Below are 288,358 nucleotides of genomic sequence, written 5' to 3'. Positions count from 1 at the left end.
GCAGTTTCTCAGAAAGCTTCTTTCCAGATTTCATCGGAGGATATTTCCTTTTTCACCATAGCCCTCTAGGGGCTTCCAAATATCACTTTGCCAATTCCACAAGAACTGTCTTAGCGAAAGGCTTCTTGAGGGGAAAGCTGTAACTCTGTGAGATGATTTCACAGAACACAAAGAAGTTTCTCAGAAAGCTTCTTTCTCTTTGTTATCGGAGGATATTTCGTTTGGCCCTATGGTCTTCAAAGGGATACGAAATATCTGTTCCCATATTCCACAGAAATAAGGATAGCAAAGAGATCCACGAAATACAGATGTAACTCTGTGACATGAATTAACAGAACACTAAGCAGTTTCTCAGAAAGCTTCTTTCCAGATTTCATCTGAGGATATTTCCTTTTTCACCATTGCCCTCTATGGGCTTCCCAATATCACTTTGCCTATTCCCCAAGAACTGTCTTAGCGAAAGGCTTCTTGAGGGGAAAGCTGTAACTCTGTGAGATGATTTCACAGAACACAAAGAAGTTTCTCAGAAAGCTTCTTTCTCTTTGTTATTGGAGGATATTTCTTTTGGCCCTATGGTCTTCAAAGGGATCCGAAATATCTGTTGTCAGATTCCACAGAAATAAGGCTAGCAAAGAGATCCACGAAATACAGATGTAACTCTGTGAGATGAATTAACAGAACACTAAGCAGTTTCTCAGAAACCTTCTTTCCAGATTTCATCGGAGGATATTTCCTTTTTCACCATAGCCCTCTATGGGCTTCCAAATATCACTTTGCCAATTCCACAAGAACTGTCTTAGCGAAAGGCTTCTTGAGGGGAAAGCTGTAACTCTGTGAGATGATTTCACAGAACACAAAGAAGTTTCTCAGAAAGCTTCTTTCTCTTTGTTATCGGACGATATTTCCTTTGGCCCTATGGTCTTCAAAGGGATACGAAATATCTGTTCTCAGATACCACAGAAATAAGGCTAGCGAAGAGATCCACGAAATACAGATGTAACTCTGTGAGATGAATTAGCAGAACACTAAGCAGATTCTCAGAAAGCTTCTTTCCAGATTTCATCTGAGGATATTTCCTTTTTCACCATAGACCACTATGGGCTTCCAAATATCACTTTGCCAATTCCACAAGAACTGTCTTAACGAAAGGCTTCCTGAGGGGAAAGCTGTAACTCTGTGAGATGATTTCACAGAACACAAAGACGTTTCTCAGAAAGCTTCTTTCTCTTTTTTATCGGAGGATATATCGTTTGGCCCTATGGTCTTCAAAGGGATCCGAAATATCTGTTCTCAGATTCCACAGAAATAAGGATAGCAAAGAGATCCACGAAATACAGATGTAACTCTGTGAGATGAATTAACAGAACACTAAGCAGTTTCTCAGAAAGCTTCTTTCCAGATTTCATCTGAAGATATATCCTTTCTCAACATAGCCCTCTATGGGCTTTGAAATATCACTTTGCCAATTCCACAAGAACTGTATTAGCGAAAGGCTTCTTGAGGGGAAAGCTGTAACTCTGTGAGATGATTTCACAGAACACAGAGAAGTTTCTCAGAAAGCTTCTTTCTCTTTGTTATCGGAGGATATTTCGTTTGGCCCTATGGTGTTCAAAGGGATCCGAAGTATCTGTTCTCAGTTTCCACAGAAATAAGGATAGCAAAGAGATCCACGAAATACAGATGTAACTCTGTGAGATGAATTAACAGAACACTCAGCAGTTTCTCAGAAAGCTTCTTTCCAGATTTCATCTGAAGATATTTCCTTTCTCAACATAGCCCTCTATGGGCTTTCAAATATCACTTTGCCAATTCCACAAGAACTGTCTTAGAGGAAGGCTTCTTGAGGGGAAAGCTGTAACTCTGTGAGATGATTTCACAGAACACAGAGAAGTTTCTCAGAAAGCTTCTTTCTCTTTGTTATCGGAGGATATTTCCTTTGGCCGTATAGTCTTCAAAGGGATCCGAAATATCTGTTCTCAGATTCAACAGAAATAAGGCTAGCAAAGAGATCCACGAAATACAGATGTAACTCTGTGAGATGAATTAACAGAACACTAAGCAGATTCTCAGAAAGCTTTTTTCCATATTTCATCTGAGGATATTTCCTCTTTCACCATAGCCCTCTATGGGCTTCCAAATATCACTTTGCCAATTCCACAAGAACTGTCTTAGCGAAAGGCTTCTTGAGGGGAAAGCTGAAACTCCGTGAGATGATTTCACGGAACACAAAGAAGTTTCTCAGTAAGCTTCTTTCTCTTTGTTATCGGAGGATATTTCCTTTGGCCCTATAGTCTTCAAAGGGATCCGAAATATCTGTTCTTAGATTCCACAGAAATAAGGCTAGCAAAGAGATCCACGAAATACAGATGTAACTCTGTGAGATGAATTAACAGAACACTAAGCAGATTCTCAGAAAGCTTCTTTCCAGATTTCATCTGAGGATATTTCCTTTTTCACCATAGCCCTCTATGGGCTGCCAAATATCACTTTGCCAATTCCACAAGAACTGTCTTAGCGAAAGGCTTCTTGAGGGGAAAGCTGTAACTCTGTGAGATGATTTCACAGAACACAAAGAAGTTTCTCATAAAGTTTCTTTCTCTTTGTTATCGGAGGATATTTCGTTTGGCTCTATGGTCTTCAAAGGGATCCGATATATCTGTTCTCAGATTCCACAGAAATAAGGCTAGCAAAGAGATCCACTAAATACAGATGTAACTCTGTGAGATGAATTAACAGAACACTAAGCAGTTTCTCAGAAAGCTTCTTTCCAGATTTCATCGGAGGATATTTCCTTTTTCACCATAGCCCTCTATGGGCTTCCAAATATCACTTTGCCAATTCCCCAAGAACTATCTTAGCGAAAGGTTTCTTCAGGGGAAAACTGTAACTCTGTGAGATGATTTCACAGAACACAGAGAAGTTTCTCAGAAAGCTTCTTTCTCTTTGTTATCGGAGGATATTTCCTTTGGCCGTATAGTCTTCAAAGGGATCCGAAATATCTGTTCTCAGATTCCACAGAAATAAGGCTTGCAAGAGATCCACGAAATACAGATGTAACTCTGTGAGATGAATTAACAGAACACTAAGCAGATTCTCAGAAAGCTTCTTTCCAGATTTCATCTGAGGATATTTCCTTTTTCACCATAGCCCTCTATGGGCTTCCAAATATCACTTTGCCAATTCCACAAGAACTGTCTTAGCGAAAGGCTTCTTGAGGGGAAATCTGAAACTCTATGAGATGATTTCACAGAACACAAAGAAGTTTTTCAGTAAGCTTCTTTCTCTTTGTTATCGGAGGATATTTCCTTTGGCCCTATAGTCTTCAAAGGGATCCGAAATATCTGTTCTTAGATTCCACAGAAATAAGGCTTGCAAAGAGATCCACGAAATACAGATGTAACTCTGTGAGATGAATTAACAGAACACTAAGGAGATTCTCAGAAAGCTTCTTTCCAGATTTCATCTGAGGATATTTCCTTTTTCACCGTAGCCCTCTATGGGCTTCCAAATATCACTTTGCCAATTCCACAAGAACTGTCTTAGCGAAAGGCTTCTTGAGGGGAAAGCTGTAACTCTGTGAGATGATTTCACAGAACACAAAGAAGTTTTTCAGAAAGCTTCTTTCTCTTTGTTATCAGAGGATATTTCCTTTGGCCCTATAGTCTTCAAAGGGATCCGAAATATCTGCCCTCAGACTCCACAGAAATAAGGCTAGCAAAGAGATCCAAGAAATAGAGATGTAACGCTGTGAGATGAATTAACAGAACAATAAGCAGATTCTCAGAAAGCTTCTTTCCAGATTTCATCTGAGGATATTTCCTTTTTCCCCATAGCCCTCTATGGGCTTCCAAATATCACTTTGCCAATTCCCCAAGAACTATCTTAGCGAAAGGCTTCTTGAGGAGAAAGCTGTAACTCAGTGAGATGATTTCACAGAACACAAAGAAGTTTCTCCGAAAGCTTCTTTCTGTTTGTTATCAGAGGTTATTTCTTTTGGCCCTATGGTCTTCAAACCGATCCGAAATATCTGTTCTCAGATTCCACAGAAATAAGGCTAGCAAAGAGATCCTCGAAATACAGATGTAACTCTGTGAGATCAATTAACAGAACACTAAGCAGTTTCTCAGAAAGCTTCTTTCTAGATTTCATCGGAGGATATTTCCTTTTTCACCATAGCCCTCTAGGGGCTTCCAAATATCACTTTGCCAATTCCACAAGAACTGTCTTAGCCAAAGGCTTCTTGAGGGGAAAGCTGTAACGCTGTGCGATGATTTCACAGAACACAAAGAAGTTTCTCAGAAAGCTTCTTTCTCTTTGTTATCAGAGGATATATCCTTTGGCCCTATAGTCTTCAAAGGGATCTGAAATATCTGTTCTCAGATTCCACAGAAATAAGGCTAGCAAAGAGATCCACGAAATACAGATGTAACTCAGTGAGATGAATTAACAGAACACTAAGCAGTTTCTCAGAAAGCTTCTTTCCAGATTTCATCGGAGGATATTTCCTTTTTCACCATAGCCCTCTAAGGGCTTCCAAATATCACCTTGCCAATTCCACAAGAACTGTCGTAGCGAAAGGATTCTTGAGGGGAAAGCTGTAACTCCGTGAGATGATTTCACAGAACACAAAGAAGTTTCTCAGAAAGCTTCTTTCTGTTTGTTATCGGAGGATATTTCCTTTGGCCCTATAGTCTGCAAAGGGATCCGAAATATCTGTTCTCAGATTCCACAGAAATAAGGCTAGCAAAGAGATCCACGAAATACAGATGTAACTCTGTGAGATGAATTTACAGAACACTAAGCAGTTTCTCAGAAAGCTTCTCTCCAGATTTCATCGGAGGATATTTCTGTTTTCTCCATAGCCTTCTAGCGGCTTCCAAATATCACTTTGCCAATTCCACAAGAACTGTCTTAGCGAAAGGCTTCTTGAGGGGAAAGCTGTAACTCTGTGAGATGATTTCACAGAACACAAAGAAGTTTCTCAGAAAGCTTCTTTCTCTTTGTTATCGGACGATATTTCCTTTGGCCCTATGGTCTTCAAAGGGATCCGAAATATCTGTTCTCAGATGCCACAGAAATAAGGCTAGCAAAGAGATCAAAGAAATACAGATGTAACTCTGTGAGATGAATTAACAGAACACTAAACAGCTTCTCAGAAAGCTTCTTTCCAGATTTCATCTGAGGATATTTCCTTTTTCACCATAGCCCTCTATGGCCTTCCAAATATCACTTTGCCAATTCCACAAGAACTATCTTAGCGAAAGTCTTCTTGAGGGGAAAGGTGTAACTCTGTGAGATGATTTCACAGAACACAAAGAAGTTTCTCAGAAAGCTTCTTTCTCTTTGTTATCGGAGGATATTTCCTTTGGCCCTTTAGCCTTCAAGGGATCCGAAATATCTGTTCTCGGATTCAACAGAAATAAGGCTAGCAAAGAGATCCACGAAATACAGATGTAACTCGGTGAGATGAACTAACAGAACACTAAGCAGTTTCTCAGAAACCTTCTTTCCAGGTTTCATCTGAGGATATTTCCTTTTTTACCATAGCCCTCTCAGGGCTTCCAAATATCACCTTGCCAATTCCACAAGAACTGTCTTAGCTAAAGACTTGTTGAGAGGAAAGGTGTAACTCTGTGAGAAGATTTCACAGAACACAAAGAAGTTTCTCAGAAAGCTTCTTTCTCTTTGTTAATGGAGGATATTTCCTTTGGCCCTATCGTCTTCAAAGGGATCCGAATTACCTGTTCTCAGAATCCACAGAAATAAGGCTACCAAAGAGATCCACGAAATACAGTTGTAACTCTGTGAGATGAATTAACAGAACACTAAGCAGTTTCTCAGAAAGCTTCTTTCCAGATTTCATCCGAGGATATTTCCTTTTTCACCATAGCCCTCTCTGGGCTTCCAAATATCACTTTGCCAATTCCACAAGAACTGACTTAGCGAAAGGCTTCTTGAAGGGAAAGCTGTAACTCCGTGAGATGATTTCACAGAACACAAAGAAGTTTCTCAGAAAGCTTCTTTCTGTTTGTTATTGGAGGATATTTCCTTTGGCCCTATGGTCTTCAAAGCGATCCAAAATATCTGTTTTCAGATTCCACAGAAATAAGGCTAGCAAGGAGATCCTCGAAATACAGATGTAACTCTGTGAGATGAATTAACAGAACACTAAACAGTTTCTCAGAAAGCTTCTTTCCAGATTTCATCTGAGGATATTTCCTTTTTCACCATAGCCCTCTATGGGCTTCCAAATATCACTTTGCCAATTCCCCAAGAACTATCTTAGCGAAAGGCTTCTTCAGGGGAAAGCTGTAACTCTGTGAGATGATTTCACAGAACACAGAGAAGTTTCTCAGAAAGCTTCTTTCTCTTTGTTATCGGAGGATATTTCCCTTGGCCATATAGTCTTCAAAGGGATCCGAAATATCTGTTTCAGATTCCACAGAAAAAAGGCTACCAAGAGATGCACGAAATACAGATGTAACTCTGTGAGATGAATTAACAGAACACTAAGCAGATTCTCAGAAAGCTTCTTTCCAGATTTCATCTGAGGATATTTCCTTTTTCACCATAGCCCTCTATGGGCTTCCAAATATCACTTTGCCAATTCCACAAGAACTGTCTTAGCGAAAGGCTTCTTGAGGGGAAATCTGAAACTCTGTGAGATGATTTCACAGAACACAAAGAAGTTTCTCAGTAAGCTTCTTTCTCTTTGTTATCGGAGGATATTTCCTTTGGCCCTATCGTCTCAAAGGGATCCGAAATATCTGTTCTCAGATTCCACAGAAATAAGGCTAGCAAAGAGATCCACGAAATACAGATGAAACTCTGTGAGATGAATTAACAGAACACTAAGCAGTTTCTCAGAAAGCTTCTTTCCAGATTTCATCTGAGGATATTTCCTTTTTCACCATAGCCCTCTATGGGCTTCCAAATATCACTTTGCCAATTCCACAAGAACTGTCTTAGCGAAAGGCTTCTTGAGGAGAAAGCTGTAACTCTGTGAGATGATTTCACAGAACACAAAGAAGTTTCTCAGAAAGCTTCTTTCTCTTTGTTATCGGAGGATATTTCCTTTGGCCCTATAGTCTGCAAAGGGATTCGAAATATCTGTTCTCAGATTCCACAGAAATAAGGCTAGCAAAGAGATCCACGAAATACAGATGTAACTCTGTGAGATGAATTTACAGAACACTAAGCAGTTTCTCAGAAAGCTTCTTTCCAGATTTCATCGGAGGATATTTCTGTTTTCTCCATAGCCTTCTAGCGGCTTCCAAATATCACTTTGCCAATTCCACAAGAACTGTCTTAGCGAAAGGCTTCTTGAGGGGAAAGCTGTAACTCTGTGAGATGATTTCACAGAACACAAAGAAGTTTCTCAGAAAGCTTCTTTCTCTTTGTTATCGGACGATATTTCCTTTGGCCCTATGGTCTTCAAAGGGATCCGAAATATCTGTTCTCAGATGCCACAGAAATAAGGCTAGCAAAGAGATCAAAGAAATACAGATGTAACTCTGTGAGATGAATTAACAGAACACTAAACAGTTTCTCAGAAAGCTTCTTTCCAGATTTCATCTGAGGATATTTCCTTTTTCACCATAGCCCTCTATGGCCTTCCAAATATCACTTTGCCAATTCCACAAGAACTATCTTAGCGAAAGTCTTCTTGAGGGGAAAGGTGTAACTCTGTGAGATGATTTCACAGAACACAAAGAAGTTTCTCAGAAAGCTTCTTTCTCTTTGTTATCGGAGGATATTTCCTTTGGCCCTTTAGCCTTCAAGGGATCCGAAATATCTGTTCTCGGATTCAACAGAAATAAGGCTAGCAAAGAGATCCACGAAATACAGATGTAACTCGGTGAGATGAACTAACAGAACACTAAGCAGTTTCTCAGAAACCTTCTTTCCAGGTTTCATCTGAGGATATTTCCTTTTTTACCATAGCCCTCTCAGGGCTTCCAAATATCACCTTGCCAATTCCACAAGAACTGTCTTAGCTAAAGACTTGTTGAGAGGAAAGGTGTAACTCTGTGAGAAGATTTCACAGAACACAAAGAAGTTTCTCAGAAAGCTTCTTTCTCTTTGTTAATGGAGGATATTTCCTTTGGCCCTATCGTCTTCAAAGGGATCCGAATTACCTGTTCTCAGAATCCACAGAAATAAGGCTACCAAAGAGATCCACGAAATACAGTTGTAACTCTGTGAGATGAATTAACAGAACACTAAGCAGTTTCTCAGAAAGCTTCTTTCCAGATTTCATCCGAGGATATTTCCTTTTTCACCATAGCCCTCTCTGGGCTTCCAAATATAACTTTGCCAATTCCACAAGAACTGAATTAGCGAAAGGCTTCTTGAAGGGAAAGCTGTAACTCCGTGAGATGATTTCACAGAACACAAAGAAGTTTCTCAGAAAGCTTCTTTCTGTTTGTTATTGGAGGATATTTCCTTTGGCCCTATGGTCTTCAAAGCGATCCAAAATATCTGTTTTCAGATTCCACAGAAATAAGGCTAGCAAGGAGATCCTCGAAATACAGATGTAACTCTGTGAGATGAATTAACAGAACACTAAACAGTTTCTCAGAAAGCTTCTTTCCAGATTTCATCTGAGGATATTTCCTTTTTCACCATAGCCCTCTATGGGCTTCGAAATATCACTTTGCCAATTCCCCAAGAACTATCTTAGCGAAAGGCTTCTTCAGGGGAAAGCTGTAACTCTGTGAGATGATTTCACAGAACACAGAGAAGTTTCTCAGAAAGCTTCTTTCTCTTTGTTATCGGAGGATATTTCCCTTGGCCATATAGTCTTCAAAGGGATCCGAAATATCTGTTTCAGATTCCACAGAAAAAAGGCTAGCAAGAGATGCACGAAATACAGATGTAACTCTGTGAGATGAATTAACAGAACACTAAGCAGATTCTCAGAAAGCTTCTTTCCAGATTTCATCTGAGGATATTTCCTTTTTCACCATAGCCCTCTATGGGCTTCCAAATATCACTTTGCCAATTCCACAAGAACTGTCTTAGCGAAAGGCTTCTTGAGGGGAAATCTGAAACTCTGTGAGATGATTTCACAGAACACAAAGAAGTTCCTCAGTAAGCTTCTTTCTCTTTGTTATCGGAGGATATTTCCTTTGGCCCTATAGTCTTCAAAGGGATCCGAAATATCTGTTCTTAGATTCCACAGAAATAAGGCTAGCAAAGAGATCCACGAAATACAGATGTAACTCTGTGAGATGAATTAACAGAACACTAAGGAGATTCTCAGAAAGCTTCTTTCCAGATTTCATCTGAGTATATTTCCTTTTTCACCATAGCCCTCTATGGGCTCACAAATATCACTTTGCCAATTCCACAAGAACTGTGTTAGCGAAAGGATTCTTGAGGGGAAAGCTGTAAATCTGTGAGATGATTTCACAGAACACAAAGAAGTTTCTCAGAAAGCTTCTTTCTCTTTGTTATCGGAGGATATTTCCTTTGGCCCTATCGTCTTCAAAGGGATCCGAAATATCTGTTCTCAGATTCCACAGAAATAAGGCTAGCAAAGAGATCCACGAAATACAGATGAAACTCTGTGAGATGAATTGACAGAACACTGAGCAGATTCTCAGAAAGCTTCTTTCCAGATTTCATCTGAGGATATTTCCTTTTTCACCATAGCCCTCTATGGGCTTCCAAATATCACTTTGCCAATTCCACAAGAACTGTCTTAGCGAAAGGATTCTTGAGGGGAAAGCTGTAAATCTGTGAGATGATTTCACAGAACACAAAGAAGTTTCTCAGAAAGCTTCTTTCTCTTTGTTAATGGAGGATATTTCCTTTGGCCCTATCGTCTTCAAAGGGATCCGAATTACCTGTTCTCAGAATCCACAGAAATAAGGCTACCAAAAGAGATCCACGAAATACAGTTGTAACTCTGTGAGATGAATTAACAGAACACTAAGCAGTTTCTCAGAAAGCTTCTTTCCAGATTTCATCTGAGGATATTTCCTTTTTCACCATAGCCCTCTACGGGCTTCCAAATATCACTTTGCCAATTCCACAAGAAGTGTCTTAGCTAAAGGCTTCTTGAGGGGAAAGCTGTAACGCTGTGCGATGATTTCACAGAACACAAAGAAGTTTCTCAGAAAGCTTCTTTCTCTTTGCTATCAGAGGATATTTCCTTTTTCCCTATAGTCTTCAAAGGGATCTGAAATATCTGTTCTCAGATTCCACAGAAATAAGGCTAGCAAAGAGATCCACGAAATACAGATGTAACTCTGTGAGATGAATTAACAGAACACTAAGCAGTTTCTCAGAAAGCTTCCTTCCAGATTTCATCGGAGGATATTTCCTTTTTCACCATAGCCCTCTATGGGCTTCCAAATATCACTTTGCCAATTCCACAAGAACTGTCTTAGCGAAAGGCTTCTTGAGGGGAAAGCTGTAACTCTGTGAGATGATTTCACAGAACACAAAGATGTTTCTCAGAAAGCTTCTTTCTCTTTGTTATCGGAGGATATTTCGTTTGGAACTATGGTATTCAAAGGGATCCAAAATATCTGTTCTCAGATTCCACAGAAATAAGGCTAGCAAAGAGATCCACGAAATACAGATGTAACTCTGTGACATGAATTAACAGAACACTAAGCAGTTTCTCAGAAAGCTTCTTTCCAGATTTCATCTGAGGATATTTCCTTTTTCACCATAGCCCTCTAAGGGCTTCCAAATATCACTTTGCCAATTCCACAAGAACTGTCTTAGCGAAAGGCTTCTTGAGGGGAAAGGTGTAACTCTGTGAGATGATTTCACACAACACAAAGAAGTTTCTCAGAAAGTTTCTTTCTCTTTGTTATCGGAGGATATTTCCTTTGGCCCTATGGTCTTCAAAGGGATCCGAAATATCTGTTCTCAGATTCCACAGAAATAAGGCTATCAAAGAGATCCACGAAATACAGATGTAACTCTGTGAGATGAATTAACAGAACACTAAGCAGTTTCTCAGAAACCTTCTTTCCAGATTTCATCGGAGGATATTTCCTTTTTCACCACAGCCCTCTAAGGGCTTCCAAACATCACCTTGCCAATTCCACAAGAACTGTCTTAGCGAAAGTCTTCTTAAGGAGAAAGCTGTAACTCTGTGAGATGATTTCACAGAACACAAAGAAGTTTCTCAGAAAGCTTCTTTCTCTTTGTTATCGGAGGATATTTCCCTTGGCCATATAGTCTTCAAAGGGATCCGAAATATCTGTTTCAGATTCCACAGAAAAAAGGCTAGCAAGAGATGCACGAAATACAGATGTAACTCTGTGAGATGAATTAACAGAACACTAAGCAGATTCTCAGAAAGCTTCTTTCCAGATTTCATCTGAGGATATTTCCTTTTTCACCATAGCCCTCAAAGGGCTTCCAAATATCACTTTGCCAATTCCACAAGAACTGTCTTAGCGAAAGGATTCTTGAGGGGAAAGCTGTAAATCTGTGAGATGATTTCACAGAACACAAAGAAGTTTCTCAGAAAGCTTCTTTCTCTTTGTTATCGGAGGATATTTCCTTTGGCCCTATCGTCTTCAAAGGGATCCGAAATATCTGTTCTCAGATTCCACAGAAATAAGGCTAGCAAAGAGATCCACGAAATACAGATGAAACTCTGTGAGATGAATTAACAGAACACTAAGCAGATTCTCAGAAAGCTTCTTTCCAGATTTCATCTGAGGATATTTCCTTTTTCACCATAGCCCTCTATGGGCTTCCAAATATCACTTTGCCAATTCCACAAGAACTGTCTTAGCGAAAGGCTTCTTGAGGAGTAAGCTGTAACTCTGTGAGATGATTTCACAGAACACAAAGAAGTTTCTCAGAAAGCTTCTTTCTCTTTGTTATCGGAGGATATTTCCTTTGGCCCTATAGTCTGCAAAGGGATCCGAAATATCTGTTCTCAGATTCCACAGAAATAAGGCTAGCAAAGAGATCCACGAAATACAGATGTAACTCTGTGAGATGAATTTACAGAACACTAAGCAGTTTCTCAGAAAGCTTCTTTCCAGATTTCATCGGAGGATATTTCTTTTTTCTCCATAGCCTTCTAGCGGCTTCCAAATATCACTTTGCCAATTCCACAAGAACTGTCTTAGCGAAAGGCTTCTTGAGGGGAAAGCTGTAACTCTGTGAGATGATTTCACAGAACACAAAGAAGTTTCTCAGAAAGCTTCTTTCTCTTTGTTATCGGAGGATATTTCCTTTGGCCCTATCGTCTTCAAAGGGATCCGAAATATCTGTTCTGAGATTCCACAGAAATAAGAATAGCAAAGAGATCCACGAAATACAGATGAAACTCTGTAAGATGAATTAACAGAACACTAAGCAGATTCTCAGAAAGCTTCTTTCCAGATTTCATCTGAGGATATTTCCTTTTTCACCATAGCCCTCTATGGGCTTCCAAATATCACTTTGCCAATTCCACAAGAACTGTCTTAGCGAAAGGATTCTTGAGGGGAAAGCTGTAACTCTGTGAGATGATTTCACAGAACACAAAGAAGTTTCTCAGAAAGCTTCTTTCTCTTTGTTATCGGAGGATATTTCCTTTGGCCCTATAGTCTGCAAAGGGATCCGAAATATCTGTTCTCAGATTCCACAGAAATAAGGCTAGCAAAGAGATCCACGAAATACAGATGTAACTCTGTGAGATGAATTTACAGAACACTAAGCAGTTTCTCAGAAAGCTTCTTTCCAGATTTCATCGGAGGATATTTCTTTTTTCTCCATAGCCTTCTAGCGGCTTCCAAATATCACTTTGCCAATTCCACAAGAACTGTCTTAGCGAAAGGCTTCTTGAGGGGAAAGCTGTAACTCTGTGAGATGATTTCACAGAACACAAAGAAGTTTCTCAGAAAGCTTCTTTCTCTTTGTTATCGGAGGATATTTCCTTTGGCCCTATCGTCTTCAAAGGGATCCGAAATATCTGTTCTGAGATTCCACAGAAATAAGACTAGCAAAGAGATCCACGAAATACAGATGAAACTCTGTAAGATGAATTAACAGAACACTAAGCAGATTCTCAGAAAGCTTCTTTCCAGATTTCATCTGAGGATATTTCCTTTTTCACCATAGCCCTCTATGGGCTTCCAAATATCACTTTGCCAATTCCACAAGAACTGTCTTAGCGAAAGGATTCTTGAGGGGAAAGCTGTAAATCTGTGAGATGATTTCACAGAACACAAAGAAGTTTCTCAGAAAGCTTCTTTCTCTTTGTTATCGGAGGATATTTCCTTTGGCCCTATCGTCTTCAAAGGGATCCGAAATATCTGTTCTCAGATTCCACAGAAATAAGGCTAGCAAAGAGATCCACGAAATACAGATGAAACTCTGTGAGATGAATTAACAGAACACTAAGCAGATTCTCAGAAAGCTTCTTTCCAGATTTCATCTGAGGATATTTCCTTTTTCACCATAGCCCTCTATGGGCTTCCAAATATCACTTTGCCAATTCCACAAGAACTGTCTTAGCGAAAGGCTTCTTGAGGAGTAAGCTGTAACTCTGTGAGATGATTTCACAGAACACAAAGAAGTTTCTCAGAAAGCTTCTTTCTCTTTGTTATCGGAGGATATTTCCTTTGGCCCTATAGTCTGCAAAGGGATCCGAAATATCTGTTCTCAGATTCCACAGAAATAAGGCTAGCAAAGAGATCCACGAAATACAGATGTAACTCTATGAGATGAATTTACAGAACACTAAGCAGTTTCTCAGAAAGCTTCTTTCCAGATTTCATCGGAGGATATTTCTTTTTTCTCCATAGCCTTCTAGCGGCTTCCAAATATCACTTTGCCAATTCCACAAGAACTGTCTTAGCGAAAGGCTTCTTGAGGGGAAAGCTGTAACTCTGTGAGATGATTTCACAGAACACATAGAAGTTTCTCAGAAAGCTTCTTTCTCTTTGTTATCGGAGGATATTTCCCTTGGCCACATAGTCTTCAAAGGGATCCGAAATATCTGTTTCAGATTCCACAGAAAAAAGGCTAGCAAGAGATGCACGAAATACAGATGTAACTCTCTGAGATGAATTAACAGAACACTAAGCAGATTCTCAGAAAGCTTCTTTCCAGATTTCATCTGAGGATATTTCCTTTTTCACCATAGCCCTCTATGGGCTTCCAAATATCACTTTGCCAATTCCACAAGAACTGTCTTAGCGAAAGGCTTCTTGAGGGGAAATCTGAAACTCTGTGAGATGATTTCACAGAACACAAAGAAGTTTCTCAGTAAGCTTCTTTCTCTTTTTTATCGGAGGATATTTCCTTTGGCCCTATAGTCTTCAAAGGGATCCGAAATATCTGTTCTTAGATTCCACAGAAATAAGGCTAGCAAAGAGATCCACGAAATACAGATGTAACTCTGTGAGATGAATTAACAGAACACTAAGGAGATTCTCAGAAAGCTTCTTTCCAGATTTCATCTGAGTATATTTCCTTTTTAACCATAGCCCTCTATGGGCTCACAAATATCACTTTGCCAATTCCACAAGAACTGTCTTAGCGAAAGGCTTCTTGAGGGGAAAGCTGTAACTCTGTGAGATGATTTCACAGAACACAAAGAAGTTTCTCAGAAAGCTTCTTTCTCTTTGTTATCGGAGGATATTTCCTTTGGCCCTATAGTCTGCAAAGGGATCCGAAATATCTGTTCTCAGATTCCACAGAAATAAGGCTAGCAAAGAGATCCACGAAATACAGATGTAACTCTGTGAGATGAATTTACAGAACACTAAGCAGTTTCTCAGAAAGCTTCTTTCCAGATTTCATCGGAGGATATTTCTTTTTTCTCCATAGCCTTCTAGCGGCTTCCAAATATCACTTTGCCAATTCCACAAGAACTGTCTTAGCGAAAGGCTTCTTGAGGGGAAAGCTGTAACTCTGTGAGATGATTTCACAGAACACAAAGAAGTTTCTCAGAAAGCTTCTTTCTCTTTGTTATCGGAGGATATTTCCTTTGGCCCTATCGTCTTCAAAGGGATCCGAAATATCTGTTCTGAGATTCCACAGAAATAAGAATAGCAAAGAGATCCACGAAATACAGATGAAACTCTGTAAGATGAATTAACAGAACACTAAGCAGATTCTCAGAAAGCTTCTTTCCAGATTTCATCTGAGGATATTTCCTTTTTCACCATAGCCCTCTATGGGCTTCCAAATATCACTTTGCCAATTCCACAAGAACTGTCTTAGCGAAAGGATTCTTGAGGGGAAAGCTGTAACTCTGTGAGATGATTTCACAGAACACAAAGAAGTTTCTCAGAAAGCTTCTTTCTCTTTGTTATCGGAGGATATTTCCTTTGGCCCTATAGTCTGCAAAGGGATCCGAAATATCTGTTCTCAGATTCCACAGAAATAAGGCTAGCAAAGAGATCCACGAAATACAGATGTAACTCTGTGAGATGAATTTACAGAACACTAAGCAGTTTCTCAGAAAGCTTCTTTCCAGATTTCATCGGAGGATATTTCTTTTTTCTCCATAGCCTTCTAGCGGCTTCCAAATATCACTTTGCCAATTCCACAAGAACTGTCTTAGCGAAAGGCTTCTTGAGGGGAAAGCTGTAACTCTGTGAGATGATTTCACAGAACACAAAGAAGTTTCTCAGAAAGCTTCTTTCTCTTTGTTATCGGAGGATATTTCCTTTGGCCCTATCGTCTTCAAAGGGATCCGAAATATCTGTTCTGAGATTCCACAGAAATAAGACTAGCAAAGAGATCCACGAAATACAGATGAAACTCTGTAAGATGAATTAACAGAACACTAAGCAGATTCTCAGAAAGCTTCTTTCCAGATTTCATCTGAGGATATTTCCTTTTTCACCATAGCCCTCTATGGGCTTCCAAATATCACTTTGCCAATTCCACAAGAACTGTCTTAGCGAAAGGATTCTTGAGGGGAAAGCTGTAAATCTGTGAGATGATTTCACAGAACACAAAGAAGTTTCTCAGAAAGCTTCTTTCTCTTTGTTATCGGAGGATATTTCCTTTGGCCCTATCGTCTTCAAAGGGATCCGAAATATCTGTTCTCAGATTCCACAGAAATAAGGCTAGCAAAGAGATCCACGAAATACAGATGAAACTCTGTGAGATGAATTAACAGAACACTAAGCAGATTCTCAGAAAGCTTCTTTCCAGATTTCATCTGAGGATATTTCCTTTTTCACCATAGCCCTCTATGGGCTTCCAAATATCACTTTGCCAATTCCACAAGAACTGTCTTAGCGAAAGGCTTCTTGAGGAGTAAGCTGTAACTCTGTGAGATGATTTCACAGAACACAAAGAAGTTTCTCAGAAAGCTTCTTTCTCTTTGTTATCGGAGGATATTTCCTTTGGCCCTATAGTCTGCAAAGGGATCCGAAATATCTGTTCTCAGATTCCACAGAAATAAGGCTAGCAAAGAGATCCACGAAATACAGATGTAACTCTATGAGATGAATTTACAGAACACTAAGCAGTTTCTCAGAAAGCTTCTTTCCAGATTTCATCGGAGGATATTTCTTTTTTCTCCATAGCCTTCTAGCGGCTTCCAAATATCACTTTGCCAATTCCACAAGAACTGTCTTAGCGAAAGGCTTCTTGAGGGGAAAGCTGTAACTCTGTGAGATGATTTCACAGAACACATAGAAGTTTCTCAGAAAGCTTCTTTCTCTTTGTTATCGGAGGATATTTCCCTTGGCCACATAGTCTTCAAAGGGATCCGAAATATCTGTTTCAGATTCCACAGAAAAAAGGCTAGCAAGAGATGCACGAAATACAGATGTAACTCTGTGAGATGAATTAACAGAACACTAAGCAGATTCTCAGAAAGCTTCTTTCCAGATTTCATCTGAGGATATTTCCTTTTTCACCATAGCCCTCTATGGGCTTCCAAATATCACTTTGCCAATTCCACAAGAACTGTCTTAGCGAAAGGCTTCTTGAGGGGAAATCTGAAACTCTGTGAGATGATTTCACAGAACACAAAGAAGTTTCTCAGTAAGCTTCTTTCTCTTTTTTATCGGAGGATATTTCCTTTGGCCCTATAGTCTTCAAAGGGATCCGAAATATCTGTTCTTAGATTCCACAGAAATAAGGCTAGCAAAGAGATCCACGAAATACAGATGTAACTCTGTGAGATGAATTAACAGAACACTAAGGAGATTCTCAGAAAGCTTCTTTCCAGATTTCATCTGAGTATATTTCCTTTTTAACCATAGCCCTCTATGGGCTCACAAATATCACTTTGCCAATTCCACAAGAACTGTGTTAGCGAAAGGATTCTTGAGGGGAAAGCTGTAAATCTGTGAGATGATTTCACAGAACACAAAGAAGTTTCTCAGAAAGCTTCTTTCTCTTTGTTATCGGAGGATATTTCCTTTGGCCCTATCGTCTTCAAAGGGATCCGAAATATCTGTTCTCAGATTCCACAGAAATAAGGCTAGCAAAGAGATCCACGAAATACAGATGAAACTCTGTGAGATGAATTAACAGAACACTAAGCAGATTCTCAGAAAGCTTCTTTCCAGATTTCATCTGAGGATATTTCCTTTTTCACCATAGCCCTCTATGGGCTTCCAAATATCACTTTGCCAATTCCACAAGAACTGTCTTAGCGAAAGGATTTTTGAGGGGAAAGCTGTAAATCTGTGAGATGATTTCACAGAACACAAAGAAGTTTCTCAGAAAGCTTCTTTCTCTTTGTTATCGGAGGATATTTCCTTTGGCCCTATCGTCTTCAAAGGGATCCGAAATATCTGTTCTCAGATTCCACAGAAATAAGGCTAGCAAAGAGATCCACGAAATATAGATGTAACTCTGTGAGATGAATTAACAGAACACTAAGCAGATTCTCAGAAAGCTTCTTTCCAGATTTCATCTGAGGATAATTCCTTTTTCACCATAGCCCTCTATGGGCTTCCAAATATCACTTTGCCAATTCCACAAGAACTGTCTTAGCGAAAGGCTTCTTGAGGAGTAAGCTGTAACTCTGTGAGATGATTTCACAGAACACAAAGAAGTTTCTCAGAAAGCTTCTTTCTCTTTGTTATCGGAGGATATTTCCTTTGGCCCTATAGTCTGCAAAGGGATCCGAAATATCTGTTCTCAGATTCCACAGAAATAAGGCTAGCAAAGAGATCCACGAAATACAGATGTAACTCTGTGAGATGAATTTACAGAACACTAAGCAGTTTCTCAGAAAGCTTCTTTCCAGATTTCATCGGAGGATATTTCTTTTTTCTCCATAGCCTTCTAGCGGCTTCCAAATATCACTTTGCCAATTCCACAAGAACTGTCTTAGCGAAAGGCTTCTTGAGGGGAAAGCTGTAACTCTGTGAGATGATTTCACAGAACACAAAGAAGTTTCTCAGAAAGCTTCTTTCTCTTTGTTATCGGAGTATATTTCGTTTGGCCCTATGGTCTTCAAAGGGATCCGAAATATCTGTTCTCAGATGCCAGAGAAATAAGGCTAGCAAAGAGATCAAAGAAATACAGATGTAACTCTGTGAGATGAATTAACAGAACACTAAGCAGTTTCTCAGAAAGCTTCTTTCCAGGTTTCATCTGAGGATATTTCCTTATTCACCATAGCCCTCTATGGCCTTCCAAATATCACTTTGCCAATTCCACAAGAACTATCTTAGCGAAAGTCTTCTTGAGGGGAAAGGTGTAACTCTGTGAGATGATTTCACAGAACACAAAGAAGTTTCTCAGAAAGCTTCTTTCTCTTTGTTATCGGAGGATATTTCCTTTGGCCCTATAGCCTTCAAGGGATCCGAAATATCTGCTCTCGGATTCAACAGAAATAAGGCTAGCAAAGAGATCCACGAAAAACAGATGTAACTCGGTGAGATGAATTAACAGAACACTAAGCAGTTTCTCAGAAATCTTCTTTCCAGATTTCATCTGAGGATATTTCCTTTTTCACCATAGCCCTCTCACGGCTTCCAAATATCACTTTGCCAATTCCACAAGAACTGTCTTAGCTAAAGGCTTGTTGAGAGGAAAGGGGTAACTCTGTGAGAAGATTTCACAGAACACAAAGAAGTTTCTCAGAAAGCTTCTTTCTCTTTGTTAATGGAGGATATTTCCTTTGGCCCTATCGTCTTCAAAGGGATCCGAATTACCTGTTCTCAGAATCCACAGAAATAAGGCTACCAAAAGAGATCCACGAAATACAGTTGTAACTCTGTGAGATGAATTAACAGAACACTAAGCAGTTTCTCAGAAAGCTTCTTTCCAGATTTCATCTGAGGATATTTCCTTTTTCACCATAGCCCTCTACGGGCTTCCAAATATCACTTTGCCAATTCCACAAGAAGTGTCTTAGCTAAAGGCTTCTTGAGGGGAAAGCTGTCACGCTGTGCGATGATTTCACAGAACACAAAGAAGTTTCTCAGAAAGCTTCTTTCTCTTTGCTATCAGAGGATATTTCCTTTGGCCCTATAGTCTTCAAAGGGATCTGAAATATCTGTTCTCAGATTCCACAGAAATAAGGCTAGCAAAGAGATCCACGAAATACAGATGTAACTCTGTGAGATGAATTAACAGAACACTAAGCAGTTTCTCAGAAAGCTTCTTTCCAGATTTCATCGGAGGATATTTCCTTTTTCACCATAGCCCTCTATGGGCTTCCAAATATCACTTTGCCAATTCCACAAGAACTGTCTTAGCGAAAGGCTTCTTGAGGGGAAAGGTGTAACTGTGTGAGATGATTTCACACAACACAAAGAAGTTTCTCAGAAAGCTTCTTTCTCTTTGTTATCGGAGGATATTTCCTTTGGCCCTATGGTCTTCAAAGGGATCCGAAATATCTGTTCTCAGATTCCACAGAAATAAGGCTAGCAAAGAGATCCACGAAATACAGATGTAACTCTGTGAGATGAATTAACAGAACACTAAGCAGTTTCTCAGAAACCTTCTTTCCAGATTTCATCGGAGGATATTTCCTTTTTCACCACAGCCCTCTAAGGGCTTCCAAACATCACCTTGCCAATTCCACAAGAACTGTCTTAGCGAAAGGCTTCTTAAGGAGAAAGCTGTAACTCTGTGAGATGATTTCACAGAACACAAAGAAGTTTCTCAGAAAGCTTCTTTCTCTTTGTTATCGGAGGATATTTCCTTTGGCCCTATAGTATTCAAAGGGATCCGAAATATCTGTTCTCAGTTTCCACAGAAATAAGGCTAGCAAAGAGATCCACGAAATACAGATGTAACTCTGTGAGATGAATTAACAGAACACTAAGCAGTTTCTCAGAAAGCTTCTTTCCAGATTTTATCTGAGGATATTTCCTTTTTCACCATAGCCCTCTATGAGCTTCCAAATATCACTTTGGCAATTCCACAAGAACTGTTTAGCGAAAGGCTTCTTGAGGGGAAAGCTGTAACTCTGTGAGCTGATTTCACAGAACACAAAGAAGTTTCTCAGAAAGCTTCTTTCTCTTTGTTATCGGAGGATATTTCTTTGGCCCTATAGTCTTCAAAGGGATCCGAAATATCTGTTCTCAGATTCCACAGAAATAAAGCTAGCAAAGAGATCCACGAAATACAGATGTAACTCTGTGAGATGAATTAACAGAACACTAAGCAGATTTTCAGAAAGCTTCTTTCCAGATTTCATCTGAGGATATTTCCTTTTTCACCATAGCCCTCTAGGGGCTTCCAAATATCACTTTGCCAATTCCACAAGAACTGTCTTAGCGAAAGGCTTCTTGAGGGGAAAGCTGTAACTCTGTGAGATGATTTCACAGAACACAAAGAAGTTTCTCAGAAAGCTTCTTTCTCTTTGTTATCGGAGGATATTTCGTTTGGCCCTATGGTCTTCAAAGGGATCCAAAATATCTGTTCTCAGATTCCACAGAAATAAGGCTAGCAAAGAGATCCACGATATACAGATGTAACTCTGTGAGATGAATTAACAGAACACTAAGCAGTTTCTCAGAAAGCTTCTTTCCAGATTTCATCTGAGGATATTTCCTTTTTCACCATAGCCCTCTAAGGGCTTCCAAATATCACTTTGCCAATTCCACAAGAACTGTCTTAGCGAAAGGCTTCTTGACGGGAAAGGTGTAACACTGTGAGATGATTTCACAGAACACAAAGAAGTTTCTCAGAAAGCTTCTTTCTCTTTGTTATCGGAGGATATTTCGTTTGGCCCTATGGTCTTCAAAGGGATCCGAAATATCTGTTCTCAGATGCCACAGAAATAAGGCTAGCAAAGAGATCAAAGAAATACACATGTAACTCTGTGAGATGAATTAACAGAACACTAAGCAGTTTCTCAGAAAGCTTCTTTCCAGGTTTCATCTGAGGATATTTCCTTTTTCACCATAGCCCTCTATGGCCTTCCAAATATCACTTTGCCAATTCCACAAGAACTATCTTAGCGAAAGGCTTCTTGAGGGGAAAGGTGTAACTCTTTGAGATGATTTCACAGAACACAAAGAAGTTTCTCAGAAAGCTTCTTTCTCTTTGTTATCGGAGGATATTTCCTTTGGCCCTATAGCCTTCAAGGGATCCGAAATATCTGTTCTCGGATTCAACAGAAATAAGGCTAGCAAAGAGATCCACGAAATACAGATGTAACTCGGTGAGATGAATTAACAGAACACTGAGCAGTTTCTCAGAAATCTTCTTTCCAGATTTCATCTGAGGATATTTCCTTTTTCACCATAGCCCTCTCACGGCTTCCAAATATCACTTTGCCAATTCCACAAGAACTGTCTTAGCTAAAGGCCTGTTGAGAGGAAAGGTGTAACTCTGTGAGAAGATTTCACAGAACACAAAGAAGTTTCTCAGAAAGCTTCTTTCTCTTTGTTAATGGAGGATATTTCCTTTGGCCCTATCGTCTTCAAAGGGATCCGAATTACCTGTTCTCAGAATCCACAGAAATAAGGCTACCAAAGAGATCCACGAAATACAGTTGTAACTCTGTGAGATGAATTAACAGAACACTAAGCAGTTTCTCAGAAAGCTTCTTTCCAGATTTCATCTGAGGATATTTCCTTTTTCACCATAGCCCTCTAGGGGCTTCCCAATGTCACTTTGCAAATTCCCCAAGAACTATCTTAGCGAAAGGCTTCTTGAGGGGAAAGCTGTAACTCTGTGAGATGATTTCACAGAACACAGAGAAGTTTCTCAGAAAGCTTCTTTCTCTTTGTTATCGGAGGATATTTCCCTTGGCCGTATAGTCTTCAAAGGGATCCGAAATATCTGTTTCAGATTCCACAGAAAAAAGGCTAGCAAGAGATCCACGAAATACAGATGTAAATCTGTGAGATGAATTAACAGAACACTAAGCAGATTCTCAGAAAGCTTCTTTCCAGATTTCATCTGAGGATATTTCCTTTTTCACCATTGCCCTCTATGGGCTTCCAAATATCACTTTGCCAATTCTACAAGAACTGTCTTAGCGATAGGCTTCTTGAGGGGAAATCTGAAACTCTGTGAGATGATTTCACAGAACACAAAGAAGTTTCTCAGTAAGCTTCTTTCTCTTTGTTATCGGAGGATATTTCCTTTGGCCCTATAGTCTTCAAAGTAATCCGAAATATCTGTCCTCAGACTCCACAGAAATAAGGCTAGCAAAGAGATCCAAGAAATACAGATGTAACTCTGTGAGATGAATTAACAGAACACTAAGCAGATTCTCAGAAAGCTTCTTTCCAGATTTCATCTGAGGATATATCCTTTTTCACCATAGCCCTCTATGGGCTTCCAAATATCACTTTGCCAATTCCACAAGAACTGTCTTAGCGAAAGGCTTCTTGAGGAGAAAGCTGTAACTCTGTGAGATGATTTCACAGAACACAAAGAAGTTTCTCAGTAAGCTTCTTTCTCTTTGTTATCGGAGGATATTTCCTTTGGCCCTATAGTCTTCAAAGTAATCCGAAATATCTGTCCTCAGACTCCACAGAAATAAGGCTAGCAAAGAGATCCACGAAATACAGATGTAACTCGGTGAGATGAATTAACAGAACACTAAGCAGTTTCTCAGAAATCTTCTTTCCAGATTTCATCTGAGGATATTTCCTTTTTCACCATAGCCCTCTCAGGGCTTCCAAATATCACTTTGCCAATTCCACAAGAACTGTCTTAGCTAAAGGCTTGTTGAGATGAAAGGTGTAACTCTGTGAGAAGATATCTCAGAACACAAAGAAGTTTCTCAGAAAGCTTCTTTCTCTTTGTTAATGGAGGATATTTCCTTTGGCCCTATCGTCTTCAAAGGGATCCGAATTACCTGTTCTCAGAATCCACAGAAATAAGGCTACCAAAGAGATCCACGAAATACAGTTGTAACTCTGTGAGATGAATTAACAGAACACTAAGCAGTTTCTCAGAAAGCTTCTTTCCAGATTTCATCTGAGGATATTTCCTTTTTAACCATAGCCCTCTCTGGGCTTCCAAATATCACTTTGCCAATTCCACAAGAAGTGTCTTAGCTAAAGGCTTCTTGAGGGGAAAGCTGTAACGCTGTGCGATGATTTCACAGAACACAAAGAAGTTTCTCAGAAAGCTTCTTTCTCTTTGTTATCAGAGGATATATCCTTTGGCCCTAGAGTCTTCAAAGGGATCTGAAATATCTGTTCTCAAATTCCACAGAAATAAGGCTAGCAAAGAGATCCACGAAATACAGATGTAACTCAGTGAGATGAATTAACAGAACACTAAACAGTTTCTCAGAAAGCTTCTTTCCAGATTTCATCGGAGGATATTTCCTTTTTCACCATAGCCCTCTAAGGGATTCCAAATATCACTTTGCCAATTCCACAAGAACTGTCTTAGCGAAAGGCTTCTTGAGGGGAAAGGTGTAACTCTGTGAGATGATTTCACAGAACACAAAGAAGTTTCTCAGAAAGCTTCTTTCTCTTTGTTATCGGAGGATATTTCGTTTGGCCCTATGGTCTTCAAAGGGATCCGAAATATCTGTTCTCAGATTCCACAGAAATAAGGCTAGCAAAGAGATCCACGAAATACAGATGTAACTCTGTGAGATGAATTAACAGAACACTAAGCAGTTTCTCAGAAACCCTCTTTCCAGATTTCATCGGAGGATATTTCCTTTTTCACCATAGCCCTCTATGGGCTTCCAAATATCACCTTGCCAATTCCACAAGAACTGTCGTAGCGAAAGGCTTCTTGAGGGGAAAGCTGTAACTCCGTGAGATGATTTCACAGAACACAAAGAAGTTTCTCAGAAAGCTTCTTTCTGTTTGTTATCGGAGGATATTTCCTTTGGCCCTATGGTCTTCAAAGCGATCCGAAATATCTGTTTTCAGATTACACAGAAATAAGGCTAGCAAGGAGATCCTCGAAATACAGATGTAACTCTGTGAGATGAATTAACAGAACACTAAACAGTTTCTCAGAAAGCTTCTTTCCAGATTTCATCTGAGGATATTTCCTTTTTCACCATAGCCCTCTATGGGCTTCCAAATATCACTTTGCCAAATCCACAAGAACTGTCTTAGCGAAAGGCTTCTTGAGGGGAAAGCTGTAACTCTGTGAGATGATTTCACAGAACACAAAGAAGTTTCTCAGAAAGCTTCTTTCTCTTTGTTATCGGAGGATATTTCGTTTGGCCCTATGGTCTTCAAAGGGATCCGAAATATCTGTTCTCAGATTCCACAGAAATAAGGCTAGCAAAGAGATCCACGAAATACAGATGTAACTCTGTGAGATGAATTAACAGAACACTAAGCAGTTTCTCAGAAAGCTTCTTTCCAGATTTCATCGGAGGATATTTCCTTTTTCACCATAGCCCTCTATGGGCTTCCCAATGTCACTTTGCCAATTCCCCAAGAACTATCTTAGCGAAAGGCTTCTTCAGGGGAAAGCTGTAACTCTGTGAGATGATTTCACAGACACAAAGAAGTTTCTCAGAAAGCTTCTTTCTCTTTGTTATCAGAGGATATTTCCTTTGGCCCTATAGTCTTCAAAGGGATCTGAAATATCTGTTCTCAGATTCCACAGAAATAAGGCTAGCAAAGAGATCCACGAAATACAGATGCAACTCAGTGAGATGAATTAACAGAACACTAAGCAGTTTCTCAGAAAGCTTCTTTCCAGATTTCATCTGAGGATATTTCCTTTTTCACCATAGCCCTCTATGGGCTTCCAAATATCACTTTGCCAATTCCACAAGAACTGACTTAGCGAAAGGCTTCTTGAGGGGAAAGCTGTAACTCCGTGAGATGATTTCACAGAACACAAAGAAGTTTCTCAGAAAGCTTCTTTCTCTTTGTTATTGGAGGATATTTCCTTTGGCCCTATGGTCTTCAAAGCGATCCAAAATATCTGTTTTCAGATTCCACAGAAATAAGGCTAGCAAGGAGATCCTCGAAATACAGATGTAACTCTGTGAGATGAATTAACAGAACACTAAACAGTTTCTCAGAAAGCTTCTTTCCAGATTTCATCTAAGGATATTTCCTTTTTCACCATAGCCCTCTATGGGCTTCCAAATATCACTTTGCCAATTCCCCAAGAACTATCTTAGCGAAAGGCTTCTTCAGGGGAAAGCTGTAACTCTGTGAGATGATTTCACAGAACACAGAGAAGTTTCTCAGAAAGCTTCTTTCTCTTTGTTATCGGAGGATATTTCCCTTGGCCATATAGTCTTCAAAGGGATCCGAAATATCTGTTTCAGATTCCACAGAAAAAAGGCTAGCAAGAGATGCACGAAATACTGATGTAACTCTATGAGATGAATTAACAGAACACTAAGCAGATTCTCAGAAAGCTTCTTTCCAGATTTCATCTGAGGATATTTCCTTTTTCACCATAGCCCTCTATGGGCTTCCAAATATCACTTTGCCAATTCCACAAGAAGTGTCTTAGCGAAAGGCTTCTTGAGGGGAAATCTGAAACTCTGTGAGATGATTTCACAGAACACAAAGAAGTTTCTCAGTAAGCTTCTTTCTCTTTGTTATCGGAGGATATTTCCTTTGGCCCTATAGTCTTCAAAGGGATCCGAAATATCTGTTCTTAGATTCCACAGAAATAAGGCTAGCAAAGAGATCCACGAAATACAGATGTAACTCTGTGAGATGAATTAACAGAACACTAAGCAGATTCTCAGAAAGCTTCTTTCCAGATTTCATCTGAGTATATTTCCTTTTTCACCATAGCCCTCTATGGGCTCACAAATATCACTTTGCCAATTCCACAAGAACTGTGTTAGCGAAAGGATTCTTGAGGGGAAAGCTGTAAATCTGTGAGATGATTTCACAGAACACAAAGAAGTTTCTCAGAAAGCTTCTTTCTCTTTGTTATCGGAGGATATTTCCTTTGGCCCTATCGTCTTCAAAGGGATCCGAAATATCTGTTCTCAGATTCCACAGAAATAAGGCTAGCAAAGAGATCAAAGAAATACAGATGTAACTCTGTGAGATGAATTAACAGAACACTAAGCAGTTTCTCAGAAAGCTTCTTTCCAGGTTTCATCTGAGGATATTTCCTTATTCACCATAGCCCTCTATGGCCTTCCAAATATCACTTTGCCAATTCCACAAGAACTATCTTAGCGAAAGTCTTCTTGAGGGGAAAGGTGTAACTCTGTGAGATGATTTCACAGAACACAAAGAAGTTTCTCAGAAAGCTTCTTTCTCTTTGTTATCGGAGGATATTTCCTTTGGCCCTATAGCCTTCAAGGGATCCGAAATATCTGCTCTCGGATTCAACAGAAATAAGGCTAGCAAAGAGATCCACGAAAAACAGATGTAACTCGGTGAGATGAATTAACAGAACACTAAGCAGTTTCTCAGAAATCTTCTTTCCAGATTTCATCTGAGGATATTTCCTTTTTCACCATAGCCCTCTCACGGCTTCCAAATATCACTTTGCCAATTCCACAAGAACTGTCTTAGCTAAAGGCTTGTTGAGAGGAAAGGTGTAACTCTGTGAGAAGATTTCACAGAACACAAAGAAGTTTCTCAGAAAGCTTCTTTCTCTTTGTTAATGGAGGATATTTCCTTTGGCCCTATCGTCTTCAAAGGGATCCGAATTACCTGTTCTCAGAATCCACAGAAATAAGGCTACCAAAAGAGATCCACGAAATACAGTTGTAACTCTGTGAGATGAATTAACAGAACACTAAGCAGTTTCTCAGAAAGCTTCTTTCCAGATTTCATCTGAGGATATTTCCTTTTTCACCATAGCCCTCTAGGGGCTTCCAAATATCACTTTGCCAATTCCACAAGAAGTGTCTTAGCTAAAGGCTTCTTGAGGGGAAAGCTGTAACTCTGTGCGATGATTTCACAGAACACAAAGAAGTTTCTCAGAAAGCTTCTTTCTCTTTGCTATCAGAGGATATTTCCTTTGGCCCTATAGTCTTCAAAGGGATCTGAAATATCTGTTCTCAGATTCCACAGAAATAAGGCTAGCAAAGAGATCCACGAAATACAGATGTAACTCTGTGAGATGAATTAACAGAACACTAAGCAGTTTCTCAGAAAGCTTCTTTCCAGATTTCATCGGAGGATATTTCCTTTTTCACCATAGCCCTCTATGGGCTTCCAAATATCACTTTGCCAATTCCACAAGAACTGTCTTAGCGAAAGGCTTCTTGAGGGGAAAGCTGTAACTCTGTGAGATGATTTCACAGAACACAAAGAAGTTTCTCAGAAAGCTTCTTTCTCTTTGTTATCGGAGGATATTTCGTTTGGAACTATGGTATTCAAAGGGATCCGAAATATCTGTTCTCAGATTCCACAGAAATAAGGCTAGCAAAGAGATCCACGAAATACAGATGTAACTCTGTGAGATGAATTAACAGAACACTAAGCAGTTTCTCAGAAAGCTTCTTTCCAGATTTCATCTGAGGATATTTCCTTTTTCACCATAGCCCTCTAAGGGCTTCCAAATATCACTTTGCCAATTCCACAAGAACTGTCTTAGCGAAAGGCTTCTTGAGGGGAAAGGTGTAACTCTGTGAGATGATTTCACAGAACACAAAGAAGTTTCTCAGAAAGCTTCTTTCTCTTTGTTATCGGAGGATATTTCCTTTGGCCCTATGGTCTTCAAAGGGATCCGAAATATCTGTTCTCAGATTCCACAGAAATAAGGCTAGCAAAGAGATCCACGAAATACAGATGTAACTCTGTGAGATGAATTAACAGAACACTAAGCAGTTTCTCAGAAACCTTCTTTCCAGATTTCATCGGAGGATATTTCCTTTTTCACCACAGCCCTCTAAGGGCTTCCAAACATCACCTTGCCAATTCCACAAGAACTGTCTTAGCGAAAGGCTTCTTAAGGAGAAAGCTGTAACTCTGTGAGATGATTTCACAGAACACAAAGAAGTTTCTCAGAAAGCTTCTTTCTCTTTGTTATCGGAGGATATTTCCTTTGGCCCTATAGTATTCAAAGGGATCCGAAATATCTGTTCTCAGATTCCACAGAAATAAGGCTAGCAAAGAGATCCACGAAATACAGATGTAACTCTGTGAGATGAATTAACAGAACACTAAGCAGTTTCTCAGAAAGCTTCTTTCCAGATTTTATCTGAGGATATTTCCTTTTTCACCATAGCCCTCTATGGGTTTCCAAATATCACTTTGGCAATTCCACAAGAACTTTTTAGCGAAAGGCTTCTTGAGGGGAAAGCTGAAACTCTGTGAGCTGATTTCACAGAACACAAAGAAGTTTCTCAGAAAGCTTCTTTCTCTTTGTTATCGGAGGATATTTCTTTGGACCTATAGTCTTCAAAGGGATCCGAAATATCTGTTCTCAGATTCCACAGAAATAAGGCTAGCAAAGAGATCCACGAAATACAGATGTAACTCTGTGAGATGAATTAACAGAACACTAAGCAGATTTTCAGAAAGCTTCTTTCCAGATTTCATCTGAGGATATTTCCTTTTTCACCATAGCCCTCTAGGGGCTTCCAAATATCACTTCCAATTCCACAAGAACTGTCTTAGCGAAAGGCTTCTTGAGGGGAAAGCTGTAACTCTGTGAGATGATTTCACAGAACACAAAGAAGTTTCTCAGAAAGCTTCTTTCTCTTTGTTATCGGAGGATATTTCGTTTGGCCCTATGGTCTTCAAAGGGATCCAAAATATCTGTTCTCAGATTCCACAGAAATAAGGCTAGCAAAGAGATCCACGAAATACAGATGTAACTCTGTGAGATGAATTAACAGAACACTAAGCAGTTTCTCAGAAAGCTTCTTTCCAGATTTCATCTGAGGATATTTCCTTTTTCACCATAGCCCTCTATGGGCTTCCAAATATCACTTTGCCAATTTCACAAGAACTGTCTTAGCGAAAGGCTTCTTGAGGGTAAAGCTGTAACTCTGTGAGATGATTTCACAGAACACAAAGAAGTTTCTCAGAAAGCTTCTTTCTCTTTGCCATCGGAAGATATTTCGTTTGGCCCTATGGTTTTCAAAGGGATCCGAAATATCTGTTCTCAGATTCCACAGAAATAAGGCTAGCAAAGAGATCCACGAAATACAGATGTAACTCTGTGAGATGAATTAACAGAACACTAAGCAGTTTCTCAGAAAGCTTCTTTCCAGATTTCATCTGAGGATATTTCCTTTTTCACCATAGCCCTCTAAGGGCTTCCAAATATCACTTTGCCAATTCCACAAGAACTGTCTTAGCGAAAGGCTTCTTGACGGGAAAGGTGTAACACTGTGAGATGATTTCACAGAACACAAAGAAGTTTCTCAGAAAGCTTCTTTCTCTTTGTTATCGGAGGATATTTCGTTTGGCCCTATGGTCTTCAAAGGGATCCGAAATATCTGTTCTCAGATGCCACAGAAATAAGGCTAGCAAAGAGATCAAAGAAATACAGATGTAACTCTGTGAGATGAATTAACAGAACACTAAGCAGTTTCTCAGAAAGCTTCTTTCCAGGTTTCATCTGAGGATATTTCCTTTTTCACCATAGCCCTCTATGGCCTTCCAAATATCACTTTGCCAATCCCACAAGAACTATCTTAGCGAAAGGCTTCTTGAGGGGAAAGGTGTAACTCTGTGAGATGATTTCACAGAACACAAAGAAGTTTCTCAGAAAGCTTCTTTCTCTTTGTTATCGGAGGATATTTCCTTTGACCCTACAGCCTTCAAGGGATCCGAAATATCTGTTCTCGGATTCAACAGAAATAAGGCTAGCAAAGAGATCCACGAAATACAGATGTAACTCGGTGAGATGAATTAACAGAACACTGAGCAGTTTCTCAGAAATCTTCTTTCCAGATTTCATCTGAGGATATTTCCTTTTTCACCATAGCCCTCTCAGGGCTTCCAAATATCACTTTGCCAATTCCACAAGAACTGTCTTAGCTAAAGGCCTGTTGAGAGGAAAGGTGTAACTCTGTGAGAAGATTTCACAGAACACAAAGAAGTTTCTCAGAAAGCTTCTTTCTCTTTGTTAATGGAGGATATTTCCTTTGGCCCTATCGTCTTCAAAGGGATCCGAATTACCTGTTCTCAGAATCCACAGAAATAAGGCTACCAAAGAGATCCACGAAATACAGTTGTAACTCTGTGAGATGAATTAACAGAAAACTAAGCAGTTTCTCAGAAAGCTTCTTTCCAGATTTCATCTGAGGATATTTCCTTTTTCACCATAGCCCTCTAGGGGCTTCCAAATATCACTTTGCCAATTCCACAAGAAGTGTCTTAGCTAAAGGCTTCTTGAGGGGAAAGCTGTAACGCTGTGCGATGATTTCACAGAACACAAAGAAGTTTCTCAGAAAGCTTCTTTCTCTTTGTTATCAGAGGATATTTCCTTTGGCCCTATAGTCTTCAAAGGGATCTGAAATATCTGTTCTCAGATTCCACAGAAATAAGGCTAGCAAAGAGATCCACGAAATACAGATGTAACTCAGTGAGATGAATTAACAGAACACTAAGCAGTTTCTCAGAAAGCTTCTTTCCAGATTTCATCGGAGGATATTTCCTTTTTCACCATAGCCCTCTAAGGGCTTCCAAATATCACTTTGCCAATTCCACAAGAACTGTCTTAGCGAAAGGCTTCTTGAGGGGAAAGGTGTAACTCTGTGAGATGATTTCACAGAACACAAAGAGGTTTCTCAGAAAGCTTCTTTCTCTTTGTTATCGGAGGATATTTCCTTTGGCCCTATGGTCTTCAAAGGGATCCGAAATATCTGTTCTCAGATTCCACAGAAATAAGGCTAGCAAAGAGATCCACGAAATACAGATGTAACTCTGTGAGATGAATTAACAGAACACTAAGCAGTTTCTCAGAAACCTTCTTTCCAGATTTCATCGGAGGATATTTCCTTTTTCACCACAGCCCTCTAAGGGCTTCCAAACATCACCTTGCCAATTCCACAAGAACTGTCTTAGCGAAAGGCTTCTTAAGGAGAAAGCTGTAACTCTGTGAGATGATTTCACAGAACACAAAGAAGTTTCTCAGAAAGCTTCTTTCTCTTTGTTATCGGAGGATATTTCCTTTGGCCCTATAGTATTCAAAGGGATCCGAAATATCTGTTCTCAGATTCCACAGAAATAAGGCTAGCAAAGAGATCCACGAAATACAGATGTAACTCTGTGAGATGAATTAACAGAACACTAAGCAGTTTCTCAGAAAGCTTCTTTCCAGATTTTATCTGAGGATATTTCCTTTTTCACCATAGCCCTCTAAGGGCTTCCAAATATCACTTTGCCAATTCCACAAGAACTGTCTTAGCGAAAGGCTTCTTGACGGGAAAGGTGTAACACTGTGAGATGATTTCACAGAACACAAAGAAGTTTCTCAGAAAGCTTCTTTCTCTTTGTTATCGGAGGATATTTCGTTTGGCCCTATGGTCTTCAAAGGGATCCGAAATATCTCTTCTCAGATGCCACAGAAATAAGGCTAGCAAAGAGATCCACGAAATACAGATGTAACTCTGTGAGATGAATTAACAGAACACTAAGCAGATTTTCAGAAAGCTTCTTTCCAGATTTCATCTGAGGATATTTCCTTTTTCACCATAGCCCTCTAGGGGCTTCCAAATATCACTTTGCCAATTCCACAAGAACTGTCTTAGCGAAAGGCTTCTTGAGGGGAAAGCTGTAACTCTGTGAGATGATTTCACAGAACACAAAGAAGTTTCTCAGAAAGCCTCTTTCTCTTTGTTATCGGAGGATATTTCGTTTGGCCCTATGGTCTTCAAAGGGATCCAAAATATCTGTTCTCAGATTCCACAGAAATAAGGCTAGCAAAGAGATCCACGAAATACAGATGTAACTCTGTGAGATGAATTAACAGAACACTAAGCAGTTTCTCAGAAAGCTTCTTTCCAGATTTCATCTGAGGATATTTCCTTTTTCACCATAGCCCTCTATGGGCTTCCAAATATCACTTTGCCAATTTCACAAGAACTGTCTTAGCGAAAGGCTTCTTGAGGGTAAAGCTGTAACTCTGTGAGATGATTTCACAGAACACAAAGAAGTTTCTCAGAAAGCTTCTTTCTCTTTGCTATCGGAAGATATTTCGTTTGGCCCTATGGTTTTCAAAGGGATCCGAAATATCTGTTCTCAGATTCCACAGAAATAAGGCTAGCAAAGAGATCCACGAAATACAGATGTAACTCTGTGAGATGAATTAACAGAACACTAAGCAGTTTCTCAGAAAGCTTCTTTCCAGATTTCATCTGAGGATATTTCCTTTTTCACCATAGCCCTCTAAGGGCTTCCAAATATCACTTTGCCAATTCCACAAGAACTGTCTTAGCGAAAGGCTTCTTGACGGGAAAGGTGTAACACTGTGAGATGATTTCACAGAACACAAAGAAGTTTCTCAGAAAGCTTCTTTCTCTTTGTTATCGGAGGATATTTCGTTTGGCCCTATGGTCTTCAAAGGGATCCGAAATATCTCTTCTCAGATGCCACAGAAATAAGGCTAGCAAAGAGATCAAAGAAATACAGATGTAACTCTGTGAGATGAATTAACAGAACACTAAGCAGTTTCTCAGAAAGCTTCTTTCCAGGTTTCATCTGAGGATATTTCCTTTTTCACCATAGCCCTCTATGGCCTTCCAAATATCACTTTGCCAATTCCACAAGAACTATCTTAGCGAAAGGCTTCTTGAGGGGAAAGGTGTAACTCTGTGAGATGATTTCACAGAACACAAAGAAGTTTCTCAGAAAGCTTCTTTCTCTTTGTTATCGGAGGATATTTCCTTTGGCCCTATAGCCTTCAAGGGATCCGAAATATCTGTTCTCGGATTCAACAGAAATAAGGCTAGCAAAGAGATCCACGAAATACAGATGTAACTCGGTGAGATGAATTAACAGAACACTGAGCAGTTTCTCAGAAATCTTCTTTCCAGATTTCATCTGAGGATATTTCCTTTTTCACCATAGCCCTCTCAGGGCTTCCAAATATCACTTTGCCAATTCCACAAGAACTGTCTTAGCTAAAGGCCTGTTGAGAGGAAAGGTGTAACTCTGTGAGAAGATTTCACAGAACACAAAGAAGTTTCTCAGAAAGCTTCTTTCTCTTTGTTAATGGAGGATATTTCCTTTGGCCCTATCGTCTTCAAAGGGATCCGAATTACCTGTTCTCAGAATCCACAGAAATAAGGCTACCAAAGAGATCCACGAAATACAGTTGTAACTCTGTGAGATGAATTAACAGAACACTAAGCAGTTTCTCAGAAAGCTTCTTTCCAGATTTCATCTGAGGATATTTCCTTTTTCACCATAGCCCTCTAGGGGCTTCCAAATATCACTTTGCCAATTCCACAAGAAGTGTCTTAGCTAAAGGCTTCTTGAGGGGAAAGCTGTAACGCTGTGCGATGATTTCACAGAACACAAAGAAGTTTCTCAGAAAGCTTCTTTCTCTTTGTTATCAGAGGATATTTCCTTTGGCCCTATGGTCTTCAAAGCGATCCGAAATATCTGTTTTCAGATTACACAGAAATAAGGCTAGCAAGGAGATCCTCGAAATACAGATGTAACTCTGTGACATGAATTAACAGAACACTAAACAGTTTCTCAGAAAGCTTCTTTCCAGATTTCATCTGAGGATATTTCCTTTTTCACCATAGCCCTCTATGGGCTTCCAAATATCACTTTGCCAGTTCCACAAGAACTGTCTTAGCGAAAGGCTTCTTGAGGGGAAAGCTGTAACTCTGTGAGATGATTTCACAGAACACAAAGAAGTTTCTCAGAAAGCTTCTTTCTCTTTGTTATCGGAGGATATTTCGTTTGGCCCTATGATCTTCAAAGGGATCCGAAATATCTGTTCTCAGATTCCACAGAAATAAGGCTAGCAAAGAGATCCACGAAATACAGATGTAACTCTGTGAGATGAATTAACAGAACACTAAGCAGTTTCTCAGAAAGCTTCTTTCCAGATTTCATCGGAGGATATTTCCTTTTTCACCATAGCCCTCTATGGGCTTCCCAATGTCACTTTGCCAATTCCCCAAGAACTATCTTAGCCAAAGGCTTCTTCAGGGGAAAGCTGTAACTCTGTGAGATGATTTCACAGAACACAGAGAAGTTTCTCAGAAAGCTTCTTTCTCTTTGTTATCGGAGGATATTTCCCTTGGCCGTATAGTCTTCAAAGGGATCCGAAATATCTGTTTCAGATTCCACAGAAAAAAGGCTAGCAAGAGATCCACGAAATACAGATGTAACTCTGTGAGATGAATTAACAGAACACTAAGCAGATTCTCAGAAAGCTTCTTTCCAGATTTCATCTGAGGATATTTCCTTTTTCACCATAGCCCTCTATGGGCTTCCAAATATCACTTTGCCAATTCCACAAGAACTGTCTTAGCGAAAGGCTTCTTGAGGGGAAATCTGAAACTCTGTGAGATGATTTCACAGAACACAAAGAAGTTTCTCAGTAAGCTTCTTTCTCTTTGTTATCGGAGGATATTTCCTTTGGCCCTATAGTCTTCAAAGTAATCCGAAATATCTGTCCTCAGACTCCACAGAAATAAGGCTAGCAAAGAGATCCAAGAAATACAGATGTAACTCTGTGAGATGAATTAACAGAACACTAAGCAGATTCTCAGAAAGCTTCTTTCCAGATTTCATCTGAGGATATATCCTTTTTCACCATAGCCCTCTATGGGCTTCCAAATATCACTTTGCCAATTCCACAAGAACTGTCTTAGCGAAAGGCTTCTTGAGGAGAAAGCTGTAACTCTGTGAGATGATTTCACAGAACACAAAGAAGTTTCTCAGTAAGCTTCTTTCTCTTTGTTATCGGAGGATATTTCCTTTGGCCCTATAGTCTTCAAAGTAATCCGAAATATCTGTCCTCAGTCTCCACAGAAATAAGGCTAGCAAAGAGATCCACGAAATACAGATGTAACTCGGTGAGATGAATTAACAGAACACTAAGCAGTTTCTCAGAAATCTTCTTTCCAGATTTCATCTGAGGATATTTCCTTTTTCACCATAGCCCTCTCAGGGCTTCCAAATATCACTTTGCCAATTCCACAAGAACTGTCTTAGCTAAAGGCTTGTTGAGATGAAAGGTGTAACTCTGTGAGAAGATATCTCAGAACACAAAGAAGTTTCTCAGAAAGCTTCTTTCTCTTTGTTAATGGAGGATATTTCCTTTGGCCCTATCGTCTTCAAAGGGATCCGAATTACCTGTTCTCAGAATCCACAGAAATAAGGCTACCAAAGAGATCCACGAAATACAGTTGTAACTCTGTGAGATGAATTAACAGAACACTAAGCAGTTTCTCAGAAAGCTTCTTTCCAGATTTCATCTGAGGATATTTCCTTTTTCACCATAGCCCTCTCTGGGCTTCCAAATATCACTTTGCCAATTCCACAAGAAGTGTCTTAGCTAAAGGCTTCTTGAGGGGAAAGCTGTAACGCTGTGCGATGATTTCACAGAACACAAAGAAGTTTCTCAGAAAGCTTCTTTCTCTTTGTTATCAGAGGATATATCCTTTGGCCCTATAGTCTTCAAAGGGATCTGAAATATCTGTTCTCAGATTCCACAGAAATAAGGCTAGCAAAGAGATCCACGAAATACAGATGTAACTCAGTGAGATGAATTAACAGAACACTAAGCAGTTTCTCAGAAAGCTTCTTTCCAGATTTCATCGGAGGATATTTCCTTTTTCACCATAGCCCTCTAAGGGATTCCAAATATCACTTTGCCAATTCCACAAGAACTGTCTTAGCGAAAGGCTTCTTCAGGGGAAAGGTGTAAGTCTGTGAGATGATTTCACAGAACACAAAGAAGTTTCTCAGAAAGCTTCTTTCTCTTTTTTATCGGAGGATATTTCGTTTGGCCCTATGGTCTTCAAAGGGATCCGAAATATCTGTTCTCAGATTCCACAGAAATAAGGCTAGCAAAGAGATCCACGAAATACAGATGTAACTCTGTGAGATGAATTAACAGAACACTAAGCAGTTTCTCAGAAACCTTCTTTCCAGATTTCATCGGAGGATATTTCCTTTTTCACCATAGCCCTCTAAGGGCTTCCAAATATCACTTTGCCAATTCCACAAGAACTGTCTTAGCGAAAGGCTTCTTGACGGGAAAGGTGTAACACTGTGAGATGATTTCACAGAACACAAAGAAGTTTCTCAGAAAGCTTCTTTCTCTTTGTTATCGGAGGATATTTCGTTTGGCCCTATGGTCTTCAAAGGGATCCGAAATATCTCTTCTCAGATGCCACAGAAATAAGGCTAGCAAAGAGATCCACGAAATACAGATGTAACTCTGTGAGATGAATTAACAGAACACTAAGCAGATTTTCAGAAAGCTTCTTTCCAGATTTCATCTGAGGATATTTCCTTTTTCACCATAGCCCTCTAGGGGCTTCCAAATATCACTTTGCCAATTCCACAAGAACTGTCTTAGCGAAAGGCTTCTTGAGGGGAAAGCTGTAACTCTGTGAGATGATTTCACAGAACACAAAGAAGTTTCTCAGAAAGCCTCTTTCTCTTTGTTATCGGAGGATATTTCGTTTGGCCCTATGGTCTTCAAAGGGATCCAAAATATCTGTTCTCAGATTCCACAGAAATAAGGCTAGCAAAGAGATCCACGAAATACAGATGTAACTCTGTGAGATGAATTAACAGAACACTAAGCAGTTTCTCAGAAAGCTTCTTTCCAGATTTCATCTGAGGATATTTCCTTTTTCACCATAGCCCTCTATGGGCTTCCAAATATCACTTTGCCAATTTCACAAGAACTGTCTTAGCGAAAGGCTTCTTGAGGGTAAAGCTGTAACTCTGTGAGATGATTTCACAGAACACAAAGAAGTTTCTCAGAAAGCTTCTTTCTCTTTGCTATCGGAAGATATTTCGTTTGGCCCTATGGTTTTCAAAGGGATCCGAAATATCTGTTCTCAGATTCCACAGAAATAAGGCTAGCAAAGAGATCCACGAAATACAGATGTAACTCTGTGAGATGAATTAACAGAACACTAAGCAGTTTCTCAGAAAGCTTCTTTCCAGATTTCATCTGAGGATATTTCCTTTTTCACCATAGCCCTCTAAGGGCTTCCAAATATCACTTTGCCAATTCCACAAGAACTGTCTTAGCGAAAGGCTTCTTGACGGGAAAGGTGTAACACTGTGAGATGATTTCACAGAACACAAAGAAGTTTCTCAGAAAGCTTCTTTCTCTTTGTTATCGGAGGATATTTCGTTTGGCCCTATGGTCTTCAAAGGGATCCGAAATATCTCTTCTCAGATGCCACAGAAATAAGGCTAGCAAAGAGATCAAAGAAATACAGATGTAACTCTGTGAGATGAATTAACAGAACACTAAGCAGTTTCTCAGAAAGCTTCTTTCCAGGTTTCATCTGAGGATATTTCCTTTTTCACCATAGCCCTCTATGGCCTTCCAAATATCACTTTGCCAATTCCACAAGAACTATCTTAGCGAAAGGCTTCTTGAGGGGAAAGGTGTAACTCTGTGAGATGATTTCACAGAACACAAAGAAGTTTCTCAGAAAGCTTCTTTCTCTTTGTTATCGGAGGATATTTCCCTTGGCCGTATAGTCTTCAAAGGGATCCGAAATATCTGTTTCAGATTCCACAGAAAAAAGGCTAGCAAGAGATCCACGAAATACAGATGTAACTCTGTGAGATGAATTAACAGAACACTAAGCAGATTCTCAGAAAGCTTCTTTCCAGATTTCATCTGAGGATATTTCCTTTTTCACCATAGCCCTCTATGGGCTTCCAAATATCACTTTGCCAATTCCTCAAGAACTGTCTTAGCGAAAGGCTTCTTGAGGGGAAATCTGAAACTCTGTGAGATGATTTCACAGAACACAAAGAAGTTTCTCAGTAAGCTTCTTTCTCTTTGTTATCGGAGGATATTTCCTTTGGCCCTATAGTCTTCAAAGTAATCCGAAATATCTGTCCTCAGACTCCACAGAAATAAGGCTAGCAAAGAGATCCAAGAAATACAGATGTAACTCTGTGAGATGAATTAACAGAACACTAAGCAGATTCTCAGAAAGCTTCTTTCCAGATTTCATCTGAGGATATATCCTTTTTCACCATAGCCCTCTATGGGCTTCCAAATATCACTTTGCCAATTCCACAAGAACTGTCTTAGCGAAAGGCTTCTTGAGGAGAAAGCTGTAACTCTGTGAGATGATTTCACAGAACACAAAGAAGTTTCTCAGTAAGCTTCTTTCTCTTTGTTATCGGAGGATATTTCCTTTGGCCCTATAGTCTTCAAAGTAATCCGAAATATCTGTCCTCAGTCTCCACAGAAATAAGGCTAGCAAAGAGATCCACGAAATACAGATGTAACTCGGTGAGATGAATTAACAGAACACTAAGCAGTTTCTCAGAAATCTTCTTTCCAGATTTCAACTGAGGATATTTCCTTTTTCACCATAGCCCTCTCAGGGCTTCCAAATATCACTTTGCCAATTCCACAAGAACTGTCTTAGCTAAAGGCTTGTTGAGATGAAAGGTGTAACTCTGTGAGAAGATATCTCAGAACACAAAGAAGTTTCTCAGAAAGCTTCTTTCTCTTTGTTAATGGAGGATATTTCCTTTGGCCCTATCGTCTTCAAAGGGATCCGAATTACCTGTTCTCAGAATCCACAGAAATAAGGCTACCAAAGAGATCCACGAAATACAGTTGTAACTCTGTGAGATGAATTAACAGAACACTAAGCAGTTTCTCAGAAAGCTTCTTTCCAGATTTCATCTGAGGATATTTCCTTTTTCACCATAGCCCTCTCTGGGCTTCCAAATATCACTTTGCCAATTCCACAAGAAGTGTCTTAGCTAAAGGCTTCTTGAGGGGAAAGCTGTAACGCTGTGCGATGATTTCACAGAACACAAAGAAGTTTCTCAGAAAGCTTCTTTCTCTTTGTTATCAGAGGATATATCCTTTGGCCCTATAGTCTTCAAAGGGATCTGAAATATCTGTTCTCAGATTCCACAGAAATAAGGCTAGCAAAGAGATCCACGAAATACAGATGTAACTCAGTGAGATGAATTAACAGAACACTAAGCAGTTTCTCAGAAAGCTTCTTTCCAGATTTCATCGGAGGATATTTCCTTTTTCACCATAGCCCTCTAAGGGCTTCCAAATATCACTTTGCCAATTCCACAAGAACTGTCTTAGCGAAAGGCTTCTTCAGGGGAAAGGTGTAAGTCTGTGAGATGATTTCACAGAACACAAAGAAGTTTCTCAGAAAGCTTCTTTCTCTTTTTTATCGGAGGATATTTCGTTTGGCCCTATGGTCTTCAAAGGGATCCGAAATATCTGTTCTCAGATTCCACAGAAATAAGGCTAGCAAAGAGATCCACGAAATACAGATGTAACTCTGTGAGATGAATTAACAGAACACTAAGCAGTTTCTCAGAAACCTTCTTTCCAGATTTCATCGGAGGATATTTCCTTTTTCACCATAGCCCTCTATGGGCTTCCAAATATCACCTTGCCAATTCCACAAGAACTGTCGTAGCGAAAGGCTTCTTGAGGGGAAAGCTGTAACTCCGTGAGATGATTTCACAGAACACAAAGAAGTTTCTCAGAAAGCTTCTTTCTGTTTGTTATCGGAGGATATTTCCTTTGGCCCTATGGTCTTCAAAGCGATCCGAAATATCTGTTTTCAGATTACACAGAAATAAGGCTAGCAAGGAGATCCTCGAAATACAGATGTAACTCTGTGAGATGAATTAACAGAACACTAAACAGTTTCTCAGAAAGCTTCTTTCCAGATTTCATCTGAGGATATTTCCTTTTTCACCATAGCCCTCTATGGGCTTCCAAATATCACTTTGCCAATTCCACAAGAACTGTCTTAGCGAAAGGCTTCTTGAGGGGAAAGCTGTAACTCTGTGAGATGATTTCACAGAACACAAAGAAGTTTCTCAGAAAGCTTCTTTCTCTTTGTTATCGGAGGATATTTCGTTTGGCCCTATGGTCTTCAAAGGGATCCGAAATATCTGTTCTCAGATTCCACAGAAATAAGGCTAGCAAAGAGATCCACGAAGTACAGATGTAACTCTGTGAGATGAATTAACAGAACACTAAGCAGTTTCTCAGAAAGCTTCTTTCCAGATTTCACCGGAGGATATTTCCTTTTTCACCATAGCCCTCTATGGGCTTCCCAATGTCACTTTGCCAATTCCCCAAGAACTATCTTAGCGAAAGGCTTCTTCAGGGGAAAGCTGTAACTCTGTGAGATGATTTCACAGAACACAGAGAAGTTTCTCAGAAAGCTTCTTTCTCTTTGTTATCGGAGGATATTTCCCTTGGCCGTATAGTCTTCAAAGGGATCCGAAATATCTGTTTCAGATTCCACAGAAAAAAGGCTAGCAAGAGATCCACGAAATACAGATGTAACTCTGTGAGATGAATTAACAGAACACTAAGCAGATTCTCAGAAAGCTTCTTTCCAGATTTCATCTGAGGATATTTCCTTTTTCACCATAGCCCTCTATGGGCTTCCAAATATCACTTTGCCAATTCCACAAGAACTGTCTTAGCGAAAGGCTTCTTGAGGGGAAATCTGAAACTCTGTGAGATGATTTCGCAGAACACAAAGAAGTTTCTCAGTAAGCTTCTTTCTCTTTGTTATCGGAGGATATTTCCTTTGGCCCTATAGTCTTCAAAGTAATCCGAAATATCTGTCCTCAGACTCCACAGAAATAAGGCTAGCAAAGAGATCCAAGAAATACAGATGTAACTCTGTGAGATGAATTAACAGAACACTAAGCAGATTCTCAGAAAGCTTCTTTCCAGATTTCATCTGAGGATATATCCTTTTTCACCATAGCCCTCTATGGGCTTCCAAATATCACTTTGCCAATTCCACAAGAACTGTCTTAGCGAAAGGCTTCCTGAGGAGAAAGCTGTAACTCTGTGAGATGATTTCACAGAACAAAAAGAAGTTTCTCAGAAAGCTTCTTTCTCTTTGTTATCGAAGGATATTTACTTTGGCCCCATAGTCTTCAAAGGGATCCGAAATATCTGTTCTCAGATTCCACAGAAATAAGGCTAGCAAAGAGATCCACGTAATACAGATGTAACTCTGTGAGATGAATTTACAGAACACTAAGCAGTTTCTCAGAAAGCTTCTTTCCAGATTTCATCGGAGGATATTTCCTTTTTCACCATAGCCCTCTATGGGCTTCCAAATATCACTTTGCCAATTCCACAAGAACTGTCTTAGCGAAAGGCTTCTTTAGGGGAAAGCTGTAACTCTGTGAGATGATTTCACAGAACACAAAGAACTTTCTCAGAAAGCTTCTTTCTCTTTGTTATCGGAGGATATTTCGTTTGGCCCTATGGTCTTCAAAGGGATCCGAAATATCTGTTCTCAGATTCCACAGAAATAAGGCTAGCAAAGAGATCCACGAAATACAGATGTAACTCTGTGAGATGAATTAACAAACACTAAGCAGTTTCTCAGAAAGCTTCTTTCCAGATTTCATCTGAGGATATTTCCTTTTTCACCATAGCCCTCTAAGGGCTTCCAAATATCACTTTACCAATTCTACAAGAACTGTCTTAGCGAAAGGCTTCTTGAGGGGAAAGGTGTAACTCTGTGAGATGATTTCACAGAACACAAAGAAGTTTCTCAGAAAGCTTCTTTCTCTTTGTTATCGGAGGATATTTCTTTTGGCCCTATGGTCTTCAAAGGGATCCGAAATATCTGTTCTCAGATTCCACAGAAATAAGGCTAGCAAAGAGATCCACGAAATACAGATGTAACTCTGTGAGATGAATTAACAGAACACTAAGCAGTTTCTCAGAAACCTTCTTTCCAGATTTCATCTGAGGATATTTCCTTTTTCACCATAGCCCTCTATGAGTCTTAGCGAAAGGCTTCTTGAGGGGAAAGCTGTAACTCCGTGAGATGATTTCACAGAACACAAAGAAGTTTCTCAGAAAGCTTCCTTCTGTTTGTTATCGGAGGATATTTCCTTTGGCCGTATGGTCTTCAAAGCGATCCGAAATATCTGTTTTCAGATTCCACAGAAATAAGGTTAGCAAGGAGATCCTCGAAATACAGATGTAACTCTGTGAGATGAATTAACAGAACACTAAGCAGTTTCTCAGAAAGCTTCTTTCCAGATTTCATCGGAGGATATTTCCTTTTTCACCATAGCCCTCTATGGGCTTCCCAATGTCACTTTGCCAATTCCCCAAGAACTATCTTAGCGAAAGGCTTCTTCAGGGGAAAGCTGTAACTCTGTGAGATGATTTCACAGAACACAGAGAAGTTTCTCAGAAAGCTTCTTTCTCTTTGTTATCGGAGGATATTTCCCTTGGCCATATAGTCTTCAAAGGGATCCGAAATATCTGTTTCAGATTCCACAGAAAAAAGGCTAGCAAGAGATGCACGAAATACAGATGTAACTCTGTGAGATGAATTAACAGAACACTAAGCAGATTCTCAGAAAGCTTCTTTCCAGATTTCATCTGAGGATATTTCCTTTTTCACCGTAGCCCTCTATGGGCTTCCAAATATCACTTTGCCAATTCCTCAAGAACTGTCTTAGCGAAAGGCTTCTTGAGGGGAAATCTGAAACTCTGTGAGATGATTTCACAGAACACAAAGAAGTTTCTCAGTTAGCTTCTTTCTCTTTGTTATCAGAGGATATTTCCTTTGGCCCTATAGTCTTCAAAGGGATCCGAAATATCTGTTCTTAGATTCCACAGAAATAAGGCTAGCAAAGAGATCCACGAAATACAGATGTAACTCTGTGAGATGAATTAACAGAACACTAAGGAGATTCTCAGAAAGCTTCTTTCCAGATTTCATCTGAGTTTATTTCCTTTTTCACCATAGACCTCTATGGGCTCACAAATATCACTTTGCCAATTCCACAAGAACTGTCTTAGCGAAAGGATTCTTGAGGGGAAAGCTGTAAATCTGTGAGATGATTTCACAGAACACAAAAAAGTTTCTCAGAAAGCTTCTTTCTCTTTGTTATCGGAGGATATTTCCTTTGGCCCTATCGTCTTCAAAGGGATCCGAAATATCTGTTCTCAGATTCCACAGAAATAAGGCTAGCAAAGAGATCCACGAAATACAGATGAAACTCTGTGAGATGAATTAACAGAACACTAACCAGTTTCTCAGAAAGCTTCTTTCCAGATTTCATCTGAGGATATTTCCTTTTTCACCGTAGCCCTCTATGGGCTTCCAAATATCACTTTGCCAAATCCACAAGAACTGACTTAGTGAAAGGATTCTTGAGGGGAAAGCTGTAACTCTGTGAGATGATTTCACAGAACACAAAGAAGTTTTTCAGAAAGCTTCTTTCTCTTTGTTATCAGAGGATATTTCCTTTGGCCCTATAGTCTTCAAAGGGATCCAAAATATCTGTCCTCAGACTCCACAGAAATAAGGCTAGCAAAGAGATCCAAGAAATACAGATATAACTCTGTGAGATGAATTAACAGAACACTAAGCAGATTCTCAGAAAGCTTCTTTCCAGATTTCATCTGAAGTTATTTTCTTTTTCACCATAGCCCTCTATGGGCTTCCAAATATCACTTTGCCAATTCCACAAGAACTGTCTTAGCGAAAGGCTTCTTGAGGAGAAAGCTGTAACTCTGTGAGATGATTTCACAGAACACAAAGAAGTTTCTCAGAAAGCTTCTTTCTCTTTGTTATCGGAGGATATTTCCTTTGGCCTTATAGTCTGCAAAGGGATCCGAAATATCTGTTCTCAGATTCCACAGAAATAAGGCTAGCAAAGAGATCCACGAAATACAGATGTAACTCTGTGAGATGAATTTACAGAACACTAAGCAGTTTCTCAGAAAGCTTCTTTCCAGATTTGATCGGAGGATATTTCTGTTTTCTCCATAGCCTTCTAGCGGCTTCCAAATATCACTTTGCCAATTCCACAAGAACTGTCTTAGCGAAAGGCTTCTTGAGGGGAAAGCTGTAACTCTGTGAGATGATTTCACAGAACACAAAGAAGTTTCTCAGAAAGCTTCTTTCTCTTTGTTATCGGAGTATATTTCGTTTGGCCCTATGGTCTTCAAAGGGATCCGAAATATCTGTTCTCAGATGCCAGAGAAATAAGGCTAGCAAAGAGATCAAAGAAATACAGATGTAACTCTGTGAGATGAATTAACAGAACACTAAGTAGTTTCTCAGAAGGCTTCCTTCCAGGTTTCATCTGAGGATATTTCCTTTTTCACCATAGCCCTCTATGGCCTTCCAAATATCACTTTGCCAATTCCACAAGAACTATCTTAGCGAAAGGCTTCTTCAGGGGAAAGCTGTAACTCTGTGAGATGATTTCACAGAACACAGAGAAGTTTCTCAGAAAGCTTCTTTCTCTTTGTTATCGGAGGATATTTCCCTTGGCCATATAGTCTTCAAAGGGATCCGAAATATCTGTTTCAGATTCCACAGAAAAAAGGCTAGCAAGAGATGCACGAAATACAGATGTAACTCTGTGAGATGAATTAACAGAACACTAAACAGTTTCTCAGAAAGCTTCTTTCCAGATTTCATCTGAGGATATTTCCTTTTTCACCATAGCCCTCTATGGCCTTCCAAATATCACTTTGCCAATTCCACAAGAACTATCTTAGCGAAAGTCTTCTTGAGGGGAAAGGTGTAACTCTGTGAGATGATTTCACAGAACACAAAGAAGTTTCTCAGAAAGCTTCTTTCTCTTTGTTATCGGAGGATATTTCCTTTGGCCCTTTAGCCTTCAAGGGATCCGAAATATCTGTTCTCGGATTCAACAGAAATAAGGCTAGCAAAGAGATCCACGAAATACAGATGTAACTCGGTGAGATGAATTAACAGAACACTAAGCAGTTTCTCAGAAATCTTCTTTCCAGGTTTCATCTGAGGATATTTCCTTTTTTACCATAGCCCTCTCAGGGCTTCCAAATATCACCTTGCCAATTCCACAAGAACTGTCTTAGCTAAAGGCTTGTTGAGAGGAAAGGTGTAACTCTGTGAGAAGATTTCACAGAACACAAAGAAGTTTCTCAGAAAGCTTCTTTCTCTTTGTTAATGGAGGATATTTCCTTTGGCCCTATCGTCTTCAAAGGGATCCGAATTACCTGTTCTCAGAATCCACAGAAATAAGGCTACCAAAGAGATCCACGAAATACAGTTGTAACTCTGTGAGATGAATTAACAGAACACTAAGCAGTTTCTCAGAAAGCTTCTTTCCAGATTTCATCCGAGGATATTTCCTTTTTCACCATAGCCCTCTCTGGGCTTCCAAATATCACTTTGCCAATTCCACAAGAAGTGTCTTAGCTAAAGGCTTCTTGAGGGGAAAGCTGTAACGCTGTGCGATGATTTCACAGAACACAAAGAAGTTTCTCAGAAAGCTTCTTTCTCTTTGTTATCAGAGGATATTTCCTTTGGCCCTATAGTCTTCAAAGGGATCTGAAATATCTGTTCTCAGATTCCACAGAAATAAGGCTAGCAAAGAGATCCACGAAATACCGATGTAACTCTGTGAGATGAATTAACAGAACACTAAGCAGTTTCTCAGAAACCTTCTTTCCAGATTTCATCTGAGGATATTTCCTTTTTCACCATTGCCCTCTATGGGCTTCCAAATATCACTTTGCCAATTCCACAAGAACTGACTTAGCGAAAGGCTTCTTGAGGGGAAAGCTGTAACTCCGTGAGATGATTTCACAGAACACAAAGAAGTTTCTCAGAAAGCTTCTTTCTGTTTTTTATTGGAGGATATTTCCTTTGGCCCTATGGTCTTCAAAGCGATCCAAAATATCTGTTTTCAGATTCCACAGAAATAAGGCTAGCAAGGAGATCCTCGAAATACAGATGTAACTCTGTGAGATGAATTAACAGAACACTAAACAGTTTCTCAGAAAGCTTCTTTCCAGATTTCATCTGAGGATATTTCCTTTTTCACCATAGCCCTCTATGGGCTTCCAAATATCACTTTGCCAATTCCCCAAGAACTATCTTAGTGAAAGGCTTCTTCAGGGGAAAGCTGTAACTCTGTGAGATGATTTCACAGAAAACAGAGAAGTTTCTCAGAAAGCTTCTTTCTCTTTGTTATCGGAGGATATTTCCCTTGGCCATATAGTCTTCAAAAGGATCCGAAATATCTTTTTCAGATTCCACAGAAAAAAGGCTAGCAAGATTTGCACGAAATACAGATGTAACTCTGTGAGATGAATTAACAGAACACTAAGCAGATTCTCAGAAAGCTTCTTTCCAGATTTCATCTGAGGATATTTCCTTTTTCACCATAGCCCTCTATGGGCTTCCAAATATCACTTTGGCAATTCCACAAGAACTGTCTTAGCGAAAGGCTTCTTGAGGGGAAATCTGAAACTCTGTGAGATGATTTCACAGAACACAAAGAAGTTTCTCAGTAAGCTTCTTTCTCTTTGTTATCGGAGGATATTTCCTTTGGCCCTATCGTCTTCAAAGGGATCCGAAATATCTGTTCTTAGATTCCACAGAAATAAGGCTAGCAAAGAGATCCACGAAATACAGATGTAACTCTGTGAGATGAATTAACAGAACACTAAGGAGATTCTCAGAAAGCTTCTTTCCACATTTCATCTGAGTATATTTCCTTTTTCACCATAGCCCTCTATGGGCTCACAAATATCACTTTGCCAATTCCACAAGAACTGTGTTAGCGAAAGGATTCTTGAGGGGAAAGCTGTAAATCTGTGAGATGATTTCACAGAACACAAAGAAGTTTCTCAGAAAGCTTCTTTCTCTTTGTTATCGGAGGATATTTCCTTTGGCCCTATCGTCTTCAAAGGGATCCGAAATATCTGTTCTCAGATTCCACAGAAATAAGGCTAGCAAAGAGATCCACGAAATACAGATGAAACTCTGTGAGATGAATTAACAGAACACTAAGCAGATTCTCAGAAAGCTTCTTTCCAGATTTCATCTGAGGATATTTCCTTTTTCACCATAGCCCTCTATGGGCTTCCAAATATCACTTTGCCAATTCCACAAGAACTCTCTTAGCGAAAGGCTTCTTGAGGAGTAAGCTGTAACTCTGTGAGATGATTTCACAGAACACAAAGAAGTTTCTCAGAAAGCTTCTTTCTCTTTGTTATCGGAGGATATTTCCTTTGGCCCTATAGTCTGCAAAGGGATCCGAAATATCTGTTCTCAGATTCCACAGAAATAAGGCTAGCAAAGAGATCCACGAAATACAGATGTAACTCTGTCAGATGAATTTACAGAACACTAAGCAGTTTCTCAGAAAGCTTCTTTCCAGATTTCATCGGAGGATATTTCTTTTTTCTCCATAGCCATCTAGCGGCTTCCAAATATCACTTTGCCAATTCCACAAGAACTGTCTTAGCGAAAGGCTTCTTGAGGGGAAAGCTGTAACTCTGTGAGATGATTTCACAGAACACAAAGAAGTTTCTCAGAAAGCTTCTTTCTCTTTGTTATCGGAGTATATTTCGTTTGGCCCTATGGTCTTCAAAGGGATCCGAAATATCTGTTCTCAGATGCCAGAGAAATAAGGCTAGCAAAGAGATCAAAGAAATACAGATGTAACTCTGTGAGATGAATTAACAGAACACTAAGCAGTTTCTCAGAAAGCTTCTTTCCAGGTTTCATCTGAGGATATTTCCTTATTCACCATAGCCCTCTATGGCCTTCTAAATATCACTTTGCCAATTCCACAAGAACCATCTTAGCGAAAGTCTTCTTGAGGGTAAAGGTGTAACTCTGTGAGATGATTTCACAGAACACAAAGAAGTTTCTCAGAAAGCTTCTTTCTCTTTGTTATCGGAGGATATTTCCTTTGGCCCTATAGCCTTCAAGGGATCCGAAATATCTGCTCTCGGATTCAACAGAAATAAGGCTAGCAAAGAGATCCACGAAAAACAGATGTAACTCTGTGAGATGAATTAACAGAACACTAAGCAGTTTCTCAGAAATCTTCTTTCCAGATTTCATCTGAGGATATTTCCTTTTTCACCATAGCCCTCTCACGGCTTCCAAATATCACTTTGCCAATTCCACAAGAACTGTCTTAGCTAAAGGCTTGTTGAGAGGAAAGGTGTAACTCTGTGAGAAGATTTCACAGAACACAAAGAAGTTTCTCAGAAAGCTTCTTTCTCTTTGTTAATGGAGGATATTTCCTTTGGCCCTATCGTCTTCAAAGGGATCCGAATTACCTGTTCTCAGAATCCACAGAAATAAGGCTACCAAAAGAGATCCACGAAATACAGTTGTAACTCTGTGAGATGAATTAACAGAACACTAAGCAGTTTCTCAGAAAGCTTCTTTCCAGATTTCATCTGAGGATATTTCCTTTTTCACCATAGCCCTCTAGGGGCTTCCAAATATCACTTTGCCAATTCCACAAGAAGTGTCTTAGCTAAAGGCTTCTTGAGGGGAAAGCTGTAACGCTGTTCAATGATTTCACAGAACACAAAGAAGTTTCTCAGAAAGCTTCTTTCTCTTTGTTATCAGAGGATATTTCCTTTGGCCCTATAGTCTTCAAAGGGATCTGAAATATCTGTTCTCAGATTCCACAGAAATAAGGCTAGCAAAGAGATCCACGAAATACAGATGTAACTCTGTGAGATGAATTAACAGAACACTAAGCAGTTTCTCAGAAAGCTTCTTTCCAAATTTCATCGGAGGATATTTCCTTTTTCACCATAGCCCTCTATGGGCTTCCAAATATCACTTTGCCAATTCCACAAGAACTGTCTTAGCGAAAGGCTTCTTGAGGGGAAAGCTGTAACTCTGTGAGATGATTTCACAGAACACAAAGAAGTTTCTCAGAAAGCTTCTTTCTCTTTGTTATCGGAGGATATTTCGTTTGGAACTATGGTATTCAAAGGGATCCGAAATATCTGTTCTCAGATTCCACAGAAATAAGGCTAGCAAAGAGATCCACGAAATACAGATGTAACTCTGAGAGATGAATTAACAGAACACTAAGCAGTTTCTCAGAAAGCTTCTTTCCAGATTTCATCTGAGGATATTTCCTTTTTCACCATAGCCCTCTAAGGGCTTCCAAATATCACTTTGCCAATTCCACAAGAACTGTCTTAGCGAAAGGCTTCTTGAGGGGAAAGGTGTAACTCTGTGATATGATTTCACACAACACAAAGAAGTTTCTCAGAAAGCTTCTTTCTCTTTGTTATCGGAGGATATTTCCTTTGGCCCTATGGTCTTCAAAGGGATCCGAAATATCTGTTCTCAGATTCCACAGAAATAAGGCTAGCAAAGAGATCCACGAAATACAGATGTAACTCTGTGAGATGAATTAACAGAACACTAAGCAGTTTCTCAGAAACCTTCTTTCCAGATTTCATCGGAGGATATTTCCTTTTTCACCACAGCCCTCTAAGGGCTTCCAAATATCACCTTGCCAATTCCAAAAGAACTGTCTTAGCGAAAGGCTTCTTAAGGAGAAAGCTGTAACTCTGTGAGATGATTTCACAGAACACAAAGAAGTTTCTCAGAAAGCTTCTTTCTCTTTGTTATCGGAGGATATTTCCTTTGGCCCTATAGTCTTCAAAGGGATCCGAAATATCTGTTCTCAGATTCCACAGAAATAAGGCTAGCAAAGAGATCCACGAAATACAGATGTAACTCTGTGAGATGAATTAACAGAACACTAAGCAGTTTCTCAGAAAGCTTCTTTCCAGATTTTATCTGAGGATATTTCCTTTTTCACCATAGCCCTCTATGGGCTTCCAAATATCACTTTGGCAATTCCACAAGAACTGTTTAGCGAAAGGCTTCTTGAGGGGAAAGCTGTAACTCTGTGAGCTGATTTCACAGAACACAAAGAAGTTTCTCAGAAAGCTTCTTTCTCTTTGTTATCGGAGGATATTTCTTTGGCCCTATAGTCTTCAAAGGGATCCGAAATATCTGTTCTCAGATTCCACAGAAATAAGGCTAGCAAAGAGATCCACGAAATACAGATGTAACTCTGTGAGATGAATTAACAGAACACTAAGCAGATTTTCAGAAAGCTTCTTTCCAGATTTCATCTGAGGATATTTCCTTTTTCACCATAGCCCTCTATGGGCTTCCAAATATCACTTTGCCAATTCCACAAAAACTGTCTTAGCGAAAGGCTTCTTGAGGGGAAAGCTGTAACGCTGTGAGATGATTTCACAGAACACAAAGAAGTTTCTCAGAAAGCTTCTTTCTCTTTGTTATCGGAGGATATTTCGTTTGGCCCTATGGTCTTCAAAGGGATCCAAAATATCTGTTCTCAGATTCCACAGAAATAAGGCTAGCAAAGAGATCCACGAAATACAGATGTAACTCTGTGAGATGAATTAACAGAACACTAAGCAGTTTCTCAGAAAGCTTCTTTCCAGATTTCATCTGAGGATATTTCCTTTTTCACCATAGCCCTCTATGGGCTTCCAAATATAACTTTGCCAATTCCACAAGAACTGTCTTAGTGAAAGGCTTCTTGAGGGGAAAGCTGTAACTCTGTGAGATGATTTCACAGAACACAAAGAAGTTTCTCAGAAAGCTTCTTTCTCTTTGTTATCGGAGGATATTTCGTTTGGAACTATGGTATTCAAAGGGATCCGAAATATCTGTTCTCAGATTCCACAGAAATAAGGCTAGCAAAGAGATCCACGAAATACAGATGTAACTCTGAGAGATGAATTAACAGAACACTAAGCAGTTTCTCAGAAAGCTTCTTTCCAGATTTCATCTGAGGATATTTCCTTTTTCACCATAGCCCTCTAAGGGCTTCCAAATATCACTTTGCCAATTCCACAAGAACTGTCTTAGCGAAAGGCTTCTTGAGGGGAAAGGTGTAACTCTGTGATATGATTTCACACAACACAAAGAAGTTTCTCAGAAAGCTTCTTTCTCTTTGTTATCGGAGGATATTTCCTTTGGCCCTATGGTCTTCAAAGGGATCCGAAATATCTGTTCTCAGATTCCACAGAAATAAGGCTAGCAAAGAGATCCACGAAATACAGATGTAACTCTGTGAGATGAATTAACAGAACACTAAGCAGTTTCTCAGAAACCTTCTTTCCAGATTTCATCGGAGGATATTTCCTTTTTCACCACAGCCCTCTAAGGGCTTCCAAATATCACCTTGCCAATTCCACAAGAACTGTCTTAGCGAAAGGCTTCTTAAGGAGAAAGCTGTAACTCTGTGAGATGATTTCACAGAACACAAAGAAGTTTCTCAGAAAGCTTCTTTCTCTTTGTTATCGGAGGATATTTCCTTTGGCCCTATAGTCTTCAAAGGGATCCGAAATATCTGTTCTCAGATTCCACAGAAATAAGGCTAGCAAAGAGATCCACGAAATACAGATGTAACTCTGTGAGATGAATTAACAGAACACTAAGCAGTTTCTCAGAAAGCTTCTTTCCAGATTTCATCTGAGGATATTTCCTTTTTCACCATAGCCCTCTATGGGCTTCCAAATATAACTTTGCCAATTCCAGAAGAACTGTCTTAGCGAAAGGCTTCTTGAGGGGAAAGCTGTAACTCTGTGAGATTATTTCACAGAACACAAAGAAGTTTCTCAGAAATCTTCTTTCTCTTTGTTATCGGAAGATATTTCGTTTGGCCCTATGGTCTTCAAAGGGATCCGAAATATCTGTTCTCAGATTCCACAGAAATAAGGCTAGCAAAGAGATCCACGAAATACAGATGTAACTCTGTGAGATGAATTAACAGAACACTAAGCAGTTTCTCAGAAAGCTTCTTTCCAGATATCATCTGAGGATATTTCCTTTTTCACCATAGCCCTCTAAGGGCTTCCAAATATCACTTTGCCAATTCCACAAGAACTGTCTTAGCGAAAGGCTTCTTGACGGGAAAGGTGTAACACTGTGAGATGATTTCACAGAACACAAAGAAGTTTCTCAGAAAGCTTCTTTCTCTTTGTTATCGGAGGATATTTCGTTTGGCCCTATGGTCTTCAAAGGGATCCGAAATATCTGTTCTCAGATGCCACAGAAATAAGGCTAGCAAAGAGATCAAAGAAATACAGATGTAACTCTGTGAGATGAATTAACAGAACACTAAGCAGTTTCTCAGAAAGCTTCTTTCCAGGTTTCATCTGAGGATATTTCCTTTTTCACCATAGCCCTCTATGGCCTTCCAAATATCACTTTGCCAATTCCACAAGAACTATCTTAGCGAAAGGCTTCTTGAGGGGAAAGGTGTAACTCTGTGAGATTATTTCACAGAACACAAAGAGGTTTCTCAGAAAGCTTCTTTCTCTTTGTTATCGGAGGATATTTCCTTTGGCCCTATAGCCTTCAAGGGATCCGAAATATCTGTTCTCGGATTCAACAGAAATAAGGCTAGCAAAGAGATCCACGAAATACAGATGTAACTCGGTGAGATGAATTAACAGAACACTGAGCAGTTTCTCAGAAATCTTCTTTCCAGATTTCATCTGAGGATATTTCCTTTTTCACCATAGCCCTCTCACGGCTTCCAAATATCACTTTGCCAATTCCACAAGAACTGTCTTAGCTAAAGGCCTGTTGAGAGGAAAGGTGTAACTCTGTGAGAAGATTTCACAGAACACAAAGAAGTTTCTCAGAAAGCTTCTTTCTCTTTGTTAATGGAGGATATTTCCTTTGGCCCTATCGTCTTCAAAGGGATCCGAATTACCTGTTCTCAGAATCCACAGAAATAAGGCTACCAAAGAGATCCACGAAATACAGTTGTAACTCTGTGAGATGAATTAACAGAACACTAAGCAGTTTCTCAGAAAGCTTCTTTCCAGATTTCATCTGAGGATATTTCCTTTTTCACCATAGCCCTCTAGGGGCTTCCAAATATCACTTTGCCAATTCCACAAGAAGTGTCTTAGCTAAAGGCTTCTTGAGGGGAAAGCTGTAACGCTGTGCGATGATTTCACAGAACACAAAGAAGTTTCTCAGAAAGCTTCTTTCTCTTTGTTATCAGAGGATATTTCCTTTGGCCCTATAGTCTTCAAAGGGATCTGAAATATCTGTTCTCAGATTCCACAGAAATAAGGCTAGCAAAGAGATCCACGAAATACAGATGTAACTCTGTGAGATGAATTAACAGAACACTAAGCAGTTTCTCAGAAAGCTTCTTTCCAGATTTCATCGGAGGATATTTCCTTTTTCACCATAGCCCTCTATGGGCTTCCAAATATCACTTTGCCAATTCCACAAGAACTGTCTTAGCGAAAGGCTTCTTGAGGGGAAAGCTGTAACTCTGTGAGATGATTTCACAGAACACAAAGAAGTTTCTCAGAAAGCTTCTTTCTCTTTGTTATCGGAGGATATTTCGTTTGGCACTATGGTATTCAAAGGGATCCGAAATATCTGTTCTCAGATTCTACAGAAATAAGGCTAGCAAAGAGATCCACGAAATACAGATGTAACTCTGTGAGATGAATTAACAGAACACTAAGCAGTTTCTCAGAAAGCTTCTTTCCAGATTTCATCTGAGGATATTTCCTTTTTCACCATAGCCCTCTATGGGCTTCCAAATATCACTTTGCCAATTCCACAAGAACTGTCTTAGCGAAAGGCTTCTTGAGGGGAAAGCTGTAACTCTGTGAGATGATTTCCCATCACACAAAGAAGTTTCTCAGAAAGCTTCTTTCTGTTTGTTATCGTAGGATATTTCCTTTGGCCCTATAGTCTTCAAAGGGATCCGAAATATCTTTTCTCAGATTCCACAGAAATAAGGCTAGCAAAGAGATCCACGAAATACAGATGTAACTCCGTGAGATGAATTAACAGAACACTAAGCAGTTTCTCAGAAAGCTTCTTTCCAGATTTCATCTGAGGATATTTCCTTTTTCACCATAGCCCTCTCAGGGCTTCCAAATATCACTTTGCCAATACCACAAGAACTGTCTTAGCTAAAGGCTTGTTGAGATGAAAGGTGTAACTCTGTGAGAAGATTTCACAGAACACAAAGAAGTTTCTCAGAAAGCTTCTTTCTCTTTGTTAATGGAGGATATTTCCTTTGGCCCTATCGTCTTCAAAGGGATCCGAATTATCTGTTCTGAGATTCCACAGAAATAAGGCTACCAAAGAGATCCAGGAAATACAGTTGTAACTCTGTGAGATGAATTAACAGAACACTAAGCAGTTTCTTAGAAACCTTCTTTCCAGATTTCATCGGAGGATATTTCCTTTTTCACCATAGCCCTCTATGGGCTTCCAAATATCACTTTGCCAATTCCACAAGAACTGTCTTAGCGAAAGGCTTCTGGAGGGGAAAGCTGTAACTCTGTAAGATGATTTCACAGAACACAAAGAAGTTTCTCAGAAAGCTTCTTTCTCTTTGTTATCGGACGATATTTCCTTGGCCCTATGGTATTCAAAGGGATCCGAAATATCTGTACTCAGATTCCACAGGAATAAGGCTAGCAAAGAGATCCTCGAAATACAGATGTACCTCTGTGAGATGAATTAATAGAACACTAAGCAGTTTCTCAGAGCTTCTTTAAAGATATCATCTGAGGATATTTCCTTTTTCACCATAGACCTCTAAGGGCTTCCAAATATCACTTTGCCAATTCCACAAGAACTGTCTTAGCGAAAGGCTTCTTGAGGAGAAAGCTGTAACTCTGTGAGATGATTTCACAGAACACAAAGAAGTTTCTCAGAAAGCTTCTTTCTCTTTGTTATCGGAGGATATTTCCTTTGGCCCTATAGTCTTCAAAGGGATCCGAAATATCTGTTCTCAGATTCCACAGAAATAAGGCTAGCAAAGAGATCCACGAAATACAGATGAAACTCTGTGAGATGAATTAACAGAACACTAAGCAGTTTCTCAGAAAGCTTCTTTCCAGATTTCATCTGAGGATATTTCCTTTTTCACCGTAGGCCTTTATGGGCTTCCAAATATCACTTTGCCAATTCCACAAGAACTGTCTTAGCGAAAGGCTTCTTGAGGTGAAAGCTGTAACTCTGTGAGATGATTTCACAGAACACAAAGAAGTTTTTCAGAAAGCTTCTTTCTCTTTATTATCAGAGGATATTTCCTTTGGCCCTATAGTCTTCAAAGGGATCCGAAATATCTGTCCTCAGACTCCACAGAAATTAGGCTAGCGAAGAGATCCAAGAAATACAGATGTAACTCTGTGACATGAATTAACAGAACACTAAGCAGATTCTCAGAAAGCTTCTTTCCAGATTTCATCTGAGGATATTTCCTTTTTCACCATAGCCCTCTATGGGCTTCCAAATATCACTTTGCCCATTCCACAAGAACTGTCTTAGCGAAAGGCTTCTTGAGGAGAAAGCTGTAACTCTGTGAGATGATTTCACAGAACACAAAGAAGTTTCTCAGAAAGCTTCTTTCTCTTTGTTATCGGAGAATATTTCCTTTGGCCATATAGTCTGCAAAGGGATCCGAAATATCTGTTCTCAGATTCCACAGAAATAAGGCTAGCAAAGAGATCCACGAAATACAGATGTAACTCTGTGAGATGAATTTACAGAACACTAAGGAGTTTCTCAGAAAGCTTCTTTCCAGATTTCATCGGAGGATATTTCCTTTTTCACCATAGCCCTCTAGAGGCTTAAAAATATCACTTTGCCAATTCCACAAGAACTGTCTTAGCGAAAGGCTTCTTTAGGGGAAAGCTGTAACGCTGTGAGATGATTTCACAGAACACAAAGAAGTTTCTCAGAAAGCTTCTTTCTCTTTGTTATCGGAGTATATTTCGTTTGGCCCTATGGTCTTCAAAGGGATCCGAAATATCTGTTCTCAGATGCCACAGAAATAAGGCTAGCAAAGAGATCAAAGAAATACAGCTGTAACTCTGTGAGATGAATTAACAGAACACTAAGCAGTTTCTCAGAAAGCTTCTTTCCAGATTTCATCTGAGGATATTTCCTTTTTCACCATAGCCCTCTATGGCCTTCCAAATATCACTTTGCCAATTCCACAAGAACTATCTTAGCGAAAGGCTTCTTGAGGGGAAAGGTGTAACTCTGTGAGATGATTTCACAGAACACAAAGAAGTTTCTCAGAAAGCTTCTTTCTCTTTGTTATCGGAGGATATTTCCTTTGGCCCTATAGCCTTCAAGGGATCCGAAATATCTGTTCTCAGATTCAACAGAAATAGGGCTAGCAAAGAGATCCACGAAATACAGATGTAACTCGGTGAGATGAATTAACAGAACACTAAGCAGTTTCTCAGAAATCTTCTTTCCAGATTTCATCTGAGGATATTTCCTTTTTCACCATAGCCCTCTCACGGCTTCCAAATATCCCTTTGCCAATTCCACAAGAACTGTCTTAGCTAAAGGCTTGTTGAGAGGAAAGGTGTAACTCTGTGAGAAGATTTCACAGAACACAAAGAAGTTTCTCAGAAAGCTTCTTTCTCTTTGTTAATGGAGGATATTTCCTTTGGCCCTATCGTCTTCAAAGGGATCCGAATTACCTATTCTCAGAATCCACAGAAATAAGGCTACCAAAGAGATCCACGAAATACAGTTGTAACTCTGTGAGATGAATTAACAGAACACTAAGCAGTTTCTCAGAAAGCTTCTTTCCAGATTTCATCTGAGGATATTTCCTTTTTCACCATAGCCCTCCAGGGGCTTCCAAATATCACTTTGCCAATTCCACAAGAAGTGTCTTAGCTAAAGGCTTCTTGAGGGGAAAGCTGTAACGCTGTGCGATGATTTCACAGAACACAAAGAAGTTTCTCAGAAAGCTTCTTTCTCTTTGTTATCAGAGGATATTTCCTTTGGCCCTATAGTCTTCAAAGGGATCTGAAATATCTGTTCTCAGATTCCACAGAAATAAGGCTAGCAAAGAGATCCACGAAATACAGATGTAACTCTGTGAGATGAATTAACAGAACACTAAGCAGTTTCTCAGAAAGCTTCTTTCCAGATTTCATCGGAGGATATTTCCTTTTTCACCATAGCCCTCTATGGGCTTCCAAATATAACTTTGCCAATTCCACAAGAACTGTCTTAGCGAAAGGCTTCTTGAGGGGAAAGCTGTAACTCTGTGAGATGATTTCACAGAACACAAAGAAGTTTCTCAGAAAGCTTCTTTCTCTTTGTTATCGGAGGATATTTCGTTTGGCACTATGGTATTCAAAGGGATCCGAAATATCTGTTCTCAGATTCTACAGAAATAAGGCTAGCAAAGAGATCCACGAAATACAGATGTAACTCTGTGAGATGAATTAACAGAACACTAAGCAGTTTCTCAGAAAGCTTCTTTCCAGATTTCATCTGAGGATATTTCCTTTTTCACCATAGCCCTCTATGGGCTTCCAAATATCACTTTGCCAATTCCACAAGAACTGTCTTAGCGAAAGGCTTCTTGAGGGGAAAGCTGTAACTCTGTGAGATGATTTCCCATCACACAAAGAAGTTTCTCAGAAAGCTTCTTTCTGTTTGTTATCGGAGGATATTTCCTTTGGCCCTATAGTCTTCAAAGGGATCCGAAATATCATTTCTCAGATTCCACAGAAATAAGGCTACCAAAGAGATCCACGAAATACAGATGTAACTCTGTGATGAATTAACAGAACACTAAGCAGTTTCTCAGAAAGCTTCTTTCCAGATTTCATCTGAGGATATTTCCTTTTTCACCATAGCCCTCTCAGGGCTTCCAAATATCACTTTGCCAATACCACAAGAACTGTCTTAGCTAAAGGCTTGTTGAGAGGAAAGGTGTAACTCTGTGAGAAGATTTCACAGAACACAAAGAAGTTTCTCAGAAAGCTTCTTTCTCTTTGTTAATGGAGGATATTTCCTTTGGCCCTATCGTCTTCAAAGGGATCCGAATTATCTGTTCTGAGATTCCACAGAAATAAGGCTACCAAAGAGATCCAGGAAATACAGTTGTAACTCTGTGAGATGAATTAACAGAACACTAAGCAGTTTCTTAGGAACCTTCTTTCCAGATTTCATCGGAGGATATTTCCTTTTTCACCATAGCCCTCTATGGGCTTCCAAATATCACTTTGCCAATTCCACAAGAACTGTCTTAGCGAAAGGCTTCTGGAGGGGAAAGCTGTAACTCTGTAAGATGATTTCACAGAACACAAAGAAGTTTCTCAGAAAGCTTCTTTCTCTTTGTTATCGGACGATATTTCCTTGGCCCTATGGTATTCAAAGGGATCCGAAATATCTGTACTCAGATTCCACAGGAATAAGGCTAGCAAAGAGATACTCGAAATACAGATGTACCTCTGTGAGATGAATTAATAGAACACTAAGCAGTTTCTCAGAGCTTCTTTAAAGATATCATCTGAGGATATTTCCTTTTTCACCCTAGCCCTCTAAGGGCTTCCAAATATCACTTTGCCAATTCCACAAGAACTGTCTTAGCGAAAGGCTTCTTGAGGAGAAAGCTGTAACTCTGTGAGATGATTTCACAGAACACAAAGAAGTTTCTCAGAAAGCTTCTTTCTCTTTGTTATCGGAGGATATTTCCTTTGGCCCTATAGTCTTCAAAGGGATCCGAAATATCTGTTCTCAGATTCCACAGAAATAAGGCTAGCAAAGAGATCCACGAAATACAGATGAAACTCTGTGAGATGAATTAACAGAACACTAAGCAGTTTCTCAGAAAGCTTCTTTCCAGATTTCATCTGAGGATATTTCCTTTTTCACCGTAGACCTCTATGGGCTTCCAAATATCACTTTGCCAATTCCACAAGAACTGTCTTAGCGAAAGGCTTCTTGAGGTGAAAGCTGTAACTCTGTGAGATGATTTCACAGAACACAAAGAAGTTTTTCAGAAAGCTTCTTTCTCTTTATTATCAGAGGATATTTCCTTTGGCCCTATAGTCTTCAAAGGGATCCGAAATATCTGTCCTCAGACTCCACAGAAATAAGGCTAGCGAAGAGATCCAAGAAATACAGATGTAACTCTGTGACATGAATTAACAGAACACTAAGCAGATTCTCAGAAAGCTTCTTTCCAGATTTCATCTGAGGATATTTCCTTTTTCACCATAGCCCTCTATGGGCTTCCAAATATCACTTTGCCAATTCCACAAGAACTGTCTTAGCGAAAGGCTTCTTGAGGAGAAAGCTGTAACTCTGTGAGATGATTTCACAGAACACAAAGAAGTTTCTCAGAAAGCTTCTTTCTCTTTGTTATCGGAGAATATTTCCTTTGGCCATATAGTCTGCAAAGGGATCCGAAATATCTGTTCTCAGATTCCACAGAAATAAGGCTAGCAAAGAGATCCACGAAATACAGATGTAACTCTGTGAGATGAATTTACAGAACACTAAGGAGTTTCTCAGAAAGCTTCTTTCCAGATTTCATCGGAGGATATTTCCTTTTTCACCATAGCCCTCTAGAGGCTTCCAAATATCACTTTGCCAATTCCACAAGAACTGTCTTAGCGAAAGGCTTCTTTAGGGGAAAGCTGTAACGCAGTGAGATGATTTCACAGAACACAAAGAAGTTTCTCAGAAAGCTTCTTTCTCTTTGTTATCGGAGTATATTTCGTTTGGCCCTATGGTCTTCAAAGGGATCCGAAATATCTGTTCTCAGATGCCACAGAAATAAGGCTAGCAAAGAGATCAAAGAAATACAGCTGTAACTCTGTGAGATGAATTAACAGAACACTAAGCAGTTTCTCAGAAAGCTTCTTTCCAGATTTCATCTGAGGATATTTCCTTTTTCACCATAGCCCTCTATGGCCTTCCAAATATCACTTTGCCAATTCCACAAGAACTATCTTAGCGAAAGGCTTCTTGAGGGGAAAGGTGTAACTCTGTGAGATGATTTCACAGAACACAAAGAAGTTTCTCAGAAAGCTTCTTTCTCTTTGTTATCGGAGGATATTTCCTTTGGCCCTATAGCCTTCAAGGGATCCGAAATATCTGTTCTCGGATTCAACAGAAATAGGGCTAGCAAAGAGATCCACGAAATACAGATGTAACTCGGTGAGATGAATTAACAGAACACTAAGCAGTTTCTCAGAAATCTTCTTTCCAGATTTCATCTGAGGATATTTCCTTTTTCACCATAGCCCTCTCACGGCTTCCAAATATCCCTTTGCCAATTCCACAAGAACTGTCTTAGCGAAAGGCTTCTTGAGGGGAAAGCTGTAACTCTGTGAGATGATTTCACAGAACACAAAGAAGTTTCTCAGAAAGCTTCTTTCTCTTTGTTATCAGAGGATATTTCGTTTGGCCCTATGGTCTTGAAAGGGATCCGAAATATCTGTTCTCAGATTCCACAGAAATAAGACTAGCAAAGAGATCCAAGAAATACAGGTGTAACACTGTGAGATGAATTAACAGAACACTAAGCAGTTTCTCAGAAAGATTCTTTCCAGATTTCATCTGAGGATATTTCCTTTTTCACCATAGCCCTCTATGGGCTTCCAAATATCACTTTGCCAATTCCACAAGAACTGTCTTAGCGAAAGGCTTCTTGAGGGGAAAGCTGTAACTCTGTGAGATGATTTCACAGAACACAAAGAAGTTTCTCAGAAAGCTTCTTTCTCTTTGTTATCAGAGGATATTTCATTTGGCCCTATGGTCTTCAAAGGGATCCGAAATATCTGTTTTCAGATTCCACAGAAATAAGGCTAGCAAAGAGATCCACGAAATACAGATGTAACTCTGTGAGATGAATTAACAGAACACTAAGCAGTTTCTCAGAAAGCTTCTTTCCAGATTTCATCTCAGGGTATTTCCTTTTTCACCATAGCCCTCTAAGGGCTTCCAAATATCACTTTGCCAATTCCACAAGAACTGTCTTAGCGAAAGGCTTCTTGAGGGGAAAGCTGTAACTCTATGAGATGATTTCACAGAACACAAAGAAGGTTCTCTGAAATCTTCTTTCTCTTTGTTATCGGAGGATATTTCGTTTGGCCCTATTTTCTTCAAAGGGATCCGAAATATCTGTTCTCAGATTCCACAGAAATAAGGCTAGCAAAGACATCCACGAAATACAGATGTAACTCTGTGAGATGAATTAACAGAACACGAAGCAGTTTCTCAGAAACCTTCTTTCCAGATTTCATCGGAGGATATTTCCTCTTCACCATAGCCCTCTATGGGCTTCCAAATATCACTTTGCCAATTCCACAAGAACTGTCTTAGCGAAAGGCTTCTTGAGGGGAAAGCTGTAACTCTGTGAGATGATTTCACAGAACACAAAGAAGTTTCTCAGAAAGCTTCTTTCTCTTTGTTATCGGACGATATTTCCTTTGGCCCTATGGTCTTCAAAGGGATCCGAAATATCTGTACTCAGATTCCACAGAAATAAGGCTAGCAAAGAGATCCTCGAAATACAGATGTAACTCTGTGAGATGAATTAATAGAACACTAAGCAGTTTCTCAGAAAACTTCTTTAAAGATATCATCTGAGGATATTTCCTTTTTCACCACAGCTCTCTAAGGGCTTCCAAATATCACTTTGCCAATTCCACAAGAACTGTATTAGCGAAAGGCTTCTTGAGGAGAAAGCTGTAACTCTGTGAGATGATTTCACAGAACACAAAGAAGTTCTCAGAAAGCTTCTTTCTCTTTTTTATCGGACGATATTTCCTTTGGCCCTATCGACTTCAAAGGGATCCGAAATATCTGTACTCAGATTCCACAGAAATAAGGCTAGCAAAGTGATACTCGAAATACAAATGTAACTCTGTGAGATGAATTAATAGAACACTAAGCAGTTTCTCAGAAAGCTTCTTTAAAGATATCATCTGAAGATATTTCCTTTTTCACCATAGCCCTCTAAGGGCTTCCAAATATCACTTTGCCAATTCCACAAGAACTGTCTTAGTGAAAGGCTTCTTGAGGAGAAAGCTGTAACTCTGTGAGATGATTTCACAGAACACAAGGAAGTTTCTCAGAAAGCTTCTTTCTCTTTGTTATCAGAGGATATTTCCTTTGGCCCTATAGTCTTCAAAGGGATCCGAAATATCTGTTCTCAGATTCCACAGAAATAAGGCTAGCAAAGAGATCCACGAAATACAGATGTAACTCTGTGAGATGAATTAACAGAACACTAAGCAGTTTCTCAGAAAGCTTCTTTCCAGATTTCATCTGAGGATATTTCCTTTTTCACCATAGCCCTCTCAGGGCTTCCAAATATCACTTTGCCAATACCACAAGAACTGTCTTAGCTAAAGGCTTGTTGAGAGGAAAGGTGTAACTCTGTGAGAAGATTTCACAGAACACAAAGAAGTTTCTCAGAAAGCTTCTTTCTGTTTGTTAATGGAGGATATTTCCTTTGGCCCTATCGTCTTCAAAGGGATCCGAATTATCTGTTCTCAGATTCCACAGAAATAAGGCTACCAAAGAGATCCAGGAAATACAGTTGTAACTCTGTGAGATGAATTAACAGAACACTAAGCAGTTTCTCAGAAACCTTCTTTCCAGATTTCATCGGAGGATATTTCCTTTTTCACCATAGCCCTCCATGGGCTTCCAAATATCACTTTGCCAATTCCACAAGAACTGTCTTAGCGAAAGGCTTCTTGAGGGGAAAGCTGTAACTCTGTGAGATGATTTCACAGAACACAAAGAAGTTTCTCAGAAAGCTTCTTTCTCTTTGTTATCGGAGGATATTTCCTTTGGCTCTATAGTCTTCAAAGGGATCCGAAATATCTGTTCTCAGATTCCACAGAAATAAGGCTAGCAAAGAGATCCACGAAATACAGATGTAACTCTGTGAGATGAATTAACAGAACACTAAGCAGTTTCTCAGAAAGCTTCTTTCCAGATTTCATCTGAGGATATTTCCTTTTTCACCATAGCCCTCTATGGGCTTCCAAATATAACTTTGCCAATTCCACAAGAACTGTCTTAGCGAAAGGCTTCTTGAGGGGAAAGCTGTAACTCTGTGAGATGATTTCACAGAACACAAACAAGTTTCTCAGAAAGCTTCTTTCTCTTTGTTATCGGAGTATATTTCGTTTGGCCCTATGGTCTTCAAAGGGATCCGAAATATCTCTTCTCAGATTCCACAGAAATAAGGCTAGCAAAGAGATCCACGAAATCCAGATGTAACTCTGTGAGATGAATTAACAGAACACTAAGCAGTTTCTCAGAAACCTTCTTTCCAGATTTCATCGGAGGATATTTCCTTTTTCACCATTGTCCTCTATGGGCTTCCAAATATCACTTTGCCAATTCCACAAGAACTGTCTTAGCGAAAGGCTTCTTTAGGGCAAAGCTGTAACTCTGTGAGATGATATCACAGAACACAAAGAAGTTTCTCAGAAAGCTTCTTTCTCTTTGTTATCGGAGGATATTTCCTTTGGCCCTATAGTCTTCAGAGGGATCCGAAATATCTGTTCTCAGATTCCACAGAAATAAGGCTAGCAAAGAGATCCACGAAATACAGATGAAACTCTGTGAGATGAATTAACAGAACACTAAGCAGTTTCTCAGAAAGCTTCTTTCCAGATTTCACTGAGGATATTTCCTTTTTCACCATAGCCCTCTATGGGTTTCCAAATATCACTTTGCCAATTCCACAAGAACTGTCTTAGCGAAAGGCTTCTTGAGGGGAAAGCTGTAACTCTGTAAGATGATTTCACAGAACACAAAGAAGTTTCTCAGAAAGCTTCTTTCTGTTTGCTAACGGAGGATATTTCCTTTGGCCCTATAGTCTTCAAAGGGATCCGAAATATCTGTTCTCAGATTCTACAGAAATAAGGCTAGCAAAGAGATCCACGAAATACAGATGTAACTCTGTGAGATGAATTAACAGAACACTAAGCAGTTTCTCACAAACTTCTTTCCAGATTTCATCTGAGGATATTTCCTTTTTCACCATAGCCCTCTAGGGGCTTCCAAATATAACTTTGCCAATTCCACAAGAACTGTCTTATCGAAAGGCGTCTTGAGGGGAAAGCTGTAACTCTGTGAGATGATTTCACAGAACACAAAGAAGTTTCTCAGAAAGCTTCTTTCTCTTTGTTATCGGAGCATATTTCCTTTGGGTATATTGTCTTCAAAGGGATCCGAAATATCTGTTCTCAGATTCCACAGAAATAAGGCTAGCAAGGAGATCCAGGAAATACAGATGTAACTCGGTGAGAGGAATTAACAGAACACTAAGCAGTTTCTCAGAAAGCTTCTTTCCAGATTTCATCTTAGGATATTTCCTTTTCCACCATAGCCCTCTCTGGGCTTCCAAATATCACTTTGCCAATTCCACAAGAACTGTCTTAGTGAAAGTCTTGTGGAGGGGAAAGCTGTAACTCTGTGAGATGATTTCACAGAACACAAAGAAGTTTCTCAGAAAGCTTCTCTGGATTTGTTATCGGAGGATATTTCATTTGGCCCTACAGTCTTCGAGGGGATCTGAAATATCTGTTCTCAGGTTCCACAGAAAAAATGCTAGCAAAGAGATCCACGAAATACAGATGTAACTCTGTGGGGTGAATTTACAGAACACTAAGCAGTTTCTCAGAAAGCTTCTTTCTGTTTGTTATCGGAGGATATTTCCTTTGGCCCTATAGTCTTCAAAGGGATCCGAAATATCTCTTCTCAGATTCTACAGAAATAAGGCTAGCAAAGAGATCCTCGAAATACAGATGTAACTCGGTGAGATGAATTAACAGAACACTAAGCAGTTTCTCAGAAAGCTTCTTTCCAGATTTCATCTGAGGATATTTCCTTTTTCACCATAGCCCTCTATGGGCTTCCAAATATCACTTTGCCAATTCCACAAGAACTGTCTTAGCGAAAGGCTTCTTGAGGGGAAAGCTGTAACTCTGTGAGATGATTGCACAGAACACAAAGAAGTTTCTCAGAAAGCTTTTTTCTCTTTGTTATCAGAGGATATTTCCTTTGGACCTATCGTCTTCAAAGGGATCCGAAATATCTGTTCTCAGATTCCACAGAAATAAGGCTAGCAAAGAGATCCACGAAATACAGATGTAACTCTTTGAGATGAATTAACAGAACACTAAGCAGTTTCTCAGAAAGCTTCTTTCCAGATTTCATCTGAGGATATTTCCTTTTTCACCATAGCCCTCTATGGGCTTCCAAATATCACTTTGCCAATTCCACAAGAACTGTCTTAGCGAAAGGCTTCTTTAGGGCAAAGCTGTAACTCTGTGAGATGATATCACAGAACACAAAGAAGTTTCTCAGAAACCTTCTTTCTCTTTGTTATCGGAGGATATTTCCTTTGGCCCTATAGTCTACAGAGGGATCCGAAATATCTGTTCTCAGATTCCACAGAAATAAGTCTAGCAAAGAGATCCACGAAATACAGATGTAACTCTGTGAGATGAATTAACAGAACACTAAGCAGTTTCTCACAAAGCTTCTTTCCAGATTTCATCTGAGGATATTTCCTTTTCCCCATAGCCCTCTATGGGTTTCCAAATATCACTTTGCCAATTCCACAAGAACTGTCTTAGCGAAAGGCTTCTTGAGGGGAAAGCTGTAACTCTGTAAGATGATTTCACAGAACACAAAGAAGTTTCTCAGAAAGCTTCTTTCTGTTTGCTATCGGAGGATATTTCCTTTGGCCCTATAGTCTTCAAAGGGATCCGAAATATCTGTTCTCAGATTCTACAGAAATAAGGCTAGCAAAGAGATCCACGAAATACAGATGTAACTCTGTGAGATGAATTAACAGAACACTAAGCAGTTTCTCACAAAGCTTCTTTCCAGATTTCATCTGAGGATATTTCCTTTCTCACGAGAGCCCTCTAGGGGTTCCAAATATCACTTTGCCAATTCCACAAGAACTGTCTTAGCGAAAGGCTTCTTGAGGGGAAAGCTGTAACTCTGTGAGATGATTTCACAGAACACAAAGAAGTTTCTCAGAAAGCTTCTTTCTCTTTGTTATCGGAGTATATTTCCTTTGGCCATATTGTCTTCAAAGGGATCCGAAATATCTGTTCTCAGATTCCACAGAAATAAGGCTAGCAAGGAGATCCAGGAAATACAGATGTAACTCGGTGAGAGGAATTAACAGAACACTAAGCAGTTTCTCAGAAAGCTTCTTTCCAGATTTCATCTCAGGATATTTCCTTTTTCACCATAGCCCTCTCTGGGCTTCCAAATATCACTTTGCCAATTCCACAAGAACTGTCTTAGTGAAAGTGTTGTGGAGGGGAAAGCTGTAACTCTGTGAGATGATTTCACAGAACACAAAGAAGTTTCTCAGAAAGCTTCTCTGTCTTTGTTATCGGAGGATATTTCATTTGGCCCTACAGTCTTCGAGGGGATCCGAAATATCTGTTCTCAGGTTCCACAGAAAAAATGCTAGCAAAGAGATCCACGAAATACAGATGTAACTCTGTGAGATGAATTTACAGAACACTAAGCAGTTTCTCAGAAAGCTTCTTTCTGTTTGTTATCGGAGCATATTTCCTTTGGCCCTATAGTCTTCAAAGGGATCCGAAATATCTCTTCTCAGATTCCACAGAAATAAGGCTAGCAAAGAGATCCTCGAAATACAGATGTAAATGTGTGAGATGAATTAACAGAACACTAAGCAGTTTCTCAGAAAGCTTCTTTCTAGATTTCATCTGAGGATATTTCCTTTTTCACCATAGCCCTCTAAGGGCTTCCAAATATCACTTTGCCAATTCCACAAGAACTGTCTTAGCGAAAGGCTTCTTGAGGGGAAAGCTGTAACTCTGTGAGATGATTGCACAGAACACAAAGAAGTTTCTCAGAAAGCTTCTTTCTCTTTGTTATGTGAGGATATATCCTTTGGCCATATAGTCTTCAAAGGGATCCTAAATATCTGTTCTCAGATTCCACAGAAATAAGGCTAGCAAGGAGATCCAGGAAATACAGATGTAACTCTGTGAGATGAATTAACAGAACACTCAACAGTTTCTCAGAAAGCTTCTTTCCAGATTTCATCTGAGGATATTTCCTTTTTCACCATAGCCCGCTCTGGGCTTCCAAATATCACTTTGCCAATTCCACAAGATCTGTCTTAGTGAAAGGCTTGTTGAGGGGAAAGCTGTAACTCTGTGAGATGATTTCACAGAACACAAAGCAGTTTCTCAGAAAGCTTCTTTGTCTTCGTTATCGGAGGATATTTCCTTTGGCCCTATAGTCTTCAAGGGGATCCGAAATATCTGTTCTCACATTCCACAGAAATAAGGCTAGCAAAGAGATCCACGAAATACAGATGTAACTCTGTGAGTTGAATTTACAGAACACTAAGCAGTTTCTAAGAAAGCTTCTTTCCAGATTTCATCGGAGGATATTTCCTTTTTCACCATAGCCCTCTAAGGGCTTCCAAATATCACTTTGCCAATTCCACAAGAACTGTCTTAGCGAAAGGCTTGTTGAGGGGAAAGCTGTAACTCTGTGAGATGATTTCACAGAACACAAAGAAGTTTCTCAGAAAGCTTCTTTCTCTTTGTTATCGGTGGATATTTCGTTTGGCCCTATGGTCTTTAAAGGGATCCGAAGTATCAGTTCTCAGATTCCACAGAAATAAGGCTAGCAAAGAGAACCACGAAATACAGATTTAACTCTCTGAAATGACTTAAAAGAACACTAAGCAGTTTCTCAAAAAGCTTCTTTCCAGATTTCATCTGAGGATATTTCCTTTTTCACCGTAGCCCTCTACGGGCTTTCAAATATCACTTTGCCAATTCCACAAGAACTGTCTTAGCGAAAGGCTTCTTGACGGGAAAGCTGTAACTCTGTGAGATCATTTCACAGAACACAAAGAAGTTTCTCAGAAAGCTTCTTTCTCTTTGTTATTGGAGGATATTTCGTTTGGCCCTATAGTCTTCAAAGGGTTCCGAAATATCTGTTCTCCGATTCCACAGAAATAAGGCTAGCAAAGAGATCCACGAAATACAGATGTAACACTGTGAGATGAATTAACAGAACACTAAGCAGTTTGTCAGAAAGCTTCTTTCCATTTTTCATCTGAGGATATTTCCTTTTTCGCCATAGCCCTCTATGGGCTTCCAAATATCACTTTTCCAATTTCACAGGAACTGTCTTAGCGAAAGGCTTCTTGAAGGGAAAGCTGTAACTCTGTGAGATGATTTCACAGAACACAAAGAAGTTTCTCAGAAAGCTTCTTTCTCTTTGTTATCGGAGGATATTTCGTTTGGCCCTATGGTCTTCAAAGGGTTCCGAAATTACTGTTCTCAGATTCCACAGAAATAAGGCTAGCAAAGAGATCCACGAAATACAGATGTAACTCCGTGAGATGAATTAACAGAACACTAAGCAGTTTCTCAGAAAGCTTCTTTCCAGATTTCATCTGAGGATATTTCCTTTTTCACCATAGCCCTCTATGGGCTTCCAAATATCACGTTTCCAATTCCACAAGAACTGTCTTAGCGAAAGGCTTCTTGAAGGGAAAGCTGTAACTCTGTGAGATGATTTCACAGAACACAAAGAAGTTTCTCAGAAAGCTTCTTTCTCTTTGTTATCAGAGGATATTTTGCTTTGGCCATATAGTCTTCAAAGGGATCCGAATTATCTGTTCTTAGATTCCACAGAAAAAAGGCTAGCAAGGAGATCCAGGAAATACAGATGTAACTCGGTGAGATGAATTAACAGAACACTAAGCAGTTTCTCAGAAAGCTTCTTTCCAGATTTCATCTGAGGATATTTCCTTTTTCACCATAGCCCTCTCTGGGCTTCCAAATATCTCTTTGCCAATTCCACAAGAACTGTCTTAGAGAAAGGCTTGTTGAGGGGAAAGCTGTAACTCTGTGAGATGATTTCACAGAACACAAAGAAGTTTCTCACAAAGCTTCTTTCTCTTTGTTATCGGAGGACATTTCCTTTGGCCCTATAGTCTTCAAAGGGATCCGAAATATCTGTTCTCAGATTCGACAGAAATAAGGCTGGCAAAGACATCCACGAAATACAGATGTAACTCTGTGAGATGAATTTACAGAACACTAAGCAGTTTCTCAGAAAGCTTCTCTCCAGATTTCATCGGAGGATATTTCCTTTTTCACCATAGCCCTCTATGGGCTTTCAAATATCACATTGCCAATTCCACAAGAACTGTCTTAGCGAAAGGCTTCTTGCCGGGAAAGCTGTAACTCTGTGAGATGATTTCACAGAACACAAAGAAGTTTCTCAGAAAGCTTCTTTCTCTTTGTTATCGGTGGATATTTCGTTTGGCCCTATGGTCTTTAAAGGGATCCGAAATATCAGTTCTCAGATTCCACAGAAATAAGGCTAGCAAAGAGAACCACGAAATACAGATTTAACTCTCTGAAATGACTTAAAAGAACACTAAGCAGTTTCTCAGAAAGCTTCTTTAAAGATAACTTCTGAGGATATTTCCTTTTTCACCATAGCCCTCTATGGGCTTCCAAATATCACTTTGCCAATTCCACAAGAACTGTCTTAGTGAAAGGCTTCTTGAGTAGAAAGCTGTAACTCTGTGAGATGATTTCACAGAACACAAAGAAGTTTCTCAGAAAGCTTCTTTGTCTTTGTTGTTGGAGGATATTTCCTTTGGCCCTATATTCTTCAAAGGGATCTGAAATATCTGTTCTCACATTCCACAGAAATAAGGCTAGCAAAGAAATCCACGAAATACAGATGTAACTCTGTGAGATGAACTAACAGAACACTAAGCAGTTTCTCAGAATGCTTCTTTCCAGATTTCATCTGAGGATATTTCCTTTCCCAACATAGCCCTCAATGGGCTTTCAAATACCACTTTGCCAATTCCACAAGAACTGTCTTAGAGAAAGGCTTCTTGAGGGGAAAGCTGTAACTCTGTGAGATGATTTCACAGTACACAAAGAAGTTTCTCAGAAAGCTTCTTTCTCTTTGTTATCGGAGGATATTTCCTTTGGCCCTATATTCTTCAAAGGGATCCGAAATATCTGTTCTCAGATTCCACAGAAATAAGGCTAGCAAAGAGATCCACGAAATACAGATTTAACTCTGTGAAATGACTTAACAGAACACTAAGCAGTTTCTCAGAAAGCTTCTTTGCAGATTTCATCTCAGGATATTTCCTTTTTCACCGTACCATTCTATGGGCTTTCAAATATCACTTTGCCAATTCCACAAGAACTGTCTTAGCGTAAGGCTTCTTGAGGGGAAAGCTGTAACTCTGTGAGATGATTTCACGGAACACAAAGAAGTTTCTCAGAAAGCTTCTTTCTCTTTCTTATCGGAGGATATTTCGTTTGGCCTTATAGTCTTCAATGGGATCCGAAATATCTGTTCTCAGATTCCACAGAAATAAGGCTAGCAAAGAGATCCACGAAATACAGATGTAACTCTGTGAGATGAATTAACATAACACCAAGCAGTTTCTCAGAAAGCTTCTTTCCAGATTTCATCGGAGGATATTTCCTTTTTCACCATAGCCCTCTATGGGCTTCCAAATATCACTTTGCCAATTCCACAAGAACTGTCTTAGCGAAAGGCTTCTTGATGGGAAAGCTGTAACTCTGTGAGATGATTTCACAGTACACAAAGAAGTTTCTCAGAAAGCTTCTTTCTCTTTGTTATTGGAGGATATATCCTTTGGCCCTATATTCTTCAAAGGGATCCGAAATATCTGTTCTCAGATTCCACAGAAATAAGGCTAGCAAAGAGATCCACGAAATACAGATGTAACTCTGTGAGATGAATTAACAGAACACTAAGCAGTTTCTCAGAAAGCTTCTTTCCAGGTTTCATCTGAGGATATTTCCTTTCCCAACATAGCCCTCAATGGGCTTTCAAATACCACTTTGCCAATTCCACAAGAACTGTCTTAGCGAAAGGCTTCTTGAGGGGAAAGCTGTAACTCTGTGAGATGATTTCACAGTACACAAAGAAGTTTCTCAGAAAGCTTCTTTCTCTTTGTTATCGGAGGATATTTCGTTTGGCCCTAAAGTCTTCAAAGGGATCCGAAATATCTGTTCTCAGATTCCACAGAAATAAGGCAGCAAAGAGATCCTCGAAATACAGATGTAACTCTGTGAGATGAATTAACAGAATACTAAGCAGTTTCTCAGAAAGCTTCTTTCCGGATTTCATCGGAGGATATTTCCTTTTTTACCATTGCCCTCTAAGGGCTTCCAAATATCACTTTGCCAATTCCACAAGAAATGTCTTAGCAAAAGGCTTCTTGAGGGGAAAGCTATAACTCTGTGAGATGATTTCACAGAACACAAAGAAGTTTCTCAGAAAGCTTCTTTCTCTTTGTTATCGGAGGATATTTCCTTTGGCCCTATATTCTTCAAAGGGATCCGAAATATCTGTTCTCAGATTCCACAGAAATAAGGCTAGCAAAGAGATTCACGAAATACAGATTTAACTCTGTGAAATGACTTAACAGAACACTAAGCAGTTTCTCAGAAAGCTTCTTTCCAGATTTCATCTCAGGATATTTCCTTTTTCACCGTACCAGTCTATGGGCTTTCAAATATCACTTTGCCTATTCCACAAGAACTGTCTTAGCGTAAGGCTTCTTGAGGGGAAAGCTGTAACTCTGTGAGATGATTTCACAGAACACAAAGAAGTTTCTCAGAAAGCTTCTTTCTCTTTCTTATCGGAGGATATTTCGTTTGGCCCTATAGTCATCAAAGGGATCCGAAATATCTGTTCTCAGATTCCACAGAAATAAGGCTAGCAAAGAGATCCACGAAATACAGATGAAACTCTGTGAGATGAATTAACAGAACACCAAGCAGTTTCTCAGAAAGCTTCTTTCCAGATTTCATCGGAGGATATTTCCTTTTTCACCATAGCCCTTTATGGGCTTCCAAATATCACTTTGCCAATTCCACAAGAACAGTCTTAGCGAACGGCTTCTTGAGGGGAAAGCTGTAACTCTGTGAGATGGTTTCACAGAACACAAAGAAGTTTCTCAAAAAGCTTCTTTGTCTTTGTTATCGGAGGATATTTCATTTGGCCCTATAGGCTTCAGAGGGATCCGAAATATCTCTTCTCAGATTCCACAGAAATAAGGCTAGCAAAGAGATCCACGAAAAACAGATGTAACACTGTGAGATGAATTAACAGAACACTAAGCAGATTCTCAGAAAGCTTCTTTCCAGATTTCATCTGAGGATATTTCCTTTTTCACCATAGCCCTCTAGGGGCTTCCAACTATCACTTTGCCAATTCCACAAGAACTGTCTTGGCTAAAGGCTTCTTGAGGGGAAAGCTGTAACGCTGTGAGATGATTTCAAAGAACACAAAGAAGTTTCTCAAAAAGCTTCTTTCTCTTTGTTATCAGAGGATACTTCCTTTGGCCCTATAGTTTTCAAATGGATCCGAAATATCTGTTCTCAGATTCCACAGAAATAAGGCTAACAAAGAGATCCACGAAATACAGATGTAACTCTGTGAGATGAATTAACAGAACACTAAGCAGTTTCTCAGAAATCTTCTTTCCAGATTTCATAGGAGGATATTTCTTTTTCACCATAGCCCTCTATGGGCTTCCAAATATCACTTTGCCAATTCCACAAGAACTGTCTTAGCGAAAGGATTCTTGAGGGCAAAGCTGTAACTCTGTGAGATGATATCACAGAACACAAAGAAGTTTCTCAGAAACCTTCTTTCTCTTTGTTATCGGAGGATATTTCCATTGGCCCTATAGTCTTCAGAGGGATCCGAAATATCTGTTCTCAGATTCCACAGAAATAAGGCTGGCAAAGAGATCCACGAAATACAGATGAAACTCTGTGAGATGAATTAACAGAACACTAAGCAGTTTCTCAGAAGGCTTCTTTCCAGATTTCATCTGAGGATATTTCCTTTTTCACCATAGCCCTCTATGGGCTTCCAAATATCACTTTGCCAATTCTACAAGAACTGTCTTAGTGAAAGGCTTCTTGAGGGGAAAGCTGTAACTCTGTGTGATGATTTCACAGAACACAAAGAAGTTTCTCAGAAAGCTTCTTTCTCTTTCTTATCGGAGGATATTTCGTTTGGCCCTATGGTCTTCAAAGGGATCCCAAATATCTGTTCTCAGATTCCACAGAAATAAGGCTAGCAAAGAGATCCACGAAATACAGATGTAACTCTGTGAGATGAATTAACAGAACACTAAGCAGTTTCTCAGAAAGCTTCTTTCCAGATTTCATCAGAGGATATTTCCTTTTTCACCGTAGCCCTCTATGGGCTTTCAAATATCACTTTGCCAATTCCACAAGAACTGTCTTAGCGAAAGGCTTCTTGACGGGAAAGCTGTAACTCTGTGAGATGATTTCACAGAACACAAAGAAGTTTCTCAGAAAGCTTCTTTCTCTTTGTTATCGCAGAATATTTCGTTTGGCCCTATAGTCTTCAATGGGATCCGAAATATCTGTTCTCAGGTTTCACAGAAATAAGGCTAGCAAAGAGATCCACGAAATACAGATGTAACTCGGTGAGGTGAATTAACAGAACACCAAGCAGTTTCTCAGAAATCTTCTTTCCAGATTTCATCTGAGGATATTTCCTTTTTCACCATAGCCCTCTATGGGCTTCCAAATATCACTTTGCCAATTCCACAAGAACTGTCTTAGCGAAAGGCTTCTGCAGGCGAAAGCTGTAACTCTGTGAGATGATTTCACAGAACACATAGAAGTTTCTCAGAAAGCTTCTTTCTCTTTGTTATCGGAGGATATTTCCTTTGACCCTATAGTCTTCAAAGGGATCCGAAATATCTGTTCTCAGATTCCACAGAAATAAGGCTAGCAAAGAGACCCACGAAATACAGATGTAACTCTGTGAGATGAATTAACAGAACACTAAGCAGGTTCTTCGAAAGCTTCTTTCCAGATTTCATCTGAGGATATTTCCTTTTTCACCATAGCCCTCTATGGGCATTCAAATATCACTTTGCCAATTCCAAAAGAACTGTCTTAGCGAAAGGCTTCTTGAGGGGAAAGCTGTAACTCTGTGAGTTGATTTCACAGAACACAAAGAAGTTTCTCAGAAAGCTTCTTTCTCTTTGTTATCGGCGGATATTTCGTTTGGCCCTATAGTCTTCAAAGGGATCCGAAATATCTGTTCTCAGATTCCACAGACATAAGGCTAGCAAAGAGATCCACGAAATACAGATTTAACTCTGTGAAATGACTTAACAGAAGACTAAGCAGTTTCTCAGAAAGCCTCTTTCCAGATTTCATTTGAGGATGTTTCCTTTTTCACCATAGCCCTCTATGGGCTTTCAAATATCACTTTGCCAATTCCACAAGAACTGTCTTGGCTAAAGGCTTCTTGAGGGGAAAGCTGTAACGGTGTGAGATGATTACAAAGAACACAAAAAAGTTTCTCAAAAAGCTTCTTTCTCTTTGTTATCAGAGGATATTTCCTTTGGCCCTATAGTCTTCAAATGGATCCGAAATATCTGTTCTCAGATTCCACAGAAATAAGGCTAGCAAAGAGATCCACGAAATACAGATGTAACTCTGTGAGATGAATTAACAGAACACTAAGCAGTTTCTCAGAAAGCTTCTTTCCAGATTTCATCGGAGGATATTTCTTTTTCACCATAGCCCTCTATGGGCTTCCAAATATCACTTTGCCAATTCCACAAGAAGTGTCTTAGCGAAAGCCTTCTTGAGGGGAAAGCTGTAACTCTGTGAGGTTATATCACAAAACACAAAGAAGTTTCTCAGAAAGCTTCTTTGTCTTTTTTATCGGAGGATATTTCCTTTGGCCCTATAGTCTTCAAAGGGATCCGAAATATCTGTTCTCAGATTCCACAAAAATAAAGCTAGCAAAGAGATCCAGGAAATACAGACGTAACTCTGTGAGATGAATTAGCAAAACTCTAAGCAGTTTCTCAGAAAGCTTCGTTCCAGATTTCATCTGAGGATATTTCCTTTTTCACCATAGCCGTCTATGGGCTTCCAAATATCACTTTGCCAATTCCACAAGAACTGGCTTAGCGAAAGGCTTCTTGAGGGGAAAGCTGTAACTCTGTGAGATGATTTCACAGAACACAAAGAAGTTTCTCAGAAAGCTTCTTTTTCTTTGTTATCGGAGAATATTTCCTTTGGCCCTGTAGTCTTCAAAGGGATCCGAAATATCTGTTCTCAGATTCCACAGAAATAAGGCTAGCAAAGAGATCCACGAAATACAGATGTAACTCTGTGAGATGAATTAACAGAACACTAAGCAGTTTCTCAGAAAGCTTCTTTCCAGATTTCATCTGAGGATATTTCCTTTTTCACCATAGCCCACTATGGGCTTCCAAATATCACTTTGCCAATTCCACAAGAACTGTCTTAGCGAAAGGATTCTGGAGGGGAAAGCTGTAACTCTGTGAGATGATTTCACAGAACACAAACAAGTTTCTCAGAAAGCTTCTTTCTCTTTGTAATCAGAGGATATTTCCTTTGGCCCTATCGTCTTCAAAGGGATCCGAAATATCTGTTCTCAGATTCCACAGAAATAAGGCTAGCAAAGACATCCACGAAATACAGATGTAACTCTCTGAGATGAATTAACAGAACACTAAGCAGTTTCTCAGAAAGCTTCTTTCCAGATTTCATCTGAGGATATTTCCTTTTTCACCATAGCCCTCTAAGGGCATCCAATTATCCCTTTGCCAATTCTACAAGAACTGTCTTAGCGAAATGCTTCTGGAGGGGAAAGCTGTAAGTCTGTGAGATGATTTCACAGAACACAAAGAAGTTTCTCAGAAAGCCTCTTTGTCTTTGTTATCGGTGGATATTTCCTTTGGCCCTATAGTCTTCAAAGGGATCCGAAATATCTGTTCTCAGATTCCACAGAAATAAGGCTAGCAAAGAGATCCACGAAATACAGATGTAACTCTGTGAGATGAATTAACAGAACACTAAGCAGTTCTTCAGAAAGCTTCTTTCCAGATTTCATCTGAGGATATTTCCTTTTTCACCATAGCCCTCTAAGGGCTTCCAAATATCACGTTGCCAATTCAACAAGAACTGTCTTAGCGAAAGGCTTCTTGAGGGGAAAGCTGTAACTCTGTGAGATGATTTCACAGAACACAATGAAGTTTCTCAGAAAGCTTCTTTGTCTTTGTTATCGGAGGATATTTCCTTTGGCCCTATAGTCTTCAAAGGGATCCGAAATATCTGTTCTCAGATTCCACAGAAATAAGGCTAGCAAAGAGATCCACGAAATACAGATGTAACTCTGTGAGATGAATTAACAGAACACTAAGCAGTTTCTCAGAAAGCTTCTTTCCAGATTTCATCTGAGGATATTTCCTTTTTCACCATAGCCCTCTATGGGCTTCCAAATATCACTTTGCCAATTCCACAAAAACTGTCTTAGCGGAAGGATTCTGGAGGGGAAAGCTGTAACTCTGTAAGATGATTTCACAGAACACAAACAAGTTTCTCAGAAAGCTTCTTTCTCTTTGTAATCGGAGGATATTTCCTTTGGCCCTATCGTCTTCAAAGGGATCCGAAATATCTGTTCTCAGATTCCACAGAAATAAGGCTAGCAAAGACATCCACGAAATACAGATGTAACTCTCTGAGATGAATTAACAGAACACTAAGCAGTTTCTCAGAAAGCTTCTTTCCAGATTTCATCTGAGGATATTTCCTTTTTCACCATAGCCCTCTAAGGGCATCCAAATATCCCTTTGCCAATTCCACAAGAACTGTCTTAGCGAAAGGCTTCTGGAGGGGAAAGCTGTAACTCTGTGAGTTGATTTCACAGAACACAAAGAAGTTTCTCAGAAAGCCTCTTTCTCTTTGTTATCGGTGGATATTTCCTTTGGCCCTATAGACTTCAAAGGGATCCGAAATATCTGTTCTCAGATTCCACAGAAAAAAGGCTAGCAAAGAGATCCACGAAATACCGATGTAACTCTGTGAGATGAATTAACAGAACACTAAGCAGTTCTTCAGAAAGCTTCTTTCCAGATTTCATCTGAGGATATTTCCTTTTTCACCATAGCCCTCTAAGGGCTTCCAAATATCACGTTGCCAATTCAACAAGAACTGTCTTAGCGAAAGGCTTCTTGAGGGGAAAGCTGTAACTCTGTGAGATGATTTCACAGAACACAAAGAAGTTTCTCAGAAAGCTTCCTTCTCTTTGTAATCGGAGGATATTTCCTTTGGCCCTATAGTCTTCAAAGGGATCCGAAATATCTGTTCTCAGATTCCACAGAAATAAGGCTAGCAAAGAGATCCACGAAATACAGATGTAACTCTGTGAGATGAATTAACAGAACACTAAGCAGTTCTTCAGAAAGCTTCTTTCCAGATTTCATCTGAGGATATTTCCTTTTTCACCATAGCCCTCTAAGGGCTTCCAAATATCACTTTGCCAATTCCACAAGAACTGTCTTAGCGAAAGGATTCTGGAGGGGAAAGCTGTAACTCTGTGAGATGATTTCACAGAACACAAAGAAGTTTCTCAGAAAGCTTCTTTCTCTTTGTAATCGGAGGATATTTCCTTTGGCCCTATCGTCTTCAAAGGGATCCGAAATATCTGTTCTCAGATTCCACAGAAATAAGGCTAGCAAAGAGATCCACGAAATACAGATGTAACTCTGTGAGATGAATTAATAGAACACTAAGCAGTTTCTCAGAAAACTTCTTTAAAGATATCATCTGAGGATATTTCCTTTTTCACCATAGCCCTCTAAGGCCTTCCAAATATCACTTTGCCAATTCCACAAGAACTGTATTAGCGAAAGGCTTCTTGAGGAGAAAGCTGTAACTCTGTGAGATGATTTCACAGAACACAAAGAAGTTCTCAGAAAGCTTCTTTCTCTTTTTTATCGGACGATATTTCCTTTGGCCCTATCGACTTCAAAGGGATCCGAAATATCTGTACTCAGATTCCACAGAAATAAGGCTAGCAAAGTGATACTCGAAATACAAATGTAACTCTGTGAGATGAATTAATAGAACACTAAGCAGTTTCTCAGAAAGCTTCTTTAAAGATATCATCTGAAGATATTTCCTTTTTCACCATAGCCCTCTAAGGGCTTCCAAATATCACTTTGCCAATTCCACAAGAACTGTCTTAGTGAAAGGCTTCTTGAGGAGAAAGCTGTAACTCTGTGAGATGATTTCACAGAACACAAAGAAGTTTCTCAGAAAGCTTCTTTCTCTTTGTTATCGGAGGATATTTCCTTTGGCCCTATAGTCTTCAAAGGGATCCGAAATATCTGTTCTCAGATTACACAGAAATAAGGCTAGCAAAGAGATCCACGAAATACACATGTAACTCTGTGAGATGAATTAACAGAACACTAAGCAGTTTCTCAGAAAGCTTCTTTCCAGATTTCATCTGAGGATATTTCCTTTTTCACCATAGCCCTCTCAGGGCTTCCAAATATCACTTTGCCAATACCACAAGAACTGTCTTAGCTAAAGGCTTGTTGAGAGGAAAGGTGTAACTCTGTGAGAAGATTTCACAGAACACAAAGAAGTTTCTCAGAAAGCTTCTTTCTCTTTGTTAATGGAGGATATTTCCTTTGGCCCTATCGTCTTCAAAGGGATCCGAATTATCTGTTCTCAGATTCCACAGAAATAAGGCTACCAAAGAGATCCAGGAAATACAGTTGTAACTCTGTGAGATGAATTAACAGAACACTAAGCAGTTTCTCAGAAACCTTCTTTCCAGATTTCATCGGAGGATATTTCCTTTTTCACCATAGCCCTCTATGGGCTTCCAAATATCACTTTGCCAATTCCACAAGAACTGTCTTAGCGAAAGGCTTCTTGAGGGGAAAGCTGTAACTCTGTGAGATGATTTCACAGAACACAAAGAAGTTTCTCAGAAAGCTTCTTTCTCTTTGTTATCGGACGATATTTCCTTTGGCCCTATGGTCTTCAAAGGGATCCGAAATATCTGTACTCAGATTCCACAGAAATAAGGCTAGCAAAGAGATCCTCGAAATACAGATGTAACTCTGTGAGATGAATTAATAGAACACTAAGCAGTTTCTTAGAGCTTCTTTAAAGATATCATCTGAGGATATTTCCTTTTTCACCATAGCCCTCTAAGGGCTTCCAAATATCACTTTGCCAATTCGACAAGAACTGTCTTAGCGAAAGGCTTGTTGAGAGGAAAGGTGTAACTCTGTGAGAAGATTTCACAGAACACAAAGAAGTTTCTCAGAAAGCTTCTTTCTCTTTGTTATCGGAGGATATTTCCTTTGGCCCTATCGTCTTCAAAGGGTTCCGAAATATCTGTTCTCAGATTCCACAGAAATAAGGCTAGGAAAGAGATCCACGAAATACAGTTGTAACTCTGTGAGATGAATTAACAGAACACTAAGCAGTTTCTCCGAAAGCTTCTTTCCAGATTTCATCTGAGGACATTTCCTTTTTCACCATAGCCCTCTATGGGCTTGCAAATATCACTTTGCCAATTCCACAAGAACTGTCTTAGTGAAAGGCTTCTTGAGGGGAAAGCTGTAACTCTGTGAGATGATTTCACAAAACACAAAGAAGTTTCTCAGAAAGCTTCTTTCTCTTTGTTATCGGAGGATATTTCCTTTGGCTCTATAGTCTTCAAAGGGATCCGAAATATCTGTTCTCAGATTCCACAGAAATAAGGCTAGCAAAGAGATCCACGAAATACAGATGTAACACTGTGAGATGAATTAACAGAACACTAAGCAGATTCTCAGAAAGCTTCTTTCCAGATTTCATCTGAGGATATTTCCTTTTTCACCATAGCCCTCTAGGGGCTTCCAACTATCACTTTGCCAATTCCACAAGAACTGTCTTGGCTAAAGGCTTCTTGAGGGGAAAGCTGTAACGCTGTGAGATGATTTCAAAGAACACAAAGAAGTTTCTCAAAAAGCTTCTTTCTCTTTGTTATCAGAGGATACTTCCTTTGGCCCTATAGTTTTCAAATGGATCCGAAATATCTGTTCTCAGATTCCACAGAAATAAGGCTAACAAAGAGATCCACGAAATACAGATGTAACTCTGTGAGATGAATTAACAGAACACTAAGCAGTTTCTCAGAAAGCTTCTTTCCAGATTTCATAGGAGGATATTTCTTTTTCACCATAGCCCTCTATGGGCTTCCAAATATCACTTTGCCAATTCCACAAGAACTGTCTTAGCGAAAGGCTTCTTTAGGGCAAAGCTGTAACTCTGTGAGATGATATCACAGAACACAAAGAAGTTTCTCAGAAACCTTCTTTCTCTTTGTTATCGGAGGATATTTCCATTGGCCCTATAGTCTTCAGAGGGATCCGAAATATCTGTTCTCAGATTCCACAGAAATAAGGCTGGCAAAGAGATCCACGAAATACAGATGAAACTCTGTGAGATGAATTAACAGAACACTAAGCAGTTTCTCAGAAGGCTTCTTTCCAGATTTCATCTGAGGATATTTCCTTTTTCACCATAGCCCTCTATGGGCTTCCAAATATCACTTTGCCAATTCTACAAGAACTGTCTTAGTGAAAGGCTTCTTGAGGGGAAAGCTGTAACTCTGTGTGATGATTTCACAGAACACAAAGAAGTTTCTCAGAAAGCTTCTTTCTCTTTCTTATCGGAGGATATTTCGTTTGGCCCTATGGTCTTCAAAGGGATCCGAAATATCTGTTCTCAGATTCCACAGAAATAAGGCTAGCAAAGAGATCCACGAAATACAGATGTAACTCTGTGAGATGAATTAACAGAACACTAAGCAGTTTCTCAGAAAGCTTCTTTCCAGATTTCATCAGAGGATATTTCCTTTTTCACCGTAGCCCTCTATGGGCTTTCAAATATCACTTTGCCAATTCCACAAGAACTGTCTTAGCGAAAGGCTTCTTGACGGGAAAGCTGTAACTCTGTGAGATGATTTCACAGAACACAAAGAAGTTTCTCAGAAAGCTTCTTTCTCTTTGTTATCGCAGAATATTTCGTTTGGCCCTATAGTCTTCAATGGGATCCGAAATATCTGTTCTCAGGTTTCACAGAAATAAGGCTAGCAAAGAGATCCACGAAATACAGATGTAACTCGGTGAGGTGAATTAACAGAACACCAAGCAGTTTCTCAGAAATCTTCTTTCCAGATTTCATCTGAGGATATTTCCTTTTTCACCATAGCCCTCTATGGGCTTCCAAATATCACTTTGCCAATTCCACAAGAACTGTCTTAGCGAAAGGCTTCTGCAGGCGAAAGCTGTAACTCTGTGAGATGATTTCACAGAACACATAGAAGTTTCTCAGAAAGCTTCTTTCTCTTTGTTATCGGAGGATATTTCCTTTGACCCTATAGTCTTCAAAGGGATCCGAAATATCTGTTCTCAGATTCCACAGAAATAAGGCTAGCAAAGAGACCCACGAAATACAGATGTAACTCTGTGAGATGAATTAACAGAACACTAAGCAGGTTCTTCGAAAGCTTCTTTCCAGATTTCATCTGAGGATATTTCCTTTTTCACCATAGCCCTCTATGGGCATCCAAATATCACTTTGCCAATTCCAAAAGAACTGTCTTAGCGAAAGGCTTCTTGAGGGGAAAGCTGTAACTCTGTGAGTTGATTTCACAGAACACAAAGAAGTTTCTCAGAAAGCTTCTTTCTCTTTGTTATCGGCGGATATTTCGTTTGGCCCTATAGTCTTCAAAGGGATCCGAAATATCTGTTCTCAGATTCCACAGACATAAGGCTAGCAAAGAGATCCACGAAATACAGATTTAACTCTGTGAAATGACTTAACAGAAGACTAAGCAGTTTCTCAGAAAGCCTCTTTCCAGATTTCATCTGAGGATGTTTCCTTTTTCACCATAGCCCTCTATGGGCTTTCAAATATCACTTTGCCAATTCCACAAGAACTGTCTTGGCTAAAGGCTTCTTGAGGGGAAAGCTGTAACGGTGTGAGATGATTACAAAGAACACAAAAAAGTTTCTCAAAAAGCTTCTTTCTCTTTGTTATCAGAGGATATTTCCTTTGGCCCTATAGTCTTCAAATGGATCCGAAATATCTGTTCTCAGATTCCACAGAAATAAGGCTAGCAAAGAGATCCACGAAATACAGATGTAACTCTGTGAGATGAATTAACAGAACACTAAGCAGTTTCTCAGAAAGCTTCTTTCCAGATTTCATCGGAGGATATTTCTTTTTCACCATAGCCCTCTATGGGCTTCCAAATATCACTTTGCCAATTCCACAAGAAGTGTCTTAGCGAAAGCCTTCTTGAGGGGAAAGCTGTAACTCTGTGAGGTTATATCACAAAACACAAAGAAGTTTCTCAGAAAGCTTCTTTGTCTTTGTTATCGGAGGATATTTCCTTTGGCCCTATAGTCTTCAAAGGGATCCGAAATATCTGTTCTCAGATTCCACAAAAATAAAGCTAGCAAAGAGATCCAGGAAATACAGACGTAACTCTGTGAGATGAATTAGCAAAACTCTAAGCAGTTTCTCAGAAAGCTTCGTTCCAGATTTCATCTGAGGATATTTCCTTTTTCACCATAGCCGTCTATGGGCTTCCAAATATCACTTTGCCAATTCCACAAGAACTGGCTTAGCGAAAGGCTTCTTGAGGGGAAAGCTGTAACTCTGTGAGATGATTTCACAGAACACAAAGAAGTTTCTCAGAAAGCTTCTTTTTCTTTGTTATCGGAGAATATTTCCTTTGGCCCTGTAGTCTTCAAAGGGATCCGAAATATCTGTTCTCAGATTCCACAGAAATAAGGCTAGCAAAGAGATCCACGAAATACAGATGTAACTCTGTGAGATGAATTAACAGAACACTAAGCAGTTTCTCAGAAAGCTTCTTTCCAGATTTCATCTGAGGATATTTCCTTTTTCACCATAGCCCACTATGGGCTTCCAAATATCACTTTGCCAATTCCACAAGAACTGTCTTAGCGAAAGGATTCTGGAGGGGAAAGCTGTAACTCTGTGAGATGATTTCACAGAACACAAACAAGTTTCTCAGAAAGCTTCTTTCTCTTTGTAATCAGAGGATATTTCCTTTGGCCCTATCGTCTTCAAAGGGATCCGAAATATCTGTTCTCAGATTCCACAGAAATAAGGCTAGCAAAGAGATCCACGAAATACAGATGTAACTCTCTGAGATGAATTAACAGAACACTAAGCAGTTTCTCAGAAAGCTTCTTTCCAGATTTCATCTGAGGATATTTCCTTTTTCACCATAGCCCTCTAAGGGCATCCAATTATCCCTTTGCCAATTCTACAAGAACTGTCTTAGCGAAATGCTTCTGGAGGGGAAAGCTGTAAGTCTGTGAGATGATTTCACAGAACACAAAGAAGTTTCTCAGAAAGCCTCTTTGTCTTTGTTATCGGTGGATATTTCCTTTGGCCCTATAGTCTTCAAAGGGATCCGAAATATCTGTTCTCAGATTCCACAGAAATAAGGCTAGCAAAGAGATCCACGAAATACAGATGTAACTCTGTGAGATGAATTAACAGAACACTAAGCAGTTCTTCAGAAAGCTTCTTTCCAGATTTCATCTGAGGATATTTCCTTTTTCACCATAGCCCTCTAAGGGCTTCCAAATATCACGTTGCCAATTCAACAAGAACTGTCTTAGCGAAAGGCTTCTTGAGGGGAAAGCTGTAACTCTGTGAGATGATTTCACAGAACACAATGAAGTTTCTCAGAAAGCTTCTTTGTCTTTGTTATCGGAGGATATTTCCTTTGGCCCTATAGTCTTCAAAGGGATCCGAAATATCTGTTCTCAGATTCCACAGAAATAAGGCTAGCAAAGAGATCCACGAAATACAGATGTAACTCTGTGAGATGAATTAACAGAACACTAAGCAGTTTCTCAGAAAGCTTCTTTCCAGATTTCATCTGAGGATATTTCCTTTTTCACCATAGCCCTCTATGGGCTTCCAAATATCACTTTGCCAATTCCACAAAAACTGTCTTAGCGGAAGGATTCTGGAGGGGAAAGCTGTAACTCTGTAAGATGATTTCACAGAACACAAACAAGTTTCTCAGAAAGCTTCTTTCTCTTTGTAATCGCAGGATATTTCCTTTGGCCCTATCGTCTTCAAAGGGATCCGAAATATCTGTTCTCAGATTCCACAGAAATAAGGCTAGCAAAGACATCCACGAAATACAGATGTAACTCTCTGAGATGAATTAACAGAACACTAAGCAGTTTCTCAGAAAGCTTCTTTCCAGATTTCATCTGAGGATATTTCCTTTTTCACCATAGCCCTCTAAGGGCATCCAAATATCCCTTTGCCAATTCCACAAGAACTGTCTTAGCGAAAGGCTTCTGGAGGGGAAAGCTGTAACTCTGTGAGTTGATTTCACAGAACACAAAGAAGTTTCTCAGAAAGCCTCTTTCTCTTTGTTATCGGTGGATATTTCCTTTGGCCCTATAGACTTCAAAGGGATCCGAAATATCTGTTCTCAGATTCCACAGAAAAAAGGCTAGCAAAGAGATCCACGAAATACCGATGTAACTCTGTGAGATGAATTAACAGAACACTAAGCAGTTCTTCAGAAAGCTTCTTTCCAGATTTCATCTGAGGATATTTCCTTTTTCACCATAGCCCTCTAAGGGCTTCCAAATATCACGTTGCCAATTCAACAAGAACTGTCTTAGCGAAAGGCTTCTTGAGGGGAAAGCTGTAACTCTGTGAGATGATTTCACAGAACACAAAGAAGTTTCTCAGAAAGCTTCTTTGTCTTTGTTATCGGAGGATATTTCCTTTGGCTCTATAGTCTTCAAAGGGATCCAAAATATCTGTTCTCAGATTCCACAGAAATAAGGCTAGCAAAGAGATCCACGAAATACAGATGTAACTCTGTGAGATGAATTCACAGAACACTAAGCAGTTTCTCAGAAAGCTTCTTTCAAGATTTCATCTGAGGATATTTCCTTTTTCACCATAGCCCTCTATGGGCTTCCAAATATCACTTTGCCAATTCCACAAGAACTGTCTTAGCGAAAGGATTCTGGAGGGGAAAGCTGTAACTCTGTGAGATGATTTCACAGAACACAAAGAAGTTTCTCAGAAAGCTTCCTTCTCTTTGTAATCGGAGGATATTTCCTTTGGCCCTATAGTCTTCAGAGGGATCCGAAATATCTGTTCTCAGATTCCACAGAAATAAGGCTAGCAAAGAGATCCACGAAATACAGATGTAACTCTGTGAGATGAATTAACAGAACACTAAGCAGTTCTTCAGAAAGCTTCTTTCCAGATTTCATCTGAGGATATTTCCTTTTTCACCATAGCCCTCTAAGGGCTTCCAAATATCACTTTGCCAATTCCACAAGAACTGTCTTAGCGAAAGGATTCTGGAGGGGAAAGCTGTAACTCTGTGAGATGATTTCACAGAACACAAAGAAGTTTCTCAGAAAGCTTCTTTCTCTTTGTAATCGGAGGATATTTCCTTTGGCCCTATCGTCTTCAAAGGGATCCGAAATATCTGTTCTCAGATTCCACAGAAATAAGGCTAGCAAAGAGATCCACGAAATACAGATGTAACTCTGTGAGATGAATTAATAGAACACTAAGCAGTTTCTCAGAAAACTTCTTTAAAGATATCATCTGAGGATATTTCCTTTTTCACCATAGCCCTCTAAGGGCTTCCAAATATCACTTTGCCAATTCCACAAGAACTGTATTAGCGAAAGGCTTCTTGAGGAGAAAGCTGTAACTCTGTGAGATGATTTCACAGAACACAAAGAAGTTCTCAGAAAGCTTCTTTCTCTTTTTTATCGGACGATATTTCCTTTGGCCCTATCGACTTCAAAGGGATCCGAAATATCTGTACTCAGATTCCACAGAAATAAGGCTAGCAAAGTGATACTCGAAATACAAATGTAACTCTGTGAGATGAATTAATAGAACACTAAGCAGTTTCTCAGAAAGCTTCTTTAAAGATATCATCTGAAGATATTTCCTTTTTCACCATAGCCCTCTAAGGGCTTCCAAATATCACTTTGCCAATTCCACAAGAACTGTCTTAGTGAAAGGCTTCTTGAGGAGAAAGCTGTAACTCTGTGAGATGATTTCACAGAACACAAAGAAGTTTCTCAGAAAGCTTCTTTCTCTTTGTTATCGGAGGATATTTCCTTTGGCCCTATAGTCTTCAAAGGGATCCGAAATATCTGTTCTCAGATTCCACAGAAATAAGGCTAGCAAAGAGATCCACGAAATACACATGTAACTCTGTGAGATGAATTAACAGAACACTAAGCAGTTTCTCAGAAAGCTTCTTTCCAGATTTCATCTGAGGATATTTCCTTTTTCACCATAGCCCTCTCAGGGCTTCCAAATATCACTTTGCCAATACCACAAGAACTGTCTTAGCTAAAGGCTTGTTGAGAGGAAAGGTGTAACTCTGTGAGAAGATTTCACAGAACACAAAGAAGTTTCTCAGAAAGCTTCTTTCTCTTTGTTAATGGAGGATATTTCCTTTGGCCCTATCGTCTTCAAAGGGATCCGAATTATCTGTTCTCAGATTCCACAGAAATAAGGCTACCAAAGAGATCCAGGAAATACAGTTGTAACTCTGTGAGATGAATTAACAGAACACTAAGCAGTTTCTCAGAAACCTTCTTTCCAGATTTCATCGGAGGATATTTCCTTTTTCACCATAGCCCTCTATGGGCTTCCAAATATCACTTTGCCAATTCCACAAGAACTGTCTTAGCGAAAGGCTTATTGAGGGGAAAGCTGTAACTCTGTGAGATGATTTCACAGAACACAAAGAAGTTTCTCAGAAAGCTTCTTTCTCTTTGTTATCGGACGATATTTCCTTTGGCCCTATGGTCTTCAAAGGGATCCGAAATATCTGTACTCAGATTCCACAGAAATAAGGCTAGCAAAGAGATCCTCGAAATACAGATGTAACTCTGTGAGATGAATTAATAGAACACTAAGCAGTTTCTTAGAGCTTCTTTAAAGATATCATCTGAGGATATTTCCTTTTTCACCGTAGCCCTCTAAGGGCTTCCAAATATCACTTTGCCAATTCGACAAGAACTGTCTTAGCGAAAGGCTTGTTGAGAGGAAAGGTGTAACTCTGTGAGAAGATTTCACAGAACACAAAGAAGTTTCTCAGAAAGCTTCTTTCTCTTTGTTATCGGAGGATATTTCCTTTGGCCCTATCGTCTTCAAAGGGTTCCGAAATATCTGTTCTCAGATTCCACAGAAATAAGGCTAGGAAAGAGATCCACGAAATACAGTTGTAACTCTGTGAGATGAATTAACAGAACACTAAGCAGTTTCTCCGAAAGCTTCTTTCCAGATTTCATCTGAGGACATTTCCTTTTTCACCATAGCCCTCTATGGGCTTGCAAATATCACTTTGCCAATTCCACAAGAACTGTCTTAGCGAAAGGCTTCTTGAGGGGAAAGCTGTAACTCTGTGAGATGATTTCACAGAACACAAAGAAGTTTCTCAGAAAGCTTCTTTCTCTTTGTTATCGGAGTATATTTCGTTTGGCCCTATGGTCTTCAAAGGGATCCGAAATATCTCTTCTCAGATTCCACAGAAATAAGGCTAGCAAAGAGATCCACGAAATACAGATGTAACTCTGTGAGATGAATTAACAGAACACTAAGCAGTTTCTCAGAAACCTTCTTTCCAGATTTCATCGGAGGATATTTCCTTTTTCACCATAGCCCTCTATGGGCTTCCAAATATCACTTTGCCAATTCCACAAGAACTGTCTTAGCGAAAGGCTTCTTTAGGGCAAAGCTGTAACTCTGTGAGATGATATCACAGAACACAAAGAAGTTTCTCAGAAAGCTTCTTTCTCTTTGTTATCGGAGGATATTTCCTTTGGCCCTATAGTCTTCAGAGGGATCTGAAATATCTGTTCTCAGATTCCACAGAAATAAGGCTAGCAAAGAGATCCACGAAATACAGATGAAACTCTGTGAGATGAATTAACAGAACACTAAGCAGTTTCTCAGAAAGCTTCTTTCCAGATTTCACTGAGGATATTTCCTTTTTCACCATAGCCCTCTATGGGTTTCCAAATATCACTTTGCCAATTCCACAAGAACTGTCTTAGCGAAAGGCTTCTTGAGGGGAAAGCTGTAACTCTGTAAGATGATTTCACAGAACACAAAGAAGTTTCTCAGAAAGCTTCTTTCTGTTTGCTAACGGAGGATATTTCCTTTGGCCCTATAGTCTTCAAAGGGATCCGAAATATCTGTTCTCAGATTCTACAGAAATAAGGCTAGCAAAGAGATCCACGAAATACAGATGTAACTCTGTGAGATGAATTAACAGAACACTAAGCAGTTTCTCACAAACTTCTTTCCAGATTTCATCTGAGGATATTTCCTTTTTCACCATAGCCCTCTATGGGCTTCCAAATATAACTTTGCCAATTCCACAAGAACTGTCTTATCGAAAGGCGTCTTGAGGAGAAAGCTGTAACTCTGTGAGATGATTTCACAGAACACAAAGAAGTTTCTCAGAAAGCTTCTTTCTGTTTGCTATCGGAGGATATTTCCTTTGGCCCTATAGTCTTCAAAGGGATCCGAAATATCTGTTCTCAGATTCTACAGAAATAAGGCTAGCAAAGAGATCCACGAAATACAGATGTAACTCTGTGAGATGAATTAACAGAACACTAAGCAGTTTCTCACAAAGCTTCTTTCCAGATTTCATCTGAGGATATTTCCTTTCTCACCATAGCCCTCTTGGGGTTCCAAATATCACTTTGCCAATTCCACAAGAACTGTCTTAGCGAAAGGCTTCTTGAGGGGAAAGCTGTAACTCTGTGAGATGATTTCACAGAACACAAAGAAGTATCTCAGAAAGCTTCTTTCTCTTTGTTATCGGAGTATATTTCCTTTGGCCATATTGTCTTCAAAGGGATCCGAAATATCTGTTCTCAGATTCCACAGAAATAAGGCTAGCAAGGAGATCCAGGAAATACAGATGTAACTCGGTGAGAGGAATTAACAGAACACTAAGCAGTTTCTCAGAAAGCTGCTTTCCAGATTTCATCTCAGGATATTTCCTTTTTCACCATAGCCCTCTCTGGGCTTCCAAATATCACTTTGCCAATTCCACAAGAACTGTCTTAGTGAAAGTGTTGTGGAGGGGAAAGCTGTAACTCTGTGAGATGATTTCACAGAACACAAAGAAGTTTCTCAGAAAGCTTCTCTGTCTTTGTTATCGGAGGATATTTCATTTGGCCCTACAGTCTTCGAGGGGATCCGAAATATCTGTTCTCAGGTTCCACAGAAAAAATGCTAGCAAAGAGATCCACGAAATACAGATGTAACTCTGTGAGATGAATTTACAGAACACTAAGCAGTTTCTCAGAAAGCTTCTTTCTGTTTGTTATCGGAGCATATTTCCTTTGGCCCTATAGTCTTCAAAGGGATCCGAAATATCTCTTCTCAGATTCCACAGAAATAAGGCTAGCAAAGAGATCCTCGAAATACAGATGTAACTGTGTGAGATGAATTAACAGAACACTAAGCAGTTTCTCAGAAAGCTTCTTTCTAGATTTCATCTGAGGATATTTCCTTTTTCACCATAGCCCTCTAAGGGCTTCCAAATATCACTTTGCCAATTCCACAAGAACTGTCTTAGCGAAAGGCTTCTTGAGGGGAAAGCTGTAACTCTGTGAGATGATTGCACAGAACACAAAGAAGTTTCTCAGAAAGCTTCTTTCCTTTTGTTATGGGAGGATATATCCTTTGGCCATATAGTCTTCAAAGGGATCCTAAATATCTGTTCTCAGATTCCACAGAAATAAGGCTAGCAAGGAGATCCAGGAAATACAGATGTAACTCTGTGAGATGAATTAACAGAACACTCAACAGTTTCTCAGAAAGCTTCTTTCCAGATTTCATCTGAGGATATTTCCTTTTTCACCATAGCCCGCTCTGGGCTTCCAAATATCACTTTGCCAATTCCACAAGATCTGTCTTAGTGAAAGGCTTGTTGAGGGGAAAGCTGTAACTCTGTGAGATGATTTCACAGAACACAAAGCAGTTTCTCAGAAAGCTTCTTTGTCTTCGTTATCGGAGGATATTTCCTTTGGCCCTATAGTCTTCAAGGGGATCCGAAATATCTGTTCTCACATTCCACAGAAATAAGGCTAGCAAAGAGATCCACGAAATACAGATGTAACTCTGTGAGTTGAATTTACAGAACACTAAGTAGTTTCTAAGAAAGCTTCTTTCCAGATTTCATCGGAGGATATTTCCTTTTTCACCATAGCCCTCTAAGGGCTTCCAAATATCACTTTGCCAATTCCACAAGAACTGTCTTAGCGAAAGGCTTGTTGAGGGGAAAGCTGTAACTCTGTGAGATGATTTCACAGAACACAAAGAAGTTTCTCAGAAAGCTTCTTTCTCTTTGTTATCGGTGGATATTTCGTTTGGCCCTATGGTCTTTAAAGGGATCCGAAATATCAGTTCTCAGATTCCACAGAAATAAGGCTAGCAAAGAGAACCACGAAATACAGATTTAACTCTCTGAAATGACTTAAAAGAACACTAAGCAGTTTCTCAAAAAGCTTCTTTCCAGATTTCATCTGAGGATATTTCCTTTTTCACCATAGCCCTCTACGGACTTTCAAATATCACTTTGCCAATTCCACAAGAACTGTCTTAGCGAAAGGCTTCTTGATGGGAAAGCTGTAACTCTGTGAGATCATTTCACAGAACACAAAGAAGTTTCTCAGAAAGCTTCTTTCTCTTTGTTATTGGAGGATATTTCGTTTGGCCCTATAGTCTTCAAAGGGTTCCGAAATATCTGTTCTCCGATTCCACAGAAATAAGGCTAGCAAAGAGATCCACGAAATACAGATGTAACACTGTGAGATGAATTAACAGAACACTAAGCAGTTTGTCAGAAAGCTTCTTTCCATTTTTCATCTGAGGATATTTCCTTTTTCACCATAGCCCTCTATGGGCTTCCAAATATCACTTTTCCAATTTCACAAGAACTGTCTTAGCGAAAGGCTTCTTGAGGGGAAAGCTGTAACTCTGTGAGATGATTTCACAGAACACAAAGAAGTTTCTCAGAAAGCTTCTTTCTCTTTGTTATCGGAGGATATTTCGTTTGGCCCTATGGTCTTCAAAGGGTTCCGAAATATCTGTTCTCAGATTCCACAGAAATAAGGCTAGCAAAGAGAACCACGAAATACAGATTTAACTCTCTGAAATGACTTAAAAGAACACTAAGCAGTTTCTCAGAAAGCTTCTTTAAAGATAACTTCTGAGGATATTTCCTTTTTCACCATAGCCCTCTATGGGCTTCCAAATATCACTTTGCCAATTCCACAAGAACTGTCTTAGTGAAAGGCTTCTTGAGTAGAAAGCTGTAACTCTGTGAGATGATTTCACAGAACACAAAGAAGTTTCTCAGAAAGCTTCTTTGTCTTTGTTGTTGGAGGATATTTCCTTTGGCCCTATATTCTTCAAAGGGATCCGAAATATCTGTTCTCAGATTCCACAGAAATAAGGCTAACAAAGAAATCCACGAAATACAGATGTAACTCTGTGAGATGAACTAACAGAACACTAAGCAGTTTCTCAGAAAGCTTCTTTCCAGATTTCATCTGAGGATATTTCCTTTCCCAACATAGCCCTCAATGGGCTTTCAAATACCACTTTGCCAATTCCACAAGAACTGTCTTAGCGAAAGGCTTCTTGAGGGGAAAGCTGTAACTCTGTGAGATGATTTCACAGTACACAAAGAAGTTTCTCAGAAAGCTTCTTTCTCTTTGTTATCGGAGGATATTTCCTTTGGCCCTATATTCTTCAAAGGGATCCGAAATATCTGTTCTCAGATTCCACAGAAATAAGGCTAGCAAAGAGATCCACGAAATACAGATTTAACTCTGTGAAATGACTTAACAGAACACTAAGCACTTTCTCAGAAAGCTTCTTTCCAGATTTCATCTCAGGATATTTCCTTTTTCACCGTACCATTCTATGGGCTTTCAAATATCACTTTGCCAATTCCACAAGAACTGTCTTAGCGTAAGGCTTCTTGAGGGGAAAGCTGTAACTCTGTGAGATGATTTCACGGAACACAAAGAAGTTTCTCAGAAAGCTTCTTTCTCTTTCTTATCGGAGGATATTTCGTTTGGCCTTATAGTCTTCAATGGGATCCGAAATATCTGTTCTCAGATTCCACAGAAATAAGGCTAGCAAAGAGATCCACGAAATACAGATCTAACTCTGTGAGATGAATTAACATAACACGAAGCAGTTTCTCAGAAAGCTTCTTTCCAGATTTCATCGGAGGATATTTCCTTTTTCACCATAGCCCTCTATGGGCTTCCAAATATCACTTTGCCAATTCCACAAGAACTGTCTTAGCGAAAGGCTTCTTGATGGGAAAGCTGTAACTCTGTGAGATGATTTCACAGTACACAAAGAAGTTTCTCAGAAAGCTTCTTTCTCTTTGTTATTGGAGGATATATCCTTTGGCCCTATATTCTTCAAAGGGATCCGAAATATCTGTTCTCAGATTCCACAGAAATAAGGCTAGCAAAGAGATCCACGAAATACAGATGTAACTCTGTGAGATGAATTAACAGAACACTAAGCAGTTTCTCAGAAAGCTTCTTTCCAGATTTCATCTGAGGATATTTCCTTTCCCAACATAGCCATCAATGGGCTTTCAAATACCACTTTGCCAATTCCACAAGAACTGTCTTAGCGAAAGGCTTCTTGAGGGGAAAGCTGTAACTCTGTGAGATGATTTCACAGTACACAAAGAAGTTTCTCAGAAAGCTTCTTTCTCTTTGTTATCGGAGGATATTTCGTTTGGCCCTAAAGTCTTCAAAGGGATCCGAAATATCTGTTCTCAGATTCCACAGAAATAAGGCTAGCAAAGAGATCCTCGAAATACAGATGTAACTCTGTGAGATGAATTAACAGAACACTAAGCAGTTTCTCAGAAAGCTTCTTTCCGGATTTCATCGGAGGATATTTCCTTTTTTACCATTGCCCTCTAAGGGCTTCCAAATATCACTTTGCCAATTCCACAAGAAATGTCTTAGCAAAAGGCTTCTTGAGGGGAAAGCTATAACTCTGTGAGATGATTTCACAGAACACAAAGAAGTTTCTCAGAAAGCTTCTTTCTCTTTGTTATCGGAGGATATTTCCTTTGGCCCTATATTCTTCAAAGGGATCCGAAATATCTGTTCTCAGATTCCACAGAAATAAGGCTAGCAAAGAGATTCACGAAATACAGATTTAACTCTGTGAAATGACTTAACAGAACACTAAGCAGTTTCTCAGAAAGCTTCTTTCCAGATTTCATCTCAGGATATTTCCTTTTTCACCGTACCAGTCTATGGGCTTTCAAATATCACTTTGCCTATTCCACAAGAACTGTCTTAGCGTAAGGCTTCTTGAGGGGAAAGCTGTAACTCTGTGAGATGATTTCACAGAACACAAAGAAGTTTCTCAGAAAGCTTCTTTCTCTTTCTTATCGGAGGATATTTCGTTTGGCCCTATAGTCTTCAAAGGGATCCGAAATATCTGTTCTCAGATACCACAGAAATAAGGCTAGCAAAGAGATCCACGAAATACAGATGAAACTCTGTGAGATGAATTAACAGAACACCAAGCAGTTTCTCAGAAAGCTTCTTTCCAGATTTCATCGGAGGATATTTCCTTTTTCACCATAGCCCTTTATGGGCTTCCAAATATCACTTTGCCAATTCCACAAGAACAGTCTTAGCGAACGGCTTCTTGAGGGGAAAGCTGTAACTCTGTGAGATGGTTTCACAGAACACAAAGAAGTTTCTCAGAAAGCTTCTTTGTCTTTGTTATCGGAGGATATTTCATTTGGCCCTATAGGCTTCAGAGGGATCCGAAATATCTCTTCTCAGATTCCACAGAAATAAGGCTAGCAAAGAGATCCACGAAAAACAGATGTAACACTGTGAGATGAATTAACAGAACACTAAGCAGATTCTCAGAAACCTTCTTTCCAGATTTCATCTGAGGATATTTCCTTTTTCACCATAGACCTCTAGGGGCTTCCAACTATCACTTTGCCAATTCCACAAGAACTGTCTTGGCTAAAGGCTTCTTGAGGGGAAAGCTGTAACGCTGTGAGATGATTTCAAAGAACACAAAGAAGTTTCTCAAAAAGCTTCTTTCTCTTTGTTATCAGAGGATACTTCCTTTGGCCCTATAGTTTTCAAATGGATCCGAAATATCTGTTCTCAGATTCCACAGAAATAAGGCTAACAAAGAGATCCACGAAATACAGATGTAACTCTGTGAGATGAATTAACAGAACACTAAGCAGTTTCTCAGAAAGCTTCTTTCCAGATTTCATAGGAGGATATTTCTTTTTCACCATAGCCCTCTATGGGCTTCCAAATATCACTTTGCCAATTCCACAAGAACTGTCTTAGCGAAAGGCTTCTTTAGGGCAAAGCTGTAACTCTGTGAGATGATATCACAGAACACAAAGAAGTTTCTCAGAAACCTTCTTTCTCTTTGTTATCGGAGGATATTTCCTTTGGCCCTATAGTCTTCAGAGGGATCCGAAATATCTGTTCTCAGATTCCACAGAAATAAGGCTGGCAAAGAGATCCACGAAATACAGATGAAACTCTGTGAGATGAATTAACAGAACACTAAGCAGTTTCTCAGAAGGCTTCTTTCCAGATTTCATCTGAGGATATTTCCTTTTTCACCATAGCCCTCTATGGGCTTCCAAATATCACTTTGCCAATTCTACAAGAACTGTCTTAGTGAAAGGCTTCTTGAGGGGAAAGCTGTAACTCTGTGAGATGATTTCACAGAACACAAAGAAGTTTCTCAGAAAGCTTCTTTCTCTTTCTTATCGGAGGATATTTCGTTTGGCCCTATAGTCTTCAATGGGATCCGAAATATCTGTTCTCAGGTTTCACAGAAATAAGGCTAGCAAAGAGATCCACGAAATACAGATGTAAGTCGGTGAGGTGGATTAACAGAACACCAAGCAGTTTCTCAGAAATCTTCTTTCCAGATTTCATCTGAGGATATTTCCTTTTTCACCATAGCCCTCTAAGGGCTTCCAAATATCACTTTGCCAATTCCACAAGAACTGTCTTAGCGAAAGGCTTCTGCAGGCGAAAGCTGTAACTCTGTGAGATGATTTCACAGAACACATAGAAGTTTCTCAGAAAGCTTCTTTCTCTTTGTTATCGGAGGATATTTCCTTTGACCCTATAGTCTTCAAAGGGATCCGAAATATCTGTTCTCAGATTCCACAGAAATAAGGCTAGCAAAGAGACCCACGAAATACAGATGTAACTCTGTGAGATGAATTAACAGAACACTAAGCAGGTTCTTCGAAAGCTTCTTTCCAGATTTCATCTGAGGATATTTCCTTTTTCACCATAGCCCTCTATGGGCATCCAAATATCACTTTGCCAATTCCAAAAGAACTGTCTTAGCGAAAGGCTTCTTGAGGGGAAAGCTGTAACTCTGTGAGTTGATTTCACAGAACACAAAGAAGTTTCTCAGTAAGCTTCTTTTTCTTTGTTATCGGCGGATATTTCGTTTGGCCCTATAGTCTTCAAAGGGATCCGAAATATCTGTTCTCAGATTCCACAGACATAAGGCTAGCAAAGAGATCCACGAAATACAGATTTAACTCTGTGAAATGACTTAACAGAAGACTAAGCAGTTTCTCAGAAAGCCTCTTTCCAGATTTCATCTGAGGATGTTTCCTTTTTCACCATAGCCCTCTATGGGCTTTCAAATATCACTTTGCCAATTCCACAAGAACTGTCTTGGCTAAAGGCTTCTTGAGGGGAAAGCTGTAACGGTGTGAGATGATTTCAAAGAACACAAAAAAGTTTCTCAAAAAGCTTCTTGCTCTTTGTTATCAGAGGATATTTCCTTTGGCCCTATAGTCTTCAAATGGATCCGAAATATCTGTTCTCAGATTCCACAGAAATAAGGCTAGCAAAGAGATCCACGAAATACAGATGTAACTCTGTGAGATGAATTAACAGAACACTAAGCAGTTTCTCAGAAAGCTTCTTTCCAGATTTCATCGGAGGATATTTCTTTTTCACCATAGACCTCTATGGGCTTCCAAATATCACTTTGCCAATTCCACAAGAAGTGTCTTAGCGAAAGCCTTCTTGAGGGGAAAGCTGTAACTCTGTGAGGAAATATCACAGAACACAAAGAAGTTTCTCAGAAAGCTTGTTTCTCTTTGTTATCGGAGGATATTTCCTTTGGCCCTATAGTCTTCAAAGGGATCCGAAATATCTGTTCTCAGATTCCACAAAAATAAAGCTAGCAAAGAGATCCAGGAAATACAGACGTAACTCTGTGAGATGAATTAACAAAACTCTAAGCAGTTTCTCAGAAAGCTTCGTTCCAGATTTCATCTGAGGATATTTCCTTTTTCACCATAGCCGTCTATGGGCTTCCAAATATCACTTTGCCAATTCCACAAGAACTGGCTTAGCGAAAGGCTTCTTGAGGGGAAAGCTGTAACTCTGTGAGATGATTTCACAGAACACAAAGAAGTTTCTCAGAAAGCTTCTTTTTCTTTGTTATCGGAGAATATTTCCTTTGGCCCTGTAGTCTTCAAAGGGATCCGAAATATCTGTTCTCAGATTCCACAGAAATAAGGCTAGCAAAGAGATCCACGAAATACAGATGTAACTCTGTGAGACGAATTAACAGAACACTAAGCAGTTTCTCAGAAAGCTTCTTTCCAGATTTCATCTGAGGATATTTCCTTTTTCACCATACCCCACTATGGGCTTCCAAATATCACTTTGCCAATTCCACAAGAACTGTCTTAGCGAAAGGATTCTGGAGGGGAACGCTGTAACTCTGTGAGATGATTTCACAGAACACAAACAAGTTTCTCAGAAAGCTTCTTTCTCTTTGTAATCAGAGGATATTTCCTTTGGCCCTATCGTCTTCAAAGGGATCCGAAATATCTGTTCTCAGATTCCACAGAAATAAGGCTAGCAAAGACATCCACGAAATACAGATGTAACTCTCTGAGATGAATTAACAGAACACTAAGCAGTTTCTCAGAAAGCTTCTTTCCAGATTTCATCTGAGGATATTTCCTTTTTCACCATAGCCCTCTAAGGGCATCCAATTATCCCTTTGCCAATTCTACAAGAACTGTCTTAGCGAAATGCTTCTGGAGGGGAAAGCTGTAAGTCTGTGAGATGATTTCACAGAACACAAAGAAGTTTCTCAGAAAGCCTCTTTCTCTTTGTTATCGGTGGATATTTCCTTTGGCCCTATAGTCTTCAAAGGGATCCGAAATATCTGTTCTCAGATTCCACAGAAATAAGGCTAGCAAAGAGATCCACGAAATACAGATGTAACTCTGTGAGATGAATTAACAGAACACTAAGCAGTTCTTCAGAAAGCTTCTTTCCAGATTTCATCTGAGGATATTTCCTTTTTCACCATAGCCCTCTAATGGCTTCCAAATATCACGTTGCCAATTCAACAAGAACTGTCTTAGCGAAAGGCTTCTTGAGGGGAAAGCTGTAACTCTGTGAGATGATTTCACAGAACACAATGAAGTTTCTCAGAAAGCTTCTTTGTCTTTGTTATCGGAGGATATTTCCTTTGGCCCTATAGTCTTCAAAGGGATCCGAAATATCTGTTCTCAGATTCCACAGAAATAAGGCTAGCAAAGAGATCCACGAAATACAGATGTAACTCTGTGAGATGAATTAACAGAACACTAAGCAGTTTCTCAGAAAGCTTCTTTCCAGATTTCATCTGAGGATATTTCCTTTTTCACCATAGCCCTCTATGGGCTTCCAAATATCACTTTGCCAATTCCACAAAAACTGTCTTAGCGGAAGGATTCTGGAGGGGAAAGCTGTAACTCTGTAAGATGATTTCACAGAACACAAACAAGTTTCTCAGAAAGCTTCTTTCTCTTTGTAATCGGAGGATATTTCCTTTGGCCCTATCGTCTTCAAAGGGATCCGAAATATCTGTTCTCAGATTCCACAGAAATAAGGCTAGCAAAGACATCCACGAAATACAGATGTAACTCTCTGAGATGAATTAACAGAACACTAAGCAGTTTCTCAGAAAGCTTCTTTCCAGATTTCATCTGAGGATATTTCCTTTTTCACCATAGCCCTCTAAGGGCATCCAAATATCCCTTTGCCAATTCCACAAGAACTGTCTTAGCGAAAGGCTTCTGGAGGGGAAAGCTGTAACTCTGTGAGATGATTTCACAGAACACAAAGAAGTTTCTCAGAAAGCCTCTTTCTCTTTGTTATCGGTGGATATTTCCTTTGGCCCTATAGACTTCAAAGGGATCCGAAATATCTGTTCTCAGATTCCACAGAAAAAAGGCTAGCAAAGAGATCCACGAAATACCGATGTAACTCTGTGAGATGAATTAACAGAACACTAAGCAGTTCTTCAGAAAGCTTCTTTCCAGATTTCATCTGAGGATATTTCCTTTTTCACCATAGCCCTCTAAGGGCTTCCAAATATCACGTTGCCAATTCAACAAGAACTGTCTTAGCGAAAGGCTTCTTGAGGGGAAAGCTGTAACTCTGTGAGATGATTTCACAGAACACAAAGAAGTTTCTCAGAAAGCTTCTTTGTCTTTGTTATCGGAGGATATTTCCTTTGGCTCTATAGTATTCAAAGGGATCCGAAATATCTCTTCTCAGATTCCACAGAAATAAGGCTAGCAAAGAGATCCACGAAATACAGATGTAACTCTGTGAGATGAATTCACAGAACACTAAGCAGTTTCTCAGAAAGCTTCTTTCAAGATTTCATCTGAGGATATTTCCTTTTTCACCATAGCCCTCTATGGGCTTCCAAATATCACTTTGCCAATTCCACAAGAACTGTCTTAGCGAAAGGATTCTGGAGGGGAAAGCTGTAACTCTGTGAGATGATTTCACAGAACACAAAGAAGTTTCTCAGAAAGCTTCCTTCTCTTTGTAATCGGAGGATATTTCCTTTGGCCCTATAGTCTTCAACGGGATCCGAAATATCTGTTCTCAGATTCCACAGAAATAAGGCTAGCAAAGAGATCCACGAAATACAGATGTAACTCTGTGAGATGAATTAACAGAACACTGAGCAGTTCTTCAGAAAGCTTCTTTCCAGATTTCATCTGAGGATATTTCCTTTTTCACCATAGCCCTCTAAGGGCTTCCAAATATCACTTTGCCAATTCCACAAGAACTGTCTTAGCGAAAGGATTCTGGAGGGGAAAGCTGTAACTCTGTGAGATGATTTCACAGAACACAAAGAAGTTTCTCAGAAAGCTTCTTTCTCTTTGTAATCGGAGGATATTTCCTTTGGCCCTATCGTCTTCAAAGGGATCCGAAATATCTGTTCTCAGATTCCACAGAAATAAGGCTAGGAAAGACATCCACGAAACACAGATGGAACTCTCTGAGATGAATTAACAGAAGACTAAGTAGTTTCTCAGAAAGCTTCTTTCCAGATTTCATCGGAGGATGTTTCCTTTTTCACCATAGCTCTCTAAGGGCATCCAAATATCACTTTGACAATTCCACAAGAACTGTCTTAACGAAAGGCTTCTTGAGGAGAAAGCTGTAACTCTGTGAGATGATTTCACAGAACACAAAGAAGTTTCTCAGAAAGCTTCTTTGTCTTTGTTATCGGAGGATATTTCCTTTGGCCCTATAGTCTTCAAAGGGATCCGAAATATCTGTTCTCAGATTCCACAGAAATAAGGCTAGCAAAGATATACAACAAGTACAGATGTAACTCTGTGAGATGAATTAACAGAACACTAAGCAGTTTCTCAGAAAGCTTCTTTCCAGATTTCATCTGAGGATATTTCCTTTTTCACCATAGACCTCTATCGGCTTCCAAATATCACTTTGCCTATTCCACAAGAACTGTCTTAGCGAAAGGCTTCTTGAGGGGAAAGATGTAACTCTGTGAGATGATTTCAGAGAACACAAAGATGTTTCTCAGAAAGCTTCTTTGTCTTTGTTATCGGAGGATATTTCCTTTGGCCCTATCGTCTTCAAAGGGATCCGAAATATCTGTTCTCAGATTCCACAGAAATAAGGATAGCAAAGAGATCCACCAAGTACAGATGTAACTCAATGAGTAGAATTAACAGAACACTAAGCAGTTTCTCAGGAAGCTTCTTTCCAGATTTCATCTGAGGATATTTCCTTTTTCACCATAACCCTCTATGGGCATCCAAATATCAGTTTGCCAATTCCACAAGAGCTTTCTTAGCGAATGGCGTCTTCTATGGAAAGCTGTACCTTTGTGAGATGATTTCACAGAACACAAAGAGGTTTCTCAGAAAGCTTCTTTCTCTTTGTTATCGGAGGATATTTCCTTTGGCCCTATCGTCTTCAAAGGGATCCGAAATATCTGTTCTCAGATTCCACAGAAATAAGGCTAGCAAAGAGATCCACGAAACACAGATGTAACTCTGTGAGATGAATTAACAGAACACTAAGCAGTTTCTCAGAAAGCTTCTTTCCAGATTTCATCTGAGGATATTTCCTTTTTCACCATAGCCCTCTATGGGCTTCCAAATATCACTTTTCCAATTCCACAAGAACTGTCTTAGCGAAAGGCTTCTTGAGGGGAAAGCTGTAACTCTGTGAGATGATTTCACAGAACACAAAGAAGTTTCTCAGAAAGCTTCTTTCTCTTTGTTATCGGTGGATATTTCCTTTGGCCCTATAGTCTTCAAAGGGATCCGAAATATCTGTTCTCAGATTCCACAGAAATAAGGCTAGCAAAGAGATCCACCAAATACTGATGTAAGTCTGTGAGATGAATTAACAGAACACTAGGCAGTTCTTCAGAAAGCTTCTTTCCAGATTTCATCTGAGGATATTTCCTTTTTCACCATAGCCCTCAAAGGGCTTCCAAATATCACTTTGCCAGTTCCACAAGAACTGTCTTGGCGAAAGGCTTCTTGAGGGGAAAGCTGTAACTCTATGAGATGATTTCACAGAACACAAAGAAGTTTCTCAGAAAGCTTCTTTCTCATTGTTATCGGAGGATATTTCCTTTGGCCTTATAGTCTTCAAAGGGATCCGAAATATCTGTTCTCAGATTCCACAGAAATAAGGCTAGCAAAGAGATCCACGAAATACCGATGTAACTCTGTGAGATTAATTAGCAGAACACTCAGCAGTTTCTCAGAAGGCTTCTTTCAAGATTTCATCTGAGGATATTTCCTTTTTCACCATAGCCCTCTAGGGGCTGCCAATTATCACTTTGCCAGTTCCACAAGAACTGGCTTAACGAAAGGCTTGTTGAGGGGAAACTGTAACTCTGTGAGATGATTTCACAGAACACAAAGAAGTTTCTCAGAAAGCTTCTTTCTCTTTGTTATCGGAGGATATTTCCTTTGGCCCTATAGTCTTCAAAGGGATCCGAAATATCTGTTCTCAGATTCCACAGAAATAAGGCTAGCAAAGAGATCCACGAAATACAGATGTAACTCTGTGAGATGAATTAACAGAACACTAAGCAGTTTCTCAGAAAGCTTCTTTCCAGATTTCATCTGAGGATATTTCCTTTTTCACCATAGCCCTGTATGGGCATCCAAATATCACTTTGCCAATTCCACAAGAACTGTCTTAGCGAATGGCTTCTTCTATGGAAAGCTGTACCTCTGTGAGATGATTTCACAGAACACAAAGAAGTTTCTCAGAAAGCTTCTTTCTCTTTGTTATCGGTGGATATTTCCTTTAGCCCTATAGTCTTCAAAGGGATCCGAAATATCTGTTCTGAGATTCCACAGAAATAAGGCTAGCAAAGAGATCCACGAAATACAGATGGAACTCTGTGAGATGAATTAACAGAACACTAAGCAGTTTCTCAGAAAGCTTCTTTCCAGATTTCATCTGAGGATATTTCCTATCTCACCATAGCCCTCTAGGGGCTTCCAAATATCACTTTGCCAAATCCACAAGAACTGTCTTAGCGAATGGCTTCTTCTAGGGAAAGCTGTACCTCTGTGAGATGATTTCACAGAACACAAAGAAGTTTCTTAGAAAGCTTCTTTCTCTTTGTTATCGGAGGATATTTCCTTTGGCCATATAGTCTTCAAACGGATCCGAAATATATGTTCTCAGATTCCACAGAAATAAGGCTATCAAAGAGATCCACGAAATACAGATGTAAGTCCGTGAGATGAATTTACAGAGCACTAAGCAGTTTCTCAGAAAGCTTCTTTCCAGATTTCATCTGAGGATATTTCCTTTTTCACCATAGCCCTCTATGGGCTTCCAAATATCACTTTGCCAATTCCACAACAACTGTCTTAGAGAAAGGCTTCTTGAGGGGAAAGCTGTAACTCTGTGAGATGATTTCAGAGAAAACAAAGAAGTTTCTCAGAAAGCTTCTTTCTCATTGTTATCGGTGGATATTTCCTTTGGCCCTATCGTCTTAAAAGGGATCCGAAATATCTGTTCTCAGATTCAACAGAAATAAGGCTAGCAAAGAGATCCACGAAATACAGATGTAACTCTGTGAGATGAATTAACAGAACACTCAGCAGTTTCTCAGAAAGCTTCTTTCAAGATTTCAACAGGATATTTCCTTTTTCACCATATCCCTCTCTGGGCATCCAAATATCACTTTGCCAATTCCACAAGAACTGTCTTAGCGAAAGGCTTCTTGAGGGGAAAGCTGTAACTCTGTGAGATGAATTCAGAGAACACAAAGAAGTTTCTCAGAAAGCTTCTCTCTCTTTGTTATCGGAGGATATTTCCTTTGGCATTATCGTCTTCAAAGGGATCCGAAATATCTGTTCTCAGATTCCACAGAAATAAGGCTAGCAAAGAGATCCACGAAATACAGATGTAACTCTCTGAGATGAATTAACAGAACACTAAGCAGTTTCTCAGAGAGCTTCTTTCCAGATTTCATCTGAGGATATTTCCTTTTTCACAATAGCCCTCTATGGGCATCCAAATATCACTTTGCCAATTCCACAAGAACTGTCTTAGCGAAAGGCTTCTTGAGGGGAAAGCTGTAACTCTGTGAGATGATTTCACAGAACACAAAGAAGTTTCTCAGAAAGCTTCTTTCTCTTTGTTATCGGTGGATATTTCCTTTAGCCCTATCGTCTTCAAAGGGATCCGAAATATCTGTTCTCAGATTCCACAGAAATAAGGCTAGGAAAGAGATCCACGAAATACAGATGTAACTCTGTGAGATGAATTAACAGAACACTCAGCAGTTTCTCAGACAGCTTCTTTCAAGATTTCAACTGAGGATATTTCCTTTTTCAACATAGCCCTCTATTGGCTTCCCAATATCACTTTGCCAATTCCACAACAACTGGCTTAACGAAAGGCTTGTAGAGGGGAAACTGTAACTCTCTGAGATGATTTTACAGAACACAAAGAAGTTTCTCAGAAAGCTTCTTTGTCTTTGTTATCGGAGGATATTTCCTTTGGCCCTATAGTCTTCAAAGGGATTCGAAATATCTGTTCTCAGATTCCACAGAAATAAGGCTAGCAAAGATATACAACAAGTACAGATGTAACTCTGTGAGATGAATTAACAGAACACTAAGCAGTTTCTCAGAAAGCTTCTTTCCAGATTTCATCTGAGGATATTTCCTTTTTCACCATAGCCCTCTATCGGCTTCCAAATATCACTTTGCCTATCCCACAAGAACTGTCTTAGCGAAAGGCTTCTTGAGGGGAAAGATGTAACTCTGTGAGATGATTTCAGAGAACACAAAGAAGTTTCTCAGAAAGCTTCTTTGTCTTTGTTATCGGAGGATATTTCCTTTGGCCCTATCGTCTTCAAAGGGATCCGAAATATCTGTTCTCAGATTCCACAGAAATAAGGCTAGCAAAGAGATCCACGAAATACAGATGTAACTCTGTGAGATGAATTAACAGAACACTAAGCAGTTTCTCTGAAAGCTTCTTTCCAGATTTCATCTGAGGATATTTCCTTTTTCACCATAGCCCTCTATGGGCATCCAAATATCACTTTGCCAATTCCTCAAGAATTGTCTTAGCGAAAGGCTTCTTGAGGGGAAAGCTGTAACTCTGTGAGATGATTTCACACAACACAAAGAAGTTTCTCAGAAAGCTTCTTTCTCTTTGTTATCGGTGGATATTTCCTTTGGCCCTATAGTCTTCAAAGGGATCCGAAATATCTCTTCTCAGATTCCACAGAAATAAGGCTAGCAAAGAGATCCACGAAATACTGATGTAACTCTGTGAGATGAATTAAAAGAATACTAAGCAGTTCTTCTGAAAGCTTCTTTCCAGATTTCATCTGAGGATATTTCGTTTTTCACCGTAGCCCTCTAAGTGCTTCCAAATATCACTTTGACAATTCCACAAGAACTGTCTTGGCGAAAGGCTTCTTGAGGGGAAAGCTGTAACTCTGTGAGATGATTTCACAGAACACAAAGAAGTTTCTCAGAAAGCCTCTTTCTCTTTGTTATCGGAGGATAATTCCTTTGGCCCTGTAGTCTTCAAAGGGATCCGAAATATCTGTTCTCAGATTCCACAGAAATAGGGCTTGCAAAGAGATCCACGAAATACAGTTGTAACACTGTGAGATGAATTAAGAGAACACTAAGCAGTTTCTCAGAAAGCTTCTTTCCAGATTTCATCTGAGGATATTTCCTTTTTCACCGTAGCCCTCTAGGGGCTTCCAAATATCACTTTGCCAATTCCACAATAACTGTCTTAGCGAAAGGCTTCTTGAGGAGAAAGCTGTAACTCAGTGAGAGGATTTCACAGAACAGAAAGAAATTTCTCAGAAAGCTTCTTTCTCTTGGGTATTGGAGGATATTTCCTTTGGCCATATAGTCTTCAGAGGGATCCGAAATATCTGTTCTCAGATTCCACAGAAATAAGGCTAGTAAAGAGATCCACGAAATACAGATGTAACTCTGTGAGATGAATTAACAGAACACTAAGCAGTTTCTCAGAAAGCTTCTTTCCAGATTTCATCTGAGGATATTTCCTTTTTCACCATAGCCCTCTATGGGCTTCCCAATACCACTTTGCCAATTCCACAAAAACTGACTTAACGAAAGGCTTGTTGAGGGGAAACTGTAACTCTGTGAGATTATTTCACAGAACACAAAGACGTTTCTCAGAAAGCTTCTTTCTCTTTGTTATCGGAGGATATTTACTTTGGCCCTATTGGCTTCAAAGTGATCCGAAATATCTGTTCTCAGATTCCACAGAAATAAGGATAGCAAAGAGATCCACCAAGTACAGATGTAACTCAATGAGTAGAATTAACAGAACACTAAGCAGTTTCTCAGGAAGCTTCTTTCCAGATTTCATCTGAGGATATTTCCTTTTTCACCATAGCCCTCTATGGGCATCCAAATATCACTTTGCCAATTCCACAAGAACATTCTTAGCGAATGGCGTCTTCTATGGAAAGCTGTACCTTTGTGAGATGATTTCACAGAACACAAAGAGGTTTCTCAGAAAGCTTCTTTCTCTTTGTTATCGGAGGATATTTCCTTTGGCCCTATCGTCTTCAAAGGGATCCGAAATATCTGTTCTCAGATTCCACAGAAATAAGGCTAGCAAAGAGATCCACGAAATACAGATGTAACTCTGTGAGATGAATTAACAGAACACTAAGCAGTTTCTCAGAAAGCTTCTTTCCAGATTTCATCTGAGGATATTTCCTTTTTCACCATAGCCCTCTATGGGCTTCCAAATATCACTTTGCCAATTCCACAAGAACTGTCTTAGCGAAAGGCTTCTTGAGGGGAAAGCTGTAACTCTGTGAGATGATTTCACAGAACACAAAGAAGTTTCTCAGAAAGCTTCTTTCTCTTTGTTATCGGTGGATATTTCCATTGGCCCTATAGTCTTCAAAGGGATCCGAAATATCTGTTCTCAGATTCCACAGAAATAAGGCTAGCAAAGAGATCCACGAAATACTGATGTAAGTCTGTGAGATGCATTAACAGAACACTAGGCAGTTCTTCAGAAAGCTTCTTTCCAGATTTCATCTGAGGATATTTCCTTTTTCACCATAGCCCTCTAAGGGCTTCCAAATATCACTTTGCCAGTTCCACAAGAACTGTCTTGGCGAAAGGCTTCTTGAGGGGAAAGCTGTAACTCTGTGAGATGATTTCACAGAACACAAAGAAGTTTCTCAGAAAGCTTCTTTCTCATTGTTATCGGAGGATATTTCCTTTGGCTCTATAATCTTCAAAGGGATCCGAAATATCTGTTCTCAGATTCCACAGAAATAAGGCTAGCAAAGAGATCCACGAAATACCGATGTAACTTTGTGAGATTAATTAACAGAACACTCAGCAGTTTCTCAGAAGGCTTCTTTCAAGATTTCATCTGAGGATATTTCCTTTTTCACCATAGCCCTCTAGGGGCTTCCAAATATCACTTTGCCAGTTCCAAAAGAACTGGCTTAACGATAGGCTTGTTGAGGGTAAACTGTAACTCTGTGAGATGATTTCACAGAACACAAAGAAGTTTCTCAGAAAGCTTCTTTGTCTTTGTTATCGGAGGATATTTCCTTTGGCCCTATAGTCTTCAAAGGGATCCGAAATATCTGTTCTCAGATTCCACAGAAATAAGGCTAACAAAGAGCTCCACCAAGTACAGATGTAACTCTGTGAGATGAATTAACAGAACACTAAGCAGTTTCTCAGAAAGCTTCTTTCCAGATTTCATCTGAGGATATTTCCTTTTTCACCATAGCCCTCTATGGGCATCCAAATATCACTTTGCCAATTCCACAAGAACTGTCTAAGCGAATGGCTTCTTCTATGGAAAGCTGTACCTCTGTGAGATGATTTCACAGAACCCAAAGTAGTTTCTCAGAAAGCTTCTTTCTCTTTGTTATCGGAGGATTTTTCCTTTGGTCCTATCGTCTTCAAAGGGATCCGAAATATCTGTTCTCAGATTCCACAGAAATAAGGCTAGCAAAGACATCCACGAAATACAGATGTAACTCTGTGAGATGAATTAACAGAACACTAAGCAGTTTCTCAGAAAGCTTCTTTCCAGATTTCATCTGAGGATATTTCCTTTTTCACCATAGCCCTCTAGGGTCTTCCAAATATCACTTTGCCAATTCCACAAGAACTGTCTTACCGAAAGGCTTCTTGAAGGGAAAGCTGTAACTCTGTGAGATGATTTCACAGAACACAAAGAAGTTTCTCAGAAAGCTTCTTTCTCTTTGTTATCGGTGGATATTTCTTTTGGCCCTATAGTCTTCAAAGGAATCTGAAATATCTGTTCTCAGATTCCACAGAAATAAGGCTAGCAAAGAGATCCGCGAAATACAGATGTAACTCTGTGAGATGAATTAACAGAACACTCAGCAGTTTCTCAGAAAGCTTCTTTCCAGATTTCAACTGAGGATATTTCTTTTTTCACCATAGCCCTCTATGGGCTTCCCAATATCACTTTGCCAATTCCACAAGAACTGACTTAACGAAAGGCTTGTTGAGGGGAAACTGTAACTCTGTGAGATGATTTCACAGAACACAAAGACGTTTCTCAGAAAGCTTCCTTCTCTTTGTTATCGGAGGATATTTCCTTTGGCCCTATTGTCTTCAAAGGGATCCGAAATATCTGTTCTCAGATTCCACAGAAATAAGGCTAGCAAAGAGATCCACCAAGTACAGATGTAACTCAATGAGTAGAATTAACAGAACACTAAGCAGTTTCTCAGAAAGCTTCTTTCCAGATTTCATCTGAGGATATTTCCTTTTTCACCATAGCCCTCTATGGGAATCCAAATATCACTTTGCCAATTCCAGAAGAACTTTCTTAGCGAATGGCGTCTTCTATGGAAAGCTGTACCTTTGTGAGATGATTTCACAGAACACAAAGAAGTTTCTCAGAAGGCTTCTTTCTCTTTGTTATCGGAGGATATTTCCTTTGGCCCTATAGTCTTCAAAAGGATCCGAAATATCTGTTTTCAGATTCCACAGAAATAAGGCAAGCAAAGAGATCCACGAAATACAGATGTAACTCTGTGAGATGAATTAACAGAACACTAAGCAGTTTCTCAGAAAGCTTCTTTCCAGATTTCATCTGAGGATATTTCCTTTTTCACCATAGCCCTCTAAGGGCTTCCAAATATCACTTTGCCAATCCCACAAGAACTGTCTTAGCGAAAGGCTTCTTGAGGGGAAACCTGTAACTCTGTGAGATGATTTCACAGAACACAAAGAAGTTTCTCAGAAAGATTCTTTCTCTTTGTTATCGGAGGATATTTCCTTTGGCCTTATTGTCTTCAAAGGGATCCGAAATATCTGTTCTCAGATTCCGCAGAAATAAGGCTAGCAAAGAGATCCACGAAATACAGATGTAACTCTGTCAGATGAATTAACAGAACACTAAGCAGTTTGTCAGAAAGCTTCTTTCCAGATTTCATCTGAGGATATTTCCTTTTTCACCATAGCCCTCTATGTGATTCCAAATATCACTTTGCCAATTCCACAAGAACTGTCTTGGAGAAAGGCTTCTTGAGAGGAAAGCTGTAACTATGTGAGATGATTTCACAGAACACAAAGAAGTTTCTCAGAAAGCTTCTTTCTCTTTGTTATCGGAGGATATTTCCTTTGGCCCTATAGTCTTCAAAGGGATCCGAAATATCTGTTCTCAGATTCCACAGAAATAAGGCTAGCAAAGAGATCCACGAAATACAGATGTAAGTCTGTGAGATCAATTAACAGAACACTAAGCAGTTTCTCAGAAAGCTTCTTTCCAGATTTCATCTGAGGATATTTCCTTTTTCACCATAGCCCTCTATGGGCTTCCAAATATCACTTTGCCAATTCCACAAGAACTGTCTTAGAGAAAGGCTTCTTGAGGGGAAAGCTGTAACTCTGTGAGATGATTTCACAGAACACAAAGAAGTTTCTCAGAAAGCTTCTTTCTCTTTGTTATCGGAGGATATTTCCTTTGGCCCTATCGTCTTCAAAGGGATCCGAAATATCTGTTTCAGATTCCGCAGACATAAGGCTAGCAAAGACATCCAAGAAATACAGATGTAACTCTGTGAGATGAATTAACAGAACACTAAGCAGTTTCTCAGAAAGCTTCTTTCCAGATTTCATCGGAGGATATTTCCTTTTTCACCATAGCCCTCTATGGGCATCCAAATATCACTTTGCCATTTCCAGAAGAACTGTCTTAGCGAAAGGCTTCTTGAGGGGAAAGCTGTAACACTTTGAGATGATTTCACGGAACACAAAGAAGTTTCTCAGAAAGCTTCTTTCTCTTTGTTATCGGAGGATATTTCCTTTTGCCCTATAGTCTTCAAAGGGTTCCGAAATATATGTTCTCAGATTCCACAGAAATAAGGCTAGCAAAGAGATCCACCAAGCACAGATGTAACTCAATGAGTAGAATTAACAGAACACTAAGCAGTTTCTCAGAAAGCTTCTTTCCAGATTTCATCTGAGGATATTTCCGTTTTCACCATAGCCCTCTATGGGCATCCAAATATCACTTTGCCAATTCCAGAAGAACTTTCTTAGCGAATGGCGTCTTCTATGGAAAGCTGTACCTTTGTGAGATGATTTCACAGAACACAAAGAAGTTTCTCAGAAGGCTTCTTTCTCTTTGTTATCGGAGGATATTTCCTTTGGCCCTATAGTCTTCAAAGGGATCCGAAATATCTCTTCTCAGATTCCACAGAAATAAGGCTAGCAAAGACATCCACTAAATACTGATGTAACTCTGTGAGATGAATTAAAAGAATACTAAGCAGTTCTTCAGAAAGCTTCTTTCCAGATTTCTTCTGAGGATATTTCCTTTTTCACCGTAGCCCTCTAGTAGCTTCCAAATATCACTTTGCCAATTCCACAAGAACTGGCTTAGTGAAAGGCTTGTTGAGGGGAAATCTGTAACTCAGTGAGATGATTTCACAGAACACAAAGAAGTTTCTGAGAAAGCTTCTTTGTCTTTGTTATCGGGGGATATTTCCTTTGGACCTATAGTCGTCAAAGGGATTCGAAATATCTGTTCTCAGATTCCACAGAAATAAGGCTAGCAAAGACATCCACGAAATAAAGATGTAACTCTGTGAGATGAATTAACAGAACACTAAGCAGTTTCTCAGAAAGCTTCTTTCCAGATTTCATCTGAGGATATTTCCTTTTTCACCATAGCCGACTAAGGGCTTCCAAATATCACTTTGCCAATTCCACAAGAACTGTCTTAGTGAAAGGCTTCTGGAGGGGAAAGCTGTAACTCTGTGAAATGATTTCACAGAACACAAAGAAGTTTCCCAGAAAGCTTCTTTCTCTTTGTTATCGGAGGATATTTCCTTTGGCCCTATAGTCTTCAAAAGGATCCGAAATATCTGTTTTCAGATTCCACAGAAATAAGGCAAGCAAAGAGATCCACGAAATACAGATGTAACTCTGTGAGATGAATTAACAGAACACTAAGCAGTTTCTCAGAAAGCTTCTTTCCAGATTTCATCTGAGAATATTTCCTTTTTCACCATAGCCCTCTAAGGGCTTCCAAATATCACTTTGCCAATCCCACAAGAACTGTCTTAGCGAAAGGCTTCTTGAGGGGAAACCTGTAACTCTGTGAGATGATTTCACAGAACACAAAGAAGTTTCTCAGAAAGATTCTTTCTCTTTGTTATCGGAGGATATTTCCTTTGGCCTTATTGTCTTCAAAGGGATCCGAAATATCTGTTCTCAGATTCCGCAGAAATAAGGCTAGCAAAGAGATCCACGAAATACAGATGTAACTCTGTCAGATGAATTAACAGAACACTAAGCAGTTTGTCAGAAAGCTTCTTTCCAGATTTCATCTGAGGATATTTCCTTTTTCACATTAGCCCTCTATGTGATTCCAAATATCACTTTGCCAATTCCACAAGAACTGTCTTGGAGAAAGGCTTCTTGAGAGGAAAGCTGTAACTATGTGAGATGATTTCACAGAACACAAAGAAGTTTCTCAGAAAGCTTCTTTCTCTTTGTTATCGGAGGATATTTCCTTTGGCCCTATAGTCTTCAAAGGGATCCGAAATATCTGTTCTCAGATTCCACAGAAATAAGGCTAGCAAAGAGATCCACGAAATACAGATGTAAGTCTGTGAGATCAATTAACAGAACACTAAGCAGTTTCTCAGAAAGCTTCTTTCCAGATTTCATCGGAGGATATTTCCTTTTTCACCATAGCCCTCTATGGGCATCCAAATATCACTTTGCCATTTCCAGAAGAACTGTCTTAGCGAAAGGCTTCTTGAGGGGAAAGCTGTAACTCTTTGAGATGATTTCACGGAACACAAAGAAGTTTCTCAGAAAGCTTCTTTCTCTTTGTTATCGGAGGATATTTCCTTTTGCCCTATAGTCTTCAAAGGGTTCCGAAATATATGTTCTCAGATTCCACAGAAATAAGGCTCGCAAAGAGATCCATGAAATACAGATGTAACTCTGTGAGATGAATTAACAGAACACTAAGCAGTTCTTCAGAAAGCTTCTTTCCAGATTTCATCTGAGGATATTTCCTTTTTCACCATAGCCCTCTAAGGGCTTGCAAATATCACTTTGCCAATTCCAGAAGAACTGTCTTAGCGAAAGGCTTCTTGAGGGGAAAGCTGTAACTCTGTGAGATGATTTCACGGAACACAAAGAAGTTTCTCAGAAAGCTTCTTTCTCTTTGTTATCGGAGGATATTTCCTTTTGCCCTATAGTCTTCAAAGGGTTCCGAAATATATGTTCTCAGATTCCACAGAAATAAGGCTCGCAAAGAGATCCACGAAATACAGATGTAACTCTGTGAGATGAATTAACAGAACACTAAGCAGTTCTTCAGAAAGCTTCTTTCCAGATTTCATCTGAGGATATTACCTTTTTCACCATAGCCCTCTAAGGGCTTGCAAATATCACTTTGCCAATTCCACAAGAACTGTCTTGGCGAAAGGCTTCTTGAGGGGAAAGCTGTAACTCTGTGAGATGATTTCACAGAACACAAAGAGGTTTCTCAGAAAGCTTCTTTGTCTTTGTTATCGGAGGATATTTCCTTTGGCCCTATAGTCTTCAAAAGGATCCGAAATATCTGTTCTCAGATTCCACAGAAATAAGGCTAGCAAAGAGATCCACGAAATACAGATGTAACTCTGTCAGATGAATTAACAGAACACTAAGCAGTTTCTCAGAAAGCTTCTTTCCAGATTTCATCTGAGGATATTTCCTTTTTCACCATAGCCCTCTATGGGCTTCCAAATATCACTTTGCCAATTCCACAAGAACTGTCTTAGCGAAAGGCTTCCTGAGGGGAAAGCTGTAACTCTGTGAGATGATTTCACAGAACACAAAGAAGTTTCTCAGAAAGCTTCTTTCTCTTTGTTATCGTAGGATATATCCTTTGGCCATATAGTCTTCAAAGGTATCTGAAATATCTGTTCTCTGATTCCACAGAAATAAGGCTAGCAAACATCCAGGAAATACAGATGTAAGTCTGTGAGATGAATTAACAGAACATTAAGCAGTTTCTCAGCAAGCTTCTTTCCAGATTTCATCTGAGGATATTTCCTTTTTCTCCATAGCCCTCTAAGGGCTTCCAAATATCACTTTGCCAATTCCACAAGAACTGTCTTACCGAAAGGCTTCTTGAAGGGAAAGCTGTAACTCTTTGAGATGATTTCACAGAACACAAAGAAGTTTCTCAGAAAGCTTCTTTGTCTTTGTTATCGGAGGATATTTCCTTTGGCTTTATAGTGTTCTAAATGATCCGAAATATCTGTTCTCAGATTCCACAGAAATAAGGCTAGCAAAGAGATCCACGAAATACAGATGTAACTCTGTGAGATGAAGTAACAGAACACTCAGCAGTTTCTCAGAAAGCTTCTTTCCAGATTTCATCTGAGGATATTTCCTTTTTCACCATAGCCCTCTATGGGCTTCCAAATATCACTTTGCCAATTCCACAAGAACTGTGTTAGCGAAAGGTTTCTTGTGGGGAAAGCTGTAACTCTGTGAGATGATTTCACAGAACACGAAGAAGTTTCTCAGAAAGCTTCTTTCTCTTTGATATCGGAGGATATTTCCTTTGGCCATATAGTCTTCAAAGGGATCCGAAATATCTGTTCTCAGATTAAACAGAAATAAGGCTAGCAAGGAGATCCACGAAATACAGATGTAAGTCTGTGAGATGAATTAACAGAACACTAAGCAGTTTCTCAGAAAGCTTCTTTCCAGATTTCATCTGAGTATATTTCCTTTTTCAGCATAGCCCTCTATGGGCTTCCAAATATCACTTTGCCAATCCCACAAGAACTCTCTTAGAGAAAGGCTTCTTGAGGGGAAAGCTGTAACTCTGTGAGATGATTTCACAGAACACAAAGAAGTTTCTCAGAAAGCTTCTTTCTCTTTGTTATCGGAGGATATTACCTTTGGCCCTATCGTCTTCAAAGGGATCCGAAATATCTGTTCTCAGATTCCACAGAAATAAGGCTAGCAAAGAGATCCACGAAATACAGATGTAACTCTGTGAGATGAATTAACAGAACACTAAGCAGTTTCTCAGAAAGCTTCTTTCCAGATTTCATCTGAGGATATTTCCTTTTTCACCATAGCCCTCTATGGGCTTCCAAATATCACTTTGCCAATTGCACAAGAACTGTCTTAGCGAATGGCTTCTTCTAGGGAAAGCTCTACCTCTGTGAGATAATTTCACAGAACACAAAGAAGTTTCTAAGAAAGCTTCTTTGTCTTTGTTATCGGAGGATATTTCCTTTGGCCCTATCGTCGTCCAAGGGGTCCGAAATATCTGTTCTGAGATTCCACAGAAATAAGGCTAGCAAAGAGATCCACGAAATATCGATGTAACTCTGTGAGATGAATTAACAGAACACTAAGCAGTTTCTCAGAAAGCTTCTTTCCAGATTTCAACTGAGGATATTTCCTTTTTCACCATAGCCCTCTATGGGCATCCAAATATCACTTTGACAATTCCACAAGAACTGTCTTAGCGAAAGGCTTCTTGAGGGGAAAGCTGTAACTCTGTGAGATGATTTCACAGAACACAAAGAAGTTTCTCAGAAAGCTTCTTTCTCTTTGTTATCGGTGGATATTTCCTTTGGCCCTATAGTCTTCAAAGGGATCCGAAATATCTGTTCTCAGATTCCACAGAAATAAGGCTAGCAAAGAGATCCACGAAATATCGATGTAACTCTGTGAGATGAATTCACAGAACACTAAGCAGTTCTTCAGAAAACTTCTTTCCAGATTTCATCTGAGGATATTCACTTTTTCAACATAGCCCTCTAATGGCTTCCAAATATCACTTTGCCAATTCCACAAGAACTGTCTTGGCGAAAGGCTTCTTGAGGGGAAAGCTGTAACTCTGTGAGATGATTTCACAGAACACAAACAACTTTCTCAGAAACCTTCTTTGTCTTTGTTATCGGAGGATATTTCCTTTGGCTTTATACTGTTCAAAAGGATCCGAAATATCTGTTCTCAGATTCCACAGAAATGAGACTAGCAAAGAGATCCACGAAATACAGATGTAACTCTGTGAGATGAATTAACAGAACACTCAGCAGTTTCTCAGAAAGCTTCTTTCCAGATTTCATCTGAGGAAATTTCCTTATTCACTACAGCCCTCTATGGGCTTCCAAATATCACTTTGCCAATTCCACAAGAACTGTCTTAGCGAAAGTTTTCTTATGGGGAAAGTTGTAACTCTGTGAGATGAAGTAACAGAACACTCAGCAGTTTTCTAGAAAGCTTCTTTCCAGATTTCATCTGAGGATATTTTCTTTTTCACCATAGCCCTCTAAGGCCTTCCAAATATCACTTTGCCAATTCCACAAGAACTGTCTTAGCGAAAGGTTTCTTGTGGGGAAAGCTGTAACTCTGTGAGATGATTTCACAGAACACAAAGAAGTTTCTCAGAAAGCTTCTTTCTCTTTGATATCGGAGGATATTTCCTTTGGCCATATAGTCTTCAAAGGGATCCGAAATATCTGTTCTCAGATTCCACAGAAATAAGGCTAGCAAGGAGATCCACGAAATACAGATGTAAGTCTGTGAGATGAATTAACAGAACACAAAGCAGTTTCTCAGAAAACTTCTTTCCAGATTTAATCTGAGTATATTTCCTTTTTCAGCATAGCCCTCTATGGGCTTCCAAATATCACTTTGCCAATCCCACAAGAACTGTCTTAGAGAAAGGCTTCTTGAGGGGAAAGCTGTAACTCTGTGAGATGATTTCACAAAACACAAAGAAGTTTCTCAGAAAGCTTCTTTCTCTTTGTTATCGGAGGATATTTCCTTTGGCCCTATACTCTTCAAAGGGATCAGAAATATCTGTTCTCAGATTCCACAGAAATAAGGCTAGCAAAGACATCCACGAAATACAGATGTAACTCTCTGCGATGAATTAACAGAACACTAAGGAGTTTCTCAGAAAGCTTATTTCCAGATTTCATCTGAGGATATTTCCTTTTTCACCATAGACCTCTAAGGGCTTCCAAATATCACTTTGCCAATCCACAAGAACTGTCTTAGCGAATGGCTTCTTCTAGGGAAAGCTGTACCTCTGTGAGATGATTTCACAGAACACAAGAAGTTTCTCAGAAAGCTTCTTTGTCTTTGTTATCGGAGGATATTTCCTTTGGCCCTATCGTCTTCAAAGGGATCCGAAATATCTGTTCTCAGATTCCACAGAAATAAGGCCAGCAAAGATATCCACGAAATACAGATGTATCTCTCTGAGATGAATTAACAGAACACTAAGCAGTCTCTCAGAAAGCTTCTTTCCAGATTTCATCTGAGGATATTTCCTTTTTCACCATAGCCCTCTATGGGCATCCAAATATCACTTTGCCAATTCCACAAGAACTGTCATAGCGAAAGGCTTCTTGAGGGGAAAGCTGTAACTCTGTGAGATGATTTCACAGAACAGAAAGAAATTTCTCACAAAGCTTATTTCTCTTTGTTATCGGTGGATATTTCCTTTGGCCCTATAGTGTACAAAGGGATCCGAAATATCTGTTCTCCGATTCCACAGAAATAAGGCTAGCAAAGAGATCCATGAAAGACAGATGTAACTGGGTGACATGAAATAACAGAACACTAAGCAGTTTCTCAGAAAGCTTCTTTCCAGATTTCATCTCAGCATACTTCCTTTTTCACCATAGCCCTCTATGGACTTCCAAATATCACTTTGCCAATTCCACAAGAACTGTCTTGGCGAAAGGCTCCTTGAGGGGAAAGCTGTAACTCTGTGAGATTATTTCACAGAACACAACGAAGTTTCTCAGAAAGCTTCTTTCTCTTTGTTATCGCAGGATATTTCCTTTGGCCCTATAGTCTTCAAAGGGATCCGAAATATCTTTTCTCAGATTCCACAGAAATAAGGCTAGCAAAGAGATCCACGAAATACAGATGTAACTCTGTGAGATGAATTAACAGAACACTAAGCAGTTTCTCAGAAAGCTTCTTTCCAGATTTCATCTGAGGATATTTCCTTTTTCACCATAGCCCTCTAAGGGCTTCCAAATATCACTTTGCCAATTCCACAAGAACTGTCTTAGCGAAAGGCTTCTTGAGGGGAAAGCTGTACCTCTGTGAGATGATTTCACAGAATACAAAGAAGTTTCTCAGAAAGCTTCTTTCTCTTTGTTATCGGAGGATATTTCCTTTGGCCCTATAGTCTCCAAAGGATCCGAAATATCTGTTCTCAGATTACACAGAAATAAGCCTAGCAAAGAGATCCACGAAATACAGATGTGACTCTGTGAGATGAATTAACAGAACACTAAGCAGTTTCTCAGAAAGCTTCTTTCCAGATTTCATCCGAGGATATTTCCTTTTTCACCATTGCCCTCTATGGGCTTCCAAATATCACTTTGCCAATTCCACAAGAACTGTCTTAGCGAAAGGCTTCTTGAGGGGAAAGCTGTAACTCTGTGAGATGATTTCACAGAACACAAAGAAGTTTCTCAGAAAGCTTCTTTCTCTTTGTTATCGGAGGATATTTCCTTTGGCCGTGTAGTCTTCAAAGGGATCCGAAATATCTGTTCTCAGAGTCCACAGAAATAAGGCTAGCAAAGAGATACACGAAATACAGATGTAACTCTGTGAGATGAATTCACAGAACACTCAGCAGTTTCTCAGAAAGCTTCTTTCCAGATTTCAACTGAGGATATTTCCTTTTACACCATAGCCCTCTATGGGCATCCAAATATCACTTTGCCAATTCCACAAGAACTGTCTTAGCGAAAGGCTTCTTGAGGGGAAAGCTGTAACTCTGTGAGATGATTTCACAGAACACAAAGAAGTTTCTCAGAAAGATTCTTTCTCTTTGTTATCGGTGGATATTTCCTTTGGCCCTATAGTCTTCAAAGGGATCCGAAATATCTGTTCTCAGATTCCACAGAAATAAGGCTAGCAAAGAGATCCACGAAATATCGATGCAACTCTGTGAGATGAATTAACAGAACACTAAGCAGTTCTTCAGAAAACTTCTTTCCAGATTTCATCTGAGGATATTCACTTTTTCACCATAGCCCTCTAATGGCTTCCAAATATCACTTTGCCAATTCCACAAGAACTGTCTTGGCGAAAGGCTTGTTGAGGGGAAAGCTGTAACTCTGTGAGATGATTTCACAGAACACAAAGAAGTTTCTCAGAAAGCTTCTTTGTCTTTGTTATCGGAGGATATTTCCTTTGGCTTTATAGTGTTCAAAAGGATCCGAAATATCTGTTCTCAGATTCCACAGAAATGAGACTAGCAAAGAGATCCACGAAATACAGATGTAACTCTGTGAGATGAATTAACAGAACACTAAGCAGTTTCTCAGAAAGCTTCTTTCCAGATTTCATCTGAGGATATTTCCTTTTTCACCATAGCCCTCTATGGGCTTCCAAATATCACTTTGCCAATCCCACAAGAACTGTCTTAGAGAAAGGCTTCTTGAGGGGAAAGCTGTAACTCTGTGAGATGATTTCACAGAACACAAAGAAGTTTCTCAGAAAGCTTCTTTCTCTTTGTTATCGGAGGATATTTCCTTTGGGCCTATCGTCTTCAAAGGGATCCGAAATATCTGTTCTCACATTCCACAGAAATAAGGCTAGTAAAGACATCCACGAAATACAGATGTAACCCTCTGAGATGAATTAACAGAACACTAAGCAGTTTCTCAGAAAGCTTCTTTCCAGATTTCATCTGAGGATATTTCCTTTTTCACCATAGCCCTCTATGGGCTTCCAAATATCACTTTGCCAATTCCACAAGAACTGTCTTGGCGAAAGGCTTCTTGAGGGGAAAGCTGTAACTCTGTGAGATTATTTCACAGAACACAAAGAAGTTTCTCAGAAAGCTTCTTTCTCTTTGTTATCGGAGGATATTTCCTTTGGCCCTATAGTCTTCAAAGGGATCCGAAATATCTGTTCTCAGATTCCACAGAAATAATGCTAGCAAAGACATCCACGAAATACAGATGTAACTCTGTGAGATGAATTAACAGTACACTAAGCAGTTTCTCAGAAAGCTTCTTTCCAGATTTCATCTGAGGATATTTCCTTTTTCACCATAGCCCTCTAAGGGCTTCCAAATATCACTTTGCCAATTCCACAAGAACTGTCTTAGCGAAAGGCTTCTTGAGGGGAAAGCTGTAACTCTGTGAGATGATTTCAGAGAACAGAAAGTAGTTTCTCAGAAAGCTTCTTTCTCTTTGTTATCGGAGGATATTTCCTTTGGCCCTATAGTCTCCAAAGGTATCCGAAATATCTGTTCTCAGATACCACAGAAATAAGCCTAGCAAAGAGATCCACGAAATACAGATGTAACTCTGTGAGATGAATTAACAGAACACTAAGCAGTTTCTCAGAAAGCTTCTTTCCAGATTTCATCCGAGGATATTTCCTTTTTCACCTTAGCCTTCTATGGGCTTCCAAATATCACTTTGCCAATTCCACAAGAACTGGCTTTGCGAAAGGCTTCTTGAGGGGAAAGCTGTAACTCTGTGAGATTATTTCACAGAACACAAAGAAGTTTCTCAGAAAGCTTCTTTCTCTTTGTTATCGGAGGATATTTCCTTTGGCCGTGTAGTCTTCAAAGGGATCCGAAATATCTGTTCTCAGATTCCACAGAAATAAGGCTAGCAAAGAGATCCACGAAATACAGATGTAACTCTGTGAGATGAATTAACAGAACACTAAGCAGTTTCTCAGAAAGCTTCTTTCCAGATTTCATCTGAGGATATTTCCTTTTTCACCATAGACGACTAAGGGCTTCCAAATATCACTTTGCCAATTCCACAAGAACTGTCTTAGCGAAAGGCTTCTGGAGAGGAAATCTGTAACTCTGTGAAATGATTTCACAGAACACAAAGAAGTTTCTCAGAAAGCTTCTTTCTCTTTGTTATCGAAGGATATTTCCTTTGGCCCTATAGACTTCCAAGGGATCCAAAATATCTGTTCTCAGATTCCACAGAAATAAGGCTAGCAAAGAGATCCATGAAATACAGATGTAACTCTGTGAGATGAAATAACAGAACACTAAGCAGTTTCTCAGAAAGCTTCTTTCCAGATTTCATCTCAGGATACTTCCTTTTTCACCATAGCCCTCTATGGACTTCCAAATATCACTTTTCCAATTCCACAAGAACTGTCTTGGCGAAAGGTTTCTTGAGGGGAAAGCTGTAACTCTGTGAGATTATTTCACAGAACACAAAGAAGTTTCTCAGAAAGCTTCTTTCTCTTTGTTATCTGAGGATATTTCCTTTGGCCCTATCGTCTTCAAAGGGATCCGAAATATCTGTTCTCAGATTCCACAGAAATAAGGCTAGCAAAGAGATCCAGTAAATACAGATGTAACTCTGTGAGATGAATTAACAGAACACTAAGCAGTTTCTCAGAAAGCTTCTTTCCAGATTTCATCTGAGGATATTTCCTTTTTCACCATAGCCCTCTAAGGGCTTCCAAATATCACTTTGCCAATTCCACAAGAACTGTCTTAGCGAAAGGTTTCTTGAGGAGAAAGCTGTAACTCTGTGAGATGATTTCACAGAACACAAAGAAGTTTCTCAGAAAGCTTCTTTCTCTTTGTTATCGGAGGATATTTCCTTTGGCCGTGTAGTCTTCAAAGGGATCCGAAATATCTGTTCTCAGAGTCCACAGAAATAAGGCTAGCAAAGAGATCCACGAAATACAGATGTAACTCTGTGAGCTGAATTCACAGAACACTCAGCAGTTTCTCAGAAAGCTTCTTTCCAGATTTCAACTGAGGATATTTCCTTTTTCACCATAGCCCTCTATGGGCATCCAAATATCACTTTGCCAATTCCACAAGAACTGTCATAGCGAAAGGCTTCTTGAGGAGAAAGCTGTAACTCTGTGAGATGATTTCACAGAACACAAAGAAGTTTCTCAGAAAGCTTCTTTCTCTTTGTTATCGGTGGATATTTCCTTTGGCCCTATAGTCTTCAAAGGGATCCGAAATATCTGTTCTCAGATTCCACAGAAATAAGGCTAGCAAAGAGATCCACGAAATATCGATGTAACTCTGTGAGATGAATTAAAAGAACACTAAGCAATTCTTCAGAAAACTTCTTTCCAGATTTCATCTGAGGATATTCACTTTTTCAACATAGCCCTCTAATGGCTTCCAAATATCACTTTGCCAATTCCACAAGAACTGTCTTGGCGAAAGGCTTCTTGAGGGGAAAGCTGTAACTTTGTGAGATGATTTCACAGAACACAAACAAGTTTCTCAGAAAGCTTCTTTGTCTTTGTTATCGGAGAATATTTCCTTTGGCTTTATAGTGTTCAAAAGGATCCGAAATATCTGTTCTCAGATTCCACAGAAATAAGACTAGCAAAGAGATCCACGAAATACAGATGTACCTCTGTGAGATGAATTAACAGAACACTCAGCAGTTTCTCAGAAAGCTTCTTTCCAGATTTCATCTGAGGATATTTCCTTTTTCACTATAGCCCTCTATGGGCTTCCAAATATCACTTTGCCAATTCCACAAGAACTGTCTTAGCGAAAGGTTTCTTATGGGGAAAGCTGTAACTCTGTGAGATGATTTCACAGAACACAAAGAAGTTTCTCCGAAAGCTTCTTTCTCTTTGATATCGGAGGATATTTCCTTTGGACATATAGTCTTCAAAGGGATCCGAAATATCTGTTCTCAGATTCCACAGAAATAAGGCTAGCAAAGACATCCACGAAATACAGATGTAACTCTGTGAGATGAATTAACAGTACACTAAGCAGTTTCTCAGAAAGCTTCTTTCCAGATTTCATCTGAGGATATTTCCTTTTTCACCATAGCCCTCTAAAGGCTTCCAAATATCACTTTGCCAATTCCACAAGAACTGTCTTGGCGAAAGGCTTCTTGAGGGGAAAGCTGTAACTCTGTGAGATGATTTCACAAAACACAAAGAAGTTTCTCAGAAAGCTTCTTTCTCTTTGTTATCGGAGGATATTTCCTTTGGCCCTATACTCTTCAAAGGGATCCGAAATATCTGTTCTCAGATTCCACAGAAATAAGGCTAGCAAAGACATCCACGAAATACAGATGTAACTCTCTGCGATGAATTAACAGAACACTAAGGAGTTTCTCAGAAAGCTTCTTTCCAGATTTCATCTGAGGATATTTCCTTTTTCACCATAGACCTCTAAGGGCTTCCAAATATCACTTTGCCAATCCACAAGAACTGTCTTAGCGAATGGCTTCTTCTAGGGAAAGCTGTACCTCTGTGAGATGATTTCACAGAACACAAGAAGTTTCTCAGAAAGCTTCTTTGTCTTTGTTATCGGAGGATATTTCCTTTGGCCCTATCGTCTTCAAAGGGATCCGAAATATCTGTTCTCAGATTCCACAGAAATAAGGCCAGCAAAGACATCCACGAAATACAGATGTATCTCTCTGAGATGAATTAACAGAACACTAAGCAGTCTCTCAGAAAGCTTCTTTCCAGATTTCATCTGAGGATATTTCCTTTTTCACCATAGCCCTCTATGGGCATCCAAATATCACTTTGCCAATTCCACAAGAACTGTCATAGCGAAAGGCTTCTTGAGGGGAAAGCTGTAACTCTGTGAGATGATTTCACAGAACAGAAAGAAATTTCTCACAAAGCTTATTTCTCTTTGTTATCGGTGGATATTTCCTTTGGCCCTATAGTGTTCAAAGGGATCCGAAATATCTGTTCTCAGATTCCACAGAAATAAGGCTAGCAAAGAGATCCATGAAAGACAGATGTAACTGGGTGACATGAAATAACAGAACACTAAGCAGTTTCTCAGAAAGCTTCTTTCCAGATTTCATCTCAGCATACTTCCTTTTTCACCATAGCCCTCTATGGACTTCCAAATATCACTTTGCCAATTCCACAAGAACTGTCTTAGCGAAAGGCTTCTTGAGGGGAAAGCTGTACCTCTGTGAGATGATTTCACAGAATACAAAGAAGTTTCTCAGAAAGCTTCTTTCTCTTTGTTATCGGAGGATATTTCCTTTGGCCCTATAGTCTCCAAAGGGATCCGAAATATCTGTTCTCAGATTACACAGAAATAAGCCTAGCAAAGAGATCCACGAAATACAGATGTGACTCTGTGAGATGAATTAACAGAACACTAAGCAGTTTCTCAGAAAGCTTCTTTCCAGATTTCATCCGAGGATATTTCCTTTTTCACCATTGCCCTCTATGGGCTTCCAAATATCACTTTGCCAATTCCACAAGAACTGTCTTAGCGAAAGGCTTCTTGAGGGGAAAGCTGTAACTCTGTGAGATGATTTCACAGAACACAAAGAAGTTTCTCAGAAAGCTTCTTTCTCTTTGTTATCGGAGGATATTTCCTTTGGCCGTGTAGTCTTCAAAGGGATCCGAAATATCTGTTCTCAGAGTCCACAGAAATAAGGCTAGCAAAGAGATCCACGAAATACAGATGTAACTCTGTGAGATGAATTCACAGAACACTCAGCAGTTTCTCAGAAAGCTTCTTTCCAGATTTCAACTGAGGATATTTCCTTTTACACCATAGCCCTCTATGGGCATCCAAATATCACTTTGCCAATTCCACAAGAACTGTCTTAGCGAAAGGCTTCTTGAGGGGAAAGCTGTAACTCTGTGAGATGATTTCACAGAACACAAAGAAGTTTCTCAGAAAGCTTCTTTCTCTTTGTTATCGGTGGATATTTCCTTTGGCCCTATAGTCTTCAAAGGGATCCGAAATATCTGTTCTCAGATTCCACAGAAATAAGGCTAGCAAAGAGATCCCCGAAATATCGATGCATCTCTGTGAGATGAATTAACAGAACACTAAGCAGTTCTTCAGAAAACTTCTTTCCAGATTTCATCTGAGGATATTCACTTTTTCACCATAGCCCTCTAATGGCTTCCAAATATCACTTTGCCAATTCCACAAGAACTGTCTTGGCGAAAGGCTTGTTGAGGGGAAAGCTGTAACTCTGTGAGATGATTTCACAGAACACAAAGAAGTTTCTCAGAAAGCTTCTTTGTCTTTGTTATCGGAGGATATTTCCTTTGGCTTTATAGTGTTCAAAAGGATCCGAAATATCTGTTCTCAGATTCCACAGAAATGAGACTAGCAAAGAGATCCACGAAATACAGATGTAACTCTGTGAGATGAATTAACAGAACACTAAGCAGTTTCTCAGAAAGCTTCTTTCCAGATTTCATCTGAGGATATTTCCTTTTTCACCATAGCCCTCTATGGGCTTCCAAATATCACTTTGCCAATCCCACAAGAACTGTCTTAGAGAAAGGCTTCTTGAGGGGAAAGCTGTAACTCTGTGAGATGATTTCACAGAACACAAAGAAGTTTCTCAGAAAGCTTCTTTCTCTTTGTTATCGGAGGATATTTCCTTTGGGCCTATCGTCTTCAAAGGGATCCGAAATATCTGTTCTCACATTCCACAGAAATAAGGCTAGTAAAGACATCCACGAAATACAGATGTAACCCTCTGAGATGAATTAACAGAACACTAAGCAGTTTCTCAGAAAGCTTCTTTCCAGATTTCATCTGAGGATATTTCCTTTTTCACCATAGCCCTCTATGGGCTTCCAAATATCACTTTGCCAATTCCACAAGAACTCTCTTGGCGAAAGGCTTCTTGAGGGGAAAGCTGTAACTCTGTGAGATTATTTCACAGAACACAAAGAAGTTTCTCAGAAAGCTTCTTTCTCTTTGTTATCGGAGGATATTTCCTTTGGCCCTATAGTCTTCAAAGGGATCCGAAATATCTGTTCTCAGATTCCACAGAAATAATGCTAGCAAAGACATCCACGAAATACAGATGTAACTCTGTGAGATGAATTAACAGTACACTAAGCAGTTTCTCAGAAAGCTTCTTTCCAGATTTCATCTGAGGATATTTCCTTTTTCACCATAGCCCTCTAAGGGCTTCCAAATATCACTTTGCCAATTCCACAAGAACTGTCTTAGCGAAAGGCTTCTTGAGGGGAAAGCTGTAACTCTGTGAGATGATTTCAGAGAACAGAAAGTAGTTTCTCAGAAAGCTTCTTTCTCTTTGTTATCGGAGGATATTTCCTTTGGCCCTATAGTCTCCAAAGGTATCCGAAATATCTGTTCTCAGATACCACAGAAATAAGCCTAGCAAAGAGATCCACGAAATACAGATGTAAATCTGTGAGATGAATTAACAGAACACTAAGCAGTTTCTCAGAAAGGTTCTTTCCAGATTTCATCCGAGGATATTTCCTTTTTCACCTTAGCCTTCTATGGGCTTCCAAATATCACTTTGCCAATTCCACAAGAACTGGCTTTGCGAAAGGCTTCTTGAGGGGAAAGCTGTAACTCTGTGAGATTATTTCACAGAACACAAAGAAGTTTCTCAGAAAGCTTCTTTCTCTTTGTTATCGGAGGATATTTCCTTTGGCCGTGTAGTCTTCAAAGGGATCCGAAATATCTGTTCTCAGATTCCACAGAAATAAGGCTAGCAAAGAGATCCACGAAATACAGATGTAACTCTGTGAGATGAATTAACAGAACACTAAGCAGTTTCTCAGAAAGCTTCTTTCCAGATTTCATCTGAGGATATTTCCTTTTTCACCATAGACGACTAAGGGCTTCCAAATATCACTTTGCCAATTCCACAAGAACTGTCTTAGCGAAAGGCTTCTGGAGGGGAAATCTGTAACTCTGTGAAATGATTTCACAGAACACAAAGAAGTTTCTCAGAAAGCTTCTTTCTCTTTGTTATCGAAGGATATTTCCTTTGGCCCTATAGACTTCCAAGGGATCCAAAATATCTGTTCTCAGATTCCACAGAAATAAGGCTAGCAAAGAGATCCATGAAATACAGATGTAACTCTGTGAGATGAAATAACAGAACACTAAGCAGTTTCTCAGAAAGCTTCTTTCCAGATTTCATCTCAGGATACTTCCTTTTTCACCATAGCCCTCTATGGACTTCCAAATATCACTTTTCCAATTCCACAAGAACTGTCTTGGCGAAAGGTTTCTTGAGGGGAAAGCTGTAACTCTGTGAGATTATTTCACAGAACACAAAGAAGTTTCTCAGAAAGCTTCTTTCTCTTTGTTATCTGAGGATATTTCCTTTGGCCCTATCGTCTTCAAAGGGATCCGAAATATCTGTTCTCAGATTCCACAGAAATAAGGCTAGCAAAGAGATCCAGTAAATACAGATGTAACTCTGTGAGATGAATTAACAGAACACTAAGCTGTTTCTCAGAAAGCTTCTTTCCAGATTTCATCTGAGGATATTTCCTTTTTCACCATAGCCCTCTAAGGGCTTCCAAATATCACTTTGCCAATTCCACAAGAACTGTCTTAGCGAAAGGTTTCTTGAGGGGAAAGCTGTAACTCTGTGAGATGATTTCACAGAACACAAAGAAGTTTCTCAGAAAGATTCTTTCTCTTTGTTATCGGAGGATATTTCCTTTGGCCGTGTAGTCTTCAAAGGGATCCGAAATATCTGTTCTCAGAGTCCACAGAAATAAGGCTAGCAAAGAGATCCACGAAATACAGATGTAACTCTGTGAGCTGAATTCACAGAACACTCAGCAGTTTCTCAGAAAGCTTCTTTCCAGATTTCAACTGAGGATATTTCCTTTTTCACCATAGCCCTCTATGGGATTCCAAATATCACTTTGCCAATTCCACAAGAACTGTCATAGCGAAAGGCTTCTTGAGGAGAAAGCTGTAACTCTGTGAGATGATTTCACAGAACACAAAGAAGTTTCTCAGAAAGCTTCTTTCTCTTTGTTATCGGTGGATATTTCCTTTGGCCCTATAGTCTTCAAAGGGATCCGAAATATCTGTTCTCAGATTCCACAGAAATAAGGCTAGCAAAGAGATCCACGAAATATCGATGTAACTCTGTGAGATGAATTAAAAGAACACTAAGCAGTTCTTCAGAAAACTTCTTTCCAGATTTCATCTGAGGATATTCACTTTTTCAACATAGCCCTCTAATGGCTTCCAAATATCACTTTGCCAATTCCACAAGAACTGTCTTGGCGAAAGGCTTCTTGAGGGGAAAGCTGTAACTTTGTGAGATGATTTCACAGAACACAAACAAGTTTCTCAGAAAGATTCTTTGTCTTTGTTATCGGAGAATATTTCCTTTGGCTTTATAGTGTTCAAAAGGATCCGAAATATCTGTTCTCAGATTCCACAGAAATAAGACTAGCAAAGAGATCCACGAAATACAGATGTACCTCTGTGAGATGAATTAACAAAACACTCAGCAGTTTCTCAGAAAGCTTCTTTCCAGATTTCATCTGAGGATATTTCCTTTTTCACTATAGCCCTCTATGGGCTTCCAAATATCACTTTGCCAATTCCACAAGAACTGTCTTAGCGAAAGGTTTCTTATGGGGAAAGCTGTAACTCTGTGACATGATTTCAGAGAACACAAAGAAGTTTCTCAGAAAGCTTCTTTCTCTTTGATATCGGAGGATATTTCCTTTGGACATATAGTCTTCAAAGGGATCCGAAATATCTGTTCTCAGATTCCACAGAAATAAGGCTAGCAAAGACATCCACGAAATACAGATGTAACTCTGTGAGATGAATTAACAGTACACTAAGCAGTTTCTCAGAAAGCTTCTTTCCAGATTTCATCTGAGGATATTTCCTTTTTCACCATAGCCCTCTAAAGGCTTCCAAATATCACTTTGCCAATTCCACAAGAACTGTCTTGGCGAACGGCTTCTTGAGGGGAAAGCTGTAACTCTGTGAGATGATTTCACAGAACACAAAGAAGTTTCTCAGAAAGCTTCTTTCTCTTTGTTATCGGAGGATATTTCCTTTGGCCCTATAGTCTCCAAAGGGATCCGCAATATCTGTTCTCAGATTCCACAGAAATAAGCCTAGCAAAGAGATCCACGAAATACAGATGTAACTCTGTGAGATGAATTAACAGAACACTAAGCAGTTTCTCAGAAAGCTTCTTTCCAGATTTCATCTCAGGATATTTCCTTTTTCACCATAGCCCTCTATGGGCTTCCAAATATCACTTTGTCAATTCCACAAGAACTGTCTTAGAGAAAGGCTTCTTGAGGGGAAAGCTGTAACTCTGTGAGATGATTTCACAGAACACAAAGAAGTTTCTCAGAAAGCTTCTTTCTCTTTGTTATCGGAGGATATTACCTTTCGCCGTGTAGTCTTCAAAGGGATCCGAAATATCTGTTCTCAGATTCCACAGAAATAAGGCTAGCAAAGAGATCCACGAAATATCGATGTAACTCTGTGAGATGAATTAAAAGAACACTAAGCAGTTCTTCAGAAAACTTCTTTCCAGATTTCATCTGAGGATATTCACTTTTTCAACATAGCCCTCTAATGGCTTCCAAATATCACTTTGCCAATTCCACAAGAACTGTCTTAGAGAAAGGCTTCTTGAGGGGAAAGCTGTAACTCTGTGAGATGATTTCACAGAACACAAAGAAGTTTCTCAGAAAGCTTCTTTCTCTTTGTTATCGGAGGATATTTCCTTTGGCCCTATCGTCTTCAAAGGGATCCGAAATATCTGTTCTCAGATTCCACAGAAATAAGACTAGCAAAGAGATCCACGAAATACAGATGTACCTCTGTGAGATGAATTAACAAAACACTCAGCAGTTTCTCAGAAAGCTTCTTTCCAGATTTCATCTGAGGATATTTCCTTTTTCACTATAGCCCTCTATGGGCTTCCAAATATCACTTTGCCAATTCCACAAGAACTGTCTTAGCGAAAGGTTTCTTATGGGGAAAGCTGTAACTCTGTGACATGATTTCAGAGAACACAAAGAAGTTTCTCAGAAAGCTTCTTTCTCTTTGATATCGGAGGATATTTCCTTTGGACATATAGTCTTCAAAGGGATCCGAAATATCTGTTCTCAGATTCCACAGAAATAAGGCTAGCAAAGACATCCACGAAATACAGATGTAACTCTGTGAGATGAATTAACAGTACACTAAGCAGTTTCTCAGAAAGCTTCTTTCCAGATTTCATCTGAGGATATTTCCTTTTTCACCATAGCCCTCTAAAGGCTTCCAAATATCACTTTGCCAATTCCACAAGAACTGTCTTGGCGAAAGGCTTCTTGAGGGGAAAGCTGTAACTCTGTGAGATGATTTCACAGAACACAAAGAAGTTTCTCAGAAAGCTTCTTTCTCTTTGTTATCGGAGGATATTTCCTTTGGCCCTATAGTCTCCAAAGGGATCCGCAATATCTGTTCTCAGATTCCACAGAAATAAGCCTAGCAAAGAGATCCACGAAATACAGATGTAACTCTGTGAGATGAATTAACAGAACACTAAGCAGTTTCTCAGAAAGCTTCTTTCCAGATTTCATCCGAGGATATTTCCTTTTTCACCATAGCCCTCTATGGGCTTCCAAATATCACTTTGCCAATTCCACAAGAACTGGCTTAGCAAAAACCTGCTTGAGGGGAAAGCTGTAACTCTGTGAGATGAGTTCACAGAACACAAAGAAGTTTCTCAGAAAGCTTCTTTCTCTTTGTTATCGGAGGATATTTCCTTTGGCCGTGTAGTCTTCAAAAGGATCCGAAATATCTGTTCTCAGATTCCACAGAAATAAGGCTAGCAAAGAGATCCACGAAATACAGATGTAACTCTGTGAGATGAATTAACATAACACTAAGCAGTTTCTCAGAAAGCTTCTTTCCAGATTTCATCTCAGGATATTTCCTTTTTCACCATAGCCCTCTATGGGCTTCCAAATATCACTTTGTCAATTCCACAAGAACTGTCTTAGAGAAAGGCTTCTTGAGGGGAAAGCTGTAACTCTGTGAGATGATTTCACAGAACACAAAGAAGTTTCTCAGAAAGCTTCTTTCTCTTTGTTATCGGAGGATATTACCTTTCGCCGTGTAGTCTTCAAAGGGATCCGAAATATCTGTTCTCAGATTCCACAGAATTAAGGCTAGCAAAGAGATGCACGAAATACAGATGTAACTCTGTGAGATGAATTAACAGAACACTAAGCAGTTTCTCAGAAAGCTTCTTTCCAGATTTCATCTGAGGATATTTCCTTTTTCACCATAGCCCTCTATGGGCATCCAAATATCACTTTGCCAATTCCACAAGAACTGTCATAGCGAAAGGCTTCTTGAGGGGAAAGCTGTAACTCTGTGAGATGATTTCTCAGAACACAAAGAAGTTTCTCAGAAAGCTTCTTTCTGTTTGTTATCGGTGGATATTTCCTTTGGCCCTATAGTCTTCAAAGGGATCCGAAATATCTGTTCTCAGATTCCACAGAAATAAGGCTAGCAAAGAGATCCACGAAATACAGATGTAACTCTCTGAGATGAATTAACAGAACACTAAGCAGTTCTTCAGAAATCTTCTTTCCAGATTTCATCTGAGGATATTTCCTTTTTCACCATAGCCCTCTAAGGGCTTCCAAATATCAATTTGCCAATTCCACAAGAACTGTCTTGGCGAAAGGCATCTTGAGGGGAAAGCTGTAACTCTGTGAGATGATTTCACAGAACACAAAGAAGTTTCTCAGAAAGCTTCTTTATCTTTGTGATCGGAGGATATTTCCTTGGGCCCTATAGTTTTCAAAGGGATCCGAAATATCTGTTCTCAGATTCCACAGAAATAAGCCTAGCAAAGAGATCCACTAAATACAGATGTAACTCTGTGAGATGAATTAACAGAACACTCAGCAGTTTCTCAGAAAGCTTCTTTCCAGATTTCAACTGTGGATATTTCCTTTTTCACCATAGCCCTCTATGGGCTTCCCAATATCACTTTGCCGATTCCACAAGAACTGGCTTAGCGAAAGGCTTGTTGAGGGGAAAGCTGTAACTCCATGAGATGATTTCACAAAACACAAAGAAGTTTCTCAGAAAGCATCTTTCTCTTTGTTATCGGGGGATATTTCCTTTGGCCCTATAGTCTTCAAAGGGATCCGAAATATCTGTTCTCAGATTCCACAGAAAAAAGGCTGGCAAAGAGATCCAGGAAATACAGATGTAACTCTGTGAGATGAATTAACAGAACACTAAGCAGTTTCCCAGAAAGCTTCTTTCCAGATTTCATCTGAGGATATTTCCTTTTTCACCATAGCCCTCTAAGGGCTTCCAAATATCACTTTGCCAATTCCACAAGAACTGTCTTAGCGAAAGGCTTCTGGAGGGGAAAGCTGTAACTCTGTGAGATGATTTCACAGAACACAAAGAAGTTTCTCAGAAAGCTTCTTTCTCTTTGTTATCGGAGGATATTTCCTTTGGCCCTATAGTCTTCCAAGGGATCCGAAATATCTGTTCTCAGATTCCACAGAAATAAGTCTAGCAAAGAGATCCACGAAATACAGATGTGACTCTATGAGATGAATGAACAGAACACTAAGCAGTTCTTCAGAAAGCTTCTTTCCAGATTTCATCTGAGGATATTTCCTTTTTCTCCATAGCCCTCTAAGGGCTTCCAAATATCACTTTGACAATTCCACAAGAACTGTCTTGGCGAAAGACTTCTTCAGGGGAAAGCTGTAACTCTGTGAGATGATTTCACAGAACACAAAGAAGTTTCTCAGAAAGCTTCTTTGTCTTTGTTATCGGAGGATACTTCCTTTGGCCCTATAGTCTTCAAAGGGATCCGAAATATCTGTTCTCAGATTCCACAGAAATAAGGCTAGCAAAGAGATCCACGAAGTACAGATGTAACTCTGTGAGAAGAATAAACAGAACACTAAACATTTTCTCAGAAAGCTTCTTTCCAGATTTCATCTGAGGATATTTCCTTTTCACCATAGCCCTCTATGGGCATCCAAATATCACTTTGCCAATTCCAGAAGAACTGTCTTAGTGAATGGCTTCTTCTATGGAAAGCTGTACCTCTGTGAGATGATTTCACAGAACACAAAGAAGTTTCTCAGAAAGCTTCTTTCTCTTTGTTATCGGAGGATATTTCCTTTGGCCCTATAGTCTTCAAAGGGATCCGAAATATCTGTTCTCAGATTCCACAGAAATAAGGCTAGCAAAGACATCCACGAAATACAGATGTAACTGTCTGAGATGAATTAACAGAACTCTAAGCAGTTTCTCAGAAAACTTCTTTCCAGATTTCATCTGAGGATATATCCTTTTTCACAATAGCCCTCTATGGGCATCCAAATATCACTTTGCCACTTCCACAAGAACTGTCTTAGAGAAAGGCTTCTTGAGGGGAAAGCTGTAATTCTGTGTGATGATTTCACAGAACACAAAGAAGTTTCTCAGAAAGCTTCTTTCTCTTTGTTATCGGTGGATATTTCCTTTGGCCCTATTGTCTTCAAAGGGATCCGAAATATCTGTTCTCAGATTCCACAGAAATAAGGCTAGCAAAGAGATCCACGAAATACAGATGTAACTCTATGAGATCAATTAACAGAACACTAAGCAGTTCTTCAGAAAGCTTCTTTCCAGATTTCATCTGAGGATATTTCCTTTTTCACCATAGTCCTCTAAGGGCTTCCAAATATCGCTTTGCCAATTCCACAAGAACTGTCTTGGCGAAAGGTTTCTTGAGGGGAAAGCTGTAACTCTGTGAGATGATTTCACAGAACACAAAGAAGTTTCTCAGAAAGCTTTTTTGTCTTTGTTATCGGAGGATATTTCCTTTGGCCCTATAGTCTTCAAAGGGATCCGAAATATCTGTTCTCAGATTCCACAGAAATAAGGCTAGCAAAGAGATCCACGAAATACAGATGTAACTCTGTGAGATGAATTAACAGAACACTAAGCAGTTTCTCAGAAAGCTTCTTTCCAGATTTCATCTGAGGATATTTCCTTTTTCACCATAGCCCTCTATGGGCTTCCAAATATCACTTTGCCAATTCCACAAGAACTGTCTTCGCGAAAGGCTTCTTGAGGGGAAAGCTGTAACTCTGTGAGATGATTTCACAGAACACAAAGAAGTTTCTCAGAAACATTCTTTCTCTTTGTTATCGGAGGATATTTCCTTTGGCCATATAGTCTTCAAAGGGATCCGAAATATCTGTTCTCAGATTCCACAGAAATAAGGCTAGCAAAGAGATCCACGAAATACAGATGTAAGTCTGTGAGATCAATTAACAGAACACTAAGCAGTTTCTCAGAAAGCGTCTTTCCAAATTTCATCTGAGGATATTTCCTTTTTCACCATAGCCCTCTATGGGCTTCCAAATATCACTTTGCCAATTCCACGAGAACTGTCTTAGCGAAAGGCTTCTGGAGGGGAAATCTGTAACTCTGTGAAATGATTTCACAGAACACAAAGAAGTTTCTCAGAAAGCTTCTTTCTCTTTGTTATCGAAGGATATTTCCTTTGGCCCTATAGTCTTCCAAGGGATCCAAAATACCTGTTCTCAGATTCCATAAAAATAAGGCTAGCAAAGAGATCCATGAAATACAGATGTAACTCTGTGAGATGAAATAACAGAACACTAAGCAGTTTCTCAGAAAGCTTCTTTCCAGATTTCATCTCAGGATACTTCCTTTTTCACCATAGCCCTCTATGGAATTCCAAATATCACTTTTCCAATTCCACAAGAACTGTCTTGGCGAAAGGTTTCTTGAGGGGAAAGCTGTAACTCTGTGAGATTATTTCACAGAACACAAAGAAGTTTCTCAGAAAGCTTCTTTCTCTTTGTTATCGGAGGATATTTCCTTTGGCCCTATCGTCTTCAAAGGGATCCGAAATATCTGTTCTCAGATTCCACAGAAATAAGGCTAGCAAAGAGATCCACGAAATACAGATGTAACTCTGTGAGATGAATTAAGAACACTAAGCAGTTTCTCAGAAAGCTTCTTTCCAGATTTCATCTGAGGATATTTCCTTTTTCACCGTAGCCCTCTATGGGCTTCCAAATATCACTTTGCCAATTTCACAAGAACTGTCTTAGACAAAGGCTTCTTGAGGGGAAAGCTGTAACTCTGTGAGATGATTTTACAGAACACAAAGAAGTTTCTCAGAAAGCTTCTTTCTCTTTGTTATCGGAGGATATTTCCTTTGGCCCTATCGTCTTCAAAGGGATCTGAAATATCTGTTCTCAGATTCCACAGAAATAAGGCTAGCAAAGAGATCCACGAAATACAGATGTAACTCTGTGAGATGAATTAACAGAACACTAAGCAGTTTCTCAGAAAGCTTCTTTCCAGGTTTCATCGGAGGATATTTCCTTTTTCACCATAGCACTCTAAGGGCATCCAAATATCACTTTGCCAATTCCACAAGAACTGTCTTAGCGAATGGCTTCATGAGGGGAAAGCTGAACCTGTGTGAGATGATTTCACAGAACACAAAGAAGTTTCTCAGAAAGCATCTTTCTCTTTATTATCGGAGGATATTTCCTTTGGCCATATAGTCTTCAAAGGGATCCGAAATATCTGTTCTCAGATTACACAGAAATAAGCCTAGCAAAGAGATCCACGAAATACTGATGTGACTCTGTGAGATGAATTAACAGAACACTAAGCAGTTTCTCAGAAAGCTTCTTTCCAGATTTCATCCGAGGATATTTCCTTTTTCACCATAGCCCTCTATGGGCTTCCAAATATCACTTTGCCAATTCCACAAAAACTGTCTTAGCGAAAGGCTTCTTGAGGGGAAAGCTGTAACTCTGTGAGATGATTTCACAGAACACAAAGAAGTTTCTCAGAAAGCTTCTTTCTCTTTGTTATCGGAGGATATTTCCTTTGGCCGTGTAGTCTTCAAAGGGATCCGAAATATCTGTTCTCAGAGTCCACAGAAATAAGGCTAGCAAAGAGATCCACGAAATACAGATGTAACTCTGTGAGATGAATTCACAGAACACTCAGCAGTTTCTCAGAAAGCTTCTTTCCAGATTTCAACTGAGGATATTTCCTTTTTCACCATAGCCCTCTATGGGCATCCAAATATCACTTTGCCAATTCCACAAGAACTGTCTTAGCGAAAGGCTTCTTGAGGGGAAAGCTGTAACTCTGTGAGATGATTTCAGAGAACACAAAGAAGTTTCTCACAAAGCTTCTTTCTCTTTGTTATCGGTGGATATTTCCTTTGGCCCTATAGTCTTCAAAGGGATCCGAAATATCTGTTCTCAGATTCCACAGAAATAAGGCTAGCAAAGAGATCCACGAAATATCGATGTAACTCTGTGAGATGAATTAACAGAACACTAAGCAGTTCTTCAGAAAACTTCTTTCCAGATTTCATCTGAGGATATTCACTTTTTCACCATAGCCCTCTAATGGCTTCCAAATATCACTTTGCCAATTCCACAAGAACTGTCTTGACAAAAGGCTTCTTGAGGGGAAAGCTGTAACTCTGTGAGGTGATTTCACAGAACACAAAGAAGTTTCTCAGAAAGCTTCTTTGTCTTTGTTATCGGAGGATATTTCCTTTGGCTTTATAGTGTTCAAAAGGATCCGAAATATCTGTTCTCAGATTCCACAGAAATGAGACTAGCAAAGAGATCCACGAAATACAGATGTAACTCTGTGAGATGAATTAACAGAACACTCAGCAGTTTCTCAGAAAGCTTCTTTCCAGATTTCATCTGAGGATATTTCCTTTTTCACTACAGCCCTCTATGGGCTTCCAAATATCACTTTTCCAATTCCACAAGAACTGTCTTAGCGAAAGTTTTCTTATGGGGAAAGTTGTAACTCTGTGAGATGATTTCACAGAACACAAAGAAGTTTCTCAGAAAGCTTCTTTCTCTTTGATATCGGAGGATATTTCCTTTGGCCATATAGTCTTCAAAGGGATCCGAAATAACTGTTCTCAGTTTCCACAGAAATAAGGCTAGCAAGGAGATCCACGAAATACAGATGTAAGTCTGTGAGATGAATTAACAGAACACTAAGCAGTTTCTCAGAAAGCTTCTTTCCAGATTTCATCTGAGGATATTTCCTTTTTCACCATAGCCCTCTATGGGCTTCCAAATATCACTTTGCCAATCCCACAAGAACTGTCTTAGAGAAAGGCTTCTTGAGGGGAAAGCTGTAACTCTGTGAGATGATTTCACAGAACACAAAGAAGTTTCTCAGAAAGCTTCTTTCTCTTTGTTATCGGAGGATATTTCCTTTGGGCCTATCGTCTTCAAAGGGATCCGAAATATCTGTTCTCACATTCCACAGAAATAAGGCTAGTAAAGACATCCACGAAATACAGATGTAACCCTCTGAGATGAATTAACAGAACACTAAGCAGTTTCTCAGAAAGCTTCTTTCCAGATTTCATCTGAGGATATTTCCTTTTTCACCATAGCCCTCTAAGGGCTTCCAAATATCACTTTGCCAATTCCACAAAAACTGTCTTAGCGAAAGGCTTCTTGAGGGGAAAGCTGTAACTCTGTGAGATGATTTCAGAGAACAGAAAGTAGTTTCTCAGAAAGCTTCTTTCTCTTTGTTATCGGAGGATATTTCCTTTGACCCTATAGTCTCCAAAGGGATCCGAAATATCTGTTCTCAGATACCCCAGAAATAAGCCTAGCGAAGAGATCCACGAAATACAGATGTAACTCTGTGAGATGAATTAACAGAACACTAAGCAGTTTCTCAGAAAGCTTCTTTCCAGATTTCATCCGAGGATATTTCCTTTTTCACCTTAGCCTTCTATGGGCTTCCAAATATCACTTTGCCAATTCCACAAGAACTGGCTTTGCGAAAGGCTTCTTGAGGGGAAAGCTGTAACTCTGTGAGATTATTTCACAGAACACAAAGAAGTTTCTCAGAAAGCTTCTTTCTCTTTGTTATCGGAGGATATTTCCTTTGGCCGTGTAGTCTTCAAAGGGATCCGAAATATCTGTTCTCAGATTCCACAGAAATAAGGCTAGCAAAGAGATCGACGAAATACAGGTGTAACTCTGTGAGATGAATTATCAGAACACTAAGCAGTTTCTCAGAAAGCTTCTTTCCAGATTTCATCTGAGGATATTTCCTTTTTCACCATAGCCGACTAAGGGCTTCCAAATATCACTTTGCCAATTCCACAAGAACTGTCTTAGCGAAAGGCTTCTGGAGGGGAAATCTGTAACTCTGTGAAATGATTTCACAGAACACAAAGAAGTTTCTCAGAAAGCTTCTTTCTCTTTGTTATCGAAGGATATTTCCTTTGGCCCTATAGTCTTCCAAGGGATCCAAAATATCTGTTCTCAGATTCCGCAGAAATAAGGCTAGCAAAGAGATCCATGAAATACAGATGTAACTCTGTGAGATGAAATAACAGAACACTAAGCAGTTTCTCAGAAAGCTTCTTTCCAGATTTCATCTCAGGATACTTCCTTTTTCACCATAGCCCTCTATGGACTTCCAAATATCACTTTGCCAATTCCACAAGAACTGTCTTGGCGAAAGGTTTCTTGAGGGGAAAGCTGTAACTCTGTGAGATTATTTCACAGAACACAAAGAAGTTTCTCAGAAAGCTTCTTTCTCTTTGTTATCGGAGGATATTTCCTTTGGCCCTATCGTCTTCAAAGGGATCCGAAATATCTGTTCTGAGATTCCACAGAAATAAGGCTAGCAAAGAGATCCACGAAATACAGATGTAACTCTGTGAGATGAATTAACAGAACACTAAGCAGTTTCTCAGAAAGCTTCTTTCCAGATTTCATCTGAGGATATTTCCTTTTTCACCATAGCCCTCTAAGGGCTTCCAAATATCACTTTGCCAATTCCACAAGAACTGTCTTGGCGAAAGGTTTCTTGAGGGGAAAGCTGTAACTCTGTGAGATGATTTCACAGAACACAAAGAAGTTTCTCAGAAAGCTTCTTTCTCTTTGTTTTCGGAGGATATTTCCTTTGGCCGTGTAGTCTTCAAAGGGATCCGAAATATCTGTTCTCAGAGTCCACAGAAATAAGGCTAGCAAAGAGATCCACGAAATACAGATGTAACTCTGTGAGATGAATTCACAGAACACTCAGCAGTTTCTCAGAAAGCTTCTTTCCAGATTTCAACTGAGGATATTTCCTTTTTCACCATAGCCCTCTATGGGCATCCAAATATCACTTTGCCAATTCCACAAGAACTGTCATAGCGAAAGGCTTCTTGAGGGGAAAGCTGTAACTCTGTGAGATGATTTCACAGAACACAAAGAAGTTTCTCAGAAAGCTTCTTTCTCTTTGTTATCGGTGGATATTTCCTTTGGCCCTATAGTCTTCAAAGGGATCCGAAATATCTGTTCTCAGATTCCACAGAAATAAGGCTAGCAAAGAGATCCACGAAATATCCATGTAACTCTGTGAGATGAATTAACAGAACACTAAGCAGTTCTTCAGAAAACTTCTTTCCAGATTTCATCTGAGGATATTCACTTTTTCAACATAGCCCTCTAATGGCTTCCAAATATCACTTTGCCAATTCCACAAGAACTGTCTTGGCGAAAGGCTTCTTGAGGGGAAAGCTGTAATTTTGTGAGATGATTTCACAGAACACAAACAAGTTTCTCAGAAAGCTTCTTTGTCTTTGTTATCGGAGAATATTTCCTTTGGCTTTATAGTGTTCAAAAGGATCCGAAATATCTGTTCTCAGATTCCACAGAAATAAGACTAGCAAAGAGATCCACGAAATACAGATGTACCTCTGTGAGATGAATTAACAGAACACTCAGCAGTTTCTCAGAAAGCTTCTTTCCAGATTTCATCTGAGGATATTTCCTTTTTCACTATAGCCCTCTATGGGCTTCCAAATATCACTTTGCCAATTCCACAAGAACTGTCTTAGCGAAAGGTTTCTTATGGGGAAAGCTGTAACTCTGTGAGATGATTTCACAGAACACAAAGAAGTTTTTCAGAAAGCTTCTTTCTCTTTGATATCGGAGGATATTTCCTTTGGACATATAGTCTTCAAAGGGATCCGAAATATCTGTTCTCAGATTCCACAGAAATAAGGCTAGCAAGGAGATCCACGAAATACAGATGTAAGTCAGTGAGATGAATTAACAGAACACTAAGCAGTTTCTCAGAAAGCTTCTTTGCAGTTTTCATCTGAGGATATTTCCTTTTTCACCGTAGCCCTCTATGGGATTCCAAATATCACTTTGCCAATCCCACAAGAACTGTCTTAGAGGAAGGCTTCTTGAGGGGAAAGCTGTAAATCTGTGAGATGATTTCACAGAACACAAAGAAGTTTCTCAGAAAGCTTCTTTCTCTTTGTTATCGGAGGATATTTCCTTTGGGCCTATCGTCTTCAAAGGGATCCGAAATATCTGTTCTCAGATTCCACAGAAATAAGGCTAGCAAAGACATCCACGAAATACAGATGTAACTCTCTGAGATGAATTAACAGAACACTAAGCAGTTTCTCAGAAAGCTTCTTTCCATATTTCATCGGAGGATATTTCCTTTTCCACCATAGCCCTCTATGGGCTTCCAAATATCACTTTGCCAATTCCACAAAAACTGTCTTGGCGAAAGGCTTCTTGAGGGGAAAGCTGTAACTCTGTGAGATTATTTCACAGAACACAAAGAAGTTTCTCCGAAAGCTTCTTTCTCTTTGTATTCGGAGGATATTTCCTTTGGCCCTATAGTCTCCAAAGGGATCCGAAATATCTGTTCTCAGATTCCACAGAAATAAGCCTTGCAAAGAGATCCACGAAATACAGATGTAACTCTGTGAGATGAATTAACAGAACACTAAGCAGTTTCTCAGAAAGCTTCTTTCCAGATTTCATCCGAGGATATTTCCTTTTTCACCATAGCCCTCTATGGGCTTCCAAATACAACTTTGCCAATTCCACAAGAACTGGCTTAGCGAAAGGCTTCTTAAGGGGAAAGCTGTAACTCTGTGAGATGAGTTCACAGAACACAAAGAAGTTTTTCAGAAAGCTTCTTTCTCTTTGTTATCGGAGGATATTTCCTTTGGCCGTGTAGTCTTCAAAGGGATCCGAAATATCTGTTCTCAGATTCCACAGAAATAAGGCTAGCAAAGACATCCACGAAATACAGATGTAACTCTGTGAGATGAATTAACAGAACACTAAGCAGTTTCTCAGAAAGCTTCTTTCCAGATTTCATCGGAGGATATTTCCTTTTTCACCATAGCCCTCTAAGGGCATCCTAATATCACTTTGCCAATTCCACAAGAACTGTCATAGCGAAAGACTTCTTGAAGGGAAAGCTGTAACTCTGTGAGATGATTTCACAGAACACAAAGAAGTTTCTCAGAAAGCATCTTTCTCTTTGTTATCGGTGGATATTTCCTTTGGCCCTATAGTCTTCAAAGGGATCCGAAATATCTGTTCTCAGATTCCACAGAAATAAGGCTAGAAAAGAGATCCAGTAAATACAGATATAACTCTGTGAGATGAATTAACAGAACACTAAGCAGTTCTTCAGAAACCTTCTCTCCAGATTTCATCTGAGGATATTTCCTTTTTCACCATAACCCTCCAAGGGCTTCCAAATATCACTTTGCCAATTCCACAAGAACTGTCTTAGCGAAAGGCTTCTTGAGGGGAAAGCTGTAACTCTGTGAGATGATTTCACAGAACACAAAGAAGTTTCTCAGAAAGCTTCTTTGTCTTTGTTATCGGAGGATATTTCCTTTGGCTTTATAGTGTTCAAAAGGATCCGAAATATCTGTTCTCAGATTCCACAGAAATGAGACTAGCAAAGAGATCCACGAAATACAGATGTAACTCTGTGAGATGAATTAACAGAACACTCAGCAGTTTCTCAGAAAGCTTCTTTCCAGATTTCATCTGAGGATATTTCCTTTTTCACTACAGCCCTCTATGGGCTTCCAAATATCACTTTGCCAATTCCACAAGAACTGTCTTAGCGAAAGTTTTCTTATGGGGAAAGTTGTAACTCTGTGAGATGATTTCACAGAACACAAAGAAGTTTCTCAGAAAGCTTCTTTCTCTTTGATATCGGAGGATATTTCCTTTGGCCATATAGTCTTCAAAGGGATCCGAAATAACTGTTCTCAGTTTCCACAGAAATAAGGCTAGCAAGGAGATCCACGAAATACAGATGTAAGTCTGTGAGATGAATTAACAGAACACTAAGCAGTTTCTCAGAAAGCTTCTTTCCAGATTTCATCTGAGGATATTTCCTTTTTCACCATAGCCCTCTATGGGCTTCCAAATATCACTTTGCCAATCCCACAAGAACTGTCTTAGAGAAAGGCTTCTTGAGGGGAAAGCTGTAACTCTGTGAGATGATTTCACAGAACACAAAGAAGTTTCTCAGAAAGCTTCTTTCTCTTTGTTATCGGAGGATATTTCCTTTGGGCCTATCGTCTTCAAAGGGATCCGAAATATCTGTTCTCACATTCCACAGAAATAAGGCTAGTAAAGACATCCACGAAATACAGATGTAACCCTCTGAGATGAATTAACAGAACACTAAGCAGTTTCTCAGAAAGCTTCTTTCCAGATTTCATCTGAGGATATTTCCTTTTTCACCATAGCCCTCTAAGGGCTTCCAAATATCACTTTGCCAATTCCACAAGAACTGTCTTAGCGAAAGGCTTCTTGAGGGGAAAGCTGTAACTCTGTGAGATGATTTCAGAGAACAGAAAGTAGTTTCTCAGAAAGCTTCTTTCTCTTTGTTATCGGAGGATATTTCCTTTGGCCCTATAGTCTCCAAAGGGATCCGAAATATCTGTTCTCAGATACCCCAGAAATAAGCCTAGCGAAGAGATCCACGAAATACAGATGTAACTCTGTGAGATGAATTAACAGAACACTAAGCAGTTTCTCAGAAAGCTTCTGTCCAGATTTCATCCGAGGATATTTCCTTTTTCACCTTAGCCTTCTATGGGCTTCCAAATATCACTTTGCCAATTCCACAAGAACTGGCTTTGCGAAAGGCTTCTTGAGGGGAAAGCTGTAACTCTGTGAGATTATTTCACAGAACACAAAGAAGTTTCTCAGAAAGCTTCTTTCTCTTTGTTATCGGAGGATATTTCCTTTGGCCGTGTAGTCTTCAAAGGGATCCGAAATATCTGTTCTCAGATTCCACAGAAATAAGGCTAGCAAAGAGATCCACGAAATACAGATGTAACTCTGTGAGATGAATTATCAGAACACTAAGCAGTTTCTCAGAAAGCTTCTTTCCAGATTTCATCTGAGGATATTTCCTTTTTCACCATAGCCGACTAAGGGCTTCCAAATATCACTTTGCCAATTCCACAAGAACTGTCTTAGCGAAAGGCTTCTGGAGGGGAAATCTGTAACTCTGTGAAATGATTTCACAGAACACAAAGAAGTTTCTCAGAAAGCTTCTTTCTCTTTGTTATCGAAGGATATTTCCTTTGGCCCTATAGTCTTCCAAGGGATCCAAAATATCTGTTCTCAGATTCCACAGAAATAAGGCTAGCAAAGAGATCCATGAAATACAGATGTAACTCTGTGAGATGAAATAACAGAACACTAAGCAGTTTCTCAGAAAGCTTCTTTCCAGATTTCATCTCAGGATACTTCCTTTTTCACCATAGCCCTCTATGGACTTCCAAATATCACTTTGCCAATTCCACAAGAACTGTCTTGGCGAAAGGTTTCTTGAGGGGAAAGCTGTAACTCTGTGAGATTATTTCACAGAACACAAAGAAGTTTCTCAGAAAGCTTCTTTCTCTTTGTTATCGGAGGATATTTCCTTTGGCCCTATCGTCTTCAAAGGGATCCGAAATATCTGTTCTGAGATTCCACAGAAATAAGGCTAGCAAAGAGATCCACGAAATACAGATGTAACTCTGTGAGATGAATTAACAGAACACTAAGCAGTTTCTCAGAAAGCTTCTTTCCAGATTTCATCTGAGGATATTTCCTTTTTCACCATAGCCCTCTAAGGGCTTCCAAATATCACTTTGCCAATTCCACAAGAACTGTCTTGGCGAAAGGTTTCTTGAGGGGAAAGCTGTAACTCTGTGAGATGATTTCACAGAACACAAAGAAGTTTCTCAGAAAGCTTCTTTCTCTTTGTTTTCGGAGGATATTTCCTTTGGCCGTGCAGTCTTCAAAGGGATCCGAAATATCTGTTCTCAGAGTCCACAGAAATAAGGCTAGCAAAGAGATCCACGAAATACAGATGTAACTCTGTGAGATGAATTAACAGAACACTCAGCAGTTTCTCAGAAAGCTTCTTTCCAGATTTCAACTGAGGATATTTCCTTTTTCACCATAGCCCTCTATGGGCATCCAAATATCACTTTGCCAATTCCACAAGAACTGTCATAGCGAAAGGCTTCTTGAGGAGAAAGCTGTAACTCTGTGAGATGATTTCACAGAACACAAAGAAGTTTCTCAGAAAGCTTCTTTCTCTTTGTTATCGGTGGATATTTCCTTTGGCCCTATAGTCTTCAAAGGGATCCGAAATATCTGTTCTCAGATTCCACAGAAATAAGGCTAGCAAAGAGATCCACGAAATATCCATGTAACTCTGTGAGATGAATTAACAGAACACTAAGCAGTTCTTCAGAAAACTTCTTTCCAGATTTCATCTGAGGATATTCACTTTTTCAACATAGCCCTCTAATGGCTTCCAAATATCACTTTGCCAATTCCACAAGAACTGTCTTGGCGAAAGGCTTCTTATGGGGAAAGCTGTAACTCTGTGAGATGATTTCACAGAACACAAAGAAGTTTTTCAGAAAGCTTCTTTCTCTTTGATATCGGAGGATATTTCCTTTGGACATATAGTCTTCAAAGGGATCCGAAATATCTGTTCTCAGATTCCACAGAAATAAGGCTAGCAAGGAGATCCACGAAATACAGATGTAAGTCAGTGAGATGAATTAACAGAACACTAAGCAGTTTCTCAGAAAGCTTCTTTCCAGTTTTCATCTGAGGATATTTCCTTTTTCACCATAGCCCTCTATGGGATTCCAAATATCACTTTGCCAATCCCACAAGAACTGTCTTAGAGAAAGGCTTCTTGAGGGGAAAGCTGTAAATCTGTGAGATGATTTCACAGAACACAAAGAAGTTTCTCAGAAAGCTTCTTTCTCTTTGTTATCGGAGGATATTTCCTTTGGGCCTATCGTCTTCAAAGGGATCCGAAATATCTGTTCTCAGATTCCACAGAAATAAGGCTAGCAAAGACATCCACGAAATACAGATGTAACTCTCTGAGATGAATTAACAGAACACTAAGCAGTTTCTCAGAAAGCTTCTTTCCAGATTTCATCGGAGGATATTTCCTTTTCCACCATAGCCCTCTATGGGCTTCCAAATATCACTTTGCCAATTCCACAAAAACTGTCTTGGCGAAAGGCTTCTTGAGGGGAAAGCTGTAACTCTGTGAGATTATTTCACAGAACACAAAGAAGTTTCTCCGAAAGCTTCTTTCTCTTTGTATTCGGAGGATATTTCCTTTGGCCCTATAGTCTCCAAAGGGATCCGAAATATCTGTTCTCAGATTCCACAGAAATAAGCCTAGCAAAGAGATCCACGAAATACAGATGTAACTCTGTGAGATGAATTAACAGAACACTAAGCAGTTTCTCAGAAAGCTTCTTTCCAGATTTCATCCGAGGATATTTCCTTTTTCACCATAGCCCTCTATGGGCTTCCAAATACAACTTTGCCAATTCCACAAGAACTGGCTTAGCGAAAGGCTTCTTAAGGGGAAAGCTGTAACTCTGTGAGATGAGTTCACAGAACACAAAGAAGTTTTTCAGAAAGCTTCCTTCTCTTTGTTATCGGAGGATATTTCCTTTGGCCGTGTAGTCTTCAAAGGGATCCGAAATATCTGTTCTCAGATTCCACAGAAATAAGGCTAGCAAAGAGATCCACGAAATACAGATGTAACTCTGTGAGATGAATTAACATAACACTAAGCAGTTTCTCAGAAAGCTTCTTTCCAGATTTCATCTCAGGATATTTCCTTTTTCACCATAGCCCTCTATGGGCTTCCAAATATCACTTTGTCAATTCCACAAGAAGTGTCTTAGAGAAAGGCTTCTTGAGGGGAAAGCTGTAACTCTGTGAGATGATTTCACAGAACACAAAGAAGTTTCTCAGAAAGCTTCTTTCTCTTTGTTATCGGAGGATATTTCCTTTGGCCCTATCGTCTTCAAAGGGATCCGAAATATCTGTTCTCAGATTCCACAGAAATAAGGCTAGCAAAGACATCCACGAAATACAGATGTAACTCTGTGAGATGAATTAACAGAACACTAAGCAGTTTCTCAGAAAGCTTCTTTCCAGATTTCATCGGAGGATATTTCCTTTTTCACCAAAGCCCTCTAAGGGCATCCTAATATCACTTTGCCAATTCCACAAGAACTGTCATAGCGAAAGGCTTCTTGAAGGGAAAGCTGTAACTCTGTGAGATGATTTCACAGAACACAAAGAAGTTTCTCAGAAAGCTTCTTTCTCTTTGTTATCGGTGGATATTTCCTTTGGCCCTATAGTCTTCAAAGGGATCCGAAATATCTGTTCTCAGATTCCACAGAAATAAGGCTAGAAAAGAGATCCACGAAATACAGATGTAACTCTGTGAGATGAATTAACAGAACACTAAGCAGTTCTTCAGAAACCTTCTCTCCAGATTTCATCTGAGGATATTTCCTTTTTCACCATAACCCTCCAAGGGCTTCCAAATATCACTTTGCCAATTCCACAAGAACTGTCTTAGCGAAAGGCTTCTTGAGGGGAAAGCTGTAACTCTGTGAGATGATTTCACAGAACACAAAGAAGTTTCTCAGAAAGCTTCTTTATCTTTGTTATCGGAGGATATTTCCTTTGGCCCTATAGTCTTCAAAGAGATCCGAAATATCTGTTCTCAGATTCCACAGAAATAAGGCTAGCAAAGAGATCCACTAAATACAGATGTAACTCTGTGAGATGAATTAACAGAACACTAAGCAGTTTCTCAGAAAGCTTCTTTCCAGATTTCAACTGAGGATATTTCCTTTTTCCCCATAGCCCTCTATGGGCTGCCAAATATCACTTTGCCAATTCCAAAAGAACTGTCTTAGCGAAAGGCTTCTTGAGGGGAAAGCTGTAACTCTGTGAGATGATTTCACAGAACACAAAGAAGTTTCTCAGAAAGCTTCTTTCTCTTTGTTATCAGAGGATATTTCCTTTGGCCATATAATCTTCAAAGGGATCCGAAATATCTGTTCTCAGATTCCACAGAAATAAGGCTAGCAAAGAGATCCACGAAATACAGATGTAAGTCTGTGAGATAAATTAACAGAACACAAAGCAGTTTCTCAGAAAGCTTCTTTCCAGATTTTATCTGAGGATATTTCCTTTTTCACCATAGCCCTCTATGGGCTTCCAAATATCACTTTGCCAATTCCACAAGAAGTTTCTTAGAGAAAGGCTTCTTCAGGGGAAAGCTGTAACTCTGTGAGATGATTTCACAGAACACAAAGAAGTTTCTCAGAAAGCTTCTTTCTCTTTGTTATCGGAGGATATTTCCTTTGGCCCTATCGTCTTCAAAGGGATCCGACATATCTGTTCTCAGATTCCACAGAAATAAACTAGCAAAGATATCCACGAAATACAGATGTAACTCTGTGAGATGAATTAACAGAACACTAAGCAGTTTCTCAGAAAGCTTCTTTCAAGATTTCACCGAGGATATTTCCTTTTTCACCATTGCCCTCTAAGGGCTTCCAAATATCACTTTGCCAATTCAACAAGAACTGTCTTAGCGAAAGGCTTCTTGAGGGGAAAGCTGTAACTCTGTGAGATGATTTCACAGAACACAAAGAAGTTTTTCAGAAAGCTTCTTTCTCTTTGTTATCGGAGGATATTACCTTTCGCCGTGTAGTCTTCAAAGGGATCCGAAATATCTGTTCTCAGATTCCAGAGAATTAAGGCTAGCAAAGAGATGCACGAAATACAGATGTAACCCTGTGAGATGAATTAACAGAACACTAAGCAGTTTCTCAGAAAGCTTCTTTCCAGATTTCATCTGAGGATATTTCTTTTTTCACCATAGCCCTCTATGGGCATCCAAATATCACTTTGCCAATTCCACAAGAACTGTCATAGCGAAAGGCTTCTTGAGGGGAAAGCTGTAACTCTGTGAGATGATTTCTCAGAACACAAAGAAGTTTCTCAGAAAGCTTCTTTCTGTTTGTTATCAGTGGATATTTCCTTTGGCCCTATAGTCTTCAAAGGGTTCCGAAATATCTGTTCTCAGATTCCACAGAAATAAGGCTAGCAAAGAGATCCACGAAATACAGATGAAACTCTCTGAGATGAATTAACAGAACACTAAGCAGTTCTTCAGAAATCTTCTTTCCAGATTTCATCTGAGGAGATTTCCTTTTTCACCATAGCCATCTAAGGGCTTCCAAATATCAATTTGCCAATTCCACAAGAACTGTCTTGGCGAAAGGCATCTTGAGGGGAAAGCTGTAACTCTGTGAGATGATTTCACAGAACACAAAGAAGTTTCTCAGAAAGCTTCTTTATCTTTGTGATCGGAGGATATTTCCTTGGGCCCTATAGTTTTCAAAGGGATCCGAAATATCTGTTCTCAGATTCCACAGAAATAAGGCTAGCAAAGAGATCCACTAAATACAGATGTAACTCTGTGAGATGAATTAACAGAACACTCAGCAGTTTCTCAGAAAGCTTCTTTCCAGATTTGAACTGTGGATATTTCCTTTTTCACCATAGCCCTCTATGGGCTTCCCAATATCACTTTGCCGATTCCACAAGAACTGGCTTAGCGAAAGGCTTGTTGAGGGGAAAGCTGTAACTCCATGAGATGATTTCACAAAACACAAAGAAGTTTCTCAGAAAGCATCTTTGTCTTTGTTATCGGGGGATATTTCCTTTGGCCCTATACTCTTCAAAGGGATCCGAAATATCTGTTCTCAGATTCCACAGAAATAAGGCTGGCAAAGAGATCCAGGAAATACAGATGTAACTCTGTGAGATGAATTAACAGAACACTAAGCAGTTTCCCAGAAAGCTTCTTTCCAGATTTCATCTGAGGATATTTCCTTTTTCACCATAGCCCTCTAAGGGCTTCCAAATATCACTTTGCCAATTCCACAAGAACTGTCTTAGCGAAAGGCTTCTGGAGGGGAAAGCTGTAACTCTGTGAGATGATTTCACAGAACACAAAGAAGTTTCTCAGAAAGCTTCTTTCTCTTTGTTATCGGAGGATATTTCCTTTGGCCCTATAGTCTTCAAAGGGATCCGAAATATCTGTTCTCAGATTCCACAGAAATAAGTCTAGCAAAGAGATCCACGAAATACAGATGTGACTCTATGAGATGAATGAACAGAACACTAAGCAGTTCTTCAGAAAGCTTCTTTCCAGATTTCATCTGAGGATATTTCCTTTTTCTCCATATCCCTCTAAGGGCTTCCAAATATCACTTTGACAATTCCACAAGAACTGTCTTGGCGAAAGGCTTCTTCAGGGGAAAGCTGTAACTCTGTGAGATGATTTCACAGAACACAAAGAAGTTTCTCAGAAAGCTTCTTTGTCTTTGTTATCGGAGGGTACTTCCTTTGGCCCTATAGTCTTCAAAGGGATCCGAAATATCTGTTCTCAGATTCCACAGAAATAAAGCTAGCAAAGAGATCCACGAAGTACAGATGTAACTCTGTGAGAAGAATAAACAGAACACTAAACATTTTCTCAGAAAGCTTCTTTCCAGATTTCATCTGAGGATATTTCCTTTTCACCATAGCCCTCTATGGGCATCCAAATATCACTTTGCCAATTCCAGAAGAACTGTCTTAGTGAATGGCTTCTTCTATGGAAAGCTGTACCTCTGTGAGATGATTTCACAGAACACAAAGAAGTTTCTCAGAAAGCTTCTTTCTCTTTGTTATCGAAGGATATTTCCTTTGGCCCTATAGTCTTCAAAGGGATCCGCAAAATCTGTTCTCAGATTCCACAAAAATAAAGCTAGCAAAGGCATCCACGAAATACAGATGTAACTCTCTGAGATGAATTAACAGAACACTAAGCAGTTTCTCAGAAAGCTTCTTTCCAGATTTCATCTGAGGATATTTCCTTTTTCACCATAGACCTCTATGGGCATCCAAATATCCCTTTGCCAATTCCACAAGAACTGTCTTAGCGAAAGGCTTCTTGAGGGGAACGCTGTAACTCTGTGAGATGATTTCACAGAACACAAAGAAGTTTCTCAGAAAGCTTCTTTCTCTTTGTTATCGGTGGATATTTCCTTTGGCCCTACAGTCTTCAAAGGGATCCGAAATATCTGTTCTCAGATTCCACAGAAATAAGGCTAGCAAAGACATCCACGAAATACAGATGTAACTCTCTGAGATGAATTAACAGAACTCTAAGCAGTTTCTCAGAAAACTTCTTTCCAGATTTCATCTGAGGATATATCCTTTTTCACAATAGCCCTCTATGGGCATCCAAATATCACTTTGCCACTTCCACAAGAACTGTCTTAGAGAAAGGCTTCTTGAGGGGAAAGCTGTAATTCTGTGTGATGATTTCACAGAACACAAAGAAGTTTCTCAGAAAGCTTCTTTCTCTTTGTTATCGGTGGATATTTCCTTTGGCCCTATTGTCTTCAAAGGGATCCGAAATATCTGTTCTCAGATTCCACAGAAATAAGGCTAGCAAAGAGATCCACGAAATACAGATGTAACTCTATGAGATGAATTAACAGAACACTAAGCAGTTCTTCAGAAAGCTTCTTTCCAGATTTCATCTGAGGATATTTCCTTTTTAACCATAGTCCTCTAAGGGCTTCCAAATATCGCTTTGCCAATTCCACAAGAACTGTCTTGGCGAAAGGTTTCTTGAGGGGAAAGCTGTAACTCTGTGAGATGATTTCACAGAACACAAAGAAGTTTCTCAGAAAGCTTTTTTGTCTTTGTTATCGGAGGATATTTCCTTTGGCCCTATAGTCTTCAAAGGGATCCGAAATATCTGTTCTCAGATTCCACAGAAATAAGGCTAGCAAAGAGATCCACGAAATACAGATGTAACTCTGTGAGATGAATTAACAGAACACTAAGCAGTTTCTCAGAAAGCTTCTTTCCAGATTTCATCTGAGGATATTTCCTTTTTCACCATAGCCCTCTATGGGCTTCCAAATATCACTTTGCCAATTCCACAAGAACTGTCTTCGCGAAAGGCTTCTTGAGGGGAAAGCTGTAACTCTGTGAGATGATTTCACAGAACACAAAGAAGTTTCTCAGAAACATTCTTTCTCTTTGTTATCGGAGGATATTTCCTTTGGCCATATAGTCTTCGAAGGGATCCGAAATATCTGTTCTCAGATTCCACAGAAATAAGGCTAGCAAAGAGATCCACGAAATACAGATGTAAGTCTGTGAGATGAATTAACAGAACACTAAGCAGTTTCTCAGAAAGCGTCTTTCCAAATTTCATCTGAGGATATTTCCTTTTTCACCATAGCCCTCTATGGGCTTCCAAATATCACTTTGCCAATTCCACAAGAACTGTCTTAGCGAAAGGCTTCTGGAGGGGAAATCTGTAACTCTGTGAAATGATTTCACAGAACACAAAGAAGTTTCTCAGAAAGCTTCTTTCTCTTTGTTATCGAAGGATATTTCCTTTGGCCCTATAGTCTTCCAAGGGATCCAAAATACCTGTTCTCAGATTCCACAGAAATAAGGCTAGCAAAGAGATCCATGAAATACAGATGTAACTCTGTGAGATGAAATAACAGAACACTAAGCAGTTTCTCAGAAAGCTTCTTTCCAGATTTCATCTCAGGATACTTCCTTTTTCACCATAGCCCTCTATGGACTTCCAAATATCACTTTTCCAATTCCACAAGAACTGTCTTGGCGAAAGGATTCTTGAGGGGAAAGCTGTAACTCTGTGAGATTATTTCACAGAACACAAAGAAGTTTCTCAGAAAGCTTCTTTCTCTTTGTTATCGGAGGATATTTCCTTTGGCCCTATCGTCTTCAAAGGGATCCGAAATATCTGTTCTCAGATTCCACAGAAATAAGGCTAGCAAAGAGATCCACGAAATACAGATGTAACTCTGTGAGATGAATTAAGAACACTAAGCAGTTTCTCAGAAAGCTTCTTTCCAGATTTCATCTGAGGATATATCCTTTTTCACCGTAGCCCTCTATGGGCTTCCAAATATCACTTTGCCAATTTCACAAGAACTGTCTTAGACAAAGGCTTCTTGAGGGGAAAGCTGTAACTCTGTGAGATGATTTTACAGAACACAAAGAAGTTTCTCAGAAAGCTTCTTTCTCTTTGTTATCGGAGGATATTTCCTTTGGCCCTATCGTCTTCAAAGGGATCCGAAATATCTGTTCTCAGATTCCACAGAAATAAGGCTAGCAAAGAGATCCACGAAATACAGATGTAACTCTGTGAGATGAATTAACAGAACAGTAAGCAGTTTCTCAGAAAGCTTCTTTCCAGGTTTCATCGGAGGATATTTCCTTTTTCACCATAGCACTCTAAGGGCATCCAAATATCACTTTGCCAATTCCACAAGAACTGTCTTAGCGAATGGCTTCATGAGGGGAAAGCTGAACCTGTGTGAGATGATTTCACAGAACACAAAGAAGTTTCTCAGAAAGCATCTTTCTCTTTATTATCGGAGGATATTTCCTTTGGCCATATAGTCTTCAAAGGGATCCGAAATATCAGTTCTCAGATTACACAGAAATAAGCCTAGCAAAGAGATCCACGAAATACAGATGTGACTCTGTGAGATGAATTATCAGAACACTAAGCAGTTTCTCAGAAAGCTTCTTTCCAGATTTCATCCGAGGATATTTCCTTTTTCACCATAGCCCTCTATGGGCTTCCAAATATCACTTTGCCAATTCCACAAGAACTGTCTTAGCGAAAGGTTTCTTGAGGGGAAAGCTGTAACTCTGTGAGATGATTTCACAGAACACAAAGAAGTTTCTCAGAAAGCTTCTTTCTCTTTGTTATCGGAGGATATTTCCTTTGGCCCTATAGTCTTCAAAGGGATCCGAAATATCTGTTCTCAGAGTCCACAGAAATAAGGCTAGCAAAGAGATCCAGGAAATACAGATGTAACTCTTTGAGATGAATTCACAGAACACTCAGCAGTTTCTCAGAAAGCTTCTTTCCAGATTTCATCTGAGGATATTTCCTTTTTCACTATAGCCCTCTATGGGCTTCCAAATATCACTTTGCCAATTCCACAAGAACTGTCTTAGCGAAAGGTTTCTTGAGGGGAAAGCTGTAACTCTGTGAGATGATTTCACAGAACACAAAGAAGTTTCTCAGAAAGCTTCTTTCTCTTTGTTATCGGAGGATATTTCCTTTGGCCCTATAGTCTTCAAAGGGATCCGAAATATCTGTTCTCAGAGTCCACAGAAATAAGGCTAGCAAAGAGATCCAGGAAATACAGATGTAACTCTTTGAGATGAATTCACAGAACACTCAGCAGTTTCTCAGAAAGCTTCTTTCCAGATTTCATCTGAGGATATTTCCTTTTTCACTATAGCCCTCTATGGGCTTCCAAATATCACTCTGCCAATTCCACAAGAACTGTCTTAGCGAAAGGTTTCTTATGGGGAAAGCTGTAACTCTGTGAGATGATTTCACAGAACACAAAGAAGTTTCTCAGAAAGCTTCTTTCTCTTTGATATCGGAGGATATTTCCTTTGGACATATAGTCTTCAAAGGGATCCGAAATATCTGTTCTCAGATTCCACAGAAATAAGGCTAGCAAGGAGATCCACGAAATACAGATGTAAGTCAGTGAGATGAATTAACAGAACACTAAGCAGTTTCTCAGAAAGCTTCTTTCCAGATTTCATCTGAGGATATTTCCTTTTTCACCATAGCCCTCTATGGGATTCCAAATATCACTTTGTCAATCCCACAAGAACTGTCTTAGAGAAAGGCTTCTTGAGGGGAAAGCTGTAAATCTGTGAGATGATTTCACAGAACACAAAGAAGTTTCTCAGAAAGCTTCTTTCTCTTTGTTATCGGAGGATATTTTCTTTGGGCCTATCTTCTTCAAAGGGATCCGAAATATCTGTTCTCAGATTCCACAGAAATAAGGCTAGCAAAGACATCCACGAAATACAGATGTAACTCTCTGAGATGAATTAACAGAACACTAAGCAGTTTCTCAGAAAGCTTCTTTCCAGATTTCATCGGAGGATATTTCCTTTTCCACCATAGCCCTCTATGGGCTTCCAAATATCACTTTGCCAATTCCACAAAAACTGTCTTGGCGAAAGGCTTCTTGAGGGGAAAGCTGTAACTCTGTGAGATTATTTCACAGAACACAAAGAAGTTTCTCCGAAAGCTTCTTTCTCTTTGTATTCGGAGGATATTTCCTTTGGCCCTATAGTCTCCAAAGGGATCCGAAATATCTGTTCTCAGATTCCACAGAAATAAGCCTAGCAAAGAGATCCAAGAAATACAGATGTAACTCTGTGAGATGAATTAACAGAACACTAAGCAGTTTCTCAGAAAGCTTCTTTCCAGATTTCATCTGAGGATATTTCCTTTTTCACCATAGCCCTCTATGGGCTTCCAAATATCACTTTGCCAATTCCACAAGAACTGGCTTAGCGAAAGGCTTCTTGAGGGGAAAGCTGTAACTCTGTGAGATGAGTTCACAGAACACAAAGAAGTTTTTCAGAAAGCTTCTTTCTCTTTGTTATCGGAGGATATTTCCTTTGGCCGTGTAGTCTTCAAAGGGATCCGAAATATCTGTTCTCAGATTCCACAGAAATAAGGCTAGCAAAGAGATCCACGAAATACACATGTAACTCTGTGAGATGAATTAACATAACACTAAGCAGTTTCTCAGAAAGCTTCTTTCCAGATTTCATCTCAGGATATTTCCTTTTTCACCATAGCCCTCTATGGGCTTCCAAATATCACTTTGTCAATTCCACAAGAAGTGTCTTAGAGAAAGGCTACTTGAGGGGAAAGCTGTAACACTGTGAGATGATTTCACAGAACACAAAGAAGTTTCTCAGAAAGCTTCTTTCTCTTTGTTATCGGAGGATATTTCCTTTGGCCCTATCGTCTTCAAAGGGATCCGAAATATCTGTTCTCAGATTCCACAGAAATAAGGCTAGCAAAGAGATCCACGAAATACAGATGTAACTCTGTGAGATGAATTAACAGAACACTAAGCAGTTTCTCAGAAAGCTTCTGTCCAGATTTCATCGGAGGATATTTCCTTTTTCACCATAGCCCTCTAAGGGCATCCTAATATCACTTTGCCAATTCCACAAGAACTGTCTTAGCGAAAGGCTTCTTGAAGGGAAAGCTGTAACTCTGTGAGATGATTTCACAGAACACAAAGAAGTTTCTCAGAAAGCTTCTTTCTCTTTGTTGTCGGTGGATATTTCCTTTGGCCCTATAGTCTTCAAAGGGATCCGAAATATCTGTTCTCAGATTCCACAGAAATAAGGCTAGAAAAGAGATCCACGAAATACAGATGGAACTCTGTGAGATGAATTAACAGAACACTAAACAGTTCTTCAGAAACCTTCTCTCCAGATTTCATCTGAGGATATTTCCTTTTTCACCATAACCCTCCAAGGGCTTCCAAATATCACTTTGCCAATTCCACAAGAACTGTCTTAGAGAAAGACTTCTTGAGGGGAAAGCTGTAACTCTGTGAGATGATTTCACAGAACACAAAGAAGTTTCTCAGAAAGCTTCCCTATCTTTGTTATCGGAGGATATTTCCTTTGGCCCTATAGTCTTCAAAGAGATCCGAAATATCTGTTCTCAGATTCCACAGAAATAAGGCTAGCAAAGAGATCCACTAAATACAGATGTAACTCTGTGAGATGAATTAACAGAACACTAAGCAGTTTCTCAGAAAGCTTCTTTCCAGATTTCAACTGAGGATATTTCCTTTTTCACCATAGCCCTCTATGGGCTGCCAAATATCACTTTGCCAATTCCAAAAGAACTGTCTTAGCGAAACGCTTCTTGAGGGGAAAGCTGTAACTCTGTGAGATGATTTCACAGAACACAAAGAAGTTTCTCAGAAAGCTTCTTTCTCTTTGTTATCAGAGGATATTTCCTTTGGCCATATAGTCTTCAAAGGGATCCGAAATATCTGTTCTCAGATTCCACAGAAATAAGGCTAGCAAAGAGATCCACGAAATACAGATGTAAGTCTGTGAGATAAATTAACAGAACACAAAGCAGTTTCTCAGAAAGCTTCTTTCCAGATTTTATCTGAGGATATTTCCTTTTTCACCGTAGCCCTCTATGGGCTTCCAAATATCACTTTGCCAATTCCACAAGAAGTGTCTTAGAGAAAGGCTTCTTCAGGGGAAAGCTGTAACTCTGTGAGATGATTTCACAGAACACAAAGAAGTTTCTCAGAAAGCTTCTTTCTCTTTGTTATCGGAGGATATTTCCTTTGGCCCTATCGTCTTCAAAGGGATCCGACATATCTGTTCTCAGATTCCACAGAAATAAACTAGCAAAGATATCCACGAAATACAGATGTAACTCTGTGAGATGAATTAACAGAACACTAAGCAGTTTCTCAGAAAGCTTCTTTCCAGATTTCATCTGAGGATATTTCCTTTTTCACCATAGCCCTCTATGGGCATCCAAATATCACTTTGCCAATTCCACAAGAACTGTCTTAGCGAAAGGCTTCTTGAAGGGAAAGCTGTAACTCTGTGAGATGATTTCACAGAACACAAAGAAGTTTCTCAGAAAGCTTCTTTCTCTTTGTTATCGGTGGATATTTCCTTTGGCCCTATAGTCTTCAAAGGGATCCGAAATATCTGTTCTCAGATTCCAGAGAATTAAGGCTAGCAAAGAGATGCACGAAATACAGATGTAACTCTGTGAGATGAATTAACAGAACACTAAGCAGTTTCTCAGAAAGCTTCTTTCCAGATTTCATCTGAGGATATTTCTTTTTTCACCATAGCCCTCTATGGGCATCCAAATATCACTTTGCCAATTCCACAAGAACTGTCATAGCGAAAGGCTTCTTGAGGGGAAAGCTGTAACTCTGTGAGATGATTTCTCAGAACACAAAGAAGTTTCTCAGAAAGCTTCTTTCTGTTTGTTATCAGTGGATATTTCCTTTGGCCCTATAGTCTTCAAAGGGTTCCGAAATATCTGTTCTCAGATTCCACAGAAATAAGGCTAGCAAAGAGATCCACGAAATACAGATGAAACTCTCTGAGATGAATTAACAGAACACTAAGCAGTTCTTCAGAAATCTTCTTTCCAGATTTCATCTGAGGAGATTTCCTTTTTCACCATAGCCATCTAAGGGCTTCCAAATATCAATTTGCCAATTCCACAAGAACTGTCTTGGCGAAAGGCATCTTGAGGGGAAAGCTGTAACTCTGTGAGATGATTTCACAGAACACAAAGAAGTTTCTCAGAAAGCTTCTTTATCTTTGTGATCGGAGGATATTTCCTTGGGCCCTATAGTTTTCAAAGGGATCCGAAATATCTGTTCTCAGATTCCACAGAAATAAGGCTAGCAAAGAGATCCACTAAATACAGATGTAACTCTGTGAGATGAATTAACAGAACACTCAGCAGTTTCTCAGAAAGCTTCTTTCCAGATTTGAACTGTGGATATTTCCTTTTTCACCATAGCCCTCTATGGGCTTCCCAATATCACTTTGCCGATTCCACAAGAACTGGCTTAGCGAAAGGCTTGTTGAGGGGAAAGCTGTAACTCCATGAGATGATTTCACAAAACACAAAGAAGTTTCTCAGAAAGCATCTTTGTCTTTGTTATCGGGGGATATTTCCTTTGGCCCTATACTCTTCAAAGGGATCCGAAATATCTGTTCTCAGATTCCACAGAAATAAGGCTGGCAAAGAGATCCAGGAAATACAGATGTAACTCTGTGAGATGAATTAACAGAACACTAAGCAGTTTCCCAGAAAGCTTCTTTCCAGATTTCATCTGAGGATATTTCCTTTTTCACCATAGCCCTCTAAGGGCTTCCAAATATCACTTTGCCAATTCCACAAGAACTGTCTTAGCGAAAGGCTTCTGGAGGGGAAAGCTGTAACTCTGTGAGGTGATTTCACAGAACACAAAGAAGTTTCTCAGAAAGCTTCTTTCTCTTTGTTATCGGAGGATATTTCCTTTGGCCCTATAGTCTTCAAAGGGATCCGAAATATCTGTTCTCAGATTCCACAGAAATAAGTCTAGCAAAGAGATCCACGAAATACAGATGTGACTCTATGAGATGAATGAACAGAACACTAAGCAGTTCTTCAGAAAGCTTCTTTCCAGATTTCATCTGAGGATATTTCCTTTTTCTCCATAGCCCTCTAAGGGCTTCCAAATATCACTTTGACAATTCCACAAGAACTGTCTTGGCGAAAGGCTTCTTCAGGGGAAAGCTGTAACTCTGTGAGATGATTTCACAGAACACAAAGAAGTTTCTCAGAAAGCTTCTTTGTCTTTGTTATCGGAGGGTACTTCCTTTGGCCCTATAGTCTTCAAAGGGATCCGAAATATCTGTTCTCAGATTCCACAGAAATAAAGCTAGCAAAGAGATCCACGAAGTACAGATGTAACTCTGTGAGAAGAATAAACAGAACACTAAACATTTTCTCAGAAAGCTTCTTTCCAGATTTCATCTGAGGATATTTCCTTTTCACCATAGCCCTCTATGGGCATCCGAATATCACTTTGCCAATTCCAGAAGAACTGTCTTAGTGAATGGCTTCTTCTATGGAAAGCTGTACCTCTGTGAGATGATTTCACAGAACACAAAGAAGTTTCTCAGAAAGCTTCTTTCTCTTTGTTATCGAAGGATATTTCCTTTGGCCCTATAGTCTTCAAAGGGATCCGCAAAATCTGTTCTCAGATTCCACAAAAATAAAGCTAGCAAAGGCATCCACGAAATACAGATGTAACTCTCTGAGATGAATTAACAGAACACTAAGCAGTTTCTCAGAAAGCTTCTTTCCAGATTTCATCTGAGGATATTTCCTTTTTCACCATAGACCTCTATGGGCATCCAAATATCCCTTTGCCAATTCCACAAGAACTGTCTTAGCGAAAGGCTTCTTGAGGGGAACGCTGTAACTCTGTGAGATGATTTCACAGAACACAAAGAAGTTTCTCAGAAAGCTTCTTTCTCTTTGTTATCGGTGGATATTTCCTTTGGCCCTACAGTCTTCAAAGGGATCCGAAATATCTGTTCTCAGATTCCACAGAAATAAGGCTAGCAAAGACTTCCACGAAATACAGATGTAACTCTCTGAGATGAATTAACAGAACTCTAAGCAGTTTCTCAGAAAACTTCTTTCCAGATTTCATCTGAGGATATATCCTTTTTCACAATAGCCCTCTATGGGCATCCAAATATCACTTTGCCACTTCCACAAGAACTGTCTTAGAGAAAGGCTTCTTGAGGGGAAAGCTGTAATTCTGTGTGATGATTTCACAGAACACAAAGAAGTTTCTCAGAAAGCTTCTTTCTCTTTGTTATCGGTGGATATTTCCTTTGGCCCTATTGTCTTCAAAGGGATCCGAAATATCTGTTCTCAGATTCCACAGAAATAAGGCTAGCAAAGAGATCCACGAAATACAGATGTAACTCTATGAGATGAATTAACAGAACACTAAGCAGTTCTTCAGAAAGCTTCTTTCCAGATTTCATCTGAGGATATTTCCTTTTTAACCATAGTCCTCTAAGGGCTTCCAAATATCGCTTTGCCAATTCCACAAGAACTGTCTTGGCGAAAGGTTTCTTGAGGGGAAAGCTGTAACTCTGTGAGATGATTTCACAGAACACAAAGAAGTTTCTCAGAAAGCTTTTTTGTCTTTGTTATCGGAGGATATTTCCTTTGGCCCTATAGTCTTCAAAGGGATCCGAAATATCTGTTCTCAGATTCCACAGAAATAAGGCTAGCAAAGAGATCCACGAAATACAGATGTAACTCTGTGAGATGAATTAACAGAACACTAAGCAGTTTCTCAGAAAGCTTCTTTCCAGATTTCATCTGAGGATATTTCCTTTTTCACCATAGCCCTCTATGGGCTTCCAAATATCACTTTGCCAATTCCACAAGAACTGTCTTCGCGAAAGGCTTCTTGAGGGGAAAGCTGTAACTCTGTGAGATGATTTCACAGAACACAAAGAAGTTTCTCAGAAACATTCTTTCTCTTTGTTATCGGAGGATATTTCCTTTGGCCCTATAGTCTTCGAAGGGATCCGAAATATCTGTTCTCAGATTCCACAGAAATAAGGCTAGCAAAGAGATCCACGAAATACAGATGTAAGTCTGTGAGATGAATTAACAGAACACTAAGCAGTTTCTCAGAAAGCGTCTTTCCAAATTTCATCTGAGGATATTTCCTTTTTCACCATAGCCCTCTATGGGCTTCCAAATATCACTTTGCCAATTCCACAAGAACTGTCTTAGCGAAAGGCTTCTGGAGGGGAAATCTGTAACTCTGTGAAATGATTTCACAGAACACAAAGAAGTTTCTCAGAAAGCTTCTTTCTCTTTGTTATCGAAGGATATTTCCTTTGGCCCTATAGTCTTCCAAGGGATCCAAAATACCTGTTCTCAGATTCCACAGAAATAAGGCTAGCAAAGAGATCCATGAAATACAGATGTAACTCTGTGAGATGAAATAACAGAACACTAAGCAGTTTCTCAGAAAGCTTCTTTCCAGATTTCATCTCAGGATACTTCCTTTTTCACCATAGCCCTCTATGGACTTCCAAATATCACTTTTCCAATTCCACAAGAACTGTCTTGGCGAAAGGTTTCTTGAGGGGAAAGCTGTAACTCTGTGAGATTATTTCACAGAACACAAAGAAGTTTCTCAGAAAGCTTCTTTCTCTTTGTTATCGGAGGATATTTCCTTTGGCCCTATCGTCTTCAAAGGGATCCGAAATATCTGTTCTCAGATTCCACAGAAATAAGGCTAGCAAAGAGATCCACGAAATACAGATGTAACTCTGTGAGATGAATTAAGAACACTAAGCAGTTTCTCAGAAAGCTTCTTTCCAGATTTCATCTGAGGATATATCCTTTTTCACCGTAGCCCTCTATGGGCTTCCAAATATCACTTTGCCAATTTCACAAGAACTGTCTTAGACAAAGGCTTCTTGAGGGGAAAGCTGTAACTCTGTGAGATGATTTTACAGAACACAAAGAAGTTTCTCAGAAAGCTTCTTTCTCTTTGTTATCGGAGGATATTTCCTTTGGCCCTATCGTCTTCAAAGGGATCCGAAATATCTGTTCTCAGATTCCACAGAAATAAGGCTAGCAAAGAGATCCACGAAATACAGATGTAACTCTGTGAGATGAAGTAACAGAACAGTAAGCAGTTTCTCAGAAAGCTTCTTTCCAGGTTTCATCGGAGGATATTTCCTTTTTCACCATAGCACTCTAAGGGCATCCAAATATCACTTTGCCAATTCCACAAGAACTGTCTTAGCGAATGGCTTCATGAGGGGAAAGCTGAACCTGTGTGAGATGATTTCACAGAACACAAAGAAGTTTCTCAGAAAGCATCTTTCTCTTTATTATCGGAGGATATTTCCTTTGGCCATATAGTCTTCAAAGGGATCCGAAATATCAGTTCTCAGATTACACAGAAATAAGCCTAGCAAAGAGATCCACGAAATACAGATGTGACTCTGTGAGATGAATTATCAGAACACTAAGCAGTTTCTCAGAAAGCTTCTTTCCAGATTTCATCCGAGGATATTTCCTTTTTCACCATAGCCCTCTATGGGCTTCCAAATATCACTTTGCCAATTCCACAAGAACTGTCTTAGCGAAAGGTTTCCTGAGGGGAAAGCTGTAACTCTGTGAGATGATTTCACAGAACACAAAGAAGTTTCTCAGAAAGCTTCTTTCTCTTTGTTATCGGAGGATATTTCCTTTGGCCCTATAGTCTTCAAAGGGATCCGAAATATCTGTTCTCAGAGTCCACAGAAATAAGGCTAGCAAAGAGATCCAGGAAATACAGATGTAACTCTTTGAGATGAATTCACAGAACACTCAGCAGTTTCTCAGAAAGCTTCTTTCCAGATTTCATCTGAGGATATTTCCTTTTTCACTATAGCCCTCTATGGGCTTCCAAATATCACTTTGCCAATTCCACAAGAACTGTCTTAGCGAAAGGTTTCTTGAGGGGAAAGCTGTAACTCTGTGAGATGATTTCACAGAACACAAAGAAGTTTCTCAGAAAGCTTCTTTCTCTTTGTTATCGGAGGATATTTCCTTTGGCCCTATAGTCTTCAAAGGGATCCGAAATATCTGTTCTCAGAGTCCACAGAAATAAGGCTAGCAAAGAGATCCAGGAAATACAGATGTAACTCTTTGAGATGAATTCACAGAACACTCAGCAGTTTCTCAGAAAGCTTCTTTCCAGATTTCATCTGAGGATATTTCCTTTTTCACTATAGCCCTCTATGGGCTTCCAAATATCACTCTGCCAATTCCACAAGAACTGTCTTAGCGAAAGGTTTCTTATGGGGAAAGCTGTAACTCTGTGAGATGATTTCACAGAACACAAAGAAGTTTCTCAGAAAGCTTCTTTCTCTTTGATATCGGAGGATATTTCCTTTGGACATATAGTCTTCAAAGGGATCCGAAATATCTGTTCTCAGATTCCACAGAAATAAGGCTAGCAAGGAGATCCACGAAATACAGATGTAAGTCAGTGAGATGAATTAACAGAACACTAAGCAGTTTCTCAGAAAGCTTCTTTCCAGATTTCATCTGAGGATATTTCCTTTTTCACCATAGCCCTCTATGGGATTCCAAATATCACTTTGCCAATCCCACAAGAACTGTCTTAGAGAAAGGCTTCTTGAGGGGAAAGCTGTAAATCTGTGAGATGATTTCACAGAACACAAAGAAGTTTCTCAGAAAGCTTCCCTATCTTTGTTATCGGAGGATATTTCCTTTGGCCCTATAGTCTTCAAAGAGATCCGAAATATCTGTTCTCAGATTCCACAGAAATAAGGCTAGCAAAGAGATCCACTAAATACAGATGTAACTCTGTGAGATGAATTAACAGAACACTAAGCAGTTTCTCAGAAAGCTTCTTTCCAGATTTCAACTGAGGATATTTCCTTTTTCACCATAGCCCTCTATGGGCTGCCAAATATCACTTTGCCAATTCCAAAAGAACTGTCTTAGCGAAACGCTTCTTGAGGGGAAAGCTGTAACTCTGTGAGATGATTTCACAGAACACAAAGAAGTTTCTCAGAAAGCTTCTTTCTCTTTGTTATCAGAGGATATTTCCTTTGGCCATATAGTCTTCAAAGGGATCCGAAATATCTGTTCTCAGATTCCACAGAAATAAGGCTAGCAAAGAGATCCACGAAATACAGATGTAAGTCTGTGAGATAAATTAACAGAACACAAAGCAGTTTCTCAGAAAGCTTCTTTCCAGATTTTATCTGAGGATATTTCCTTTTTCACCGTAGCCCTCTATGGGCTTCCAAATATCACTTTGCCAATTCCACAAGAAGTGTCTTAGAGAAAGGCTTCTTCAGGGGAAAGCTGTAACTCTGTGAGATGATTTCACAGAACACAAAGAAGTTTCTCAGAAAGCTTCTTTCTCTTTGTTATCGGAGGATATTTCCTTTGGCCCTATTGTCTTCAAAGGGATCCGACATATCTGTTCTCAGATTCCACAGAAATAAACTAGCAAAGATATCCACGAAATACAGATGTAACTCTGTGAGATGAATTAACAGAACACTAAGCAGTTTCTCAGAAAGCTTCTTTCCAGATTTCATCTGAGGATATTTCCTTTTTCACCATAGCCCTCTATGGGCATCCAAATATCACTTTGCCAATTCCACAAGAACTGTCTTAGCGAAAGGCTTCTTGAAGGGAAAGCTGTAACTCTGTGAGATGATTTCACAGAACACAAAGAAGTTTCTCAGAAAGCTTCTTTCTCTTTGTTATCGGTGGATATTTCCTTTGGCCCTATAGTCTTCAAAGGGATCCGAAATATCTGTTCTCAGATTCCACAGAAATAAGGCTAGCAAAGAGATCCACGAAATAGCGATGTAACTCTCAGAGATGAATTAACAGAACACTAAGCAGTTACTCAGAAAGCTTCTTTCAAGATTTCACCGAGGATATTTCCTTTTTCACCATTGCCCTCTAAGGGCTTCCAAATATCACTTTGCCAATTCAACAAGAACTGTCTTAGCGAAAGGCTTCTTGAGGGGAAAGCTGTAACTCTGTGAGATGATTTCACAGAACACAAAGAAGTTTCTCAGAAAGCTTCTTTCTCTTTGTTATCGGAGGATATTACCTTTCGCCGTGTAGTCTTCAAAGGGATCCGAAATATCTGTTCTCAGATTCTAGAGAATTAAGGCTAGCAAAGAGATGCACGAAATACAGATGTAACTCTGTGAGATGAATTAACAGAACACTAAGCAGTTTCTCAGAAAGCTTCTTTCCAGATTTCATCTGAGGATATTTCCTTTTTCACCATAGCCCTCTATGGGCATCCAAATATCACTTTGCCAATTCCACAAGAACTGTCATAGCGAAAGGCTTCTTAAGGGGAAAGCTGTAACTCTGTGAGATGATTTCACAGAACACAAAGAAGTTTCTCAGAAAGCTTCTTTGTCTTTGTTATCGGAGGATACTTCCTTTGGCCCTATAGTCTTCAAAGGGATCCGAAATATCTGTTCTCAGATTCCACAGAAATAAGGCTAGCAAAGAGATCCACGAAGTACAGATGTAACTCTGTGAGAAGAATAAACAGAACACTAAACATTTTCTCAGAAAGCTTCTTTCCAGATTTCATCTGAGGATATTTCCTTTTCACCATAGCCCTCTATGGGCATCCAAATATCACTTTGCCAATTCCAGAAGAACTGTCTTAGTGAATGGCTTCTTCTATGGAAAGCTGTACCTCTGTGAGATGATTTCACAGAACACAAAGAAGTTTCTCAGAAAGCTTCTTTCTCTTTGTTATCGGAGGATATTTCCTTTGGCCCTATAGTCTTCAAAGGGATCCGCAAAATCTGTTCTCAGATTCCACAAAAATAAACCTAGCAAAGACATCCACGAAATACAGATGTAACTCTCTGAGATGAATTAACAGAACACTAAGCAGTTTCTCAGAAAGCTTCTTTCCAGATTTCATCTGAGGATATTTCCTTTTTCACCATAGCCCTCTATGGGCATCCAAATATCCCTTTGCCAATTCCACAAGAACTGTCTTAGCGAAAGGCTTCTTGAGGGGAACGCTGTAACTCTGTGAGATGATTTCACAGAACACAAAGAAGTTTCTCAGAAAGCTTCTTTCTCTTTGTTATCGGTGGATATTTCCTTTGGCCCTACAGTCTTCAAAGGGATCCGAAATATCTGTTCTCAGATTCCACAGAAATAAGGCTAGCAAAGACATCCACGAAATACAGATGTAACTCTCTGAGATGAATTAACAGAACTCTAAGCAGTTTCTCAGAATACTTCTTTCCAGATTTCATCTGAGGATATATCCTTTTTCACAATAGCCCTCTATGGGCATCCAAATATCACTTTGCCAGTTCCACAAGAACTGTGTTAGAGAAAGGCTTCTTGAGGGGAAAGCTGTAATTCTGTGTGATGATTTCACAGAACACAAAGAAGTTTCTCAGAAAGCTTCTTTCTCTTTGTTATCGGTGGATATTTCCTTTGGCCCTATTGTCTTCAAAGGGATCCGAAATATCTGTTCTCAGATTCCACAGAAATAAGGCTAGCAAAGAGATCCACGAAATACAGATGTAACTCTATGAGATGAATTAACAGAACACTAAGCAGTTCTTCAGAAAGCTTCTTTCCAGATTTCATCTGAGGATATTTCCTTTTTAACCATAGTCCTCTAAGGGCTTCCAAATATCGCTTTGCCAATTCCACAAGAACTGTCTTGGCGAAAGGTTTCTTGAGGGGAAAGCTGTAACCCTGTGAGATGATTTCACAGAACACAAAGAAGTTTCTCAGAAAGCTTTTTTGTCTTTGTTATCGGAGGATATTTCCTTTGGCCCTATAGTCTTCAAAGGGATCCGAAATATCTGTTCCCAGATTCCACAGAAATAAGGCTAGCAAAGAGATCCACGAAATACAGATGTAACTCTGTGAGATGAATTAACAGAACACTAAGCAGTTTCTCAGAAAGCTTCTTTCCAGATTTCATCTGAGGATATTTCCTTTTTCACCATAGCCCTCTATGGGCTTCCAAATATCACTTTGCCGATTCCACAAGAACTGTCTTCGCGAAAGGCTTCTTGAGGGGAAAGCTGTAACTCTGTGAGATGATTTCACAGAACACAAAGAAGTTTCTCAGAAACATTCTTTCTCTTTGTTATCGGAGGATATTTCCTTTGGCCATATAGTCTTCAAAGGGATCCGAAATATCTGTTCTCATATTACACAGAAATAAGGCTAGCAAAGAGATCCACGAAATACAGATGTAAGTCTGTGAGATGAATTAACAGAACACTAAGCAGTTTCTCAGAAAGCGTCTTTCCAAATTTCATCTGAGGATATTTCCTTTTTCACCATAGCCCTGTATGGGCTTCCAAATATCACTTTGCCAATTCCACAAGAACTGTCTTAGCGAAAGGCTTCTGGAGGGGAAATCTGTAACTCTGTGAAATGATTTCACAGAACACAAAGAAGTTTCTCAGAAAGCTTCTTTCTCTTTGTTATCGAAGGATATTTCCTTTGGCCCTATAGTCTTCCAAGGGATCCAAAATATCTGTTCTCAGATTCCACAGAAATAAGGCTAGCAAAGAGATCCATGAAATACAGATGTAACTCTGTGAGATGAAATAACAGAACACTAAGCAGTTTCTCAGAAAGCTTCTTTCCAGATTTCATCTCAGGATACTTCCTTTTTCACCATAGCCCTCTATGGACTTCCAAATATCACTTTTCCAATTCCACAAGAACTGTCTTGGCGAAAGGTTTCTTGAGGGGAAAGCTGTAACTCTGTGAGATTATTTCACAGAACACAAAGAAGTTTCTCAGAAAGCTTCTTTCTCTTTGTTATCGGAGGATATTTCCTTTGGCCCTATCGTCTTCAAAGGGATCCGAAATATCTGTTCTCAGATTCCACAGAAATAAGGCTAGCAAAGAGATCCACGAAATACAGATGTAACTCTGTGAGATGAATTAAGAACACTAAGCAGTTTCTCAGAAAGCTTCTTTCCAGATTTCATCTGAGGATATTTCCTTTTTCACCGTAGCCCTCTATGGGCTTCCAAATATCACTTTGCCAATTTCACAAGAACTGTCTTAGACAAAGGCTTCTTGAGGGGAAAGCTGTAACTCTGTGAGATGATTTTACAGAACACAAAAAAGTTTCTCAGAAAGCTTCTTTCTCTTTGTTATCGGAGGATATTTCCTTTGGCCCTATCGTCTTCAAAGGGATCCGAAATATCTGTTTTCAGATTCCACAGAAATAAGGCTAGCAAAGAGATCCACGAAATACAGATGTAACTCTGTGAGATGAATTAACAGAACAGTAAGCAGTTTCTCAGAAAGCTTCTTTCCAGGTTTCATCGGAGGATATTTCCTTTTACACCATAGCACTCTAAGGGCATCCAAATATCACTTTGCCAATTCCACAAGAACTGTCTTAGCGAATGGCTTCATGAGGGGAAAGCTGAACCTGTGTGAGATGATTTCACAGAACACAAAGAAGTTTCTCAGAAAGCATCTTTCTCTTTATTATCGGAGGATATTTCCTTTGGCCATATAGTCTTCAAAGGGATCCGAAATATCTATTCTCAGATTCCACAGAAATAAGGCTAGCAAAGAGATCCACGAAATACAGATGTAAGACTGTGAGATGAATTAACAGAACACTAAGCAGTTTCTCAGAAAGCTTCTTTCCAGATTTCATCTTAGGATATTTCCTTTTTCACCATAGCCCTCTAAGGGCTTCCAAATATCACTTTGCCAATTCCACAAGAACTGTCTTAGAGAAAGGCTTCTTGAGAGGAAAGCTGTAACTCTGTGAGATGATTTCAAGGAACACAAAGAAGTTTCTCAGAAAGCTTCTTTCTCTTTGTTGTCGGAGGATATTTCCTTTGGCCCTATCATCTTCAAAGGGATCAGAAATATCTGTTCCCAGATTCCACAGAAATAAGGCTAGCAAAGACATACACGAAATACAGATTTAACTCTCTGAGATGAATTAACAGAACACTAAGCAGTTTCTCAGAAAGCTTCTTTCCAGATTTCATCCGAGGATATTTCCTTTTTCACCATAGCCCTCTATGGGCATCCAAATATCACATTGCCAATTCCACAAGAACTGTCTTAGCGAAAGGCTTCTTGAGGGGAAAGCTATAACTCCGTGAGATGATTTCACAGAACACGAAGAAGTGTCTCAGAAAGCTTCTTTCTCTTTGTTATCGGTGGATATTTCCATTGGCCCTATAGTCTTCAAAGGGATCCGAAATATCTGTTCTCAGATTCCACAGAAATAAGGCTAGCAAAGAGATCCACGAAATACAGATGTAACTCTGTGAGATGAATTAACAGAACACTCAGCAGTTTCTCAGAAAGCTTCTTTCAAGATTTCATCTGAGGATATTTCCTTTTTCACCATTGAACTCTATGGGCATCCAAATACCACTTTGCCAATTCCACAAGAACTGTCTTAGCGAATGGCTTCTTCTATGGAAAACAGTTCCTCTGTGAGATGATTTCACAGAACACAAAGAAGTTTCTCAGAAAGCTTCTTTCTCTTTGTTATCGGAGGATATTTCCTTTGGCCATATAGTCTTCAAAGGGATCCGAAATATCTGTTCTCAGATTCCACAGAAATAAGGCTAGCAAAGAGATCCACGAAATACAGATGTAAGTCTGTGAGATGAATTAACCGAACACTAAGCAGTTTCTCAGAAAGCTTCTTTCCAGATTTCATCTGAGGATATTTCCTTTTTCACCATACCCTCTATGGGTTTCCAAATATCACTTTGCCAATTCCACAAGAACTGTCTTAGCGAAAGGCTTCTTGAGGGGAAAGCTGTAACTCTGTTAAATGATTTCACAGAACACAAAGAAGTTTCTCAGAAAGCTTCTTTCTCTTTGTTATCGGAGGATATTTCCTTTGGCCCTATAGTCTTCAAAGGGATCCGAAATATCTGTTCTCATATTCCACAGAAATAAGGCTAGCAAAGAGATCCACGAAATACAGATGTAAGTCTGTGAGATGAATTATCAGAACACTAAGCAGTTTCTCAGAAAGCTTCTTTCCAGATTTCATCTGAGGATATTTCCTTTTTCATCATAGCCCTCTATGGGCTTCCAAATATCACTTTGCCAATTCCACAAGAACTGTCGTAGAGAAAGGCTTCTTGAGGGGAAAGCTGTAACACTGTGAGATGATTTCACAGAACACAAAGAAGTTTCTCAGAAAGCTTCTTTCTCTTTGTTATCGGAGGATATTTCCTTTGGCCCTATCGTCTTCAAAGGGATCCGAAATATCTGTTCTCAGATTCCACAGAAATAAGGCTAGCAAAGAGATACACGAAGTACAGATGTAACTCTGTGAGATGAATTAACAGAACACTAAGCAGTTTCTCAGAAAGCTTCTTTCCAGATTTCATCTGAGGATATTTCCTTTTTCACCATTGAACTCTATGGGCATCCAAATAGCACTTTGCCAATTCCACAAGAACTGTCTTAGCGAATGGCTTCTTCTATGGAAAACTGTTCCTCTGTGAGATGATTTCACAGAACACAAAGAAGTTTCTCAGAAAGCTTCTTTCTCTTTGTTATCGGAGGATATTTCCTTTGGCCCCATCGTCTTCAAAGGGATCCGAAATATCTGTTCTCAGATTCCACAGAAATAAGGCTAGCAAAGACATCCACGAAATACAGATGTAACTCTGTGAGATGAATTAACAGAACACTAAGCAGTTTCTCAGAAAGCTTCTTTCCAGATTTCATCTGAGGATATTTCCTTTTTCACCATAGCCCTCTAGGGGCTTCCAAACATCACTTTGTCAATTCCACAAGAACTGTCTAAGCGAAAGGCTTCTGGAGCGGAAAGCTGTAACTCTGTGAGATGATTTCACAGAACACAAAGAAGTTTCTCAGAAAGCTTCTTTGTCTTTGTTATCGGAGGATATTTCCTTTGGCCCTATAGTCTTCAAAGGGATCCGAAATATCTGTTCTCAGATTCCACAGAAATAAGGCTAGCAAAGAGATCCACGAAATACAGATGTAACTCTGTGAGGTGAATTAAGAACACTAAGCAGTTTCTCAGAAAGCTTCTTTCCAGATTTCATCTGAGGATATTTCCTTTTTCACCGTAGCCCTCTATGGGCTTCCAAATATCACTTTGCCAATTTCACAAGAACTGTCTTAGACAAAGGCTTCTTGAGGGGAAAGCTGTAACTATGTGAGATGATTTTACAGAACACAAAGAAGTTTCTCAGAAAGCTTCTTTCTCTTTGTTATCGGAGGATATTTCCTTTGGCCCTATCGTCTTCAAAGGGATCCGAAATATCTGTTCTCAGATTCCACAGAAATAAGGCTAGCAAAGAGATCCACGAAATACAGATGTAACTCTGTGAGATGAATTAACAGAACAGTAAGCAGTTTCTCAGAAAGCTTCTTTCCAGGTTTCATCGGAGGATATTTCCTTTTTCACCATAGCACTCTATGGGCATCCAAATATCACTTTGCCAATTCCACAAGAACTGTCTTAGCGAATGGCTTCATGAGGGGAAAGCTGAACCTGTGTGAGATGATTTCACAGAACACAAAGAAGTTTCTCAGAAAGCATCTTTCTCTTTATTATCGGAGGATATTTCCTTTGGCCATATAGTCTTCAAAGGGATCCGAAATATCTGTTCTCAGATTCCAAAGAAATAAGGCTAGCAAAGAGATCCACGAAATACAGATGTAGTCTGTGAGATGAATTAACAGAACACTAAGCAGTTTCTCAGAAAGCTTCTTTCCAGATTTCATCTGAGGATATTTCCTTTTTCAGCATAGCCCTCTATGGGCTTCCAAATATCACTTTGCCAATTTCACAAGAACTGTCTTAGAGAAAGGCTTCTTGAGGGGAAAGCTGTAACTCTGTGAGATGATTTTACAGAACACAAAGAAGTTTCTCAGAAAGCTTCTTTCTCTTTGTTATCGGAGGATATTTCCTTTGGCCCTATCGTCTTCAAAGGGATCCGAAATATCTGTTCTCAGATTCCACAGAAATAAGGCTAGCAAAGAGATCCACGAAATACAGATGTAACTCTGTGAGGTGAATTAACAGAACACTAAGCAGTTTCTCAGAAAGCTTCTTTCCAGGTTTCATCGGAGGATATTTCCTTTTTCACCATAGCCCTCTATGGGCATCGAAATATCACTTTGCCAATTCCACAAGAACTGTCTTAGCGAAAGGCTTCTTGAGGGGAAAGCTATAACTCCGTGAGATGATTTCACAGAACACAAAGAAGTGTCTCAGAAAGCTTCTTTCTCTTTGTTATCGGAGGATATTTCCATTGGCCCTATAGTCTTCAAAGGGATCCGAAATATCTGTTCTCAGATTCCACAGAAATAAGGCTAGCAAACAGATCTACGAAATACAGATGTAACTCTGTGAGATGAATTAACAGAACACTATGCAGTTTCTCAGAAAGCTTCTTTCCAGATTTCATCTGAGGATATTTCCTTTTTCACCATAGCCCTCTATGGGCTTCCAAATATCACTTTGCCAATTCCACAAGAACTGGCTTAACGAAAGGCTTGTTGAGGGGAAAGCTGTAACTCTGTGAGATGATTTCACAGAACACAAAGAAGTTTCTCAGAAAGCTTCTTTCTCTTTGTTATCGGAGGATATTTCCTTTGGCCCTATCGTCTTCAAAGGGATCTGAAATATCTGTTCTCAGATTCCACAGAAATAAGGCTAGCAAAGACATCCACGAAGTACAGATGTAACTCTGTGAGATGAATTAACGGAACACTAAGCAGTTTCTCAGAAAGCTTCTTTCCAGATTTCATCTGAGGATATTTCCTTTTTCACCATAGCCCTCTATGGGCATCCAAATATCACTTTGTCTATTCCACAAGAACTGTCTTAGCGAAAGGCTTCTGGAGCGGAAAGCTGTAACTCTGTGAGATGATTTCACAGAACACAAAGAAGTTTCTCAGAAAGCTTCTTTGTCTTTGTTATCGGAGGATATTTCCTTTGGCCCTATCGTCTTCAAAGGGATCCGAAATATCTGTTCTCAGATTCCACAGAAATAAGGCTAGCAAAGAGATCCACGAAATACAGATGTAACTCTGTGAGATGAATTAAGAACACTAAGCAGTTTCTCAGAAAGCTTCTTTCCAGATTTCATCTGAGGATATTTCCTTTTTCACCATAGCCCTCTATGGGCTTCCAAATATCACTTTGCCATATCCACAAGAACTGTCTTAGCGAAAGGCTTCTTGAGGGGAAAGCTGTAACTCTGTGAGATGATTTCACAGAACACAAAGAAGTTTCTCAGAAAGCTTCTTTCTCTTTGTTATCGAAGGATATTTCCTTTGGCCCTATCGTCTTCAAAGGGATCCGAAATATCTGTTCTCAGATTCCACAGAAATAAGGCTAGCAAAGACATCCACGAAATACAGATGTAACTCTGTGAGATGAATTAACAAAACACTAAGCAGTGTCTCAGAAAGCTTCTTTCCAGATTTCATCGGAGGATATTTCCTTTTTCACCATAGCCCTCTAAGGGCATCCTAATATCACTTTGCCAATTCCACAAGAACTGTCATAGCGAAAGGCTTCTTGAAGGGAAAGCTGTAACTCTGTGAGATGATTTCACAGAACACAAAGAAGTTTCTCAGAAAGCTTCTTTCTCTTTGTTATCGGTGGATAATTCCTTTGGCCCTATAGTCTTCAAAGGGATCCGAAATATCTGTTCTCAGATTCCACAGAAATAAGTCTAGAAAAGAGATCCACGAAATACAGATGTAACTCTGTGAGATGAATTAACAGAACACTAAGCAGTTCTTCAGAAACCTTCTCTCCAGATTTCATCTGAGGATATTTCCTTTTTCACCATAACCCTCCAAGGGCTTCCAAATATCACTTTGCCAATTCCACAAGAACTGTCTTAGCGAAAGGCTTCTTGAGGGGAAAGCTGTAACTCTGTGAGATGATTTCACAGAACACAAAGAAGTTTCTCAGAAAGCTTCTTTATCTTTGTTATCGGAGGATATTTCCTTTGGCCCTATAGTCTTCAAAGAGATCCGAAATATCTGTTCTCAGATTCCACAGAAATAAGGCTAGCAAAGAGATCCACTAAATCCAGATGTAACTCTGTGAGATGAATTAACAGAACACTAAGCAGTTTCTCAGAAAGCTTCTTTCCAGATTTCAACTGAGGATATTTCCTTTTTCACCATAGCCCTCTATGGGCTGCCAAATATCACTTTGCCAATTCCAAAAGAACTGTCTTAGCGAAAGGCTTCTTGAGGGGAAAGCTGTAACTCTGTGAGATGATTTCACAGAACACAAAGAAGTTTCTCAGAAAGCTTCTTTCTCTTTGTTATCAGAGGATATTTCCTTTGGCCATATAGTCTTCAAAGGGATCCGAAATATCTGTTCTCAGATTCCACAGAAATAAGGCTAGCAAAGAGATCCACGAAATACAGATGTAAGTCTGTGAGATAAATTAACAGAACACAAAGCAGTTTCTCAGAAAGCTTCTTTCCAGATTTTATCTGAGGATATTTCCTTTTTCACCATAGCCCTCTATGGGCTTCCAAATATCACTTTGCCAATTCCACAAGAAGTGTCTTAGAGAAAGGCTTCTTCAGGGGAAAGCTGTAACTCTGTGAGATGATTTCACAGAACACAAAGAAGTTTCTCAGAAAGCTTCTTTCTCTTTGTTATCGGAGGATATTTCCTTTGGCCCTATCGTCTTCAAAGGGATCCGACATATCTGTTCTCAGATTCCACAGAAATAAACTAGCAAAGATATCCACGAAATACAGATGTAACTCTGTGAGATGAATTAACAGAACACTAAGCAGTTTCTCAGAAAGCTTCTTTCCAGATTTCATCTGAGGATATTTCCTTTTTCACCATAGCCCTCTATGGGCATCCAAATATCACTTTGCCAATTCCACAAGAACTGTCTTAGCGAAAGGCTTCTTGAAGGGAAAGCTGTAACTCTGTGAGATGATTTCACAGAACACAAAGAAGTTTCTCAGAAAGCTTCTTTCTCTTTGTTATCGGTGGATATTTCCTTTGGCCCTATAGTCTTCAAAGGGATCCGAAATATCTGTTCTCAGATTCCACAGAAATAAGGCTAGCAAAGAGATCCACGAAATAGCGATGTAACTCTCTGAGATGAATTAACAGAACACTAAGCAGTTTCTCAGAAAGCTTCTTTCAAGATTTCACCGAGGATATTTCCTTTTTCACCATTGCCCTCTAAGGGCTTCCAAATATCACTTTGCCAATTCAACAAGAACTGTCTTAGCGAAAGGCTTCTTGAGGGGAAAGCTGTAACTCTGTGAGGTGATTTCACAGAACACAACGAAGTTTTTCAGAAAGCTTCTTTCTCTTTGTTATCGGAGGATATTACCTTTCGCCGTGTAGTCTTCAAAGGGATCCGAAATATCTGTTCTCAGATTCCAGAGAATTAAGGCTAGCAAAGAGATGCACGAAATACAGATGTAACTCTGTGAGATGAATTAACAGAACACTAAGCAGTTTCTCAGAAAGCTTCTTTCCACATTTCATCTGAGGATATTTCCTTTTTCACCATAGCCCTCTATGGGCATCCAAATATCACTTTGCCAATTCCACAAGAACTGTCATAGCGAAAGGCTTCTTGAGGGGAAAGCTGTAACTCTGTGAGATGATTTCTCAGAACACAAAGAAGTTTCTCAGAAAGCTTCTTTCTGTTTGTTATCGGTGGATATTTCCTTTGGCCCTATAGTCTTCAAAGGGATCCGAAATATCTGTTCTCAGATTCCACAGAAATAAGGCTAGCAAAGAGATCCACGAAATACAGATGTAACTCTCTGAGATGAATTAACAGAACACTAAGCAGTTCTTCAGAAATCTTCTTTCCAGATTTCATCTGAGGATATTTCCTTTTTCACCATAGCCCTCTAAGGGCTTCCAAATATCAATTTGCCAATTCCACAAGAACTGTCTTGGCGAAAGGCATCTTGAGGGGAAAGCTGTAACTCTGTGAGATGATTTCACAGAACACAAAGAAGTTTCTCAGAAAGCTTCTTTATCTTTGTGATCGTAGGATATTTCCTTGGGCCCTATAGTTTTCAAAGGGATCCGAAATATCTGTTCTCAGATTCCACAGAAATAAGGCTAGCAAAGAGATCCACTAAATACAGATGTAACTCTGTGAGATGAATTAACAGAACACTCAGCAGTTTCTCAGAAAGCTTCTTTCCAGATTTCAACTGTGGATATTTCCTTTTTCACCATAGCCCTCTATGGACTTCCCAATATCACTTTGCCGATTCCACAAGAACTGGCTTAGCGAAAGGCTTGTTGAGGGGAAAGCTGTAACTCCATGAGATGATTTCACAAAACACAAAGAAGTTTCTCAGAAAGCATCTTTGTCTTTGTTATCGGGGGATATTTCCTTTGGCCCTATAGTCTTCAAAGGGATCCGAAATATCTGTTCTCAGATTCCACAGAAATAAGGCTGGCAAAGAGATCCAGGAAATACAGATGTAACTCTGTGAGATGAATTAACAGAACACTAAGCTTTCCCAGAAAGCTTCTTTCCAGATTTCATCTGAGGATATTTCCTTTTTCACCATAGCCCTATAAGGGCTTCCAATTATCACTTTGCCAATTCCACAAGAACTGTCTTAGCGAAAGGCTTCTGGAGGGGAAAGCTGTAACTCTGTGAGATGATTTCACAGAACACTAAGAAGTTTCTCAGAAAGCTTCTTTCTCTTTGTTATCGGAGGATATTTCCTTTGGCCCTATAGTCTTCAAAGGGATCCGAAATATCTGTTCTCAGATTCCACAGAAATAAGTCTAGCAAAGAGATCCACGAAATACAGATGTGACTCTATGAGATGAATGAACAGAACACTAAGCAGTTCTTCAGAAAGCTTCTTTCCAGATTTCATCTGAGGATATTTCCTTTTTCTCCATAGCCCTCTAAGGGCTTCCAAATATCACTTTGACAATTCCACAAGAACTGTCTTGGCGAAAGGCTTCTTCAGGGGAAAGCTGTAACTCTGTGAGATGATTTCACAGAACACAAAGAAGTTTCTCAGAAAGCTTCTTTGTCTTTGTTATCGGAGGATACTTCCTTTGGCCCTATAGTCTTCAAAGGGATCCGAAATATCTGTTCTCAGATTCCACAGAAATAAGGCTAGCAAAGAGATCCACGAAGTACAGATGTAACTCTGTGAGAAGAATAAACAGAACACTAAACATTTTCTCAGAAAGCTTCTTTCCAGATTTCATCTGAGGATATTTCCTTTTCACCATAGCCCTCTATGGGCATCCAAATATCACTTTGCCAATTCCAGAAGAACTGTCTTAGTGAATGGCTTCTTCTATGGAAAGCTGTACCTATGTGAGATGATTTCACAGAACACAAAGAAGTTTCTCAGAAAGCTTCTTTCTCTTTGTTATCGGAGGATATTTCCTTTGGCCCTATAGTCTTCAAAGGGATCCGCAAAATCTGTTCTCAGATTCCACAAAAATAAAGCTAGCAAAGACATCCACGAAATACAGATGTAACTCTCTGAGATGAATTAACAGAACACTAAGCAGTTTCTCAGAAAGCTTCTTTCCAGATTTCATCTGAGGATATTTCCTTTTTCACCATAGCCCTCTATGGGCATCCAAATATCCCTTTGCCAATTCCACAAGAACTGTCTTAGCGAAAGGCTTCTTGAGGGGAACGCTGTAACTCTGTGAGATGATTTCACAGAACACAAAGAAGTTTCTCAGAAAGCTTCTTTCTCTTTGTTATCGGTGGATATTTCCTTTGGCCCTACAGTCTTCAAAGGGATCCGAAATATCTGTTCTCAGATTCCACAGAAATAAGGCTAGCAAAGACATCCACGAAATACAGATGCAACTCTCTGAGATGAATTAACAGAACTCTAAGCAGTTTCTCAGAAAACTTCTTTCCAGATTTCATCTGAGGATATATCCTTTTTCACAATAGCCCTCTATGGGCATCCAAATATCACTTTGCCACTTCCACAAGAAGTGTCTTAGAGAAAGGCTTCTTGAGGGGAAAGCTGTAATTCTGTGTGATGATTTCACAGAACACAAAGAAGTTTCTCAGAAAGCTTCTTTCTCTTTGTTATCGGTGGATATTTCCTTTGGCCCTATTGTCTTCAAAGGGATCCGAAATATCTGTTCTCAGATTCCACAGAAATAAGGCTAGCAAAGAGATCCACGAAATACAGATGTAACTCTATGAGATGAATTAACAGAACACTAAGCAGTTCTTCAGAAAACTTCTTTCCATATTTCATCTGAGGATATTTCCTTTTTAACCATAGTCCTCTAAGGGCTTCCAAATATCGCTTTGCCAATTCCACAAGAACTGTCTTGGCGAAAGGTTTCTTGAGGGGAAAGCTGTAACTCTGTGAGATGATTTCACAGAACACAAAGAAGTTTCTCAGAAAGCTTTTTTGTCTTTGTTATCGGAGGATATTTCCTTTGGCCCTATAGTCTTCAAAGGGATCCGAAATATCTGTTCTCAGATTCCACAGAAATAAGGCTAGCAAAGAGATCCACGAAATACAGATGTAACTCTGTGAGATGAATTAACAGAACACTAATCAGTTTCTCAGAAAGCTTCTTTCCAGATTTCATCTGAGGATATTTCCTTTTTCACCATAGCCCTCTATGGGCATCCAAATATCACTTTGCCAATTCCACAAGAACTGTCTTCGCGAAAGGCTTCTTGAGGGGAAAGCTGTAACTCTGTGAGATGATTTCACAGAACACAAAGAAGTTTCTCAGAAACATTCTTTCTCTTTGTTATCGGAGGATATTTCCTTTGGCCATATAGTCTTCAAAGGGATCCGAATTATCTGTTCTCAGATTCCACAGAAATAAGGCTAGCAAAGAGATCCACGAAATACAGATGTAAGTCTGTGAGATGAATTAACAGAACACTAAGCAGTTTCTCAGAAAGCGTCTTTCCAGATTTCATCTGAGGATATTTCCTTTTTCACCATAGCCCTCTATGGGCTTCCAAATATCACTTTGCCAATTCCACAAGAACTGTCTTAGCGAAAGGCTTCTGGAGGGGAAATCTGTAACTCTGTGAAATGATTTCACAGAACACAAAGAAGTTTCTCAGAAAGCTTCTTTCTCTTTGTTATCGAAGGATATTTCCTTTGGCCCTATACTCTTCCAAGGGATCCAAAATATCTGTTCTCAGATTCCACAGAAATAAGGCTAGCAAAGAGATCCATGAAATACAGATGTAACTCTGTGAGATGAAATAACAGAACACTAAGCAGTTTCTCAGAAAGCTTCTTTCCAGATTTCATCTCAGGATACTTCCTTTTTCACCATAGCCCTCTATGGACTTCCAAATATCACTTTTCCAATTCCACAAGAACTGTCTTGGCGAAAGGTTTCTTGAGGGAAAAGCTGTAACTCTGTGAGATTATTTCACAGAACACAAAGAAGTTTCTCAGAAAGCTTCTTTCTCTTTGTTATCGGAGGATATTTCCTTTGGCCCTATCGTCTTCAAAGGGATCCGAAATATCTGTTCTCAGATTCCACAGAAATAAGGCTAGCAAAGAGATCCACGAAATACAGATGTAACTCTGTGAGATGAATTAAGAACACTAAGCAGTTTCTCAGAAAGCTTCTTTCCAGATTTCATCTGAGGATATTTCCTTTTTCACCGTAGCCCTCTATGGGCTTCCAAATATCACTTTGCCAATTTCACAAGAACTGTCTTAGACAAAGGCTTCTTGAGGGGAAAGCTGTAACTCTGTGAGATGATTTTACAGAACACAAAGAAGTTTCTCAGAAAGCTCTTTCTCTTTGTTATCGGAGGATATTTCCTTTGGCCCTATCGTCTTCAAAGGGATCCGAAATATCTGTTCTCAGATTCCACAGAAATAAGGCTAGCAAAGAGATCCACGAAATACAGATGTAACTCTGTGAGATGAATTAACAGAACAGTAAGCAGTTTCTCAGAAAGCTTCTTTCCAGGTTTCATCGGAGGATATTTCCTTTTTCACCATAGCACTCTAAGGGCATCCAAATATCACTTTGCCAATTCCACAAGAACTGTCTTAGCGAATGGCTTCATGAGGCTAAAGCTGAACCTGTGTGAGATGATTTCACAGAACACAAAGAAGTTTCTCAGAAAGCATCTTTCTCTTTATTATCGGAGAATATTTCCTTTGGCCATATAGTCTTCAAAGGGATCTGAAATATCTATTCTCAGATTCCACAGAAATAAGGCTAGCAAAGAGATCCACGAAATACAGATGTAAGACTGTGAGATGAATTAACAGAACACTAAGCAGTTTCTCAGAAAGCTTCTTTCCAGATTTCATCTTAGGATATTTCCTTTTCCACCATAGCCCTCTAAGGGCTTCCAAATATCACTTTGCCAATTCCACAAGAACTGTCTTAGAGAAAGGCTTCTTGAGAGGAAAGCTGTAACTCTGTGAGATGATTTCAAAGAACACAAAGAAGTTTCTCAGAAAGCTTCTTTCTCTTTGTTATCGGAGGATATTTCCTTTGGCCCTATCATCTTCAAAGGGATCAGAAATATCTGTTCCCAGATTCCACAGAAATAAGGCTAGCAAAGACATACACGAAATACAGATTTAACTCTCTGAGATGAATTAACAGAACACTAAGCAGTTTCTCAGAAAGCTTCTTTCCAGATTTCATCCGAGGATATTTCCTTTTTCACCATAGCCCTCTATGGGCATCCAAATATCACATTGCCAATTCCACAAGAACTGTCTTAGCGAAAGGCTTCTTGAGGGGAAAGCTACAACTCCGTGAGATGATTTCACAGAACACGAAGAAGTGTCTCAGAAAGCTTCTTTCTCTTTGTTATCGGTGGATATTTCCATTGGCCCTATAGTCTTCAAAGGGATCCGAAATATCTGTTCTCAGATTCCACAGAAATAAGGCTAGCAAAGAGATCCACGAAATACAGATGTAACTCTGTGAGATGAATTAACAGAACACTCAGCAGTTTCTCAGAAAGCTTCTTTCAAGATTTCATCTGAGGATATTTCCTCTTTCACCATTGAACTCTATGGGCATCCAAATACCACTTTGCCAATTCCACAAGAACTGTCTTAGCGAATGGCTTCTTCTATGGAAAACAGTTCCTCTGTGAGATGATTTCACAGAACACAAAGAAGTTTCTCAGAAAGCTTCTTTCTCTTTGTTATCGGAGGATATTTCCTTTGGCCATATAGTCTTCAAAGGGATCCGAAATATCTGTTCTCAGATTCCACAGAAACAAGGCTAGCAAAGAGATCCACGAAATACAGATGTAAGTCTGTGAGATGAATTAACCGAACACTAAGCAGTTTCTCAGAAAGCTTCTTTCCAGATTTCATCTGAGGATATTTCCTTTTTCACCATACCCTCTATGGGTTTCCAAATATCACTTTGCCAATTCCACAAGAACTGTCTTAGCGAAAGGCTTCTTGAGGGGAAAGCTGTAACTCTGTTAAATGATTTCACAGAACACAAAGAAGTTTCTCAGAAAGCTTCTTTCTCTTTGTTATCGGTGGATATTTCCTTTGGCCCTATAGTCTTCAAAGGGATCCGAAATATCTGTTCTCATATTACACAGAAATAAGGCTAGCAAAGAGATCCACGAAATACAGATGTAAGTCTGTGAGATGAATTATCAGAACACTAAGCAGTTTCTCAGAAAGCTTCTTTCCAGATTTCATCTGAGGATATTTCCTTTTTCATCATAGCCCTCTATGGGCTTCCAAATATCACTTTGCCAATTCCACAAGAACTGTCGTAGAGAAAGGCTTCTTGAGGGGAAAGCTGTAACACTCTGAGATGATTTCACAGAACACAAAGAAGTTTCTCAGAAAGCTTCTTTCTCTTTGTTATCGGAGGATATTTCCTTTGGCCCTATCGTCTTCAAAGGGATCCGAAATATCTGTTCTCAGATTCCACAGAAATAAGGCTAGCAAAGAGATCCACGAAGTACAGATGTAACTCTGTGAGATGAATTAACAGAACACTAAGCAGTTTCTCAGAAAGCTTCTTTCCAGATTTCATCTGAGGATATTTCCTTTTTCACCATTGAACTCTATGGGCATCCAAATAGCACTTTGCCAATTCCACAAGAACTGTCTTAGCGAATGGCTTCTTCTATGGAAAACTGTTCCTCTGTGAGATGATTTCACAGAACACAAAGAAGTTTCTCAGAAAGCTTCTTTCTCTTTGTTATCGGAGGATATTTCCTTTGGCCCCATCGTCTTCAAAGGGATCCGAAATATCTGTTCTCAGATTCCACAGAAATAAGGCTAGCAAAGACATCCACGAAATACAGATGTAACTCTGTGAGATGAATTAACAGAACACTAAGCAGTTTCTCAGAAAGCTTCTTTCCAGATTTCATCTGAGGATATTTCCTTTTTCACCATAGCCCTCTAGGGGCTTCCAAATATCACTTTGTCAATTCCACAAGAACTGTCTAAGCGAAAGGCTTCTGGAGCGGAAAGTTGTAACTCTGTGAGATGATTTCACAGAACACAAAGAAGTTTCTCAGAAAGCTTCTTTGTCTTTGTTATCGGAGGATATTTCCTTTGGCCCTATAGTCTTCAAAGGGATCCGAAATATCTGTTCTCAGATTCCACAGAAATAAGGCTAGCAAAGAGATCCACGAAATACAGATGTAACTCTGTGAGGTGAATTAAGAACACTAAGCAGTTTCTCAGAAAGCTTCTTTCCAGATTTCATCTGAGGATATTTACTTTTTCACCGTAGCCCTCTATGGGCTTCCAAATATCACTTTGCCAATTCCACAAGAACTGTCTTCGCGAAAGGCTTCTTGAGGGGAAAGCTGTAACTCTGTGAGATGATTTCACAGAACACAAAGAAGTTTCTCAGAAAGCTTCTTTCTCTTTGTTATCGGAGGATATTTCCTTTGGCCCTATAGTCTTCAAAGGGATCCGAAATATCTGTTCTCAGATTCCACAGAAATAAGGCTAGCAAAGAGATCCACGAAATACAGATGTAACTCTGTGAGATGAATTAACAGAACACTAAGCAGTTTCTCAGAAAGCTTCTTTCCCGATTTCATCTGAGGATATTTCCATTTTCACCATAGCCCTCTATGGGCTTCCAAATATCACTTTGCCAATTCCACAAGAACTGTCTTCGCGAAAGGCTTCTTGAGGGGAAAGCTGTAACTCTGTGAGATGATTTCACAGAACACAAAGAAGTTTCTCAGAAACATTCTTTCTCTTTGTTATCGGAGGATATTTCCTTTGGCCATATAGTCTTCAAAGGGATCCGAAATATCTGTTCTCAGATTCCACAGAAATAAGGCTAGCAAAGAGATCCACGAAATACAGATGTAAGTCTGTGAGATGAATTAACAGAACACTAAGCAGTTTCTCAGAAAGCGTCTTTCCAAATTTCATCTGAGGATATTTCCTTTTTCACCATAGCCCTCTATGGGCTTCCAAATATCACTTTGCCAATTCCACAAGAACTGTCTTAGCGAAAGGCTTCTGGAGGGGAAATCTGTAACTCTGTGAAATGATTTCACAGAACACAAAGAAGTTTCTCAGAAAGCTTCTTTCTCTTTGTTATCGAAGGATATTTCCTTTGGCCCTATAGTCTTCCAAGGGATCCAAAATATCTGTTCTCAGATTCCACAGAAATAAGGCTAGCAAAGAGATCCATGAAATACAGATGTAACTCTGTGAGATGAAATAACAGAACACTAAGCAGTTTCTCAGAAAGCTTCTTTCCAGATTTCTTCTCAGGATACTTCCTTTTTCACCATAGCCCTCTATGGACTTCCAAATATCACTTTTCCAATTCCACAAGAACTGTCTTGGCGAAAGGTTTCTTGAGGGGAAAGCTGTAACTCTGTGAGATTATTTCACAGAACACAAAGAAGTTTCTCAGAAAGCTTCTTTCTCTTTGTTATCGGAGGATATTTCCTTTGGCCCTATCGTCTTCAAAGGGATCCGAAATATCTGTTCTCAGATTCCACAGAAATAAGGCTAGCAAAGAGATCCACGAAATACAGATGTAACTCTGTGAGATGAATTAAGAACACTAAGCAGTTTCTCAGAAAGCTTCTTTCCAGATTTCATCTGAGGATATTTCCTTTTTCACCGTAGCCCTCTATGGGCTTCCAAATATCACTTTGCCAATTTCACAAGAACTGTCTTAGACAAAGGCTTCTTGAGGGGAAAGCTGTAACTCTGTGAGATGATTTTACAGAACACAAAGAAGTTTCTCAGAAAGCTCTTTCTCTTTGTTATCGGAGGATATTTCCTTTGGCCCTATCGTCTTCAAAGGGATCCGAAATATCTGTTCTCAGATTCCACAGAAATAAGGCTAGCAAAGAGATCCACGAAATACAGATGTAACTCTGTGAGATGAATTAACAGAACAGTAAGCAGTTTCTCAGAAAGCTTCTTTCCAGGTTTCATCGGAGGATATTTCCTTTTTCACCATAGCACTCTAAGGGCATCCAAATATCACTTTGCCAATTCCACAAGAACTGTCTTAGCGAATGGCTTCATGAGGGGAAAGCTGAACCTGTGTGAGATGATTTCACAGAACACAAAGAAGTTTCTCAGAAAGCATCTTTCTCTTTATTATCGGAGGATATTTCCTTTGGCCATATAGTCTTCAAAGGGATCTGAAATATCTATTCTCAGATTCCACAGAAATAAGGCTAGCAAAGAGATCCACGAAATACAGATGTAAGACTGTGAGATGAATTAACAGAACACTAAGCAGTTTCTCAGAAAGCTTCTTTCCAGATTTCATCTTAGGATATTTCCTTTTCCACCATAGCCCTCTAAGGGCTTCCAAATATCACTTTGCCAATTCCACAAGAACTGTCTTAGAGAAAGGCTTCTTGAGAGGAAAGCTGTAACTCTGTGAGATGATTTCAAAGAACACAAAGAAGTTTCTCAGAAAGCTTCTTTCTCTTTGTTATCGGAGGATATTTCCTTTGGCCCTATCATCTTCAAAGGGATCAGAAATATCTGTTCCCAGATTCCACAGAAATAAGGCTAGCAAAGACATACACGAAATACAGATTTAACTCTCTGAGATGAATTAACAGAACACTAAGCAGTTTCTCAGAAAGCTTCTTTCCAGATTTCATCCGAGGATATTTCCTTTTTCACCATAGCCCTCTATGGGCATCCAAATATCACATTGCCAATTCCACAAGAACTGTCTTAGCGAAAGGCTTCTTGAGGGGAAAGCTACAACTCCGTGAGATGATTTCACAGAACACGAAGAAGTGTCTCAGAAAGCTTCTTTCTCTTTGTTATCGGTGGATATTTCCTTTGGCCCTATAGTCTTCAAAGGGATCCGAAATATCTGTTCTCAGATTCCACAGAAATAAGGCTAGCAAAGAGATCCACGAAATACAGATGTAACTCTGTGAGATGAATTAACAGAACACTCAGCAGTTTCTCAGAAAGCTTCTTTCAAGATTTCATCTGAGGATATTTCCTCTTTCACCATTGAACTCTATGGGCATCCAAATACCACTTTGCCAATTCCACAAGAACTGTCTTAGCGAATGGCTTCTTCTATGGAAAACAGTTCCTCTGTGAGATGATTTCACAGAACACAAAGAAGTTTCTCAGAAAGCTTCTTTCTCTTTGTTATCGGAGGATATTTCCTTTGGCCATATAGTCTTCAAAGGGATCCGAAATATCTGTTCTCAGATTCCACAGAAACAAGGCTAGCAAAGAGATCCACGAAATACAGATGTAAGTCTGTGAGATGAATTAACCGAACACTAAGCAGTTTCTCAGAAAGCTTCTTTCCAGATTTCATCTGAGGATATTTCCTTTTTCACCATACCCTCTATGGGTTTCCAAATATCACTTTGCCAATTCCACAAGAACTGTCTTAGCGAAAGGCTTCTTGAGGGGAAAGCTGTAACTCTGTTAAATGATTTCACAGAACACAAAGAAGTTTCTCAGAAAGCTTCTTTCTCTTTGTTATCGGTGGATATTTCCTTTGGCCCTATAGACTTCAAAGGGATCCGAAATATCTGTTCTCATATTCCACAGAAATAAGGCTAGAAAAGAGATCCACGAAATACAGATGTAAGTCTGTGAGATGAATTATCAGAACACTAAGCAGTTTCTCAGAAAGCTTCTTTCCAGATTTCATCTGAGGATATTTCCTTTTTCACCATAGCCCTCTAAGGGCTTCCAAATATCAATTTGCCAATTCCACAAGAACTGTCTTGGCGAAAGGCATCTTGAGGGGAAAGCTGTAACTCTGTGAGATGATTTCACAGAACACAAAGAAGTTTCTCAGAAAGCTTCTTTATCTTTGTGATCGTAGGATATTTCCTTGGGCCCTATAGTTTTCAAAGGGATCCGAAATATCTGTTCTCAGATTCCACAGAAATAAGGCTAGCAAAGAGATCCACTAAATACAGATGTAACTCTGTGAGATGAATTAACAGAACACTCAGCAGTTTCTCAGAAAGCTTCTTTCCAGATTTCAACTGTGGATATTTCCTTTTTCACCATAGCCCTCTATGGACTTCCCAATATCACTTTGCCGATTCCACAAGAACTGGCTTAGCGAAAGGCTTGTTGAGGGGAAAGCTGTAACTCCATGAGATGATTTCACAAAACACAAAGAAGTTTCTCAGAAAGCATCTTTGTCTTTGTTATCGGGGGATATTTCCTTTGGCCCTATAGTCTTCAAAGGGATCCGAAATATCTGTTCTCAGATTCCACAGAAATAAGGCTGGCAAAGAGATCCAGGAAATACAGATGTAACTCTGTGAGATGAATTAACAGAACACTAAGCTTTCCCAGAAAGCTTCTTTCCAGATTTCATCTGAGGATATTTCCTTTTTCACCATAGCCCTATAAGGGCTTCCAATTATCACTTTGCCAATTCCACAAGAACTGTCTTAGCGAAAGGCTTCTGGAGGGGAAAGCTGTAACTCTGTGAGATGATTTCACAGAACACAAAGAAGTTTCTCAGAAAGCTTCTTTCTCTTTGTTATCGGAGGATATTTCCTTTGGCCCTATAGTCTTCAAAGGGATCCGAAATATCTGTTCTCAGATTCCACAGAAATAAGTCTAGCAAAGAGATCCACGAAATACAGATGTGACTCTATGAGATGAATGAACAGAACACTAAGCAGTTCTTCAGAAAGCTTCCTTCCAGATTTCATCTGAGGATATTTCCTTTTTCTCCATAGCCCTCTAAGGGCTTCCAAATATCACTTTGACAATTCCACAAGAACTGTCTTGGCGAAAGGCTTCTTCAGGGGAAAGCTGTAACTCTGTGAGATGATTTCACAGAACACAAAGAAGTTTCTCAGAAAGCTTCTTTGTCTTTGTTATCGGAGGATACTTCCTTTGGCCCTATAGTCTTCAAAGGGATCCGAAATATCTGTTCTCAGATTCCACAGAAATAAGGCTAGCAAAGAGATCCACGAAGTACAGATGTAACTCTGTGAGAAGAATAAACAGAACACTAAACATTTTCTCAGAAAGCTTCTTTCCAGATTTCATCTGAGGATATTTCCTTTTCACCATAGCCCTCTATGGGCATCCAAATATCACTTTGCCAATTCCAGAAGAACTGTCTTAGTGAATGGCTTCTTCTATGGAAAGCTGTACCTCTGTGAGATGATTTCACAGAACACAAAGAAGTTTCTCAGAAAGCTTCTTTCTCTTTGTTATCGGAGGATATTTCCTTTGGCCCTATAGTCTTCAAAGGGATCCGCAAAATCTGTTCTCAGATTCCACAAAAATAAAGCTAGCAAAGACATCCACGAAATACAGATGTAACTCTCTGAGATGAATTAACAGAACACTAAGCAGTTTCTCAGAAAGCTTCTTTCCAGATTTCATCTGAGGATATTTCCTTTTTCACCATAGCCCTCTATGGGCATCCAAATATCCCTTTGCCAATTCCACAAGAACTGTCTTAGCGAAAGGCTTCTTGAGGGGAACGCTGTAACTCTGTGAGATGATTTCACAGAACACAAAGAAGTTTCTCAGAAAGCTTCTTTCTCTTTGTTATCGGTGGATATTTCCTTTGGCCCTACAGTCTTCAAAGGGATCCGAAATATCTGTTCTCAGATTCCACAGAAATAAGGCTAGCAAAGACATCCACGAAATACAGATGTAACTCTCTGAGATGAATTAACAGAACTCTAAGCAGTTTCTCAGAAAACTTCTTTCCAGATTTCATCTGAGGATATATCCTTTTTCACAATAGCCCTCTATGGGCATCCAAATATCACTTTGCCACTTCCACAAGAAGTGTCTTAGAGAAAGGCTTCTTGAGGGGAAAGCTGTAATTCTGTGTGATGATTTCACAGAACACAAAGAAGTTTCTCACAAAGCTTCTTTCTCTTTGTTATCGGTGGATATTTCCTTTGGCCCTATTGTCTTCAAAGGGATCCGAAATATCTGTTCTCAGATTCCACAGAAATAAGGCTAGCAAAGAGATCCACGAAATACAGATGTAACTCTATGAGATGAATTAACAGAACACTAAGCAGTTCTTCAGAAAACTTCTTTCCAGATTTCATCTGAGGATATTTCCTTTTTAATCATAGTCCTCTAAGGGCTTCCAAATATCGCTTTGCCAATTCCACAAGAACTGTCTTGGCGAAAGGTTTCTTGAGGGGAAAGCTGTAACTCTGTGAGATGATTTCACAGAACACAAAGAAGTTTCTCAGAAAGCTTTTTTGTCTTTGTTATCGGAGGATATTTCCTTTGGCCCTATAGTCTTCAAAGGGATCCGAAATATCTGTTCTCAGATTCCACAGAAATAAGGCTAGCAAAGAGATCCACGAAATACAGATGTAACTCTGTGAGATGAATTAACAGAACACTAATCAGTTTCTCAGAAAGCTTCTTTCCAGATTTCATCTGAGGATATTTCCTTTTTCACCATAGCCCTCTATGGGCTTCCAAATATCACTTTGCCAATTCCACAAGAACTGTCTTCGCGAAAGGCTTCTTGAGGGGAAAGCTGTAACTCTGTGAGATGATTTCACAGAACACAAAGAAGTTTCTCAGAAACATTCTTTCTCTTTGTTATCGGAGGATATTTCCTTTGGCCATATAGTCTTCAAAGGGATCCGAAATATCTGTTCTCAGATTCCACAGAAATAAGGCTAGCAAAGAGATCCACGAAATACAGATGTAAGTCTGTGAGATGAATTAACAGAACACTAAGCAGTTTCTCAGAAAGCGTCTTTCCACATTTCATCTGAGGATATTTCCTTTTTCACCATAGCCCTCTATGGGCTTCCAAATATCACTTTGCCAATTCCACAAGAACTGTCTTAGCGAAAGGCTTCTGGAGGGGAAATCTGTAACTCTGTGAAATGATTTCACAGAACACAAAGAAGTTTCTCAGAAAGCTTCTTTCTCTTTGTTATCGAAGGATATTTCCTTTGGCCCTATACTCTTCCAAGGGATCCAAAATATCTGTTCTCAGATTCCACAGAAATAAGGCTAGCAAAGAGATCCATGAAATACAGATGTAACTCTGTGAGATGAAATAACAGAACACTAAGCAGTTTCTCAGAAAGCTTCTTTCCAGATTTCATCTCAGGATACTTCCTTTTTCACCATAGCCCTCTATGGACTTCCAAATATCACTTTTCCAATTCCACAAGAACTGTCTTGGCGAAAGGTTTCTTGAGGGAAAAGCTGTAACTCTGTGAGATTATTTCACAGAACACAAAGAAGTTTCTCAGAAAGCTTCTTTCTCTTTGTTATCGGAGGATATTTCCTTTGGCCCTATCGTCTTCAAAGGGATCCGAAATATCTGTTCTCAGATTCCACAGAAATAAGGCTAGCAAAGAGATCCACGAAATACAGATGTAACTCTGTGAGATGAATTAAGAACACTAAGCAGTTTCTCAGAAAGCTTCTTTCCAGATTTCATCTGAGGATATTTCCTTTTTCACCGTAGCCCTCTATGGGCTTCCAAATATCACTTTGCCAATTTCACAAGAACTGTCTTAGACAAAGGCTTCTTGAGGGGAAAGCTGTAACTCTGTGAGATGATTTTACAGAACACAAAGAAGTTTCTCAGAAAGCTCTTTCTCTTTGTTATCGGAGGATATTTCCTTTGGCCCTATCGTCTTCAAAGGGATCCGAAATATCTGTTCTCAGATTCCACAGAAATAAGGCTAGCAAAGAGATCCACGAAATACAGATGTAACTCTGTGAGATGAATTAACAGAACAGTAAGCAGTTTCTCAGAAAGCTTCTTTCCAGGTTTCATCGGAGGATATTTCCTTTTTCACCATAGCACTCTAAGGGCATCCAAATATCACTTTGCCAATTCCACAAGAACTGTCTTAGCGAATGGCTTCATGAGGCTAAAGCTGAACCTGTGTGAGATGATTTCACAGAACACAAAGAAGTTTCTCAGAAAGCATCTTTCTCTTTATTATCGGAGAATATTTCCTTTGGCCATATAGTCTTCAAAGGGATCTGAAATATCTATTCTCAGATTCCACAGAAATAAGGCTAGCAAAGAGATCCACGAAATACAGATGTAAGACTGTGAGATGAATTAACAGAACACTAAGCAGTTTCTCAGAAAGCTTCTTTCCAGATTTCATCTTAGGATATTTCCTTTTCCACCATAGCCCTCTAAGGGCTTCCAAATATCACTTTGCCAATTCCACAAGAACTGTCTTAGAGAAAGGCTTCTTGAGAGGAAAGCTGTAACTCTGTGAGATGATTTCAAAGAACACAAAGAAGTTTCTCAGAAAGCTTCTTTCTCTTTGTTATCGGAGGATATTTCCTTTGGCCCTATCATCTTCAAAGGGATCAGAAATATCTGTTCCCAGATTCCACAGAAATAAGGCTAGCAAAGACATACACGAAATACAGATTTAACTCTCTGAGATGAATTAACAGAACACTAAGCAGTTTCTCAGAAAGCTTCTTTCCAGATTTCATCCGAGGATATTTCCTTTTTCACCATAGCCCTCTATGGGCATCCAAATATCACATTGCCAATTCCACAAGAACTGTCTTAGCGAAAGGCTTCTTGAGGGGAAAGCTATAACTCCGTGAGATGATTTCACAGAACACGAAGAAGTGTCTCAGAAAGCTTCTTTCTCTTTGTTATCGGTGGATATTTCCATTGGCCCTATAGTCTTCAAAGGGATCCGAAATATCTGTTCTCAGATTCCACAGAAATAAGGCTAGCAAAGAGATCCACGAAATACAGATGTAACTCTGTGAGATGAATTAACAGAACACTCAGCAGTTTCTCAGAAAGCTTCTTTCAAGATTTCATCTGAGGATATTTCCTCTTTCACCATTGAACTCTATGGGCATCCAAATACCACTTTGCCAATTCCACAAGAACTGTCTTAGCGAATGGCTTCTTCTATGGAAAACAGTTCCTCTGTGAGATGATTTCACAGAACACAAAGAAGTTTCTCAGAAAGCTTCTTTCTCTTTGTTATCGGAGGATATTTCCTTTGGCCATATAGTCTTCAAAGGGATCCGAAATATCTGTTCTCAGATTCCACAGAAACAAGGCTAGCAAAGAGATCCACGAAATACAGATGTAAGTCTGTGAGATGAATTAACCGAACACTAAGCAGTTTCTCAGAAAGCTTCTTTCCAGATTTCATCTGAGGATATTTCCTTTTTCACCATACCCTCTATGGGTTTCCAAATATCACTTTGCCAATTCCACAAGAACTGTCTTAGCGAAAGGCTTCTTGAGGGGAAAGCTGTAACTCTGTTAAATGATTTCACAGAACACAAAGAAGTTTCTCAGAAAGCTTCTTTCTCTTTGTTATCGGTGGATATTTCCTTTGGCCCTATAGTCTTCAAAGGGATCCGAAATATCTGTTCTCATATTACACAGAAATAAGGCTAGCAAAGAGATCCACGAAATACAGATGTAAGTCTGTGAGATGAATTATCAGAACACTAAGCAGTTTCTCAGAAAGCTTCTTTCCAGATTTCATCTGAGGATATTTCCTTTTTCATCATAGCCCTCTATGGGCTTCCAAATATCACTTTGCCAATTCCACAAGAACTGTCGTAGAGAAAGGCTTCTTGAGGGGAAAGCTGTAACACTCTGAGATGATTTCACAGAACACAAAGAAGTTTCTCAGAAAGCTTCTTTCTCTTTGTTATCGGAGGATATTTCCTTTGGCCCTATCGTCTTCAAAGGGATCCGAAATATCTGTTCTCAGATTCCACAGAAATAAGGCTAGCAAAGAGATCCACGAAGTACAGATGTAACTCTGTGAGATGAATTAACAGAACACTAAGCAGTTTCTCAGAAAGCTTCTTTCCAGATTTCATCTGAGGATATTTCCTTTTTCACCATTGAACTCTATGGGCATCCAAATAGCACTTTGCCAATTCCACAAGAACTGTCTTAGCGAATGGCTTCTTCTATGGAAAACTGTTCCTCTGTGAGATGATTTCACAGAACACAAAGAAGTTTCTCAGAAAGCTTCTTTCTCTTTGTTATCGGAGGATATTTCCTTTGGCCCCATCGTCTTCAAAGGGATCCGAAATATCTGTTCTCAGATTCCACAGAAATAAGGCTAGCAAAGACATCCACGAAATACAGATGTAACTCTGTGAGATGAATTAACAGAACACTAAGCAGTTTCTCAGAAAGCTTCTTTCCAGATTTCATCTGAGGATATTTCCTTTTTCACCATAGCCCTCTAGGGGCTTCCAAATATCACTTTGTCAATTCCACAAGAACTGTCTAAGCGAAAGGCTTCTGGAGCGGAAAGTTGTAACTCTGTGAGATGATTTCACAGAACACAAAGAAGTTTCTCAGAAAGCTTCTTTGTCTTTGTTATCGGAGGATATTTCCTTTGGCCCTATAGTCTTCAAAGGGATCCGAAATATCTGTTCTCAGATTCCACAGAAATAAGGCTAGCAAAGAGATCCACGAAATACAGATGTAACTCTGTGAGGTGAATTAAGAACACTAAGCAGTTTCTCAGAAAGCTTCTTTCCAGATTTCATCTGAGGATATTTACTTTTTCACCGTAGCCCTCTATGGGCTTCCAAATATCACTTTGCCAATTCCACAAGAACTGTCTTCGCGAAAGGCTTCTTGAGGGGAAAGCTGTAACTCTGTGAGATGATTTCACAGAACACAAAGAAGTTTCTCAGAAAGCTTCTTTCTCTTTGTTATCGGAGGATATTTCCTTTGGCCCTATAGTCTTCAAAGGGATCCGAAATATCTGTTCTCAGATTCCACAGAAATAAGGCTAGCAAAGAGATCCACGAAATACAGATGTAACTCTGTGAGATGAATTAACAGAACACTAAGCAGTTTCTCAGAAAGCTTCTTTCCAGATTTCATCTGAGGATATTTCCTTTTTCACCATAGCCCTCTATGGGCTTCCAAATATCACTTTGCCAATTCCACAAGAACTGTCTTCGCGAAAGGCTTCTTGAAGGGAAAGCTGTAACTCTGTGAGATGATTTCACAGAACACAAAGAAGTTTCTCAGAAACATTCTTTCTCTTTGTTATCGGAGGATATTTCCTTTGGCCATATAGTCTTCAAAGGGATCCGAAATATCTGTTCTCAGATTCCACAGAAATAAGGCTAGCAAAGAGATCCACGAAATACAGATGTAAGTCTGTGAGATGAATTAACAGAACACTAAGCAGTTTCTCAGAAAGCGTCTTTCCAAATTTCATCTGAGGATATTTCCTTTTTCACCATAGCCCTCTATGGGCTTCCAAATATCACTTTGCCAATTCAACAAGAACTGTCTTAGCGAAAGGCTTCTTGAGGGGAAAGCTGTAACTCTGTGAGGTGATTTCACAGAACACAACGAAGTTTTTCAGAAAGCTTCTTTCTCTTTGTTATCGGAGGATATTACCTTTCGCCGTGTAGTCTTCAAAGGGATCCGAAATATCTGTTCTCAGATTCCAGAGAATTAAGGCTAGCAAAGAGATGCACGAAATACAGATGTAACTCTGTGAGATGAATTAACAGAACACTAAGCAGTTTCTCAGAAAGCTTCTTTCCACATTTCATCTGAGGATATTTCCTTTTTCACCATAGCCCTCTATGGGCATCCAAATATCACTTTGCCAATTCCACAAGAACTGTCATAGCGAAAGGCTTCTTGAGGGGAAAGCTGTAACTCTGTGAGATGATTTCTCAGAACACAAAGAAGTTTCTCAGAAAGCTTCTTTCTGTTTGTTATCGGTGGATATTTCCTTTGGCCCTATAGTCTTCAAAGGGATCCGAAATATCTGTTCTCAGATTCCACAGAAATAAGGCTAGCAAAGAGATCCACGAAATACAGATGTAACTCTCTGAGATGAATTAACAGAACACTAAGCAGTTCTTCAGAAATCTTCTTTCCAGATTTCATCTGAGGATATTTCCTTTTTCACCATAGCCCTCTAAGGGCTTCCAAATATCAATTTGCCAATTCCACAAGAACTGTCTTGGCGAAAGGCATCTTGAGGGGAAAGCTGTAACTCTGTGAGATGATTTCACAGAACACAAAGAAGTTTCTCAGAAAGCTTCTTTATCTTTGTGATCGTAGGATATTTCCTTGGGCCCTATAGTTTTCAAAGGGATCCGAAATATCTGTTCTCAGATTCCACAGAAATAAGGCTAGCAAAGAGATCCACTAAATACAGATGTAACTCTGTGAGATGAATTAACAGAACACTCAGCAGTTTCTCAGAAAGCTTCTTTCCAGATTTCAACTGTGGATATTTCCTTTTTCACCATAGCCCTCTATGGACTTCCCAATATCACTTTGCCGATTCCACAAGAACTGGCTTAGCGAAAGGCTTGTTGAGGGGAAAGCTGTAACTCCATGAGATGATTTCACAAAACACAAAGAAGTTTCTCAGAAAGCATCTTTGTCTTTGTTATCGGGGGATATTTCCTTTGGCCCTATAGTCTTCAAAGGGATCCGAAATATCTGTTCTCAGATTCCACAGAAATAAGGCTGGCAAAGAGATCCAGGAAATACAGATGTAACTCTGTGAGATGAATTAACAGAACACTAAGCTTTCCCAGAAAGCTTCTTTCCAGATTTCATCTGAGGATATTTCCTTTTTCACCATAGCCCTATAAGGGCTTCCAATTATCACTTTGCCAATTCCACAAGAACTGTCTTAGCGAAAGGCTTCTGGAGGGGAAAGCTGTAACTCTGTGAGATGATTTCACAGAACACTAAGAAGTTTCTCAGAAAGCTTCTTTCTCTTTGTTATCGGAGGATATTTCCTTTGGCCCTATAGTCTTCAAAGGGATCCGAAATATCTGTTCTCAGATTCCACAGAAATAAGTCTAGCAAAGAGATCCACGAAATACAGATGTGACTCTATGAGATGAATGAACAGAACACTAAGCAGTTCTTCAGAAAGCTTCTTTCCAGATTTCATCTGAGGATATTTCCTTTTTCTCCATAGCCCTCTAAGGGCTTCCAAATATCACTTTGACAATTCCACAAGAACTGTCTTGGCGAAAGGCTTCTTCAGGGGAAAGCTGTAACTCTGTGAGATGATTTCACAGAACACAAAGAAGTTTCTCAGAAAGCTTCTTTGTCTTTGTTATCGGAGGATACTTCCTTTGGCCCTATAGTCTTCAAAGGGATCCGAAATATCTGTTCTCAGATTCCACAGAAATAAGGCTAGCAAAGAGATCCACGAAGTACAGATGTAACTCTGTGAGAAGAATAAACAGAACACTAAACATTTTCTCAGAAAGCTTCTTTCCAGATTTCATCTGAGGATATTTCCTTTTCACCATAGCCCTCTATGGGCATCCAAATATCACTTTGCCAATTCCAGAAGAACTGTCTTAGTGAATGGCTTCTTCTATGGAAAGCTGTACCTATGTGAGATGATTTCACAGAACACAAAGAAGTTTCTCAGAAAGCTTCTTTCTCTTTGTTATCGGAGGATATTTCCTTTGGCCCTATAGTCTTCAAAGGGATCCGCAAAATCTGTTCTCAGATTCCACAAAAATAAAGCTAGCAAAGACATCCACGAAATACAGATGTAACTCTCTGAGATGAATTAACAGAACACTAAGCAGTTTCTCAGAAAGCTTCTTTCCAGATTTCATCTGAGGATATTTCCTTTTTCACCATAGCCCTCTATGGGCATCCAAATATCCCTTTGCCAATTCCACAAGAACTGTCTTAGCGAAAGGCTTCTTGAGGGGAACGCTGTAACTCTGTGAGATGATTTCACAGAACACAAAGAAGTTTCTCAGAAAGCTTCTTTCTCTTTGTTATCGGTGGATATTTCCTTTGGCCCTACAGTCTTCAAAGGGATCCGAAATATCTGTTCTCAGATTCCACAGAAATAAGGCTAGCAAAGACATCCACGAAATACAGATGCAACTCTCTGAGATGAATTAACAGAACTCTAAGCAGTTTCTCAGAAAACTTCTTTCCAGATTTCATCTGAGGATATATCCTTTTTCACAATAGCCCTCTATGGGCATCCAAATATCACTTTGCCACTTCCACAAGAAGTGTCTTAGAGAAAGGCTTCTTGAGGGGAAAGCTGTAATTCTGTGTGATGATTTCACAGAACACAAAGAAGTTTCTCAGAAAGCTTCTTTCTCTTTGTTATCGGTGGATATTTCCTTTGGCCCTATTGTCTTCAAAGGGATCCGAAATATCTGTTCTCAGATTCCACAGAAATAAGGCTAGCAAAGAGATCCACGAAATACAGATGTAACTCTATGAGATGAATTAACAGAACACTAAGCAGTTCTTCAGAAAACTTCTTTCCAGATTTCATCTGAGGATATTTCCTTTTTAACCATAGTCCTCTAAGGGCTTCCAAATATCGCTTTGCCAATTCCACAAGAACTGTCTTGGCGAAAGGTTTCTTGAGGGGAAAGCTGTAACTCTGTGAGATGATTTCACAGAACACAAAGAAGTTTCTCAGAAAGCTTTTTTGTCTTTGTTATCGGAGGATATTTCCTTTGGCCCTATAGTCTTCAAAGGGATCCGAAATATCTGTTCTCAGATTCCACAGAAATAAGGCTAGCAAAGAGATCCACGAAATACAGATGTAACTCTGTGAGATGAATTAACAGAACACTAATCAGTTTCTCAGAAAGCTTCTTTCCAGATTTCATCTGAGGATATTTCCTTTTTCACCATAGCCCTCTATGGGCATCCAAATATCACTTTGCCAATTCCACAAGAACTGTCTTCGCGAAAGGCTTCTTGAGGGGAAAGCTGTAACTCTGTGAGATGATTTCACAGAACACAAAGAAGTTTCTCAGAAACATTCTTTCTCTTTGTTATCGGAGGATATTTCCTTTGGCCATATAGTCTTCAAAGGGATCCGAATTATCTGTTCTCAGATTCCACAGAAATAAGGCTAGCAAAGAGATCCACGAAATACAGATGTAAGTCTGTGAGATGAATTAACAGAACACTAAGCAGTTTCTCAGAAAGCGTCTTTCCAGATTTCATCTGAGGATATTTCCTTTTTCACCATAGCCCTCTATGGGCTTCCAAATATCACTTTGCCAATTCCACAAGAACTGTCTTAGCGAAAGGCTTCTGGAGGGGAAATCTGTAACTCTGTGAAATGATTTCACAGAACACAAAGAAGTTTCTCAGAAAGCTTCTTTCTCTTTGTTATCGAAGGATATTTCCTTTGGCCCTATACTCTTCCAAGGGATCCAAAATATCTGTTCTCAGATTCCACAGAAATAAGGCTAGCAAAGAGATCCATGAAATACAGATGTAACTCTGTGAGATGAAATAACAGAACACTAAGCAGTTTCTCAGAAAGCTTCTTTCCAGATTTCATCTCAGGATACTTCCTTTTTCACCATAGCCCTCTATGGACTTCCAAATATCACTTTTCCAATTCCACAAGAACTGTCTTGGCGAAAGGTTTCTTGAGGGAAAAGCTGTAACTCTGTGAGATTATTTCACAGAACACAAAGAAGTTTCTCAGAAAGCTTCTTTCTCTTTGTTATCGGAGGATATTTCCTTTGGCCCTATCGTCTTCAAAGGGATCCGAAATATCTGTTCTCAGATTCCACAGAAATAAGGCTAGCAAAGAGATCCACGAAATACAGATGTAACTCTGTGAGATGAATTAAGAACACTAAGCAGTTTCTCAGAAAGCTTCTTTCCAGATTTCATCTGAGGATATTTCCTTTTTCACCGTAGCCCTCTATGGGCTTCCAAATATCACTTTGCCAATTTCACAAGAACTGTCTTAGCGAAAGGCTTCTTGAGGGGAAAGCTACAACTCCGTGAGATGATTTCACAGAACACGAAGAAGTGTCTCAGAAAGCTTCTTTCTCTTTGTTATCGGTGGATATTTCCATTGGCCCTATAGTCTTCAAAGGGATCCGAAATATCTGTTCTCAGATTCCACAGAAATAAGGCTAGCAAAGAGATCCACGAAATACAGATGTAACTCTGTGAGATGAATTAACAGAACACTCAGCAGTTTCTCAGAAAGCTTCTTTCAAGATTTCATCTGAGGATATTTCCTCTTTCACCATTGAACTCTATGGGCATCCAAATACCACTTTGCCAATTCCACAAGAACTGTCTTAGCGAATGGCTTCTTCTATGGAAAACAGTTCCTCTGTGAGATGATTTCACAGAACACAAAGAAGTTTCTCAGAAAGCTTCTTTCTCTTTGTTATCGGAGGATATTTCCTTTGGCCATATAGTCTTCAAAGGGATCCGAAATATCTGTTCTCAGATTCCACAGAAACAAGGCTAGCAAAGAGATCCACGAAATACAGATGTAAGTCTGTGAGATGAATTAACCGAACACTAAGCAGTTTCTCAGAAAGCTTCTTTCCAGATTTCATCTGAGGATATTTCCTTTTTCACCATACCCTCTATGGGTTTCCAAATATCACTTTGCCAATTCCACAAGAACTGTCTTAGCGAAAGGCTTCTTGAGGGGAAAGCTGTAACTCTGTTAAATGATTTCACAGAACACAAAGAAGTTTCTCAGAAAGCTTCTTTCTCTTTGTTATCGGTGGATATTTCCTTTGGCCCTATAGTCTTCAAAGGGATCCGAAATATCTGTTCTCATATTACACAGAAATAAGGCTAGCAAAGAGATCCACGAAATACAGATGTAAGTCTGTGAGATGAATTATCAGAACACTAAGCAGTTTCTCAGAAAGCTTCTTTCCAGATTTCATCTGAGGATATTTCCTTTTTCATCATAGCCCTCTATGGGCTTCCAAATATCACTTTGCCAATTCCACAAGAACTGTCGTAGAGAAAGGCTTCTTGAGGGGAAAGCTGTAACACTCTGAGATGATTTCACAGAACACAAAGAAGTTTCTCAGAAAGCTTCTTTCTCTTTGTTATCGGAGGATATTTCCTTTGGCCCTATCGTCTTCAAAGGGATCCGAAATATCTGTTCTCAGATTCCACAGAAATAAGGCTAGCAAAGAGATCCACGAAGTACAGATGTAACTCTGTGAGATGAATTAACAGAACACTAAGCAGTTTCTCAGAAAGCTTCTTTCCAGATTTCATCTGAGGATATTTCCTTTTTCACCATTGAACTCTATGGGCATCCAAATAGCACTTTGCCAATTCCACAAGAACTGTCTTAGCGAATGGCTTCTTCTATGGAAAACTGTTCCTCTGTGAGATGATTTCACAGAACACAAAGAAGTTTCTCAGAAAGCTTCTTTCTCTTTGTTATCGGAGGATATTTCCTTTGGCCCCATCGTCTTCAAAGGGATCCGAAATATCTGTTCTCAGATTCCACAGAAATAAGGCTAGCAAAGACATCCACGAAATACAGATGTAACTCTGTGAGATGAATTAACAGAACACTAAGCAGTTTCTCAGAAAGCTTCTTTCCAGATTTCATCTGAGGATATTTCCTTTTTCACCATAGCCCTCTAGGGGCTTCCAAATATCACTTTGTCAATTCCACAAGAACTGTCTAAGCGAAAGGCTTCTGGAGCGGAAAGTTGTAACTCTGTGAGATGATTTCACAGAACACAAAGAAGTTTCTCAGAAAGCTTCTTTGTCTTTGTTATCGGAGGATATTTCCTTTGGCCCTATAGTCTTCAAAGGGATCCGAAATATCTGTTCTCAGATTCCACAGAAATAAGGCTAGCAAAGAGATCCACGAAATACAGATGTAACTCTGTGAGGTGAATTAAGAACACTAAGCAGTTTCTCAGAAAGCTTCTTTCCAGATTTCATCTGAGGATATTTACTTTTTCACCGTAGCCCTCTATGGGCTTCCAAATATCACTTTGCCAATTCCACAAGAACTGTCTTCGCGAAAGGCTTCTTGAGGGGAAAGCTGTAACTCTGTGAGATGATTTCACAGAACACAAAGAAGTTTCTCAGAAAGCTTCTTTCTCTTTGTTATCGGAGGATATTTCCTTTGGCCCTATAGTCTTCAAAGGGATCCGAAATATCTGTTCTCAGATTCCACAGAAATAAGGCTAGCAAAGAGATCCACGAAATACAGATGTAACTCTGTGAGATGAATTAACAGAACACTAAGCAGTTTCTCAGAAAGCTTCTTTCCCGATTTCATCTGAGGATATTTCCATTTTCACCATAGCCCTCTATGGGCTTCCAAATATCACTTTGCCAATTCCACAAGAACTGTCTTCGCGAAAGGCTTCTTGAGGGGAAAGCTGTAACTCTGTGAGATGATTTCACAGAACACAAAGAAGTTTCTCAGAAACATTCTTTCTCTTTGTTATCGGAGGATATTTCCTTTGGCCATATAGTCTTCAAAGGGATCCGAAATATCTGTTCTCAGATTCCACAGAAATAAGGCTAGCAAAGAGATCCACGAAATACAGATGTAAGTCTGTGAGATGAATTAACAGAACACTAAGCAGTTTCTCAGAAAGCGTCTTTCCAAATTTCATCTGAGGATATTTCCTTTTTCACCATAGCCCTCTATGGGCTTCCAAATATCACTTTGCCAATTCCACAAGAACTGTCTTAGCGAAAGGCTTCTGGAGGGGAAATCTGTAACTCTGTGAAATGATTTCACAGAACACAAAGAAGTTTCTCAGAAAGCTTCTTTCTCTTTGTTATCGAAGGATATTTCCTTTGGCCCTATAGTCTTCCAAGGGATCCAAAATATCTGTTCTCAGATTCCACAGAAATAAGGCTAGCAAAGAGATCCATGAAATACAGATGTAACTCTGTGAGATGAAATAACAGAACACTAAGCAGTTTCTCAGAAAGCTTCTTTCCAGATTTCTTCTCAGGATACTTCCTTTTTCACCATAGCCCTCTATGGACTTCCAAATATCACTTTTCCAATTCCACAAGAACTGTCTTGGCGAAAGGTTTCTTGAGGGGAAAGCTGTAACTCTGTGAGATTATTTCACAGAACACAAAGAAGTTTCTCAGAAAGCTTCTTTCTCTTTGTTATCGGAGGATATTTCCTTTGGCCCTATCGTCTTCAAAGGGATCCGAAATATCTGTTCTCAGATTCCACAGAAATAAGGCTAGCAAAGAGATCCACGAAATACAGATGTAACTCTGTGAGATGAATTAAGAACACTAAGCAGTTTCTCAGAAAGCTTCTTTCCAGATTTCATCTGAGGATATTTCCTTTTTCACCGTAGCCCTCTATGGGCTTCCAAATATCACTTTGCCAATTTCACAAGAACTGTCTTAGACAAAGGCTTCTTGAGGGGAAAGCTGTAACTCTGTGAGATGATTTTACAGAACACAAAGAAGTTTCTCAGAAAGCTCTTTCTCTTTGTTATCGGAGGATATTTCCTTTGGCCCTATCGTCTTCAAAGGGATCCGAAATATCTGTTCTCAGATTCCACAGAAATAAGGCTAGCAAAGAGATCCACGAAATACAGATGTAACTCTGTGAGATGAATTAACAGAACAGTAAGCAGTTTCTCAGAAAGCTTCTTTCCAGGTTTCATCGGAGGATATTTCCTTTTTCACCATAGCACTCTAAGGGCATCCAAATATCACTTTGCCAATTCCACAAGAACTGTCTTAGCGAATGGCTTCATGAGGGGAAAGCTGAACCTGTGTGAGATGATTTCACAGAACACAAAGAAGTTTCTCAGAAAGCATCTTTCTCTTTATTATCGGAGGATATTTCCTTTGGCCATATAGTCTTCAAAGGGATCTGAAATATCTATTCTCAGATTCCACAGAAATAAGGCTAGCAAAGAGATCCACGAAATACAGATGTAAGACTGTGAGATGAATTAACAGAACACTAAGCAGTTTCTCAGAAAGCTTCTTTCCAGATTTCATCTTAGGATATTTCCTTTTCCACCATAGCCCTCTAAGGGCTTCCAAATATCACTTTGCCAATTCCACAAGAACTGTCTTAGAGAAAGGCTTCTTGAGAGGAAAGCTGTAACTCTGTGAGATGATTTCAAAGAACACAAAGAAGTTTCTCAGAAAGCTTCTTTCTCTTTGTTATCGGAGGATATTTCCTTTGGCCCTATCATCTTCAAAGGGATCAGAAATATCTGTTCCCAGATTCCACAGAAATAAGGCTAGCAAAGACATACACGAAATACAGATTTAACTCTCTGAGATGAATTAACAGAACACTAAGCAGTTTCTCAGAAAGCTTCTTTCCAGATTTCATCCGAGGATATTTCCTTTTTCACCATAGCCCTCTATGGGCATCCAAATATCACATTGCCAATTCCACAAGAACTGTCTTAGCGAAAGGCTTCTTGAGGGGAAAGCTACAACTCCGTGAGATGATTTCACAGAACACGAAGAAGTGTCTCAGAAAGCTTCTTTCTCTTTGTTATCGGTGGATATTTCCTTTGGCCCTATAGTCTTCAAAGGGATCCGAAATATCTGTTCTCAGATTCCACAGAAATAAGGCTAGCAAAGAGATCCACGAAATACAGATGTAACTCTGTGAGATGAATTAACAGAACACTCAGCAGTTTCTCAGAAAGCTTCTTTCAAGATTTCATCTGAGGATATTTCCTCTTTCACCATTGAACTCTATGGGCATCCAAATACCACTTTGCCAATTCCACAAGAACTGTCTTAGCGAATGGCTTCTTCTATGGAAAACAGTTCCTCTGTGAGATGATTTCACAGAACACAAAGAAGTTTCTCAGAAAGCTTCTTTCTCTTTGTTATCGGAGGATATTTCCTTTGGCCATATAGTCTTCAAAGGGATCCGAAATATCTGTTCTCAGATTCCACAGAAACAAGGCTAGCAAAGAGATCCACGAAATACAGATGTAAGTCTGTGAGATGAATTAACCGAACACTAAGCAGTTTCTCAGAAAGCTTCTTTCCAGATTTCATCTGAGGATATTTCCTTTTTCACCATACCCTCTATGGGTTTCCAAATATCACTTTGCCAATTCCACAAGAACTGTCTTAGCGAAAGGCTTCTTGAGGGGAAAGCTGTAACTCTGTTAAATGATTTCACAGAACACAAAGAAGTTTCTCAGAAAGCTTCTTTCTCTTTGTTATCGGTGGATATTTCCTTTGGCCCTATAGACTTCAAAGGGATCCGAAATATCTGTTCTCATATTCCACAGAAATAAGGCTAGAAAAGAGATCCACGAAATACAGATGTAAGTCTGTGAGATGAATTATCAGAACACTAAGCAGTTTCTCAGAAAGCTTCTTTCCAGATTTCATCTGAGGATATTTCCTTTTTCACCATAGCCCTCTAAGGGCTTCCAAATATCAATTTGCCAATTCCACAAGAACTGTCTTGGCGAAAGGCATCTTGAGGGGAAAGCTGTAACTCTGTGAGATGATTTCACAGAACACAAAGAAGTTTCTCAGAAAGCTTCTTTATCTTTGTGATCGTAGGATATTTCCTTGGGCCCTATAGTTTTCAAAGGGATCCGAAATATCTGTTCTCAGATTCCACAGAAATAAGGCTAGCAAAGAGATCCACTAAATACAGATGTAACTCTGTGAGATGAATTAACAGAACACTCAGCAGTTTCTCAGAAAGCTTCTTTCCAGATTTCAACTGTGGATATTTCCTTTTTCACCATAGCCCTCTATGGACTTCCCAATATCACTTTGCCGATTCCACAAGAACTGGCTTAGCGAAAGGCTTGTTGAGGGGAAAGCTGTAACTCCATGAGATGATTTCACAAAACACAAAGAAGTTTCTCAGAAAGCATCTTTGTCTTTGTTATCGGGGGATATTTCCTTTGGCCCTATAGTCTTCAAAGGGATCCGAAATATCTGTTCTCAGATTCCACAGAAATAAGGCTGGCAAAGAGATCCAGGAAATACAGATGTAACTCTGTGAGATGAATTAACAGAACACTAAGCTTTCCCAGAAAGCTTCTTTCCAGATTTCATCTGAGGATATTTCCTTTTTCACCATAGCCCTATAAGGGCTTCCAATTATCACTTTGCCAATTCCACAAGAACTGTCTTAGCGAAAGGCTTCTGGAGGGGAAAGCTGTAACTCTGTGAGATGATTTCACAGAACACAAAGAAGTTTCTCAGAAAGCTTCTTTCTCTTTGTTATCGGAGGATATTTCCTTTGGCCCTATAGTCTTCAAAGGGATCCGAAATATCTGTTCTCAGATTCCACAGAAATAAGTCTAGCAAAGAGATCCACGAAATACAGATGTGACTCTATGAGATGAATGAACAGAACACTAAGCAGTTCTTCAGAAAGCTTCTTTCCAGATTTCATCTGAGGATATTTCCTTTTTCTCCATAGCCCTCTAAGGGCTTCCAAATATCACTTTGACAATTCCACAAGAACTGTCTTGGCGAAAGGCTTCTTCAGGGGAAAGCTGTAACTCTGTGAGATGATTTCACAGAACACAAAGAAGTTTCTCAGAAAGCTTCTTTGTCTTTGTTATCGGAGGATACTTCCTTTGGCCCTATAGTCTTCAAAGGGATCCGAAATATCTGTTCTCAGATTCCACAGAAATAAGGCTAGCAAAGAGATCCACGAAGTACAGATGTAACTCTGTGAGAAGAATAAACAGAACACTAAACATTTTCTCAGAAAGCTTCTTTCCAGATTTCATCTGAGGATATTTCCTTTTCACCATAGCCCTCTATGGGCATCCAAATATCACTTTGCCAATTCCAGAAGAACTGTCTTAGTGAATGGCTTCTTCTATGGAAAGCTGTACCTCTGTGAGATGATTTCACAGAACACAAAGAAGTTTCTCAGAAAGCTTCTTTCTCTTTGTTATCGGAGGATATTTCCTTTGGCCCTATAGTCTTCAAAGGGATCCGCAAAATCTGTTCTCAGATTCCACAAAAATAAAGCTAGCAAAGACATCCACGAAATACAGATGTAACTCTCTGAGATGAATTAACAGAACACTAAGCAGTTTCTCAGAAAGCTTCTTTCCAGATTTCATCTGAGGATATTTCCTTTTTCACCATAGCCCTCTATGGGCATCCAAATATCCCTTTGCCAATTCCACAAGAACTGTCTTAGCGAAAGGCTTCTTGAGGGGAACGCTGTAACTCTGTGAGATGATTTCACAGAACACAAAGAAGTTTCTCAGAAAGCTTCTTTCTCTTTGTTATCGGTGGATATTTCCTTTGGCCCTACAGTCTTCAAAGGGATCCGAAATATCTGTTCTCAGATTCCACAGAAATAAGGCTAGCAAAGACATCCACGAAATACAGATGTAACTCTCTGAGATGAATTAACAGAACTCTAAGCAGTTTCTCAGAAAACTTCTTTCCAGATTTCATCTGAGGATATATCCTTTTTCACAATAGCCCTCTATGGGCATCCAAATATCACTTTGCCACTTCCACAAGAAGTGTCTTAGAGAAAGGCTTCTTGAGGGGAAAGCTGTAATTCTGTGTGATGATTTCACAGAACACAAAGAAGTTTCTCACAAAGCTTCTTTCTCTTTGTTATCGGTGGATATTTCCTTTGGCCCTATTGTCTTCAAAGGGATCCGAAATATCTGTTCTCAGATTCCACAGAAATAAGGCTAGCAAAGAGATCCACGAAATACAGATGTAACTCTATGAGATGAATTAACAGAACACTAAGCAGTTCTTCAGAAAACTTCTTTCCAGATTTCATCTGAGGATATTTCCTTTTTAATCATAGTCCTCTAAGGGCTTCCAAATATCGCTTTGCCAATTCCACAAGAACTGTCTTGGCGAAAGGTTTCTTGAGGGGAAAGCTGTAACTCTGTGAGATGATTTCACAGAACACAAAGAAGTTTCTCAGAAAGCTTTTTTGTCTTTGTTATCGGAGGATATTTCCTTTGGCCCTATAGTCTTCAAAGGGATCCGAAATATCTGTTCTCAGATTCCACAGAAATAAGGCTAGCAAAGAGATCCACGAAATACAGATGTAACTCTGTGAGATGAATTAACAGAACACTAATCAGTTTCTCAGAAAGCTTCTTTCCAGATTTCATCTGAGGATATTTCCTTTTTCACCATAGCCCTCTATGGGCTTCCAAATATCACTTTGCCAATTCCACAAGAACTGTCTTCGCGAAAGGCTTCTTGAGGGGAAAGCTGTAACTCTGTGAGATGATTTCACAGAACACAAAGAAGTTTCTCAGAAACATTCTTTCTCTTTGTTATCGGAGGATATTTCCTTTGGCCATATAGTCTTCAAAGGGATCCGAAATATCTGTTCTCAGATTCCACAGAAATAAGGCTAGCAAAGAGATCCACGAAATACAGATGTAAGTCTGTGAGATGAATTAACAGAACACTAAGCAGTTTCTCAGAAAGCGTCTTTCCACATTTCATCTGAGGATATTTCCTTTTTCACCATAGCCCTCTATGGGCTTCCAAATATCACTTTGCCAATTCCACAAGAACTGTCTTAGCGAAAGGCTTCTGGAGGGGAAATCTGTAACTCTGTGAAATGATTTCACAGAACACAAAGAAGTTTCTCAGAAAGCTTCTTTCTCTTTGTTATCGAAGGATATTTCCTTTGGCCCTATACTCTTCCAAGGGATCCAAAATATCTGTTCTCAGATTCCACAGAAATAAGGCTAGCAAAGAGATCCATGAAATACAGATGTAACTCTGTGAGATGAAATAACAGAACACTAAGCAGTTTCTCAGAAAGCTTCTTTCCAGATTTCATCTCAGGATACTTCCTTTTTCACCATAGCCCTCTATGGACTTCCAAATATCACTTTTCCAATTCCACAAGAACTGTCTTGGCGAAAGGTTTCTTGAGGGAAAAGCTGTAACTCTGTGAGATTATTTCACAGAACACAAAGAAGTTTCTCAGAAAGCTTCTTTCTCTTTGTTATCGGAGGATATTTCCTTTGGCCCTATCGTCTTCAAAGGGATCCGAAATATCTGTTCTCAGATTCCACAGAAATAAGGCTAGCAAAGAGATCCACGAAATACAGATGTAACTCTGTGAGATGAATTAAGAACACTAAGCAGTTTCTCAGAAAGCTTCTTTCCAGATTTCATCTGAGGATATTTCCTTTTTCACCGTAGCCCTCTATGGGCTTCCAAATATCACTTTGCCAATTTCACAAGAACTGTCTTAGACAAAGGCTTCTTGAGGGGAAAGCTGTAACTCTGTGAGATGATTTTACAGAACACAAAGAAGTTTCTCAGAAAGCTCTTTCTCTTTGTTATCGGAGGATATTTCCTTTGGCCCTATCGTCTTCAAAGGGATCCGAAATATCTGTTCTCAGATTCCACAGAAATAAGGCTAGCAAAGAGATCCACGAAATACAGATGTAACTCTGTGAGATGAATTAACAGAACAGTAAGCAGTTTCTCAGAAAGCTTCTTTCCAGGTTTCATCGGAGGATATTTCCTTTTTCACCATAGCACTCTAAGGGCATCCAAATATCACTTTGCCAATTCCACAAGAACTGTCTTAGCGAATGGCTTCATGAGGCTAAAGCTGAACCTGTGTGAGATGATTTCACAGAACACAAAGAAGTTTCTCAGAAAGCATCTTTCTCTTTATTATCGGAGAATATTTCCTTTGGCCATATAGTCTTCAAAGGGATCTGAAATATCTATTCTCAGATTCCACAGAAATAAGGCTAGCAAAGAGATCCACGAAATACAGATGTAAGACTGTGAGATGAATTAACAGAACACTAAGCAGTTTCTCAGAAAGCTTCTTTCCAGATTTCATCTTAGGATATTTCCTTTTCCACCATAGCCCTCTAAGGGCTTCCAAATATCACTTTGCCAATTCCACAAGAACTGTCTTAGAGAAAGGCTTCTTGAGAGGAAAGCTGTAACTCTGTGAGATGATTTCAAAGAACACAAAGAAGTTTCTCAGAAAGCTTCTTTCTCTTTGTTATCGGAGGATATTTCCTTTGGCCCTATCATCTTCAAAGGGATCAGAAATATCTGTTCCCAGATTCCACAGAAATAAGGCTAGCAAAGACATACACGAAATACAGATTTAACTCTCTGAGATGAATTAACAGAACACTAAGCAGTTTCTCAGAAAGCTTCTTTCCAGATTTCATCCGAGGATATTTCCTTTTTCACCATAGCCCTCTATGGGCATCCAAATATCACATTGCCAATTCCACAAGAACTGTCTTAGCGAAAGGCTTCTTGAGGGGAAAGCTATAACTCCGTGAGATGATTTCACAGAACACGAAGAAGTGTCTCAGAAAGCTTCTTTCTCTTTGTTATCGGTGGATATTTCCATTGGCCCTATAGTCTTCAAAGGGATCCGAAATATCTGTTCTCAGATTCCACAGAAATAAGGCTAGCAAAGAGATCCACGAAATACAGATGTAACTCTGTGAGATGAATTAACAGAACACTCAGCAGTTTCTCAGAAAGCTTCTTTCAAGATTTCATCTGAGGATATTTCCTCTTTCACCATTGAACTCTATGGGCATCCAAATACCACTTTGCCAATTCCACAAGAACTGTCTTAGCGAATGGCTTCTTCTATGGAAAACAGTTCCTCTGTGAGATGATTTCACAGAACACAAAGAAGTTTCTCAGAAAGCTTCTTTCTCTTTGTTATCGGAGGATATTTCCTTTGGCCATATAGTCTTCAAAGGGATCCGAAATATCTGTTCTCAGATTCCACAGAAACAAGGCTAGCAAAGAGATCCACGAAATACAGATGTAAGTCTGTGAGATGAATTAACCGAACACTAAGCAGTTTCTCAGAAAGCTTCTTTCCAGATTTCATCTGAGGATATTTCCTTTTTCACCATACCCTCTATGGGTTTCCAAATATCACTTTGCCAATTCCACAAGAACTGTCTTAGCGAAAGGCTTCTTGAGGGGAAAGCTGTAACTCTGTTAAATGATTTCACAGAACACAAAGAAGTTTCTCAGAAAGCTTCTTTCTCTTTGTTATCGGTGGATATTTCCTTTGGCCCTATAGTCTTCAAAGGGATCCGAAATATCTGTTCTCATATTACACAGAAATAAGGCTAGCAAAGAGATCCACGAAATACAGATGTAAGTCTGTGAGATGAATTATCAGAACACTAAGCAGTTTCTCAGAAAGCTTCTTTCCAGATTTCATCTGAGGATATTTCCTTTTTCATCATAGCCCTCTATGGGCTTCCAAATATCACTTTGCCAATTCCACAAGAACTGTCGTAGAGAAAGGCTTCTTGAGGGGAAAGCTGTAACACTCTGAGATGATTTCACAGAACACAAAGAAGTTTCTCAGAAAGCTTCTTTCTCTTTGTTATCGGAGGATATTTCCTTTGGCCCTATCGTCTTCAAAGGGATCCGAAATATCTGTTCTCAGATTCCACAGAAATAAGGCTAGCAAAGAGATCCACGAAGTACAGATGTAACTCTGTGAGATGAATTAACAGAACACTAAGCAGTTTCTCAGAAAGCTTCTTTCCAGATTTCATCTGAGGATATTTCCTTTTTCACCATTGAACTCTATGGGCATCCAAATAGCACTTTGCCAATTCCACAAGAACTGTCTTAGCGAATGGCTTCTTCTATGGAAAACTGTTCCTCTGTGAGATGATTTCACAGAACACAAAGAAGTTTCTCAGAAAGCTTCTTTCTCTTTGTTATCGGAGGATATTTCCTTTGGCCCCATCGTCTTCAAAGGGATCCGAAATATCTGTTCTCAGATTCCACAGAAATAAGGCTAGCAAAGACATCCACGAAATACAGATGTAACTCTGTGAGATGAATTAACAGAACACTAAGCAGTTTCTCAGAAAGCTTCTTTCCAGATTTCATCTGAGGATATTTCCTTTTTCACCATAGCCCTCTAGGGGCTTCCAAATATCACTTTGTCAATTCCACAAGAACTGTCTAAGCGAAAGGCTTCTGGAGCGGAAAGTTGTAACTCTGTGAGATGATTTCACAGAACACAAAGAAGTTTCTCAGAAAGCTTCTTTGTCTTTGTTATCGGAGGATATTTCCTTTGGCCCTATAGTCTTCAAAGGGATCCGAAATATCTGTTCTCAGATTCCACAGAAATAAGGCTAGCAAAGAGATCCACGAAATACAGATGTAACTCTGTGAGGTGAATTAAGAACACTAAGCAGTTTCTCAGAAAGCTTCTTTCCAGATTTCATCTGAGGATATTTACTTTTTCACCGTAGCCCTCTATGGGCTTCCAAATATCACTTTGCCAATTCCACAAGAACTGTCTTCGCGAAAGGCTTCTTGAGGGGAAAGCTGTAACTCTGTGAGATGATTTCACAGAACACAAAGAAGTTTCTCAGAAAGCTTCTTTCTCTTTGTTATCGGAGGATATTTCCTTTGGCCCTATAGTCTTCAAAGGGATCCGAAATATCTGTTCTCAGATTCCACAGAAATAAGGCTAGCAAAGAGATCCACGAAATACAGATGTAACTCTGTGAGATGAATTAACAGAACACTAAGCAGTTTCTCAGAAAGCTTCTTTCCAGATTTCATCTGAGGATATTTCCTTTTTCACCATAGCCCTCTATGGGCTTCCAAATATCACTTTGCCAATTCCACAAGAACTGTCTTCGCGAAAGGCTTCTTGAGGGGAAAGCTGTAACTCTGTGAGATGATTTCACAGAACACAAAGAAGTTTCTCAGAAACATTCTTTCTCTTTGTTATCGGAGGATATTTCCTTTGGCCATATAGTCTTCAAAGGGATCCGAAATATCTGTTCTCAGATTCCACAGAAATAAGGCTAGCAAAGAGATCCACGAAATACAGATGTAAGTCTGTGAGATGAATTAACAGAACACTAAGCAGTTTCTCAGAAAGCGTCTTTCCAAATTTCATCTGAGGATATTTCCTTTTTCACCATAGCCCTCTATGGGCTTCCAAATATCACTTTGCCAATTCCACAAGAACTGTCTTAGCGAAAGGCTTCTGGAGGGGAAATCTGTAACTCTGTGAAATGATTTCACAGAACACAAAGAAGTTTCTCAGAAAGCTTCTTTCTCTTTGTTATCGAAGGATATTTCCTTTGGCCCTATAGTCTTCCAAGGGATCCAAAATATCTGTTCTCAGATTCCACAGAAATAAGGCTAGCAAAGAGATCCATGAAATACAGATGTAACTCTGTGAGATGAAATAACAGAACACTAAGCAGTTTCTCAGAAAGCTTCTTTCCAGATTTCTTCTCAGGATACTTCCTTTTTCACCATAGCCCTCTATGGACTTCCAAATATCACTTTTCCAATTCCACAAGAACTGTCTTGGCGAAAGGTTTCTTGAGGGGAAAGCTGTAACTCTGTGAGATTATTTCACAGAACACAAAGAAGTTTCTCAGAAAGCTTCTTTCTCTTTGTTATCGGAGGATATTTCCTTTGGCCCTATCGTCTTCAAAGGGATCCGAAATATCTGTTCTCAGATTCCACAGAAATAAGGCTAGCAAAGAGATCCACGAAATACAGATGTAACTCTGTGAAATGAATTAAGAACACTAAGCAGTTTCTCAGAAAGCTTCTTTCCAGATTTCATCTGAGGATATTTCCTTTTTCACCGTAGCCCTCTATGGGCTTCCAAATATCACTTTGCCAATTTCACAAGAACTGTCTTAGACAAAGGCTTCTTGAGGGGAAAGCTGTAACTCTGTGAGATGATTTTACAGAACACAAAGAAGTTTCTCAGAAAGCTCTTTCTCTTTGTTATCGGAGGATATTTCCTTTGGCCCTATCGTCTTCAAAGGGATCCGAAATATCTGTTCTCAGATTCCACAGAAATAAGGCTAGCAAAGAGATCCACGAAATACAGATGTAACTCTGTGAGATGAATTAACAGAACAGTAAGCAGTTTCTCAGAAAGCTTCTTTCCAGGTTTCATCGGAGGATATTTCCTTTTTCACCATAGCACTCTAAGGGCATCCAAATATCACTTTGCCAATTCCACAAGAACTGTCTTAGCGAATGGCTTCATGAGGGGAAAGCTGAACCTGTGTGAGATGATTTCACAGAACACAAAGAAGTTTCTCAGAAAGCATCTTTCTCTTTATTATCGGAGGATATTTCCTTTGGCCATATAGTCTTCAAAGGGATCTGAAATATCTATTCTCAGATTCCACAGAAATAAGGCTAGCAAAGAGATCCACGAAATACAGATGTAAGACTGTGAGATGAATTAACAGAACACTAAGCAGTTTCTCAGAAAGCTTCTTTCCAGATTTCATCTTAGGATATTTCCTTTTCCACCATAGCCCTCTAAGGGCTTCCAAATATCACTTTGCCAATTCCACAAGAACTGTCTTAGAGAAAGGCTTCTTGAGAGGAAAGCTGTAACTCTGTGAGATGATTTCAAAGAACACAAAGAAGTTTCTCAGAAAGCTTCTTTCTCTTTGTTATCGGAGGATATTTCCTTTGGCCCTATCATCTTCAAAGGGATCAGAAATATCTGTTCCCAGATTCCACAGAAATAAGGCTAGCAAAGACATACACGAAATACAGATTTAACTCTCTGAGATGAATTAACAGAACACTAAGCAGTTTCTCAGAAAGCTTCTTTCCAGATTTCATCCGAGGATATTTCCTTTTTCACCATAGCCCTCTATGGGCATCCAAATATCACATTGCCAATTCCACAAGAACTGTCTTAGCGAAAGGCTTCTTGAGGGGAAAGCTACAACTCCGTGAGATGATTTCACAGAACACGAAGAAGTGTCTCAGAAAGCTTCTTTCTCTTTGTTATCGGTGGATATTTCCTTTGGCCCTATAGTCTTCAAAGGGATCCGAAATATCTGTTCTCAGATTCCACAGAAATAAGGCTAGCAAAGAGATCCACGAAATACAGATGTAACTCTGTGAGATGAATTAACAGAACACTCAGCAGTTTCTCAGAAAGCTTCTTTCAAGATTTCATCTGAGGATATTTCCTCTTTCACCATTGAACTCTATGGGCATCCAAATACCACTTTGCCAATTCCACAAGAACTGTCTTAGCGAATGGCTTCTTCTATGGAAAACAGTTCCTCTGTGAGATGATTTCACAGAACACAAAGAAGTTTCTCAGAAAGCTTCTTTCTCTTTGTTATCGGAGGATATTTCCTTTGGCCATATAGTCTTCAAAGGGATCCGAAATATCTGTTCTCAGATTCCACAGAAACAAGGCTAGCAAAGAGATCCACGAAATACAGATGTAAGTCTGTGAGATGAATTAACCGAACACTAAGCAGTTTCTCAGAAAGCTTCTTTCCAGATTTCATCTGAGGATATTTCCTTTTTTACCATACCCTCTATGGGTTTCCAAATATCACTTTGCCAATTCCACAAGAACTGTCTTAGCGAAAGGCTTCTTGAGGGGAAAGCTGTAACTCTGTTAAATGATTTCACAGAACACAAAGAAGTTTCTCAGAAAGCTTCTTTCTCTTTGTTATCGGTGGATATTTCCTTTGGCCCTATAGACTTCAAAGGGATCCGAAATATCTGTTCTCAGATTCCACAGAAATAAGGCTAGCAAAGAGATCCACGAAGTACAGATGTAACTCTGTGAGATGAATTAACAGAACACTAAGCAGTTTCTCAGAAAGCTTCTTTCCAGATTTCATCTGAGGATATTTCCTTTTTCACCATTGAACTCTATGGGCATCCAAATAGCACTTTGCCAATTCCACAAGAACTGTCTTAGCGAATGGCTTCTTCTATGGAAAACTGTTCCTCTGTGAGATGATTTCACAGAACACAAAGAAGTTTCTCAGAAAGCTTCTTTCTCTTTGTTATCGGAGGATATTTCCTTTGGCCCCATCGTCTTCAAAGGGATCCGAAATATCTGTTGTCAGATTCCACAGAAATAAGGCTAGCAAAGACAACCACGAAATACAGATGTAACTCTGTGAGATGAATTAACAGAACACTAAGCAGTTTCTCAGAAAGCTTCTTTCCAGATTTCATCTGAGGATATTTCCTTTTTCACCATAGCCCTCTAGGGGATTCCAAATATCACTTTGTCAATTCCACAAGAACTGTCTAAGCGAAAGGCTTCTGGAGTGGAAAGCTGTAACTCTGTGAGATGATTTCACAGAACACAAAGAAGTTTCTCAGAAAGCTTCTTTGTCTTTGTTATCGGAGGATATTTCCTTTGGCCCTATAGTCTTCAAAGGGATCCGAAATATCTGTTCTCAGATTCCACAGAAATAAGGCTAGCAAAGAGATCCACGAAATACAGATGTAACTCTGTGAGATGAATTAAGAACACTAAGCAGTTTCTCAGAAAACTTCTTTCCAGATTTCATCTGAGGATATTTCCTTTTTCACCATAGCCCTCTACGGGCTTCCAAATATCACTTTGCCAATTCCACAAGAACTGTCTTAGCGAAAGTCTTCTTGAGGGGAAAGCTGTAACTCTGTGAGATGATTTTACAGAACACAAAGAAGTTTCTCAGAAAGCTTCTTTCTCTTTGTTATCGGAGGATATTTCCTTTGGCCCTATCGTCTTCAAAGGGATCCGAAATATCTGTTCTCAGATTCCACAGAAATAAGGCTAGCAAAGAGATCCACGAAATACAGATGTAACTCTGTGAGATGAATTAACAGAACAGTAAGCAGTTTCTCAGAAAGCTTCTTTCCAGGTTTCATCGGAGGATATTTCCTTTTTCACCATAGCACTCTATGGGCAACCAAATATCACTTTGCCAATTTCGCAAGAACTGTCTTAGCGAATGGCTTCATGATGGGAAAGCTGAACCTGTGTGAGATGATTTCACAGAACACAAAGAAGTTTCTCAGAAAGCATCTTTCTCTTTATTATCGGAGGATATTTCCTTTGGCCATATAGTCTTCAAAGGGATCCGAAATATCTATTCTCAGATTCCACAGAAATAAGGCTAGCAAAGAGATCCACGAAATACAGATGTAAGACTGTGAGATGAATTAACAGAACACTAAGCAGTTTCTCAGAAAGCTTCTTTCCAGATTTCATCTTAGGATATTTCCTTTTTCACCATAGCCCTCTATGGGCATCCAAATATCACATTGCCAATTCCACAAGAACTGTCTTAGCGAAAGGCTTCTTTAGGGGAAAGCTATAACTCCGTGAGATGATTTCACAGAACACGAAGAAGTGTCTCAGAAAGCTTCTTTCTCTTTGTTATCGGTGGATATTTCCATTGGCCCTATAGTCTTCAAAGGGATCCGAAATATCTGTTCTCAGATTCCACAGAAATAAGGCTAGCAAAGAGATCCACGGAATACAGATGTAACTCTGTGAGATGAATTAACAGAACACTCAGCAGTTTCTCAGAAAGCTTCTTTCAAGATTTCATCTGAGGATATTTCCTTTTTCACCATTGAACTCTATGGGCATCCAAATACCACTTTGCCAATTCCACAAGAACTGTCTTAGCGAATGGCTTCTTCTATTGAAAACAGTTCCTCTGTGAGATGATTTCACAGAACACAAAGAAGTTTCTCAGAAAGCTTCTTTCTCTTTGTTATCGGAGGATATTTCCTTTGGCCCCATCGTCTTCAAAGGGATCCGAAATATCTGTTCTCAGATTCCACAGAAATAAGGCTAGCAAAGACATCCACGAAATACAGATGTAACTCTGTGAGATGAATTAACAGAACACTAAGCAGTTTCTCAGAAAGCTTCTTTCCAGATTTCATCTGAGGATATTTCCTTTTTCACCATAGCCCTCTATGGGCTTCCAAATATCACTTTGCCAATTCCACAAGAACTGTCTTCGCGAAAGGCTTCTTGAGGGGAAAGCTGTAACTCTGTGAGATGATTTCACAGAACACAAAGAAGTTTCTCAGAAACATTCTTTCTCTTTGTTATCGGAGGATATTTCCTTTGGCCATATAGTCTTCAAAGGGATCCGAAATATCTGTTCTCAGATTCCACAGAAATAAGGCTAGCAAAGAGATCCACGAAATACAGATGTAAGTCTGTGAGATGAATTAACAGAACACTAAGCAGTTTCTCAGAAAGCGTCTTTCCAAATTTCATCTGAGGATATTTCCTTTTTCACCATAGCCCTCTATGGGCTTCCAAATATCACTTTGCCAATTCCACAAGAACTGTCTTAGCGAAAGGCTTCTGGAGGGGAAATCTGTACCTCTGTGAAATGATTTCACAGAACACAAAGAAGTTTCTCAGAAAGCTTCTTTCTCTTTGTTATCGAAGGATATTTCCTTTGGCCCTATAGTCTTCCAAGGGATCCAAAATATCTGTTCTCAGATTCCACAGAAATAAGGCTAGCAAAGAGATCCATGAAATACAGATGTAACTCTGTGAGATGAAATAACAGAACACTAAGCAGTTTCTCAGAAAGCTTCTTTCCAGATTTCTTCTCAGGATACTTCCTTTTTCACCATAGCCCTCTATGGACTTCCAAATATCACTTTTCCAATTCCACAAGAACTGTCTTGGCGAAAGGTTTCTTGAGGGGAAAGCTGTAACTCTGTGAGATTATTTCACAGAACACAAAGAAGTTTCTCAGAAAGCTTCTTTCTCTTTGTTATCGGAGGATATTTCCTTTGGCCCTATCGTCTTCAAAGGGATCCGAAATATCTGTTCTCAGATTCCACAGAAATAAGGCTAGCAAAGAGATCCACGAAATACAGATGTAACTCTGTGAGATGAATTAAGAACACTAAGCAGTTTCTCAGAAAGCTTCTTTCCAGATTTCATCTGAGGATATTTCCTTTTTCACCGTAGCCCTCTATGGGCTTCCAAATATCACTTTGCCAATTTCACAAGAACTGTCTTAGACAAAGGCTTCTTGAGGGGAAAGCTGTAACTCTGTGAGATGATTTTACAGAACACAAAGAAGTTTCTCAGAAAGCTCTTTCTCTTTGTTATCGGAGGATATTTCCTTTGGCCCTATCGTCTTCAAAGGGATCCGAAATATCTGTTCTCAGATTCCACAGAAATAAGGCTAGCAAAGAGATCCACGAAATACAGATGTAACTCTGTGAGATGAATTAACAGAACAGTAAGCAGTTTCTCAGAAAGCTTCTTTCCAGGTTTCATCGGAGGATATTTCCTTTTTCACCATAGCACTCTAAGGGCATCCAAATATCACTTTGCCAATTCCACAAGAACTGTCTTAGCGAATGGCTTCATGAGGGGAAAGCTGAACCTGTGTGAGATGATTTCACAGAACACAAAGAAGTTTCTCAGAAAGCATCTTTCTCTTTATTATCGGAGGATATTTCCTTTGGCCATATAGTCTTCAAAGGGATCTGAAATATCTATTCTCAGATTCCACAGAAATAAGGCTAGCAAAGAGATCCACGAAATACAGATGTAAGACTGTGAGATGAATTAACAGAACACTAAGCAGTTTCTCAGAAAGCTTCTTTCCAGATTTCATCTTAGGATATTTCCTTTTCCACCATAGCCCTCTAAGGGCTTCCAAATATCACTTTGCCAATTCCACAAGAACTGTCTTAGAGAAAGGCTTCTTGAGAGGAAAGCTGTAACTCTGTGAGATGATTTCAAAGAACACAAAGAAGTTTCTCAGAAAGCTTCTTTCTCTTTGTTATCGGAGGATATTTCCTTTGGCCCTATCATCTTCAAAGGGATCAGAAATATCTGTTCCCAGATTCCACAGAAATAAGGCTAGCAAAGACATACACGAAATACAGATTTAACTCTCTGAGATGAATTAACAGAACACTAAGCAGTTTCTCAGAAAGCTTCTTTCCAGATTTCATCCGAGGATATTTCCTTTTTCACCATAGCCCTCTATGGGCATCCAAATATCACATTGCCAATTCCACAAGAACTGTCTTAGCGAAAGGCTTCTTGAGGGGAAAGCTACAACTCCGTGAGATGATTTCACAGAACACGAAGAAGTGTCTCAGAAAGCTTCTTTCTCTTTGTTATCGGTGGATATTTCCTTTGGCCCTATAGTCTTCAAAGGGATCCGAAATATCTGTTCTCAGATTCCACAGAAATAAGGCTAGCAAAGAGATCCACGAAATACAGATGTAACTCTGTGAGATGAATTAACAGAACACTCAGCAGTTTCTCAGAAAGCTTCTTTCAAGATTTCATCTGAGGATATTTCCTCTTTCACCATTGAACTCTATGGGCATCCAAATACCACTTTGCCAATTCCACAAGAACTGTCTTAGCGAATGGCTTCTTCTATGGAAAACAGTTCCTCTGTGAGATGATTTCACAGAACACAAAGAAGTTTCTCAGAAAGCTTCTTTCTCTTTGTTATCGGAGGATATTTCCTTTGGCCATATAGTCTTCAAAGGGATCCGAAATATCTGTTCTCAGATTCCACAGAAACAAGGCTAGCAAAGAGATCCACGAAATACAGATGTAAGTCTGTGAGATGAATTAACCGAACACTAAGCAGTTTCTCAGAAAGCTTCTTTCCAGATTTCATCTGAGGATATTTCCTTTTTCACCATACCCTCTATGGGTTTCCAAATATCACTTTGCCAATTCCACAAGAACTGTCTTAGCGAAAGGCTTCTTGAGGGGAAAGCTGTAACTCTGTTAAATGATTTCACAGAACACAAAGAAGTTTCTCAGAAAGCTTCTTTCTCTTTGTTATCGGTGGATATTTCCTTTGGCCCTATAGACTTCAAAGGGATCCGAAATATCTGTTCTCAGATTCCACAGAAATAAGGCTAGCAAAGAGATCCACGAAGTACAGATGTAACTCTGTGAGATGAATTAACAGAACACTAAGCAGTTTCTCAGAAAGCTTCTTTCCAGATTTCATCTGAGGATATTTCCTTTTTCACCATTGAACTCTATGGGCATCCAAATAGCACTTTGCCAATTCCACAAGAACTGTCTTAGCGAATGGCTTCTTCTATGGAAAACTGTTCCTCTGTGAGATGATTTCACAGAACACAAAGAAGTTTCTCAGAAAGCTTCTTTCTCTTTGTTATCGGAGGATATTTCCTTTGGCCCCATCGTCTTCAAAGGGATCCGAAATATCTGTTGTCAGATTCCACAGAAATAAGGCTAGCAAAGACAACCACGAAATACAGATGTAACTCTGTGAGATGAATTAACAGAACACTAAGCAGTTTCTCAGAAAGCTTCTTTCCAGATTTCATCTGAGGATATTTCCTTTTTCACCATAGCCCTCTAGGGGATTCCAAATATCACTTTGTCAATTCCACAAGAACTGTCTAAGCGAAAGGCTTCTGGAGTGGAAAGCTGTAACTCTGTGAGATGATTTCACAGAACACAAAGAAGTTTCTCAGAAAGCTTCTTTGTCTTTGTTATCGGAGGATATTTCCTTTGGCCCTATAGTCTTCAAAGGGATCCGAAATATCTGTTCTCAGATTCCACAGAAATAAGGCTAGCAAAGAGATCCACGAAATACAGATGTAACTCTGTGAGATGAATTAAGAACACTAAGCAGTTTCTCAGAAAACTTCTTTCCAGATTTCATCTGAGGATATTTCCTTTTTCACCATAGCCCTCTACGGGCTTCCAAATATCACTTTGCCAATTCCACAAGAACTGTCTTAGCGAAAGTCTTCTTGAGGGGAAAGCTGTAACTCTGTGAGATGATTTTACAGAACACAAAGAAGTTTCTCAGAAAGCTTCTTTCTCTTTGTTATCGGAGGATATTTCCTTTGGCCCTATCGTCTTCAAAGGGATCCGAAATATCTGTTCTCAGATTCCACAGAAATAAGGCTAGCAAAGAGATCCACGAAATACAGATGTAACTCTGTGAGATGAATTAACAGAACAGTAAGCAGTTTCTCAGAAAGCTTCTTTCCAGGTTTCATCGGAGGATATTTCCTTTTTCACCATAGCACTCTATGGGCAACCAAATATCACTTTGCCAATTTCGCAAGAACTGTCTTAGCGAATGGCTTCATGATGGGAAAGCTGAACCTGTGTGAGATGATTTCACAGAACACAAAGAAGTTTCTCAGAAAGATTCTTTCTCTTTATTATCGGAGGATATTTCTTTTGGCCAAATAGTCTCCAAAGGGATCCGAAATATCTGTTCTCAGATTCCACAGAAATAAGGCTAGCAAAGACATCCACGAAATACAGATGTATCTCTCTGAGATGAATTACCCGAACACTAAGCAGTTTCTCAGAAAGCTTCTTTCCGGATTTCATCGGAGGATATTTCCTTTTTCACCATAGCCCTCTATGGGCATCCAAATATCACTTTGCGAATTCCACAAGAACTGTCTTAGCGAAAGGCTTCTTGAGGGGAAAGCTGTAACTCTGTGAGATGATTTCACAGAACACAAAGAAGTTTCTCAGAAAGCTTCTTTGTCTTTGTTATCGGAGGATATTTCCTTTGGCCCTATAGTCTTCAAAGGGATCCGAAATATCTGTTCTCAGATTCCAAAAAATAAAGCTAGCAAAGAGATCCAGGAAATACAGACGTAACTCTCTGAGATGAATTAACAGAACACTAAGCAGTTTCTCAGAATGTTTCTTTCCAGATTTCATCTGAGGATATTTGCTTTTTCACCAGAGCCCTCTATGGGCTTCCCAATATCACTTTGCCAATTCCACAAGAACTGTCTTGGCGAAAGGCTTCTTTAGGGGAAAGCTGAACTCTGTGAAATGATTTCACAGAACACAGAGAATTTTCTCAGAAAGCTTCTTTCACTTTGTTATCAGAGGATATTTCCTTTTGGCCCAATCGTCTTCAAAGGGATAAGAAATATCTGTTCTCAGATTCCACAGAAGTAAGGCTAGCAAAGACATCCATGAAATACAGATGTAACTCTGTGAGATGAATTAACAGAACACTAAGCAGTTTCTCAGAAAGCTTCTTTCCAGATTTCATCTGAGGATATTTCCTTTTTCACCATAGCTCTCTATGGGCTTCCAAATACCACTTTGCCAATTCCACAAGAACTGTCTTAGCGAATGGCTTCTTCTATGGAAAGCTGTACCTCTGTGAGGTGATTTCACAGAACACAAACAAGTTTCTCAGAAAGCTTCTTTCTCTTTGTTATCGGAGGATATTTCCTTTGGCCCTGTAGTCTTCAAAGGGATCCGAAATATCTGTTGTCAGATTCCACAGAAATAAGGCTAGCAAAGAGATCCACGAAATACAGATGTAACTCTGTGAGATGAATTAACAGAACGCTCAGCAGTTTCTCAGAAAGCTTCTTTCCAGATTTCATCTGAGGATATTTCCTTTTTCACCATAGCCCTCTATGGGCTTCCAAATATCACTTTGCCAATTCCACAAGAACTGTCTTAGCGAAAAGCTTCTGGAGGGGAAAGCTGTAACTCCGTGAGATGATTTCACAGGACACAAAGAAGTTTCTCAGAAAGCTTCTTTCTCTTTGTTATCGGAGGATAATTCCTTTGTCCCTAGAGTCTTCAAAGGGATCCGAAATATCTGTTCTCAGATTCCACAGAAATAAGGTTAGCAAAGAGATCCACGAAATACAGATGTAACTCTGTGAGATGAATTAACAGAACACTAAGAAGTTTCTCAGAAAGCTTCTTTCCAGATTTCATCTGAGGAAATTTCCTTTTTCACCATAGCCCTCTATGGGCTTCCCAATATCACTTTGCCAATTCCACAAGAATTGGCTTAGCGAAAGGCTTCTTGAGGGGAAAGCTGTATCTCTGTGAGATGATTTCACAGAACACAAAGAAGTTTCTCAGAAAGCTTCGTTGTCTTTGTTATCGGAGGATATTTCCTTTGGCCCTATAGTCTTCAAAGGCATCCGAAATATCTGTTCTCAGATTCCACAGAAATAAGGCTAGCAAAGAGATCCACGAAGTACAGATGTAACTCTGTGAGATGAATTAACAGAACACTAAGCAGTTTCTCAGAAAGCTTCTTTCCAGATTTCATCTGAGGATATTTCCTTTTTCACCATTGCCCTCTATGGGCATCCAAATATCACTTTGCCAATTCCACAAGAACTGTCTTAGCGAATGCCTTCTTCTATGGAAAGCTGTACCTCTGTGAGATGATTTCACAGAACACAAAGAAGTTTCTCAGAAAGCTTCTTTGTCTTTGTTATCGGAGGATATTTCCTTTGGCCCTATAGTCTTCAAGGGATCCGAAATATCTGTTCTCAGATTCCACAGAAATAAGGCTAGCAAAGAGATCCACGAAGTACAGATGTAACTCTGTGAGATGAATTAACAGAACACTAAGCAGTTTCTCAGAAAGCTTCTTTCCAGATTTCATCTGAGGATATTTCCTTTTTCACCATAGCCCTCTATGGGGATCCAAATATCACTTTGCGAATTCCACAAGAACTGTCTTAGCGAATGGCTTCTTCTATGGAAAGGTGTACCTCTGTGAGATGATTTCACGGAACACAAAGTAGTATCTCAGAAAGCTTCTTTCTCTTTGTTATCGGAGGATATTTCCTTTGGCCCTATTGTCTTCAAAGGGATCCGAAATATCTCTTCTCAGATTCCACAGAAATAAGGCTAGCAAAGAGATCCACGAAATACAGATGTAACTCTGTGAGATGAATTCACAGAACACTAAGCAGTTTCTCGGAAAGCTTCTTTCCAGATTTCAGATGAGGATATTTCCTTTTTCACCATAGCCCTCTAGGGGCTTCCAAATATCAGTTTGCCAATTCCACAAGAACTGTCTTAGCGAAAGGATTCTGGAGGGGAAAGCTGTAACTCTGTGAGATGATTTCACAGAACACAAAGAAGTTTCTCAGAAAGCTTCTTTGTCTTTGTTATCGGAGGATATTTCCTTTGGCCCTATAGTCTTCAAAGGGATCCGAAATATCTGTTCTGAGATTCCACAGAAATAAGGCTAGCAAAGAGATCCACGAAGTACATATGTAACTCTGTGAGATGAATTAAGAGAACACTAATCAGTTTCTCAGAAAGCTTCTTTCCAGATTTCATCAGAGGATATTTCCTTTTTCACCGTAGCCCTCTATGGGCATCCAAATATCACTTTGCCAATTCCACAAGAACTGTCTTCGGGAATGGCTTCTTCTATGGAAAGCTGTACCTCTGTGAGATGATTTCACAGAACACAAAGAAGTTTCTCAGAAAGCTTCTTTGTCTTTGTTATCGGAGGATATTTCCTTTGGCCCTATCGTCTTCAAAGGGATCCGAAATATCTGTTCTCAGATTCCACAGAAATAAGGCTAGCAAAGAGATCCACGAAATACAGATGTAACTCTGTGAGATGAATTAACAGAACACTAAGCAGTTCTTCAGAAAGCTTCTTTCCAAATTTCATCTGAGGATATTTCCTTTTTCACCATAGCCTTCTATGGGCTTCCAAATATCACTTTGGCAATCCCACAAGAACTGTCTTAGCGAAAGGCTTCTGGAGGGGAAAGCTGTAACTTTGTGAGATGATTTCACAGAACACAAAGAAGTTTCTCAGAAAGCTTCCTTCTCTTTGTTATCGGAAGGTATTTCCTTTGGCTCTATCGTCTTCAAAGGGATCTGAAATATCTGTTCTCAGATTCCACAGAAATAAGGCTAGCAAAGACATCCACGAAATACAGATGTAACTCTCTGAGATGAATTAACAGAACACTAAGCAGTTTCTCAGAAAGCTTCTTTCCAGATTTCATATGAGGATATTACATTTTTCACCATAGCCCTCTATGGGCTTCCAAATATCACTTTGCCAATTCCACAAGAACTGTCTTAGAGAAAGGCTTTTTGAGGGGAAAGCTGTAACTCTGTGAGATGATTTCACAGAACACAAAGAAGTTTCTCAGAAAGCTTCTTTCTCTTTGTTATCGGAGGATATTTCCTTTGGCCCTATCGTCTTCAAAGGGATCCGAAATATCTGTTCTCAGATTCCACAGAAATAAGGCTAGCAAAGAGATCCACGAAATACAGATGTAACTCTGTGAGATGAATTAACAGAACACTAAGCAGTTTCTCAGAAAGCTTCTTTCCAGATTTCATCTGAGGATATTTCCTTTTTCACCATAGCCCTCTAGGGGCTTCCAAATATCACTTTGCCAATTCCACAAGAACTGTCTGAGCGAAAGGCTTCTTGAGGGGCAAGCTGTAACTCTGTGAGATGATTTCACAGAACACAAAGAAGTTTCTCAGAAAGCTTCTTTCTCTTTGTTATCGGAGGATATATCCTTTGGCCCTATCGTCTTCAAAGGGATCCGAAATATCTGTTCTCAGATTCCACAGAAATAAGGCTAGCAAAGAGATCCACGAAATACTGATGTAACTCTCTGAGATGAATTAACAGAACACTAAGCAGTTTGTCAGAAAGCTTCTTTCCAGATTTCATCTGAGGATATTTCCTTTTTCACCATAGCCCTCTATGGGCTTCCAAATATCACTTTGCCAATTCCACAAGAACTGTCTTAGCGAAAGGCTTCTTGAGGGGAAAGATGTAACTCTGTGAGATGATTTTAGAGAACACAAAGAAGTTTCTCAGAAAGCTTCTTTCTCTTTGTTATCGGAGGATAGTTCCTTTGGCCATATAGTCTTCAAAGGGATCCGAAATATCTGTTCTCAGATTCCACAGAAATAAGGCTCGCAAAAAGATCCACGAAATACAGATGTAAGTCTGTGAGATGAATTAACAGAACACTAAGCAGTTTCTCAGAAAGCTTCTTTCCAGATTTCATCTGAGGATATTTCCTTTTTCACCATAGCCCTCTATGGGCTTCCAAATATCACTTTGCCAATTCCACAAGAACTGTCTTAGAGAAAGGCTTCTTGAGGGGAAAGCTGTAACTCTGTGAGATGTTTTCACAGAACACAAAGAAGTTTCTCAGAAAGCTTCTTTCTCTTTGTTATCGGAGGATACTTCCTTTGGCCCTATCTTCTTCAAAGGGATCCGAAATATCTGTTCTCAGATTCCACAGAAATAAGGCTAGCAAAGACATCCACGAAATACAGATGTAACTCTCTGACATGAATTAACAGAACACTAAGCAGTTTCTCAGAAAGCTTCTTTCCAGGATTCATCGGAGGATATTTCCTTTTTCACCATAGCCATCTATGGGCATCCAAATATCAATTTGCCAATTCCACAAGAACTGTCTTAGCGAAAGGCTTCTTGAGGTGAAAGCTGTAACTCTGTGAGATGATTTCACAGAACACAAAGAAGTTTCTCAGAAAGCTTCTTTCTCTTTGTTATCGGTGGATATTTCCTTTGGCCCTATAGTCTTCAAAGGGATCCGAAATATCTGTTCTCATATTCTACAGAAATAAGGCTAGCAAAGAGATCCACGAAATACAGATGTAACTCTGTGAGATGAATTAACAGAACACTAAGCAGTTCTTCAAAAAGCTTCTTTCCAGATTTCATCTGAGGATATTTCCTTTTTCACCGTAGCCTTCTATGGGCTTCCAAATATCACTTTGCCAATTCCTCAAGAACTATCTTAGCGAAAGGCTTCTTGAGGGGAAAGCTGTAACTGTGTGAGATGATTTCACAGAACACAAAGAAGTTTCTCAGAAAGCTTCTTTCTCTTTGTTATCGGAGGATATTTCCTTTGGCCCTATAGTCTTCAAAGGGATCCGAAATATCTGTTCTCATATTCCACAGAAATAAGGCTAGCAAAGAGATCCACGAAATACTGATGTAAGTCTGTGAGATGAATTAACAGAACACTAAGCAGTTCTTCAGAAAGCTTCTTTCCAGATTTCATCTGAGGATATTTCCTTTTTCACCATAGCCCTCTAAGGGCTTCCAAATATCACTTTGCCAGTTCCACAAGAACTGTCTTGGCGAAAGGCTTCTTGACGGGAAAGCTGTAACTCTATGAGATGATTTCACAGAACACAAAGAAGTTTCTCAGAAAGCTTCTTTCTCATTGTTATCGGAGGATATTTCCTTTGGACCTATAGTCTACAAAGGGATCCGAAATATCTGTTCTCAGATTCCACAGAAATAAGGCTAGCAAAGAGATCCACGAAATACAGATGTAACTCTGTGAGATGAATTAACAGAACACTCAGCAGTTTCTCAGAAGGCTTCTTTCAAGATTTCAACTGAGGATATTTCGTTTTTCACCATAGCCCTCTAGGGGCTTCCAAATATCACTTTGCCAGTTCCACAAGAACTGGCTAAACGAAAGGCTTGTTGAGGGGAAACTGTAACTCTGTGAGATGATTTCACAGAACACAGAGAAGTTTCTTAGAAAGCTTCTTTGTCTTTGTTATCGGAGGATATTTCCTTTGGCCCTATCGTCTTCAAAGGGATCCGAAATATCTTGTCTCAGATTCCACAGAAATAAGGCTTGCAAAGAGATCCACGAAATACTGATGTAAGTCTGTGAGATGAATTAACAGAACACTAAGCAGTTTCTCAGAAAGCTTCTTTCCAGATTGCATCTGAGGATATTTCCTTTCTCACCATAGCCCTCTATGGGCATCCAAATATCACTTTGCCAATTCCACAAGAACTGTCTTAGCGAATGGCTTCTTCTAGGGAAAGCTGTACCTCTGTGAGATGATTTCACAGAACACAAAGAAGTTTCTCAGAAAGCTTCTTTCTCTTTGTTATCGGAGGATATTTCCTTTGGCCATATAGTCTTCAAACGGATCCGAAATATCTGTTCTCAGATTCCACAGAAATAAGGCTATCAAAGAGATCCACGAAATACAGATGTAAGTCCGTGAGATGAATTTATAGAGCACTAAGCAGTTTCTCAGAAAGCTTCTTTCCAGATTTCATCTGAGGATATTTCCTTTTTCACCATAGCCCTCTATGGGCTTCCAAATATCACTTTGCCAATTCCACAATAACTGTCTTAGAGAAAGGCTTCTTGAGGGGAAAGCTGTAACTCTGTGAGATGATTTCAGAGAACACAAAGAAGTTTCTCAGAAAGCTTCTTTCTCATTGTTATCGGTGGATATTTCCTTTGGCCCTATCGTCTTAAAAGGGATCCGAAATATCTGTTCTCAGATTCAACAGAAATAAGGCTAGCAAAGAGATCCACGAAATACAGATGTAACTCTGTGAGATGAATTAACAGAACACTCAGCAGTTTCTCAGAAAGCTTCTTTCAAGATTTCAACAGGATATTTCCTTTTTCACCATATCCCTCTCTGGGCATCCAAATATCACTTTGCCAAATCCACAAGAACTGTCTTAGCTAAAGGTTTTTTGAGGGGAAAGCTGTAACTCTGTGAGATGATTTCACAGAACACAAAGAAGTTTCTCAGAAAGCTTCTTTCTCTTTGTTATCGGTGGATATTTCCTTTAGCCCTATAGTCTTCAAAGGGAATCGAAATATTTGTTCTCAGATTCCACAGCAATAAGGCTAGGAAAGAGATCCACGAAATACAGATGTAACTCTGTGAGATGAATTAACAGAACACTCAGCAGTTTCTCAGACAGCTTCTTTCAAGATTTCAACTGAGGATATTTCCTTTTTTACCATAGCCCTCTATTGGCTTCCCAATATCACTTTGCCAATTCCACAACAACTGGCTTAACGAAAGGCTTGTAGAGGGGAAACTGTAACTCTGTGAGATGATTTTACAGAACACAAAGAAGTTTCTCAGAAAGCTTCTTTGTCTTTGTTATCGGAGGATATTTCCTTTGGCCCTATAGTCTTCAAAGGGATTCGAAATATCTGTTCTCAGATTCCACAGAAATAAGGCTAGCAAAGATATACAACAAGTACAGATGTAACTCTGTGAGATGAATTAACAGAACACTAAGCAGTTTCTCAGAAAGCTTCTTTCCAGATTTCATCTGAGGATATTTCCTTTTTCACCATAGCCCTCTATCGGCTTCCAAATATCACTTTGCCTATTCCACAAGAACTGACTTAGCGAAAGGCTTCTTGAGGGGAAAGATGTAACTCTGTGAGATGATTTCAGAGAACACAAAGAAGTTTCTCAGAAAGCTTCTTTGTCTTTGTTATCGGAGGATATTTCCTTTGGCCCTATCGTCTTCAAAGGGATCCGAAATATCTGTTCTCAGATTCCACAGAAATAAGGCTAGCAAAGAGATCCACGAAATACAGATGTAACTCTGTGAGATGAATTAACAGAACACTAAGCAGTTCTTCAGAAAGCTTCTTTCCAAATTTCATCTGAGGATATTTCCTTTTTCACCATAGCCTTCTATGGGCTTCCAAATATCACTTTGGCAATCCCACAAGAACTGTCTTAGCGAAAGGCTTCTGGAGGGGAAAGCTGTAACTTTGTGAGATGATTTCACAGAACACAAAGAAGTTTCTCAGAAAGCTTCCTTCTCTTTGTTATCGGAAGGTATTTCCTTTGGCTCTATCGTCTTCAAAGGGATCTGAAATATCTGTTCTCAGATTCCACAGAAATAAGGCTAGCAAAGACATCCACGAAATACAGATGTAACTCTCTGAGATGAATTAACAGAACACTAAGCAGTTTCTCAGAAAGCTTCTTTCCAGATTTCATATGAGGATATTACATTTTTCACCATAGACCTCTATGGGCTTCCAAATATCACTTTGCCAATTCCACAAGAACTGTCTTAGAGAAAGGCTTTTTGAGGGGAAAGCTGTAACTCTGTGAGATGATTTCACAGAACACAAAGAAGTTTCTCAGAGAGCTTCTTTCTCTTTGTTATCGGAGGATATTTCCTTTGGCCCTATCGTCTTCAAAGGGATCCGAAATATCTGTTCTCAGATTCCACAGAAATAAGGCTAGCAAAGAGATCCACGAAATACAGATGTAACTCTGTGAGATGAATTAACAGAACACTAAGCAGTTTCTCAGAAAGCTTCTTTCCAGATTTCATCTGAGGATATTTCCTTTTTCACCATAGCCCTCTAGGGGCTTCCAAATATCACTTTGCCAATTCCACAAGAACTGTCTGAGCGAAAGGCTTCTTGAGGGGCAAGCTGTAACTCTGTGAGATGATTTCACAGAACACAAAGAAGTTTCTCAGAAAGCTTCTTTCTCTTTGTTATCGGAGGATATATCCTTTGGCCCTATCGTCTTCAAAGGGATCCGAAATATCTGTTCTCAGATTCCACAGAAATAAGGCTAGCAAAGAGATCCACGAAATACTGATGTAACTCTCTGAGATGAATTAACAGAACACTAAGCAGTTTGTCAGAAAGCTTCTTTCCAGATTTCATCTGAGGATATTTCCTTTTTCACCATAGCCCTCTATGGGCTTCCAAATATCACTTTGCCAATTCCACAAGAACTGTCTTAGCGAAAGGCTTCTTGAGGGGAAAGATGTAACTCTGTGAGATGATTTTAGAGAACACAAAGAAGTTTCTCAGAAAGCTTCTTTCTCTTTGTTATCGGAGGATAGTTCCTTTGGCCATATAGTCTTCAAAGGGATCCGAAATATCTGTTCTCAGATTCCACAGAAATAAGGCTCGCAAAAAGATCCACGAAATACAGATGTAAGTCTGTGAGATGAATTAACAGAACACTAAGCAGTTTCTCAGAAAGCTTCTTTCCAGATTTCATCTGAGGATATTTCCTTTTTCACCATAGCCCTCTATGGGCTTCCAAATATCACTTTGCCAATTCCACAAGAACTGTCTTAGAGAAAGGCTTCTTGAGGGGAAAGCTGTAACTCTGTGAGATGTTTTCACAGAACACAAAGAAGTTTCTCAGAAAGCTTCTTTCTCTTTGTTATCGGAGGATACTTCCTTTGGCCCTATCTTCTTCAAAGGGATCCGAAATATCAGTTCTCAGATTCCACAGAAATAAGGCTAGCAAAGAGATCCACGAAATACTGATGTAAGTCTGTGAGATGAATTAACAGAACACTAAGCAGTTCTTCAGAAAGCTTCTTTCCAGATTTCATCTGAGGATATTTCCTTTTTCACCATAGCCCTCTAAGGGCTTCCAAATATCACTTTGCCAGTTCCACAAGAACTGTCTTGGCGAAAGGCTTCTTGACGGGAAAGCTGTAACTCTATGAGATGATTTCACAGAACACAAAGAAGTTTCTCAGAAAGCTTCTTTCTCATTGTTATCGGAGGATATTTCCTTTGGACCTATAGTCTACAAAGGGATCCGAAATATCTGTTCTCAGATTCCACAGAAATAAGGCTAGCAAAGAGATCCACGAAATACAGATGTAACTCTGTGAGATGAATTAACAGAACACTCAGCAGTTTCTCAGAAGGCTTCTTTCAAGATTTCAACTGAGGATATTTCGTTTTTCACCATAGCCCTCTAGGGGCTTCCAAATATCACTTTGCCAGTTCCACAAGAACTGGCTAAACGAAAGGCTTGTTGAGGGGAAACTGTAACTCTGTGAGATGATTTCACAGAACACAGAGAAGTTTCTTAGAAAGCTTCTTTGTCTTTGTTATCGGAGGATATTTCCTTTGGCCCTATCGTCTTCAAAGGGATCCGAAATATCTTGTCTCAGATTCCACAGAAATAAGGCTTGCAAAGAGATCCACGAAATACTGATGTAAGTCTGTGAGATGAATTAACAGAACACTAAGCAGTTTCTCAGAAAGCTTCTTTCCAGATTGCATCTGAGGATATTTCCTTTCTCACCATAGCCCTCTATGGGCATCCAAATATCACTTTGCCAATTCCACAAGAACTGTCTTAGCGAATGGCTTCTTCTAGGGAAAGCTGTACCTCTGTGAGATGATTTCACAGAACACAAAGAAGTTTCTCAGAAAGCTTCTTTCTCTTTGTTATCGGAGGATATTTCCTTTGGCCATATAGTCTTCAAACGGATCCGAAATATCTGTTCTCAGATTCCACAGAAATAAGGCTATCAAAGAGATCCACGAAATACAGATGTAAGTCCGTGAGATGAATTTATAGAGCACTAAGCAGTTTCTCAGAAAGCTTCTTTCCAGATTTCATCTGAGGATATTTCCTTTTTCACCATAGCCCTCTATGGGCTTCCAAATATCACTTTGCCAATTCCACAATAACTGTCTTAGAGAAAGGCTTCTTGAGGGGAAAGCTGTAACTCTGTGAGATGATTTCAGAGAACACAAAGAAGTTTCTCAGAAAGCTTCTTTCTCATTGTTATCGGTGGATATTTCCTTTGGCCCTATCGTCTTAAAAGGGATCCGAAATATCTGTTCTCAGATTCAACAGAAATAAGGCTAGCAAAGAGATCCACGAAATACAGATGTAACTCTGTGAGATGAATTAACAGAACACTCAGCAGTTTCTCAGAAAGCTTCTTTCAAGATTTCAACAGGATATTTCCTTTTTCACCATATCCCTCTCTGGGCATCCAAATATCACTTTGCCAAATCCACAAGAACTGTCTTAGCTAAAGGTTTTTTGAGGGGAAAGCTGTAACTCTGTGAGATGATTTCACAGAACACAAAGAAGTTTCTCAGAAAGCTTCTTTCTCTTTGTTATCGGTGGATATTTCCTTTAGCCCTATAGTCTTCAAAGGGAATCGAAATATTTGTTCTCAGATTCCACAGCAATAAGGCTAGGAAAGAGATCCACGAAATACAGATGTAACTCTGTGAGATGAATTAACAGAACACTCAGCAGTTTCTCAGACAGCTTCTTTCAAGATTTCAACTGAGGATATTTCCTTTTTTACCATAGCCCTCTATTGGCTTCCCAATATCACTTTGCCAATTCCACAACAACTGGCTTAACGAAAGGCTTGTAGAGGGGAAACTGTAACTCTGTGAGATGATTTTACAGAACACAAAGAAGTTTCTCAGAAAGCTTCTTTGTCTTTGTTATCGGAGGATATTTCCTTTGGCCCTATAGTCTTCAAAGGGATTCGAAATATCTGTTCTCAGATTCCACAGAAATAAGGCTAGCAAAGATATACAACAAGTACAGATGTAACTCTGTGAGATGAATTAACAGAACACTAAGCAGTTTCTCAGAAAGCTTCTTTCCAGATTTCATCTGAGGATATTTCCTTTTTCACCATAGCCCTCTATCGGCTTCCAAATATCACTTTGCCTATTCCACAAGAACTGACTTAGCGAAAGGCTTCTTGAGGGGAAAGATGTAACTCTGTGAGATGATTTCAGAGAACACAAAGAAGTTTCTCAGAAAGCTTCTTTGTCTTTGTTATCGGAGGATATTTCCTTTGGCCCTATCGTCTTCAAAGGGATCCGAAATATCTGTTCTCAGATTCCACAGAAATAAGGCTAGCAAAGAGATCCACGAAATACAGATGTAACTCTGTGAGATGAATTAACAGAACACTAAGCAGTTCTTCAGAAAGCTTCTTTCCAAATTTCATCTGAGGATATTTCCTTTTTCACCATAGCCTTCTATGGGCTTCCAAATATCACTTTGGCAATCCCACAAGAACTGTCTTAGCGAAAGGCTTCTGGAGGGGAAAGCTGTAACTTTGTGAGATGATTTCACAGAACACAAAGAAGTTTCTCAGAAAGCTTCCTTCTCTTTGTTATCGGAAGGTATTTCCTTTGGCTCTATCGTCTTCAAAGGGATCTGAAATATCTGTTCTCAGATTCCACAGAAATAAGGCTAGCAAAGACATCCACGAAATACAGATGTAACTCTCTGAGATGAATTAACAGAACACTAAGCAGTTTCTCAGAAAGCTTCTTTCCAGATTTCATATGAGGATATTACATTTTTCACCATAGACCTCTATGGGCTTCCAAATATCACTTTGCCAATTCCACAAGAACTGTCTTAGAGAAAGGCTTTTTGAGGGGAAAGCTGTAACTCTGTGAGATGATTTCACAGAACACAAAGAAGTTTCTCAGAGAGCTTCTTTCTCTTTGTTATCGGAGGATATTTCCTTTGGCCCTATCGTCTTCAAAGGGATCCGAAATATCTGTTCTCAGATTCCACAGAAATAAGGCTAGCAAAGAGATCCACGAAATACAGATGTAACTCTGTGAGATGAATTAACAGAACACTAAGCAGTTTCTCAGAAAGCTTCTTTCCAGATTTCATCTGAGGATATTTCCTTTTTCACCATAGCCCTCTAGGGGCTTCCAAATATCACTTTGCCAATTCCACAAGAACTGTCTGAGCGAAAGGCTTCTTGAGGGGCAAGCTGTAACTCTGTGAGATGATTTCACAGAACACAAAGAAGTTTCTCAGAAAGCTTCTTTCTCTTTGTTATCGGAGGATATATCCTTTGGCCCTATCGTCTTCAAAGGGATCCGAAATATCTGTTCTCAGATTCCACAGAAATAAGGCTAGCAAAGAGATCCACGAAATACTGATGTAACTCTCTGAGATGAATTAACAGAACACTAAGCAGTTTGTCAGAAAGCTTCTTTCCAGATTTCATCTGAGGATATTTCCTTTTTCACCATAGCCCTCTATGGGCTTCCAAATATCACTTTGCCAATTCCACAAGAACTGTCTTAGCGAAAGGCTTCTTGAGGGGAAAGATGTAACTCTGTGAGATGATTTTAGAGAACACAAAGAAGTTTCTCAGAAAGCTTCTTTCTCTTTGTTATCGGAGGATAGTTCCTTTGGCCATATAGTCTTCAAAGGGATCCGAAATATCTGTTCTCAGATTCCACAGAAATAAGGCTCGCAAAAAGATCCACGAAATACAGATGTAAGTCTGTGAGATGAATTAACAGAACACTAAGCAGTTTCTCAGAAAGCTTCTTTCCAGATTTCATCTGAGGATATTTCCTTTTTCACCATAGCCCTCTATGGGCTTCCAAATATCACTTTGCCAATTCCACAAGAACTGTCTTAGAGAAAGGCTTCTTGAGGGGAAAGCTGTAACTCTGTGAGATGTTTTCACAGAACACAAAGAAGTTTCTCAGAAAGCTTCTTTCTCTTTGTTATCGGAGGATACTTCCTTTGGCCCTATCTTCTTCAAAGGGATCCGAAATATCTGTTCTCAGATTCCACAGAAATAAGGCTAGCAAAGACATCCACGAAATACAGATGTAACTCTCTGACATGAATTAACAGAACACTAAGCAGTTTCTCAGAAAGCTTCTTTCCAGGATTCATCGGAGGATATTTCCTTTTTCACCATAGCCATCTATGGGCATCCAAATATCAATTTGCCAATTCCACAAGAACTGTCTTAGCGAAAGGCTTCTTGAGGTGAAAGCTGTAACTCTGTGAGATGATTTCACAGAACACAAAGAAGTTTCTCAGAAAGCTTCTTTCTCTTTGTTATCGGTGGATATTTCCTTTGGCCCTATAGTCTTCAAAGGGATCCGAAATATCTGTTCTCATATTCTACAGAAATAAGGCTAGCAAAGAGATCCACGAAATACAGATGTAACTCTGTGAGATGAATTAACAGAACACTAAGCAGTTCTTCAAAAAGCTTCTTTCCAGATTTCATCTGAGGATATTTCCTTTTTCACCGTAGCCTTCTATGGGCTTCCAAATATCACTTTGCCAGTTCCACAAGAACTGTCTTGGCGAAAGGCTTCTTGACGGGAAAGCTGTAACTCTATGAGATGATTTCACAGAACACAAAGAAGTTTCTCAGAAAGCTTCTTTCTCATTGTTATCGGAGGATATTTCCTTTGGACCTATAGTCTACAAAGGGATCCGAAATATCTGTTCTCAGATTCCACAGAAATAAGGCTAGCAAAGAGATCCACGAAATACAGATGTAACTCTGTGAGATGAATTAACAGAACACTCAGCAGTTTCTCAGAAGGCTTCTTTCAAGATTTCAACTGAGGATATTTCGTTTTTCACCATAGCCCTCTAGGGGCTTCCAAATATCACTTTGCCAGTTCCACAAGAACTGGCTAAACGAAAGGCTTGTTGAGGGGAAACTGTAACTCTGTGAGATGATTTCACAGAACACAGAGAAGTTTCTTAGAAAGCTTCTTTGTCTTTGTTATCGGAGGATATTTCCTTTGGCCCTATCGTCTTCAAAGGGATCCGAAATATCTTGTCTCAGATTCCACAGAAATAAGGCTTGCAAAGAGATCCACGAAATACTGATGTAAGTCTGTGAGATGAATTAACAGAACACTAAGCAGTTTCTCAGAAAGCTTCTTTCCAGATTGCATCTGAGGATATTTCCTTTCTCACCATAGCCCTCTATGGGCATCCAAATATCACTTTGCCAATTCCACAAGAACTGTCTTAGCGAATGGCTTCTTCTAGGGAAAGCTGTACCTCTGTGAGATGATTTCACAGAACACAAAGAAGTTTCTCAGAAAGCTTCTTTCTCTTTGTTATCGGAGGATATTTCCTTTGGCCATATAGTCTTCAAACGGATCCGAAATATCTGTTCTCAGATTCCACAGAAATAAGGCTATCAAAGAGATCCACGAAATACAGATGTAAGTCCGTGAGATGAATTTATAGAGCACTAAGCAGTTTCTCAGAAAGCTTCTTTCCAGATTTCATCTGAGGATATTTCCTTTTTCACCATAGCCCTCTATGGGCTTCCAAATATCACTTTGCCAATTCCACAATAACTGTCTTAGAGAAAGGCTTCTTGAGGGGAAAGCTGTAACTCTGTGAGATGATTTCAGAGAACACAAAGAAGTTTCTCAGAAAGCTTCTTTCTCATTGTTATCGGTGGATATTTCCTTTGGCCCTATCGTCTTAAAAGGGATCCGAAATATCTGTTCTCAGATTCAACAGAAATAAGGCTAGCAAAGAGATCCACGAAATACAGATGTAACTCTGTGAGATGAATTAACAGAACACTCAGCAGTTTCTCAGAAAGCTTCTTTCAAGATTTCAACAGGATATTTCCTTTTTCACCATATCCCTCTCTGGGCATCCAAATATCACTTTGCCAAATCCACAAGAACTGTCTTAGCTAAAGGTTTTTTGAGGGGAAAGCTGTAACTCTGTGAGATGATTTCACAGAACACAAAGAAGTTTCTCAGAAAGCTTCTTTCTCTTTGTTATCGGTGGATATTTCCTTTAGCCCTATAGTCTTCAAAGGGAATCGAAATATTTGTTCTCAGATTCCACAGCAATAAGGCTAGGAAAGAGATCCACGAAATACAGATGTAACTCTGTGAGATGAATTAACAGAACACTCAGCAGTTTCTCAGACAGCTTCTTTCAAGATTTCAACTGAGGATATTTCCTTTTTTACCATAGCCCTCTATTGGCTTCCCAATATCACTTTGCCAATTCCACAACAACTGGCTTAACGAAAGGCTTGTAGAGGGGAAACTGTAACTCTGTGAGATGATTTTACAGAACACAAAGAAGTTTCTCAGAAAGCTTCTTTGTCTTTGTTATCGGAGGATATTTCCTTTGGCCCTATAGTCTTCAAAGGGATTCGAAATATCTGTTCTCAGATTCCACAGAAATAAGGCTAGCAAAGATATACAACAAGTACAGATGTAACTCTGTGAGATGAATTAACAGAACACTAAGCAGTTTCTCAGAAAGCTTCTTTCCAGATTTCATCTGAGGATATTTCCTTTTTCACCATAGCCCTCTATCGGCTTCCAAATATCACTTTGCCTATTCCACAAGAACTGACTTAGCGAAAGGCTTCTTGAGGGGAAAGATGTAACTCTGTGAGATGATTTCAGAGAACACAAAGAAGTTTCTCAGAAAGCTTCTTTGTCTTTGTTATCGGAGGATATTTCCTTTGGCCCTATCGTCTTCAAAGGGATCCGAAATATCTGTTCTCAGATTCCACAGAAATAAGGCTAGCAAAGAGATCCACGAAATACAGATGTAACTCTGTGAGATGAATTAACAGAACACTAAGCAGTTCTTCAGAAAGCTTCTTTCCAAATTTCATCTGAGGATATTTCCTTTTTCACCATAGCCTTCTATGGGCTTCCAAATATCACTTTGCCAATCCCACAAGAACTGTCTTAGCGAAAGGCTTCTGGAGGGGAAAGCTGTAACTTTGTGAGATGATTTCACAGAACACAAAGAAGTTTCTCAGAAAGCTTCCTTCTCTTTGTTATCGGAAGGTATTTCCTTTGGCCCTATCGTCTTCAAAGGGATCTGAAATATCTGTTCTCAGATTCCACAGAAATAAGGCTAGCAAAGACATCCACGAAATACAGATGTAACTCTCTGAGATGAATTAACAGAACACTAAGCAGTTTCTCAGAAAGCTTCTTCCAGATTTCATATGAGGATATTACATTTTTCACCATAGCCCTCTATGGGCTTCCAAATATCACTTTGCCAATTCCACAAGAACTGTCTTAGAGAAAGGCTTTTTGAGGGGAAAGCTGTAACTCTGTGAGATGATTTCACAGAACACAAAGAAGTTTCTCAGAAAGCTTCTTTCTCTTTGTTATCGGAGGATATTTCCTTTGGCCCTATCGTCTTCAAAGGGATCCGAAATATCTGTTCTCAGATTCCACAGAAATAAGGCTAGCAAAGAGATCCACGAAATACAGATGTAACTCTGTGAGATGAATTAACAGAACACTAAGCAGTTTCTCAGAAAGCTTCTTTCCAGATTTCATCTGAGGATATTTCCTTTTTCACCATAGCCCTCTATGGGCTTCCAAATATCACTTTGCCAATTCCACAAGAACTGTCTTAGCGAAAGGCTTCTTGAGGGGAAAGATGTAACTCTGTGAGATGATTTTAGAGAACACAAAGAAGTTTCTCAGAAAGCTTCTTTCTCTTTGTTATCGGAGGATAGTTCCTTTGGCCATATAGTCTTCAAAGGGATCCGAAATATCTGTTCTCAGATTCCACAGAAATAAGGCTCGCAAAAAGATCCACGAAATACAGATGTAAGTCTGTGAGATGAATTAACAGAACACTAAGCAGTTTCTCAGAAAGCTTCTTTCCAGATTTCATCTGAGGATATTTCCTTTTTCACCATAGCCCTCTATGGGCTTCTAAATATCACTTTGCCAATTCCACAAGAACTGTCTTAGAGAAAGGCTTCTTGAGGGGAAAGCTGTAACTCTGTGAGATGTTTTCACAGAACACAAAGAAGTTTCTCAGAAAGCTTCTTTCTCTTTGTTATCGGAGGATATTTCCTTTGGCCCTATCGTCTTCAAAGGGATCCGAAATATCTGTTCTCAGATTCCACAGAAATAAGGCTAGCAAAGACATCCACGAAATACAGATGTAACTCTCTGACATGAATTAACAGAACACTAAGCAGTTTCTCAGAAAGCTTCTTTCCAGGATTCATCGGAGGATATTTCCTTTTTCACCATAGCCATCTAAGGGCATCCAAATATCAATTTGCCAATTCCACAAGAACTGTCTTAGCGAAAGGCTTCTTGAGGTGAAAGCTGTAACTCTGTGAGATGATTTCACAGAACACAAAGAAGTTTCTCAGAAAGCTTCTTTCTCTTTGTTATCGGTGGATATTTCCTTTGGCCCTATAGTCTTCAAAGGGATCCGAAATATCTGTTCTCATATTCTACAGAAATAAGGCTAGCAAAGAGATCCACGAAATACAGATGTAACTCTGTGAGATGAATTAACAGAACACTAAGCAGTTCTTCAAAAAGCTTCTTTCCAGATTTCATCTGAGGATATTTCCTTTTTCACCGTAGCCTTCTATGGGCTTCCAAATATCACTTTGCCAATTCCACAAGAACTATCTTAGCGAAAGGCTTCTTGAGGGGAAAGCTGTAACTCTGTGAGATGATTTCACAGAACACAAAGAAGTTTCTCAGAAAGCTTCTTTCTCTTTGTTATCGGAGGATATTTCCTTTGGCCCTATAGTCTTCAAAGGGATCCGAAATATCTGTTCTCATATTCCACAGAAATAAGGCTAGCAAAGAGATCCACGAAATACTGATGTAAGTCTGTGAGATGAATTAACAGAACACTAAGCAGTTCTTCAGAAAGCTTCTTTCCAGATTTCATCTGAGGATATTTCCTTTTTCACCATAGCCCTCTAAGGGCTTCCAAATATCACTTTGCCAGTTCCACAAGAACTGTCTTGGCGAAAGGCTTCTTGAGGGGAAAGCTGTAACTCTGAGAGATGATTTCACAGAACACAAAGAAGTTTCTCAGAAAGCTTCTTTCTCATTGTTATCGGAGGATATTTCCTTTGGACCTATAGTCTTCAAAGGGATCCGAAATATCTGTTCTCAGATTCCACAGAAATAAGGCTAGCAAAGAGATCCACGAAATACAGATGTAACTCTGTGAGATGAATTAACAGAACACTCAGCAGTTTCTCAGAAGGCTTCTTTCAAGATTTCAACTGAGGATATTTCCTTTTTCACCATAGCCCTCTAGGGGCTTCCAAATATCACTTTGCCAGTTCCACAAGAACTGGCTAAACGAAAGGCTTGTTGAGGGGAAACTGTAACTCTGTGAGATGATTTCACAGAACACAGAGAAGTTTCTTAGAAAGCTTCTTTGTCTTTGTTATCGGAGGATATTTCCTTTGGCCCTATAGTCTTCAAAGGGATCCGAAATATCTGTTCTCAGATTCCACAGAAATAAGGCTTGCAAAGAGCTCCACCAAGTACAGATGTAACTCTGTGAGATGAATTAACAGAACACTAAGCAGTTTCTCAGAAAGCTTCTTTCCAGATTTCATCTGAGGATATTTCCTTTTTCACCATAGCCCTCTATGGGCATCCAAATATCACTTTGCCAATTCCACAAGAACTGTCTTAGCGAATGGCTTCTTCTATGGAAAGCTGTACCTCTGTGAGATGATTTCACAGAACACAAAGAAGTTTCTCAGAAAGCTTCTTTCTCTTTGTAATCGGAGGATATTTCCTTTGGTCCTATCGTCTTCAAAGGGATCCGAAATATCTGTTCTCAGATTCCACAGAAATAAGGCTAGCAAAGAGATCCACGAAATACAGATGGAACTCTGTGAGATGAATTAACAGAACACTAAGCAGTTTCTCAGAAAGCTTCTTTCCAGATTTCATCTGAGGATATTTCCTTTCCCACCATAGCCCTCTATGGGCTTCGAAATATTACTTTTCCAATTCCACAAGAACTGTCTTAGCGAATGGCTTCTTCTAGGGAAAGCTGTACCTCTGTGAGATGATTTCACAGAACACAAAGAAGTTTCTCAGAAAGCTTCTTTATCTTTGTTATCGGAGGATATTTCCTTTGGCCATATAGTCTTCAAACGGATCCGAAATATCTGTTCTCAGATTCCACAGAAATAAGGCTATCAAAGAGATCCACGAAATACAGATGTAAGTCCGTGAGATGAATTAACAGAACACTAAGCAGTTTCTCAGAGAGCTTCTTTCCAGATTTCATCTGAGGATATTTCCTTTTTCACAATAGCCCTCTATGGCATCGAAATATCACTTTGCCAATTCCACAAGAACTGTCTTAGCGAAAGGCTTCTTGAGGGGAAAGCTGTAACTCTGTGAGATGATTTCACAGAACACAAAGAAGTTTCTCAGAAAGCTTCTTTCTCTTTGTTATCGGTGGATATTTCCTTTAACCCTATAGTCTTCAAAGGGATCCGAAATATCTGTTCTCAGATTCCACAGAAATAAGGCTAGGAAAGAGATCCACGAAATACAGATGTAACTCTGTGAGATGATTTAACAGAACACTCAGCAGTTTCTCAGACAGCTTCTTTCAAGATTTCAACTGAGGATATTTCCTTTTTCACCATAGACCTCTATTGGCTTCCCAATATCACTTTGCCAATTCCACAACAACTGGCTTAACGAAAGGCTTGTAGAGGGGAAACTGTAACTCTGTGAGATGATTTTACAGAACACAAAGAAGTTTATCAGAAAGCTTCTTTGTCTTTGTTATCGGAGGATATTTCCTTTGGCCCTATAGTCTTCAAAGGGATCCGAAATATCTGTTCTCAGATTCCACAGAAATAAGGCTAGCAAAGATATACAACAAGTACAGATGTAACTCTGTGAGATGAATTAACAGAACACTAAGCAGTTTCTCAGAAAGCTTCTTTCCAGATTTCATCTGAGGATATTTCCTTTTTCACCATAGCCCTCTATCGGCTTCCAAATATCACTTTGCCTATTCCACAAGAACTGTCTTAGCGAAAGGCTTCTTGAGGGGAAAGATGTAACTCTGTGAGATGATTTCAGAGAACACAAAGAAGTTTCTCAGAAAGCTTCTTTCTCTTTGTTATCGGAGGATATTTCCTTTGGCCCTATCGTCTTCAAAGGGATCCGAAATATCTGTTCTCAGATTCCACAGAAATAAGGCTAGCAAAGAGATCCACGAAATACAGATGTAACTCTGTGAGATGAATTAACAGAACACTAAGCAGTTTCTCTGAAAGCTTCTTTCCAGATTTCATCTGAGGATATTTCCTTTTTCACCATAGCCCTCTATGGGCATCCAAATATCACTTTGCCAATTCCTCAAGAATTGTCTTAGCGAAAGGCTTCTTGAGGGGAAAGCTGTAACTCTGTGAGATGATTTCACAGAACACAAAGAAGTTTCTCAGAAAGCTTCTTTCTCTTTGTTATCGGTGGATATTTCCTTTGGCCCTATAGTCTTCAAAGGGATCCGAAATATCTCTTCTCAGATTCCACAGAAATAAGGCTAGCAAAGAGATCCACGAAATACTGATGTAACTCTGTGAGATGAATTAAAAGAATACTAAGCAGTTCTTCTGAAAGCTTCTTTCCAGATTTCATCTGAGGATATTTCCTTTTTCACCGCAGCCCTCTAAGAGCTTCCAAATATCACTTTGACAATTCCACAAGAACTGTCTTGGCGAAAGGCTTCTTGAGGGGAAAGCTGTAACTCTGTGAGATGATTTCACAGAACACAAAGAAGTTTCTCAGAAAGCTTCTTTCTCTTTGTTATCGGTGGATATTTCCTTTGGCCCTATAGTCTTCAAAGGGATCCGAAATATCTGTTCTCAGATTCCACAGAAATAAGGCTAGCAAAGAGATCCGTGAAATACAGATGTAACTCTGTGAGATGAATTAACAGAACACTCAGCAGTTTCTCAGAAAGCTTCTTTCCAGATTTCAACTGAGGATATTTCCTTTTTCACCATAGCCATCTATGGGCTTCCCAATATCACTTTGCCAATTCCACAAGAACTGACTTAACGAAAGCCTTGTTGAGGGGAAACTGTAACTCTGTGAGATGATTTCACAGAACACAAAGACGTTTCTCAGAAAGCTTCTTTCTCTTTGTTATCGGAGGATATTTCCTTTGGCCCTATTGTCTTCAGAGGTATCCGAAATATCTGTTCTCAGATTCCACAGAAATAAGGATAGCAAAGAGATCCACCAAGTACAGATGTAACTCAATGAGTAGAATTAACAGAACACTAAGCAGTTTCTCAGACAGCTTCTTTCCAGATTTCATCTGAGGATATTTCCTTTTTCACCATAGCCCTCTATGGGCATCCAAATATCACTTTGCCAATTCCACAAGAACTTTCTTAGCAAATGGCGTCTTCTATGGAAAGCTGTACCTTTGTGAGATGATTTCACAGAACACAAAGAGGTTTCTCAGAAAGCTTCTTTCTCTTTGTTATCGGAGGATATTTCCTTTGGCCCTATCGTCTTCAAAGGGATCCGAAATATCTGTTCTCAGATTCCACAGAAATAAGGCTAGCAAAGAGATCCACGAAATACAGATGTAACTCTGTGAGATGAATTAACAGAACACTAAGCAGTTTCTCAGAAAGCTTCTTTCCAGATTTCATCTGAGGATATTTACTTTTTCACCATAGCCCTCTATGGGCTTCCAAATATCACTTTGCCAATTCCACAAGAACTGTCTTAGCGAAGGGCTTCTTGAGGGGAAAGCTGTAACTCTGTGAGATGATTTCACAGAACACAAAGAAGTTTCTCAGAAAGCTTCTTTCTCTTTGTTATCGGTGGATATTTCCTTTGGTCCTATCGTCTTCAAAGGGATCCGAAATATCTGTTCTCAGATTCCACAGAAATAAGGCTAGCAAAGAGATCCACGAAATACTGATGTAACTCTCTGAGATGAATTAACAGAACACTAAGCAGTTTGTCAGAAAGCTTCTTTCCAGATTTCATCTGAGGATATTTCCTTTTTCACCGTAGCCCTCTATGGGCTTCCAAATATCACTTTGCCAACTCCACAAGAACTGTCTTAGCGAAAGGCTTCTTGAGGGGAAAGATGTAACTCTGTGAGATGATTTTAGAGAACACAAAGAAGTTTCTCAGAAAGCTTCTTTCTCTTTGTTATCGGTGGATATTTCCTTTGGCCCTATAGTCTTCAAAGGGATCAGAAATATCTCTTCTCAGATTCCACAGAAATAAGGCTAGCAAAGAGATCCACGAAATACTGATGTATGTCTGTGAGATGAATTAAGAGAACACTAAGCCGTTCTTCAGAAAGCTTCTTTCCAGATTTCATCTGAGGATATTTCCTTTTTCACCATAGCCCTCCAAGGGCTTCCAAATATCACTTTGCCAGTTCCACAAGAACTGTCTTCGCGAAAGGCTTCTTGAGGGGAAAGCTGTAACTCTATGAGATGATTTCACAGAACACAAAGAAGTTTCTCAGAAAGCTTCTTTCTCATTGTTATCGGAGGATATTTCCTTTGGCCCTATAGTCTTCAAAGGGATCCGAAATATCTGTTCTCAGATTCCACAGAAATAAGGCTAGCAAAGAGATCCACGAAATACCGATGTAACTCTGTGAGATTAATTAACAGAACACTCAGCAGTTTCTCAGAAGGCTTCTTTCAAGATTTCATCTGAGGATATTTCCTTTTTCACCATAGATCTCTAGGGGCTTCCAAATATCACTTTGCCAGTTCCACAAGAACTGGCTTAACAAAAGGCTTGTTGAGGGGAAACTGTAACTCTGTGAGATGATTTCACAGAACACAAAGAAGTTTCTCAGAAAGCTTCTTTCTCTTTGTTATCGGAGGATATTTCCTTTGGCCCTATAGTCTTCAAAGGGATCCGAAATATCTGTTCTCAGATTCCACAGAAATAAGGCTAGCAAAGAGCTCCACCAAGTACAGATGTAACTCTGTGAGTTGAATTAACAGAAGACTAAGCAGTTTCTCAGAAAGCTTCTTTCCAGATTTCATCTGAGGATATTTCCTTTTTCACCATAGCCCTCTATGGGCATCCAAATATCACTTTGCCAATTCCACAAGAACTCTCTTAGCGAAAGGCTTCTTGAGGGGAAAGCTGTAACTCTGTGAGATGATTTCAGAGAACACAAAGAAGTTTCTCAGAAAGCTTCTTTCTCATTGTTATCGGTGGATATTTCCTTTGGCCCTATCGTCTTCAAAGGGATCCGAAATATCTGTTCTCAGATTCCACAGAAATAAGGCTAGCAAAGAGATCCACGAAATACAGATGTAACTCTGTGAGATGAATTAAGAGAACACTAAGCAGTTTCTCAGAAAGCTTCTTTCCAGATTTCATCTGAGGATATTTCCTTTTTCACCATAGCCCTCTATGGGCTTCCAAATATAATTTTGCCAATTCCACAAATACTGTCTTAGCGAAAGGCTTCTGGAGGGGAAAGCTGTAACTCTGTGAGATGATTTCACAGAACCCAAAAAAGTTTCTCAGAAAGCTTCTTTCTCTTTGTTATCGGAGGATATTTCCTTTGGTCCTATCGTCTTCAAAGGGATCCGAAATATCTGTTCTCAGATTCCACAGAAGTAAGGCTAGCAAAGACATCCACGAAATACAGATGTAACTCTCTGAGATGAATTAACAGAACACTAAGCAGTTTCTCAGAAAGCTTCTTTCCAGATTTCATCTGAGGATATTTCCTTTTTCACCATAGCCCTCTACGGGCTTCCAAATATCACTTTGCCAATTCCACAAGAACTGTCTTACCGAAAGGCTTCTTGAGGGGAAAGCTGTAACTCTGTGAGATGATTTCACAGAACACAAAGAAGTTTCTCAGAAAGCTTCTTTCTCTTTGTTATCGGTGGATATTTCCTTTGGCCCTATAGTCTTCAAAGGAATCTGAAATATCTGTTCTCAGATTCCACAGAAATAAGGCTAGCAAAGAGATCCGCGAAATACAGATGTAACTCTGTGAGATGAATTAACAGAACACTCAACAGTTTCTCAGAAAGCTTCTTTCCAGATTTCAACTGAGGATATTTCCTTTTTCACCATAGCCCTCTATGGGCTTCCCAATATCACTTTGCCAATTCCAAAAGAACTGACTTAACGAAAGGCTTGTTGAGGGGAAACTGTAACTCTGTGAGATGATTTCACAGAACACAAAGACGTTTCTCAGAAAGCTTCTTTCTCTTTGTTATCGGAGGATATTTCCTTTGGCCCTATTGTCTTCAAAGGGATCCGAAATATCTGTTCTCAGATTCCACAGAAATAAGGATAGCAAAGAGATCCACCAAGTACAGATGTAACTCAATGAGTAGAATTAACAGAACACTAAGCAGTTTCTCAGAAAGCTTCTTTCCAGATTTCATCTGAGGATATTTCCTTTTTCACCATAGCCCTCTATGGGCATCCAAATATCACATTGCCAATTCCACAAGAACTTTCTTAGCGAATGGCGTCTTCTATGGAAAGCTGTACCTTTGTGAGATGATTTCACAGAACACAAAGAGGTTTCTCAGAAAGCTTCTTTCTCTTTGTTATCGGAGGATATTTCCTTTGGACCTATCGTCTTCAAAGGGATCCGAAATATCTGTTCTCAGATTCCACAGAAATAAGGCTAGCAAAGACATCCACGAAATACAGATGTAACTCTCTGACATGAATTAACAGAACACTAAGCAGTTTCTCAGAAGGCTTCTTTCCAGGTTTCATCGGAGGATATTTCCTTTTTCACCATAGCCCTCTATGGGCATCCAAATATCACTTTGCCAATTCCACAAGAACTCTCTTAGCGAAAGGCTTCTTGAGGGGAAAGCTGTAACTCTGTGAGATGATTTCACAAAACACAAAGAAGTTTCTCAGAAAGCTTATTTCTCTTTGTTATCGGTGGATATTTCCTTTGGCCCTATAGTGTTCAAAGGGATCCGAAATATCTGTTCTCAGATTCCACAGAAATAAGGCTAGCAAAGAAATCCACTAAATACAGATGTAACTCTGTGAGATGAATTAACAGAACACTAAGCAGTTCTTCAGAAAGCTTCTTTCCAGATTTCATCTGAGGATATTTCCTTTCTCACCGTAGCCTTCTATGGGCTTCCAAATATCACTTTGCCAATTCCACAAGAACTATCTTAGCGAAAGGCTTCTTGAGGGGAAAGCTGTAACTGTGTGAGATGATTTCACAGAACACAAAGAAGTTTCTCAGAAAGCTTCTTTCTCTTTGTTATCGGAGGATATTTCCTTTGGCCATATAGTCTTCAAACGGATCCGAAATATCTGTTCTCAGATTCCACAGAAATAAGGCTATCAAAGAGATCCACGAAATACAGATGTAAGTCCGTGAGATGAATTAACAGAGCAGTAAGCAGTTTCTCAGAAAGCTTCTTTCCAGATTTCATCTGAGGATATTTCCTTTTTCACCATAGCCCTCTATGGGTTTCCAAATATCACTTTGCCAATTCCACAACAACTGTCTTAGAGAAAGGCTTCTTGAGGGGAAAGCTGTAACTCTGTGAGATGATTTCAGAGAACACAAAGAAGTTTCTCAGAAAGCTTCTTTCTCATTGTTATCAGTGGATATTTCCTTTGGCCCTATCGTGTTAAAAGGGATCCGAAATATCTGTTCTCAGATTCAACAGAAATAAGGCTAGCATAGAGATCCACGAAATACAGATGTAACTCTGTGAGATGAATTAACAGAACACTCAGCAGTTTCTCAGAAATCTTCTTTCAAGAATTCAACAGGATATTTCCTTTTTCACCATATCCCTCTCTGGGCATCCAAACATCACTTTGCCAATTCCACAAGAACTGTCTTAGCGAAAGTCTTCTTGAGGGGAAAGCTGTAACTCTGTGAGATGATTTCAGAGAACACAAAGAAGTTTCTCAGAAAGCTTCTCTCTCTTTGTTATCGGAGGATATTTCCTTTGGCACTATCGTCTTCAAAGGGATCCGAAATATCTGTTCTCAGATTCCACAGAAATAAGGCTAGCAAAGAGATCCACGAAATACAGATATAACTCTCTGAGATGAATTAACAGAACACTAAGCAGTTTCTCAGAGAGCTTCTTTCCAGATTTCATCTGAGGATATTTCCTTTTTCACAATAGCCCTCTATGGCATCCAAATATCACGTTGCCAATTCCACAAGAACTGTCTTAGCGAAAGGCTTCTTGAGGGGAAAGCTGTAACTCTGTGAGATGATTTCACAGAACACAAAGAAGTTTCTCAGAAAGCTTCTTTCTCTTTGTTATCGGTGGATATTTCCTTTATCCCTATAGTCTTCAAAGGGATCCGAAATATCTGTTCTCAGATTCCACAGAAATAAGGCTAGGAAAGAGATCCACGAAATACAGATGTAACTCTCTGAGATGAATTAACAGAACACTAAGCAGTTTCTCAGAGAGCTTCTTTCCAGATTTCATCTGAGGATATTTCCTTTTTCACAATAGCCCTCTATGGCATCCAAATATCACTTTGCCAATTCCACAAGAACTGTCTTAGCGAAAGGCTTCTTGAGGGGAAAGCTGTAACTCTGTGAGATGATTTCACAGAACACAAAGAAGTTTCTCAGAAAGCTTCTTTCTCTTTGTTATCGGTGGATATTTCCTTTAACCCTATAGTCTTCAAAGGGATCCGAAATATCTGTTCTCAGATTCCACAGAAATAAGGCTAGGAAAGAGATCCACGAAATACAGATGTAACTCTGTGAGATGATTTAACAGAACACTCAGCAGTTTCTCAGACAGCTTCTTTCAAGATTTCAACTGAGGATATTTCCTTTTTCACAATAGACCTCTATTGGCTTCCCAATATCACTTTGCCAATTCCACAACAACTGGCTTAACGAAAGGCTTGCAGAGGGGAAACTGTAACTCTGTGAGATGATTTTACAGAACACAAAGAAGTTTATCAGAAAGCTTCTTTGTCTTTGTTATCGGAGGATATTTCCTTTGGCCCTATAGTCTTCAAAGGGATCCGAAATATCTGTTCTCAGATTCCACAGAAATAAGGCTAGCAAAGATATACAACAAGTACAGATGTAACTCTGTGAGATGAATTAACAGAACACTAAGCAGTTTCTCAGAAAGCTTCTTTCCAGATTTCATCTGAGGATATTTCCTTTTTCACCATAGCCCTCTATCGGCTTCCAAATATCACTTTGCCTATTCCACAAGAACTGTCTTAGCGAAAGGCTTCTTGAGGGGAAAGATGTAACTCTGTGAGATGATTTCAGAGAACACAAAGAAGTTTCTCAGAAAGCTTCTTTCTCTTTGTTATCAGAGGATATTTCCTTTGGCCCTATCGTCTTCAAAGGGATCCGAAATATCTGTTCTCAGATTCCACAGAAATAAGGCCAGCAAAGAGATCCACGAAATACAGATGTAACTCTGTGAGATGAATTAACAGAACACTAAGCAGTTTCTCTGAAAGCTTCTTTCCAGATTTCATCTGAGGATATTTCCTTTTTCACCTTAGCCCTCTAGGGGCATCCAAATATCACTTTGCCAATTCCTCAAGAATTGTCTTAGCGAAAGGCTTCTTGAGGGGAAAGCTGTAACTCTGTGAGATGATTTCACAGAACACAAAGAAGTTTCTCAGAAAGCTTCTTTCTCTTTGTTATCGGTGGATATTTCCTTTGGCCCTATAGTCTTCAAAGGGATCCGAAATATCTCTTCTCAGATTCCACAGAAATAAGGCTAGCAAAGAGATCCACGAAATACTGATGTAACTCTGTGAGATGAATTAAAAGAATACTAAGCAGTTCTTCTGAAAGCTTCTTTCCAGATTTCATCTGAGGATATTTCCTTTTTCACCGCAGCCCTCTAAGAGCTTCCAAATATCACTTTGACAATTCCACAAGAACTGTCTTGGCGAAAGGCTTCTTGAGGGGAAAGCTGTAACTCTTTGAGATGATTTCACAGAACACAAAGAAGTTTCTCAGAAAGCTTCTTTCTCGTTGTTATCGGAGGATATTTCCTTTGGCCCTATCGTCTTCAAAGGGATCCGAAATATCTGTTCTCAGATTCCACAGAAATAAGGCTAGCAAAGAGATCCGTGAAATACAGATGTAACTCTGTGAGATGAATTAACAGAACACTCAGCAGTTTCTCAGAAAGCTTCTTTCCAGATTTCAACTGAGGATATTTCCTTTTTCACCATAGCCATCTATGGGCTTCCCAATATCACTTTGCCAATTCCACAAGAACTGACTTAACGAAAGCCTTGTTGAGGGGAAACTGTAACTCTGTGAGATGATTTCACAGAACACAAAGACGTTTCTCAGAAAGCTTCTTTCTCTTTGTTATCGGAGGATATTTCCTTTGGCCCTATTGTCTTCAGAGGTATCCGAAATATCTGTTCTCAGATTCCACAGAAATAAGGATAGCAAAGAGATCCACCAAGTACAGATGTAACTCAATGAGTAGAATTAACAGAACACTAAGCAGTTTCTCAGACAGCTTCTTTCCAGATTTCATCTGAGGATATTTCCTTTTTCACCATAGCCCTCTATGGGCATCCAAATATCACTTTGCCAATTCCACAAGAACTTTCTTAGCAAATGGCGTCTTCTATGGAAAGCTGTACCTTTTTGAGATGATTTCACAGAACACAAAGAGGTTTCTCAGAAAGCTTCTTTCTCTTTGTTATCGGAGGATATTTCCTTTGGCCCTATCGTCTTCAAAGGGATCCGAAATATCTGTTCTCAGATTCCACAGAAATAAGGCTAGCAAAGAGATCCACGAAATACAGATGTAACTCTGTGAGATGAATTAACAGAACACTCAGCAGTTTCTCAGAAAGCTTCTTTCCAGATTTCATCCGAGGATATTTCCTTTTTCACCGTAGCCCTCTATGGGCATCCAAATATCACTTTGCCAATTCCACAAGAACTGTCTTAGCGAAAGGCTTCTTGTGGGGAAAGCTATAACTCCGTGAGATGATTTCACAGAACACAAAGAAGTGTCTCAGAAAGCTTCTTTCTCTTTGTTATCGGTGCATATTTCCATTGGCCCTATAGTCTTCAAAGGGATCCGAAATATCTGTTCTCAGATTCCACAGAAATAAGGCTAGCAAAGGGATCCACGAAATACAGATGTAACTCTGTGAGATGAATTAACAGAACACTCAGCAGTTTCTCAGAAAGCTTCTTTCCAGATTTCAACTGAGGATATTTCCTTTTTCACCATAGCCCTCTATGGGCTTCCAAATATCACTTTGCCATATCCACAAGAACTGTCTTAGCGAAAGGCTTCTTGAGGGGAAAGCTGTAACTCTGTGAGATGATTTCACAGAACACAAAGAAGTTTCTCAGAAAGCTTCTTTCTCTTTGTTATCGGAGGATATTTCCTTTGGCCCTATCGTCTTCAAAGGGATCCGAAATATCTCTTCTCAGATTCCACAGAAATAAGGCTAGCAAAGAGATCCACGAAATACAGATGTAACTCTGTGAGATGAATTAACAAAACACTAAGCAGTTTCTCAGAAAGCTTCTTTCCAGGTTTCATCGGAGAATATTTCCTTTTTCACCATAGCACTCTATGGGCATCCAAATATCACTTTGCCAATTCCACAAGAACTGTCTTAGCGAATGGCTTCATGAGGGGAAAGCTGAACCTGTGTGAGATGATTTCACAGAACACAAACAAGTTTCTCAGAAAGCATCTTTCTCTTTGTTATCGGAGGATATTTCCTTTGGCCATATAGTCTTCAAAGGGATCCGAAATATCTGTTCTCAGATTCCACATAAATAAGGCTAGCAAAGAGATCCACGAAATACAGATGTAAGTCTGTGAGATGAATTAACAGAACACTAAGCAGTTTCTCAGAAAGCTTCTTTCCAGATTTCATCTTAGGATATTTCCTTTTTCACCATAGCCCTCTATGGGCTTCCAAATATCACTTTGCCAATTGCACAAGATCTGTATTAGAGAAAGGCTTCTTGAGGGGAAAGCTGTAACTCTGTGAGATGATTTCAAAGAACACAAAGAAGTTTCTCAGAAAGCTTCTTTCTCTTTGTTATCGGAGGATATTTCCTTTGGCCCTATCGTCTTCAAAGGGATCTGAAATATCTGTTCCCAGATTCCACAGAAATAAGGCTAGCAAAGAGATCCACGAAATACAGATGTAACTCTGTGAGATGAATTAACAGAACACTAAGCAGTTTCTCAGAAAGCTTCTTTCCAGATTTCATCCGAGGATATTTCCTTTTTCACCATAGCCCTCTATGGGCATCCAAATATCACTTTGCCAATTACACAAGAACTGTCTTAGCGAAAGGCTTTTTGAGGGGAAAGCTATAACTCCGTGAGATGATTTCACAGAACACAAAGAAGTGTCTCAGAAGCTTCTTTCTCTTTGTTTTCGGTGGATATTTCCATTGGCCCTATAGTCTTCAAAGGGATCCGAAATATCTGTTCTCAGATTCCACAGAAATAAGGCTAGCAAAGAGATCCACGAAATACAGATGTAACTCTGTGAGATGAATTAACAGAACACTAAGCAGTTTCTCAAAAAGCTTCTTTCCAGATTTCATCTGAGGATATTTCCTTTTTCACCATAGAACTCTAAGGGCATCCAAATACCACTTTGCCAATTCCACAAGAACTGTCTTAGCGAATGGCTTGTTCTATGGAAAACTGTTCCTCTGTGAGATGATTTCACAGAACACAAAGTAGTTTCTCAGAAAGCTTCTTTCTCTTTGTTATCGTTGGATATTTCCTTTGGCCCTATAGTCTTCAAAGGGATCCGAAATATCTGTTCTCAGATTCCACAGAAATAAGGCTAGCAAAGAGATCCACGAAATACAGATGAAACTCTGTGAGATGAATTAACAGAACACTGAGCAGTTTCTCAGAAAGCTTCTTTCCAGATTTCATCTGAGGATATTTCCTTTTTCACCACAGAACTCTAAGGGCATCCAAATACCACTTTGCCAATTCCACAAGAACTCTCTTAGCGAATGGCTTTTTCTATGGAAAACTGTTCCTCTGTGAGATGATTTCACTGAACACAAAGAAGTTTCTCAGAAAGCTTCTTTCTCTTTGTTATCGGAGGATATTTCCTTTGGCCCCATCGTCTTCAAAGGGATCCGAAATATCTGTTCTCAGATTCCACAGAAATAAGGCTAGCAAAGACATCCACGAAATACAGATGTAAATCTGTGAGATGAATTAACAGAACACTAAGCAGTTTCTCAGAAAGCTTCTTTCCAGATTTCATCTGAGGATATTTCCTTTTTCACCATAGCCCTCTATGGGCTTCCAAATATCACTTTGCCAATTCCACAAGACCTGTATTAGAGAAAGGCTTCTTGAGGGGAAAGCTGTAACACTGTGAGGTGATTTCAAAGAACACAAAGAAGTTTCTCAGAAAGCTTCTTTCTCTTTGTTATCGGAGGATATTTCCTTTGGCCCTATCGTCTTCAAAGGGATCCGAAATATCTGTTCTCAGATTCCACAGAAATAAGGCTAGCAAAACATACACGAAATACAGATTTAACTCTCTGAGATGAATTAACAGAACACTAAGCAGTTTCTCAGAAAGCTTCTTTCCATATTTCATCCGAGGATATTTCCTTTTTCACCATAGCCCTCTATGGGCATCCAAATATCACTTTGCCAATTCCACAAGAACTGTCTTAGCGAAAGGCTTCTTGAGGGGAAAGCTATAACTCCGTGAGATGATTTCACAGAACACAAAGAAGTGTCTTAGAAAGCTTCTTTCTCTTTGTTATCGATGCATATTTCCATTGGCCCTATAGTCTTCAAAGGGATCCGAAATATCTGTTCTCAGATTCCACAGAAATAAGGCTAGCAAAGAGATCCACGAAATACAGATGTAACTCTGTGAGATGAATTAACAGAACACTCAGCAGTTTCTCAGAAAGCTTCTTTCCAGATTTCAACTGAGGATATTTCCTTTTTCACCATAGCCCTCTATGGGCTTCCAAATATCACTTTGCCATATCCACAAGAACTGTCTTAGCGAAAGGCTTCTGGAGGGGAAAGCTGTAACTCTGTGAGATGATTTCACAGAACACAAAGAAGTTTCTCAGAAAGCTTCTTTCTCTTTGTTATCGGAGGATATTTCCTTTGGCCCTATCGTCTTCAAAGGGATCCGAAATATCTGTTCCCAGATTCCACAGAAATAAGGGTAGCAAAGACATACACGAAATACTGATTTAACTCTCTGAGATGAATTAACAGAACACTAAGCAGTTTCTCAGAAAGCTTCTTTCCAGATTTCATCCGAGGATATTTCCTTTTTCACCATAGCCCTCTATGGGCATCCAAATATCACTTTGCCAATTCCACAAGAACTGTCTTAGCGAAAGGCTTCTTGAGGGGAAAGCTATAACTCCGTGAGATGATTTCACAGAACACAAACAAGTGTCTCAGAAAGCTTCTTTCTCTTTGTTTTCGGTGGATATTTCCATTGGCCCTATAGTCTTCAAAGGGATCCGAAATATCTGTTCTCAGATTCCACAGAAATAAGGCTAGCAAAGAGATCCACGAAATACAGATGTAACTCTGTGAGATGAATTAACAGAACACTCAGCAGTTTCTCAGAAAGCTTCTTTCAAGATTTCAACTGAGGATATTTCCTTTTTCACCATAGCCCTCTATGGGCTTCCAAATATCACTTTGCCAATTCCACAAGAAGTGGCTTAACGAAAGGCTTGTTGAGGGGAAAGCTGTAACTCTGTGAGATGATTTCACAGAACACAAAGAAGTTTCTCAGAAAGCTTCTTTGTCTTTGTTATCGGAGGATATTTCCTTTGGCCCTATCGTCTTCAAAGGGATCTGAAATATCTGTTCTCAGATTCCACAGAAATAAGGCTAGCAAAGACATCCACGAAGTACAGATGTAACTCTGTGAGATGAATTAACTGAACACTAAGCAGTTTCGCAGAAAGCTTCTTTCCAGTTTTCATCGGAGGATATTTCCTTTTTCACCATAGCCTTCTAAGGGCATCCAAATATCACTTTGCCAATTCCACAAGAACTGTCTTAGCGAAAGGCTTCTTGAGGGGAGAGCTGTAACTCTGTGTGATGATTTTACAGAACACAAAGAAGTTTCTCAGCAAGCTTCTTGCTCTTTGTTATCGTTGGATATTTCCTTTGGCCCTATAGTCTTCAAAGGGATCCGAAATATCTGTTCTCAGATTCCACAGAAATAAGGCTAGCAAAGAGATCCACGAAATACAGATGTAACTCTGTGAGATGAATTATCAGAACACTAAGCAGTTTCTCAGAAAGCTTCTTTCCAGATTTCATCTGAGGATATTTCCTTTTTCACCATAGAACTCTAAGGGCATCCAAATACCACTTTGCCAATTCCACAAGAACTGTCTTAGCGAATGGCTTGTTCTATGGAAAACTGTTCCTCTGTGAGATGATTTCACAGAACACAAAGAAGTTTCTCAGAAAGCTTCTTTCTCTTTGTTATCGTTGGATATTTCCTTTGGCCCTATAGTCTTCAAAGGGATCCGAAATATCTGTTCTCAGATTCCACAGAAATAAGGCTAGCAAAGAGATCCACGAAATACAGATGTAACGATGTGAGATGAATTAACAGAACACTAAGCAGTTTCTCAGAAAGCTTCTTTCCAGATTTCATCTGAGGATATTTCCTTTTTCACCATAGAACTCTAAGGGCATCCAAATACCACTTTGCCAATTCCACAAGAACTGTCTTAGCGAATGGCTTTTTCTATGGAAAACTGTTCCTCTGTGAGATGATTTCACAGAACACAAAGAAGTTTCTCAGAAAGCTTCTTTCTCTTTGTTATCGGAGGATATTTCCTTTGGCCCCATCGTCTTCAAAGGAATCCGAAATATCTGTTCTCAGATTCCACAGAAATAAGGCTAGCAAAGACATCCAGGAAATACAGATGTAAATCTGTGAGATGAATTAACAGAACACTGAGCAGTTTCTCAGAAAGCTTCTTTCCAGATTTCATTTGAGGATATTTCCTTTTTCACCATAGCCCTCTATGGGCTTCCAAATATCACTTTGCCAATTCCACAAGAACTGTATTAGACAAAGACTTCTTGAGGGGAAAGCTGTAACACTGTGAGATGATTTCAAAGAACACAAAGAAGTTTCTCAGAAAGCTTCTTTCTCTTTGTTATCGGAGGATATTTCCTTTGGCCCTAACGTCTTCAAAGGGATCCGAAATATCTGTTCCCAGATTCCACAGAAATAAGGCTAGCAAAGACATACACGAAATACAGATGTAACTCTGTGATATGAATTAACAGAACACTAAGCAGTTTCTCAGAAAGCTTCTTTCTCTTTGTTATCGGAGGATATTTCCTTTGGCCTTATAGTCTTTAAATGGGATCCGAAATATCTGTTCTCAGATTCCACAGAAGTAAGGCTAGCAAAGAGATCCACGAAATACAGATGTAAGTCTGTGAGATGAATTAACAGAACACTAAGCAGTTTCTCAGAAAGCTTCTTTCCAGATTTCATCTGAGGATATTTCCTTTTTCACCATAGCCCTCCATGGACATCCACATATCACTTTGCCAATTCCACAAGAACTGTCTTAGCGAATGGCTTCTTCTAGGGAAAGATTAACCTCTGTGAGATGATTTCACAGAACACAAAGAAGTTTCTCAGAAAGCTTCTTTCGCTTTGTTATCGGAGGATATTCCCTTTGGCCCTGTAGTCTTCGAAGGGATCCGAAATATCTGTTCTCAGATTCCACAGAAATAAGGCTAGCAAAGAGATCCACGAAATACAGATATAACTCTGTGAGATGAATTAACAGAACACTAAGCAGATTCTCAGAAAGCTTCTTTCCAGATTTCATCGGAGGATATTTCCTTTTTCACCATAGCCCTCCATGGACATCCACATATCACTTTGCCAATTCCACAAGAACTGTCTTAGCGAATGGCTTCTTCTAGGGAAAGATTAACCTCTGTGAGATGATTTCACAGAACACAAAGAAGTTTCTCAGAAAGCTTCTTTCTCTTTGTTATCGGAGGATATTTCCTTTGGCCATATAGTCTTCAAGGGGATCCGAAATATCTGTTCTCAGATTCCACAGAAATAAGGCTAGCAAACACATCCACGAAATACAGATGTAAGTCTGTGAGATGAATTAACAGAACACTAAGCAGTTTCTCAGAAAGCTTCTTTCCAGATTTCAACGGAGGATATTTCCTTTTTCACCATAGCCCTCTATAGGCTTCCAAATATCACTTTGCCAATTGCACAAGAACTGTGTTAGCGAAAGGCTTCTTGAGAGGAAAACTGTAACTCTGTGAGATGATTTCACAGAACACAAAGAAGTTTCTCAGAAAGCTTCTTTCTCTTTGTTATCGGAGGATATTTCCTTTGGCCCTATAGTCTTCAAAGGGATCCGAAATATCTGTTCTCTGATTCCACAGAAATAAGGCTAGCAAAGAGATCCACGAAATACAGATGTAAGTCTGTGAGATGAATTAACAGAACACTAAGCAGTTTCTCAGAAAGATTCTTTCCAGATTCCATCAGAGGATATTTCCTTTTTCACCATAGAACTCTAAGGGCATCCAAATACCACTTTGCCAATTCCACAAGAACTGTCTTAGCGAATGGCTTTTTCTATGGAAAACTGTTCCTCTGTGAGATGATTTCACAGAACACAAAGAAGTTTCTCAGAAAGCTTCTTTCTCTTTGTTATCGGAGGATATTTCCTTTGGCCCCATCGTCTTCAAAGGGATCCGAAATATCTGTTCTCAGATTCCACAGAAATAAGGCTAGCAAAGACATCCACGAAATACAGATGTAAATCTGTGAGATGAATTAACAGAACACTAAGCAGTTTCTCAGAAAGCTTCTTTCCAGATTTCATCTGAGGATATTTCCTTTTTCACCATAGCCCTCTATGGGCTTCCAAATATCACTTTGCCAATTCCACAAGAACTGTATTAGAGAAAGGCTTCTCGAGGGGAAAGCTGTAACACTGTGAGATGATTTCAAAGAACACAAAGAAGTTTCTCAGAAAGCTTCTTTCTCTTTGTTATCGGAGGATATTTCCTTTGGCCCTATCGTCTTCAAAGGGATCCGAAATATCTGTTCCCAGATTCCACAGAAATAAGGCTAGCAAAGACATACACGAAATACAGATTTAACTCTCTGAGATGAATTAACAGAACACTAAGCAGTTTCTCAGAAAGCTTCTTTCCAGATTTCATCCGAGGATATTTCCTTTATCACCATAGCCCTCTATGGGCATCCAAATATCACTTTGCCAATTCCACAAGAACTGTATTAGCGAAAGGCTTCTTGAGGGGAAAGCTATAACTCCGTGAGATGATTTCACAGAACACAAAGAAGTGTCTCAGAAAGCTTCTTTCTCTTTGTTATCGGTGCATATTTCCATTGGCCCTATAGTCTTCAAAGGGATCCGAAATATCTGTTCTCAGATTCCACAGAAATAAGGCTAGCAAAGAGATCCACGAAATACAGATGTAACTCTGTGAGATGAATTAACAGAACACTCAGCAGTTTCTCAGAAAGCTTCTTTCCAGATTTCAACTGAGGATATTTCCTTTTTCACCATAGCCCTCTATGGGCTTCCAAATATCACTTTGCCAATTCCACAAGAACTGGCTTAACGAAAGGCTTGTTGAGGGGAAAGCTGTAACTCTGTGAGATGATTTCACAGAACACAAAGAAGTTTCTCAGAAAGCTTCTTTCTCTTTGTTATCGGAGGATATTTCCTTTGGCCATATATTCTCCAAAGGGATCCGAAATATCTGTTCTCAGATTCCACAGAAATAAGGCTAGAAAAGAGATCCACTAAATACAGATGTAACTCTGTGAGATGAATTAACAGAACACTAAGCAGTTTCTCAGAAAGCTTCTTTCCAGATTTCCTCTGAGGATATTTCCTTTTTCACCAAAGCCCTCTAGGGGCTTCCAAATATCACTTTGCCAATTCCACAAGAACGGACTTAGCGAAAGGGTTCTTGAGGGGAAAGCTGTAACTCTGTGAGATGATTTCACAGAACACAAAGAAGTTTCTCAGAAAGCTTCTTTCTCTTTGTTATCGGAGGATATTTCCTTTGGCCTTATAGTCTTTAAATGGGATCCGAAATATCTGTTCTCAGATTCCACAGAAGTAAGGCTAGCAAAGAGATCCACGATATACAGATGTAAGTCTGTGAGATGAATTAACAGAACACTAAGCAGTTTCTCAGAAAGCTTCTTTCCAGATTTCATCTGAGGATATTTCCTTTTTCACCATAGCCCTCCATGGACATCCACATATCACTTTGCCAATTCCACAAGAACTGTCTTAGCGAATAGCTTCTTCCAGGGAAAGATTAAACTCTGTGAGATGATTTCACAGAACACAAAGAAGTTTCTCAGAAAGCTCCTTTCTCTTTGTTATCGGAGGATATTTCCTTTGGCCATATAGTCTTCAAGGGGATCCGAAATATCTGTTCTCAGATTCCACAGAAATAAGGCTAGCAAAGACATCCACGAAATACAGATGTAAGTCTGTGAGATGAATTAACAGAACACTAAGCAGTTTCTCAGAAAGCTTCTTTCCAGATTTCATCGGAGGATATTTCCTTTTTCACCATAGCCCTCTGTAGGCTTCCAAATATCACTTTGCCAATTCCACAAGAACTGTGTTAGCGAAAGGCTTCTTGAGAGGAAAACTGTAACTCTGTGAGATGATTTCACAGAACACAAAGAAGTTTCTCAGAAAGCTTCTTTCTCTTTGTTATCGGAGGATATTTCCTTTGGCCATATATTCTCCAAAGGGATCCGAAATATCTGTTTTCAGATTCCACAGAAATAAGGCTAGAAAAGACATCTACGAAATACAGATGTAACTCTGTGAGATGAATTAACAGAACACTAAGCAGTTTCTCAGAAAGCTTCTTTCCAGATTTCATCTGAGGATATTTCCTTTTTCACCAAAGCCCTCTAGGGGCCTCCAAATATCACTTTGCCAATTCCACAACAACGGTCTTAGCGAAAGGGTTCTTGAGGGGAAAGCTGCAACTCTGTGAGATGATTTCACAGAACACAAAGAAGTTTCTCAGAAAGATTCTTTCTCTTTGTTATCGGAGGATATTTCCTTTGGCCTTATAGTCTTCAAATGGGATCCGAAATATCTGTTCTCAGATTCCACAGAAGTAAGGCTAGCAAAGAGATCCACGAAATACAGATGTAAGTCTGTGAGATGAATTAACAGAACACTAAGCAGTTTCTCACAAAGCTTCTTTCCAGATTTCATCTGAGGATATTTCCTTTTTCACCATAGCCCTCCATGGACATCCACATATCACTTTGCCAATTCCACAAGAACTGTCTTAGCGAATGGCTTCTTCTAGGGAAAGATTAAACTCTGTGAGATGATTTCACAGAACACAAAGAAGTTTCTCAGAAAGCTCCTTTCTCTTTGTTATCGGAGGATATTTCCTTTGGCCATATAGTCTTCAAGGGGATCCGAAATATCTGTTCTCAGATTCCACAGAAATAAGGCTAGCAAAGACATCCACGAAATACAGATGTAAGTCTGTGAGATGAATGAACAGAACACTAAGCAGTTTCTCAGAAAGCTTCTTTCCAGATTTCATCGGAGGATATTTCCTTTTTCACCATAGCGCTCTGTAGGCTTCCAAATATCACTTTGCCAATTCCACAAGAACTGTGTTAGCGAAAGGCTTCTTGAGAGGAAAACTGTAACTCTGTGAGATGATTTCACAGAACACAAAGAAGTTTCTCAGAAAGCTTCTTTCTCTTTGTTATCGGAGGATATTTCCTTTGGCCCTGTAGTCTTCAAAGGGATCTGAAATATCTGTTCTCTGATTCCACAGAAATAAGGCTAGCAAAGAGATCCACGAAATACAGATGTAAGTCTGTGAGATGAATTAACAGAACATTAAGCAGTTTCTCAGAAAGCTTCTTTCCAGATTTCATCAGAGGATATTTCCTTTTTCACCATAGCCCTCTATAGGCTTCCAAATATCACTTTGCCAATTCCACAAGAACTGTCTTAGAGAAAGGCTTCTTCAGGGGAAAGCTGTAACTCTGTGAGATGATTTCACCGAACACAAAGAAGTTTCTCAGAAAGCTTCTTTCTCTTTGTTATCGGAGGATATTTCCTTTGGCCCCATCGTCTTCAAAGGGATCCGAAATATCTGTTCTCAGATTCCACAGAAATAAGGCTAGCAAAGACATCCACGAAATACAGATGTAAATCTGTGAGATGAATTAACAGAACACTAAGCAGTTTCTCAGAAAGCTTCTTTCCAGATTTCATCTGAGGATATTTCCTTTTTCACCATAGCCCTCTAGGGGCTTCTAAATATCACTTTGCCAATTCCACAAGAACTGTCTTAGCGAAAGGCTTCTGGAGCGGAATGCTGTAACCCTGTGAGATGATTTCACAGAACACAAAGAAGTTTCTCAGAAAGCTTCTTTGTCTTTGTTATCGGAGGATATTTCCTTTGGCCCTATAGTCTTCAAAGGGATCCGAAATATCTGTTCTCAGATTCCACAGAAATAAGGATAGAAAAGAGATCCACGAAATACAGATGTAACTCTGTGAGATGAATTAAGAACACTAAGCAGTTTCTCAGAAAGCTTCTTTCCACGTTTCATCTTAGGATATTTCCTTTTTCACCATAGCCCTCTATGGGCTTCCAAATATCACTTTGCCAATTCCACAAGAACTGTCTTAGAGAAAGGCTTCTTGAGGGGAAAGCTGTAACTCTGTGAGATGATATCAAAGAACACAAAGAAGTTTCTCAGAAAGCTTCTTTCTCTTTGTTATCGGAGGATATTTCCTTTGGCCCTATCGTCTTCAAAGGGATCCGAAATATCTGTTCCCAGATTCCACAGAAATAAGGCTAGCAAAGACATCCACGAAATACAGATATAACTCTCTGAGATGAATTAACAGAACACTAAGCAGTTTCTCAGAAAGCTTCTTTCCAGATTTCATCTGAGGATATTTCCTTTTTCACCATATCCGACTAAGGGCTTCCAAATATCACTTTGTCAATTCCACAAGAACTGTCCTAGCGAAAGGCTTCTGGAGAGGAAAGCTGTAACTCTGTGAGATGATTTCACAGAACACAAAGAAGTTTCTCAGAAAGCTTCTTTCTCTTTGTTATCGGAGGATATTTCCTTTGGCCATATAGTCTTCAAAGGGATCCGAAATATCTGTTCTCAGATTCCACAGAAATAAGGTTAGCAAAGAGATCTACGAAATACAGATGTAACTTTGTGAGATGAATTAACAGAACGCTAAGCAGTTTCTCCGAAAGCTTCTTTCCAGATTTCATCTGAGGATATTTCCTTTTTTACGGTAGCCCTCTAGGGGCTTCCAAATATCACTTTGCCAATTCCACAAGAACTGGCTTATCGAAAGGCTTTTTGAGGGGAAAGCTGTAACTCTTTGAGATGATTTCACAGAACACAAAGAAGTTTCTCAGAAAGCTTCTTTCTCTTTGTTATCGGAGGATATTTCCTTTGGCCCTATCGTCTTCAAAGGGATCTGAAATATCTGTTCTCAGATTCCACAGAAATAAGGCTAGCAAAGAGATCCACGAAGTACAGATGTAACTCTGTGAGATGAATAAACAGAACACTAAGCAGTTTCTCAGAAAGCTTCTTTCCAGATTTCATCTGAGGATATTTCCTTTTTCACCATAGCCCTCTATGGGCATCCAAATATCACTTTTCCAATTCCACAAGAACTGTCTTAGCGAAAGGCTTCTGGAGGGGAAAGCTGTAACTCTGTGAGATGATTTCACAGAACACAAAGAAGTTTCTCAGAAAGCTTCTTTGTCTTTGTTATCGGAGGATATTTCCTTTGGCCCTACGGTCTTCAAAGGGATCCGAAATAACTGTTCTCAGATTCCACAGAAGTAAGGCTAGCAAAGAGATCCACGAAATACAGATGTAAGTCTGTGAGATGAATTAACAGAACACTAAGCAGTTTCTCAGAAAGCTTCTTTCCAGATTTCATCTGAGGATATTTCCTTTTTCACCATAGCCCTCCATGGACATCCACATATCACTTTCTCAATTCCACAAGAACTGTCTTAGCGAATGGCTTCTTCTAGGGAAAGATGAACATCTGAGAGATGATTTCACAGAACACAAAGAAGTTTCTCAGAAAGCTTCTTTCTCTTTGTTATCGGAGGATATTTCCTTTGGCCCTATCGTCTTCAAAGGGATCTGAAATATCTGTTCTCAGATTCCACAGAAATAAGGCTAGCAAAGAGATCCACGAAGTACAGATGTAACTCTGTGAGACGAATTAACAGAACACTAAGCAGTTTCTCAGAAAGCTTCTTTCCAGATTTCATCTCAGTATATTTCCTTTTTCACTATAGCCCTCTATGGGCATCGAAATATCACTTTGCCAATTCCACAAGAAATGTCTTAGCGAAAGGCTTCTTGAGGGGAAAGCTGAAACTCTGTGAGATGATTTCACAGAACACAAAGAAGTTTCTCAGAAAGCTTCTTTGTCTTTGTTATCGGAGGATATTTCCTTTGGCCCTACGGTCTTCAAAGGGATCCGAAATAACTGTTCTCAGATTCCACAGATGTAAGGCTAGCAAAGAGATCCACGAAATACAGATGTAAGTCTGTGAGATGAATTAACAGAACACTAAGCAGTTTCTCAGAAAGCTTCTTTCCATATTTCATCTGAGGATATTTCCTTTTTCACCATAGCCCTCCATGGACATCCACATATCACTTTGTCAATTCCACAAGAACTGTCTTAGCGAATGGCTTCTTCTAGGGAAAGATGAACATCTGTGAGATGATTTCACAGAACACAAAGAAGTTTCTCAGAAAGCTTCTTTCTCTTTGTTATCAGAGGATATTTCCTTTGGCCATATAGTCTTCAAAGGGATCCGAAATATCTGTTCTCAGATTCCACAGAAAAAAGGCTAGCAAAGGCATCCAAGAAATACAGATGTAACTCTGTGAGATGAATTAACGGAACACTAAGCAGTTTCTCAGAAAGCTTCTTTCCAGATTTCATCTGAGGATATTTCCTTTTTCACCATAGCCCTCTATGGGCTTCCAAATATCACTTTGCCAATTCCACAAGAACTGTCCTAGCGAATGGCTTCTTCTAGGGAAAGCTGTACCTCTGTGAGATGATTTCACAGAACACAAAGAATTTTCTCAGAAAGCTTCTTTCTCTTTGTTATCGGAGGATATTTCCTTAGGCCGTATAGTCTTCAAAGGGATCCGAAATATCTGTTCTCAGATTCCACAGAAATAAGGCTAGCAAAGAGATCCACGAAATACAGATGTAACTCTGTGAGATGAATTAACAGAACACTAAGCAGTTTCTCAGAAAGTTTCTTTCCAGATTTCATCTGAGGATATTTCCTTTTTCACCATAGCCCTCTATGGGCTTCCAAATATCACTTTGCCAATTCCACAAGAACTGTCCTAGCGAATGGCTTCTTCTAGGGAAAGCTGTACCTCTCTGAGATGATTTCACAGAACACAAAGAATTTTCTCAGAAAGCTTCTTTCTCTTTGTTATCGGAGGATATTTCCTTTGGCCATATAGTCTTCAAAGGGATCCGAAATATCTGTTCACAGATTCCACAGAAATGAGGCTAGAAAAGAGATCCACGAAATACAGATGAAACTCTGTGAGATGAATTAACAGAACACTAAGCAGTTTCTCATAAAGCTTCTTTCCAGATTTCATCTGAGGATATTTCCTTTTTCACCATAGCCCTCTATGGGCATCGAAATATCACTTTGCCAATTTCACAAGAACTGTCATAGCGAAAGGCTTCTTGAGGGGAAAGCTGTAACTCTGTGAGATGATTTCACAGAACACAAAGAAGTTTCTCAGAAAGCTTCTTTCTCTTTGTTATCGGACGATATTTCCTTTGGCCCTATCGTCTTCAAAGGGATCCGAAATATTTGTTCTCAGATTCCACAGAAATAAGGCTAGCAAAGACATCCACGAAATACAGATGTAACTCTGTGAGATGAATTAACAGAACACTAAGCAGTTTCTCAGAAAGCTTCTTTCCAGATTTCATCTGAGGATATTTCCTTTTTCAACATAGGCCTCCATAGGCTTCCAAATATCTCTTTGCCAATTCCACAAGAACTGTCTTGGCGAAAGGCTTCTTGAGGGGAAAGCTGTAACTCTGTGAGGTGATTTGACAGAACACAAAGAAGTTTCTCAGAAAGCTTCTTTGTCTTTGTTATTGGAGGATATTTCCTTTGGCCCTATCGTCTTCAAAGGGATCCGAAATATCTGTTCTCAGATTCCACAGAAATAAGGCTAGCAAAGAGATCCACGAAGTACAGATGTAACTCTGTGAGATGAATTAACAGAACACTAAGCAGTTCTTCAGAAAGCTTCTTTCCAGAATTCATCTGAGGATATTTCCTTTTTCACCATAGCAATCTAAGGGCTTCCAAATATCACTTTGCCAATTCCACAAGAACTGTCTTAGTGAAAGGCTTATTGAGGGAAAAGCTGTAACTCTGTGAGATGATTTCACAGAACACAAAGAAGTTTCTCAGAAAGCTTCTTTATTTTGTTATCGGAGGATAATTCCTTTGGCCCTATCGTCTTCAAAGGGATCCGAAATATCTGTTCTCAGATTCCACAGAAATAAGGCTAGCAAAGACATCCACGAAATACAGATGTAACTCTCTGAGATGAATTAACAGAACACTAAGCAGTTTCTCAGAAAGCTTCTTTCCAGATTTCATCTGAGGATATTTCCTTTTTCACCATAGCCCTCTATGGGCATCCAAATATCACTTTGCCTATAACAAGAACTGTCTGAGCGAAAGGCTTCTTGAGGGGAAAGCTGTAACTCTGTGAGATGATTTCACAGAACACAAAGAAGTTTCTCAGAAAGCTTCTTTCTCTTTGTTATCGGTGGATATTTCCTTTGGCCCTATAGTCTTCAAAGGGATCCGAAATATCTGTTCTCAGATTCCACAGAAATAAGGCTAGCAAAGAGATCCACGAAATAAAGATGTAACTCTGTGAGATGAATTAACAAAACACTAAGCAGTTCTTCAGAAACCTTCTTTCCAGATTTCATCTGAGGATATTTCCTTTTTCACCATAACCCTCAAAGGGCTTCCAAATATCACTTTGACAATTCCACAAAAACTGTCTTAGCGAAAGGCTTCTTGAGGGGAAAGCTGTAACTCTGTGAGATGATTTCACAGAACACAAAGAAGTTTCTCAGAAAGCTTCTTTCTCTTTGTTATCGGTGGATATTTCCTTTGGTCCTATAGTCTTCAAAGGGATCCGAAATATCTGTTCTCAGATTCCACAGAAATAAGGCTAGCAAAGAGATCCACGAAATACAGATGTAACTCTGTGAGATGAATTAACAGAACACTAAGAAGTTTCTCAGAAAGCTTCTTTCCAGATTTCATCTGAGGATATTTCCTTTTTCACTATAGCCCTCTATGGGCTTCCAAATATCACTTTGCCAATTCCACAAGAACTGTCCTAGCGAATGGCTTCTTCTAGGGAAAGCTGTACCTCTGTGAGATGATTTCACAGAACACAAAGAATTTTCTCAGAAAGCTTCTTTCTCTTTGTTATCGGAGGATATTTCCTTAGGCCGTATAGTCTTCAAAGGGATACGAAATATCTGTTCTCAGATTCCACAGAAATAAGGCTAGCAAAGAGATCCACGAAATACAGATGTAACTCTGTGAAATGAATTAACAGAACACTAAGCAGTTTCTCAGAAAGCTACTTTCCAGATTTCATCTGAGGATATTTCCTTTTTCACCATAGCCCTCTATGGGCTTCCAAATATCACTTTGCCAATTCCACAAGAACTGTCCTAGCGAATGGCTTCTTCTAGGGAAAGCTGTACCTCTGTGAGATGATTTCACAGAACACAAAGAATTTTCCCAGAAAGCTTCTTTCTCTTTGTTATCGGAGGATATTTCCTTTGGCCATATAGTCTTCAAAGGGATCGGAAATATCTGTTCACAGATTCCACAGAAATGAGGCTAGCAAAGAGATCCACGAAATACAGATGTAACTCTGTTAGATGAATTAACATAACACTAAGCAGTTTCTCAGAAAGCTTCTTTTCAGATTTCATCTGAGGATATTTCCTTTTTCACCATAGCCCTCTATGGGCTTCCAAATATAACTTTGCCAATTCCACAAGAACTGTCTTAGAGAAAGGCTTCTTGAGGGGAAAGCTGTAACTCTGTGAGATGATTTCACAGAACACATAGAAGTTTCTCAGAAAGCTTCTTTCTCTTTGTTATCGGAGGATATTTCCTTCGGCCCTATCGTCTTCAAAGGGATCCGAAATATCTGTTCTCAGACTCCACAGAAATAAGGCTAGCAAAGACATCCACGAAATACAGATGTAACTCTGTGAGATGAATTAACAGAACACTAAGCAGTTTCTCAGAAAGCTTCTTTCCAGATTTCATCTGAGGATATTTCCTTTTTCACCATAGGCCTCCATAGGCTTCCAAATATCTCTTTGCCAATTCCACAAGAACTGTCTTGGTGAAAGGCTTCTTGAGGGGAAAGCTGTAACTCTGTGAGGTGATTTTACAGAACACAAAGAAGTTTCTCAGAAAGCTTCTTTGTCTTTGTTATCGGAGGATATTTCCTTTGGCCCTATCGTCTTCAAAGGGATCCGAAATATCTGATCTCAGATTCCACAGAAATAAGGCTAGCAAAGAGATCCACGAAATACAGATGTAAGTCTGTGAGATGAATTAACAGAACACTAAGCAGTTCTTCAGAAAGCTTCTTTCCAGATTTCATCTGAGGATATTTCCTTTTTCACCATAGCCCTCTATGGGCTTCCAAATATAACTTTGCCAATTCCACAAGAACTGTCTTAGAGAAAGGCTTCTTGAGGGGAAAGCTGTAACTCTGTGAGATGATTTCACAGAACACATAGAAGTTTCTCAGAAAGCTTCTTTCTCTTTGTTATCGGAGGATATTTCCTTTGGCCCTATCGTCTTCAAAGGGATCCGAAATATCTGTTCTCAGACTCCACAGAAATAAGGCTAGCAAAGACATCCACGAAATACAGATGTAACTCTGTGAGATGAATTAACAGAACACTAAGCAGTTTCTCATAAAGCTTCTTTCCAGATTTCATCTGAGGATATTTCCTTTTTCACCATAGCCCTCTATGGGCATCGAAATATCACTTTGCCAATTTCACAAGAACTGTCATAGCGAAAGGCTTCTTGAGGGGAAAGCTGTAACTCTGTGAGATGATTTCACAGAACACAAAGAAGTTTCTCAGAAAGCTTCTTTCTCTTTGTTATCGGAGGATATTTCCTTTGGCCCTATCGTCTTCAAAGGGATCCGAAATATCTGTTCTCAGATTCCACAGAAATAAGGCTAGCAAAGACATCCACGAAATACAGATGTAACTCTGTGAGATGAATTAACAGAACACTAAGCAGTTTCTCAGAAAGCTTCTTTCCAGATTTCATCTGAGGATATTTCCTTTTTCACCATAGGCCTCCATAGGCTTCCAAATATCTCTTTGCCAATTCCACAAGAACTGTCTTGGCGAAAGGCTTCTTGAGGGGAAAGCTGTAACTCTGTGAGGTGATTTTACAGAACACAAAGAAGTTTCTCAGAAATCTTCTGTGTCTTTGTTATCGGAGGATATTTCCTTTGGCCCTATCGTCTTCAAAGGGATCCGAAATATCTGATCTCAGATTCCACAGAAATAAGGCTAGCAAAGAGATCCACGAAATACAGATGGAAGTCTGTGAGATGAATTAACAGAACACTAAGCAGTTCTTCAGAAAGCTTCTTTCCAGATTTCATCTGAGGATATTTCCTTTTTCACCATAGCAATCTAAGGGCTTCCAAATATCACTTTGCCAATTCCACAAGAACTGTCTTAGTGAAAGGCTTATTGAGGGGAAAGCTGTAACTCTGTGAGATGATTTCACAGAACACAAAGAAGTTTCTCAGAAAGCTTCTTTATTTTGTTATCGGAGGATATTTCCTTTGGCCCTATCGTCTTCAAAGGGATCCGAAATATCTGTTCTCAGATTCCACAGAAATAAGGCTAGCAAAGACATCCACGAAATACAGATGTAACTCTGTGAGATGAATTAACAGAACACTAAGCAGTTCTTCAGAAACCATCTTTCCAGATTTCATCTGAGGATAATTCCTTTTTCACCATAGCCCTCTAAGGGCTTCCAAATATCACTTTGACAATTCCACAAGAACTGTCTTAGCGAAAGGCTTCTTGAGGGGAAAGCTGTAACTCTGTGAGATGATTTCACAGAACACAAAGAAGTTTCTCAGAATGCTTCTTTCCCTTTATTATCGGTGGATATTTCCTTTGGCCATATAGTCTTCAAAGGGATCCGAAATATCTGTTCTCAGATTCCACAGAAATAAGGCTAGCAAAGAGATCCACGAAATACAGATATAACTCTGTGAGATGAATTAACAGAACACTAAGCAGTTTCTCAGAAAGCTTATTTCCAGATTTCATCTGAGGATATTTCCTTTTTCACCATAGCCCTCTATGGGCATCCAAATATCACTTTGCCTATAACAAGAACTGTCTTAGCGAAAGGCTTCTTGAGGGGAAAGCTATAACTCCGTGAGATGATTTCACAGAACACAAAGAAGTGTCTCAGAAAGCTTCTTTCTCTTTGTTATCGGTGCATATTTCCATTGGCCCTATAGTCTTCAAAGGGATCCGAAATATCTGTTCTCAGATTCCACAGAAATAAGGCTAGCAAAGAGATCCACGAAATACCGATGTAACTCTGTGAGATGAATTAACGGAACACTAAGCAGTTTCTCAGAAAGCTTCTTTCCAGATTTCATCTGAGGATATTTCCTTTTTCACCATAGCCCTCTGTGGGCATCCAAATATCACTTTGCCAATTCCACAAGAACTGGCTTAACGAAAGGCTTGTTGAGGGGAAAGCTGTAACTCTGTGAGATGATTTCACAGAACACAAAGAAGTTTCTCAGAAAGCTTCTTTCTCTTTGTTATCGGAGGATATTTCCATTGGCCCTATCGTCTTCAAAGGGATCTGAAATATCTGTTCTCAGATTCCACAGAAATAAGGCTAGCAAAGACAACCACGAAGTACAGATGTAACTCTGTGAGATGAATTAACGGAACACTAAGCAGTTTCTCAGAAAGCTTCTTTCCAGATTTCATCTGAGGATATTTCCTTTTTCACCATAGCCCTCTGTGGGCATCCAAATATCACTTTGCCAATTCCACAGGAACTGTCTTAGCGAATGGCTTCTTCTATGGAAAGCTGTACCTCTGTGAGATGATTTCACAGAACACAAAGAAGTTTCTCAGAAAGCTTCTTTCTCTTTGTTATCGGAGGATATTTACTTTGGCCATATATTCTCCAAAGGGATCCGAAATGTCTGTTCTCAGATTCCACAGAAATAAGGCTAGAAAAGAGATCCACGAAATACAGATGTAACTCTGTGAGATGAATTAACAGAACACTAAGCAGTTTCTCAGAAAGCTTCTTTCCAGATTTCATCTGATGATATTTCCTTTTTCACCAAAGCCCTCTAGGGGCTTCCAAATATCACTTTGCCAATTCCACAAGAACGGTCTTAGCGAAAGGGTTCTTGAGGGGAAAGCTGTAACTCTGTGAGATGATTTCACAGAACACAAAGAAGTTTCTCAGAAAGCTTCTTTCTCTTTGTTATCGGAGGATATTTCCTTTGGCCTTATAGTCTTTAAATGGGAACCGAAATATCTGTTCTCAGATTCCACAGAAGTAAGGCTAGAAAAGAGATCCACGAAATACAGATGTAAGTCTGTGAGATGAATTAACAGAACACTAAGCAGTTTCTCAGAAAGCTTCTTTCCAGATTTCATCTGAGGATATTTCCTTTTTCACCATAGCCCTCCATGGACATCCACATATCACTTTGCCAATTCCACAAGAACTGTCTTAGCGAATAGCTTCTTCCAGGGAAAGATTAAACTCTGTGAGATGATTTCACAGAACACAAAGAAGTTTCTCAGAAAGCTCCTTTCTCTTTGTTATCGGAGGATATTTCCTTTGGCCATATAGTCTTCAAGGGGATCCGAAATATCTGTTCTCAGATTCCACAGAAATAAGGCTAGCAAAGACATCCACGAAATACAGATGTAAGTCTGTGAGATGAATTAACAGAACACTAAGCAGTTTCTCAGAAAGCTTCTTTCCAGATTTCATCGGAGGATATTTCCTTTTTCACCATAGCCCTCTGTAGGCTTCCAAATATCACTTTGCCAATTCCACAAGAACTGTGATAGCGAAAGGCTTCTTGAGAGGAAAACTGTAACTCTGTGAGATGATTTCACAGAACACAAAGAAGTTTCTCAGAAAGCTTCTTTCTCTTTGTTATCGGAGGATATTTCCTTTGGCCATATATTCTCCAAAGGGATCCGAAATATCTGTTTTCAGATTCCACAGAAATAAGGCTAGAAAAGAGATCTACGAAATACAGATGTAACTCTGTGAGATGAATTAACAGAACACTAAGCAGTTTCTCAGAAAGCTTCTTTCCAGATTTCATCTGAGGATATTTCCTTTTTCACCAAAGCCCTCTAGGGGCTTCCAAATATCACTTTGCCAATTCCACAAGAACGGTCTTAGCGAAAGGGTTCTTGAGGGGAAAGCTGTAACTCTGTGAGATGATTTCACAGAACACAAAGAAGTTTCTCAGAAAGCTTCTTTCTCTTTGTTATCAGAGGATATTTCCTTTGGCCTTATAGTCTTCAAATGGGATCCGAAATATCTGTTCTCAGATTCCACAGAAGTAAGGCTAGCAAAGAGATCCACGAAATACAGATGTAAGTCTGTGAGATGAATTAACAGAACACTAAGCAGTTTCTCAGAAAGCCTCTTTCCAGATTTCATCTGAGGATATTTCCTTTTTCACCATAGCCCTCCATGGACATCCACATATCACTTTGCCAATTCCACAAGAACTGTCTTAGCGAATGGCTTCTTCTAGGGAAAGATTAAACTCTGTGAGATGATTTCACAGAACACAAAGAAGTTTCTCAGAAAGCTCCTTTCTCTTTGTTATCGGAGGATATTTCCTTTGGCCATATAGTCTTCAAGGGGATCCGAAATATCTGTTCTCATATTTCAGAGAAATAAGGCTAGCAAAGACATCCACGAAATACCGATGTAACTCTGTGAGATGAATTAACAGAACACTAAGCAGTTTCTCAGAAAGCTTCTTTCCAGATTTCATCGGAGGATATTTCCTTTTTCACCATAGCCCTCTGTAGGCTTCGAAATATCACTTTGCCAATTCCACAAGAACTGTGTTAGCGAAAGGCTTCTTGAGAGGAAAACTGTAACTCTGTGAGATGATTTCACAGAACACAAAGAAGTTTCTCAGAAAGCTTCTTTCTCTTTGTTATCGGAGGATATTTCCTTTGGCCCTGTAGTCTTCAAAGGGATCTGAAATATCTGTTCTCTGATTCCACAGAAATAAGGCTAGCAAAGAGATCCACGAAATACAGATGTAAGTCTGTGAGATGAATTAACAGAACATTAAGCAGTTTCTCAGAAAGCTTCTTTCCAGATTTCATCAGAGGATATTTCCTTTTTCACCATAGCCCTCTATAGGCTTCCAAATATCACTTTGCCAATTCCACAAGAACTGTCTTAGAGAAAGGCTTCTTCAGGGGAAAGCTGTAACTCTGTGAGATGATTTCACAGAACACAAAGAAGTTTCTCAGAAAGCTTCTTTCTCTTTGTATCGGAGGATATTTCCTTTGGCCCTATCGTCTTCAAAGGGATCCGAAATATCTGTTCTCAGATTCCACAGAAATAAGGCTAGCAAAGACATCCACGAAATACGGATGTAACTCTCTGAGATGAATTAACAGAACACTAAGCAGTTTCTCATAAAGCTTCTTTCCAGTTTTCATCGGAGGATATTTCCTTTTTCACCATAGCCTTCTAATGGCATCCAAATATCACTTTGCCAATTCCACAAGAACTGTCTTAGCGAAAGGCTTCCTCAGGGGAGAGCTGTAACTCTCTGAGATGATTTCACAGAACACAAAGAAGTTTCTCAGAAAGCTTCTTTCTCTTTGTTATCGGAGGATATTTCCTTTGGCCCCACCGTCTTCAAAGGGATCCGAAATATCTGTTCTCAGATTCCACAGAAATAAGGCTAGCAAAGACATCCACGAAATACAGATGTAAATCTGTGAGATGAATTAACAGAACACTAAGCAGTTTCTCAGAAAGCTTCTTTCCAGATTTCATCTGAGGATATTTCCTTTTTCACCATATCCGACTAAGGGCTTCCAAATATCACTTTGTCAATTCCACAAGAACTGTCTTAGCGAAAGGCTTCTGGAGAGGAAAGCTGTAACTCTGTGAGATGATTTCACAGAACACAAAGAAGTTTCTCAGAAAGCTTCTTTCTCTTTGTTATCGGAGGATATTTCCTTTGGCCTTATAGTCTTTAAAGGGATCCGAAATATCTGTTCTCAGATTCCACAGAAGTAAGGCTAGCAAAGAGATCCACGAAATACAGATGTAAGTCTGTGAGATGAATTAACAGAACACTAAGCAGTTTCTCAGAAAGCTTCTTTCCAGATTTCATCTGAGGATATTTAGTTTTTCACCATAGCCCTCTATGGGCTTCCAAATATCACTTTGCCAATTCCACAAGAACTGCCTTAGCGAAAGGCTTCTTGAGGGGAAAGCTATAACTCCGTGAGATGATTTCACAGAACACAAAGAAGATTCTCAGAAAGCTTCTTTCTCTTTGTTATCGGTGGATATTTCCATTGGCCCTATAGTCTTCAAAGGGATCCGAAATATCTGTTCTCAGATTCCACAGAAATAAGGCTAGCAAAGAGATCCACGAAATACAGATGTAACTCTGTGAGATGAATTAACAGAACACTCAGCAGTTTCTCAGAAAGCTTCTTTCAAGATTTCAACTGAGGATATTTCCTTTTTCACCATAGCCCTCTATGGGCTTCCAAATATCACTTTGCCAATTCCACAAGAACTGGCTTTTCGAAAGGCTTGTTGAGGGGAAAGCTGTAACTCTGTGAGATGATTTCACAGAACACAAAGAAGTTTCTCAGAAAGCTTCTTTCTCTTTGTTATCGGAGGATATTTCCTTTGGCCCTATCGTCTTCAAAGGGATCTGAAATATCTGTTCTCAGATTCCACAGAAATAAGGCTAGCAAAGAGATCCACGAAGTACAGATGTAACTCTGTGAGATGAATTAACAGAACACTAAGCAGTTTCTCAGAAAGCTTCTTTCCAGATTTCATCTGAGGATATTTCCTTTTTCACCATAGCCCTCTATGGGCATCCAAATATCACTTTGCCAATTCCACAAGAACTGTCTTAGCGAAAGGCTTCTGGAGGGGAAAGCTGTAACTCTGTGAGATGATTTCACAGAACACAAAGAAGTTTCTCAGAAAGCTTCTTTGTCTTTGTTATCGGAGGATATTTCCTTTGGCCCTATCGTCTTCAAAGGGATCCGAAATATCTGTTCTCAGATTCCACAGAAGTAAGGCTAGCAAAGAGATCCACGAAATACAGATGTAAGTCTGTGAGATGAATTAACAGAATACTAAGCAGTTTCTCAGAAAGCTTCTTTCCAGATTTCATCTGAGGATATTTCCTTTTTCGCCATAGCCCTCCATGGACATCCACATATCACTTTGCCAATTCCACAAGAACTGTCTTAGCGAATGGCTTCTTCTAGGGAAAGATGAACATCTGTGAGATGATTTCACAGAACACAAAGAAGTTTCTCAGAAAGCTTCTTTCTCTTTGTTATCGGAGGATATTTCCTTTGGCCATATAGTCTTCAAAGGGATCCGAAATATCTGTTCTCAGATTCCACAGAAATAAGGCTAGCAAAGACATCCACGAAATACAGATGTAAGTCTGTGAGATGAATTAACAGAACACTAAGCAGTTTCTCAGAAAGCTTCTTTCCAGATTTCATCTGAGGATATTTCCTTTTTCACCATAGCCCTCTATGGGCTTCCAAATATCACTTTGCCAATTCCACAAGAACTGTCTTAGAGAAAGGCTTCTTGAGGGGAAAACTGTAACTCTGTGAGATGATTTCACAGAACACAAAGAAGTTTCTCGGAAAGCTTCTTTCTCTTTGTTATCGGAGGATATTTCCTTTTGCCCTATAGTCTTCAAAGGGATCCGAAATATCTGGTCTCTGATTCCACAGAAATAAGGCTAGCAAAGAGATCCACGAAATACAGATGTAAGTCTGCGAGATGAATTAACAGAACACTAAGCAGTTTCTCAGAAAGCTTCTTTCCAGATTTCATCAGAGGATATTTCCTTTTTCACCATAGCCCTCTATAGGCTTCCAAATATCACTTTGCCAATTACACAAGAACTGTCTTAGCGAATGGCTTGTTCTATGGAAAACTGTTCCTCTTTGAGATGATTTCACAGAACAAAAAGAAGTTTCTCAGAAAGCTTCTTTCTCTTTGTTATCAGAGGATATTTCCTTTGGCCCTATCGTCTTCAAACGGATCCGAAATATCTGTTCTCAGATTCCACAGGAATAAGGCTAGCAAAGAGATCCACGAAATACAGATGTAACTCTGTGAGATGAATTAACAGAACACTAAGCAGTTTCTCAGAAAGCTTCTTTCCAGATTTCATCTGAGGATATTTCCTTTTTCACCAAAGCCCTCTAGGGGCTTCCAAATATCCCTTTGCCAATTCCACAAGAACTGTCTTAGCGAAAGGCTTCTGGAGGGGAAAGCTGTAACTCTGTGAGATGATTTCACAGAACACAAAGAAGTTTCTCAGAAAGCTTCTTTCTCTTTGTTATCGGAGGATATTTCCTTTGGCCATATAGTCTTCAAAGGGATCCGAAATATCTGTTCTCAGATTCCACAGAAATAAGGCTAGCAAAGAGATCCACGAAATACAGATGTAAGTCTGTGAGATGAATTAACAGAACACTAAGCAGTTTCTCAGAAAGCTTCTTTCCAGATTTCATCAGAGGATATTTCCTTTTTCACCATAGCCCTCTATAGACTTCCAAATATCACTTTGCCAATTCCACAAGAACTGTCTTAGAGAAAGGTTTCTTCAGGGGAAAGCTGTAACTCTGTGAGATGATTTCACAGAACACAAAGAAGTTTCTCAGAAAGCTTCTTTGTCTTTGTTATCGGAGGATATTTCCTTTGGCCCTATAGTCTTCAAAGGGATCCGAAATATCTGTTCTCAGATTCCACAGAAATAAGGCTAGCAAAGAGATCCACGAAATACAGATGTAACTCTGTGAGATGAATTAACAAAACACTAAGCAGTTTCTCAGAAAGCTTCTTTCCAGGTTTCATCGGAGGATATTTCCTTTTTCACCATAGCACTCTATGGGCATCCAAATATCACTTTGCCAATTCCACAAGAACTGTCTTAGCGAATGGCTTCATGAGGGGAAAGCTGAACCTCTGTGAGATGATTTCACAGAACACAAAGAAGTTTCTCAGAAAGCATCTTTCTCTTTGTTATCGGAGGATATTTCCTTTGTCCATATAGTCTTCAAAGGGATCCGAAATATCTGTTCTCAGATTCCACAGAAATAAGGCTAGCAAAGAGATCCACGAAATACAAATGTAAGTCTGTGAGATGAATTAACAGAAGACTAAGCAGTTTCTCAGAAAGCTTCTTTCCAGATTTCATCTTAGGATATTTCCTTTTTCACCATAGCCCTTTATGGGCTTCAAAATATCACTTTGCCAATTCCACAAGAACTGTATTAGAGAAAGGCTTCTTGAGGGGAAAGCTGTAACTCTGTGAGATGATTTCAAAGAACACAAAGAAGTTTCTCAGAAAGCTTCTTTCTCTTTGTTATCGGAGGATATTTCCTTTGGCCCTATCGTCTTCAAAGGGATCCGAAATATCTGTTCCCAGATCCCACAGAAATAAGGCTAGCAAAGACATACACGAAATACAGATTTAACTCTCTGAGATGAATTAACAGAACACTAAGCAGTTTCCCAGAAAGCTTCTTTCCAGTATTCATCGGAGGATATTTCCTTTTTCACCATAGCCTTCTAAGGGCATCCAAATATCACTTTGCCAATTCCACAAGAACTGTCCTAGCGAAAGGCTTCTTGAGGGGAGAGCTGTAACTCTGTGAGATGATTTCACAGAACACAAAGAAGTTTCTCAGAAAGCTTCTTTCTCTTTGTTATCGGAGGATATTTCCTTTGGCCCCATCGTCTTCAAAGGGATCCGAAATATCTGTTCTCAGATTCCACAGAAATAAGGCTAGCAAAGAGATCCACGAAATACAGATGTAACTCTGTGAGATGAATTAACAGAACACTCAGCAGTTTCTCAGAAAGCTTCTTTCCAGATTTCATCTGAGGATATTTACTTTTTCACCATAGCCCTCTATGGGCTTCCAAATATCACTTTGCCATATCCACAAGAACTGTCTTAGCGAAAGGCTTCTTGAGGGGAAAGCTGTAACTCTGTGAGATGATTTCACAGAACACAAAGAAGTTTCTCAGAAAGCTTCTTTGTCTTTGTTATCGGAGGATATTTCCTTTGGCCCTATCGTCTTCAAAGGGATCCGAAATATCTGTTCTCAGATTCCACAGAAATAAGGCTAGCAAAGACATCCACGAAATACAGATGTAACTCTGTGAGATGAATTAACAAAACACTAAGCAGTTTCTCAGAAAGCTTCTTTCCAGGTTTCATCGGAGGATATTTCCTTTTTCACCATAGCACTCTACGGGCATCCAAATATCACTTTGCCAATTCCACAAGAACTGTCTTAGCGAATGGCTTCATGAGGGGAAAGCTGAACCTGTGTGAGATGATTTCACAGAACACAAAGAAGTTTCTCAGAAAGCTTCTTTCTCTTTGTTATCGGAGGATATTTCCTTTGGCCATATAGTCTTCAAAGGGATCCGAAATATCTGTTCTCAGATTCCACAGAAATAAGGTTAGCAAAGAGATCTACGAAATACAGATGTAACTTTGTGAGATGAATTAACAGAACACTAAGCAGTTTCTCAGAAAGCTTCTTTCCAGATTTCATCTGAGGATATTTCCTTTTTCACCAAAGCCCTCTAGGGGCTTCCAAATATCACTTTGCCAATTCCACAAGAACTGGCTTATCGAAAGGCTTTTTGAGGGGAAAGCTGTAACTCTGTGAGATGATTTCACAGAACACAAAGAAGTTTCTCAGAAAGCTTCTTTCTCTTTGTTATCGGAGGATATTTCCTTTGGCCCTATCGTCTTCAAAGGGATCTGAAATATCTGTTCTCAGATTCCACAGAAATAAGGCTAGCAAAGAGATCCACGAAGTACAGATGTAACTCTGTGAGATGAATTAACAGAACACTAAGCAGTTTCTCAGAAAGCTTCTTTCCAGATTTCATCTGAGGATATTTCCTTTTTCACCATAGCCCTCTATGGGCATCCAAATATCACTTTACCAATTCCACAAGAACTGTCTTAGCGAAAGGCTTCTGGAGGGGAAAGCTGTAACTCTGTGAGATGATTTCACAGAACACAAAGAAGTTTCTCAGAAAGCTTCTTTGTCTTTGTTATCGGAGGATATTTCCTTTGGCCCTACGGTCTTCAAAGGGATCCGAAATAACTGTTCTCAGATTCCACAGAAGTAAGGCTAGCAAAGAGATCCACGAAATACAGATGTAAGTCTGTGAGATGAATTAACAGAACACTAAGCAGTTTCTCAGAAAGCTTCTTTCCAGATTTCATCTGAGGATATTTCCTTTTTCACCATAGCCCTCCATGGACATCCACATATAACTTTCTCAATTCCACAAGAACTGTCTTAGCGAATGGCTTCTTCTAGGGAAAGATGAACATCTGAGAGATGATTTCACAGAACACAAAGAAGTTTCTCAGAAAGCTTCTTTCTCTTTGTTATCGGAGGATATTTCCTTTGACCCTATCGTCTTCAAAGGGATCTGAAATATCTGTTCTCAGATTCCACAGAAATAAGGCTAGCAAAGAGATCCACGAAGTACAGATGTAACTCTGTGAGATGAATTAACAGAACACTAAGCAGTTTCTCAGAAAGCTTCTTTCCAGATTTCATCTGAGTATATTTCCTTTTTCACCATAGCCCTCTATGGGCATCGAAATATCACTTTGCCAAATCCACAAGAAATGTCTTAGCGAAAGGCTTCTGGAGGGGAAAGCTGTAACTCTGTGAGATGATTTCACAGAACACAAAGAAGTTTCTCAGAAAGCTTCTGTGTCTTTGTTATCGGAGGATATTTCCTTTGGCCCTACGGTCTTCAAAGGGATCCGAAATAACTGTTCTCAGATTCCACAGATGTAAGGCTAGCAAAGAGATCCACGAAATACAGATGTAAGTCTGTGAGATGAATTAAGAGAACACTAAGCAGTTTCTCAGAAAGCTTCTTTCCATATTTCATCTGAGGATATTTCCTTTTTCACCATAGCCCTCCATGGACATCCACATATCACTTTGTCAATTCCACAAGAACTGTCTTAGCGAATGGCTTCTTCTAGGGAAAGATGAACATCTGTGAGATGATTTCACAGAACACAAAGAAGTTTCTCAGAAAGCTTCTTTCTCTTTGTTATCAGAGGATATTTCCTTTTGCCATATAGTCTTCAAAGGGATCCGAAATATCTGTTCTCAGATTCCACAGAAAAAAGGCTAGCAAAGGCATCCAAGAAATACAGATGTAACTCTGTGAGATGAATTAACGGAACACTAAGCAGTTTCTCAGAAAGCTTCTTTCCAGATTTCATCTGAGGATATTTCCTTTTTCACCATAGCCCTCTATGGGCTTCCAAATATCACTTTGCCAATTCCACAAGAACTGTCCTAGCGAATGGCTTCTTCTAGGGAAAGCTGTACCTCTGTGAGATGATTTCACAGAACACAAAGAATTTTCTCAGAAAGCTTCTTTCTCTTTGTTATCGGAGGATATTTCCTTAGGCCGTATAGTCTTCAAAGGGATCCGAAATATCTGTTCTCAGATTCCACAGAAATAAGGCTAGCAAAGAGATCCACGAAATACAGATGTAACTCTGTGAGATGAATTAACAGAACACTAAGCAGTTTCTCAGAAAGTTTCTTTCCAGATTTCATCTGAGGATATTTCCTTTTTCACCATAGCCCTCTATGGGCTTCCAAATATCACTTTGCCAATTCCACAAGAACTGTCCTAGCGAATGGCTTCTTCTAGGGAAAGCTGTACCTCTCTGAGATGATTTCACAGAACACAAAGAATTTTCTCAGAAAGCTTCTTTCTCTTTGTTATCGGAGGATATTTCCTTTGGCCATATAGTCTTCAAAGGGATCCGAAATATCTGTTCACAGATTCCACAGAAATGAGGCTAGAAAAGAGATCCACGAAATACAGATGTAACTCTGTGAGATGAATTAACAGAACACTAAGCAGTTTCTCATAAAGCTTCTTTCCAGATTTCATCTGAGGATATTTCCTTTTTCACCATAGCCCTCTATGGGCATCGAAATATCACTTTGCCAATTTCACAAGAACTGTCATAGCGAAAGGCTTCTTGAGGGGAAAGCTGTAACTCTGTGAGATGATTTCACAGAACACAAAGAAGTTTCTCAGAAAGCTTCTTTCTCTTTGTTATCGGACGATATTTCCTTTGGCCCTATCGTCTTCAAAGGGATCCGAAATATCTGTTCTCAGATTCCACAGAAATAAGGCTAGCAAAGACATCCACGAAATACAGATGTAACTCTGTGAGATGAATTAACAGAACACTAAGCAGTTTCTCAGAAAGCTTCTTTCCAGATTTCATCTGAGGATATTTCCTTTTTCAACATAGGACTCCATAGGCTTCCAAATATCTCTTTGCCAATTCCACAAGAACTGTCTTGGCGAAAGGCTTCTTGAGGGGAAAGCTGTAACTCTGTGAGGTGATTTGACAGAACACAAAGAAGTTTCTCAGAAAGCTTCTTTGTCTTTGTTATGGGAGGATATTTCCTTTGGCCCTATCGTCTTCAAAGGGATCCGAAATATCTGTTCTCAGATTCCACAGAAATAAGGCTAGCAAAGAGATCCACGAAATACAGATGTAAGTCTGTGAGATGAATTAACAGAACACTAAGCAGTTTCTCAGAAAGCTTCTTTCCAGATTTCATCTTAGGATATTTCCTTTTTCACCATAGCCCTTTATGGGCTTCAAAATATCACTTTGCCAATTCCACAAGAACTGTATTAGAGAAAGGCTTCTTGAGGGGAAAGCTGTAACTCTGTGAGATGATTTCAAAGAACACAAAGAAGTTTCTCAGAAAGCTTCTTTCTCTTTGTTATCGGAGGATATTTCCTTTGGCCCTATCGTCTTCAAAGGGATCCGAAATATCTGTTCCCAGATCCCACAGAAATAAGGCTAGCAAAGACATACACGAAATACAGATTTAACTCTCTGAGATGAATTAACAGAACACTAAGCAGTTTCCCAGAAAGCTTCTTTCCAGTATTCATCGGAGGATATTTCCTTTTTCACCATAGCCTTCTAAGGGCATCCAAATATCACTTTGCCAATTCCACAAGAACTGTCCTAGCGAAAGGCTTCTTGAGGGGAGAGCTGTAACTCTGTGAGATGATTTCACAGAACACAAAGAAGTTTCTCAGAAAGCTTCTTTCTCTTTGTTATCTGAGGATATTTCCTTTGGCCCCATCGTCTTCAAAGGGATCCGAAATATCTGTTCTCAGATTCCACAGAAATAAGGCTAGCAAAGAGATCCACGAAATACAGATGTAACTCTGTGAGATGAATTAACAGAACACTCAGCAGTTTCTCAGAAAGCTTCTTTCCAGATTTCATCTGAGGATATTTACTTTTTCACCATAGCCCTCTATGGGCTTCCAAATATCACTTTGCCATATCCACAAGAACTGTCTTAGCGAAAGGCTTCTTGAGGGGAAAGCTGTAACTCTGTGAGATGATTTCACAGAACACAAAGAAGTTTCTCAGAAAGCTTCTTTCTCTTTGTTATCGGAGGATATTTCCTTTGGCCCTATCGTCTTCAAAGGGATCCGAAATATCTGTTCTCAGATTCCACAGAAATAAGGCTAGCAAAGACATCCACGAAATACAGATGTAACTCTGTGAGATGAATTAACAAAACACTAAGCAGTTTCTCAGAAAGCTTCTTTCCAGGTTTCATCGGAGGATATTTCCTTTTTCACCGTAGCACTCTACGGGCATCCAAATATCACTTTGCCAATTCCACAAGAACTGTCTTAGCGAATGGCTTCATGAGGGGAAAGCTGAACCTGTGTGAGATGATTTCACAGAACACAAAGAAGTTTCTCAGAAAGCTTCTTTCTCTTTGTTATCGGAGGATATTTCCTTTGGCCATATAGTCTTCAAAGGGATCCGAAATATCTGTTCTCAGATTCCACAGAAATAAGGTTAGCAAAGAGATCTACGAAATACAGATGTAACTTTGTGAGATGAATTAACAGAACACTAAGCAGTTTCTCAGAAAGCTTCTTTCCAGATTTCATCTGAGGATATTTCCTTTTTCACCAAAGCCCTCTAGGGGCTTCCAAATATCACTTTGCCAATTCCACAAGAACTGGCTTATCGAAAGGCTTTTTGAGGGGAAAGCTGTAACTCTTTGAGATGATTTCACAGAACACAAAGAAGTTTCTCAGAAAGCTTCTTTCTCTTTGTTATCGGAGGATATTTCCTTTGGCCCTATCGTCTTCAAAGGGATCTGAAATATCTGTTCTCAGATTCCACAGAAATAAGGCTAGCAAAGAGATCCACGAAGTACAGATGTAACTCTGTGAGATGAATTAACAGAACACTAAGCAGTTTCTCAGAAAGCTTCTTTCCAGATTTCATCTGAGGATATTTCCTTTTTCACCATAGCCCTCTATGGGCATCCAAATATCACTTTACCAAATCCACAAGAACTGTCTTAGCGAAAGGCTTCTGGAGGGGAAAGCTGTAACTCTGTGAGATGATTTCACAGAACACAAAGAAGTTTCTCAGAAAGCTTCTTTGTCTTTGTTATCGGAGTATATTTCCTTTGGCCCTACGGTCTTCAAAGGGATCCGAAATAACTGTTCTCAGATTCCACAGAAGTAAGGCTAGCAAAGAGATCCACGAAATACAGATGTAAGTCTGTGAGATGAATTAACAGAACACTAAGCAGTTTCTCAGAAAGCTTCTTTCCAGATTTCATCTGAGGATATTTCCTTTTTCACCATAGCCCTCCATGGACATTCACATATAACTTTCTCAATTCCACAAGAACTGTCTTAGCGAATGGCTTCTTCTAGGGAAAGATGAACATCTGAGAGATGATTTCACAGAACACAAAGAAGTTTCTCAGAAAGCTTCTTTCTCTTTGTTATCGGAGGATATTTCCTTTGACCCTATCGTCTTCAAAGGGATCTGAAATATCTGTTCTCAGATTCCACAGAAATAAGGCTAGCAAAGAGATCCACGAAGTACAGATGTAACTCTGTGAGATGAATTAACAGAACACTAAGCAGTTTCTCAGAAAGCTTCTTTCCAGATTTCATCTGAGTATATTTCCTTTTTCACCATAGCCCTCTATGGGCATCGAAATATCACTTTGCCAAATCCACAAGAAATGTCTTAGCGAAAGGCTTCTGGAGGGGAAAGCTGTAACTCTGTGAGATGATTTCACAGAACACAAAGAAGTTTCTCAGAAAGCTTCTGTGTCTTTGTTATCGGAGGATATTTCCTTTGGCCCTACGGTCTTCAAAGGGATCCGAAATAACTGTTCTCAGATTCCACAGATGTAAGGCTAGCAAAGAGATCCACGAAATACAGATGTAAGTCTGTGAGATGAATTAAGAGAACACTAAGCAGTTTCTCAGAAAGCTTCTTTCCATATTTCATCTGAGGATATTTCCTTTTTCACCATAGCCCTCCATGGACATCCACATATCACTTTGTCAATTCCACAAGAACTGTCTTAGCGAATGGCTTCTTCTAGGGAAAGATGAACATCTGTGAGATGATTTCACAGAACACAAAGAAGTTTCTCAGAAAGCTTCTTTCTCTTTGTTATCAGAGGATATTTCCTTTGGCCATATAGTCTTCAAAGGGATCCGAAATATCTGTTCTCAGATTCCACAGAAAAAAGGCTAGCAAAGGCATCCAAGAAATACAGATGTAACTCTGTGAGATGAATTAACGGAACACTAAGCAGTTTCTCAGAAAGCTTCTTTCCAGATTTCATCTGAGGATATTTCCTTTTTCACCATAGCCCTCTATGGGCTTCCAAATATCACTTTGCCAATTCCACAAGAACTGTCCTAGCGAATGGCTTCTTCTAGGGAAAGCTGTACCTCTCTGAGATGATTTCACAGAACACAAAGAATTTTCTCAGAAAGCTTCTTTCTCTTTGTTATCGGAGGATATTTCCTTTGGCCATATAGTCTTCAAAGGGATCCGAAATATCTGTTCACAGATTCCACAGAAATGAGGCTAGAAAAGAGATCCACGAAATACAGATGTAACTCTGTGAGATGAATTAACAGAACACTAAGCAGTTTCTCATAAAGCTTCTTTCCAGATTTCATCTGAGGATATTTCCTTTTTCACCATAGCCCTCTATGGGCATCGAAATATCACTTTGCCAATTTCACAAGAACTGTCATAGCGAAAGGCTTCTTGAGGGGAAAGCTGTAACTCTGTGAGATGATTTCACAGAACACAAAGAAGTTTCTCAGAAAGCTTCTTTCTCTTTGTTATCGGACGATATTTCCTTTGGCCCTATCGTCTTCAAAGGGATCCGAAATATCTGTTCTCAGATTCCACAGAAATAAGGCTAGCAAAGACATCCACGAAATACAGATGTAACTCTGTGAGATGAATTAACAGAACACTAAGCAGTTTCTCAGAAAGCTTCTTTCCAGATTTCATCTGAGGATATTTCCTTTTTCAACATAGGCCTCCATAGGCTTCCAAATATCTCTTTGCCAATTCCACAAGAACTGTCTTGGCGAAAGGCTTCTTGAGGGGAAAGCTGTAACTCTGTGAGGTGATTTGACAGAACACAAAGAAGTTTCTCAGAAAGCTTCTTTGTCTTTGTTATGGGAGGATATTTCCTTTGGCCCTATCGTCTTCAAAGGGATCCGAAATATCTGTTCTCAGATTCCACAGAAATAAGGCTAGCAAAGAGATCCACGAAATACAGATGTAAGTCTGTGAGATGAATTAACAGAACACTAAGCAGTTCTTCAGAAAGCTTCTTTCCAGAATTCATCTGAGGATATTTCCTTTTTCACCATAGCAATCTAAGGGCTTCCAAATATCACTTTGCCAATTCCACAAGAACTGTCTTAGTGAAAGGCTTATTGAGGGAAAAGCTGTAACTCTGTGAGATGATTTCACAGAACACAAAGAAGTTTCTCAGAAAGCTTCTTTATTTTGTTATCGGAGGATATTTCCTTTGGCCCTATCGTCTTCAAAGGGATCCGAAATATCTGTTCTCAGATTCCACAGAAATAAGGCTAGCAAAGACATCCACGAAATACAGATGTAACTCTCTGAGATGAATTAACAGAACCCTAAGCAGTTTCTCAGAAAGCTTCTTTCCAGATTTCATCTGAGGATATTTCCTTTTTCACCATAGCCCTCTATGGGCATCCAAATATCACTTTGCCTATAACAAGAACTGTCTTAGCTAAAGGCTTCTTGAGGGGAAAGCTGTAACTCTGTGAGATGATTTCACAGAACACAAAGAAGTTTCTCAGAAAGCTTCTTTCTCTTTGTTATCGGTGGATATTTCCTTTGGCCCTATAGTCTTCAAAGGGATCCGAAATATCTGTTCTCAGATTCCACAGAAATAAGGCTAGCAAAGAGATCCACGAAATACAGATGTAACTCTGTGAGATGAATTAACAGAACACTAAGCAGTTCTTCAGAAACCTTCTTTCCAGATTTCATCTGAGGATATTTCCTTTTTCACCATAGCCCTCTAAGGGCTTCCAAATATCACTTTGACAATTCCACAAAAACTGTCTTAGCGAAAGGCTTCTTGAGGGGAAAGCTGTAACTCTGTGAGATGATTTCACAGAACACAAAGAAGTTTCTCAGAAAGCTTCTTTCTCTTTGTTATTGGTGGATATTTCCTTTGGTCCTATAGTCTTCAAAGGGATCCGAAATATCTGTTCTCAGATTCCACAGAAATAAGGCTAGCAAAGAGATCCACGAAATACAGATGTAACTCTGTGAGATGAATTAACAGAACACTAAGAAGTTTCTCAGAAAGCTTCTTTCCAGATTTCATCTGAGGATATTTCCTTTTTCACTATAGCCCTCTATGGGCTTCCAAATATCACTTTGCCAATTCCACAAGAACTGTCCTAGCGAATGGCTTCTTCTAGGGAAAGCTGTACCTCTGTGAGATGATTTCACAGAACACAAAGAATTTTCTCAGAAAGCTTCTTTCTCTTTGTTATCGGAGGATATTTCCTTAGGCCGTATAGTCTTCAAAGGGATCCGAAATATCTGTTCTCAGATTCCACAGAAATAAGGCTAGCAAAGAGATCCACGAAATACAGATGTAACTCTGTGAAATGAATTAACAGAACACTAAGCAGTTTCTCAGAAAGCTTCTTTCCAGATTTCATCTGAGGATATTTCCTTTTTCACCATAGCCCTCTATGGGCTTCCAAATATCACTTTGCCAATTCCACAAGAACTGTCCTAGCGAATGGCTTCTTCTAGGGAAAGCTGTACCTCTGTGAGATGATTTCACAGAACACAAAGAATTTTCTCAGAAAGCTTCTTTCTCTTTGTTATCGGAGGATATTTCCTTTGGCCATATAGTCTTCAAAGGGATCGGAAATATCTGTTCACAGATTCCACAGAAATGAGGCTAGCAAAGAGATCCACGAAATACAGATGTAACTCTGTGAGATGAATTAACAGAACACTAAGCAGTTTCTCAGAAAGCTTCTTTCCAGATTTCATCTGAGGATATTTCCTTTTTCAACATAGGACTCCATAGGCTTCCAAATATCTCTTTGCCAATTCCACAAGAACTGTCTTGGCGAAAGGCTTCTTGAGGGGAAAGCTGTAACTCTGTGAGGTGATTTGACAGAACACAAAGAAGTTTCTCAGAAAGCTTCTTTGTCTTTGTTATGGGAGGATATTTCCTTTGGCCCTATCGTCTTCAAAGGGATCCGAAATATCTGTTCTCAGATTCCACAGAAATAAGGCTAGCAAAGAGATCCACGAAATACAGATGTAAGTCTGTGAGATGAATTAACAGAACACTAAGCAGTTTCTCAGAAAGCTTCTTTCCAGATTTCATCTTAGGATATTTCCTTTTTCACCATAGCCCTTTATGGGCTTCAAAATATCACTTTGCCAATTCCACAAGAACTGTATTAGAGAAAGGCTTCTTGAGGGGAAAGCTGTAACTCTGTGAGATGATTTCAAAGAACACAAAGAAGTTTCTCAGAAAGCTTCTTTCTCTTTGTTATCGGAGGATATTTCCTTTGGCCCTATCGTCTTCAAAGGGATCCGAAATATCTGTTCCCAGATCCCACAGAAATAAGGCTAGCAAAGACATACACGAAATACAGATTTAACTCTCTGAGATGAATTAACAGAACACTAAGCAGTTTCCCAGAAAGCTTCTTTCCAGTATTCATCGGAGGATATTTCCTTTTTCACCATAGCCTTCTAAGGGCATCCAAATATCACTTTGCCAATTCCACAAGAACTGTCCTAGCGAAAGGCTTCTTGAGGGGAGAGCTGTAACTCTGTGAGATGATTTCACAGAACACAAAGAAGTTTCTCAGAAAGCTTCTTTCTCTTTGTTATCGGAGGATATTTCCTTTGGCCCCATCGTCTTCAAAGGGATCCGAAATATCTGTTCTCAGATTCCACAGAAATAAGGCTAGCAAAGAGATCCACGAAATACAGATGTAACTCTGTGAGATGAATTAACAGAACACTCAGCAGTTTCTCAGAAAGCTTCTTTCCAGATTTCATCTGAGGATATTTACTTTTTCACCATAGCCCTCTATGGGCTTCCAAATATCACTTTGCCATATCCACAAGAACTGTCTTAGCGAAAGGCTTCTTGAGGGGAAAGCTGTAACTCTGTGAGATGATTTCACAGAACACAAAGAAGTTTCTCAGAAAGCTTCTTTCTCTTTGTTATCGGAGGATATTTCCTTTGGCCCTATCGTCTTCAAAGGGATCCGAAATATCTGTTCTCAGATTCCACAGAAATAAGGCTAGCAAAGACATCCACGAAATACAGATGTAACTCTGTGAGATGAATTAACAAAACACTAAGCAGTTTCTCAGAAAGCTTCTTTCCAGGTTTCATCGGAGGATATTTCCTTTTTCACCGTAGCACTCTACGGGCATCCAAATATCACTTTGCCAATTCCACAAGAACTGTCTTAGCGAATGGCTTCATGAGGGGAAAGCTGAACCTGTGTGAGATGATTTCACAGAACACAAAGAAGTTTCTCAGAAAGCTTCTTTCTCTTTGTTATCGGAGGATATTTCCTTTGGCCATATAGTCTTCAAAGGGATCCGAAATATCTGTTCTCAGATTCCACAGAAATAAGGTTAGCAAAGAGATCTACGAAATACAGATGTAACTTTGTGAGATGAATTAACAGAACACTAAGCAGTTTCTCAGAAAGCTTCTTTCCAGATTTCATCTGAGGATATTTCCTTTTTCACCAAAGCCCTCTAGGGGCTTCCAAATATCACTTTGCCAATTCCACAAGAACTGGCTTATCGAAAGGCTTTTTGAGGGGAAAGCTGTAACTCTTTGAGATGATTTCACAGAACACAAAGAAGTTTCTCAGAAAGCTTCTTTCTCTTTGTTATCGGAGGATATTTCCTTTGGCCCTATCGTCTTCAAAGGGATCTGAAATATCTGTTCTCAGATTCCACAGAAATAAGGCTAGCAAAGAGATCCACGAAGTACAGATGTAACTCTGTGAGATGAATTAACAGAACACTAAGCAGTTTCTCAGAAAGCTTCTTTCCAGATTTCATCTGAGGATATTTCCTTTTTCACCATAGCCCTCTATGGGCATCCAAATATCACTTTACCAAATCCACAAGAACTGTCTTAGCGAAAGGCTTCTGGAGGGGAAAGCTGTAACTCTGTGAGATGATTTCACAGAACACAAAGAAGTTTCTCAGAAAGCTTCTTTGTCTTTGTTATCGGAGTATATTTCCTTTGGCCCTACGGTCTTCAAAGGGATCCGAAATAACTGTTCTCAGATTCCACAGAAGTAAGGCTAGCAAAGAGATCCACGAAATACAGATGTAAGTCTGTGAGATGAATTAACAGAACACTAAGCAGTTTCTCAGAAAGCTTCTTTCCAGATTTCATCTGAGGATATTTCCTTTTTCACCATAGCCCTCCATGGACATTCACATATAACTTTCTCAATTCCACAAGAACTGTCTTAGCGAATGGCTTCTTCTAGGGAAAGATGAACATCTGAGAGATGATTTCACAGAACACAAAGAAGTTTCTCAGAAAGCTTCTTTCTCTTTGTTATCGGAGGATATTTCCTTTGACCCTATCGTCTTCAAAGGGATCTGAAATATCTGTTCTCAGATTCCACAGAAATAAGGCTAGCAAAGAGATCCACGAAGTACAGATGTAACTCTGTGAGATGAATTAACAGAACACTAAGCAGTTTCTCAGAAAGCTTCTTTCCAGATTTCATCTGAGTATATTTCCTTTTTCACCATAGCCCTCTATGGGCATCGAAATATCACTTTGCCAAATCCACAAGAAATGTCTTAGCGAAAGGCTTCTGGAGGGGAAAGCTGTAACTCTGTGAGATGATTTCACAGAACACAAAGAAGTTTCTCAGAAAGCTTCTGTGTCTTTGTTATCGGAGGATATTTCCTTTGGCCCTACGGTCTTCAAAGGGATCCGAAATAACTGTTCTCAGATTCCACAGATGTAAGGCTAGCAAAGAGATCCACGAAATACAGATGTAAGTCTGTGAGATGAATTAAGAGAACACTAAGCAGTTTCTCAGAAAGCTTCTTTCCATATTTCATCTGAGGATATTTCCTTTTTCACCATAGCCCTCCATGGACATCCACATATCACTTTGTCAATTCCACAAGAACTGTCTTAGCGAATGGCTTCTTCTAGGGAAAGATGAACATCTGTGAGATGATTTCACAGAACACAAAGAAGTTTCTCAGAAAGCTTCTTTCTCTTTGTTATCAGAGGATATTTCCTTTGGCCATATAGTCTTCAAAGGGATCCGAAATATCTGTTCTCAGATTCCACAGAAAAAAGGCTAGCAAAGGCATCCAAGAAATACAGATGTAACTCTGTGAGATGAATTAACGGAACACTAAGCAGTTTCTCAGAAAGCTTCTTTCCAGATTTCATCTGAGGATATTTCCTTTTTCACCATAGCCCTCTATGGGCTTCCAAATATCACTTTGCCAATTCCACAAGAACTGTCCTAGCGAATGGCTTCCTCTAGGGAAAGCTGTACCTCTCTGAGATGATTTCACAGAACACAAAGAATTTTCTCAGAAAGCTTCTTTCTCTTTGTTATCGGAGGATATTTCCTTTGGCCATATAGTCTTCAAAGGGATCCGAAATATCTGTTCACAGATTCCACAGAAATGAGGCTAGAAAAGAGATCCACGAAATACAGATGTAACTCTGTGAGATGAATTAACAGAACACTAAGCAGTTTCTCATAAAGCTTCTTTCCAGATTTCATCTGAGGATATTTCCTTTTTCACCATAGCCCTCTATGGGCATCGAAATATCACTTTGCCAATTTCACAAGAACTGTCATAGCGAAAGGCTTCTTGAGGGGAAAGCTGTAACTCTGTGAGATGATTTCACAGAACACAAAGAAGTTTCTCAGAAAGCTTCTTTCTCTTTGTTATCGGACGATATTTCCTTTGGCCCTATCGTCTTCAAAGGGATCCGAAATATCTGTTCTCAGATTCCACAGAAATAAGGCTAGCAAAGACATCCACGAAATACAGATGTAACTCTGTGAGATGAATTAACAGAACACTAAGCAGTTTCTCAGAAAGCTTCTTTCCAGATTTCATCTGAGGATATTTCCTTTTTCAACATAGGCCTCCATAGGCTTCCAAATATCTCTTTGCCAATTCCACAAGAACTGTCTTGGCGAAAGGCTTCTTGAGGGGAAAGCTGTAACTCTGTGAGGTGATTTGACAGAACACAAAGAAGTTTCTCAGAAAGCTTCTTTGTCTTTGTTATGGGAGGATATTTCCTTTGGCCCTATCGTCTTCAAAGGGATCCGAAATATCTGTTCTCAGATTCCACAGAAATAAGGCTAGCAAAGAGATCCACGAAATACAGATGTAAGTCTGTGAGATGAATTAACAGAACACTAAGCAGTTCTTCAGAAAGCTTCTTTCCAGAATTCATCTGAGGATATTTCCTTTTTCACCATAGCAATCTAAGGGCTTCCAAATATCACTTTGCCAATTCCACAAGAACTGTCTTAGTGAAAGGCTTATTGAGGGAAAAGCTGTAACTCTGTGAGATGATTTCACAGAACACAAAGAAGTTTCTCAGAAAGCTTCTTTATTTTGTTATCGGAGGATATTTCCTTTGGCCCTATCGTCTTCAAAGGGATCCGAAATATCTGTTCTCAGATTCCACAGAAATAAGGCTAGCAAAGACATCCACGAAATACAGATG

Source organism: Macaca fascicularis, chromosome 15, assembly GCF_037993035.2.
Source record: "Macaca fascicularis isolate 582-1 chromosome 15, T2T-MFA8v1.1".
NCBI lineage: Eukaryota > Metazoa > Chordata > Mammalia > Primates > Cercopithecidae > Macaca > Macaca fascicularis.
Note: the sequence above shows the minus strand (reverse complement) of the source record.